Source organism: Schistocerca serialis, chromosome 5, assembly GCF_023864345.2.
Source record: "Schistocerca serialis cubense isolate TAMUIC-IGC-003099 chromosome 5, iqSchSeri2.2, whole genome shotgun sequence".
Taxonomy (NCBI): Eukaryota; Metazoa; Arthropoda; class Insecta; order Orthoptera; family Acrididae; genus Schistocerca; species Schistocerca serialis.
The window spans coordinates 402,217,365-402,505,722 of NC_064642.1; the positions used below are offsets into that span (position 1 = coordinate 402,217,365).

The 288,358-nt window shown below is 44.2% G+C and overlaps 1 protein-coding gene across 1 annotated transcript; it reads left to right on the top strand.

Annotated features, from left to right (window-relative positions):
- Positions 1-47,569: 47,569 nt before the first annotated feature.
- LOC126481966 (photoreceptor-specific nuclear receptor-like) lies at positions 47,570-236,472 on the top strand. Its single transcript, XM_050105930.1, has 8 exons — positions 47,570-47,677; positions 72,092-72,273; positions 103,054-103,157; positions 171,966-172,080; positions 196,841-196,941; positions 205,343-205,611; positions 213,484-213,727; positions 232,559-236,472. Exons 1-8 carry the CDS (start codon positions 47,570-47,572, stop codon positions 232,795-232,797), a joined length of 1,362 nt encoding a protein of 453 aa, XP_049961887.1. The 3' UTR covers positions 232,798-236,472.
- The last annotated feature ends 51,886 nt before the right edge of the window (positions 236,473-288,358 follow it).

Sequence of the window (288,358 nt, forward strand, 5' to 3'; positions counted from 1 at the left end):
GTTTGCAACGAAAATCATCGACGCAAAAGGTGGTCGTGGAATATATGAATCGCTTTCTGCAGAAAGGCAACTAGTCCGGAATTTTTAAAGTTATATTTTTTGATGGTATTGACTCTGAGTGGATTTTTGCATTATTTATCGCAAAAAGGAGCCCTGTTTGCACGAAAACACGGGTCTGGCAACGCCGTCAATTTTCCGTGTACTGCACACACAGTCCGGGACATGTTGGTGGCGGCGCTACAAGGCTAATTTGCGAACTTCCCTTAACGGAAAATGGCAGTTATCGTCTATCATAAAGGTGAGGGAGGAAAGGACTCAAATAAAATGAGTACAATCTTGAACTGGGATATCGAAAATCAGGACGACAAGGACGCAAAAATTTTATACATGTTAGGGGATAATTGCGTTGGCCACAACAAGAATAATACCCTTCTTTGGATGATGAAGGTGCTGTATGAGATCTAAACATTCAATGAATTTAAAGTTATTTTGCCCATTAGAGGTCGCTCGTTCAAGGCGAATGATAGAAGCTTCGGGATAATTAGAAGAACGCTGAAGAAGGAGCGGGTGACGTTGTTGAACTCATTAAATATTCGTCAAAAATCGATAACATGTTTTCAGGTGCTCAAATGATGGTGGTTTCTGTCATCGGCCACAGTTCCCGTCGGCCTACATTCAAAAAAAGAATCTGCCTCGGCGATGATCCGTATGGTAAAGTTGTTCCTGGACTTCTGAAACAGGTTCTCACATTTGAAAATACCATGAGGCGACCTTTCTGCTGAAAATCTGTACATTGTTTTCAACAAGAATATTGCTGGCTTGATGATGGGCAATTTTTAGGTTGAGAAAATCTGTACAACTTTCGGAACTATGTTGAAAGAAAGCTTACGTACCTGTACTGCCTGTAAATAATCATAAAACAGATAACATCAAGAAATCTTTGGTCTCCGTCCGTCAAAACGATGTCCAGTTTTGAAATTCAGACACACGATGGCCGACAACAACGGCATCTCGTGATGTAGATGAAGGTAATTGCGAGAGTGGTTTGAAAAGTTCTCGGAATCACTACGAGAGGTCAGCGCTGGCACAACGATTTGTTCACGAGATATTCATTGTACTGTTGCCTGTAAACACGTGCCACGTCAGTGCTCTTGGAAGAGAGATGTGATGGTGTCGTGTCTCTGTTGTTGTTCCCTCGTAGTGATTTGCGAAGATGGAAAAAATGGAGATTCGAGCAGTGATTAAGTACTTTGTAAAGACAGGTATGAAGACAAAGGGCATTTAAGACGATTTCCAGAATACAGTGGGGGACTCTGCTCCATCATATTCAGCTGTTACCGAGTGGACAAATGAATTTAAATTTGGTCGGGAGAGCTTAGATGATGATCCACGCAGTGGTCGGTCAAGATGCCCAGAAATCATTGTAAAAGTGCACAAAATGGTCATGGAGGATAGTCAATTGAAAGCGTGTGCAATTTCTCACGCTTGCCAGATGTCATCTGAAAAAGTAAATCACATTTTAATTAGAAATGAAAAAAATTGTCCTCAAGATTGGTGCCGCGACTCTTGACGCTGGATCAAAAACGAATGAGAATGGACTTATCGGAACAATGTTTGGCCCATTTTAGGAGAAACGAACAAGGTGTTTTGCGCCGGTTTGTGACTACAGATGAAACTTGGGTGCATTACTACACCCCAGAGACAAAACAACAGTCAAAGCAGTGAAAAAAATGCTGATTCTCCGCCACAAAAGAAAGCAAAGACAATCCCTTCGCCGGAAAAGGTCATGGCATCAGTGTTCTGGGGTGCGAAGGGGATGCTGTTTGTAGATTATCTCCTCACTGGGCAAACCATTACTGGAGAATACTATGCTAACCTAGACCAATTGCAACAAAAGAGTCGCGAAAAAAGTCCAGGTTTAGCAAAGAAGAAAATCATCTTCCATCAAAACAATGCGCGGTCGCACACATATACCGTCGCCATGGCAAAATTACACGAACTAAGATATGTATTGTTGCCAGACCTGCGTTATTCACCTGATATGGCCTGTCAGACTTCCATCTCTTCCCAAAACTGAAAATTTTTCTCGGTGGACGAAGATTCACTTCAAACGAAGAAATTGATAGCCGGAGTTGACAACTATTTTGCAGGCCCGGAGGAAACTCATTTTCGAGACGGGATCAATGCATTGGAACATCGTTGGACCAAGCAAATTCATTAATCTATGAGGAGACCACACTGAAAAATAAAAAAAGTTCAGTGATGTAAGTACATTTCTTCTATTCCGTTCCGACAACTTTTCAAACCACCCTCGTAAGTAATGCAACCACACAAAATGTCAAATATTATTTAGAAATACGTAGCAATGTTTAATGCAATAAAAGACATTTATGTATACAATTCTACTTTAAAACAAGTAGCTTAACTCCAAAATTAATTTGAAAATCCTGTGTACTGAGAGAGGGAACACGGTGAACGCAAAGAAAAACGTCTCCCTCTTTCTCCTTACTCCATACTTGACATTTCCGTGTATATAATAAGCAAGTACACCTACATCAAGAAACCAGAAAATACGTCAGGAGATAAAGTGCATACACTGGTTTTATTCAGTTTTTCATCTCAACTGTAAAAGGGGAAATACGAACATGTTGGCTTTCTGTAGTAAGCGGTTCATACACTACTGGTCATTAAAATTGCTACACCAAGAAGAAAAGCAGATGATCAACGGGTATTCATTGGACAAATATATTATACTAGAGCTGACATGTGATTACATTTTCAGGCAATTTGTGTGCACAGATCCTGAGAAATTAGTATCCAGAACAACCACCTCTGCCCGTAATAACGGCCTTGATACGGCTGGGCATTGAGTCAAACAGAGATTGGATGGCGTGCACAGGTACAGCTGCCCATGCAGCTTCAACACGATATACAGTTCATCAAGAGTAGTGACTGGCGTATTGTGACGATCCAGTTGCTCGGCCACCATTTTCCAGACGTTTTCAATTAGAGAGATCTGAGAACGTGCTGGCCAGGGCAGCAGTCGAACATTTTCTGTATCCAGAAAGGCCCGTACAGGACCTGCAACATGCGGTCGTGCATTATCCTGATGAAATGTAGGGTTTCGTAGGGATCGAATGAAGGGTAGAGCCACGGGTCGTAACACATCTGAAATGTAACGTCCACTGTTCGCAGTGCCGTCAATGCGAACAAGAGGTGACAGAGACGCGTAACCAATGGCACCCCATACCATCACGCCGGGTGATACGCCAGTATGGCGATGACGAACACACGCTACCAATGTGCATTCACCGCGATGTCGCCAAACACGGATGCGACCATCACGATGCTGTAAACAGAACCTGGATTTATCCGCAAAAATGACGTTTTGCCATTCTTGCACCCAGATTCGTCGTTGTGTACACCATCGCAGGCGATCCTGTCTGTGATGCAGCGTCAAGGGTAACCGCAGCCGTGGGTGGTCTCCGAGCTGATAGTCCATGCTGCTGCAAACGTCGCCGAACTGTTCGTGCAGATGGTTGTTGTCTTGCGATCCGTTACAGCCATGCGGGTAAAATGCCTGTCATCTCGACTGCCAGTGATACGAGGCAGTTGGGGTCCAGCACGGCGTTCCGTATTTCCCTCCTGAACCCACCGATTCCATATTGTGCTAACAGTCATAAGATCTCGACCAACGCAAGCAGCAACGTCGCGACACGATAAATCGCAATAGCGATACGCTACACTCCGACCATTATCAAAGTCGGAAACGTGATGGTACGCATTTCTCCCCTCATTCGAGGCATCACAACAACGTTTCACCAGACAACGTCGGTCAACTGCTGTTTGTGTATGAGAAACCGGTTGGAAACTTTCCTCAAGTCAGCACGTTATAGGTTTCGCCACCGGCGCCAACCTTGTGTGAATGCTCTGAAAAGCATCTTCTTCCTGTCGGTTAAATTTCGCGTCTGTAGCACGTCATCGTCGTGGCGTAGCAATTTTAATGGACAGTAGTGTATATAACTTCCATAGCGCTGTTGACAGTACAGTGTGAAAGATCCGCACTTGACTGCTTTTGTTTCTTGCGGATCCGCTGGCAGTTGGGCAGGACGCGAGTAAAGTCTTTGTCGCCGCTGTGCTGGCGACATTACGGTGAGTGGTGTTTGTAGGCGGCGCGGTGAGTTGGCTGCGCAGCGGGCACAAGCCGCGCCCAGCAGCCACAATCGATACGGTCGCGCCGGAGCAGTAATTTAAGCGTTAATTGTGTTAATGGCAGCAGCTGCCGGCGCCAAACAGCCAACCAACCGGCGCCCGCGCAGCGCCGCGCCGCGCCGCGACGCCTAAAATACGGCGGGGACTCTGCTCGGCGCCAGCCCGCTGTCACGGCGCGCACCCCCCACCACTACCAGCGCCGCCCAAACTGCACCTTATTAGAGGGACTTGAACTAGCAGCGACCGTGGAATTTGCTGGAGGAGAGGATTGGCTTAATGGCGGAGGAGCTCTCTTACGAGGAGAACACGGCAAGTGCTGTCACCCGATTTCCCAAGAATTTCGCTCAGTGGGAGAGGAGCACGTGTCTCGGCTTGTACGTAGATACTCCACCACTTCTGAAAAAACGACGGTCTAAATTTTCGAGGTACTTTCTGTGCTTTCCTCCGCGCAAAATCCTCAGGCGAAATGATGGTTCAGTGGTTTGCGTCGCGAATTTATAATTTTGCGCTCTTTGTTCGAAATCCGATTACTGCTTTTATTTATTTTATTTATCTACCCGCGTGCGAAGACGGTAACTACACGAATGTTTCGTATTAAATTATAGGATACAAGGGTCTTATATTAACTGTAAAATTATAACTGGATTTCACAATAAGTGTCACCCCTTTAATATATAACATATTTATGTATGGTATGTTGAGGGGTTACAATCTTTTTAAATCCTCATATACTGATATTTCGCTGTCATAACAATTCTTGTATTAATTCTTACATTTTATTCATATTTTTATTCTTGAGGAAGATTTGGTGCATTCCCTGTGGATAGGTTCGATGCTCTGTGGAGGGGGGAGAAGAGGTATATTTTAATTAACATTTTTTGTCATTAGGAGCTGGCCGGTGTGGCCATGCGGTTCTAGGCGCTTCAGTCTGGAACCGCGTGACCGCTACGGTCGCAGGTTCGAATCCTACCTCGGGCATGGATGTGTGTGATGTCCTTAGGTTAGTTAGGTTTAAGTAGTTCTAAGTTCTAGGGGACTGATGACCACAGATGTTAAGTCCCATATTGCTCAGAGCCATTTGAACCATTTTTTGTCATTAGGAAATAAAAGTAAACTACTCGAAAGTAAAGTACTCATTTCAGTTAATCACGTAATGGATTTCCTACACTATTATAAAAATGGTTCAAATGGCTCTGAGCACTATGGGACTTGACTTCTGAGGTCATAAGTCCCCTAGAACTTAGAACTACTTAAACCTACCTAACCTAAGGACATCACACACATCCATGCCCGAGGCAGGATTCGAACCTGCGACCGTAGCGGTCGTGCGGTTACAGATTGTAGCGCCTAGAACCGTTCGGCTACTTCGGCCGGCCTACACTATTATATTCTGTGAAAAAGTTACCTAAGCCCTTTACCATAAACTGGTTTCATTGCTGTGTTCAGTTGCATCTTGTGTTTGCTAACAGAATTTCCGTTCTAGGAGGAAATGGGAATACGACGTGGAGAGAGAATTGCGTAATAATTACTAAGAAAATCGATGTTATACGGTGAACTAAATCACCGGCAGTTACGTCATCAGACTTTAAAAACGGTTAGCATTATTGCCATCACAGAGGAGCAAAATGTCACTGTTCTCCAGATAAAATATATTTCACGCTTTATATCATAACTCAATGCGTTTCGTAATTTACCTGTCCTCCTGAAAACAAACAATTCAATTCAATCGCCCATCGGTCACACGTATTACTACACAGCGTCCACGTAACGCTTGCGACGGCACGTTGAGGCACACAGGTAGGTCAGATTTAGAAGGTCGTTATGAAAGCCACTCCCGTGTCTGACCGCCAGCGGATGTTTCACAACCACGCAATTTTAGGTGTTTATTCATTTTCCGCAACACATTTCTGTCCTCTGCTATATCCTAATTGGAATGACTAACGGCACAAAAATGATATGTTCTTTCACATCAAGTAAATTGCAATATTTAATCGGAACTTAGCTTCCTGCTGTACTTTTTCAGTCCCCTGCCCCAACTTTTATTCTTTCTGCTTTCCTCCCTCCTTCTCTCTCTCTCTCTCTCTCTCTCTCTCTCTCTCTCTCTCTCTCTCATAACACAGTGTCTACCCATTAACGCCAAAACTAGCAAAAATGTTCAAATGTGTGTGAAATCTTATGGGACTTAACTGATAAGGTCATCAGTCCCTAAGCTTAGCCTAAGGACAAACACACAGACCCATGTCCGAGGGAGGACTCAAACTTCTGCCGGGACCAGCCGCACAGTCCATGACTGCAACGCCTCAGACCGCTCGGCTAATCCCACGCGGCCCAAAACGAGCATTGTGACTTTTTGTTGAAGCTATTCCTTGTTCCCTAATATCTGGAACCTTTGAAATGTTCATCGCAGGGTGAACCAGAACCCGCTCGAGAAAATTTCGGATGTTGTTTAGGGATATTTCTGAGTATTCTGGCATCAGGGACCAGTGATCTCCGGGGCTTGCTACAGGGTAATGATGTTATTTTGATTTATTATGTTTGACACCCAAGTTACTTTTATTAATGGAAAAAATGCCTTCACAACAGTTCAACAATCTGTAACGGGTTTGCCGCCGATGGGAGAACATCTCAACATAGCGTCGTGGTGCGTTAAGTGAAAAATGGTTCAAATGGCTCTGAGCACTATGGGACTCAACATCTGTGGTCATCAGTCCCCTAGAACTTAGAACTACTTAAACCTAACTAACCTAAGGACATCACACACATCCATGCCCGAGGCAGGATTCGAACCTGCGGCCGTAGCAGTCGCGCGGTTCCGGACTGAGCGCGTTAAGTGAACCCATACACGATCTGCATTTCGGCAAACTCTCCAGGACTAAACCTATCCCTACTGCTGTGCATCACTGCTAACAAACAACTAACTCAGCCGGAAAAAATAGAGACAGCACCGAGCAGTAACCTACTGAATGCAATCTTGAGGTCGAAAAGTAATGACGAGAAATCAAACGAAAAGCAATTACTTTGTAAAGAGCAACCGGAGATCTCGGGTCCTTGATCTACATCTACATATATACTCCGAAAACCACCGTACGGAGCATGGCGAAGGTCACATTATACCATTACTACTCATTTCCTTTCCTGTTCCACTCGCAAATAGAGCGAGAGAAAAACGACTGTCTAGAAGCCTCCGAACGAGCAATAATTTCTCGTATTTTTATCTTTATGGTTCTTACGTGAAGTCTACATTGGCGGCTGTAGAATCGTTCTGGAGTCCGTCTCAAAAGCAGTATCTCTAAATTTGCGCAATAGTGCCTTGCAGAAAGAGCATCGACTTCCCTCTGGGAATTCCCATTCGAGTTCACAAAGCATCTCCGTAATATCTGAGTGCTGATCTAACCTACCGGTAACAAACCTAGTAGCACGCCACTGAATTGTTCCGATGTCTTCACTTAATCCGACCTCATGGCGATCTCAGACACTCGAACAGTACTCAAGAATGGGCCGCGCTAGCGTTGTATACGACATCTCCTTTGTGGATGCGCCCCACATTCCCAGAATTGCCCCAATATAACGAAGTCGAGCATTCTCCTTCCCTACAATACCAGATCACTCGGATAATATCCCTGAACTACATTGGAAATTTTGTCATTGTGTTTCGGGTTCACTCTGGGACGTTAATCTATAGTACGGGTCGAAGATGGAGAGAAAATATGGATTCATTCTTCAGCGTCAATTGCGACTTAACCCAGTTAAGGATTAACATACATGAAGTTTTTATTACACAATGTACTGAAGCTTGCGGTCTACCGATGCAGATTTCAAAGGTCCCCTACGTATACCTAAGATTTAGTTTCTCTTTAGATTTCTGATTCTGTTGCTATTTACGTCGCTGCATCATATTAATGAGAAATGTGTGGATGTGGTATTGTGGCTGTGTGTGTGTGTGTGTGTGTGTGTGTGTGTGTGTGTGTGTGTGTGTGTGTGTGTGTGTGTGACGGAGGGAGGGAGGGAGGGAGAGAGAGAGAGAGAGAGAGAGAGTGTTCATATCGGTCAGAATGTAGTGTAATCTTCGCTCAGATTATTTTCCTGGTTCTTTTCTTTTCCTGTGTGTCTGAGGCAGAGGCAAGTAATAAGCATTGTCACTTCCTGTAAGAGACCTCCTAACACACTCAATAAAGAGGAAGTGTGTAGAGCGACAAATTTACCTTTTATGCTGAAAACAAGAACATTTACTTGTACAAAGTGTGTGCGATGGCACGTATCAATAGTTGAATCTGTTGCAAAAAGGTAATATCCTGGCCACGGAAAAAAAGGTAATCCGCGGTTTGGGGAATAATGTAGTGGGTCTACATAATTAATAACCACAGTTTCAAATTAATCTATATTTAAACCAACATTAACGCAATAGGGAATGAAAATTATTCGGCTGTAAAATACAAAGAATGCGTCTTCAGTACTAACGGATAAAGGAAATATTAGGAGTCAAGGAAAACGTTTTCACGAAACATGTTTAAAAAATATCTACAGCTTCCAGCGCAGCTCATCCTCTCGGTCTCACGGTCACATCCCATTTACACCAAAGCTGTACCAGCGTTTCCATGCCATCGAAACTCCTCAACACCTCCTCTGTGACCAACATAAGAAAGACACACGTGTTTCTGGTGCCCAAAGAGTTTCCTGCTTCACGGCTATCAATGCTGGTGTTGTATCTTTGCTTCAGCAAGTACTTCATCTGCTGAAGTCTGACAACGTTCTACGTACAGGGTGACAATTATTGAACTATGTGCAATAAAATCGTCATAACTTCTAAACGGTTTGCGTCAGAATGTTCAAACTGCATGGTTGGCCGCGGGGCATGATGAGAATTAGTATGCGGGTATAGCCTCGAAGCCTACTTTCTTTTGTATGGGTCCGTCAATAAGCGAAACTGGCGCATATGGGGGAGTGAGAACCCGCATTACGCGATCGAGAAGCCTCTTCATAGTCAACGGGTGATTGCGGTGTGCAGTGTCCAGTCACGGAATAATCGGTGCGATATTTCTTCATGGCAGGCACTGTGACTACCGAACGGTATTTGAAGGTATTGGACGACGATTTCATCCCATTTATCCAAAGTGAGCCTGATTTCGACAAGATGTGGTTCATGCAAGACGGACCTCGACCAGACCGAAGGAGGAGAGTGTTTGATATTCTGGAGGCGCACTTTGGGGATCGCATTCTGTCTCTAGGGTACCCAGAGGCCACTGGCATGGGCCTCAGTTGGCCGCCATATTCTCCGTATCTGAACACATTCGACGTCTTTTCGTGGGGCTGCATTAAAAACGAGGTGTACAACAACATCGACAGCAACTACGTTCCGAGGCTTCAGCGGGTCATGCATAATTTCGCTATTTGTCTGCGCTACATCATCGCCAATGATGACAGGCATATCGAACATGTCATGTTGAATAAAGGGTGTGCACGCCGTAGTTTGTAACTAATTTACGTCTTTTTCGTACAGTTCAATACCTGTCACCCTGTCATTATAATAAAGGCGCAGCTACCCACAGAGGTCCAGTATGGGCTGTCATTATAGTATGGTAGCGAAACTTGGTCGATACTCTAATGCGTTAATACGGAACCGATTTACGCTGCAAAAAATTAATCTCAATTTTGGCCTCCAGATGCCAACCTGGTGCTGAGAATGCAATAAAGAAATATGTAAATGTTTCAGCAGCCGATGTAATGGATTAGCGACGGGACGTGGGCAGAGAAGATCAAACAAGTGCGAAAGATATAATGTTGATTTTATTATTAACCTCCGCTTACACAATTTGTTGAATACGAGCATCGGATTTGCACCTGGCGGCCAGAACTGGATCTATTTTTCCCCTATATAGATCGGTTTCGCATTAACGCATAAGCATATCTACAAGTTTCGCTGACGTGCGATAATAACAACCCACGTTCAACCATTGTAAGCAACTACACTTTAATTATGACCGCCCTCTACGAGAAGAGTAATGAAAGTGTGGTTAACGCATGTTGTTGTTCATAAGGCAACACAGCCGTCTTTTAAGTAAAATAAACGTAAAAGACTGGTATCTTTTAACAACATGACCAACAATCATAGTCAGTCTTATCATACAGGCTGGGCAAACCCACTACTGGCCATTAAAATTGCTACACCACGAAGATGACGTGCAACAGACGCAAAATTTAACCGACAGGAAGAAGATGCTGTGATATGCAAATGCTTTTCAGAGCATTCACACAAGGTTGGCAACGGTGGCGACACCTACAACGTGCTGGCATGAGGAATGTTTCCAACCGATTTCTCATACACAAACAGCAGTTGACCGGCGTTGCCTGGTGAAACTTTGTTGTGATGCCTCGTGTAAGGAGGAGAAATGCGTATAATCACGTTTCCGACTTTGATAAAGGTCGGATTGTAGCCAATCACGATTGCGGTTTATCGTATCGCAACATTGCTGCTTGAGTTTGTCGAGATCCACTGACTGTTAGCAAAATATGGAATCAGTGGGTTCAGGAGGGTAATACGGAACCCCGTGCTGGATCCCAACGGCCTCGTATCACTAGCAGTCGAAATGACAGGCATCTTATCTGCATGGCTGTAACGGATCGTGCAGCCACGTCTCGATTCCTGAGTCAACAGATGAGGACGTTTACAAGACAACAACCATCTGCACGAACAGTTCGACGACGTTAGCAGCAGCATGGACTATCAGCTCGGAGACCATGGCTGCGGTTACCCTTGACGCTGCATCACAGACAGGAGCGCTTGCGATGGTGTACTCAACGACGAACCTAGGTGCACGAATGGCTAAACGTCATTTTTTCGGATGAATCCAGGTTCTGTTTACAGCATCATGATGGTCGCATCCGTGTTTGGCGACATCGCGGTGAACGCACGTTGTAAGCGTGTATTCGTCATCGCTATACTGGCGTATCACCCGGCGTGTGCTATGGTTTGCCATGTCTCGGTCACCTCTTGTTTGCATTGACGGCACTGCGAACAGTGGACGTTACATTTCAGATGTGTTACGACCCGTGGCTCTACCCTTCATTCGATCCCTGCGAGACCCTACAGTTCATCAGGATAATGCACGACCGCATGTTGCAGGTCCTGTACGGGCCTTTCTGGATACAGAAAATGTTCGACTACTGCCCTGGCCAGCACATTCTCCTCTCACTAATTGAAAACGTCTGGTCAATGGTGGCCGAGCAACTGGCTCGTCACAATACGCCAGTCACTACACTTGATGAACTGTGGTATCGTGTTGAAGCTGCATGGGCAGCTGTACCTGTACACGCCATCCAAGGTCTGTTTGACTCAATGCCCAGGCGTATCAAGGCCTTTATTACGGCCAGAGGTGATTGTTCTGGTTACTGATTTCTCAGGTTCTATGCATCCAAATTACGTGAATATGTAATCACAAAATGGTTCTAATGGCTCTGAGCACTATGGGACTTAACATCTGTGGTCATTAGTCCCCTAGAACTTAGAACTACTTAAACCTAACTAACCTAAGGACATCACATACATCCATGTCCGAGGCAGGATTCGAACCTGCGACCGTAGCAGTCGCGCGATTCCGGAATGAGCGCCTAGAACCGCTAGACTACCGCGGCCGGCATGTAATCACATGTCAGTTCTAGTATAATATATTTGTCCAATGAATATCCGTTTATCATCTGCATTTCTTGTTGGTGTAGCAATTTTAATGGCCAGTAGTGTAAAGCCAGCCCAGAAAACACTTCATTCAACTTCAGACAGGCAAACCAACATACATCATCCGCATCCTGGGTGGACTATCTTAAGAAGGATGAAATATTTTCTGGGCTAGTTTTATTTTTCCAACTCTGAACAAGTATTTGGGATTAGCAAAGTGTGAAGACACGAAATAGAATGTCCACATAAGCACAGGCAAAAGTAAAGCAGAGGGCAGGCTACGATTCATTGCTACTGTACTGGGAAACTGCAGTTTGTGAACAAAAGAGACTACAAGAAAACATTTGTGCTCCCCATTCTTACTACCGGTAAAGTGTGTAGGACTCAGATCAGACTAAGAGAAAGTACAAGCTTTTATAATGAAGCGTTGTACCGATGATCGCTCTCTGACTGGTGATAGACTGTAACATAGACGTTTAGAAAAATGTTAACTGGCAGCCACACTAAGAAAGACATCGTATATTTCACTAGAACTCGTTTCACAAACTTCAAGAGTCGTCTTTCAGGGCACAAACTATAAATGTTTTTCAGCCCCTTATAGACCTAGAGATCACGCATAAAAAAAAAATCAGGCAAACAACAAATCGCTGAGATTTACAAGCAGTCATTCTTTCCACGTTCCATCCTTGAAAAGAAATAACAGAAACCGTACAATATGGTACAACAAAAAGCTCACTTAGCCGCACACTTCACAGTAATTCTGAAGGCATAAATGTAGATAAATATATGTATGATGATACTGTATTCTTTTGTACAGTGCGCTTGTATTGTTTCCATACTTGTCGACGGAACATTACTCTGAGTTGCCGTGTTTATATTCTTTGTATAATCACAGATGAATCTTATGCGTTCCTTGTCACTCATTGCATGCGATCACTTTTTTAGATGCACTGAAACTGTTGTTACGCTTTGAAATGGGTTTGCGAAATAAATGCGTGCAGTAACTGAATGGTGAAGTTTCTCATCCTTTTGACTAGGTGTCAGACTACAAATCCATAGGGCAGAGGTTCAAACCTCAGTCGAATCTAGAATTTTTTTCTCTGATTCACCACTTCTTCCACTTCTCGCCATGATTTATGTGTGTGAGAAAGGCCGAGTTGCGTCATGTTTCGAAGTTAGCGCTAAACTGTGGGTCCCCCTGCAACTGGCTGGGTATGTCCGTTCCAAGTTCGGAGGGAGGCATAGTCATGCATTCTCCAACAAGACCACCCCTAGTAAAGCTCTAAGGTGTTAAAACCAACATCCACCTACAGGGCTCAATACATCGACCAGTTTTCTGGTACCTGACAACTGTACCGCTGGTGGAATTGTTGGTCGACACTGATGAAGCGGATGGAGTTGTTGCTTATGCTGATGACAACTTTGGGGTGGCCTCTGAGGTTACAGGCGAAAACCAGGAGAAAAATGAAACCAAATGCTCTCAAAGATGCAGTGGTGGTGCAGGAATCACAAACTGACAACACCTGCAAGTAAAACTACACATTTGATGCTTAAAGGTAACTCTTAAACTAGGTAACAGTCCAGTGGAATTATATGCATCTATTTAAGGGTATACCTCGACGATAAAAGAAGCTTTTCAGCACATGTAGATACAGCCTGTCAAAATGTGGCTACAATAATGCAGAAATCTGCAAGTGCAACTTGACGTCGTAGATGGAGGTAGTTATATATGTAAATGGGTCCTGTATCTGACATACATTAATTAATCACCCTCCAAAATTATAAATTAGGAGTGAAATGAGACAACAATCACAATTCCTTCTATTTATTCCGATAAAGTTATTCGTAAAACAACTGACGAACAATGGAAATATTATTATAATAAAACCTTAGTACATCTGACAAAGAGGTACGTTACACTGTGCATTTTCAACAACTATAATTACAAAATAGACTTTTTGTTTTGTACATACAAAGTGTTATTGGTATACTAGGGCTATTTGGAAAGTAAGGTCCGACCGATCGCAAAATGGAAACCATAGTGGAAAATCCGATTAAGCTTTGCATATATGTGTTGGACAGTGTCTCTACTACACATGTCAATCGCGTCGCTATTTCAGTTCTGCGCGAGCAGTCAGCACGTAAAGGTGCCTAGAAAGCCCTATCTCCCACCAAGTATGAGTGCCTGTGAGAGATTCCGGCTGATTTCATGCAGCCCACTCAACATAATTGTCATGCATTTAATTCTTCATGACATCGGCGGCACTCTGCGGCGGCAATGAGGACGCTCCTGCAGCGTTTACGATAAGAAGTGTTGATCGCCTACCATACAAAAAATGGTTCAAATGGCTCTGAGCACTATGGGACTCAACTGCTGTGGTCATAAGTCCCCTAGAACTTAGAACTACTTAAACCTAACTAACCTAAGGACATCACACACATCCATGCCCGAGGCAGGATTCGAACCTGCGACCGTAGCGGTCGTGCAGTTCCAGACTGTAGCGCCTGTAACCGCTCGGCCACTCCGGCCGGCGCCTACCATACAGCCCGGATTTGGTCTCTCTGATTTTTATCTCCACTCACTTGAAAATTTGGTTATGAAGACAACACTTAGGCATAGACAACAAGCTGCAGATCAGCTTACAGAATTGGCAGGAAGCACAGGCGGCTACATTCTATGACGAGGGTATTGTAGAGTTGGTACAATACTGCGCAAATATCTAAGTCTGAGCGGCGACTACGTAGAGAAGTAGCTGGAAGGCGTAGTTAACTGTTGCAGAAAACATTTTTTATTTTCACTGTGTTTTCCATTTCGCGAACGATCAGACCCTACTTTCTGAAAAGCCCTCGCAAGTGCAGACACACTACGTGATCAAATGTATCCGGACACCCCCGAAAACATACGTTTTTCATATTAGGTGCATTGTGCTACTACCTACTGCCAGGTACTCCATATCAGCGGCCTCAGTAGTCATTAGACATCGTGAGAGAGCAGAATGGGGCACTCTGCGGAACTCACGGACTTCGAAACACGTCAGGTGACTGGGTGTCACTTGTGTCATACGTCTGTACGCGAGATCTCCACCCTCCTAAACACCCCTAGGTCCTGTGTTTACGATGTGATAGTGAAGTGGGAATGTGAGGGGATACTTGCAGCACAAAAGCGTACAGGCCGATCTCGTCTGTTGTCTGACAGAGACCGCTGACAGTTGAAGAGGGTCGTAATGTGTAATAGGCAGATATCTATCCAGACCATCACACGGGAATTCCGTACTGCATCAGGATACACTGCAAGTGTTGTGACAGGCGGGAGGTGAGAAAACTTGGATTTCATGGTCGAGCGGCTGCTCATAAGCCACACACCACGCTGGTAAATGCCAAACGATGCCTCGCTTGGTGTAAGGAGCGTACACATTGGGCGACTGAACAGTATAAAAACGTTGCGTGGAGTGATGAATCACGGTACACAACGTGGCGATCCGATGGCAGGGTGTGGGTATGGTGTATGCTCGGTGAACGTCACCTGACAGCGTGTGTAGTGGCAACAGTTAAATTCGGAGGCTGTGGTGTTGTGGTCGTGTTTTCCATGGAGGGAGCTTGCACCCCTTGTTGTTTAGCGTGGCACTATCACACCACAGGCCTACATTGATGTTTTAAGCACCTTCTTGCTTCCCACAGTTGAAGAACAATTTGGGGATGGTGACTGCATCTTTCAACACGATCAAGCACCTGTTCATAATGCACGGAACGTGGCGGAGTGGTTACACGACGATAAAATCCTTGTAATGGACTGGCCTGCACAGAGTCCTCACCTGAATTCTGCAGAACACCTTTGGGCTGTTTTGGAACGCCCATTTCGTGCCAGGCCTCATCGACAGACATAGATATCACGCCTCAGTGAAGTACTCCGTGAAAAAATGGCTGGTATTCCCCAAGAAACCTTCCAGTACCTGATTGAGCATATTCCCGTGAGAGTGGGAGCTGTCATCAAGGCTAAGGGTGGGCCAACACCATATTGAATTCCAGCATTACCTATGGAGGGCGCCATGAACTTGTAAGTCATTTTCAGCCAGGTGTCCGGATACTTTTGATCACATAGTATCTTTCTATTTATGACTGGGGACAGTGTACTGAACAACGTTGCAGCAGTGTTCACTTCATTTGCAGACTAATAATTATGGCTATTACGGGTAATATGTTTTTAAGTCGGTTGGCACCTGCAAGTACATGTGGAAGGAGATCAGATATCGAAGTGTGGACGTGTGAACGCAAAGTGGATTGTCTACACTGACAGGTGCCGGCCGCGGTGGCCGAGCGGTTGTAGGAGCTTCAGTCCGGAACCGCACGACTGTTACGGTCGCAGGTTCGAATTCTGCCTCAAGCACGGATGAGTGTGATGTTAGTTAGGTTTAAGTAGTTCTAAGTTGCAGGGGAATGATGACCTCCGAAGTTAAGTCCCATAGTGCTCAGAGTCATTTGAGCCACACTGACAGGAGTAGTCCACTTTGTGGCGCAGTTACGCCCGTGAAGAAAATATCAAGTAGAAAATCGTTTGATGTGTTTGCGGGAAGACTGTCAGACGCAGAGATATTAAGATACCAGTTATCATTATATTTGCACTTTTACCCCTGACACCTGTGTACAGAATTTCATATCTACTGAAGGTAGTGTATGCCCTGCAGACAGGAGGACAGATTTGCGAAAGTATATAAATAGTAAATAGAAACCAACTTCCAGATGAGCACAGCTTTCGGTAAAAAGAACATCGGAATGCAGTGAGTTGATAGGTATGGTTCTCCAAATTTCGCTTATTGTCAGCAGCACAGTGATCTGTTGAAGACATACTGCAAATTCGTCGACGCGGTTCGGATGAGATAACGGTACGCAAGCAGCGGATTTTGCTCGCCGCTGACAGTTGGAAAACATTTACATCGCCGCTGGAGCGCGAAGCCGCGTTTGCGGTGAGTGGCGCGCGGGTGCGAGCGGTACCTGCAGCGCTGCCAACCCATGCGGCTATTATTAATTACGCGCGTGGCCCGCGGTGCGATAACAGAGCGGCAAAAAACGGCCGGGCGCGGGGACACGCGTGCTTTCCGGGCGATTACCCTCCCCACGGCTGCACTCCGTCCCTCCCAGAGCAGTGCGGGGTGTGCTGTGGCCCGGGCAGCCAAGGTGCGCCAGGCGGCAACGGGCTCAGCTACACTTGTTCGCAGAAGAGTAATTAGGGTGTAACTGCAGGAGCGCACAGTCCTCAGGCAGGTGAAGAAAAAAGAAGAGCAAAAGAAAAGAGCAAAGGAAGGACAAAGTAGCTCGGGAAAGAAAGAAGAACAGTCAGAAGGGAATGGACTGGAAGACACGAACACTCTTAAGTGTCGGAGATGTATGAAAGGACATTTTTAGAATCTTCGTGCTGGACTGTACTGCCTGACGAAAAAAGTGAAATACCAGAGTACATGGTCAGAAGTCAACGTAACTTATACGTATACACTATCGACTGGAATGACCGAGGGACGTTCACTAAGTAATGCAATAATTTTTTTCGGACAAATTCGGGTGAAAAAAATGTGGAATCTGTTGTGAGATGTCATGGAATATTCCGCGTCAGCCCCTATAATTTCATGACGTCCCGACAGGTGGCGGCACTATAGGTATTCTTCAAAATGGCGTCTGTAACGGAGATTTAAAATGGAATGATCATATAAATGATCTGGTACAGGTCATCTCATGCCAGACAAGTAGACATTGCTCTCAACGAAACCTGCAGGTTGATCACAGGTTGCTTAAGACCTACCTCAGTTGATAAGCTCTACTGCCTGGCTGGAATAGCGCCACCATGGATACGCAGAACAGTGGCTGCCAACAAGGAGAGACTGAAAGTGGAACAGGACAGTGCCCATCCACTGCACGGACATAATCCACCACAGCAACGGCTGAGATCGCGAAAGAGCTTCCTGAGAACATCCGAGAAGCTCACCATTTCACCAGAGAAGGCAAGGCTGGAGTTATGGAAGAAGTCGACGCCTCACCTGCAGACGCCAGAAGCTGAAGAACTACCACCTGGACACAACGAGAGCTGGCTGGTGTGGAAATCTTCAAACAGATTACGATCAGGAGTTGGACGATCCAGAGACAACCTGAAGAGATAACACAAAATACGTTCTGTGATTGTGGACAAGAACAAACCACAAGCCACATGCTCCAGTGCCTTTTGTGCCCTACATCCTGCACGAAGATTGATCTCCTGCAAGCCACACCAAGCGCCTTGGAGGTTGCAAAGTACTGGGCACATATAATATAAATACAATTTGTGTATATATATGTACATATTTATTGATGTGTATGGCTACTGTAAATTTGTATGTTTCTGATTCGAGAATAATAATAATCATATAAAGTTGATCGTCGGTAAAGCAGATGCCAGACTGAGATTCATTGGAAGAATCCTAAGGAAATGCAATCCGAAAACAAAGGAAGTAGTTTACAGTACACTTGTTTTTCCACTGCTTGAATACTGCTCACCGGTGTGGGATCCGTACCAGATAGGGTTGATAGAAGAGAGAGAGAAGATCCAACTAAGAGCAGCGCGCTTCGTTACAGGATCATTTAGTAATCGCGAAAGCGTTACGGAGATGATCGATAAACTCCAGTGGAAGACTCTGCAGGAGAGACGCTCAGTAGCTCGGTACGGGCTTTTGTTGAAGTTTCGAGAACATACCTTCACCGAGGAGTCAAGCTGTATATTGCTCCCTCCTACGTATATCTCGCGAAGAGACCATGAGGATAAAATCAGAGAGATCAGAGCCCACACCGAGGCATACCGACAATCTTTCTTTCCACGAACAATACGAGACTGCAATAGAAGGGAGAACTGATAGAGGTACTCAAAGTACCCTCCGCCACACACCGTCAGATGGCTTGCGGAGTATGGATGTAGATGTAGATACATTCCAGAGCAGAGAGCTATCATTGAGTTTCCTTTGGCGGAAATCCAGGACATCGCAGATGCTCATAGGCGCTTGTAGAATTTCTATGGAGACCTTGCAGTGAACAAAAGTACGGCGAGTAGTTGGGCGAGGCGTCTGTCACCATTGAAACAAGGTCGCGCAAACCTATGCGATCTCCCGCGAGCCAGCCGACCGCAAATAGCCTCAGGAAATTGAAGAAAAGACTTCAGCGTGTGCGTCGCCACAAAAATGCAAATGAACTTCTCTTTCTCCATGACAACGTAAGACCTCACAAACGCCTGTGCACCCGAGAGCTGTTGTGAAACTTGATTGGACTGTTCTTCCTCATCCAACCTACAGTCCTACCTCGCAACTTCCGCTTCCATCTGTTTGGCCCAATGAACGATGCACTCCGCGGAATGCAGTATGTGGGTGATGGGAAAATTATTGCTGCAAAAGACGTTGGCTCCGACGTCGAACAGTAGAATGGTATTATGCGGGCATACAGGACCTCCCAGCAAGGTGGCGTAACGCCATTGCATTGAACGGAGATTGTGTTGAAATATAAGGTTTTGTAGCCAAAAGAGTGTGCTGGAATCCCAAATAAAACTCAACTGGTCACAGTAAAAAAATGTTTCGCATTACTTGTTAAACGCTCCTCGTAAACGATTACATTTGCAGTTCTCTGTAACAGACAGAACGGCTACGAGGGCACATCAATGTTGCTCGTGTTTGGTGTGGTTACCAGGCTTGGTAGGGTAGGTCAGTGTAGCGTAAGGTTTGAGTGGAGCTGGATTCGGGCTGGGGGTTCTGCAGGCATGGACTCAATTTAATAACTAATTTATTAAACATAAAATCTTCTGGACAACGGAACAATAATAATTAAAGAGCACTTAATCTGCAACCCAATGTAGTTCTTGAAAGCCGAGCTCATACAAGAGAATAAGAATTAAAATGTCTTCAACATGATGAAGCAGAATTCATTGAAACAGACTTGGAATCACCTTCGCCACAGCACACAGAACCGGCCAAAAACTGTAATAATTGCAATATGTAACCATTGGCCACAGACAGGAAGAGATAAATATATCTTCTGTAATTCACCATAGGACTTTAAGATTCCACTCAGGCTTAATTAAGATCACCCACATAGTTTGCTACGATTAGTCTCATCACCAACTAGCCACTACGACAAATCAACAGCCTAGAGGACAGCCTAATCATATACATGTCAATACAATATTCTGTACAATCAAACATATAAATAATCACTTCCACAGAGCAAAATAACAAGGTAACTTCCTTCGTACAAATGGCAAAGCCAAATTAGCAGCGCGCCAAGGGTACTAAAAACGTCGCCACCTTCCTCAAGATAAACAGATGAATCGTTCTCGCTTACGGGATTTATACGATAAAGTCGAAACAGCTCTCGCCTTTAGAAAACACATTTGCACTCCCACACACGCCCATATAGAGACAAATAAAATACGGCAGGGGCTTTAAATCAGTAAAATGTACAAATAGAAATATAAAGATTTTGGTCGTGCTTCACTGGACTCTGGAGTTGCAGCAGCTGTTTATTTTAATGCTTTTCCAACCAGATACCGCCTGCTATGTATCTGACTACGTCGTAGCTCCAATCATTGTCCCGAATTGTCACTCCAAACATCAATTAAATATAGAACATAATAACAATACACAAATTACACATTCGTTAGTAGTTTAGTTAGTACTATAATGGAGACGCAGTTACGAATGGGAGACGGGCAGAGAAGTAATTACTTCGCTGCTAGCTACACATGCCCTTTAACGCTTTCAATGTTGAATCCCACTACAGATAGAGCTGGACCACGTGAAAGCAGATAAAATCGCTGTCAAAGTCACATTTTTCTTCAAAATCTCGCTGATCATGATGAAATATCAAGACGCCGGGGCGTCATTTGGAAATAAATACACCACTGGCCATTAAAATTGCAACACCAAGAAGAAATGCAGATCATAAACGGCTATTCATTGGACAAACAGATTATACTAGAACTGACATGTGATCACATTTTCACGCAATTTGGGTGCATAGATCCTGAGAAATCAGTACCCAGAACAACCACCTCTGGCCGTAATAACGGCCTTGATACGCCTGGGCATTGAGTCAAACAAAGCTTGGATGGCGTGTACAGATACACCTGCCCCTGCAGCTTCAACACGATACCTCAGTTCAACAAGAGTAGTGACTGGCGTATTGTGACGAGCCAGTTGCTCGGCCACCATTGACCAGACGTTTTCAATTGGTGAGACATCTGGAGAATGTGCTGGCAAGGGCAGCAGTCGAACATTTTCTGTATGCAGAAAGGCCCGTACAGGACCTGCAACATGCGGTCGTGCATTATCCTGCTGAAATGTAGGGTTTCGCAGGGATCGAATGAAGGGTAGAGCCACGGGTCGTAACACATCTGAAATGTAACGTCCACTGTTCAAAGTGCCGTCAATGCGAACAAGAGGTGACCGAGACGTGTAACCAGTGGCACACCATACCATCACGCCGGGTGATGCGCCAGTATGGCGATGACGAATACACGCTTCCAGTGTGCGTTCACCGCGATATCGCCAAACACGGATGCGACCATCATGATGCTGTAAACAGAACCTGGATTCATCCGAAAAAATGACGTTTTGCCATTCGTGCACCCAGGTTTGTCGTTGAGTACACCATCGCAGGCGCTCCTGTCTGTGATGCAGCGTCAAGGGTAACCGCAGCCATGGTCTCCGAGCTGATAGTCCTTGCTGCTGCAAACGTCGTCGAACTGTTCGTGCAGATGGTTGTTGTCTTGCAAACGTCCCCATCTGTTGACTCAGGGATCGAGACGTGGCTGCACGATCCGTTACAGCCATACGGGTAAGATGCCTGTCATCTCGACTGCTAGTGATACGAGGCCGTTGGGATCCACCACGGCGTTTCGTATTACCCTCCTGAACGCACGTATTCCATATTCTGCTAACAGTCACTGGATCTCGACCAACGCGAGCAGCAATGTCGCGATACGATAAACCGCAATCGCGATAGGCTACAATCCGACCTTTATCAAAGTCGGAAACGTGACGGTACGCATTTCTCCTTCTTACACGAGGCATCACAACAACGTTTCACCAGGCAACGCCGGTTAACTGCAGTTTGTGTATGAGAAATCGGTTGGAAACTTTCCTCATGTCAACACGTTGTAGGTGTGGCCACCGGCACCAATCTTGTGTGAATGCTCTGAAAAGCTAATCATTTGCATATCACAGTATCTTCTTCCTGTCGGTTAAGTTTCGCGTCTGTAGGACGTCATCTTCGTGGTGTAGCAATTTTAATGGCTAGTAGTGTAGCTACAGCTTTATTTGAAGAAAACATTCATTTTACAAAGGGGCTCACCGACAGTTTTCTAATCTGGATTGTCAGTTACGCAGTACAGGCTCCTGTAGCCGGAGTTCAGACTTTTCCTATATAACGCTACTCTCTCGCCGGCCAGTGTGGTCGAGGGGTCTTAGGCGCCTCAGTCTGGAACCGCGCGACCGCTACGGTCGCAGCTTCGAATCCTACCTCGGGTAGGGATCTGTGTGATGTCCTTAGGTTAGTTAGGTTTAAGTAGTTCTAAGTCCTAGGGGACTGATGACCTCAGCTGTTAAGTCCCACAGTGCTCAGAGCCATTTGAACCATTTGAGCCACTCTCTCCTTCCCCCGACCCCCACCCCAGAACCTCGCCTCCGTCCCCCTTCCCCGTCACAGCAACGCACTGCTATAAAGTTTTGACGTTTATTCTAGGCTAATTTATCTGTTTCCAACTAACTTATTTGCAATAAGGAAAAAATCGCAACAGCAAAACGTAATAAACGTAGTGTAATGAAATTTGGAGAATACATTTGTCTACGTAACATATGTAAGATATTAAAACAGCAAGAGCACAAGTTAATGCAAGTGCGAGATAAGCCATTGCAAATGTGAAATGTTAGAATGTTGCAGATGTCAATTTGTGGGATGGAGTTCCATGCTGTTGCGTGTTGTCGGTCAATACAGGGATGGTTAATGCTGTTCGTGGATGACGCTGATGTTTTCGACCGATGGTATTCCATATGTGCTCGACTGGATACAGATCTGGTGATGGAGCAGTGTTAGGCAAGATTTTGACACTCTGTAGAGCATGTTGTGTTGCAACAGCGGTTTGGGGGCGACCGTTATTGTGTTGGAAAACACCCCCTGAAATGCTGCTCGTGAACGGCAGCACAGTAGGTCGAATCACCAGACTGACGTACAAATTTGCAGTAAGGGTGCGTGGCACGAGAGTGAAACTGCTGTCATACGAAATCGCACCCCAGACCGTAGCTGCAGGTGTAGGCCCAGTGGGACGAGTAAGCAGTCACATTGGTTGCAGGTCCTCAACTGACCTCCTTCTAACCGACACACGGCCCTCACTGGCACCTCGGCAGAACCAGCTTTGATCAGAAAATACGACAGATCTATATCCTGCCTGCAATGAGCTTCCACTGAGGTCGAAAATGGGGGTGGTTTGCGCTCAGTGGAATGCACACTACAGGGAGTCTGGCTCGGAGCCGTCCTTGAAGTAACCAATTTGTAACAGTCGTTGGGTCGCTCTGGAGCCAACCGCTGCTCAAACTGCTGCTGCAGATGCAGTACGACGCGCAAGAGCCATACGCCGAACACGATGGTCTTCCCTCTAGGTAGTGCCACGTGGCCGTCCGGAGCCCGGAACATTCTTGTCACCACTGCTGCCAGCAATCATGTAAAGTGGCTACGTTCCTGCCAAGGAACATCCACCTTCTCGCAGCCCTATTACATGACATCTTTGAGCCTCCGTGAACTGTTGATAATAGTGTCTTTGTCACATTAAGGTCATTCTTGACCAACATCAACTCCACCACATCTATTCTCAAAGGTAACTAACGCTCACGATCGTTACAGCGCGTACTTAAAGCAAACCTGATTTACACCCTCAAGTCGCGTTACTAGCGCCACTCTTATGAGACTGGCGCGAAATTTCAATAGACATCATCTTTCAGATGCAGAAACACGCCTACCAATTTTCGTTTACGTCACACAACTCCTTCTTGGTGCTGCGACTTTTTTTAGTGATCTTAAACTTTCCCGGTGCCTCTGCTGTTTGGGTCGCTCTTGTGTGTCTAGTTTGGTGCAGTCGCTTACGAAACTCGTTGTTTCTCCAGCGTAACATGCCGTCATGTTCAGGCAAAATCAGCGTCCTTGCTATATCGCGCCTCCTTTATATTCGTACCTCTCCCCACTCCTTACCTCATCACCCAGCCACATGGCTCATCTAGTGGAGCTGTGATCATCGAATGCTGGGCCCAAATTCCGGTACTTCAGTGCTTCTGCCGCCACTGTCAGACGCAGAAATCGCTCACTCCCGACATTGTACTTTAGTCGCTCTAGTGCTAGGTCCCACAATTTAATGAGAGTGACGCCACCTTCTGTATTGATCAGGATGTATAAAAGAATAAGAGTATGAAAGAAGAGCGATGTAGCAAAGACGTTCATTTTACAGCTACAGCAGTGTGCAAATTAATTGGGACGAGATGATGGAAATGAGCGTTTGGCGTCATTGGCCGGGAGGCCCCTCGCGGGGCAGGTCCGGCCGCCATATCGCAGGTCTTATTACATTCGGCGCCACATTGGGCGACCTGCACGCCGGATGGGGATGAAATGATGATGAACACAACACAACACCCAGTCCCTGAGCGGAGAAAATCTCCGACCCAGCCGGGAATCGAACCCGGGCCCAGAGGACGGCAATCCGTCACGCTGACCACTCAGCTACTGGGGCGGACGACGAGATGATTAAACTGTGCACATTTATTACAATATGAATAATATACCTGTAGTTAGTAGCTTACTGAATGTCAATAACTAATGTGTCTTCCTTTTGCTTTAATAAACTTCTGAACGCGTTGTAGCATAGATTCGACCAGGTTAGAGCAAACGTTCCACAATTCATCGTCATGAAACCACACTTTTACCACACTTACTAACATTCGTTTGTTTTGTTGCACAGCCCATTTTGCAAGAGGCTTTTTCACAATACTCCACGAGTTCTCTATGGGATTTAAGTCTGATGAATCACCAGGCCACTGAAGCACATTGAGGTTGTTTTGTTTTATGAACGTCGGGACTGCTTTAAAAGTGTGACACAAAACCAACATCAGCAAAGGTCCGTAGGAATGGCACCATTCCGCGCCTATGGATTTCCATATATTTGGTTGAATTCATCGTGCCGTCAAGTAAAACGAGTGCTCCAGGGCCACATGCAGTGAAGAAAGCCCAAAACATTCTTTTTTGGGGAGAGTATTTTACAGTCTGTTTAGGATACTCAGCTCGCACTCCTTCATAGGTGCTTCTCCTGACAACCCTTGCTCTGTAACCTCTAACAATAAAATGTGACTCATCACTGAAAATTATACGTTTCCAGTTAATGGAACTCAAATATTTATATATTTTGGCCTGTGATATCTGTCTTTTCTTCACGACAGGTGTTAGCAACTGCTTCTTTATTGGCCTACGTGCCTTCCGCTCACAATCAAAAAGCATACGCCGTATGGCCGATAAATCTCTCTGAAGGTCCTAACCTGTCTCGTGCGGATGAATTCTACTTTTTCTAAGTAATGTTTTGACACGTATAGGGGTGTTTTCGTTTTCGTCCACATCTGCCTTTTGTCTTTGGAGACAATGAGGCAATATCATTACATTCCCTATTAAGTCTTGGAACACTAGATTTTCCCAGAGGCAGTGTCTCTTATAGTTTAAGATGTATGTTGATGAACAGCAACTATTTTTGCCCGCATCTTAGGTGAAATGTCCATTTCCGCTTGGTCACAAAGTTTTCCTGTCGAGAACACAGAAATAACAGACGCGTTGATACATATGCAGGCACTCATCTGAAACAGACCCTCAATTGTTGTTCATAGTCAAAGCAACAATAGTCCACTAAGAGTCCAACAACTGGGCGGATAAAACTGATTACAGGTAACCAATATCAATCCCTTGTAAAATATGAGCGTGTCCAGTTAATTTGCACACTACTGTGTCACCTGAAGATGACGCAAGGTCTTCTTTCGAAATATGGTGTTTTTGTAAACTGCTGCAACCGGCTGGTCACCCGAGAAACATACAAACAAGTACTTATTAGCTTGCAGACACTGACATACCTGTAGATAATAATCCGATAACACTGCCGTGTATGAAAAGGGAGAAAACTGTTTTCTATACAGGCTGGCGCAGCTGCCGAGACACAAAAGAACACGCGAAATTTTATTTCCTCCGCAAGCTTCAGAAACGAATGATACCGAAGTAAACAATTACATGTGCAAAGCGTAGTCCGCTACTGAAAGCGTGCACGGTCGGCCGTTTCGCAGTGGAAACGCACCAGTGCCACGCGACAACTTTGAAAGAAAACGGCGAGTCATGCGGTAGCGAATTATAGAAACAAAAGCGCGGAAAGAATCCAGCGGCGCGCACTCGGATCGGTTGTGACAGGAATTGAAGGACGTGCCACAAAAAAGATTTTTTTCGCTTAAGTCAATTACGGCCACCACGCGCGCAGGGCGAATTATTTCCCGTTTCCCTCTCTCAATTTTTCGTCAGGGTGCAGCCGGCGGACAGTACTACAGAGGCGGCCAGAGCGGGCTTTGAGTTCGACTCGTCGTCTCGCGCGCCCAGGTCACATTTGCATTCAATGTTTCCATCATTAGGAAATTGAGTTATTAAACAAAAGCCCGGCGCACCTTGTCTGATTACAAACGGGCGGGCTTTAGCCGCCGTCAGGCGACGGCCATTCGTCACCGCCACCGCCGCTGCTGGTCCCTCGCTAAGCCGGTCGCCGCTGACCCCCAACCCGCCAATCATTCGCTCGTTAGCCTGTCGCTAGCGAACACGGCTCCAGCGCGCTGCACGCTGTCGGTCTACATACCTATGAACTACTGCCGTCTGTACACAGCGTGGAAAAAAAAAATCTCTACAGGGTGCATACCTCTAACAGGATATACAGACATTGCTCGAAATATTTTGTGCAGTTGGTGCTCCAAGGATTCTATGTACTCTTTAGCGACCACTTAGAAAGGGTAGGCAAAATACACTGAAGCGCCAAAGAAACTGGTATAGGCATGTATATTCAAACACAGAGATACGTAGACAGTCAGAATACAACAAGGATCTGGCGCAGTTGTTAGATCGGTTACTGCGGCTACAATGGCAGGTTATCAAGATTTAAGGGAGTTTGAACATCGTGTTATAGTCGACACACGAGCGATGGGACACAGCGTCGCCAAGGTAGCGAGGAAGTGAGGTTTTCCCATACGACCATTTCACGAGTGTACCGTGAATATCAGGAATTCGGTAAAACATCAAAACTCCGACATCGCTGCGGCCGGAAAAAGATCCTGCAAGAAACGGGACCAACGACGAGTGAAGAGAATCCTTCAACGTGAGAGAAGTGCAACCCTTCCGCAAGTTGCTGCAGATTTCAATGCTGGGCCATCAACAAGTGTCGGCGTGCGAACCATTCAACGAAAGATAATCGATATGGGCTTTCGGAGCCGAAGCCCCACTCATGTACCCTTCATGACTCCAAGACACAAAGCTCTATGACTCGTCAGGGGTTAACACCGACATTCGACTGTTGATCACTGGAAACATGTTGCCTGGTAGGACGAGTCTCGTTTCAGATTGTATCGAGCGGATGGATGTGTACGGGTATGAAGACATTCTCATAAATCCGTGGACCCTGCATGTCAGCAAGGGACTGTTCAAGCTGGTGGAGGCTGTGTAATGATGTGGTGCGTGTGCAGTTTTAGTGATATGGGACCCCCTATACGTCTAGATACGACTCTAACAGGTGATACGTACGTAAGCATCCTGCCTGATCACCTGCTTCCATTCATGTCCATTGTGCACTCCGACGGACTTGGGCATTTCCAACAGGACAATGTGACATCCCACACGTCCAGATTTGCTACATAGTGGCTCCAGGAACTCTCTTCTGAGTTTAATCACTTTCGCTGGCCACCAAACGCCCCAGAAATGAACATTATTGAAAATATCTGTGATGCCCTGCAACGTGCTGTTCAGAAGACATATCCACCCCGTCGTACTCTTACGGAGTTATGGACAGCCCTACAGGATTCATGGTGTCAGTCCCCTCCACCACTACTTCAGACATTAGTCGAGTCCATGCCACGTCGTGTTGCGCCACTTCTGCGTGCTCGCCCGGCCCCTTCATGATATTAGGCAGGTTTACCAGTTTCCTTGGTTCTTCAATGTATTTTGTGCAGTTGGTGCTCCAGGGATTGTATGTACCTTCTAGCGATCACTTAGAAAGCTTAGGCGAAATAAAACTGGCCCGGAAAATATTTCATGCACGTTAAGCTAGCCAACCCAACTTAACAACGTCTGTCCTGGGGTGCAGATAATGTAATTTGGGTTGTCTAGCTTCAGGTGCATAACGTATTTTCTGGATCTTTGTTATTTTGGCCATCATGTATCATGGTTCATCTGTTCTAGCTATGTTTGTCCGAAAAATGCGACATATTTGATGTATGATTTTGCAACACGACGCGGTGTACATTCCAGGAAAATTACAGGATGTCCATAATTAAAATTTCAATTTCAAAACGCTGTAGAAAAAATTACATCTGTTTTTAATTGTTCTGCGGCCAAAAACCGCATCAAAAGCAAAAATTACATTTGTTTGTAATTATCCTGGGGCTAAAAACCGCATAAAAAGTAAAATGAAATCGGTTTTTAACTGTCGTTTGGTTGGCGCAAGACACGTTCAATATGCCGCCCACCGTTTTCTGCCACACGTTGAAATCTGCGCCGGCCGAAGTGGCCGTGCGGTTAAAGGCGCTGCAGTCTGGAACCACAAGACCGCTACGGTCGCAGGTTCGAATCCTGCCTCGGGCATGGATGTTTGTGATGTCCTTAGGTTAGTTAGGTTTAACTAGTTCTAAGTTCTAGGGGACTAATGACCTCAGCAGTTGAGTCCCATAGTGCTGAGAACCATTTGAACCATTTGAAATCTGAGAAACAGCATGTTCCACAACAGAACAGATTTTCTCGGAGGTCATGTTCAGAACGCGTTTCGCAGTGTTTGACTTCGGTCCAGCTACGTTCTTAGTTGGAGCACTGAACACATCATCTTTCAAATAGCCCCACAACCAGAAGTCACACCGATTAAGATCAGGTGACCTGGACGGCTAGGCTGTAGGGAAACGACAGCTGATAATTCTAACATTTCTGATATGCCTCTGTAGCAGCCGCTTCACTGGCTGGGCAATGTGAGGAGGAGCGCCACCATGCATAAAAATGATCCTATCCACACAACCGCTGTTGAAAGGTTGGAATGACGTTGGTGCGCAAAAGATTTTCATAGCCCCTTTACCAGTGATGGTAAACATTGGTGACCTTGCATGGATAGCAATGCAAAACACTTTATAGGATTTTATGCACAGTGCTCCATGCCTGTCCAACGCTCGGGAAGTTCCCCATGCACTGCATGTTTGAATACCACCGCTCGACCTTCCTACAGTGCTGTGGCCACATCTTCGAGAGACGTCGCATCAGCTGCTTTCCTCCCTCTACCACACTGCACTTCAGAAGAACCTGTCTTTTCGAATTTTGTAATCATTTTCTCCAGACCCTTAGCAACCATCGGACCAATGCCTTTTTTCATACCCTTGAGTGTCCGGAATTTCTGTAGGGCTACTGCCGCAGTCACCGTTCTTGTAAAAAAAAGCTTTACCAGCAGGGTGCGACCCTTCATGGAGGCAGTCATGTTGGGCGTCTCTGACGCAGACTGAGTAATAGTGTGCCGTGCGTCTGTTAATGTGAGTATTCTGACGCTTGCAGCTCTATCTGTTCGTCAAATCTTCGTAATTTTTTTTTCTTTTTGTTCCATGACGTTTCCTCCTGTGTCAAAAGTATTCTGGTCAAATTTGACATCGTTCTGGGGAGTCATTCTCTTTCTACAGCGTCTTGAAACTGGAATTTTAATTGTGGGCACCCTGAGCATGGAAACTGACTGCAAACACCGTACGTTCTCTTTTTCTTGCCTCCTTAGGAAACCATTTTGTTAATCGCTTTCTCTACCTGTCATCATTTACCCTTTCTAGAAATCCGAGCCACAATATTTGCTTCGTTTCTATTATATATCAGTTATCGTCTTGTTGTATCATATAAATGTTACATATACATTATATATATTAAGCGAGTACAGCTCTTGAGGCCCTTTCTCGCAACCTCCTGTTCGAGCATCTCGATCCTTGAATAATTTTCTTTCAATTTTTTCGTTGAATATCCACCTCCATTCTGCATTGTGTTTTCCGTTTTTTCTCTTGTACGGAGTTTGCCAACAAAGTACTTTTTTCAGCCATCGTTCATCCTATAACCTGATCGCATTCTCATACATTTTTAAACGCCGTTTTTCCTCCTCCACGGTGATGTACATGGGAGTTTTCATTCGCATCCAGATTTCTTCATTTGGGATTTTTTGCATTTCTTGGAACTCTACATCTTCTTCTCATAGAACCTATTCGCACCGCTTAATGTCTTTTTCTACCTTGTTTTGTCATTTCTCAACATTTCTCTCTATATAATCAAATCCTTTGTATTATTGTTTCATACAACCTTTTCTGCCTTTTTCTTAATTTTATCTGATCGAAGTATGAAATTCAGCTTATTTATTACTTCTTTAGCTTGGGTTTTCTGCTGCCTCCTTTCTTGTTCACTGAAACCCTGGTCTTAGATTATATTTCTCAGACATTTATACTTCTGGCATACCTAATTGATATTGCCATCTACGATGTCATGATATTTACTTCCTATAGAGAGACATTGTGTTTCAGAAAAAATTCTTGTTAGTCCCATCTTATTGTCTTATCAAGTACTCTATATCATAGTCATCTAGACCCATTATTATTTGATCATCGGTGAACAGTAGACTCGATAGGCAATCACCATCTGCACGAGGATCTGGACCCATTCCTCCCCATTATTCATCGATTATTTAAGAACTTTGTACAACCTACTCTTCGGTGATGATGTTTATTGTCACTGTTAATAAGGGCATTCTATGAAAGTTGAAGGAAAAATTCGAAGAACGGGGGTATGATTGACATCCAGAAATAGAAAAAAATAAAACCTAGAATTTGGACTGACAAAATTTAAAATATGTGGCTGTTTCGTTACTGTATCATTCTTCACATCGGTCATCCTCGAAAAACCACAACTTCTTCCCCGAAAGCCCACCTCCAGTGCAAATAGTCTCTTTCTTTCTTTCTCTATATCTGTCTCTTTGTCTATTATTTCGCTCCCAGACTTCTGTACCAAGTGTAGCCATACTATCAACAACGGATTTTTATACGATTTTAGTTATATTGTTATTCCAGAGAACAGAATGCAGTTGTCTTATTGCTCGTTTTCTTTCGCCTGTTTTGTTGCTTAAGTGAGCTGCGTTTCTGATAGGGGATGGCGACAATATACTAAAGTATGTGAAAGGGTCTGGTACTTTTCTGTTTGTCAATTCAGACTCAAAGATTTATTCTTTTCTTTCTCCTGTTGTTAAATGTTCAGTCTTCTTCATGTTAATCATCTGGTCACTTTCCTTGTATTTTTCGTTCAACATTCACAGTACGTAGCTCCTGTCGTCCTGATTTACAGCTACAATAAACTGATCATCAACGAATAGTAGGTTGTACAATGTTTAATCTTCTGCATGTATTACGAATGCACAGCTTTTCTCTCTCAATATGTTAAGGGCTTAGCCTAAACTTGGCTCTCTTCATATGTTAAGGGCTTTGTCTAACGTTGACTTTGTCTAATGTTGGCGCTTGCCGTGGTTTTTGTAGACAGGGAATGGCTGGGGAACCACTTTCCTATTTTAACTCTTCTGGCTCTGGCTCTGAGCACTATGGGACTCAACATCTTAGGTCATAAGTCCCCTAGAACTTAGAACTACTTAAACCTAACTAACCTAAGGACATCACACACACCCATGCCCGAGGCAGGATTCGAACCTGCGACCGTAGCAGTCCCGCGGTTCCGGACTGCAGCCCCAGAACCGCACGGCCACCGCGGCCGGCAACTCTTCTAGAATAACCCGTACAGCAATTCTGTATGACTTGAAGAGCGTATGATACAATTGCATTCATCATGCTTATTCATATCCTATTTTGTATTTTGGTATTACCGAGAAAGACTAAATGAGTCACTATAATGTTAGCTGTTTGTTTGTTCTTTCATGAGATTCCGTAACACAAAAAAGTCATCTGTGCACGCACGCCCCAGTTTTCTTCTGCTTCCTGTACTCCCGTCTCTACTCTGTTTCAGGATACAGCCACGAAATCGCGATAGGATTGACATCGCACTCATTTCTCTTGTCTTCTACCTTCCTGTAGGTGTCACTGACCATAACTTCCTTCCACTTACGTAGAACTGTTATATATTTTCGCAAAGATATCGCATAGTGCCCTTGGTGCTGCCTTCACGAGTTAACGGATGTATATAGTTTGTAAACCTCACTCTCTGCGTTCATGAGTGGACAAGAATCTATAAAAATAGTCTGAAAGGTCTGAGCTGTCACATATGCTGAAAAGCAATTATGGCAACAATAGTCGTGAAACAACACGAGAAATCTGGATGGCGACTAAATTGACGGTTTTGAGTAACCAGTGAGAAGAGAGCAGAGGAATACTGTGTTCCTAAAGATATAGGTGTCAACGCCAAGTGTCCCAACGTAAATGACATTTCGAACTGCACTATGTACACGAAACAGATCTGTGATAGCTACCACAATCAAGCCATATCCTCTGGCTCCGCTATACAGAAAGGGTTTTTCAAAAGTCCTATCGCAGGATTCTGGGAGTTGTAGAGAGAACTTAGTGGATAAAATTTTAATAAGCAACTTGTTATGACGTGCTCTCAGTGGTGGGATGTATATCACTCTTATTACGCCAGTGTAGCGTTCTGAAACCACTACAATTACGCCAGTGTTGCGTTCTGAAACCACTACACAATAAATTACCCTGAGTGCAGAAAACTCTAGTTTATTACAAGTCATAAATATCTTGATAAGAACTCTGAACACAAATTCACAATACTTCCAGTAGTACAATCTCTGCCTGAGGCTAAGTTCGGATACCAATACAGAATTTGACTTCTGGTTACGATAACAAGTTCGTCACAGCTAGGCGTGTATCCAAGATGGCGTTCCAATTAATCGACGAGAATGAGAGCTGCTGGTCGCGACTCCGTGATACAACTCCGGGTTTGTTTCCGTGATGAGACTGCCTCCAAGCCCTAGGTCGCAGGTTATAATAGCGCGCGGGTGGGTGGAGTCGCGTGGTTGGCCGCTGCTATGAGGGATAGGGATCTCGTCGCCGGTTGGCTTGTTTGGCGTGTGGTATATTCTCGGATTGGCGCTCGTGGGAGATGCGGCCAAAATAGTTTCTCCACCGAAGGCGCCCTCTGTTGAGCAGCTGTTGGACTGGTGCTGCTCGATGCTGTACAGGCCTGGTAGGCTACCTGGAACACAGCGATGTGTAAAGTGATGTATCCGCAGGGGTAGCCGAACTATCCCACAGAACGCGTGGCCGCAAATGTACTGTTTGGATCTAAAATAAGTCTGAATATCGGTTCCCTCCATCCACTTCGCAGCACACATATTGTCGAGGGAAAGAGGTGTGACCTGTGTGCCCTACAGGAACCCACGTGTGTTTCAAGTACTCGTCGTCAGATTCTCTTCTACGTGTTCTTCGAAGTCGAGAGTTCAGCGCTTTCGTGGAACACCACAGCCAGCCCTCCTCGTGGCGAACGTGCCAGTTTCCTGCAGCCCTTGTTGCAGTCGTTCTAAAACGATATGTGATGCCAAAAACAGCGCCCTTTTATCAGTATGTACGCATACCATGAAGCGATAGATCTGAAAGTAAACCGATTTTGAAACTTATTTTATATCCAAACGGTACAAACCTTATCGAGTCTCCCCTACAGACCCTAAACACCTTTAATGCAAATTGTGAAGCACCATGCATATTCGAAAACAAATACTCAATCAACATCGAACTGTCATTACTTTATTTAAATTGGATTGTAGTTATTCGTTTACTGGGCTAACACAACAATCATTAAAATCACTCACTTTTTCTTTGACATACTCATCACACATTATAAATGTTGTGACATAATTATGGCGCAAACTGATACAGTTTCAAGTATATGACACCAGAAGCAGACACGTTTAAGTAAACCACAAAGAAACCATTTGCAGGATAACTGCGCACTTGTTGCCAGCCACTGCTAACTTCATCGTTTGCAAACGCCGTCCCATTTAGGAAAATAGAAATGGATTTAATTCACTGGTGAGCCAAAAGTTGAAGACTATACATGCATATTATCTTGTTGCTACACCTTACAGAAGCAGTACAGCAATGACTGTGCGTGCCATGGACTCGACAAATCCTCTGCACGTTTGCGGAAGTATGTGGCACGAGATGTCTACGCACAGGTTACGCAATACTCGATGTTTCCCGTCGCATACAGAACAGGCGAATTTGGTGGCCAAGACAGCAATGTGAGTTGACTATCTCGCTCCTAAAACCAGCGTAGCACGATTCTGACCTTGTAACACGTCCAGTTATCCTGTTGAAAGATGCCATCGCCATAGAGAAAGATATCTTGCATGAAAGTATGAGGGTGGTGCGCAATAGTGTTGATATAGTCTACAGTTGTCATGGTGTCTCGGATTAGTACCACATGTTCCATGGAAGCCTATAACATAATACTGGCATGCCTTCATGATCCGGTACATGTTTCCATCCATATCCAAATCCACATAGACACTCCACAAGTTACCGTACGGTGCGTGGCAGAGGGTACTCTGTGCCACTACTAGTCATTCCCATCCCTGTTCCACTCGCAAACAGAACGACGGAAAAACGGCTATTTATATGCCTCTGCATGAGACCTAATTTCTCGTGTCATATCTTCGTGGCCATTACGACCAATGTACGTTGGCGGCAATAGAATCGTTTGGCAGTCAGCTACAGAAGCCGGTTGTATAAACTTTCTCAATAGTGTTTCTCAAAAAGAACGTCGCCTTCCCTTCAGGGATTCCCGTTAGAGTTCCCGAAGCATCTCCGTAACACTCCGTGTTGTTCGAATCTACCGGTAACAAATCTAGCATCCCACCTCTGAATTGCTCCGATGTCTTCCTTCAATCAGAACTAACACGGATCACAAACACTCGAGCAGTACTCAATAACAGGTCGCACCAAAGTCCCATATGCGGCCTCCTTAACAGTTGAATCACTCTTTCCTAAAATTCTCCCAATAAACCGAAGTCGACCATTCACCTTCGCTACCTCAGTTCTCAGACGCTCGTTGCATTTAATATCGCTTTGCAACGGTACGCCCATATTCAAACGACTTGACTGTGTCAAGCAGGACACTAGTAATACTGTAACCGAACATTACAGTTTGTTCTTCCTGCTCATCCGCATTAACTCACATTTTTCCACAGTGAGAGATCGCTGCCATTCATCACACCAACTGGAAATTTTGTCTAAGTCGGCTTGCATCTTCCTACAGTCACTCAACTTCGAAACCTTACCTTACACCATCAGCATCATCAGCAAACAACCGCATAGTGCTGCCCACCCTGTCTGCCAAATCATTTATGTATGCAGAGAACAACAGCCGTCCTATCACACTTCCCTGTGGCACTCCTGACCATACCCTTGTCTCTGATGAACATTCGCCTCTAGGACAACATACGGGGTTCTATTACTTAAGAAGTCTTCGAGCCACTCACATATCCGTGAGCTTTTTCCATATGCCTGACATGTGGCACCGAGTCAAATTCTTTCCGGAAATCTAGAAATATGGAATCAACCTGTTGCCCTTCATCCATAGTTCGCAATATATCATGTGAGGAAGGGGAAAGCTGAGTTTCGCAAGCGTGATCCTTTCTAGAACCATGCTGATTCGCGGACATAACCTTCTCAGTCTCAAGAAAGTGTATTATATTCGAACTGAGAATATGTTCAAGGATTCTGTAGGGTACCGAAGTTAGGGATATTGATCTGTAGTTTTGGCGGACCGTTCTTTTACCCTTGTTATGTACTGAAGTCACCTGCGCTTTTTTCCAATCGCTTGGAACTTTATGCTGGGCGAGAGATTCACGATAAAAGCAAGTCAGGTAAGGGGCCGATGCCACAGAATATTCTTTGTAAGACCGAATTGGGACCTGATGATTTATTTGCTTTCAAATCTTTCCGATGTTTCTGTACACTAGGGATGCTTATTACTGTCGTCCAACTGGGAGTCTGTCCGATGGTCAAATGACGGTATGTTTGTACAGTTCTCCCGTGTGAACGATTTCTTGAAAGTGAAATTTAAAACTTCGGCTTTCGTTTTGCTATCTTCAACTGCCACACTAAACTGATCAACAAGGGACTGAATGCTATACCCGACCAGACCTTCGACCTAGAACCAGCTCATGGCCCTGGCACCAAAATTTTCTCGGGTTCTCCGCCAAATATTTCGCTAAGGTGTACCGGTGTTAGTTGTTGTATGCTTCTCGCACATATCTTTTCACAGACGCACGAATCTCTGCTAACCTTTGCTTGTCGTTACTTGTGCGCTCTCTTTTGAGCAGAGAGTGCAACAGCCTCTGCTTCCTCAGGATCTTCCGAATTTCGTTATTAAACCACGGTTGGTCTTTTCCATCCTTTATCCACTTACTAGCCCATAACTCTCCAGACAACGATTTACAATCTGCTTAAACTTTGCCCATAATTCCTCTACTGCCATCTTACTTGAACTAAGTGATGTCAATTCACTGTCTAAGTGAGATGCTAACAACACCTTATCTGCTCTCAGACACACTCTCCTAGCTTTCTTGCGTGATTAATTAACTTTCGTAACCACAGTTGCTATAATGACATCATTATCGCTAATCCTAGTTTCTCTACTGACACTGTCGATAAGGTCTGGCCTATTTGTAGCTACAAGATGTAAGATATTTCCATCGCTTGTGGGCTGCCGAGCTAGTAGCTCTAGACAGTCTTGAGGAAAGGTGTTCCAAAGCGTTTCGCATGACTATCTCTCCCCCCCCCCCCCCCACCACCACCACCCCCCTACCACCCCGCATTGAATCCGTAGACATTCCAGTCTATATTCGGTTTCAAGCAGCTTTTCGCGTGGGTGATGTTATATCCGAACACGACCATCGATCTGAAGTAAAAAGAATCGTGATTCTATGGTGTGATTCAAAATATTTGCGCATGCACCAACAATGTGCGATATCGCTGACTGCCAAAAATCGTGGCCAATCCTGTTTGACAGAGCGGGAAAGCCTCCGATCTCTACGTTCTGTGAAGAGCCTTGAACGTCCAACACCTTGTCGCCTAGTCGCAGTTTCACCGCCCTTCAACCACTTTCGATACATGTCCAGCTAGCCAGCTTCACCACTTTCGAGATGCTCGTGCCCAGGCGTCGGGCTACAACAATCTACGTTTTGTCAAACGCCCTTACGACAGAGGATTTCATCATTTGCAGCCCGGATCGTCGTTAGAACGATTCCTCATTTGTCTCTGCCCCACTTATATACTTTCCTTACAGAGTCACGTTTACGCATCACTACCCGACGGCTTTCAGTTTTCGCGGTGGACAGTCGTCATATTGCTTTTAACACATCATTGAAGTTACGGGGAATTTAGTACTAGTGGTTATAGTTCCTTCTGAGCCACAACAAATACAGTCTTAGTTCAGTAAGTTACAGGCACAAGTCACAATTACTATAACATTTGTGCCTGTTGAAAGAAGCGTTCACAGTGGCGACCTTGCTCCTGGATTCAGTTCTGTATTCGTCTACGCTGTGGGTTTCTAATTCTATCGGAGATCTCGAGATTTTCACGTCTCTGATCCAATTACCCGTAACAACTTTAGCAACAAGCCTCTGAATTGTGCTAATATCTTCGTATAATTCGACATGACGGATGCTGGAATCATACCCTCGGTCCGTTTATTTGAACGAAACTGCTAATTACAAGTTGGGTACAGGTTGACAGTTCGTCGTACAGCACAAACTTCTGACTGACTTCGGTTACGCAATGAACGTGTTAAATGCTGCAAGTCCGTGAATAAAGCGTAATTGCGACGGACTGCTGTGAGAAATTGACTGAGCAGCACAAGGCTTCTCTACGTATTCTCCTTTATAGGCGCGTTCCGCTTTCCCAGAGGTTTCCCAGTACACTGTATTTGGCCATACACGTTTTCTGCAAACGACCTTCAGTGCCGTTCCATTACGTGTTGTTTCGCATAGATATTCAATTAATGTGATTTAGTTAAGCATCGGACCAAAAATTGTAGGAATGTTTCTTCTACTCATTTGCACTAACTCACATACATCCACATTTGAAGCAAACTGTCATCTTTCGCACCAAATAGAAATGGTTAATCACTTACATATGTGACATAAGCTGTACATAGGTTTTTTCCCACTCCCTAACGCTAGGTGCGTGCGTCGTCTATAAGTAACTTCATGAAAATTGTTTTCTTCATGTCACTGTTATTATCGCCAAGTGGAACATATATGAGTACTGTAAAACTGTGTATTAAGTAAGATATACTTTCAAAGGACCAACTGTGTATCATAGAACTTACGTAATAACAAATAAACAAATTTTAAAGTGACAATGTATAACGATTTTTCATATTAGGACAGAGTATGCAGCATAAGAGAAGAAAGTGCAATACGCGTATGTAAGAAAACATGTCGTACAACGCTTCGTTGACCGGTGGTGGCGCTCGTCTTCCGGCAGCAAGATCTTTACATTGCTGGTCAATTGCATTGCGACTACAAGGTGTCCTACAAACTGCAACCTGTGAAATTTGCACCCACAAAATTTCGAGGAAAAGTTCCCTAATCTCACTGTCCGCAACTTTCCCAGCAGGAAAGGAGTCGAGGTGTCTTCGTGGTGTATTGATGATGACGACAGGCGTTGCTCGAACAAGAACAGTAATGCCAATATATTTACGATTGGAAGTGATGATAAATTATTTCATTTATATCAGACGCAAAAAAAATATTTTACTTATAACTGAAGCTTCAGGAACTACACCGGAAAACATAAAAACCAAATCAGAAATTTTAAAAATCGTTCAAATGGCTCTGAGCACTATGGGACTTAACAGCTGAGGTCACCAGTCCCCTAGAACTTAGAACTACTTTAACCTAACTAACCTAATGACATCACACACATCCATACCCGAGGCAGGACTCGAACCTGCGACGCAGTGGCCGCGCGGTTCCACACTGAAGCGCCTAGAACCGCTGGGCCAGACTGTTTAAAAATCGTATCTCGTTTATTTGACAAAGTATACTTTGAAACAAACAGATCGTCAAATGGTACATGTAACATGTACGTATGACTCGTTGTCGTACTAACTAGAAGGTTAGGAGTATGCATGTATATCGGTCACATAGCTGCACACAGCTTCTCCTCCCACTCGTGGGCGCTGATAACCTCGCTGTTGTGCGCCCTACAACACTAATCATCATCATCATCCTCCCACTCGTAACGCTCCACAGGTACATGCTCTACATGTAACTCCAAAACGAGAACAATCTCCTTTATAATTACAATTCTTCATATCACTGTCAGTGTCGCCAACTGGAAGATATATGAACGTTATAAAACTGGATGTTAAGTAATATCTACTTTAAAAGGACAGAGTACGTGTCGTATTGCAACTTACGTAATAACGAATAAAAAATTTTCAAAGTGTTAATGTATAACACCATTTTTTCATATTATGACAGAGCGAGCATAAAAAAAAGGAAAAGCAGGATTTAAAAGTTAAAAGAAGTATAACCATGGCAATTTACGTGTGTAAGAGGGCATATCGTAGAACGTCATGACGACAACTCTTCCGGCAGCAGAATGTTTACTATCTGGTTTTATGGACGGCTCGGACAGGGCGCCACATCGTATTACGAGGTGCATTCAAGTTCTAAGGCCTCCGATTTTTTTTCTGATTAACTACTCACCCGAAATCGATGAAACTGGCGTTATTTCTCGACGTAATCGCCCTGCAGACGTACACATTTTTCACAACGCTGACGCTATGATTCCATGGCAGCGGCGAAGGCTTCTTTAGGAGTCTGTTTTGACCACTGGAAAATCGCTGAGGGAATAACAGCACGGCTGGTGAATGTGCGGCCACGGAGAGTGTCTTTCATTGTTGGAAAAAGCCAAAAGTCACTAGGAGCCAGGTCAGGTGAGAAGGGAGCATGAGGAATCACTTCAAAGTTGTTATCACGAAGAAACTGTTGCGTAACGTTAGCTCGTTGCGCGGGTGCGTTGTCTTGGTGAAACAGCACACGTGCAGCCCTTCCCGGACGTTTTTGTTGCAGTGCAGGAAGGAATTTGTTCTTCAAAACATTTTCGTAGGATTCACCTGTTACCGTAGTGCCATTTGGAACGCAATGGGTAAGGATTACGCCCTCGCTGTCCCAGAACATGGACACCATCATTTTTTCAGCACTGGCGGTTACCCGAAATTTTCTTGGTGGCGGTGAGTCTGTGTGCTTCCATTGAGCTGACTGGCGCTTTGTTTCTGGATTGAAAAATGGCACCCACGTCTCATCCATTGTCACAACCGACGAAAAGAAAGTCCCATTCATGCTGTCGTTGCGCGTCAACATTGCTTGGCAACATGCCACACGGGCAGCCATGTGGTCGTCCGTCAGCATTCGTGGCACCCACCTGGATGACACTTTTCGCATTTTCAGGTCGTCATGCAGGATTGTGTGCACAGAACCCACAGAAATGCCAACTCTGGAGGCGATCTGTTCAACAGTCATTCGACGATCCCCCAAAACAATTCTCTCCACTTCCTCGATCATGTCGTCAGACCCGCTTGTGCGAGCCCGAGGTTGTTTCGGTTTGTTGTCACACGATGTTCTGCCTTCATTAAACTGTCGCACCCACGAACGCACTTTCGACACATACATAACTCCATCACCACATGTCTCCTTCAACTGTCGATGAATTTCAATTGGTTTCACACCACGCAAATTCAGAAAACGAATGATTGCACGCTGTTCAAGTAAGGAAAACGTCGCCATTTTAAGTATTTAAAACAGTTCTCATTCTCGCCGCTGGCGGTAAATTTCCATCTGCCGTACGGTGCTGCCATCTCTGGGACGTATTGACAATGAACGCGGCCTCATTTTAAAACAATGCGCATGTTTCTATCTCTTTCCAGTCCGGAGAAAAAAAATCGGAGGCCTTAGAACATGAATTCACCTCATAGAACAGGCGCCAGGTAACTTAACGCCCCGTAGCAGAGTAGTGAAGCAACTGTTCCGAAACTGAAGCCGCTATTTACAGGGGCGAAAATGAATACTGGCCTAGTGGTTTGAAGGGTATGAGAGAGAACGATACGAAGCCGAAGAACAAAATAAAAGGATGTTTACTTCATAGCTCCTACCGAGTAATCAAGTCTGTCTTAAATGAATGTAAATTCCTGGTTTTCCATACTGGTTCTACATCAGAAGACGGGAAGCTACAGATACCTATTCAAGAATGCAGGGTTCGTTTCCTACACGTAGGAGCAAAAGTGCAGCAAGTTATCGATTCAAGATAGCAGTGAGTTCCTGTATTATTCACTAAATTTTTCGCTTTCGGTTCTTGTCTAATATTTTCGGGATATCTTCTGCGCCTGTCTTTTGCGCTTATTTTTCAGTCTTTAATTCATTTTTTTATCGCACAATTTCATCTACCTTCCTTCACACAATTGTATTGTTTTTTCCTTGAACTTCAGTAATTGTATTCTCCGGGCAGCCACACCTATTAGCTCAGCAGAGCAGAGCATCATATTCACTGGGGTGGACGAGGACTTTCGGAGCGCAGTTAGACTGTGACCCATATGGACCGTTTCCGATGGACGACGACACTCGTTTTACTGGCAGGCCGTGAATTAGTGACCAGGTAGTTTCCAGCAATAAGGAGGAAAAAAGGAAGAATAGAGGTTAGCGTCTCGTCCACATTGCAGCAGAAGCTCAAAGTAGGGAAGAGGGAGGCAGGAAATCGGCCGTGCCCTTTCAAAGGAACCATACCAGCATTTGCCTGGAGTGATTTAGGGAACTCAAGGAAAACCTAAATTTGCATCGCCGGACGTGATATGAACCATGGTTCTCCCGGATTCGAGTCCCGTGTGCTAAGCAATGCGCGACTTTGTTCGGTTCCAAGAATAATGACGCAAATTTCACCCTATGTGGTTTTCATGTATCCTTTCCTTCCGTCCCTCCTTCCTGTTTTTGCCTGTGGGCATTAATGTTCTCCGCCAATTTTTGTTCCATCTCGGTCACGTGAAGGAAAGAGGCGCCGCTAACTGTAATACCAGTCACTGACTGCGACACGAGAGGCGAGAGACGGCCGTGCCACCCTTCCTACGCGGGGTCCCATGTGCGTCCGCGGCGCCTTTACGATTGCAAATCGCGTCAAAACATTAATTCCGGAAGGCGGCCCGCCTCCTTGGCGCATACATATTTATTAGGCGGGTGATTGTGTTTTTCTATTAAGTAAATCCCGGCCGTGATTGAGGGCGCGCTACGCCACCGGCGCGACATCTGCCCCTCGGCAGCCCCTGCCTCTTTCTGCTCGCATCGCTCTGCAAGCTGCGCCGCCGACCAAGTGACGTCAACAAGGGCGGAGAAGCGGCGGCTGGGCGCAGGTGCCCAGTCGCCTCTTGCTTGCAGAGCAAGCAAAACAGTTTTATTTTTCATTCATTTATTTATTTTTACTTATTAGTTTTCGGTTCGCGCCCTTACAGCGGAAATACGATAAGACAGTTCGTTGGAGGCGAGTTTAGTGTCAGTTATGACGATATGAATGTAAAGACAACACAACACCTACTCCAATGGAGAACAGTGACCACGTCCTCCGCGGTTTCAGCACTCGAATCTGTTCCCTTTGGAATCTGTAATTTTCTATTCATCATCTGAAAAACTACTTCTCTCTCTTCATTGCTTCTTCGACACACACGTTGAACGACAGTGGTGATACTTGCGATCTAGTCTTACACCCTCCTAATACGAGCATCTCTCTTGCTAGCGTCAGACTGGATGTTTTTTTTCTTTGCTTCCACCGTATCTGAATATTCTGCAACATTGCCAGGCTCGCTTTATTTTTAATCAACTGACTTGGACCTGCTCTGGATCTTGTCGAAATCAGGTCTTCTTTACCTCAAATTAATTATACCAGTTCTACATACCACTTGTTTAAATAGGAGTTCTTCATATTATAATGTCCGTAATTTACTTTTCCCATTGTATGTACAAATGACTTATTGCCGGTACCAGTATAGCGAGCGCCACGTCCAGGTCTTGGATGCGATGTGGAGGAGCCTGCGGTCAGCACACCGCTCTCCCGGTTGTTTTGCCGACCTTCCAGCCGCAACTTCTCATTCAGGTAGTTCCTCAATTGGCTTCACGAGGCTGAGTGCATCCCCTACCACTCTCCTCACCACGGAAGTAACGGTAACAGAATCTTAGTTCTCCAAATGGCGGCCATCTATGCTGATCACTCAGCTACGGAGGCAGAAAGGTGACGGTATAATAACACCTAATATTATCCATTTTATATGGAAAAGGTTGAAGTCGGTGACTGAATTATAAATGTATGAAATAATTTTTCCTGGTTCAATAGCTATTTACAAATATTTATTTGCACGATGCCTTTCGGCACCACGCTTTATCATCAAGTGTGTTACAGTTACATGTAAGTTAAACTGAAGTATGATGAGGTTCATTTTCTAGGTGTACCAGTAAGGTTATTTATCGACATTTAATCCTGTTTATTTATACGGTACACCTAGAACGTTAATAAAATGATAAGTGATGGCGATGTGTTCATTACTGTGCCCTGAGTGCCAAATAAATTTTCAGCAAACATGTAACTACAGGCAACAAAGAAATTATTTACGCATTCAACTCATTTAACGTATACACTGAAATAAAAATTAATCTTTCCGTACAGCGTTAAATTTCGGTACAAAACCTCACTGGTACATCTAGCAAGTGATCCTTACCACACTTCAGAGTAATGTACACCTAACTTTAACGCAGCTGATGCTGAAACGCGTCGTTCTAAAAAAAGATTAGTAAAAAATTAACGAAAAAGAAAAAATTACTTCGTAAAAGTATAATTTCACGTGAAATTTCAGATGACTCAAACTCAACTGTCTGTAATTCACAAAAACTGATGAAATTGTTATCGTGACTTATCTTTCGGGGAGATCGGCCCTCTTCTAGGGCGGGGCCTTCATTCGTGGAGCTTCTATAATCGCGTCCGAGTAGGTATTTTCATCTCAGCGCGGTCTCATTGGGACCGCTGTCATGTGCTGAAGAGAGGCGTCGTCCCCAGTTTACATAAAAATACAAAAAATACAACAGCCTTTAGCAGTTACCGTCTGATAGTAAAAACATGCAAAACGTTTTCCCCCACCCACGTTGGAGTGGCACGAAACAGCAAACTTTCTTCCCCTTCCGCTTTTATCACCCCCACTTGGGTGTTGTGGATGTAGTTGGTCATTCGTCTGCTTCTTTACTTTAGGTCTACCTTCTAAGGGTTATGAACATCTTATTCCGCCTCACATTGTTGAAATCTTTCTCTAGGTTCATCAAGGTTCCCTATATCTGTACGGAATCAAAACTAATCTTCCCCGAAGTCGACCTCTACAGTTTTTTCCATTCTTCTGTAAACAATTCGTGACACTATTTTGCAATCACGACTCATTAATCTAATAGTTCGGGAATATTCCCACCTGTCCACACACGCCTTTATTGGAACTGGAATTATTATATTCTTCATTGTTTATTTATTTATTTATCATTTTTAACGTTCTGCCCCAAGAAGACTGCTCGACTTAAAGAAAAGAGTACTTCAGAGTTTTGTTTTAGGTTACCTTTGTACCTACAATACTTTCATTCTCTCAGGATGTTTTCTATGTCTTTATGTCAGAGGAAGTTGTTCCTGTCTTCTTGGGTTTCTCTGACAGGCCAAGTTTTTAGTCGTGAATTCTCTGCTTAAGACACTTTCCGACTAGTATACAATCTTGAATTATTTCCGCTACTTTCAGTCTTCTTTTACTGCATCAGTCCATTTTACGGTCTGTTTCAGCTTTTCTGCGACCTTCATACGATTTCAAAATATACATCTCGTTGGTTCCATTTCTTTAACATTTCAACGAAATTTTATCCTGCACTTCTTCACGTCGAATAAATTTTGGCCGCGCGGGATTAGCCGAGAGGTCTCAGACGCTGCAGTCATGGACTGGGCGGCTGGTGCGGGCGGAGGTTCGAGTCCTCCCTCGGGCATGGGTGTGTGTGTTGGCCCTTAGGATAATTTAGGTTAAGTAGTGTGTAAGCTTATGGACTGATGACCTTAGCAGTTAAGACTCATAAAATTTCACACAGATTTGAACATTTTTTGAACAATAAATTTGGGTATACTTTTCAATTTCATTATTTACTCTTAGTCTGTATGTTCCTTTGTCAGTGTAATTTGAAACTAAATTTTTTCCTTATTTCTTTCGTTCTCTGTTTCGGAGCTCGTCAATGTCTCTGTTTAAAATAAATATTTTCGTCCAGTAAAGATAGTCTAGTTTGATGAGTGTTTTACAGTGTCACTTGATCGTGAATTTTTGTTTTGCGTTGAAGGTGACAGCTGTTACCTGTGGTTTTGCTGAGAAGGATCCGTACACTTACCATTTTATTATCTGTATCCTAGAGTCTTATTCATATTTAGATATTATTCTTTGGGACAACACTTTCACTATACACCATGCAGTGTTGAGAGATCTATGAAAATTGAGGGAGGTAGCATTTCTATGCTTCAGATCCACTGCGTGCGTTGTTATGCAAAGTCCCACTAAACTTTATTTCATGACATAGTAGAAGCGCGACGAAATTAATGCAGAGACTTTGACGTCACGACACAGGGTGAAAGCCTCATTATACAGTATATTGCCACACATTTCCTCGTCGGAGTACTCTCTCTGTTAATGATCTCACAAGGAAAATGGGAATAAGGTGAACCAAGAGTGGGGCTGACAGCAAAGGTGACTGACATTCTATAAAAAGGGTGTTCATTACTAGGAAAATCCTTCACACTCACAGCTCACATCGTGCATCAAGAAAAACACTTAATCAACATTTTCCGAAAAATGTGTAGGGGATTGCTACTAATAATCTTTAACATTAGCAAATGAACCTGGTGGAAAGAAACAGGGAGTGTGGTTACATTAGAAAGCGAATTACCACTGAGTCTCACAACACACGATCGTTCTTCTCATGACAGAAAATAACCGGAGAAATTCCACCGTGTTCTGGTGTCAGGATGCTTTACGATCACAGGAGGGGTTTTCGTGAGACACGAAACCAAGTCTGCTATATTTGGTAAAAGTTTATAATATTCATAAACTGCAATCTATCATAGCATTCCCAGGCATATAGGTATTCGTTCTGCTCAGGACTGAGCATGATGCAGTTAGGTGGTCTAGAATAGATGGACGATAAATTCAGACCCAAGCCAAAAAATGCAAGAAAACTGATAAAGGTCGATACTCATAAATTTGAAGATACTTGTAGGTATTCGTTCTATTTGGTGAGTTAAGGACTCTTGTTCCAACCAGACCCGCAGTGGGAATCCCCTACTCCAATTCATGTTCTGCTCAGAAGTCTAAAGAAACACATGTTTAGCTCTAACAGTCACACATGAGTCTGAATCACAGTTAGAATAATTAAAATTGAAATCAATGTTCACTGAAGATGATTAATGAATCGAAAGACTTGAGAACTCTGCACAACGTAGCATCAGTACGAACTTTGCACTTATGGTTCACGAAAGAAAGAAACATTTATTCAGTATTCACACCGCGCGATGCAAGTATGAGTCAATTAATTAATGGAAGCGAAAGCAAATTCTGTTTTTAACCACGGACATGTTGAAGACAAGGGTTCAATATCAACTGTAGGACAAAATGCTAACACCACAGTCCATATTATACTTATAAGCTATTAGAATAAAAATGTTGTCCTTCGTGAATACAATCCTTGGTTATTAATTCGAGTATATGACGATAGTTCCCTACATTGCAAACGGATATTTAACTGCAGTTATTCCAAATAAAGGGAATGCTCTAACGAACATTAATACTCACGTCCCCAGGAAGACGGTACAGAAAACTTTCTAACAGTTGGCCGCTGAGGCCTGCTTCTTTTTTTACTGGGTGGGAGGGTGCTGTACGATTAGAAAAACTGTTAAGATTCGATGGGTACTTGGCCAATAGAAAGACATTAAAAATGTAGGATGACCTTTGCTCTACAGCACATCATTTTATAGGACACGTTTCAACAGAACTCGACAGAAAATATCATGACTTTACTCAAGAAAGAAATAAACTGCTCCGATTTCTACCAGTACATATACACGCTCAGTTACTCACACATCCACACATTGCAGAGCTTATTCATAATATAGACAAATAGAAGGAAGAGGCTGCTGATGTGGGACACAGATAACACAAGTTAGTCCCACGAATTCTTTCTCCATGCATAGAACAGAAGTACGATAAAAGACAACAGAAAGCTAAGCTGCTGGTCTAATTTCAAAATAATCAAAAATGACATTTATATTAAAGGGGGTGAAGCAGGATCCTTTCAGTGCAAACGCTTGTAACCCGCAGTTCAATGAAAGTGACTACCCACAACTTGTATCTAGCATAATGCTTGTAAGTTCCTGCCCCGAGTTGTACTGAAATTAATGTTACACTTATAGGCAGTCCATTTAAATGCTTGTAATTTAGATTCTTATCTGACTTGACCTACCGTATTCGAACGCATCGAGCCCATTCTTTGGACAGATTTGACTTTAAATTTGATGTAAATTTACTGACAGAATTACGCCCTGAAACTGAAAACATTTCTTGTTTGACCTGTGCTCTGGGCCTCTTACATACCTTGGACTTGTAAGACGAATAACTTACCCACACACCGCGAAAAAAACGTTCGTCCGCTTGTGTCTGTAATATACACACCGACAGCACTTACACACAGAGAGTACAAGTACTGTAAAGAAAGAACACAGGAAACAAGACCGTCCATGTGGAGCAGAACATGCCTTGAATTACCAATTGGTCGTTATATAAGTTAAGATCCAAGCGCGGGCCCTGCAAACCCGAAGTAATGGAAATTGCGTGACCACCAACGGCCAAATTGTGGCTCTAATCTCGAGTAATTAACACAAGTAATAAGAGTGATTAATACAGATTTTCGTTCCATATACTATTTCTGCAATACAGCCCGACTTCCTTGACGTGAAGCGGCTTGTGACAAAGTGTATATCACTTCGGGCGTGATGAAGTCTTCAATACCCACAATTCGCATGTTCGAAGTGAGGTTAATCAACATGCCACATTAATTCGCACTCATCAACTGCGGTTGCAAGAATGTGTGGATAGATGTTGTTGGTGACCGTTCAATTGAACCAAATCTCCTACCTAGGTCATTAAATGACAAGAATTATTACAATTTCCTCGCCAAAGCTTTGCCAAAGTTAATAAACGACATGCCACGGACAGCGCATGTGGTTCCAGCATGACAGGACATCGGCACATTTCATCTGTGCGTCGATTCTTGAACCGACAGTTTCCAGAAAAATGAATTGAGAGTGTCTACTCGATTCTCTGATTTGACTCCTCTGGTCCCCTATGTGTGACTAAATATATGCACCCTCGTATACAAAACCCCTGTTGAACCAGAAGAAGCTCTGGTTGCTCGGATAGCAGCAGCAGTAGGAATTAAGAATACTCCTGCAGTCTATGATCTTGTTAGACAGAACATGATCCACCATTGTAATCTCTGTTTACAAGTCAATGGAAGGATTTTTGAACCTCTACTGTAACTGAAGTACACTACTGGCCATTAAAATTGCTACACCAAGCAAAAATGCAGATGATAAACTGGTGTTCATAGGACAAATATATTATACTAGAACTGACATGTGATTACATTTTCACGTCATTTGGGTGCATAGATCCTGAGAAATAAGAAACCAGAACAACCACCTCTGGCCGTAATAACGGCCTTGATACGCCTGGGCATTGAGTCAAACAGCTTGGATGGCGTGTACACGTACAGCTGCCCATGCAGCTTCAACACGATACCACAGTTCATCAAGAGTAGTGACTGGCGTATTGTGACGAGCCAGTTGCTCGGCCACCATTGATCAGAAGTTTTCAATTGGTGAGACATCTGGAGAATGTGCTGGCCAGGGCAGCAGTCGAACATTTTCTGTATCCAGAAAGGCCCGTACAGGACCTCCAACATGGGTTCGTGCATTATCCTGCTGAAATGTAGGGTTTCGCAGGGATCGAATGAAGGGTAGAGTCACGGGTCGTAACACACCTGAAATGTAACGTCCATTGTTCAAAGTGCCGTCAATGCGAACAATAGGTGACCGAGACGTGTAACCAATGGCACCCCATACCATCACGCCGGGTGATACGCCAGTATGGCGATGACGAATACACGCTTCCAATGTGCGTTCACCGCGATGTCGCCAAACACGGATGCGACCATCATGATGCTGTAAACAGAACCTGGATTCATCCGAAAAAATGACGTTTTGCCATTCGTGCATCCAGATTCGTCGTTGAGTACACCATAGCAGGCGCTCCTGTCTGTGATGCAGCGTCAAGGGTAACCGCAGCCATGGTCTCCGAGCTGATAGTCCATGCTGCTGCAAACGTCGTCGAACCGATCGTGCAGATGGTTGTTGTCTTGCAAACGTCCCCATCTGTTGACTCAGGGATTGAGACGTGGCTGCACGATCCGTTACAGCCATGCGGATAAGATGCCTGTCATCTCGAATGCTAGTGATACGAGGCCGTTGGGATCCAGCACGGCGTTCCGTATTACCCTCCTGAACCCACCGATTCCATAGTCTGCTAACAGTCATTGGAACTCGACCAACGCGAGCAGCAATGTCGTGATACGGTAAACCGCAATCGCGATAGGCTACAATCCGACCTTTATCAAAGTCGGAAACGTGATGGTACGCATTTCTCCTCCTTACACGAGGCATCACAACAACGTTTCACCAGGCAACGCCGGTCAACTGCTGTTTGTGTATGAGAAATCGGTTGGAAATTTTCCTCATGTCAGCACGTTGTAGGTGTCGTCACTGGCGCCAACCTTGTGTGAATGCTCTGAAAAGGTAATCATTTGCATGTCACCGCATCGTCTTCCTGTCGGTTAAACTCCGCGTCTGTAGCACGTCATCTTCGTGGTGTAGCAATTTTAATGGCCAGTAGTGTTTTGCTAATGTTGATGTTTGTTGATAATAAAGAATTAAGACTTGTCTGTCCTCAGACGAAAATACATTAAGGAAAGTGTCTGTATGTCCATGCATCATATTGGAGTTTTGAGCGACTTCGGTCGTTCACTTATGTAATGAAGCGGAACACATACAGCCGTCGTTACGATTTTATTTATTGTATGGCTACCAGTTTCGGTGCTTCAGTGCACCATCTTCAGGCCTTAACTGATGCTGATGGGGTTAATTCCAGTCGTATAACGATTGCAGTTAATCCCATCACCCTCATTTAAGGACTGAAGATGGTACACTGAAGCACCGGAACTGGTAGCCATATAATAAATAACATCGTAAGGACGGCTGTAGGTATTCCACTTCACTACATCAGAAAAAGCGTTTTCATTGTCCCAGGCAGCCTCCCAGAGTTTGTTAGATTAATTAATTTTCATCCAGAGGAAACTCCCTCTACCGGTTTAAGAAATGCTCACGGGAAAAACACTTGCTTAGTTGTCTCGTGCAACCTCCCAGAATTTGTCGGTTGAAATAATTTTCACATTGTATAGTCGGATTCACGAACGAACGATGCCCGCACAGGACCGGCCCGTCTAATACGTCCACAATGGATCTTCTCTGCCCTACGGTAAAATCCACATGCTTGTTCGCACACAAGAAGTTTACCTGCCGTCTGCAGAAAACGAAGCAGACGTTACACCCCTGACCAACCACACCACACCTGTTCCACCGTTTTCTGCTTCGGACTTGAAGAAAGCGTATATTCTGTAACTTACGTCTCTCTCTTGTTTATGTGGAATTTGTCGCTTAGCCAAGACAACTCGCAACAAACGAAATTAAAAATTCACTAACGCGCTATGATCACGTTTAATGCTCGCACTGTCTACGATTTACGCCGCGGAGCGCTGAGAAAACTAATAAATGCTCACTGGCTATCAGAGAATTCGTGATGTCAGATGCGCAAAACGAGCCTTCGCTCATCACTTCGATTACAACAACGTGATTAAAATTAGAGTGATAAAAGTTTGTTATCGTATATGTAGCCAACTCGTACAACCTTTAGTGTTTGTTGATTTATTTTGGAATGTCGCTTCTGTCGTGTGAGGGCCATCACCGCTCAGAGAACTGAAGCAGAGGGACGGCCTCTGGCTGGGAACAATGTGTCAGTTGTGCGTCGTCCTCACGGGCGGGTGATCTGCCCAGCGCCAGGGCGGCGGCGGCAAACCTCGTTAGGTGTGCCGGAGTGGAGCGCAGCTGTCGCCGGCACTCTGCTAAAACGTGTCACAGCCGCGGGCGGCGGGCGCCCGTGTCGTGACCTCGCGCAACTCTCGCACGCCACAATTGCGAAAACAAGTGCCCACTGCTGCAGCCCAGCCCGTCACTTGTCAAAGCAAATATCAGCTAAGCGGAGCGAAACTGGTCACACACACCGAGGGAACGGCCTGTGCTGTAATTGTAGAAGAGTAGTAGAGCGTTTACCTCATCAGTATGGTGGAGATACGATCCTGGAGAAATGACCAATGGACGGTGTCAATAAAAACACGAATATTTAATAAAATAAATGTGAACGTTTGCACTCGGGAAGCTGCTCAAGTCTCGGCTTCCACTGAGGTCCACGAAGATCTACAGGCCTGTAATACAACCTGTGATCCCATACAGAACAGAGACTCTGACCCAAAATGTTGAAAGAAAGCTCCATACATTTGAGAATGCTATTATGATATTGATTTTAGGAGCAGTGAAGGATGGAGACGACTGGAGAAAAAGGAAAAACCGCGAAGTGCAGGATTTGTATAAATCGCTGGGCATTAAAGAGACGAGTCCGAAGTTTTCTGGGCACGCGATGTGTAGACCACCAGGACGGGTGGTGGAAGGAGACATTAGTGGTAACAGACCGAGAGGAAGACAAAGGCTGAGATGGATTGACGGGACCGGAGAGGGCGTGCGAACTATGTGGCTAGCTGGAGATGAATGTATGGATCGAGAAGGATGGATCAGGCTGATTGGCGAGGTCAAAGACATACTGCAGTTTTCGTGGCAAACCTAGTAAGTGCCTAAGTAAGTAAACTAATGTGGCCACGAAGATAATTCGAGATGGGAGGAAGTGGATGGGGGGTTGGCCGTGGATATACTTGTCATCCACAATTTCAAACATATTAAACTCTGGAAACTACTGAATCGCCCTTGGAGAAAAGAGGCTTTCCTTCATCTTGTACCTACACAACAAAAGGTTGGTTATTACTCATTCGTTGGTTTCACCAACTCACAATCGAACCATGACCTTTTAATCTAACCTAAACCTCGAGTTAAGCTAAAGATCAATGTGTCACCACAACCTACGTTTAAAACATTTTGACGATTGTGCCATCACTGGTGAAAGCGGAGAATAGTACCGCGATCTTCAGTACATTTGCCATCTCTAATAGATCTATAAAGAGTGATTGTTCTAAATGGAGACAAACTGCAGGAAACGATCCCTGAGAGGATAGAGAGAAAAAAGAAGGATACATGGCCGGAAGCGCGTTCCAAAGTGAGTCCATCGTCTTGAATTTGGAGATAAAAGATCTTTGACAGTATTGGTTCCAGTTATTGAAAGCACACGCAAGAATGCACCAGGCAAATGGGAATATTCTCTATGTACTAGTGTTTCAGTAGTAACGTGACAGCGAACCATCATCACCCATTCAGCATCAATGTGTGGTCAGGGTAGATGTCGAGGAAGTGAGCTGGAACGCTATCATGCAGAGCCACGTTACCCTTCGTACTACCAAAGGCACGCCTTCCAGCAGAGAAAACAGGGTTACCTGCAGAATGTGCAGATATGCCTCACCTCTGAGGCGTTGTCGGAAGATGTCTGGTCCCACGAGGTGGTGACCGATAATTCCCGCCCACACATTGACGCTAAACTGTTGCTGACGGTTCGGTGCCATCGTACAACTAAAATACTACTTCAGAGAGAAAATTCCCACCTGTCTGATGTGTTCGCACGTATGCTTTCAATCACTAGAACCTACACTGTCAAAGATCTTTTATCTCCACTTTCAAGTGGATGTAGCTCCCTTGGAACGTATTTCCGGCCATATGTCCATATGACCTTTTTTGCTCATCATTCTTTCAGGGATCGTTTCCCACAGTTTGTTTCCATTTAGGAAGATCAAGCTGTATACATCTAACATGCAACACGATCCAAGCGATCGCCTCCTTAGTGGATCGTCATCTCCACGAGAAACAAAAAGTGTAGTAACCAACGTCATGCAAGGCACCAACCACAATATGTATACAAAACAATCGAAGACCATCTTCAAAGGCTATATACAACCATTACCGACGCAGACGCCATGACCTCATGCTTTGAAGTATGTATCGACGGTTCGTGATCTTCACTAGGTTAATTACATTCAAAAGTCTCGTTGACAGTAAGGTTATGACAGGAGTAGCGCTGGCTCACTTGAGGGACAATGAGGACTCGGTTGGGCTGTAATCTTACCAAAGAAAGAATCCTGTCATTTTCCGAATTTTCCCTGATCACGATGGTCAGACAGGGATTTTAACTCCACTCTTGCGGACTACAAAAATAGCATCACTAGCTTAATAATCTTTCAGGTATAGCGCAGACTTGGGTTTGGCAGGCATACTGAAGAAAATCGGTCGAAAGCGCTTCCTGTATTCACTTGCACTGATTTACAGGAACAGTGAAAAACCTGCGCGGGTGGAATGAAAGTCTAAAATACCGAATTTTTACTTGAAATAATGCACATTAGGATGTAGCTGCCTTTTAGGACAACGCACTTTCTCGACCGTTTTTCCACCAGGTCGTCCTGTCTCTGAAATGTAATTCTGAAAGATATACTAACTACTTAACTCTGGCCACCATGACTCCCGATTTCAGTTGGTAAGAGCTGACTGTAGGGTTCAAGCGTGACGAAGCTACGGACCCAAGTTCTCAACAAGACACAGTGTAAGCTGATGGTGACTCCATAATGGTGTGCGGCCGTATTTACACGGAAACGACTGGGTTCCCTGGTCCAGATGAACCGATCATTGACTAGAAATGGTTATATTCGGATACTCGGAGGCCGTTTGCAGCCATTCATGTTCCCAAACAACGATGGAACTTTTACGAATGGGACTGCGCCATGTCATCAGGACACAACTGTTCACGATTGGTTTGAAGAACACACTGGACAGTTCGAGCGAATGGTTTGGCTACCCAGATCGCCCGACATGGATCTCGTCGAACATTTACGCGACATAATCGAGAGGTCAGTTCGTGCCCAAAATCATGCACCGGCAACACTTTCGTAATTATGGACTGTTATAGAGTCAGCATGGCTCAATATTTTTCCAAAGCACTTCCAGCGACTTGTTGAGTCCATGCCACGTCGAGTTGCTGCACTACCCTGTGCAAAAGGATGACCGACGCGATATGAGGAGGTATCCTATGACTTTTGTCACCTGAGTAGGTGGTAATCACAGTCGATCGCAGGGCCTAATTATCCTACCAATGTAGTTCTGTACCCGAAAATTGGCAGCCAGCACGAATTCGTACTTCAAGCAGCACGACCCTAGTGAGTTTCAAATATATGGCTTTGGTCACTTGCAACCGTTATTGCCGCATCTCAGTATCGTTCATGTTCTATATGTGATCGTGGTGTGTGTGTGTGTGTGTGTGTGTGTGTCTGCGTGAGTGTGCATGCGTGCTCTGGCGACTTAGCAGCGCAGGTGCGCCCCTAACGGCGCAATCGGAAAGTAATTAGCAGGCGGCACGCTAAAAACTGCGCCTGCAGCGAGCCCCTGCTTCATAATTACACACGCGCAGCGCGCCCTGCTGGAAATTCCATTATACACGACGCTTCGGCGAAACCACAGTTAATTAAATCTTTATTGCCTTTTTTTTTTTTTACAAGTAACAAAAATGTATGTATAAAACTGCAGCGCTGCCGGTCGAGAATTCCACGTGTGGAACGACGCTGTAGGATGCTGCAGGTCATTCGTTTAACAAATTTAACATCGCCAGTAGTGCCACACAGGAAGCCTCAGTGTTCTCAAACATGTCAAAGTGTATACAAAAAATCTTTTACGGCATAATAATATTTTTATTGTTGTTTATCTTGAATTTTCTGTTTAAAGTGAAGCGGTGTAGACAGAACGCCAACGAAGAGACCACAGCAAGTGCCATAACCCGATTTCCCAGAAACTTAGCTCAATGAGGGACGGATCAAATTAAGCGAACACATGTCTCGGCTTATCCGTAGATACTCGATCCTTTATGGGAAAATGACAGTCAAAGTTTTCAAGATATTTTCCAGGTATTGACTGTTCCCTTTAGAGCGCGATATCGTCATAAAAAATGGTAGCACAGTGATTGGCATCGCGGCTTCTTAATTTTGCGCCCCGTGTTCAAAACCCGATTGTTATTTTTGTTTTTCATTTACATACCCAGATCAGTGGAAGGTTAGGCAGCGCAGGGTAGCCGAGCGGTCTGGGGCGCCTTGCACGGTTCGCGCGGCTCTCCCCGTCGGAGGTTCGAATCCTCCCTCGGGCATGGGTGTGTGTGTATTCTCCTTAGAGTAGGTTAGTTTAAGTTGGATTAAGCGTAAGCTTACGAACCGATGACCTCAGCAGTTTGGTCCCACAGGACCTTACCACAAATTTCCAATTTTTTTCTGTGGAAGGTTACCACACGTTCTCCTTATTCGTCTACTGACTGACAGATTAATGAATTTAAAAAAAAGAGAAAATTGTTTGAATTTTGGAGAAATTCCTGTAGTGTATTTTGATTCATTGTCAACTGCAAGCTCCAGTTCTCGGAAAAGTGATCCGTTATGCATCGTTTGCAATCAAATTATTGCCAATTCGAGAAATCTTCGCTTGTGTTAACGAGGCTTCTCCCCGAGTGAGACACATACCAAGAAATGTGGCAGACCTGTTCGGAGTATCTGTGGTTCCAATGTTTCTACGATCGATATCATTTACATCTACATCTACGTGATTACTCTGCTATTCACAATAAAGTGCCTGGCAGAGGGTTAAATGAACCACCTTCAAGCTGTCTCTCTACCGTTCCACTCTGGTCAGGCACGCAGGAAGAACGAGTACTTAAATTGTTCTGTGCGAGCCCTGATTTCTCTTATTTTATCGTGATGATCATTTCTCCCTATGAAGGTGGGTGACAACAGAATTTTTTCATAATCGGATGAGAAAACTGGTGATTGAAATTTCACGAGAAGATCCCGTCTCAACGAAAAACGCCTTTGTTTTAATGATTTCCACTCCAATTCACGTAACTTGTCTGTGGCACTATCTCCTCTTTTTCGCGATAATACAAAAGAGCTGCCCTTCTTTGAACTTTTTCGATGTCATCCGTCAGTCCCACCTGACGCAGATCCCACACCGCACAGCAATACTCCAGAATAGGGCGGACAGGCGTGGTGTAAGCAGTCTCTTTAATAGACCTGTTGCACCTTCTAAGTGTTCTGCCAATGAATCGCAGGCTTTGGTTTGCTCTACCCACAACATTATCTATGTGATCGTTCCAATTTAAGTTATTTGTAATTGCAATTCCAAAGTATTTTGTTGAATTTACAGCCTTCAGATTTGTGTGACTTACCGCATAGTCGAAATTTAGCGTATTTCTTTTCTTACTCATGTGAATAACTTCACACTTTTCTTTATTCACGGTCAATTGTCACTTTTCGCACCATACAGATATCTTACCTAAATCGTTTTGCAATTCGTTTTGGTTATCTGATGACTTTACATGACGGTAAATGACAGCATCATCTGCAAACAATCTAAGAGGGCTACTTAGATTTTGTCCTATGTCGTTAATATAAATCAGGAACAACTCCTTGGGGAACGCCGGATATTATTTCTGTTTTATTCGATGACTTTCCGTCTATTACTACGAACCGTGACCTTTCTGACAGGAAATCACGAATACAGTCGATTCCATAGGCACCCAGTTTGGTTAGAAGGCGCTTGTGAGGGACGGCGTCAAAAGAGTTCTGGAAATCTAAAAATATAGAATTAATTTGACATCCCCTGTCTGAGGCACTCATTACTTGATGAGTATAAAAAGCTAGTTGTGTTTCACAAGAACGGTATTTTCTGAATCCGTGCTGACTATGTGTCAATAAATCGTTTTATTCGAGGTACTTCATAATGTTCGAACATAGTATATGTTCCAAAACCCTACTGCAAATCTACGTTAGTGATATGTGCCAGTAATTCAGCGGATTACTCCTACTTCCCTTTTAGGGTATTGGTGTGACTTGAGCAATTTTCCAGTCTTTTGGTACGGATCTTTCTGTGAGCGAGAGATTGTTTATAATTGCTAAATATGGAGCTATTGTATCAGCATACTCTGAAAGGAATTTGACTGCTATACAATCTGGACTGGAAGCCTTGCCTTTATTTAGTGATTTAAGCTCCTTTGGGGATTTCGGAAAACCGTGTTAATCTAAGGGAATGCGCTAAATCTTCCTGAAGAATAAACATACGAATAAAATAAAAGAATTGATATGAGAATGAAAATCAGAAAATGAGAACTTAAAGAGATTGTAGTTCTTAGCCACATCGTACACATATACATAATCCAATAAATGTAGGACATTTGTTGTGAAACACAGCTGCGATTTTATAATTAATATAACGCCCTTGTCTCCCCAACTTTGATCAGAAGCAGTCTTGTAGTAACCTTCTACGGACATGAGCAGATAACGAAAACAAAATAAAATTAAATAAAATAAAAACGATAACAGGATTTCGAACACGGGGCGCAAAATCAGAAAGCCACGATGCTGACCATTGAGCCACTATTTTGCCTGGTAAACGGTATATAAAGTAGCTCGAAAATACCTTGAAATCTTTGACCGTCGTTATCTATGGATAAGCCGAGACACGTGTTCGCTTATTTTGACCCCTCTTCCAATGAGCGAAATTGGGTAACAGCAGTTGGTGTGTCCTCCTCGTAAGTCTTTCTTGACAACAGTGTATTGACATAGCCGTGCCACCGCCTATAATTACAGTGCTACAGAACGCAGAAATAAGCTGCGCTTGTTCTTTTTTCTTTTGTATACCTATGCATCGCCAATTGCCAATGAAAGTAACACAAGTTGCGAAAAAAAAACAAATTTAGAGATGATTCAATCATAGCTGCATTTAATTAGAGAAAGAAATAGCTTACCGCAAGGACAGCAGTCTGGAAATAAGGAAACGGATCATGAAAGCATCTCTTTGGCGTGTGGGCCGATATCAGTGTGAAACCTGGACAATAGAGAAGACGTCTAGATGCGCTGGAGATCTGCTGATTCAGATGCATGATGAAGATCAACTGGCGAAATAAAGTTACCAGTGAAGAGGAACTGAGACGAGTACAGAAGATCAGATCTCTATGGATGCACACGTAAATAAGACCACCTTTTAAGACACAATAACATCACTGGAAGAATAGTATACTCAGCTGCTGAGGGAAGGAATCGCTAGGAACGACCAAGGACGTCATTCATGCAGCAGATTATAATGACGTGGGGTGAGCTACGTATGCGGAAATGAAGAGGGAGGCAGGCAGAAGAGTGGAATGGCATATTGCAGCTGCAAACCATCCCCTGGGGTTGAGCACTGAAGAAGAAGAAGTAGCAAGCGCACTTAAGAAGAGTTGGGTTAACCAGTGGCAGAATGTGACAGAGTCAAGAAAGAGTGGTAGTGAAGAGTTTCAGATGTAATGTTACAGAAGTCTGAAAATAAATGGACTGACAAGATAAGAAATGAGAAGGTTCTCCACAGAAACGACGATGAAACGAATACGAGGAAAAGCATGATTAGAAGAAGGGCCAGGTTGCTAGGACGTGTGCTAAGAGGTAACTAAATAGCTTCCATGGTACTACAATGAGCCGCAGAAGGCAAAAAACTGTAGGGGAACAGAGATGGGAATAATTGAGAACGTTGGATGAATGAAATTAATGCGTTGGCAGAGGAGATAAACGACTAGCGCGCCGCAATCAGGCCACATTGGAAAAAATTGGCAGTATAGGTTTTTAATGGTAATAACACACATTCCGAGGCAGGTTGCAAAAACTTCAGGTCGATGTCGGAGTTATTAGAGACCGCACACTCACTTAGAACATGTAAAGAACCAAAACACTATGACCACTGCCCACCACGAATCTGAATGCCACCTGAAGGCATTGCGGACACACGACGCGGTAAGGAAATAACAGAATCGGGGGAGAGGCGCATTCTAGCGACGATACGAGCTGCAAATTCAGAAATTCACTGACATAAATGATTTTGACTAAGGTCAGATTACCAGGGCCCTGCGTATGGGAATTATCATGTCAGAAATGGCTAGCCGGTCGGCTGTTTGCGTGCTACTATCGCGAACATCTACGGAAAGCGATTGAAAGACGGCAATTCCACGAGTGTGCGACAAAGTGATGGACGTCCGCGCCGCATCAGCTTGATCGCTCTGTGAAGCACATAATGTCAAAATCTGTGGCAGCTCTCGTGACTGAGTACAGCGCTGGTGCACACACAAGTGCTTTGGAGTACACCGTAAAGCGCACAGTGTTGAACAAGGGACTCCGCCGTTGAGCACCCCTACGTGTTCGCTTGTTGATCCAACAGCATCGTTAATTACGACTCAGTGGGCATGGGATCATCGGGGTTGGAACGCAGGTCAATGGTGACATGTCGCCTGACCGGATGAATCACGTTTCTTGTTACACGAGGTCAATGGTAGTTTCTGGATAAACATTTGTCTAGGCAAACGGCTGCTCGAAACACGCGCCGCACCACTGACGCAGGACGTTGGAGGGCAGTATTATACCGAGGGAGACATTCACGGGGGGTTCCGTGTCACCTGTGGTAGCAAACAAAGGCACCAGGGCAGCTGTGAACTACGTGAATATTTTTGTTGACCACCTGCATTCTCTCAAGGGGATCTGCGAACAGGACAGCCGTCCGTGTCACAGTCCCAGAGTCGGGCTTCAGTGGTTTGAACAGCATGCGGGTGAGTTCGAGGTGACGTCTTGGGAAGCTAATTCGCGTAATTTGAACGCGATGGAAAACATCGGATATTAAGAAACCTATTCGTAGACCTCTGGTTCTACACACCTCCGGAAATCTGCCAAGGACTTGTTGAATCCATGCCACACCGAATCACTGCTGTATTGCGTTCTATATGTTGAGCAACATGTAATTAAGCAGGTAGTCATACTATTTCGTCTTATCAGTGTATATTCCGCAAGCAACTGTACAATGAGTACATTATATCTCAAGATAACTTCATCAGAACTGCAACCAGTATCTGCTGCCCAGTTAAATAAAAGAAGAAAAAACAATTATAACATCCATCACGGTAGTCTCAAAAACGACAATAATGTGCCGGCCGGAGTGGCGTGCGGTTCTAGGCGCTACAGTCTGGAGCCGAGCGACCGCTACGGTCGCAGGTTCGAATCCTGCCTCGGGCATGGATGTGTGTGATGTCCTTAGGTTAGTTAGGTTTAATTAGTTCTAAGTTCTAGGCGACTGATGACCTCAGAAGTTAAGTCGCATAGTGCTCAGAACCATTTGAACCATTTTTTTGACAATAATGTGGTATTTTACAGTAATGACCTCACCGCCGACGGGATGTTAAGCCACAATCTATAGAACAACATCAAGCTGTCTAAAATACATTTTACACAATGAATGAATCAACAATGGTGTAATTTGAAATTTGGATGTACAAATAACCTGTAAACTGGTGACATTCTGAGGGTATAATAGCCAGGCCTATATAAAAGCCAGCACGATAGCGAACTTCAACTTTGGAGCCAGAAGAAGTATTTCATATTGGAGTTTTGAGCTCAGTTCCCGTGCTTGCGTAAAAATAATAATTAATTAAGAATGGTTTCGCTTTTTTGCAAATACACAAATTATTGTTTTGTTTTGTCACCCAAACACGTTACACCACAGTTGTGGCATCCTCAGTGGGTTTTCTAATTTTACTTTCCTGAAATACATACATACAGATTATGTTTTGGTTAGAGAACATGCATGATACATCAGATTTATTATTCAAATTATACATGCACTTTACCTTCTATTTGTGTGTGTCTTGTGGCCGCCAACCAAAATGTCTAAATTAGTACACCGCATGTCTAAATTAGTACACCATGTTATCTGCAAACATAAGGGATGTTAGAAAGTCGACTGAATTCAATTTTTTTTTATTATCCAATCTTTAGAATGTATGTTCGGGTGAAACTCGTGACATATGCCCGTTTTTGGCCTTGTCATTGTAGTATTTGGCTAGTCCTGAGCTGTGACAAGTTTGTTTTTATGTACTAAACGTGTTTTTGTGTAGTTCAGCTGAACCTGTAGACATCGGTAAAAGTTTTGGTAGCTCATGTATGGCGAACTAGTTCATGTACTTTGTTATTCATGGATTATGTTTTGTATTTTGGCAGTGTTTTTGAGCAGGGGAAAACTGAGCCATTCAGGCAAGACTCACGGTCTACATTCACAGCGTCCGGTCCGCCACGCACAGATTCAGTCAAACAGGAAATTTTGAAACAACGCACACCCAGATGCTGAGTGAAAGATTCGTTCTGGAAGCAGGTGGCTAAACCATTTCGCCGTTTTTCAGGAGACCAGGAAGGTTGAAGGAGAAGTTCTGCGAAGTGTAGAGTGTAGAGGAGAGAGAAGAGCAGAAGTAAAGCTGAGAGTGCGGGTCGCGAACCTCTACATACTCTGTATTAACTACTGAAGTTCTGTTGTTTAATTTCTTTAACTTACACGTAGAACCAGTTCAAACAATATACAAGTATAGCACAAAGGAAACATTCTGCAAGAAATATTTGCTTACTGTAAACAATTTCAAGAATGTGTTGTTAATGATTACGCTTTGCATCAACATTAGTGCAACGATGAAGTTCACTGCATTTCAGCGCAATAAAAGACCTGAAAAAATTGCGCGGTTGGTAAAAGGATTGACCACAAAAAGCGAGGCTCCGGGTTCGAGTACCGGTCCGCCACATAATTTTAATCAGTCAGGAAGTTTTCAGAGTTGAATTTACTCTCTCTTTGTTCTCCGCTACTTCAGCAAACACATTAGTCACTACTTGCTTACTTCAGATCTGTCTCATCGTTTTTCTTTCGTGTGTTTTTCCCACGTTACTGATACGTTCAGAATTCTTTTGGTACCTGAAATTGCAATTACGAGTCAATAAAAATGACAGCAAATTAATGTTTTAATATTTGTGGGGTTTAGTAAATGAATGAGTAAAATAAATGCGGGACCATTCAAAACAGCTGAGGCCACGTAGCTATTGTACGAATAATTACATGCATCTATGTATATATTTCGTAACATCTGACGCCATCTTTGTTTGGTAAGCGTCGCCACCGCTATCTACGTGTTTATTTCGTAACATATTACATCATCTTTGTTTTGAATGCGACGTCAGTTTGTGGGGAAGCAAGCACCTTAGCTGGCCAGCAATCGTTGTGAGTTAGAGAAAGAGTGCTTCCCCTACTTTACCACCGAACCCTTAGTTCAGGCATAGCGGGCAACCTGCTTATTCGTGCGGTTGACAAAGGGTTATGCCATTCCGTAACATGAAATTTTGATACTGTTATAACAATGTAATTTGTTAGTAGAAGGATGTAAAGTACGTAAAAGTAAGGGGCCCAGAGTCTGAACATTACCAGATAAAGTTTCCCCAAAACTTGATGCTTTACGAAATTATACATCCGGCTTGATTTAAAGATCTTGATTATGATAATATGTTGTTAGGACAAGTTTTATAAAGTATTTGCCAATAATTTTCGAGCTTTTAAAAGAAATGTAAAGTTCGGACTAGAAGTAAGAAAAAGATAACAAATCAGCCACTATTTAGGAACAAGCTAGAATGTAGAGGTTACCGTAGCATATTCTGTTTAGTCAATGGTTCCGAGGTATCTAGTTTCAAAGAGATTATTTTCTTTAAAAAGGGTACAGCGACGACTGAACGGACAGTTCATGGGGCAAAGATCAGTTAAGTTCCATTTAAATATAGTATCAATTATACTTATTAAGATATAGAAATGAAACGGAAATGAAATTTTCTTTAACATAGATCTACGACAGGAAAAATTAGAGAAGCCAAAGAAAACGCAATTGCGAAAATTACCAGTGATTTAGTGTGCCGAGAGGGCGCTTTTAGAGCACTCAGGCAGGTGCGCTGGGAGTTTACAAGTCCCGTTTCGTACCGAGGCTGCCTCGAGGACTCATTCCCTCACTGGCTTTTGCTGCCGTCGTTCAGCAAGTTGTACCGAGCTTTGCGATGGACTGCGCGATGCACGATTGATTAGCAGCAATCGTAAACGGGAGGCTTGGACGGATGTGCACGCAAACCTTCTGAGAGATCGTGAGAAACTTTGTTACAGCTGTCAGGAATGGAGCTTCCGTGAGAGATGCAAGTACACTACTGGCCATTAAAACTGCTACACCACGAAGATGACGTGCAACAGACACAAAAATTTAACCGACAGGAAGAAGATGTTGTGATATGCAAATGATTAGCTTTTCAGAGCATTCACACAAGGTTGGCGCCGGTGCCGACACCTACAATGTGCTGACATGAGGAAAGTTTCCGACCGATGTCTCATACACAAACAGCAGCTGACCGACGTTGCCTGGTGAAACGTTGTCGTGATGCCTCGTGTAAGGAGGAGAAATGCGTACCATCACGTTTCCGACTTTGATAAAGGTCGGATTGTAGCCTATTGCGATTTCGGTTTATCGTATCGCGACATTGCTGGTCGCGTTGGTCGAGATCCAATGACTGTTAGTAGAATATGGAATCGGTGGATTCAGGAGGGTAATACGGAACGCCGAGCTGGATCCCAACGGCCTCGTATCACTAGCAGTCGAGATGACAGGCATCTTATCCGAATGGCTGTAACGGATCGTGCAGCCACGTCTCGATCCCTGAGTCAACAGATGGGGACGTATGCAAGACAACAACCATCTGCACGATCAGTTCGACGACGTTTGCAGCAGCACGGACTATCAGCTCGGAGACCACGGCTGCGGTTACCCTTGACGCTGCATCACAGACAGGAGCGCCTACGATAGTGTACTCAACGACGAACCTGGGTGCACGAATGGCAAAACGTCATTTTTTCGGATGAATCCAGGTTTTGTTTACAGCATCATGATGGTCGCAGCCGTGTTTGGCGTCATCGCGGTGAACGCACACTGGAAGCGTGTATTCGTCATCGCCATACTGGCGTATCACCCGACTTGATGGTATGGGGTGCCATTGGTTTCACGTGTCGGTCACCTATTGTTCGCACTGACGGCATTTGAACAGTGGACGTTACATATCAGATGTGTTATGACCCGTGCTCTACCCTTCATTCGATCCCCTACATTTCAGCAGGATAATGCACGACCGCATGTTGCAGGTCCTGTACGGGCCTTTCTGGATACAGACAATGTTTGACTGCTGCCCTGGCCAGCACATTCTCCAGATCTCTCACCAATTGGAAACTTCTGGTCAATGGTGGCCGAGCAACTGGCTCGTCACAATACGCCAGTCACTGCTGTTGATGAACTGTGGTATCGTGTTGAAGCTGCATGAGCAGCTGTACCTGTACACCCCATCCAAGCTCTATTTGGCTCAATGCCCAGGCGTATCAAGGCCGTTATTACGGCCAGAGGTGGTTGTTCTGGGTACTGATTTCTCAGGATCTATAGACCCAAATTGCGTGAAAATGTCAGTTCTGGTATAATATATTTGTCCAATGAATACCCGTTTATCATCTGCATTTCTTCTTGGTGTAGCAATTTTAATGGCCAGTAGTGAAGTGAAACTTCTCCTCCGTTTCGGTCTAGCATGTTTCGTGCGCCGTCCGCATTCTAAATCCGCATGGTGAGACGAGTATTTAAACTTTCCAATTTTAGGCGAGTTAAAATGTCTTTTGAAATACGCGACCAATTTGTCCCAGGAAAGGAGTTTACCAATAATGGAGCTTTGAGGAAATTTAGATTGTGAACTATGTCGAGGGCTGAGGAGATTATTTACATTTTTGTGATATGTGAAGAAGATGTGCGTGTTAAATAATAGATTTCTGAATATACATAATTCGTACAAGGAATGAACTTTAAATCTCCCTTGAAGAAGGAATTAATTGTTGAGCCACAGCGAGCTGAAATGAGGATATGGTTCAAATGGCTCTGAGCACTATGGGACTTAACTTATGAGGTCATCAGTCCCCTAGAACTTAGAACTACTTAAACCTAACTAACCTAAGGACATCACACAGATCCATGCCCGAGGCAGGATTCGAACCTGCGACCGTAGCGGTCGCGCAGTTCCAGACTGTAAAATGTGGATAAGCGGACTGCAAATTGCCACTAACACGCTTAGGACTAATTGCGAGTTGTTGATTTATATAATTTATAGGACACCATGGCGTAGATGAACTTCCGTTGTACGAACTCGACGAAGTATAAACAAATAAAAAGCAAAAATAAATAGCGGCCTCCCCACATATCACATATCACCCTCTTTGCTATTTCGAAACCAAGGTGTCTCCTCACTCTCTAGAGACATCACTTGTGTTACATCGGCCTTGGCTGCTTTTTTTTTCCGTACACCGACGATCGCCTCGTCAGGAGGCTGCTCCGGCGTGTTCCAGGGCAGGCGCCACCTGAGCCGCGCCGCTTGTCGGATTAGGCGGGGCGGCGCGGCGTCGCTGCTCTCGCGCAGGAGCCGAGCCGAGCGGGAAGGAGCAATTTGCGAAATTTCATTAGCATATCTATTACCGGCTAACGCCCCCGGCCGCCCAGAGGGGAAAGAGCGAGCCGCGAGCCCTGCCCCCCACCCCACCCCACTCGCCGCGCTTCCGGCTTGATTAAATGCTGGCCCGACAGAGTGCGCGGGGGAGCGCGGAACCCCATTGGGGATAATTAATTTTCGATTGCCCTCCAATCTTGGCACATGCACCGCAAATAAAGCGGAGCGCGCTGCGTTAGGGCGGCAAGTGCCGTGCGCTACTGCACGCACGCCTTCCCACTGCACTTGGGCAGCGACGTGCAGCGTTATTCGCCACCAATGCACAGCGCGTCGACTTGCTGGTTAGTCGTATTTTCCTCACGAGCTGAAGCACCGATTCCGAAGAAGGAGGAAGGGAGGAACATTAAGCTTAATGTCCCGTCGGCGACTAGGTCATTACAGATGGAGCACAAGCTCGGTCGGATTGGGGAAGGATGGAACAGAAAATCGGTCTTGTTATTTCAAAGGAACCACGCCGGCATTCGCCTCCAAATGCGATTTAGGAAAATCAGGGATAACCTAAACCTGGATGGCCAGACAACGATCTGGACCGTTGCCCTCCCAAATACTGTGCCACCTTGCTCTGTGGTTTAGAAGTGACATAACGTCATTACAGTGTGTAATATTCTGCAAAATGTATAGATAAGTATGGCTATGACCAAGTCGAAATGCGTGTAACAGATTCAATTCTCCCATTCCTTCTCTCTCTCTCTCTCTCTCTCTCTCTCTCTCTCTCTCTCTCTGCCTGTCTCCCCTCCCCCCCCCCTCCCACACACACACATACCGCACACAAAGAGAGACGGAGAGGTATAGTAAATGTGTTCCTAAACTATAACTAACATCGGGAAGAGAGAATGGGGCGCCAGTGTTTCCTATAACCAAAATGATAGACAATGTTCGTACTAACGTATGACGCACAAAGCGTTGTTACAGAGTTACATCCTACAGTGTTACAGGACGAAGCGTGACGACACCACACTACATGCTCAAAAAGATAAAGTCGCCTGTATTTGATTACTGGGAAACCCCCGAAGTGTTCTTTAGTCGCTTTTTCCTTAATCGCTCAAGACGGCACATTACCCTCGCGAAATTTATGTGTCGTGTCTTATTTAGTGGGTCCAGTGTATGTGACTTAGGTAAGCGCTTGTCTACAGTTTCAATTCAGTTCAATGCATTGCCATAAATTTTGAATTTGTTATCCATAAAAATTAAAGAGGTCGTACATATTCAGTAACCATGATAACATTCAATACTTTACGTTTTATATAGCCTGTCAAACAACATGAAGCACCCATACGACATGCTCTGATGTTCATCTAACTTTACAGAAGTACACAGCATCGGCGGATATTGGAGTTGTAATCCTCGGTGACAGCAGAACGGCCACCAGAGTGCATTAGTCTCGTTACCGTTTAGTGTTGTTATCAGGCCTGGTGAGGTATATAATGGGCGTGAACATCGTCAAATGTTGGCTGATCATTGTGAAAAACACAGAGATGCCGTGTAGCCGTTGGACTTAGCTTTAACTACACCTGACTTACTTTGAAACGGGCCTTATTGTGGATCTACAACTAGTTGGTTTGGCGAGTCGTGCAATATCCACATTTGTGGGACAATCGTATATAAGGGGCAGTGGCCGATGTTAAACTCTATGGGAACACGAAGGCAGCCACAGTCACCATCGAAATTCCGGTCGACCACGTCCAACAAACTTAAGGGAGGATCGCACCAAGCACCAAGCACATCTTAACCCGTTCATGTCTTCGCCTGCCATCCGAGATCAAGTAATGGACTCGCTGCAACATTCTGTATCATCCCGCGCCGTTGGTCGGAGATAGGCAGTAGCTGGACCAGGAAATTACCATCCAACGCGTAGAACGCCGTTAACACCACGTCACAATCGGCTGTGTTTCCAGTGATTCCGTGACAGGGAAACATGGACTACTAATGAACATTGTCGCAGAGTGTTCAGTGATGAATCGCAATTCTGCGCTATCCCAGATGACCACCGTCGGAGTGTATGGCGGCGATCTGGGGAGTGGTCTCAGTCTTCGAGTAGTATTTTGTAGATGTTATTTTGTGATGATATTCATGGCGTCACGGTCTCGGGAGCCATCGGATATGTCTTCAGGTCACGGCTGGTACTGACTAAGGCAACTATGACGGCACGAGGGAACGTCATGGACATCCTCCGTCCTCATGTGATTCCTCTCATGCGATAGTATCGCGGTACCATTTTTCAGTGCTTGTCCAAACCTGGCAAGTGTCGCTATTAGCTGTCTGCGTGATGTTGAGGTACTCCCGCGGCCATCAGTCACCGAACGTGATTCCATTGACCAACAGTCCATGCTTCCTGATCACCGCACCATTTCATATGTAGCCATATGAGTTGTGGTGTTAACGTCAGCCTACGCGGGGACCGTAATTCCTTAGTCCGGCTGCTGGTAGTGTCCGATCTACGGTGCAGTATGACAGAGAATGTTGCAGAGAGTTCATTACTTGCCGTCGGATGGTAAGCGATGTGAAAGAGTTACGATATGCCTGATGGCTTGTGGCGGTCGGAGGTAGTCGAGGAGAACTTTAATGACAGGTATACCTGTCCTCACGTTCTTATGCATTCCAACATCGGACGACTGGCACATCCGAATCCCCCCAAAATATGGATATTACACAATTCGACGAACTGGTCAAGTGGAGGTCCACAATGAGGCCCCCTTTCAGAATCAGTCATTTGCTGACAACGTTGTCTCCCAATAGTATGTGTTAACTCCGTGACCTTCACAGCGATCACTCAACTTCTGACGCTGTTCACACCCTTTATACTGTATATCTTACCAGGTATGGTAATAACACTAAACACGAACAACACTAGTGGACGCTGGTTGCCGTTCTATCTGTCACAGGGAATTGCAATTCTAATCACATACAAATCCGCGGATGCTGTGTGCGTGTACGAAGTTGCTTTGATATCCGGCTGTGTCTTCTGGGTGCTTCACTCACAACTGTACCAACATATAGACCTATTGCTACCACAATATTTGTATAGCCCCACTGGTATGTGTGCACCTCGGCAGTCTTCACGCATATGCAAGCCCAAGTCAGTGACCATTTTTTTTTTTTTTTTGTATAGTTTGTCTCAAGTAGAAAACCACAATATGCGGTAACAAGAGTGAAAATAGAGATGATTATATTACTTCAGCGAAACACGTCTGGATAAAAAGAAAATAAATGTGTTTGCTGAAGGCGGAACATATTCAATAACAAAATTTATTTGCATGCAAACACGGACACAGTAGTGAACTCAATCTCAAGATGATGATGATGATTATTATTATTATTATTATTATTATTATTATTATTATATTGCTCAGGTACCATATAAGTTGTAATGTTTACTCACAGAAGAAGTCTAATTAGGAGTGAGAGAGAGCCTGAAGGCCCTTATGTTACCAGATGAAATAAACGAATAAGTAAGTAAATCATAGTCTACTTCCCTCGAACAGAAGCTAAGGGGTCCTCCCGCTTAACTTTCTCATCCAAAGGACGCGTCATCGCTGTACAGGGACACACACTTTCTTTTCATGAGATACGTCAGAGAGGTTCGAGATTTAAACAAGGGCACTGACGCAAGTTCTGGTGATCCGAAACTGTACGCTAGCAACTGTATCACACTGTCACTCACGTGATGGTTATGAAAGTTCTTTCACTACCAGGATTCGAAGCGGCCATCTCATTGTGAGCGGCATTGCAGAAGCGCAGTGTCGCCCATGGGCAACAGTCCATTTGTGGCGTCACCTTGTTATAGAGATCCGCAGACCAACAAGATGACACCTGGATCTAGACGAACACCCGAACAAGCGTTATGGATACACTATTTCACGTCGTTGATGTCTTAACTGGAGTTTTCACGTCTCTCGACAATTATCGATAAGTTCAATTAAGTCTGGAAACCATGCAGGTCAATGTAATGGACCTCCACATTTCATCTACAGTCTACTGACGTTATCACCTATAAAGTCGGTATACGTATAACTTGAAAAGTACTGTGGTCCAATCATGCCTGATCCACCTGGTGTAGCTTAATGCCGACGACCCATTTTTCAATAGTTCAGACAGTCTTTGTCACAAGCTCTTCCATGCACTCGCTGGGATAGATCTGGTAACAAAGGATAAGAACACACCAAACACTGAGTCAAAATCTGTGTTTATCATTAGTGACAAACGTGCAATGATGATTAACACCTACCCGTTTGTGTTATATACGTTTATGATACCATTCGGTCCAAATATAGCCTCTTCTTCCGTCTTTTGGAGGTGGGATCTTACCTAGTTATAGAAAATGCGTGTGCTGCGTCTACCGAGAAGAACATTCCTGATGCTGTAGCCAAATTTGTTTCGTCCAGCTAAACATAAAATCTGTTGCACTGGAAATGTAGATACATTATTGTAAGAGACTTTATAACGCAACAGGCCCAAGTAGCTCACAGTCGTCAATATCACATTCAGACGTGATGTTCAGTATGTCCCGATAATGGCAAGCAGGTGTCTGTCAGAAAATACGCACATATCAAGGACTTTTTTTTAAGGCATCGCTATGTAAAACAGCTCTGATACGATTTAGTGTGAGAAAGAATAAATCAACAATAGTTTTATGTTATACGTATTGATGAAAAGCTCATCTGTGAAAGATATACATTGTTGAATCTTCAGTCCTGACGATTACAGTACATTACTTAACTGGAGACTATTCGAGTACATTCTTCTTCAACAAATTTTCTGTGTTTTCTGTGTACCTTGAAACAAGGTGTACAATATCTTATCTCCATAACTACTTCCAACGTTCAACATTTTGTCGACTTCCAAAACATTAAACAGCATGAACTGATTTGCTGTGACAAGAGATTTATAGAGAGACTAATCGCAACAATATCCTTCAATGTTTCTAGAGAACATCGGAAATCAGTTGCTCGAAATGATTATTCCTCCTAGATAAAGTTATAACTTCTACACTGCAGGGCTACACGGCTTTTTAGTCCAGCTGGGGGGCCGAACCACACACTAACCACGGGTTCGGTGTGGGGCGGCGGTGGGGTGGTTGGACTGCTTGGACTGCTGTGACCTGTTGTGGGGTTGTGAACCACTGAGGGCTACGGCAGGACGAAACCTTTCCTTCATTTATACGCCCCTGGTTCGATACACAATACACAATCTCAACCACTGCGCCTCTGCCTGCGTAGATGAGGCGTCTGTCGCGATGGGCCTCGACTCAGAGGTAGTCCGTTTGAATCCTGGTGGACGAAATTGTCAACACCAGTATTCAGCCGGCAAGGGGAGAAGAGTTGGTGACGTAAGGTTCTTTTGCGTCAGTATCTCTCAGCACTGTGTCATGGACTAAGAGCACTGTTGACACCGAGGTGAAGAGGTTATGCTTTGCAGCCGCTTGTAGGGTGTCACCTATCTTCTCTCTCATCATCACACAATACAACCACACACACTGCGAGTAAAGGGACCACTGTGCACGGGGGAAGAAAACCGTTTTCGATTAGGCTTCTGACCTAGTCCGCGATGACAACCTACTGTAGTCCGCGAGTCTTTCTTTCCATACCAATACGCCGCCTAACTCTGTTGTTGATGTCTTGTTACTACGCGCAGAAGACTGAAGTACGGCCAGGACCATAGAGAATGGTCATTCCACGCGCGAATGCCGCGCATTGAGCTTTGCCCTTCGGTACCGGCGCTGCTGCATGAGCGCGTGTCGTGTTTGGTGCGCAGACGGAGGGCGGTCGCCGAGCCCCGCAGGCGCGGCCGCGGCCTCGGCCTCCGTGTCGGCGCAGGTGGCCGCCCACGCCGCCGCCGCCCACGCCGCCCACGCTGCCCACGCGGCCGCGGTGCACGCGGCGCACGCAGCCGGCGTCTACTCGCCACCGCCGCTCGCGCTGTGCCTGGCGCCGCCCACCTCCGCGGGGGCCGACCAGCCTCCGGGGCCGCCCGCGCCGCCCCCGCAGCAGCAGCCGCCGCCGGGCCCGCCGCCCAGCTACCTGCTGGGGCCCTGCAAGCCGGGCAAGGCGGCGCTCGGCCTCACCTGCGTCGTCTGCGGCGACACCAGCTCGGGCAAGCACTACGGAATCCTCGCCTGCAACGGCTGCAGCGGATTCTTTAAGCGTTCCGTTCGCCGGAAGCTCATCTACAGGTACGTGCCTCGTCTGTCACACCGTTCACAGCTCTACAGCCTCTTCGTCGGTGATGCTCCTGCCACTATCTTCAGTGGCATCACCCAGTCTGTATAATATTTCTCTGTTCCCCAATAGCTTCAAATTCCGCTAGTTCCGTCTATAAAAAGGCGCTTCGGGAATGGCTCGTTTAACACAAACATGTGAAACATGTGTATAAAACGTCCAAACTACTTAGGGGAATGCAGCCGGGTGACGCCTTTGACGATAGCTGGTATTTCGGCAGGTGCACACTATGTGATTTTCAGGGTAAGAATGCAATCACAGAACTCTCTGCACGTAAATTTAAAATCTCAGTATGCACTGGCGTTCTTGTGTCTGATTTGTTATGGTTAACTGAGGTTGGGTTTGGTGTTGAATTAACGAACCTATTTCGATATATGTTCACTTCTACTTACTTTTTATCCAATGATCAGTCCTGTGAACAGAATTGGAGTTGCGATGGGGAACATTTTGAATTTTTTTATCTATTGTTGGCAATCTGCCTGTGTAACATTTCGAGGAACGTACCCTGGTGTTGATGAAATTGAAACTTGCATGTTTTTCTTGATATATACACGAGGCTTTTGTGTTTAGGCTCATGAAAGTGAGAATCTTTTTAGAACATCTGAATACAATCCATCCGAATATTCGCTTCACAGTTGAGTTGGAAATGGATGATCGCCTTTCCTTGGTTGGTCAAGAGGAAGATCGACCGTAGTTGGGCTGGGCCCTTTATAAAAAGTCTACTCGCACCGATTTATACCTTCACGCTGATAGTAGACACAGTCTGACTTTAGGACCGATGTACTGAGCATAATAATCACAGTCGCACACAATAGCCGAGCGAATCTGCTATTACATTGGTCTTTCTATGGGGAAGAACACGGAGATTGCGGCATGCATTTCAAGTTTTTGGGACAGTGTTACTAAGGACGCAACTGAAATTGAATTTGCAAATGACTATATTATTAAAGTCGGAGATTTTTGCTTCAATTCTGCTTGTAATTGTGCACTCAAAAAAATGTTCAAATGTGTGTGAAATCTTATGGGACTTAACTGCTAAGGTCATCAGTCCCTAAGCTTACACACTACTTAACCTAAATTATCCTAAGGACAAACACACACACGCATGTCCAACGGAGGACTCGAACCTCCGCCGGGACCAGCCGTACAATCCGTGACTGCAGCGCCCGAGACCGCTCGGCTAATCACGCGCGGCTCTGCCCTCAGAATTAATGCTACCACATGCGCTGGTAATTAATATTCACTATCAATATCGCCTGATGTTGGTCATCCTTTTTGTGGTGGCACCAATGTTTACCGTGTTCGGGATCACGCGCACATGTATGTGTATGTGTGTGTGTGTGTGTGTGTGTGTGTGTGTGTGGATTCATTGCCTAAATTTTGGATGTGAAATAAGAATAAAGTTAGTGACTGTCCAGAAAATTTAATTTACTTGTCCTAAATAACAGAGCAGGTATTGAATTGTCCTCACTGTTCTTAAACGTGTGTGTTGGGGTCGTACCTGCCGGCTCGAGTTATTATGTGGAAGGCTTATTTTCTTGGAGGTTGGTGTACTGATGCTACTGGACACAGTTCCGAGCCACACAAGGTGACTGGAAGTGCGAACAGGGGTCAGAGTCGCAATTTACAGTACATGATTAGCCCTTTACCTATAATGAGAGGGTTCAGTCGAAATAAGAGCGCGCAACATTTTTTTGCAGCATTGACTATGTCTTTGTTCCAGGTATATTGTAGATCTGTTTGTAGGCCTAGCCGGCCGAGGTGGCCGAGCGGTTCTAGGCGCTTCAGTCCGGAACCGCGCAACTGCTACGGTCGCAGGTTCGAATCCTGCCTCGGGAATGGATGTGTGTGATGTCCTTAGGTTAGTTAGGTTTAAGTAGTTCTAAGTTCTAGGGGACTTATGGCCTCAGATGTTAAGTCCCATAGTGCTGAGAGCCATTTGATACATTTTTTTGTAGGCCTAAATATGTTAACGAATTACGAGAAAGCGAATCCCGGCCACCAGCGGAGAACTGGTGGTCAGAAAGATTGTGCTTAACCATAAAATATGTGGCTTGGCATTTAGTCAGATTAATTTTGATGTTATACGTGTTGGACGGCTGCGTAATTTGATCTAAATGCTGCTACAATTGTCGATGAATGAATACTGTTGAGTACAGACTGTTGGATGACTCTTACAGCGTTTGACAAATTCTGCTGGAGTAAGCATGAGCGAGTAACAACTCCGTATTCTAACTTGACTGGTTCTCTGCGTTACATATTCAAACACCTCGTCGTATTCCTAAGCAACTGACGTCATCCTGTCAGAAGCCATGTGTAACCTCTATAAGGGATTCATGTAAGGACTGCCGTTAACAAGCACTAATTAGGAATGCTTATTTTTTTTACTAGCGGAGAAGCCCGGCGTTGCCTAGGAATTTATTAACATCTGTGCAGTCACGGCATGAACAACGGGAATGTGGAAACTGATAAAAAAAAATTGCCTTTCGTTTTTGGGAAGGGGATGTCAGCGAGAAGAAATTCTTGAAAGTTTGAAATTATGTTGGAAGTCGCTAAACGCTCTCATTCTGCAATATTGGATGAATAAAGTCTGAGAATTCATGCGGCGCGTGTTACGCTTACCCAACCATCCAGGGATACAAAATCTATCCAGAAGGTTAGGAGATATTGAACACATACACTCACGCACACACACACACACACACACACACACACACACACACACACAGACATTCATGCATGCATGCATGCATGCATACATAGATACATACATACACAAATACATACATTTTTATAATATGTATATATTTTCTCACTCAAACACACATGTAGAGTATAATACAGATCTGAAAGTTCGATGACACATCACTGCCAAAGATAAATATTTTGAGATTTTAAAGTACTCTTCACACGCTCCATAAAATGCCTATTATTCGTAGAAGTATATAGGCGCTCACGGTGAACTATATGAAGCACGAAGTACCAGTGTGGTAACTACAATATAATCGTCTCACACAGACTCGTTGTAGTATCGTTCCTAATCTCTGTTACTTAGTACAGTCGTAAAAGTAACTGCTGTAAACGTGTTATTACGAGCTTGGAGTACCGTGCGAGGGAAGATGCGGAAAATTATTGGCTTGAGCTAAAGACGACGTCAGTCTTGTTGTTTGTAAACAGAATCATCAAAATTAATGTGAGCTCTAATTACAGACAATGAAGTTGTACATCAACTACAATTACGAAAGCACCAGGAAAAGACATGGAGAGGAACTACAAGATGTTATAAAGAAAGAATATAAGAAAGAAGGGTGTCCACGTTGGCCTGAACAAACGTTGAATTTTTTGTCGGCCGTTAAACAAGTACAGACTCGCAATCATCACCTATTGCAGTTTCTCAACCATAATAGGGCCAAACTGTGGTTTTAGTTTTAAAAGGTAATTAACACATAGAACAAAGGTGATCAAGGAAAATAATGGACTCACAAAACGCATTAGCCCCATGTGCTTGTTGTGAGGCGACCAGAAAAATTCTTTAGTAACTACGTACTCTTATCGCAAGAAAACGCAATATTTACATTCTCCTATTAAAGGATAGGTAGGCTGAAGGCCATTCGCAACATATGTATTGAATAGTAAAGATTCTAAATAGCAATTTCACAGGTCGCTGCACTGCTCGGGACAGCTCTCCTCTACCACGGCTACCGAAAGAGTGAATGGCTGCTTGTAATCGTATATAAACCCATCTTTAATAATAAAAAGGAGATATGTACATAGTCAGAGCTTACGGTTATACCATTAACTACTGAATTAGAGATAATTCTTTTCTTAAGAAGTGTGTCCCCCTGCTGCCACATCAAATGGGATATTTTGGGGAATCATTTGGTTAGAACGTCATAAAACCTGTACTGCCTGTCGGAATGGCAGTCTAGAGCGGAATTGGCAAGAACCGCTTTATCAGCGCAGTTTATCGCAGCCAGATAGAGGGTTAGACCGTATGGGAACTTCATCCTGGCCGTGCAAGTACTGAGCTTTTAATGTACCACCGTGACAAGGGTGTACCGTGAGTAATTCGACTAGAGGAACGCCGCCGTCTTCCGAGTCAACTGAAGCTGACAACAACAGGTTGATGACGAAGACTGTCATCGACTATCGCAATTATAACAAATCACTCAGTAGTTCAAAGCCAGACATCAACAACAAGGGGGTATGCATATTATGCAGAACCAGTTCCTCACTGTGTTGTACAGAAGTCACCGCCCCACACGCGTACCTCTGCTCGGGACACGTCACAGAGCACTAAGATAAACTTGGGCGCAGAGACATCGCCATTGGACGTCAGAAGACACGTTGGTACACGCCGATGTCAGAATACTAGTGTCGAAAACCACATGCTGTAATCCACCCCGCTTTCTATGTGCGTGCCCTGAAGACAGGCAGTGAAAATATTCTCGTCTAGAGGATTATTAGCGATTAGAATCAGACTGCTGATGCGTCTGCCGTAGTTCTTCTCCTGTGAACGTTGTAGGAACCTATTGTCCGAATAAATGCATCTGTTCATTTCTGATCCATTTGGTCCCACGTTGTGTCAGGTTTGAGGGACATTCCACGTATAATGCCATGTGTATAGGGATCCTTGTGTGGCCCTCGGGTCATCTTATCTCAGCTCAGTTCATAAGACTGTGACGCCAAGTAGCGAGATGTGCACAGCTTTGATCCAGCTCTGATCAATCTTATAATTTGTGAGCAGCGACTAAACTGCCGCGAATCAGTCTGCCGTGCAGTGTCGGTGCCGTCGGTGAGAACAAAAGGGGTGATGTTACACGCCAACTATAGTACAATTTAAGTTAGTTGGCATCTGAAATATAAGGCCCGAAACCATGACGCCTCACAAGTACTGTATGCAAGAAGTCACCGCAGCACTCCGGTCTCCTCGACGATGCAAAAGTGCTTTAAAGTCTCTGTCTCCTACAAAAATCGCGTTATAATGTGAAATTCACCTTTGGTACATGCTATATCTCTGTCATTCGACAGCAACATCGATACCCTGCGATGTCCGTTATCAGCGACTCCGTCAGCGGAGGGCAGGAGGTACCAGCGGTTCGTCACACAGGCCTGGTCGCTGACGTCGAGCCGGAGATAAAATTCCACCACCGGACGGCTGCAAGACACTTAGAATCCAGCTGGAGATAAAATTCCACCGCCGAACGTCTGCAAGACACTTCGAATCCTGTTGTGCTAAGATCTCTAATCCTGTTGTGCTAAGATCTCTACGTCACTTAACGCCATACATCCGTGTCTTGGTGCTTTACTGGATTTCATGTGGAATGCGTTTGTATTACTGCGCTACGACTTACTGATAGATTTGCTTGATCCTGGACGATCTCAGTTACTCTTTTGGTGTGCTCTACAACTTATCGCGACCCTACACGGACTAGAATTATGAAATATCAAGCGATTACAGTGCATCCGTATCATCTGTGTAAAAACGAGTATGCTGCACTGTAACACTAGTAAGTTGGCAATGAGGATTCGAAATTGACATTCGTGTGGGGATAACAGACTAAGCAGAGGGATCATGAATCCGGAATTCATGGAACTGTGGCAGCAACAGCGGCAACTCCAAATGCAACAGCAGGCACAACAAGAAGAACAACGAAATCAACTATCGCTACTTCAGAAGCAAATTCTGGAACCACAACAGCAGCTCATCAAGCAAGAACAGTAACACCATCAACATTCGTCCCGTTTCATCCAGAAGACGAAGACTGCAACTCATATTAAGATGTCCGCATCTTAGCTTTTAGATGAGTAGGATAACCGGCGTTACTGAACAGAGTGCTTTCTGCTAACCCGCAAAAATTGTGTCTTCTACAAAAATTACGTACTCCCACCAAACCTGAGTGTATAGGTTTGTCTTAAATCCATACTTTTCTCTCTGAAAAACAAAAGCTCTTATGACTTTGATGGTATTTCAAAGGTTAAAATATGGATTTATTAAACTACTTCATAGTAAATGTGACAAGATAGACTTCAGCAGTTATCGTCCAATTTCCTTACTGACATCCTTTTCCAAAATATTCGAAAAAGTAATTTTACCTAGCATATCACAGTTTGATTCTAGAAAGCTTGCTCGACTGACAATGCTATTTATACATTCACTCATGAAATAGTAATAGCCTTAAATAATAATACATCGGCAGTTGGTGCCTTTTGTGACCTTTCCAAGGCCTTCGATTGTGTATATCCTGAAAAGCTCGTAGAAAAATTCATTTTCATGGAACTGATGGCTTTAAACATAGCTGGTTTGAATTACACTTGACAAACAGAATGCAAAGGATTGTGCTGAATAATTCAATGTCGGAAAGGTAGAAAATTTTTGTGACTGGGATGAAATCACAAAGTAATTCCTCAAGGGCTCAATTCTGGTTCCACTACCCTTCCTTATATGTGTGAATGACCTTCCACTTAACAAACAACGAGCAAAATTAGTACTTTTTGCAGACGATACGTGTGGTATAATAAATCCCATTAGAAAGAAAGCAACAAAGAGTTAGTAAATGATATTTTTCAAAGAATTATTAAGTGGTTCTCTGAAAATGGACTTTCCATAAATTTTGAAAAAAAAAAACACTACATTCAGTTCTGTACAACAAATAACGTCATAGCAACAATTGATGCAGGACATGAGCAGGAGTCAGTAAGTAGGGTAGAATGCTCCAGATTTTTGGGTGTACATGTTGATGAAAACTTGAACTGGAAGACGAATGTCACTGAGCTTCTCAATCAGTTAAGTTCAGCTTTTGTCATCGCATAATTGCTAACATTCTACATATCTCCACACAATAATGTCGTAGAGAATAATTTTCTGGGGTAAATCATCACTTACACAGAAAGTATTGATTGCATAAAAGCGAGTACTAAGAATAATATGTGATGTTCACCTACGGAAGTTTTGTTGGTACCTCTTCTAGTAGCTAGGCATTTTAACAGCGTCGTCACAATACGTATTATGGCTAATAAAATTCATCATAAATAATCCATCACAATTTGAGAAGAGCTTTTTACCCATTGTTAAAGTTGTTAAGTGGCTCAGACAGGAGATCAACATGAAGCAAAAACGTTTTTGATCATGTGTCCAATAATATAAAATATCTGACAGGTAGCGAAGCAAGTTTTAAATCTAATTTAAAATCACTTCTCTTGGACAACATCTTCTATTCCATTAACGAATTCCTACTTAAAAACTGGTAACCAGTAAAAAATTGAAATTGTAGTTGCATGAGTAGGAATAAAATGATAATATATTCATTAATGATAGCATTAATCATGTATACATATCCTGTAAACATCATTTCGATAAAAACATCGTTCAAATACTCTATGGAACATGTCACTAACTAACTAAGCTCTACGAGCAGCAAACACGGGCTGTAGAGGACAGACTCGCTTTTCTTCGTTGTCGCAAGAAGTCCCATCAGTCAAATGTTGCATGGGCAACTGATCTCAGACGATTGATCATGAAATGTCGATTGTTCCCTGAAAATTAAAACTATAAACAGTCCCACGCTCAGTCATTAGTGGATGATATAATATTTACGTATGCACCCGACAAACATGTTTGAGCACAGGCACTGATATTATCAAATCCTGCTCCCGAAGAAGTGTTATCGATAGCAAAATCTTTTAAAATGTCGAATGTAGCACAGCACCTTTCAAGGAAAGCTGTGTATTTTCTGTAAAACCGCTTAAAATACCGAACACAGCACTGCAAAATTTTGAACAAAGTGAGACCGATTTCGTTAACCGGCATTCCTAGTCACACCATAGTAAGCATGACCGGCACTCATCAAGTTCATCTTCGTGTTCCGCTTACATGGTAACGCTGATGTATTCCCCAAACTGCGATAAGGGCTGTAGGGTATATCATTCCTTCCCGGACATCAGGAAACGTTTGAGACTGAGCCATACCAATCCCAGCCGGGGTATGGTTGACTTTCTGACAGGTCACGGTCTTTACCGTGCGCTTTTACACCCCGTAGGCCGTACATGTGGGGAACACGGATCCCCAGAACACATCCTCGTTCACTGCCGCCGACACAAAGCAGCACACCAGACACTAACGCAATACGACAATGACATGGTACGGGCAATAAGAGACAAAGACGAGTGGGAGATAATAAATAAAATCGCTGATGGTGTCTCAAGGACATTACATGACGAATAAAGGCAAACATGGCTGTATAACAGAACACTGTAACAAACACGAAGCACGTAAGACAGTTCCAGTTCGTACACCAAGACAGACAGTAGTACCAGTACACAAACTCACTCAAACGGCAAAAACTTTCATCAACACATACCGCAGACAACCTACACAACATCTAAAACAATTAAATTGTATTAGAATAAAATGCAAAGCAATCAACCCTGTAAACATGTTCTAATTTAAGAATAAACAGCAGGCATATCCATCCCGTGGTTATTATACCGCTGTTAGGATGTAACACTTGTAACTAAACACTTAGTATACGAGCGACGGAATTGTAAAATTCAAGACACATAATACAGGCTATAAGTAGTTCCGAGGCTTTCAGTGTAGACTAACTGAAACAGGGTAATATTTCTCTCTCTCTCTCTTTCAATCCAAATCTTTCCTATCATCTAGCATCATATCTTCTTAAAGTCTGAACATTTTTGTGTTTTTCTTTTAATTTCTAATGTACTTTTATATTATTATTACCTTCATTGTAAATGCTGAAAACTATAATTGCTGTTTGTAATATGGAATATGTTTTTTAATCAACATGAGAAGCTGTAAAATGAATGACCTTCGGTAAAATGTAAGGCAACAGGTCTCTAAATGAGCAGTAAATCAAATTCAAAATATTCGTATTACCTATGGGTCGGCCACTCATTTGAATCTTGGGATACAATGTGCTTCCCAATCGTCGACAGCTTATAAAACTACCTCCAAGAGTTTCTTATCATTACATTTGTAACTGAGAGGGATACATATGGATGACGAAGGCTGCTTGGTTATCATCTCGCCGCTACTGCACCGGCGAGTCATAAACTTTCTGCACCCTTACTACTGGGCGATGACAACATGCAATTGGAATGTATAAAGATTGGGACATTGTACGGGCACAGCTGACCACCCCACAAACCAAACATAATCATATAACAACATGCATGGAGGCACTCGCAAGGCGTGCGCCTACTGCCTCGGCATCACGCAAGACATCGAGAGGATAGCCCAGTCCTACGAGACCTTCGCGTCGACGTGTACTCCCGCTACGTTACCTCGCATGACGAACGTCGCAGCGCCCATGGGCGTGCTCGGTGTGAACTTCGCTAGCCCCTTCCTCAGAAAATGTCACACACTCATTTTCCAAGACTCCTTACATATTGAACATGTCATGTATCACAGAAAGGGAGACAATAAGCATGTTGCAGAAAATTTTCACCCTTTCAAGTGGTGCCAGAAACAACCGTTTTGGACCATGGTCTTTCATCCAGTATGTTTCAGGAATTCTGCTCTTGGGACGCCATAATGCACCTGACAACGACTCAGCTGCACCCAGCTTCCAATGGTGAAACCGAGAGATTCATCCGCATCTTTAAGGTGTAGATGCGGAAGATGTTATCAGCCACACCCAAGGCCGAAGTCCCAGTTACCAGCCTCCTACAGGACCAAGTCGATACGGGGCCGCACACCGGCGAAACTGATCACTGGCCACCGACACTGGACACCGGACCCTAAGATCTACAACATGCCCATATCAGTGCAATCTTCGCCCTGGCTACTCGCTAGACTCAAAGGTTTGGGCTCCCACCTTCTAAGGGGGCCCAAGATGGGTACTAGGAGTCATCAGAGCCACCCAGGGACGACAAATGCTCACAGTGGACGCCATGCTGGAACGACACGCCAACGAGCTGCACCCACGCCCACCGGGTTCCTCCTCGAGACAACTACTGCTGCGCCCGTAGCTGGCTCAAAACAATTCAGATATCTGGTTCAGAGCTGGTCCCTCATGGCCGTCTTCAGCTATCAATTTCCAGCACGAAGCCACACACCAGCTCCAGCCGACTCTTACACCAGCACCACACACCCGGCACAAGCAGAGGGCTCAGCGACATCAGACTTCGAGATGGACTGCGAATGTTTAGTTGGCTTGTCCACAAGTAAGAAGCGCCAGCGGGATGTCGCATAGGCCTGGTCGCTGAAGTCCAGCTGGAGATAAAAACCGAGTGTTGGGTGGCTGCAAGACACTTAGAATCATGCAGTACTAAAGTCTCTACCACTCTTACACCCTATTTTCGTGACCTACCTGCTCATTGGCTTTCAATGGACTACGTTTGTATTGCTGTGCTACGGATTATTTAGGGATTTGCTTGATCTTGGGCGACCTGAATTATTCTTTTAGTGTGTTCTTCAATTTACCATGATCTAACGTGTACTGTAATCGAAAACCATCAAGTGATTATAGTATATCCACATCTTCTGTGTAAGTAAGAGTGTGTTGCATCGTAGCAGTTGTACAAGGCTTTCCATCTCTGTAGTGTCCTTAAACAAGTCAAAAATATGTTCTTAATTTTAATTAGGGATAGAGTCATTGTTCTTGAAATAGGCGAAATTTGAAGAGCACTTTGGGCCGGCATCTTTAAATTACTGTTTATGAGTATCAATGCGTAACAACTAACTGAATAAATGAACGCAAATGGCCGAGATGCTAAATTCTTGTTGGGGAGAAGTGAGGGTCAAATCCACTCCCGGCTATTTAACTCACACCAGTTTTGTCTGATGGACAACTGTGTGGCGGTTCATTCCACAAGGTTATGACCAACTTTTTTTCCCAGTCCTTGACTAATTGATGATGTGCTCCTTCTTCAACGACCTTGAGTTTACCTAGGCATCATACCGACGCTTGCATAATTTAATATGGATGCATATTTTTTATTACGGGTACAGTTACCGTCGATAACAGTTTATTTCTCCCTCCGTCTACCTGATGTTAGCTCGAATTCTAACGTTTTGATCCTTTCACGGCTGTTGTCGAAACTTACAGAAATGCCGATGTCCTCTTCTCAGTCCTACCCTTAAATATCTTGAATACTTGCCTATACAAATGTTTTCCCGAAATTTCATTACATTACATTAAGTACTTTTTGGTGTAACTATTTTCTTCGATCAGTGTATAATTTATATCTGATAGTTACTAGAATATAAATCTACTATGCATCCGAGTATGACCATTAATTATTAGGTAAAAGTTTGTGTATTTCCAGAGCGAATACTTCACTTTGCAGCGGAATACACGCTGTTATAAGACTGTAAATAGTTCCTAGACTGCAGCTGAGCCATTTCTTCTGTCAGGAGTTAAAACCAAGCGAGATATGCAGGAAACGTTCTGTAGGATTTGCAAGGTAGAAAGGAGGTAAAATGGATTCAGCCACTGTAACTGATTTAATTGTCAGTGAATGGATAGGTTCTGGGTTAGAGTGCCAGTACAGTATATATTCGTAGTTTCAGTCTTTCAGGAAGATTTATTTGTGTTTACATCGTTATGTGTAAGGAGTCTGTTCTGGCGTAAGAGAGGGCCAACAGGTCCTAATAAAGCGAATAAATAAAATAAAAATATTTCGATCTGCTATTCCTGAGCCAAGTGTCGACTCGCTAGCATACATTACCGAACTCAGTTCTGGATATTAGTGGATACCACAGACGTTGCCTGGTTACTCATTTTTCGTGATCATTTATTAGATAGAAAAGAAAGTACTTCAGTCGGTTTTCGATTATTTTGACCTGTCCCCTCTTCATTCTCATACTCCACCCCTACACCAAACGACTTTTTTCCCCAGGCAGTAGTACAAGTTGGGCTGAAATTGCTCCAAATGTTCCAGAGTTATGTTTACTTATCCACCCCTTCCACACAAATAGGGATGTGTTACTCTGACACCAATATTTCATACATAATAATCCGTATGTGTAATACATGTGGAAGAAATTTCTCCGTGCATGACACCCTCTTCCCTTGCCTACCCCCAGCAGCATTCCGAGGAGTGCCAGTCGCCTCCTAGACCTATAGCGTTTTTTCTCAGTCATATGGATACCAAGCTTTGCTGAAATCATGCCACTCCTTCACATCATCTCCCTCTGCACATTGCTGTTACCATTCAGTTCAGAACCCCTAACAAACTGTGGATTCGATTATTTTTACATCCCCTTCACTCTCTTAGCTCAGCTGCCCCTCCGGCTAAGTATATCAGACGTATCTTACTCAAACATTGATTTTCCTATGTAGTAAGGCATGCACACTGATGAGCCAAATCCACTTTTACAACGTATTACAGCAGCGATTCTGCGTGGCATGGCTTTCACAATTCTCCGATAGCTTTCCGCGGATATGTAGCAGCAGATGTTTACGCACAAGTCACTTAGTTCTCGTAAATTTTGCGCCAGTTGTTTGTATGTGCGTAAGAGGTATATTCCGTAGGAGTTAAAATCCGACGAATTTAGTGTAGAAGATATCAACATCAGTTTACTAACACTCTTCTCGAAGCATTGTGGTATTATTCTGGCCCTGTGATACGGACAGTTATCCTCTTGAAAGATGTCATCACTATCGCAGAAGACATCAAGCATGAAGCGATGCAGATGCTCTGGAATAATGCTCACGTAGTACACAGCTGTCATGGTGCATTCGATTACTCTCACAGGTCCCGTGGAAGTAGGCAGTGATCATAAGGTTTTGGTTCATGACTGTAGGTATCAAGTTTGCTACAAATTGTTCCACGCGCTCCACAGTTATGTTTACATGTTACCAGTTTCAAGTGTAGTCCCAAAAATTGAGTACTACTGGTGATGTCTTACCCCTACGGTAATATTTCCTGTTACGTAAGCCAAATTGCACCAAGTTTGGTTGGAATTACTACAGGAATTCCAAAACTATGCTGGGAAAAACACACACCTCCATTTCTACCATACACCCAAAGTCTTTAAAAAATGTACCTTATATTCCTTCAGGAGGTAGTGATGGCAAAAAGTAGAAAAAAACCAGCGTTCCACCCCTGCTTTGCCAGGATAGCACTAATCATCTACGGCCAGACGATTTGTCTGCCTCGGCGGTAACACTCGTAAACTATACACACCAAACCTTCCTCGTGAATCAGTCTATCTGCTGGTCAAAACTATATCAAAATCCCTTCATTACCGTGGTCCCTGAGGTTAGTCTTCATATACAGACAGAAAAAACGCGGCAGGGGGCCTTAATTTAGAAATGTGTATAGATATCCCATGAATAAATGTATAAATATTTATTGAAAAACGAGCCATACTGGCTTATGACAGAACCTGTTGACACCACAGGTGATTTTCGGTGTGGTTAGCACTCACTCTTACACTTTCTGCAGGCCTTCGTCTCAAAGAATCTTAAACAACCCCGCTGCCATCAGATCTGGTTGCATGTATAGGGACTCGTGATGCTACAAAGTGTACACGTAGTCGGTCGGTGTTGGATAATCAATGCCTTTAAATGTCCGCATAACCAGAAATGTGTGGTTTTGCTCGTAATGGCAGATGGTTCAAAAATGGTTCAAATAGCTCTGAGCACTATGGGACTGAACATCTGAGGTCATCAGTCCCCTAGAACTTAAACCTAACTAACCTAAGGACGTCACACACATCCATGCCCGAGGCAGGATTCGAACCTGCGACCGTAGCAGTCGCGCGGTTCCAGACTGAAGCGCCTAGAACCGCCCGGCCACCGCTGCCGGCAATGGCAGATGAACACGCAGGCTATGCTACTTGATCTCATCCACCAGTCCATCCCTCACTAAACGTTTGTATTAAGTACCGTCGTACAAAAAGTAGAACATGGTGGTGCCCCGTCCCAGGTAGCAGAATGTCACGACTGCCATTTTCCACGTAGAACGCTAATAGTCCATTTCACCGTTCACATTATTCACTGTCCACAGAATCACTAATCATATCCTGATGCCAATAACCTCAGAAAGACACGTACGGAAAGATTGACATAGGAGATGGCTATAAATGCTATGTCAAGCCTGAGAAATGAGTACAGTGACAAACCCAAAAAAGAAATGAGCAAAGAACGTCAACACAATGACAGCAAAAAAATGTTCAAATGTGCGTGAAATCTTACGAGACTCAACTGCTGTCGTCAGTCCCTAAGCTTACACACTACTTAACCTAAATTATCCAAAGGACAAACACACACACCCATGCCCGAGGGAAAACTCGAACCTCCGCCGGGACCAACCGCACAGTCCATGACCACAATGACAGCCTATACCACTCGACCACTAGGCACAGGTAAAAAGGCCCATATCTGAACAAGCGTTTGTTTCCGATCATATGCTTGTAGGTCTTTTTCTACTTTCAACGAGTACAATTCCTGTATAAAAATGAGACACCTACTATGGACACTGTGTAAATACATTGGTTGGACAAAAACATAGAAAACCGCGAGAAATGCATGCTTGAATATAAATGCAGATGTTAGCCAGGCCTGCGGCTGGCGCTGTTGTGTTTGACCACGAAGAGCACCTGTGCCATGCCCTGAATACGTTGCAAGTGTCTGTTGTACTCAGAGCGGCGTTGTGTGTAACTATGAGTGCATTATGTCTGAGCTAAGTTTTGTGGCGGCGTTCGTAAGGACACATAATTCGCTGTAGAAACGGCTTACGAAGTCACCGCCACACTTTTAATAGCGGCCGACCGCTCCGCTGGAACATTGAACAGAAAGATGAAAACCCAAACACTCTGATTAAATAAAAGTCGGTACTTATCTTTATTAACGAAGATACAGAAACAGTAGTGAACTCCGTGTCTACAGAAATCTGTCTAGTTCGAGTCGGAGCGGCTAGGTCAGCGTCGGCTGACAACAAACAACAACTCTGCTGCGATGAACACACAACTGACTAGCAAGTACACAATTCGGTGGCGAGTATACAACTGAGCGGCGAATACAGAACTCTCCTAGCGCTCGCGACTCCAGCGCTTAAGAAGCCAGAAGCCAGCGGTGGCGCGCGCAGACATGCGGCGATTTCCTGTATCGCTGGCGCTGCTTATGCGGACGGCGTCCGGACTTTGATGCTGCCAACCTTTTGGCAGCGGGCTCGGTTGGCATTACTGGCTAGGATATAACACTAAGTGAATTTGAATTGTTGGTGCTCGTGTGGAGGGTCCTTCCGTAAGCAATGTAGACTAAGTCTTTGGTATTTCAAAAGGCACCGTATCGAAGATTTATACCGCATACAGGAAAAGCGGAAAACGTCATCCGCTAAGTCACAATGCAGACGAAAGTGTGTATTGAGCGGTTGTGACAGATGGTCATTGAAGAGGACTGTGATGGAAAATGGAGAACGTCAGCTGTGAAAGTCAGTACTGAAGTGAATGTCGCAGTCGCAAACGCTGTCACCAGCAAAACAGTACTAAGGGAATTCCATAAACTGGGAATCGCAAGGCGAGCTGGAATTACTGATTCAAATTCCCGTAACAGGAAAACCTGGTGCTGAAGTAATAAAGCCTGGATACACGGCAATGCAAGAAAGTCATTTTGTTGGATGAGTTTTGTTTCACAGTGTTTTCAACTTATCGGCGAGTTTACATTACAAGAGTGAAACGTGGTAGGAGTTCGATAATGATTTGGGCAGCCATACCGTAGTATTCCATGGGCCTCCTGGTTACTCTGAAAGGTCACGTTACTGAAAAAGATCATGCGTCGAATTTAGCTAACGAAGTCCATCCAATGGTACAATATTTATTCCCTAACGGCGATACTGTGTTGCAAGACGACAGGGCCCCAACATTGGCACTGGTATTCTGGATACGAGAATGAATTGTGCTTCTCCCCTGGTCGCCACAATTACTAGATCTCAGTATTATTGAGCCTTCGTGGTCCACTTTGGAGAGAAGGTTGCGTGAACGCTCCCACCTTCATCATCGTTACCTGAACTTGCCACTATTTTGCAGGAAGAATAGCGTAAGATTCGCTTGGAAACCACACAGGACGACTGGAAGGTGTTTTGAATGCTGACAGTTTCCCTACACCGTATTAGCCATGGTAATGTGTTTTTGATGTTTTCGTATTTTTGTCCACTCCCTTTATATGTGGTGTACCATAATTAACAGTGAAAACTGACTCGTCTGAAAGAACGCGATAATATAAGCGCAAATGTTCCAGTACACATGGATTCGCAGACGAACCCTTTGCACGAATGTGTGGTTACGAGCAGCCATTGACTTCTGTATGAAATATCGTTCTACTTAGTAAAAATGATTAGAAATTTAAAATTTTCCATTTAGTATCTGCCTTATTGGCCTCAATTTTCATCAGCGTCCTGCCTTAACTAGACATACAATACTACTTCGGCACATTACAGAGTTACGATTTAGTGTACCTAACAAAGGAGGTATTGGAGTGAGTGACAATTATTTCGAACACTCCTGGATCATGTCGTAAAGCTTGCCAAGACTACAATTCGCTGCTTCAGTTCTTCACCCGTATCAATTGGATTACTGTACGCTTCACCTTTTAGATGACCGCAATCAGAAAACTCCAGAGGTGCCAGACTAGATGAATCTGGAGCCATCACAGACCATATTGGCGCGTTGTATGTCGTCTGACATCGGTTACCGAGCGGGGTGACGCAGTGGTTAACACATTGGACTCGCATTTGGGAGGACGGCGGTTCAATCCCGCGTCTGGCCACCCTGATTTAGGTTTACCGTAATTTCCCTAAATCGCTCCAGGCAAATGCCGCGATGGTCCCTCTGAAAGGGCACGGCCGACTTCCTTCCCCATCCTTCCTTAATCCGGTGAGACCGATGGCCTCGCTGTCTGGTCTCCTCCCTCAAACAACCTAACCTAACCTGACATCGGCAGCAACATGTGCTGGTGCCCCATCATACATCAGTCATATTCACCACCATAAACCATGGGTGAAATTTTAGCCCAGATAGATGGGGACTTGACAGTGAAGTTTACGTTTCAAATACATTTGTAGTAACTAGGTCAATGTTTCCTACTGCAGTCAGTGGCAGCTTGCAATCACTCGCCCGTAGTGATCTAGCAAACGACTCGTTAGTGGATCTACGTTTACTGAATCATTTTTGCTTCTAGTATGTCTATCACGCAGGTAAAAACCAATGTTATTCATCTTTTCTATTTGAGTGTCCTTGTTTTTAAGTAAACATTCGATACAGTTCCCCACAGTCATTTAATGGACTATCAGACCAATTGTGTGATTGTATTGAAGAGTTCCTAGATAACAGAACGCAGCATGTCATTCTCAATGGAGAAAAGTCTTCCGAAGTAAGAGTGATTTCAGGTGTGCCGCAGGGGAGTGTCCTAGGACCGTTGCTATTCACAATATATACAGGGTGATTCAAAAAGAATACCACAACTTTAAAAATGTGTATTTAATGAAAGAAACATAATATAACCTTCTGTTATACATCATTACAAAGAGTATTTAAAAAGGTTTTTTTTTCACTCAAAAACAAGTTCAGAGATGTTCAATATGGCCCCCTCCAGACACTCGAGCAATATCAACCCGATACTCCAACTCGTTCTCTGTAGCATATCAGGCGTAACAGTTTGGATAGCTGCTGTTATTTCTCGTTTCAAATCATCAATGGTGGCTGGGAGAGTTGGCCGAAACACCACATCCTTAACATACCCCCATAAGAAAAAATCGCAGGGGGTAAGATCAGGGCTTCGTGCTACATTTTCATCACTCGTTCTCGGCCGTCCAGAACTTTTCCCTTTGCACAAACACCCATTCTCTGTAAACTGTTTATACCAACGTTTAATACACCACCAATCAGGAGGTTTAACACCATACTTCGTTCGAAATGCACGCTGAACAACTGTCGTCGATTCACTTCTGCCATACTCAATAACACAAAAAGCTTTCTGTTGAGCGGTCGCCATCTTAGCATCAACTGACGCTGACGCCTAGTCAACAGCGCCTCAAGCGAACAAATGTACAACTAAATGAAACTTTATAGCTCCCTTAATTCGCTGACAGATAGTGCTTAGCTCTGCCTTTTGTCGTTGCAGAGTTTTAAATTCCTAAAGTTGTGGTATTCTTTTTGAATCACCCTGTATAAATGACCTTGTGGATGGCATCGGAAGTTCACTGAGACTTTTTGCAGGTGATGCTGTGGTGTATCGAGAGGTTGTAACAATGGAAATTGTACTGCAATGCAGGATGATCTGCAGCGAATTGACGCATGGTGCAGGGAATGGCAATTCAATCTCAATGTAGACAACTGTAATGTGCTGCGAATACATAGAAAGATAGAGCCCTTATCATTTAGCTACAAAATAGCAGGTCAGCAACTGGAAGCAGTTAATTCCATAAATTATCTGGGAGTACGCATTAGGAGTGATTTAAAATGGAATGATCATATAAAGTTGATTGTCGGTAAAGCAGATGCCAGACTGAGATTCATCGGAAGAATCTTAAGGAAATGCGATCCGAAAACAAAGGAAGTAGGTTACAGTACGCTTGTTCGCCCACTGCTTGAATACTGCTCAGCAGTGTGGGATCCGTACCAGATAGGGTTGATAGAAGAGATAGAGAAGATCCAACGGAGAGCAGCGCGCTTCGTTACAGGATCATTTAGTAATCGCGAAAGCGTTACGGAGATGATTGATAAACTCCAGTGGAAGACTCTGCAGGAGAGACGTTCAGTAGCTCGGTAAGGGCTTTTGTTAAAGTTTCGGGAACATACCTTCACCGAAGAGTCAAGCAGTATATTGCTCCCTCCTACGTATATCTCGCGAAGAGACCATGAGGATAAAATCAGAGAGATTAGAACCCACACAGAGGCATACCGACAATCCTTCTTTCCACGAACAATACGAGACTGGAATAGAAGGGAGAACCGATAGAGGCACTCAAGGTACCCTCCGCCACACACCGTCAGGTGGCTTGCGGAGTATGGATGTAGATGTAGGTGTAAACACGTTTCGCCTGTTCATTCTAGACATCATCAGTGGTTTATATAAGAAAGAAAATTATGTCAGTATACAAATGAGTCCGCAGCTCGTGGTCGTGCGGTAGCATTCTCGCTTCCCACGCCCGGGTTCCCGGGTTCGATTCCCGGCGGGGTCAGGGATTTTCTCTGCCTCGTGATGACTGGGTGTTGTGTGCTGTCCTTAGGTTAGTTAGGTTTAAGTAGTTCTAAGTTCTAGGGGACTGATGACCATAGATGTTAAGTCCCATAGTGCTCAGAGCCAGTATACAAATGAAATAGCAGTGTTTCTTGACAGCGGATTTAAATACTGTAACTATTTAAAGTTACAGAGTTGCGATTTGTCACTTGCTTTCATTATTTTCATGTATACATTCGTTCTTCTGTAGGACTACACGCACACAGTACCAGTTTCCAATTGGTAGTAGGTTGCTTTTATACATTTCACTATACACAACCTTTCCCTCTGGATACTGAAAATGACTTTGCTAACTTGCTGTAGGACTGACTGAGGGATCGTGGGAGCTGCAGAGGGTGAGAGTGGAGTGGCAGGTTGGATGGGGATGGACGGAGGGTGGTTGATCTGGTAACAAGGATAGTCTCTCTCTCTCTCTCTCTCTCTCTCTCTCTCTCTCTCTAACTCTCTCTCTCTCTCTCTGTGTGTGTGTGTGTGTGTGTGTGTGTGTGCGCGCGCGCGCGTTTGTTTGCAAGGACAATGTTCTCAGTTACTCATGCTACTACAAAAAGATTATACAAAAAATTATTTTAAAAATAATACATAAAAGAATAAAACACACACACACACACACACACAAACAGGGACTAACACACCTCCTTTACTCCCGTCCCAACCCATCCCTCCATTCTCACAGTTACAGTTCCCATGATCCCTCACTCAACCCAACAGAAAGTGAGCAAGGCCATGTGCAGTGTACAGGAGGAAAAGCTTTCTATGTTCAAAATTGTTCAAATGTCTGTGAAATCTTATGGGACTTAACTGCTTACACACTACTTAACCTAAATTATACTAAGGACAAACCCACACACCCATGCCCGAGGGAGGACTCGAACCTCCGCCGGGACCAGCCGCACAGTCCATGACTGCAGCGCCTAAGACCGCTCGGCTAATCCCGCGCGGCGGAAAGTTTTCTATACTGAAATGCTAAGTGTGATATACTGTCACTTGGAAATCTATATTGTGGACACCCAGTGCCTACAGAAGAGCCAATCGAGACGTGAAAAGAGTAGATAAATGAAAGTAAGTGATAAATTATAACGACATAATTGCAAATAGTTACATTATTGAAAACTCCTGCCACGAAACACTACATATCTCCTAATAAAACATGTACACTTATACATTTTTATGTAGGCTGCTGATGATGTCTAGTACAAATAGGAGAAACATGTTTGGTTGAAAGCAAACGAAAGAATCAGTTTTAAAAGACGTAAGACACTTGTTTCTGTCGATGTGCTGAACATCATTGAAGTAGCAACTGAGTAAAATGGCTGCAGATATTAACAGTAACGCTTCCGCTGTCAGTTATAAGACAGCCCGTATGTTGCTGCAGCCACATTAAAATGAAGCCGTCACTCGGCACGGGAGCAGGACAGGACAAGACACGCGGCCCTGACGGCTGCTGTGATCGCACCGCGCCGGTCCCTGGCCCGCAGCGGCGCGCCGGGTGGGGCCGCCTTGTGGCGCAGTCATTAAAGCGAGTCCCTCGGCGTAATCCCGGCGCTCTCGAGCCGCGACCCGAGTGTGAAACCCAAATCAATTAGGGAGCGGGGGCCTAATCCGTAAGCCGGTTACGCTGACGCTTGACGTGAATCACTGCACGCTAAACGGGCGCGCCGCAGCCGGCCGCACAAAGCGATCGGCCAGGCCCGGTCCGGGGAAGGAGAAGCAATCGGCCGCCGCCAGCGGCGCAGATGAATTTCGAAAAGGCGGGATTTGGCGGTGTGGCGCGGCGCGGCGAGGTCCCGGCTCCCGAGGGACGACCATAATACGGCCGCCGGGATCCCGCGCTGAGCCGCGCCAGACACGCACAGCTGCCGCCCCATCGGATCGCGGCCGCCGGCGCCAATCCGCCTCCTCCCGATACTCGGCGCGGCGAGGCGCGGGGGAGCGTCGGAGATGAGATGAGATGGTATCCCTCAAGACGCTGCTGCTTCCTGGCTGCGGATAATGTCCGGTCCCCGAGCTCACTCCCAAATCACCTCCGTCCATTCCCTTCTCTCTTTCGTAAGCAGAACCCTCCACGGCATCATTAAATCACGTTAGCTAGACGTGGCGCATACGAATGTGTGTATGTGTGTTCGTTTCACATCTTTTCGTAAACTACTCGAACGATTTCAACCAAACTTGGTGCACATATTACGTACTATCTGGAAAGAAATGCTGTGGGGATGACAACCAGCACCCTCTTATTGGAATGGAAGTGTGATAGCGTGGAAAGAGAAGGGGGAGGAAAAAAGGACAGGCAGAGAGGGGGAACGAGAAGAGGGACAAAGATATGGGGGAGGAGGAGACGGACAGAGAAAGGGGGAGGGAAAATGACAATGGAAGAGAAGAAGAGGAGATGGTTAGAGAAGTAGGAGGGGGAGATAGACAGAGGAAAGAAACAGGAGGAGATTAACAGACAGAGGGGGAGCAGGAGATGGACTGAGAGAGGATGAAATAGGAAATGGACAGAAATAGGATGAGGAGAAAATGGACAGAGATAGGGGAGAGAAGAAACGGATGTAGAAAGGGAAGAGGAGAGGGGAGTAGGAGATGGACAAAGAGAGGGAGGGGAGGAGATGGACATACAGAATGGATGAAGGGATGAGGAGATGGATAGACAAGAGCAGCGAGGAGCAGATTGACAGAGAGAGCAGTCGAGCAGCAGATCGACAGAGAGGAGGGCAAGAGGAGATAGAGAGAGTGGGGAAGGAGGAGGTGGACTAAGAGAGAGGGGGGAGAAGTAGGTAGACAGTGAGGACGGCAGAGAAGATAGACAAAGAGAGGAAAAGGAGGAGGTAGGATAATAGAACTAGAGTAGACTGGTGAGCCAAAGCATTATGACCACCTGCTTAATAGCTTGTTTGTCCGTCTTTCGAACGAAATACATCACTGATTCTGAGTATCAGGGATCCGACAGTTTGTTGATAGGTTAGTGGAGGTATATGGAATTAGATGCCTACGCACAGGTCATGTAATGTGCGTAAATGACGGGGCGCTGATTTGCGTACGCGGTGATGGCGGCTGACAGCGACCCAGATAGGTTCCATGGGATTTGCATATCACTATAATCCTCCTCAAAACACTGTAAGCACGATTCTGGCTCCGAGACACGAACAATTATACTGCTGAAAGATGACATCGCCGTCGGGGAAGACATCAAGTATGAAGAGATGCAGGTGGTCCGCAGCTGTCAATGTGTCTTCGATTACTACCACACGTCCTATGCAAAGCGCAGGAGAATGTCTCCCATACCATAATACTGCACCCACCAGCCTGCGTCCGTGAGGCGCTGCACGTTTCGAGCCATCGTTCACGTCGATGATGGCGTTTGTGGAGACGTCCATAGACGTAGTCTAGCAAAAATATCATTCACCCGAAGAGCCGACACGTTTCCATTGATCGACGGTCGAATCCCGATAGTCCCGTGCCCACTGCAATCGTAATTACAATGTCGTTGGTTCACCATGTGAACATAGAGGCCGGCCGCGGTGGCCGAGCGGTTCTAGGCGCTCAGTCCGGAACCGCGCGACTGCTACGGTCGCAGGTTCGAATCCTGCTTCGGGCATGGATGTGTGTGATGTCCTTAGGTTAGTTAGGTTTAAGTAGTTCTAAGTTCTAGGGAACTGATGACCCCAGATGTTAAGTCCCATAGTGCTCAGAGCCATTTGATTTTGAACACAGAGGGTGGTCTACTATGGAGCTCCATGTTCAATAGTGTACGGTGAACGGTGTGCTCAGAAACACTCGGGCGTGAACTAGCATTCTGCTCCTTCCGAAGAGATGCCACAGATCATCATGTATCCTACTTTACACAGCAGACAAGCCTCCGAACCCCACGTTCTGTAAAGAGTCGTGGATGTCCAACCATTTAGCGCCTAGTGGTTGTTACAGTTCTTATACCGCTTTCCGAAGATGCTCAAGACAATAGCACCTAAACATTCGACCAGCTTCGTCATTTTCGAAATACTCGTTCGTAGGCTCTGTGTAATAATAATCTGCCTGTTGTGAAAGTCGCTTATCTCAGTGGGTTTCCCCATTTGCAACCCAGATCTTCGCTAGGGTGATGCCCCGTTCGTGTCTGCTCCACTTACATACTTTTGGTACCGCGTCACATGACTGAAACGCCACCAGGCGGCATCCAACGAGGCTGTGGGTAGTGGTCATAGTGTTGTGGCTTACCAGCGTAAATACATATCCGGGCAAGACTGGGCAATCAGCCACTGTATTATGAGTCGTCAGGCACTTTTTCTGTGGTATTTCTGAAGATATTTACAATTACGCGGTTTCGGTGTGTATCTTAGTCAGCCCAAACAAATGTTGCTCATCACGTCCTTCATGCGACGGGAAGTTTCAGTTTGTTTTCAATTACAAACACAATGATTTTTAAAGGGGGTTTTACATGCGCAGCCGATACAGTGGACCCAGATTAGTCTAGTGCGACGTTTATTTCATCAGTATATACACCACTCGCCATTAAAATTGCTACACCAAGAATGCAGATGATAAACGGGTATTCACTGAACAAATATATTATACTAGAACTGACATGTGAGTACATTTTCACGCAATTTGGGTGAATAGATGCTGAGAAACTAGTACCCACAACAACCACATCTGGCCGTAATAACGGCCTTGACACGCCTGGGCATTGACTCAAACAGAGCTTGGATGGCATGAACAGGTACAGCTGCCCATGCAGCTTCAACACGATACCACAGTTCATCAACAGTAGTACTGGTGTATTGTGATGAGCCAGTTGCTCGGCCGCCATTGACCAGACGTTTTCAATTGGTGAGAGATCTGGAGAATGTGCTGGCCAGGGCAGCAGTCAAACATTTTCTGTATCCAGAAAGGCCCGTACAAGACCTGCAACATGCGGTCGTGCATTATCCTGCTGAAATGAAGGGTTACGCAGGGATCGAATGAAGGGTAGAGCCACGGATCGTAACACATCTGAAATGTGACGTCCATTGTTCAAAGTGCCGTCAATGCGAACAAGAGGTGACCGAGACGTGTAACCAATGGCACCCCATACCATCACGCCGGGTGATACGCCAGTATGGCGATGACGAATACACGCTTCCAATGTGCGTTTACCGCGATGTCGCCAAACACGTATGCGACCATCATGATACTGTAAACAGAATCTGGATTCATCCGAAAAAATGACGTTTTGCCATTCGTGCACCCAGATTCGTCGCTGAGTACACCATCGCAGGCGCTCCTGACTGTGATGCAGCGTCAAGGGTAACCGCAGCCATGGTCTCCGAGCTGATAATCCAAACTGCTGCAAACGTCGTCGAACTGTTCGTGCAGACGGTTGTTGTTTTGCAAACGTCCCCATCTGTTGACTCAGAGATCGAGACGTGGCTGCACGATCCGTTACAGCAATACGGATAAGATGCCTGTCATCTCGAATGCCACTGATACGAGGCCGTTGGGATCCAGCACGGTGTTCCGTATTACCCTCTTGAACCCACCGATTCCATATTCTGCTAACAGTCATTGAATCTCGACCAACGCGAGCAGCAATGTCGCGATACGATAAACCGCAATCGCGATAGGCTACAATCCGACCTTTATCAAAGTCGGAAACGTGATGGTACGCATTTCTCCTCCTTACACGAGGCACCACAACAACGTTTCACCAGACAACGCCGGTCAACTGCTGTTTGTGTATGAGAAATCGGTTGGAAACTTTCATGTCAGCACGTTGTAGGTGTCGCCACCGGCGCCAACCTTGTGTGAATGCTCTGGAAAGCTAATCATTTGCATATCACATCATCTTCTTCCCGACGGTTAAATTTCCCGTCTGTAGCACGTCTTCTTCGTGGTGTAGCAATTTTAATGGCCAGTAGTGTATTAAGAGGGTCAGTAAAACGCGACGAATAACCAGTACTCCTGCAGCGACAGCGTTGCTCTGGCCCGCGCTGACTGCCACTGTCATGCAGTAGTGCTGCTCAGTCGCTGATGGAGTACTGGTTATTCGTCGCGTTTTACTGCCCCTGTTAATACATACTGATGAAATAAACATCGCACAAGACTAATTTGGAAGCACTCTAACCAATAGGCACACAAAATTCCGCTTCCTGTCAACATTGGGCGTCACATGAGAGATATGGGCTGGCTCCAGCTACAAATCGCAAACGCGAAATTGTAGATATCCGCCGAAACATCAGAGTATATAATGATCCATTCGTCTTCGAAACTCTAGTTTCTCCGAAGCATTACGCGTAAAAATATGATCGATGCATGAATAGAACCATAAAATCCCCAAGTTTAAATTTTACTATGAGTACCCATGTGGTCACACGACACACGTCCTAGCGGTAGTCAAATTCGTTCCACGCCTTGTGCACCAACATCCTGTCAATGCTCATCACAGCAGACTTCATAGCACTGGGTAAACGTGTATTCCCCCAAAGGAAAGAGACACAAGGCATTAGGCCAGGCGACCTATGGATGGGGGAGTAAACAGAGCCACATTATTGCACCACTACGGCCAATACAACGATGAGGAAGCTCGTCGTTTAGGTGGCAACAAACATCGATGTTCCAATGAGGGGGAGCCCCGTCTACTTGGAAGATGAAATTCTGGGAATCATCAGTCAGTTGTGGAAACAACCACAACTGCAACATGTCTAGATAAGAGGCACACGTCACAATCTTCTCACAGGAGAGAAACGGCTCATGCAGCTTCGCCTGTGACATTGAACAGAAAGACTGGCCTTCGGCGAATTTCGTTTATGCTCCACAGTTGCAAGAGTATGTTCAATGCCCCAGTCTCTCACATTGTGGCTATTAAACCTTCCAAATCAATGGAAGTTTGGTTCGTCGCTGAATGTCGGGTTGGAGGTGCCACTAGAGTCGGTTCAAGAAAGCTTTATAGAGAATTATATAAGTAATTGGAGGAAGTGAGATTCCTCTGTATATGTTCCCATCTGTATTTCTCCTTTCTTATAAACTGGGCGTACAAGGCACTCTTCCATTATTTCGCGATTTTCTCTGGTTTTTTAGACTTTTGGTACGATTATGCCGCCCCCCCATGAACCATCGACGTTGCCGTTGGTGGGGAGCCTTGCGTGCCTCAGCGATACAGATAGCCGTACCGTAGGTGCAACCACATCGGAGGGGTATCTGTTGAGAGGCCAGACAAACGTGTGGTTCCTGAAGAGGGGCAGCAGCCTTTTCAGTAGTTGCAAGGGCAACAGTCTGGATGATTGACCGAGCTGGCCTTGTAACAATAACCAAAACGGCCTTGCTGTGCTGGTACTGCGAACGGCTGAAAGCAAGGGGAAACTACGGCCGTAATTTTTCCCGAGGGCATGCAGCTTTACTGTATGGTTAAAATGATGATGGCGTCCTCTTGGGTAAAATATTCCGGAGATAAAATAGTCCCCCATTCGGATCTCCGGGCGGGGACTACTCAAGAGGATGTCGTTATCAGGAGAAAGAAAACTGGCGTTCTACGGATCTGAGCGTGGAATGTCAGATCACTTAATCGGGCAGGTAGGTTAGAAAATTTAAAAAGGGAAATGGATAGGTTAAAGTTAGATATAGTGGAAATTAGTGAAGTTCGGTGGCAGGAGGAACAAGACTTCTGGTCAGGTGACTACAGGGCTATAAACACAAAGTCAATTAGGGGTAATGCAGGAGCAGGTTTAACAATGAATAGGAAAATGGGAATGCGGGTAAGCTACTACAAACAGCATAGTGAACGCATTATTGTGGCCAAGATAGACACGAAGCCCACACCTAGTACAGTAGTACAAGTTAATATGCCTACTAGCTCTGCAGATGACGAAGAAATTGAAGAAATGTATGATGAAATAAAAGAAATTATTCAGATAGTGAAGGGTGACGAAAATTTAATAGTCATGGGTGACTGGAATTCGGTAGTAGGAAAAGGGAGAGAAGGGAACGTAGTAGGTGAATATGGATTGGGGCTAAGAAATTAAAGAGGAAGCCGCCTGGTAGAATTTTGCACAGAGCATAACTTAATCATAGCTAACACTTGGTTTAAGAGTCATGAAAGAAGGTTGTATACATGGAAGAACCCTGGAGATACTAAAAGGTATCAGATAGATTATATAATGGTAAGACAGAGATTTAGGAACCAGGTTTTAAATTGTAAGACATTTCCAGGGGCAGATGTGGACTCTGACCACAATCTATTGGTTATGACCTGTAGATTAAAACTGAAGAAACTGCAAAAAGATGGGAATTTAAGAAGATGGGACCTGGATAAACTGAAAGAACCAGAGGTTGTACAGAGTTTGAGGGAGGGCATAAGGGAACAATTGACAGGAATGGGGGAAAGAAATACAGTGGAAGAAGAATGGGTAGCTTTGAGGGATGAAGTAGTGAAGACAGCAGAGGATCAAGTAGGTAAAAAGACGAGGGTTAGTAGAAATCCTTGGGTAACAGAAGAAATATTGAATTTAATTGATGAAAGGAGAAAATATAAAAATGCAGTAAATGAAGCAGGCAAAAAGGAATACAAACGTCTCAAAAAATGAGATCGACAGGAAGTGCAAAATAGCTAAGCAGCGATGGCTAGAGGACAAATGTAAGGATGTAGAGGCTTATCTCACTAGGGGTAAGATAGATACTGCCTACAGGAAAATTAAAGAGACCTTAGGAGATAAGAGAACCACGTGTATGAATATTACGAGCTCAGATGGAAACCCAGTTCCAAGCAAAGAAGGGAAATCAGAAAGGTGGGAGGAGTATATAGAGGGTCTATACAAGGGCGATGTACTTGAGGACAATATTATGGAAATGGAAGAGGATGTAGATGAAGATTAAATGGGAGATAGGATACTGCATGAAGAGTTTGACAGAGCACTGAAAGACCTGAGTCGAAACAGGGCCCCCGGAGTATACAACATTCCATTGGAACTACTGACGGCCTTGGGAGAGCCAGTCCTGACAAACCTCTACCATCTGATGAGCAAGATGTATGAAACAGGCGAAATACCCTCAGACTTCAAGAAGAATATAACAATTCCAATCCCAAAGAAAGCAGGTGTAGACAGATGTGAAAATTACCGAACAATCAGTTTAATAAGCCACAGCTGCAAAATACTAACACGAATTCTTTACAGACGAATGGAAAAACTAGTAGAAGCCGACCTCGGGGAAGATCAGTTTGGATTCCGTAGAAATACTGGAACACGTGAGGCAATACTGACATTACGACTTATCTTTGAAGAAAGATTAAGGAAAGGCAAACCTACGTTTCTAGCATTTGTAGACTTAGAGAAAGCTTTTGACAATGTTGACTGGAATGCTCTCTTTCAAATTCTAAAGGTGGCAGGGGTAAAATACAGGGAGCGAAAGGCTATTTACAATTTGTACAGAAACCAGATGGCAGTTATAAGAGTCGAGGGACACGAAAGGGAAGCAGTTGTTGGGAAGGGGGTAAGACAGGGTTGTGGCCTCTCCCCGATGTTATTCAATCTGTATATTGAACAAGCAGTAAAGGAAACAAAAGAAAAATTCGGAGTAGGTATTAAAATCCATGGAGAAGGAATAAAAACTTTGAGGTTCGCCGATGACATTGTAATTCTGTCAGAGACAGCAAAGGACTTGGAAGAGCAGTTGAATGGAATGGATAGCGTCTTGAAAGAAGGATATAAGATGAACATCAACAAAAGCAAAACGAGGATAATGGAATGTAGTCGAATTAAGTCGGGTGATGCTGAGGGAATTAGATTAGGAAATGAGACACTTAAAGTAGTAAAGGAGTTTTGCTATTTGGGGAGCAAAGTAACTGATGACGGTCGAAGTAGACAGGATATAAAATGTAGACTGGCAATGGCAAGGAAAGCGTTTCTGAAGAAGAGAAATTTGTTAACATCGAGTATAGATTTAAGTGCCAGGAAGTCATTTCTGAAAGTATTTGTATGGAGTGTAGCCATGTATGGAAGTGAAACATGGACGATAAATAGTTTGGACAAGGAGAGAATAGAAGTTTTCGAAATGTGGTGCTACAGAAGAATGCTGAAGATTAGATGGGTAGATCACATAACTAATGAGGAGGTATTGAATAGGATTGGGGAGAAGAGAAGTTTGTGGCACAACTTGACAAGAAGAAGGGATCGGTTGGTAGGACATGTTCTGAGGCATCAAGGGATCACCAATTTAGAATTAGAGGGCAGCGTGGAGGGTAAAAATCGTAGAGGGAGACCAAGAGATGAATACACTAAGCAGATTCAGAAGGATGTAGGCTGCAGTAGGTACTGGGAGATGAAGAAGCTTGCACAGGATAGAGTAGCATGGAGAGCTGCATCAAACCAGTCTCAGGACTGAAGACCACAACAACAACAACATGCCGCTTTTAGGTGTTAGGTCTTCGTGGTCCAATTTCCATAACTCTGACATAATCTCATCTTCGCCAGGTGCTCTATTGATTTTCAGTGATCGACTATGTACACTATTTCTTCGTGTGACGGGGAAGCGAATCAGAATTTGGTGCTGGTTTTGTGAATCGGAGTTGTTCAGATGGTGCTTCGCAATTGAGGAGTGTACTGAAATATTTGGCTAGAATTTCACATTTAATTTTTGTATTAATTTGCAAGAACCATCACCTACATATAAATCTACATACGTACTGCGGAAGCTACCTTAGGTGCATAGCGGGGGGGGGGGGGGGGGGGGTACCTTCTACATCTACATCTACATTGATACTCCGCAAGCCACCCAACGGTGTGTGGCGGAGGGCACTTTACGTGCCACTGTCATTACCTCCCTTTCCTGTTCCAGTCGCGTATGGTTCGCGGGAAGAACGACTGTCTGAAAGCCTCCGTGCGCGCTCTAATCTCTCTAATTTTACATTCGTGATCTCCTCGGGAAGTATAAGTAGGGGGAAGCAATATATTCGATACCTCATCCAGAAACGCACCCTCTCGAAACCTGGCGAGCAAGCTACACCGCGATGCAGAGCGCCTCTCTTGCAGAGTCTGCCACTTGAGTTTATTAAACATCTCCGTAACGCTATCACGGTTACCAAATACTTGCTGCGCTACTAGGGATTATCTTTCCTGTTACACTCCCAAATGGGGAGAGGGAATAACGACCATCTATGTGCCTCCGTACGATCCCTAATTTCTTGTACCTTCGTGATTTCTGCGCGAAATGTGCCCTGGCGGCAGTAGATACGTTCTGCTGCCACTCTGAAGTGCCTGTTTCTATATTTTCTCAACAGTATCTCGCGAAAAGAACGTCGTCTTCCCTGCAGGAATTCCCATTTGAGTTCACGAGGCGCCGTTTTACGTACGTGTTGACCGAACTTACCGGTAAGAAATCGAGCAACACGCCTTTGAATTGCTTCGATGCATGTGCTAAAATACTTCTGTGTTCCTTTTCTTTTCTTTCTTGTCGACCAGTGTACATTTAACATCTCTTAGCAAATAAGTAGCTTAGGTGGCTCGTGCTGCATTGTTTCCTACTGCGCTGGCATGCGCCCTGAGCAGTGTCTGTGTTGTGTTTGCGCAGGTGCCAGGCGGGGACGGGCCGCTGCGTGGTCGACAAGGCGCACCGCAACCAGTGCCAAGCATGCCGCCTCCGCAAGTGCCTGCAGATGGGCATGAATAAAGACGGTCAGTACACGCGCATGCGCAAACCTTTCTTTGTACGCCTTAGGCGCTCTACGCTGGAGGTAACGATTCAGCCGTGCCGAATATCTCGTATTCACTTAGCGATCACATTTGCTCTTCAGTATTCCAATTGACTAGTTCCTGTGGCATTACCGCTAGGCAAGAGTTATCTCAGTGTCTTTAATCCTGGAGGGACGGCACGTCAGCTCGATGGCGGCCAAGGTGTCACCACCGTCGCGAGTGCGAGGGGAGAGACGAATTGTGTGATCTCACCACCGAGTCAGAATTCTGTTACCAGAGCAATCAATATCTGTCGAGACATCCTTTCTGATGGTCAAATGAAGCAGAAAAGTAACAAATCTTTTTAACTAGAGGCAGGCGGGAATCCAGAAAGGGGAGAGAGGCTTAGGGGGTCATGAGATCTCCTCCTTCCAAGGACTTTTAACTGAAAGCGTTCATATTTTTATATATTCCAGTCCCAAATTTCTCATCTAACTTTTGAAGAATAAAATAGTTTGAAAACTAAGAGTCTCCGTAATGGCAAGGGGTTCTACAAAATTACAAGCAACACTATGTGATAATAAGTATTCGGACACCCTTCTGTACTGTGGAATTGACCACTAGACATCACGAGAGGCGGTCCTGACAGTGTAATAGGAGGTGGGGAGTACTGTGTTGTTAATAGACACGCAGTAACAGCAGAATGAGTCAGTCATGACAGCTCAGTGACTTCGAACGTGGAGTAGTAATTCGATTTCATCGGAATAACAGACCAGTCAAGGACCTTTCAGCCCATCTAAAGCTGCTCAAGTCGACTGTTGGTGATGTGATTGTGAGGTGGAAACGCAAAGGCACGACAACAGACTTCATGTACTGGCGGCCAGGAACCGTCGAACATTGCGGAAGGTAGTTTTTAAAAAATTGCATGAAGTGGACAGAAAGAATCACTCGCGGTTTTCAGAGCACCACCACAAGTCCAGCTAGCGTGCTTAGGGATTTAAAACGAATGGGGTAAAACATTCGAGCAGCTCCTCATGAACCACATATTTCTGTTGTCAGTGCTAAATGAAGGGCTAATTTCAATAGTGTTACAAGTCAATTTTTGTTCATTTTGAGATACAGAGTCCTAAAGATAAATGAGCGCTGAAAAATCTGCAGTTGAGATACTAGAAATATTCAAGCATATGGCTTCTTGATAGAGATGAACCTTTCTCTCTGTTTGTTTGGATCATTAATTTCAGAAGCATTATAGGCAGAAAAGTGGAGGTAAAGGACTTGTACCACTATTGAAATATGCCCTTCAAATGACGCCTGAGGTGGTGTAAAGAGTGACGCACCGGAGTGATACAGTATGCTATACACTGTGGAAATGCGGTGGAAGGGTTTGGGCTACCTCTGTCATGTTTAGTGTCAACAACGAATTAAGGAGGTTCAAATGGCTCTGAGCACTATGGGACTTAACATCTTAGGTGATCAGTCCCCTAGAACTTAGAACTACTTAAACCTAACTAACCTAAGGACATCACACACATCCATGCCCGAGGCAGGATTCGAACCTGCGACCGTAGCAGTCGCGCGGTTCCGGACTGAGCGCCTAGAACCACGAGACCACCGCGGCCGGCAATTAAGGAGGAGGTGGTGTTACGACATGTAGGTGTTTCTCAGAGTTCGGTTGTGGACCCTTATTTCGGTTCAGAAAACGCTAAATGCGAAAGGAGTTCAAAGAGTCGTTTGCTGCGTACAGTAGGGGAACAGTTCGTAGGCGACGACTGATTGTATCAGCGTGACTGTGCACCCTATCACAAAGCAGAATCTGTGAGGCAATGGACAGTGGACAACAACATTCCCGAAATGGACTGGCTTACCCGGAGTCCCGACATGAGCCGTTGCCAGTCCTTCACAGACATTTAGACACACCGCTGAAACTGTCCCCAGTACAGGTCAAGCCGCCATAAAGGCGAAGGGTGGACAAACCCGATATGAATGCCCACTACTAGGTGTCCGAATAGTTTTGGCCACATAGCGCACGTTCAACACAGCTAAACCGCTGCAGATAATATTACAGCCAGGTGAAGGCGCAATACGCAGGGTGAGCGTATTTACTGCGTACAACAAATTCGATACGGTTTGTGAGTCTACAGGGTACAACCTGCAACCACAGGAAGCTAAGAAGTGCAAGACAAAAGCGGAAAGACCCTCCACTACGATGGAAATACCACAAACTCTAAATTCCCGCACTCAGGTGGAAATTATGGAAACAGCATTCTCCTGATTTACACCCTCGTATAGTCATAGTCTACAGTCTGCTATGATACGAGGGGACTTCAAAAAGTGAGTTACATAGAATTATGGCAGGCCAAATAATTTTTATTAAATGCTACATTCACTTTAAAGAGACACAGATACAGGCCACTAGTTTTCAGCGTAGTCACCAAGTCTCTGTAAAGAAAAGTCTGAACATTCTACCAATCGTTCGATTCCCCGACCTTAGAAATCTGTCTTTCGTCAAGTAGCCACTTGATAGCGTTCTGGGACATGTATAGCTTACTTCCTGGAGTACCGATATCGGTGAGCGCACATCTCGATTTTCTATCGTGTAAATTAGTTGTTATCAAAGTTGTGAGAAATTTTTTGCTGTTTTTGTTCTTAAATAAATTGTGTGACACATTTACTTCTGAAATTTTCGGGCAAATGCTTCCTAAATTATGTATTTCCCTGCCTTGCAATTTCTTGGAAGTTACGCTAAAAAAAACACTGATGTACGCAAACGATTATTTTTTTATTGGTTTGGCCTACTGATGATCACATGAAATAACTTATGTCTTTTATCTTTTCTCCTTTCTCCTTTTTTCCTTGTTGATCTTTTCTTTCTTTTGTCTATAAAGCGCCAGTGTTTTTCTTTGTCTTCTCCTGGAAGCCCCTGAGACTTAACTTTTACTATGAAACTTTCTCTTTCTCGTATTTCTTCCTTCATTTTTTCCATTTAACGCAGGCCTCTCTTAACTTCTTTGAATCGTATCATTGATGTTTTGGGTTTCTACAAAAAAGTTAAAATTTCTTTTCGTTATTCATTTTTCATCTAGGCCCTTAGATGTCCATAGAATACAACTCTTCTCTTCCTCATTGTGTCTAACATTCGTTCTATTCTCTCATGAACTACTTCATTACTTCCAGTTTTTCCAGTTTCCACCGTCATATTTTGTTCCCAAGACTTTCCTGATTATTTTATTTCCCTCTTTTCTGTGTCACCTAACTGTATGTCTGCATAAGGCTTGAAGGCATTCTGCCCTAATGACAGTGTTTTAGTGTCGAAGTTTAGCGTTAATTCATAAACATTTCTTGTTATAAAGGTTTTTTGTTACCAGAAAAACAACTTCCAATTTCCTTGCTCTTGCTATGTTAGCGTCTTTGGCCAAAGCAAGTCGTTGTGTTATTTCACCGAGCTATTTAAATCTTGCTGCCCTTTTTATACTTCCATAATCAATTTCCACGTATTTCGGTGCCTCCTCTGAATATGTCATATACTCTGTTGTTTCAAAAGGCCTGCTGTTGAAGCTTATTTTTGTTAGGAGATTGATCTGTGTTCTAGCATCTTCTATAGATTCGGTTAAAATGGCAAGATCGTTGAAAAAGCCGAACAATCAATTCTCAGTCTATCCCCTTTTCTCCAAACTATAATTTTTAAAATTCCTTCTTCTCCTGTTCTTTTCCCCATTTTATGCTTACCTTTTCTAGTACACAATTGAACAGCAGTGAAAATAATCCATCTCTTTGTCTTATAGCAGTTTTAATCACAAAAGCCTTGGAGGTTTCACATAAAAATTTAATTTTGCATTTTGTTTATGTTATTGTTTATTTTATGATCTTTATGATGTTATTATCATTATTATAACAACCTAGGCATATGTGGTACAATAAAAGTGGGCTACCAAAAATTTATACTTGGGGAGGCGTGCAACAATAAGCTTTTAAACCTTCTCCCCACCCCTGTTCCATCCTTTTAGAACCGAACCTCTTGCCCGCACCTTACTTGGGAGTTCTGCAGCTTGCACCTACAAAGCACACACTCAACGACGACACGGTAATGGAGAACATCAAATGTACCAATTTCAAATAATGAACTCATAAATCGTTAGTTACACGGGGTCAAACGAGTTGTGGAGTAATTCCACCAATGGTATACGATAGAATTCGAATTGTTGTCTTTATGACGTAATAAATTCAGGCGAAAGCCTGAATAACACTGTTAGGCACATTTTGTAGAATGTTGCTTTTCTGGTTTAACAGCGCTATTTACGAGATTCTCTTACGTTATTGGTAATAGTTCTCACGTTAATCGTGCAGGTGCAGCGCTATAAGCGATGTCAGTCAGGTGTTTTACGCGCTATCCGCTGGAACAACGCTGGATACCGGAACATGACTGACTGCAGGAATGTGGGTCTCACTCCTCGTAACATAAAACGTGTAAATGACGTTCGATAAAGGAAAATTAACCCTGACCAGTGGAAAGGAATTAAAAGGAAAAGAGTGCGGGATTCTGGTTCTGAACACGCGTCAGGACATCGGAAGTCAGCCTCGGTAGCTGCGCGGTCAGCGTGGCGGATTGCTAAGCGAAAGGGCTTGGGTTCGAGTGTCGTGTAGGGTGAAGATGACTGAATAGGCTGGTCTGAAAGCCAATAAATGGGAAAAAAGTGGGAATTTGGTCTCGACGAAACATTGTCTAACAAAGGCTTGTGGAATATTGCTATATATGATGATTGTAATGATTTTATTCGTATTATAAATTTGTGTAATGCAGCAGACAGATACTGCACGCTTTGTAAAGAACACAGCAAATACCTACATACATGTAAGACCCTAACTTGAACATAACTGCAAGAGAGAAAAGTAATAAAACAGACATTGATACGAGATCGCGTTAACTTCTCCGCGTGCATGAAAACAAAACAAATAAATTGCATCCGTTTCGAAGCTTGGTGGAACTCTTATTTCATTTGCGGTTTCGGGATTGAACCTGAAATCCTACTAACTGCTTCGAAATTCTATTTGAAGATACAACCTTGGAAGCTAAGTTACATACAGCAAATAACGTGTTAACATTTGTTTCGTTTTGGTGCAGTAAAACTGGAAGAATTAAACTACCGACAATCGGCACTACAACGTCCCTTACAAAAATCGCGTGACAGGAACAACGCTGACTGTGTATCTAACGCCATATCGCTGTATTCGACAATAAGAAATCTGGAAAAAATCCTGTGTCCACGATTTGTTCCAGATCTCGAATGAAACGATATGTTTACTGTTACCAGTCAGTTTCATTAGATTTCAATAGTAGTCACGGCAAAGGCTTCCAAAAAAATCCTCTTTTAAAATTCTACTATTACCATTTTATATCAAGAATATGTGACAGCAAAACGTTGCTATTAAACAGTTTAAGAGTAGAAATGAAGTGGAAAGCTTTCCAAGTGCCAAACCTCATATTTGTCCAGAGCATCAAAAAAAATCTACACTGGTGTACAAAATTAAAACAACAAATTTCTGTTTCCCAGTCTTGCGTCTAATTCACGATATAATCATACAGATTGTTAATCAGATGTCCTTACGATCGTGTTCTGCACGGAATATGATGCCATTCTAGTCATCGGACAACCATGACAACGATGACGTCAGAGCACGCATGAAATGGGGTAGTGTTTGCCAGGTAGACCCATATCCACAATCGCTGTGAACGCAGTCATAGACGTGCAGTACGGCACAGCGAAGATGCCTACCAGACTCCCTGCGGTGGAGGGCCATAGAAAGAAAGGAAGCAGGACAGTCTCAAATTTATTTGGCCCGATGGCTTAATGGGAATCGTTCTATTATTTTTCGCATGTGTCGACAGTTCATTGAGACCGAAACTGTATCCCGAAGACTAGGGCATGCCCGACCACGTTTGATTTCAGAAGCGAGGACCGTTATTTGGCTGTAAGGGCACGACGGCACCGCCTTAGTCCTCCATGGCAACTGGCATATAAGATTTCAATATCCACTGGACGTGTTGTATTGAGGGAAACGTGTACAGAAGGCTTCGGCAGAGTAGCCTTTATTGTCGGAGACCTGCTGTGTGTCTACCTCTAACGCGTCTTCACAGAAGAGAAGGTCTAGATTGGAGTCATTAACTTGCCACCTCGACGGTCGAACAGTGGGCCAATGTTGTTTTCACATATGAGCCCCGATTTGGTATGGAGAGTGATTCTCGATGGATTCGCATTTGGAGGGAACGTGGAACACGATTTCGGGACCCAAACATTGTAGGAAGTGACCGATATCGGGGAGGATCCTTAATGGCGTGGGCAATGTTTACCACCCGCACCTCCCTTCATGAAATTGTACGGATGAATCGGCAAAGTTTAACTGCTGTCAGGTACCGTGACGAGATCTTTGGACCTCATTTACCGTTGTTGCGATGTGCTGTCGGCCCAGACTTCGTAATGATGGACGATAATGCCCAAACTTATAGAGCACGAGAAGTTGATGTTTTTTTGGAAAAGGAAGATATTGCACGCATGGCGTGGCCAGCTCGCTCTCAATGTAATCCCATAGAGCATGTGTGGAATACACTAGGGAGACGGCTTGCATCACATTAGCATCCACTAATCACTGTCCAAGACGGCGAGCAGCTCTGCAGGAAGAATGGGCGTTATTGCCTGAACATGAGACCGATGACATTATTCACAGCATGTCCCGTCGTTGTCGCTGCCAGATGTGGTCGCACCCTATACGGAGCACATTAACCAGTTGTCGCTGCCAGATGTGGTCGCACCCTATACTGAGCACATTAACCAGATGTCGGAATGTGTGTACAAATCCGTTAATTTGGAAAAACATAGAGCATTTTCGTCTACCTTTATGTTTGTTGCAGTTGTTTAAGTTCTTCATTCTATTCATTGTTTCTACTTTACTATCACCTATTTATACTGTTTTGTGGTAAAATAAAGGAAATCTTGCAGAATTTCCGTTTCTTGCTTTAATTTAGGACATCAATGTATATCTTTTTCCAACTAAGTTATTAGTATCCAAAAAATTGAGAAAGTATTCTGATACAAGAGAATTATGCTACCCACCTCGTCATTGCAAAAAAAAAGAGACAAAGTAGAAAATAAATAATTTATTAAGTTCTGACACAGCAGGAAACTGGCTGGTTCTATGTGCCAGTAAGAAAGTTTTTGTTTCTGTTGTCACTGATACAGAGGCGCTTCGTTTTGTTTGTGATAATACTACTATAGAAATACAATATAATATTTTGAATAGTAGAAATGACATCAACAGAAATCATTTCTCAGGTATTTTAGATTTTTTGCAACAGAATAACAAAATTAAATTAATGAAAAATATCTCAGTACTGACTTTAATTTCTTACACGACCCCACTCATGGGATCAAAGTATATTTTGCTGCTGACGAAGAAATGGCAACATCGTCAACAGGTGTCTCTGTTTTGCAACTGATAAACGTTGCTGGTCTTTCAGGAGCCCCGGGTTTCCGGGTTCGATTCCCGGCGGGGTCAGGGATTTTCTCTGCCTCGTGATGGCTGGGTATTGTGTGCTGTCCTTAGGTTAGTTAGGTTTAAGTAGTTCTAAGTTCTAGGGGACTGATGACCATAGATGTTAAGTCCCATAGTGCTCAGAGCCTTTTTTTTTTCTTTCAGGAGAACCACGGCATGCCGTACTCCTGCCATAGGCCTTCCTATTTTGAATATAATGACCGTTTTTCATTCTTCTGCTTCAGCGTAAAGCAGAGCTATCAGGCTGTAGGAGGTGGGTACAGCGTCGACGTTCCGCACAGCCTTGTTGAACCGTACGTAAACTGCGGTGTGATACACGACTAACCACACTGGCAGGGAATCATACACACGTCTGCGTTCCGTAGAACAGCGTCATCTTTCACAGACAATCCAAACGTTTCTATCTTTGGCGCTGGCAGAAAAATAACGTTGATTTTATGTTTAGAGGGGATACGAGATATTTTAGGAGAAAGATTTCCTATGATAGGTAGAAAGGCTATGGATTCGAACCTTCCCTCTTCTGGTTATGAGGTTGTATTCTCACTTTTGGTTTGAACTACAAAGCCTTGCGGATCTTCCATGGTGCATAGCCCTTACCTTCAAAAGCTTTTTGGAGATGTTCATGTTATTCTTGTATACGGTCCTTATTAGCCACCATACATGCCTATACAAGCGTAATCAGCACACCACCGGCCTGCGCAGGATGACGATACCTGTCCGAATACAGATACAGATAGTAGTACCGGCTTGCGAAACACACCATGTCGCAGGGTTATGTCGGTTTTACCATGCACCAAGACATCAAGAATGGGAAATATTGGTCCTTTTCCAGCTCAACTGCATTTGGATTTTGCCTGAATGGAATTTAGAGGATTTAAGAATTTATAAAGGTTCTCCCCGCCATGAAGGCACACTGCAAAAGTGTCATGGGCGTACCTCCAAAAGCTGACAGGCTTACAACATGCAGAGTCCAAGGTCTTCTCCTCAAAATCTTCTACATGGAATCTGGCCACCAAGCGTGATAAGGTCTTCCACAGCAACGCCGACAGTTTAATGATTATATTCGTTATTGCATAAAAAAATAAGTTGAGGGGAGCAATTGCTGAAACAAGATCGTACACTGAAGTGACAAAAGTTGTGGGATACCTCCTAATATCGTGTCGGACCTCCTCTGGCCCGACATAGTGCAGCATCTCAACCTGGCAGTGACTCAACAACTCGTTATTGAGCCATGGTGCCTCAGTAGCTGCCCATAATTGCGAAAGTATTGCCGGTGCAGGATTTTGTGCACGAACTGACCTCTCGATTATGTCCCATAAATGTTCGACGGGACTCATATCGGGCGATATGGGTGGCCAAATCACTCGCTCTAACTGTCCAGAATGTTATTCAAACCAGTCAAGAACAATTGTGGCTCGGTGACATGGCGCATTCTCGTCCATAAAACTTCCATCGTTGTTTGGGTACATGAAGTCCGTGAATGGCTGCAAATGGTCTCCAGGTAGCCGATCATAACCATTTACAGTGAATTATCAGTTCCATTGGACCATGTGACCTAGTCCACGGCACATAAACACACCCCACACAATTATGGAGCCACCACCATCCTGCACAGTGCCTTCTTGACAATCTGGATCCATGGCTTCGTGGGGTCTGCGCCACACTTGATCCCTACCATCAGCTCTTACCAACTGAGATCGGGACTCATCCGAGCAGGTCACAGTTTTCCAGTCGTCTAGGATCCAACCGATATTCTCAGTATTTCAAGAGAGGCGTTGCAGTGGATGTCATGTTGTTACCAAAGGTACTCGCGTTGGTTTTCTGCTGCCATAGCCCATTAACGCCAGATTACTCCGCACTGCCCTAACGGATACATTCGTTGTACGTCACACATTGATTTCTGCGGTTATTTCACGCAGTGTTTTTTGTTTGTTAGCACTGATAACCGCAAGCAAGCGCCGCTGCTCTCGGTCGTTAAGTGAAGGCCGTCCACTACTGCGTTGTACGCGGTGAGAGGTATTGTCTGAAATTTGGTATTCTCGGCACACTCTTGATACTGTGGATCTCGGATCACTGAATTCCGTAATGATTTCCGAAAGTGAATGTTCCATGCCTCTAGCTCCAACTACCGTTCCGCTTTCAATTTCTGTTAATTCCCGTCGTGTGGCCTTAATCACATCGGAAACCTTTTCACATGAATCACTCGAGTACATATGACAGTTCCGCTAATTCACTATCCTTTCACATTTATACATGAGCATATCGCTATTCCACGACTTTCACCTCAGTGTAAACAAGTCACTTGATGTGAGGGGCAACTACAGCTGTGCTAACATATTTTAACTGATGACAACCGCAACAGTCTGTATTAAAACGATCTATTAATCACGACTAGTTTCATGACATTATAGTCATAAGTGTTGACCTTTCAACACATAATGTCCTTAAAATCTCCGTACAGGGAAATAATAGAAGTCCCCCGTCTTCCTGCACAAACTGGGTTCATTACTTAGGCCCCTGCAACAGCTCTGCAAGAGTCGCCTGCCGGTTCACTGCCCTATCTCCAGGTCACTCCTCGTGCACACACACAACAACATCAGTTGAATAATTTTTCATTCCCCAGCCAGATTTAGAGCCTAGTTCCTCTTCATTTTATGAACTATTTCAGCCACATCTGAGTCTATGACTGCACTATTCTTGTGAGAGTTTTGCTGCTACAATTACTTATATCCACTGTCCTTGTTTTCACCGCCGTCTGTGAGATGATTATGAAGCTGCGCTTCTGTAGATTCCTTCGAACTTCTCGTTATGGTACCCTCCTGTATTGTTGAGAGAGAACAATTTAAAATCCTATTTTCACTGAAACGTTTTTATAGGGCGCATCCCAAGACCTCGATTCCAGGTTCTCTTGAATGATGGATTATATCTCTCTGTTTCATACTGCTCTTTTACTTGCTTTTATAACAAGAGTATAGTTTTCTAGTTTGTTTTCCACCGACTTCGCATTGTTAGTGAAAGCTGAATAACTTTATGGTCGCTGGTTGTCTTTCCTGTGGTAATTTCCAATTCTGAATGGATCTATAAAGCTGACCTGCTTATTACGTAACATCTGTAACAAAGCTCCCTCCCGCCTTGTTTTAGGCAAGTGAATTTCTAATCGAATTCTTTACAAATAGTTGAAGCGCAATAATCGATATTCCGGTTCAATGTCTCCATTGCCTGCTGTATCTTTGCGTCTTAGGACAGCGTTTGCATTCGCATTAACTTTGGATGCAGTGAATTCGCTGTAACGAACTTTACAGATGTACGTTATGTTTTCAATGTGTGTCGCTATATTTTCAAGTAATAAAAAGCTTTTATGAACAATGTGAATAAATCCAAGGAAGGCAATAATATTTCCACATAAGCCATTGATTTAGGGAAAATATTTTTGTTTCATTCTGACCTACCGATCGGTTTCGGCTTTTTCAGTAGTCTTAGGTGCACCTATAACGACGTACTCACAAAAGTCACAAAGTCACAAAAAAACACAATACTGTAATATCAAGGCAAAAATGAGATCCTGTCGCTTTTGTCCGCTTTAATACTGCAAAACTGCATTCAAACTTAATAAATATTTTGACAGCCGAAATGTGTTGACCATTCTCAAATATTTTTATATCTGCTTCTATCTCTCTAAAACTCACTGAGTAGATTAGCTCAAATACCAAAGAATGGCACTACTAGTTCGACGTACAGCACACAGCATGTTTTTTAAAGCGACGCAATCTTTGAAAAAGTAATCGTACATTCCGTCTATTCTGCATTAAACTACAGTTTCGAAATTAAGTATTTTTAAAGTACATCTTTCGGAAAAGAATTGCTGCTCAGAATTATGTGAACGCCCTTCCTCGTCGCGAGTCCACATAGAATATATCGATCAGTAATCCTACAACAGCTCTGTGCTATTTTCTTCTCACTACTTCCGCGTTTGTAGTCGGCGTCAAATAAAAGTCTCTGGGGAAACCGACACTCAAGTAAGAGACGGCGAATTTTTTCTGGTGGAATCGTAAAAAGTTGCCCTAGCTGCTAGAGTTACTTTTACGCTGCTAGTTCTCGCTGAAGCTACTGACACGAAACTGCTGTCAGTCTAGCAGAACGTTCGCTAAGCTGCAGAGATCTAGAGGGTAGCGGTTTCGTTGCTGTACGCAATGAGCGAATCTGACAAGAACTCTAAGGGGAAAGATGGTTTACTTTGTAACCAGGAGCAGATCCCAGGGGGGCAGGGAACGAGAAGGGTGTCATGGAAGACATGATGTCTCTCCCCCTCCCCTTCAAAAAAAATTGTATGCTAGAATAATTAATATTTTTAGATATTTCAGTTTCCAAGTTGTACAGTCGAGTTTCATAAAACAAAAAATCTCGAAAGTGTCAAGGAATTCTAAAATATTTCAAGCTGTTTCAATACATGACACTACCAAGTTACGTGCTTGAGGCCTTGCTCATACGGATGGTCTTCAGGTCTTGTAAGGTGTCAGGCAAATCCAACACCTTCCATGAAAACCCTGACATGATAAGCAAATCCGGCAGTATGTCACATAGCTTCAAATAAATCCTGACATTAAATTAACCAAAGTAATACGATCAACGAGTGAGCAAATGGAATACCACAGACTAACACAAGAACGCCTAAATGCATGTCATACCTTCCCACCGTGAAACAGACGCAGTTCCGAGGGGAGAAACGAGAACGGAAGCCGAGAGCAGAATCGTGTAGGCTAGGAGGCCCTACGATAAAGGACGGACACCCACGTCGCCAGCTGACCACCAAAACCACCCCCCAGCCCATGTTAAAAGATAGAGCCCTCCAGAAGAACAGTATAGATCTTACGATAACACTAAAAGGGCCACACCAGCTGCAAGTTTTAGCGTGAGACTTTTTCGCGTCTCTGTTACGTTGCAAACGTAAAAAACATTGCCCCACCACGAAAAGTATAACGTTTCTCATTGGATAGACAGAATTTTTGTACGCAGAGCTTAAGGTTAACATTGAGACCCTGATTGGTCAGTTGAAAACACAGCCAGATAGCTTTTTTTAAGCCAACTTCGGTAAATTGTAGTAAGGAGAAGTTAGAAGAGAGTTGCTTCAGAGACGGCGAGGTGTGAGGAGCTGCGCCGCCCGCCGCCCCCTGACGCTGCCTAAACACCGACAAGGTAATGAACGCACGCGATGCCCATTTTTGAGTGCATAAGGCTTCACTCAGAACTGCAGAAGTCTCATCTGTTACACCCCCGTTTTGCGTAATACTAGTGTCGATCGTCAATTAAAGCTCATGGTATTCACATTTGCTACGTGAAATTAAAATCTGAAACGTGATGATTTTTCTGTTATATAATTATTGAGAAGCCACATCAGCCACTGTAATTTACGACAAGTTAGGTAAGTAATTAAAGATAATTGAGGGTCACTGTAGACCATTTTGAAAGTTTTCTCTTTTATGAAACTTAACTTAAATCTAGATTATAGATGTGATATGGCATAGGTCATCCTTCGATCCATTGTAGAACTTGGAAACCCATTCAGGGAATATTCGTTCACATTTTTGTTGAACACAGTTGGTTTTTATCATCCTGCATTAAAATATTTCCTTTTATCAATAGTGCAATTTATAAACAATGTTTTGTGAGTAGAATAAAATTTCCAATGGTAAACTTAACTACTTTTTCGACGTTATTTTACCAGCTAACTAAAAATAGGAAAGGCTTGAACTTCTTCCACTAAATTTAGTTAGTATTAAGATTCTTTTACAGGGAGTGCAGTGGAGCTGACGCTGAAATCATTAAGTATTTGATTATATCATCGCTAGTCTCACTGAACTCTTCTAAACTCTACATGTCATGTGTGGTCTGGCGTCCCAGTTTCAAACTAGTCAATTCCCTTAAAAACATGCTCAGAGCGTCGTTGTGCGAAAGTGGTAGGGAGACACGACTTAGAACAAACAGTCGCAGAAACCACGCAGAATGTTAGAGTCTAGGCAAAAGAAAACTTTACAGATAAAAGCGCCTATCCACTAGCAGTCCGTACCAGATTCCAAAAACAAATTCGACGACGGTTCGCTAGTGTTCGATCGTCCATAGATAAAACCAGCAAACTTGAGGAAACTGGACTAGGCGAGACATAAGGGGAAGATGCTTCTACGACAAAAAAATATATGTACATAAACTTTTACTGAACGTTTTCACCCGTGATTGCAGTTTTCTTCAGTGAATCATATTCAAGAGAAGTGGAGCCAGTTCAGCTGAAAATAAAGGAGCAGGCTTCTTATACATCTTCACGAACTTTGGGTAGCGATAAAACACCGAAATTGAAGTATTTTACTGCAGCATATAATTCCAATCCTTACACTGGAACAAAAAGCAGACACATCGTCTTCCGGACTGTATGATGTGGTCGAAAAAATGTTTCTACTCCTGATATTCCGTCCAGAGCTACGCTGGACGTCTTCAGAGGTGCTCCTAGTGACGCTAAGTCTTGCCGACTGACGAGTCGGACGGCGGAAAGCGACATAAATACCGTGTAAAGTGAACGTGGTCGATTTTACACGTGATCAGCATAGATAATTTTTGTCACAGGAAAGTTTTTATCTATGGATTCTGCAGAGCCACTGTTCACATATCACTGAGTTTTATGGCTTCTTCTTTTCTGTTAAAATTATCACTATGCTTATATATTTCGATGGCCTCCCTCTATAGTCGTGGATAATAGTTTGTCATAGAAGACAAAATTTTGATTTCGGAAAACTTCACATCATGATATCCTGACTGAAGAGCATGCTCTGTTACAGCAGATTTTTGTGTTTTCCCTAGTCGTAAATAGAGCGGAGCCCCTCCACGCCACACCGGCATGATGGCCAACACAAAAGGTCTACTGCCATATCTGCATATTGGTTACTTTTTACTGAGTGAGGTCTCGCAGGTTCTGGGTACTGCGATGTTTGCGTACGTCTGGTTATGATTAACCATTAATACGTGCTCATCTGGAGATAGATTGGGTCGAAAGTTGAATAAAGGGTAGCGGTTTGAAGGGCAAGGCAAGAACCAAGGGAATAAAACCTCTGTGTTAGTTGGGTCGGCTTGTAAGAGCAATAGCGAATTCCGTGCTGCCTGCGACAGGTCACGCAAAGGTAGGTTCTGTTAGTAGTGGGTATCATGCAGGTACCTTTGACGTTGCGAGGCGTTGTTACTCGGCGGCTGCAGTTGGGTACCGGTGTTGGCATTAGCATTCCTGTAACAGTTGGGTTCATCATCGATTAGTGTCCGATAGGTCTCACATCGGATTCACAGTGTAGGGTAGTGTTGGCGGTTTGTTCGTGCGTTGTTATGCGAGCTTGTCGGTTTCCTTGCTGTAGCCTGTTGATCGGCTCTGATAGCAGCTGGCATATCCAGTCAGTGTTGCTGATGTGCAAGGGCTTGCCGATACTGTCGCTTGTGAGCGTATGTTAGCTCGCCATAGCTGGTTATGTCCTTGTTAGTAGTGGCCCCAGTCGGCAAAGATTTTTATATTCTTTCAGTCTTGTATTCACACTAACCGCGGTAGTTCCAATGTAAAGGAGGAGGAGGAGGAGATAAGTGTTTAACTCCCCGTCGACAAAGAGGTCATTAGAGACGGGCCACAAGCTCGGATTAGGAAAGGACGGAGAAGGTAATCAGCCGTGCCCTATCGAAGGAACCATCCCGGCATTTGTCTGAAGAGATTTAGGGAAATCACGGAAAACCTAAATCAGGATGGCCGGAGACAGGTTTAAACAGTCGTCCTCCCGAATGCGAGTCCAGTGTGTTAAGCACTGCGGAACCTCGTTCGGTCCCAATAGAAAGCTTTCCACATACGGTATATTATATACTCCACTTGCTGATGCAGGAAGGCGTTTCTTCTTTACAGATCGGAATGCTTGACATATTTTCTTAGTTGGTCTAAACATCGGTCTGATATCATGTTTTTGTAGAATCTTGCGACTTAATCAGCTGCTTTTTTGATAAAACGAAGAGAGACCATATTCTTCCTTTGCTGTGTTTAATCCTGGTCCTTTTTCCTACTGTTATTCGGCCGCAGAACCCTGTTTACTCCATTTTCTGATTTGTCTGAATAGCCATTCTTCTACTAAGCACGCTTCAGATGTTTTTATTCGGCGTCCAGGTGTTCCAGCGTGCAAATTCTTTTGGCTCTGTCAGCAAGACTTTTAATGGCTCCTCTCTTTTGTTGTGGAAGATGGTTGGAATTCTTATGAACATATCTATCCGTATTTGTGAGTTTCCGAAAACTTATATGTTTCAACCTTCCATCAGCCTGCCTCATAATTAAAACATCAAAGGATATTGCCTTTATTCCATCTCCACAGTAAACAGGGTTCTTGGATTTATACCATTGAAATAACAAACGAATTCTTCTGAACCTTTTTTGCCGTACGACCAAACCATGTATGTATAATCGAAAAATCGATACCATCGACATGGTTTCTTATTTGCATTTTCAAGAACTAACTGTTCGAATTTTTCCGCATAAAAACTAGCGATCGCATTACTTAATGATTTACCCATTGCAAGCAAGCTGATTGTGTCACGATGGGTACTTTAAAGGCGACGTTAGCTACACTGTTCCATGGAATGACGTAAATTATTGCGCCGTATATATATCCTAACACAGGAAAAATGAAATTCCATTTACATAATTGAGCGATATATACCAACATAACGACAACAAAAATTCATTGAGTCACATTCATTTCTGAACCATTCTGAGAAGTTTTAGCCTTGTCTTCGAAAGTCGAATGCTTGTCGCTTATTATCGTCGACAGTGGGGCCCCTAGTGAAAGAACTTGCGGGGATATGATGGTCCACCACCGGCCCGGGTGCGCTCAACTCTGGCGGAGCTCAAAAAAGTTGCGATGGTCCGGCGGGCAGATAATGCTGGCGGCGAGGGAGCACGGGATTAGGGGCCGCAACTTGGGAGGCGCCACCGTAAATTACCCCGGCTTAACCTCCCCCGAACTCCGCCGCGGAATAACAACAGCCGCCCCGCAAAAAGGTGGCCGCATTTTTGGCCCGCAGATTACGACGCGCGGCTCTAAAACGCATTAATCAGCCGGGTCGGCTCCGCATAAATCCTTCCCGCAGGAGGCCAAGTTGCGACAGGGCCTTCGATTTATCGTCGCGGCACGCAGCCGCCCACGAATTGACTCCGGGGACCTCCGGCGCGCGCCCCGCGGCTCGTAAATAAGACGCGCCAAAGCAAACGGAGAACCAGAATGTCGCACCGCGCCGCAACACACTCGCGTCGACTTGCTTGTTATTCATCCGCCTATGTCTTTGTGTCACTGTCTTCGGTAGGAGGGTTCGGTCAGCTCTCTTCGACTTTGTAACGACTCTTCCATGGTCACGAGGTTCACTGTTGGGTTTTTTAGTCTGCTGTTTCCTCTGCAGTTTATTTGTAATTCAGCTTTGTGGGCGGATGAACTATCTGCCTTATCAGTCGTCCAACAACCTACGAGTGGTAGTCATAAAGTTTTAATTGCCATCTCGAAGAAATAAACGTACTTACACTACTGGCCATTAAAATTGCTACACCACGAAGATGACATACTACAGACGCGAAATTTAACCGACAGGAAGAAGATGCTGTGATATGAAAATGATTAGCTTTTCAGAGCATTCACACAAGGTTGGCGCCGGTGGCGACACCTACAACGTGCTGACATGAGGAAGTTTGCAACCGATTTCTCATACACAAACAGCAGTTGACCGGCGTTGCCTGGTGAAACGTTGTTGCGATGCCTCATATAAGGAGGAGAAATGCGTACCATCACGTTTCCGACTTTGATAAAGGTCGGATTGTAGCCTATCGCGATTGCGGTTTATCGCATCGCGACATTGCTGCTCGCGTTGGTCGAGATCCAAAGACTGATAGCAAAATATGGAATCGGTGGGTTCAGGAGGGTAATACGGAACGCCGTGCTGGATCCCAATGGCCTCGTATCACTATCAGTCGAGATGACAGGCATCTTATCCGCATGGCTGTAACGGATCGTGCAGCCACATCTCGATCCCTCAGTCAACAGATGGGGACGTTTTCAAGACAACAACCATCTGCACAAACAGTTCGACGACGTTTGCAGCAGCATGGACTATAAGCTCGGAGACCATGGCTGCAGTTACTCTTGACGCTGCATCACAAACAGGAGCGCCTGCGATGGTGTACTCAACGACGAACCTTGGTGCACGAATAGCAAAACGTCATTTTTTCGAATGAATCCAGGTTCTGTTTACAGCATCATGATGGTCGCATCCGTGTTTGGCGACATCGCGGTGTACTACATTGGAAGGGTGTATTCGTCATCGCCATACTGGCGTATCAGCCGGCGTGATGGTATGGGGTGCCATTGGTTACACGTCTCGGTCACCTCTTGTTCGCACTGACGGCACTTAGAACAATGGACGTTACATTTCAGATGTGTTACTACCCGTGGCTCTACCCTTCATTCGAGCCCTGCGAAACCTTACATTTCAGCAGGATAATGCACGACCGCATGTTCCAGGTCCTGTACGGGCCTTTCTGGATACAGAAAATGTTCGACTGCTGCCCTGGATAGCACATTCTCCAGATCTCTCACCAATTGAAAACGTCTGGTCAATGGTGGCCGAGCTATTGGCTCGTCACTATACGCCAGTCACTACTCTTGATGAACTGTGGTATCGTGTTGAAGCTGCATGGGCAGCTGTACCTGTACACGCCATTCAAGCTCTGTTTGAGTCAATGCCCAGGCGTATCAAGGCCGTTATTACGGCCAGAGGTAGTTGTTCTGGGTACTGAGTTCTCAGGATCTATGCACCCAAATTGCGTGAAAATGTAATCACATGTTAGTTCTAGTATAATATATTTGTCCAATGAATACCCGTTTATCATCTGCATTTCTTCTGGGTGTAGCAATTTTAATGGCCAGTAGTGTAATAACTTGTTATCTTCGGAAAATTCATTCTGGATACAATCCCTCAGGCTACAGCTAAGCCAATTATCCGCAGTATTCTTTCTTCTAGGATTGCTCGTCCTGCGAGATGTGCAGGAGAAGTTCCGGGTTGGAAAAATAGGATACAGGCAATGGCGGGAGTAAAGCATTCAGGGCGCATCGTGAGTAATTAATGGATAGCTCACCATCTCTGATGACAGCGCTGTCAACAAGACGTTAAACTGTATCTTTATTCCCTTTCTTTCGGATAGTTTAGGCGATGAGAGCGTTACCTGCGGAAATGAAAGTTCCTGGTTCGTGCCCCGATCCGGCACACAATTTTAATCTCCCAAGAAGTCTCAATGTTTTAGGGTTCCGTGCCTCAATCTGTAAAAACGGAGCCCTTATAGGGCTGCTTCATTGTGTGCCTGCCTGTCTCTCCGACCGTTAAGAACACTTCTTGTCAGGAACAGATAGACACGTCAGACAAAATTTATATCACATAGTAAGATGTAAAAATTTCAAGTTTCTCAGTCACTTCAGTCAAAAGGTAAGGCCATTTATGGTAGATATTTTGATACCCGAAAACTCACTCATCAAAATATGTCTGGTACTTCTCTTCGACCTAAAATCATGAAATTTGGCAAGGAGCAAGGTTTCACAGTACAAGTAAAGCAAAAACCTTGAAACTTGTTGTTTATATCAGCGCACACTCCGTTGCAGAGCGAAAATTTCATTCTAGAAACATCCCCCAGGCTGTGGCTAAGCCACGTCTCCGCAATATCCTTTCTTCAGGGAGTGCTAGTTCTGCAAGGTTCGCAGGAGAGCTTCTGTGAAGTTTGGAGGGTAGGAGACGAGATACTGGCGGAATTACAGTTGTGAGGACGGGGCGTGAGTCGTGCTTGGGCAGCTCAGTCGGTAGAGAACTTTCCCGCGAAAGGCAAAGGTCCCGAGTTCGAGTCTCGGTCCGGCACACAATTTTAATCTGCCAGGAAGTTTCAAATTGTTGTTTGTTTGCAATTCTTGTCTGCAATCTTGGTACACACTGAAATATCCGCGCCATGGTACCGTAGTGCTCCGCTACAGTAGACGCTGTTGTAAGGAGTACAATGGTACTATTTCAGTGATTGCCAGGACTGCTGAAATATTCTTGCAAAAAAAGTTTCATTTTCTGAGGTGATAACTCGAACATTAAGAGTTCCTCTCGTGTACTGTCGGTTAATAACGTTGGAGCGTTAGCGACTTATTACGAGGGCGTGCTGAAAAGTAAAACCTTCTCATTTTTTATGTGATAACTCTTAAAGCTTTTGAAATAAAACAAACTTTATTAACATTCTACATCTATATTCTTCATGTCTACATAATATTTATTTCCCAACGTAGTCATTCTGGCGACGAACACACTGTTTCGCTTCATTGACGGAGTCACAACCTCACCTCCGCTTACGCCACTTCTTCACTATCAAAGTGGACTCTTTAAATTTTGGAAGCAAGTGAAAATCGGATGGGACCATGTCGGGACTCTATTCAGGATCATCGATGACAGTGAACAGGGCGTCGCACTGCTACAGATGCCTCAGTACTCGTGTGTGATCTGTCATTGTCAGGCCGAAGGAGATAATGCTCCACGTGTGGGCGAATTCGTCGAATTCGTGATTTCAGTCTTCGCTGGGTCTCGCAGTACACCGACATAGTTACGTTACACACCGCCATGTTACAGACTGCAAATCTGACCCGTCTACCGGCAGAGGCCTACAACTTGCATCAGCAAATCGGAAAAGTCGAGCGGGTAACATGCATGACATGTAGTACTTACACTGATCTTGTGAATAGAATAACTAATACGGAGGAATTACTTTCCAGCACGCCCTCGTCGTTATTCATTCTTTCGCAAATTATGACGGAAAAGTCGAACTGAGCATACGCCAATATGTAGGTTATCACAACAAAGATGCGATCTATAGGGTGAACCGAGACACCGCCGACAAATTTTCAAAGGTTGTTCAGCAATAACGTCTGAATATTTTAATATAAGCGATGTGAGAGTACAAGCTGTGGCGGGAGATTACAGCGGCAGTTTCCCGCCGCAGAGCACGTGGTTGGCGGTTGCTACGGGGCCGTGACGAGCGGCTAGCGTGTTCCCGGCATTGGATAAACCTGAGTGGACGCTTGGCAGTGGCGCATATGGCCGTGTTGACACGCTTGGAGAAACTTATATGCTAGAGAAGAATTGATAAAAACAGAAGTAAGAGTGACACGGAGGTGCGAGTTGGCACTCATGGACAGAAAAATATGTAAAACTAAATTATCTAGAGGCGCCAAAAAAATATATAATAGTTTAAAAGTTATTGTCGTCTTAAAAATTGTAAATTTATGGAAGTTCAAAAGCTAATATCTCGGCAATACTTTGGCCGATTAATAAGGAAAAAGCGTTTGCGGATGCGGCTAGTAGAGCTGCATCGAGCAATCATAGCCGATATAGCTGAATATGTACCATTTTTTAATGCGAGGTCGTCGGAATATTGGCTTAGAAAGAGAAACTGTGTTTTTGGTTATAGATAAATTTAAAGAGACGAAACTAGTGGCAGCATTCTAGCGTTTATAAAGAGCTAGATGAGTAATTAAGTATGAATTTTTATTTGTTTATTTATGTTTAGTATCAAAGAATACGGGAAAAGCAAAATCACGCCACAAGAACATTATTTCTGAAAAAACAATGGCAGATACAGAAAACTAGACTTTAAATTGTTATTGCCTGGAAATTTTCCATATTTTTCAATGTGTCATATGTGTTTTTGTGTTTAGTTTTAGAATATTCGTAATTCTTTTTGTCAAGCATTGTTTTGAGTTAGGCAGTAGTTTCGAGGGTGCATAGGGTGGCCATCTTCGGGCACAGTTGGTTTGAGCGACGCTAAGAGACGGACGTACGCCCATCTGGGGGTAGGAGTGGGTTGGTAGCTACGTTCGGGGACAAGTATGCATTTAGAGACGTTCGAAAGCGATCACGTGGAACGCAATATAGTGGTTTAGAACAGCAGACAAGAGTGTATGTTGTGAATTGTAAACGGACTGTCGAGTGCCGTGATCGCGACATGTGAATTTTACAGTCAAGTGTTGTAGCATCAGTTGTTAACGGCCGCCCTTTCGTAAGAGCCCCTCAGACTACATTTTAAGTGTTAATTTAATATAGTGAAGAAAAATAAACTACTTGTTCAAATTATAAGTCAACGAGAGTGACTCAATATTTTAAATTTCACCGTAATATCTGCCTGCATTGTTTTTTATATTCTATTTCAGCTTAAAAATTGGGTTTACCACAGGTGTGAGCTGGCACCCTATGTCTAAAAACGTAGTCAAACATTGAGACCAGCCACATCTCTGGGCCGCTCGAGTAAGCTGAGTGTAACAAATGTATATTCGTGCCATAGCACATGGGGGCTCGAGCCAATCTCTTCACAGTTGTAGGGACCAACGGTCTGCGGGGTCACATTATACAGCAAGACAGTGAGGCGAGAAAAGTCATAGGAAATGAAATGAGCGCATGGCATCGTTGGCCGGGAGGCCCCTAGCGGGAAGTTCGGCCGCCAAGTGCAAGACTTATTTCAAGCCGCGAGGAGTGGCCGCGCGGTTTGAGGCGCCATAGGACGGACTGCGCGGCCCCTCCCGTCAGAGATTCGACTCCGCCCTCGGGCATGGGTGTGTGTGTGTTGTTCTTAGCATGAGTTAGTTTAAGTAGTGTGTAAGTCTAGGGACGGATGACCTCAGCAGTTTGGCCTCTTAGGAATTCACACACACACTCTTATTTCAATCGACCTGCGCGCCGGTGATGAGGATGAAATGATGATGAGGACAACACAACACCCAGTCCCCGAGTGGAGAAAATCTCCAACTCAGCTGGGAATCGAACCCGGGTCCCCTTGCATGGGAGGCGTGCACGTTACCACCCAGCTAAGTAGGCGGACAAGCCACGAGATAGTGATATCCACATAAACACATGACAGTAATATCGTGTATACAAAATACGAAAGGGCAGTGCATTGACAGTGCTCTCATTTGTGCTCGGGTGATTCGTGTGAAAAGGGGTCCGGCGTAATTACGGTCGAACGACGAGAACCAACCGACTTTGAACGCGGAATGGTAGTTGGAGATAGACGCATGGGACATTACATTTCGGAAATCGTTGGAGAAATCAATATTCCGAGATCCACAGTGTCAAGAGCGCGCCGAAAATACCAAATTTCAGGCATGACCTGTCACCACAGACAGAGCAGTGACCGAGGGCCTTCACTTAACGACCGAGAACAGCAGCTTTTGTCTAGAGTTGTCGGCTCTAACACACGAGCAGAAATTAATGTGGGATGTGCTATGAACGTATTTGTTAGGACAGTGCAGAGAAATCTGGCGTGAAAGGGCTCTGGCAGCAGACGACCGACGCGAGTGCCTTTGCTAACAACACAATATCGCCTGCGACCATTCTCCTGGGCTCGTGACTATATCCGCTGGACGACTGGAAAACCGTGTCCTGGTCAGATGAGCCCCGATTTCAGCTGGTAAGAGCTGATGGTAGGGTTAGAGTGTGGTGAAGACCCCCTGAAACCACGGACAAAATTGTCAACAAGGCACCTTGCAAGCTGGTGGTGGCTTCATAATGGCGTGGACTATGCTTAAATGATATGGACTGGGTGCTCTGCATGTTCGGCTACTTGGAGAACATTTGCAGCCATTCGTGGACTTCATGTTCCCAAACAACAATGGAATTTTTATGGATGCCAATGCGCCATGCAACAGGCCACAACAGTTCACGATGGATTTAAAGAATATACTAGAAGACTTCGAGCGAATGATTTTGGCAGCCACCGAACATTTATGGGACGTAATCTAGAGGTCAGTTCGAGCATAAAATCCTGTACTGGCAACACTTTCGCAATTATGGCCGGCTATAGAGGCAGCATGACTCAGTATTGCTGCAGGGGACGTCGAACGACTTGTTGAATCAACGGCACGCCGAGTTGCTGTGCTACGCCGGGCAAAAGGAGGTCCGACACGATATTAGGAGGCATCCCGTGACATTTGTCACCACAGCGTGACGTTATAATGACTTATTCGGTTTTTTCAGCAATTACGCTTATTTCTGTGAAAATACATTCAAAACAGTAATAACCAAAACAGAACACAGAGTAATGCAATAACCCTCAGACCCAACACTCCACCGTGATGTCGTTGCCGCCGCTGAAAGAACAGTTCAGCATAACGTCGCAATGGGCATTTCCATTGCATTCACTGATCCATACGCGAAATGCGTAACGGCCATCCCTTCTTCAGGAACTAAGCACACAGCTGTGTATTACGGTTAACGTACTACTAACGCTGCCGAAAAAAAACTCGAGACAGAACCGAGAAGTACTCAATACAAACTCGAAGTCGAAGATTAAAATGGGTACGATGGTTGTCAATAGCAGGCACCATGAGAGCATGGAAACAAGACACTTACCATCGAAATTTTCACTGTTGTGCACTATGATCAGTACAATAAAGATGCAAAGCTAATTGGGGCAGAAACCAAATGAAATTTAATAACTTTGTAACGAGTACCCGGAGGCCTCGAGTCGGTTATACGAGAATACTCAGAAGCTATCCCTGGAAAACATCTGAAAGTTTGTCGGTGGAGTTCTGGTTCACCATATACGTCCAGAACACCTTGTTTCAAACTGTTGGGTCTATGAAAGCTACTGTCACTGCCTGTCTGTCTTATAATTATTTTGTATACCTTTTAATTTGATGGGTGTTCAGTAAATAATGCAACACAGCTTGGTTTTATTCAGGATTCCAATACATAATATTATTACGAACTCTTTTGGCTACAAAAACCTGTTTTTCAACATAATCTCTGTTCAATGCGACGGTCTTGCGCCATCTTACTGGCAGGGGCTGTGTGCCTGCATGTACCAGTCTACTGGTCGAAGTCCGAACCAACGTCTTGCTGCGTCAATAACCTCCCCATCATACAGGTACTCGTTCCCGCGTAGTGCATCCTTCATTGGGACAAACAGATTGAAGTCGGAAGGTGCGAGTTCCGGGCTGTAGAGTGGATGAGGAAGAACGGTCCAGTGAAGCTTTGTGAGCTCCTTTCGGGTGCGCAGACGTGTGTGAAGCCTTGCGTTGTCGTGGAGAAGGAGAAGTTCGTTTGCATTTCTGTAGCGACGAACACGCTGAAGTCGATTCTGCAATTCCCTGTGGGTAGCACAATACACTTTAGAGTTGATCGTTGCACCGTAAGGGAGTAGATTAAACAGAATAACTCCTTCAGAGTCCCAGAAAACCATTGCCATGACTTTACCGGCTGAGACCGCGGTTCTGAACTTTTTCTTCGGAGGAGAGGTGGTGATTACCTCGCATGAGAGTGTCCGCACGTTCCAACACTGCAGGAGTCAGTTGTGTGGGGCTGGCCGGCAAGCGGGAAATAGGACAGATTTGCGCGACCTTGTCACGGTGATGAAAGCCGCCTCGCTCAACAACTCACCGTCGTTTTGTTCACTGCCAGGTCCCTGTAGTCATTCTACAGTCACCTATGAACATCTACGATACTCTGATTTTTCGCCAAAAGAAATTAAGTGACAGCTCTGTACCTGGGATACACCTCCGTTACAGACGCCAGGGTTCAAATGGTTCAAATGGCTATGAGCACTATGGGACGTAACAGCTATGATCATCAGTCCCCTAGAACTTAGAACTACTTAAACCTAACTAACCTAAGGACATCACACAACACCCAGTCATCACGAGGCAGAGAAAATCCCTGACCCCTCCGGGAATCGAACCCGGGAACCCGGGCGTGGGAAGCGAGAACGCTACCGCACGACCACGAGCTGCGGACGGTACGTATCGGAACCTGATAAAACTACAGGGGTTGAAGCGGGAATATTCCATCGATGCCCCACAACAATTTCCACATTATTTCACGTAAAATTGGCCGAGGAAAAGTGTGTTGCATTACTTACTGAACGCCTCTCCTACATACTCGTACTTCAGCTATCAGACTGGGTGCGACTATATTAATAAACTACTTATCTTTTCGAGGTGATGATTAAAATTTTTGTGACTACCCGTCGTAAAGCCTGTTTTGCACGAACAACTTTCTTTCATAAATCGGGTGCTCGTGATTTACGAGCTTGTAAAATTATTCGCCAAATATGTCGTGAATACGTCTGTGACGTTAATGATCAAGACACTGTGTCGACCGTAGACTTTCAGAATGCCGAATATGGCAAAGACTGAGCATGCGGAGAGACAAAGAATGATAGCGTCGTCTACAAACGTCAGAATTTAACCAATTCTCGTCTCGCTCGCTCTTGTTATATTAATGGATTTTGTGTCTTCATGATCTTTATTTTATTGTGTGCTTTATTTCAGTGACAGAATGCGAAGGCTGCATGGCGATTTGATTACTTCCCTATTAGAGAGAGACCAAATATTTGAAACCAAAAATTATCTATGTTTTGCTCTACTTGACCGAAGAGAAAGCCAACACTGCGCATAAATAAGAACGTAAACAGATGAAAGCTATATCTTTTCTGAAATTGTATCCATAGTGAAGAAGTCAGCTACCTATACTGGGCACAAAAATAGTTCTAGCTATTATTTAACACTGCCGGCCGGGGTGGCCAAGCGGTTCTAGGCGCTACAGTCTGGAACCGCGCTACCGCTACGGTCGCAGGTTCGAATCCTGCTTCGGGCATGGATGAGTGTGATGTCCTTAGGTTAGTTAGGTTTAAGTAGTACTAAGTTCTAGGGGACTGATGACCTCTGAAGTTAAGTCCCATAGTGCTCAGAGCCATTTGAACCATTTTTTTTATTTGACACTCAAAAAGAACAATAACACCAATGATAAAGTAAAAAGGCAATACAGAGTGCCTTCTCAGAGGTGTTTGATGTATTTGTTTCAATATACTCGATTTTCTAAAGCAAATCGATGTTGATTTTTGAAATGTTTGGACGACGTTTTCGTTATTTCAGTTGTCAGTAAGGAGGAGAATTTACGACACGCTCTTTACCAGGAAGATTCCCTATGAATTTCCCTTTCGTCATTAATAAACTCCACTATCATTACTAATTCATCAATGCTGTTACTACGTTTGACTTCGTGTAAACAGGACTTCCCCTTATAATCTCACTTTCACCAAACAGCACAACAGATCGCATTCAGAAACAGAGGTCTACAAATTCTCCTTCCAGCCTGCCTGCCCATATCTCCGCCACAACCATTAAAGCACCTCAACCTGTCTCAACGGAGACACAAGAGTGTGTGCGTACTAATAACAATGGCGTGTGACGAGGGCCACCCGTCGGGTAGACCGCTCGCCTGGTGCAAGTCTTTCGATTTGACGCCACTTCGGCGACTTGCGCGTCGATGGGGATGAAATGATGATGAGTAGGACAACACAACACCCAATCCCTGAGCGGAGAAAATCTCCGACCCAGCCGGGAATCGAACCCGGGCCCTTAGGATTAACAGACGGTTGCGCTGACCACTAACCTACCGGGGGCGGACTGTGTGGGTACTAAAGCATAGCGGTCAAAGCAGGCCAGCATGGATTTCCCGCAAGCCTGGCAATCTTCAAGGGACCTGTTCAGCCTGCTGCATGTGACAACAGGTTGCGCTATCAATCCAACATGACTACAGGATAGCGAGGCATATGTTCGCCCTGATAGTTGCACTGCAGCTCAGCTATCTTAAAGGTGGGAGCAGCAAAATGAAGAAAAAGGAGATTGAGGAGGTATGAAGAATTGGAGAATGTATACCAGTCACAAACAGAGCCCAAGTCCAGCATGGGAAAAGTTTGCGTGTGAATATGATGCAGCTTCAAATAAATCGGTAGGTCTCTCTCAATGCAAATTGTATAAAAAGCTACTAAACACTCCTTCGGGAACCTCGAGTTATGTTAAGACATGTTTGTAAATTTCACCAGTACTTTCCTCACCTCATAATCTATTTTAACGAGGCAAAGACGTAGAGGCTTACAAGAATGTGCAAATGCATGCTAAGGACTTGAAACCATTTGGGAACACATACGCTTTCTAAGTTTATGGCTCAAGTCACACCAATACCCAAAAATGGAAGTAGGAGTAAACCGCTGAATTACAGGCCCACATCACTAACGTCGATTTGCAGTAGGGTTTTGGAACATATACTGTGTTCGAACATTATGACCTACCTCGAAGAAAACGATTTATTGACACATAGTCAGCACGGATTCAGAAAATATCGTTCTTGCGAAACACAACTAGTTCTTTATACTCATGAAGTAATGAGTGCTATCGACAGGAGATGTCAATTTGATTCCGTATTTTTAGATTTCCAGAAGGCTTTCGACACCGTTCCTCACAAGCGTCTTCTAACCAAACTGTGTGCCTATGGAATCATCTCAGTTGTGCGACTGGATTCGTGATTTACTGTCAGGAAGGTCACAGTTCGCAGTAATAGACCGAAAGTCATCGAGTAAAGCAGAAGTAATATCCGGCGTTCCCCAAGGAAGTGTTAAAGGCCCTCTATTGTTCCTTATCTATATTAAAGGAGACAATTTGAGTAGCCGTCTTAGATTATTTGCAGATGATGCTGCCATTTACCGCCTCGTGAAGTTCATCAGATGACCAAAATGAATTGCAAAATGATTTAAATAAGATATCTGTGTGGTGCGAAAAGTGGCAGTTGACTCTGAATAAACAAAAGTGTGAAGCTATTCACAAGAGTACTAAAGGAAATCCGCTAAATTTCGATTACGCGATAAGTCACACAAATCTGAAGGCTGTAAATTCAACTAAATACTTAGAGATTACAATTACAAATAACCTAAATTGGAACGATCACATAGATAATGTTGTGGGTAGAGCAAACCAAAGACTGCGATTCATTGGCAGAACACTTAGAAGGTGCAACAGGTCATCTAAAGAGACTGCTTATACCACGCTTGTCTGCCCTATTCTGGAGTATTGCTGTGCGTTGTAGGATCCGCATCACGTGGAACTAACTGATGACATCGAAAAAGTACAAAGAAGGGCAGCTCATTCTGTATTATCGCGAAATAGGGGAGACAGTGCCACAGGCATGATACGTGAATTGGAGTGGCAATCATTAAAACAAAGGCGTTTTTCGTTGCGACGAGATCTTCTCATGAAATTTCAATCACCAGTTTTCTCCTCCGATTGCGACATTCTGTTGGCACTCACCTACATAGGAAAAATGATCATCACGATGAAATAAGAGAAATCAGTGCTCGCACAGTAAAATTTATGTGCTCGTTTTTCCCGCGCGCCGTTCGAGAGTGGAACGGTAGAGAGACAGCTTGAAGGTGGTTCATTGAATCCTCTGCTAGGCACTTTATTGTGAATTGCAGAGTAATCGCGTAGATGTAGCGCAAACTTTGATTGAAATAGGAAAAATATATGGGTCAGTGTATATTAAATACCACATTCTGGTGGTATGTATCGTAGGGTGAATAGAGCTTAGTATGAAAGAAAACCTCCTTCTTTCAGACATGTACTGTTTAGATTAACATAATATAAAAAACGAATTTCATATTAGTAAAATGCATTTGCGGAATTTAGCAAATGCTGAAATGTATCTGAATTCCTAAGAGACCAAACCGCTGACGACATCGGTCCATAGACTTGCACACTGTTTAAACTAACTTAAACTAACCTATGCTAAGAACAACACACACACATACACCCATGCCCGAGGGAGGATTCGAACCTCCGGCAGTAGGGACCGCGCAATCCGCGACATGGAGCCTGAAACCGCGCGGCCACTCCGCGCGCCGAAGAATTTAGAATGATCTGTATTGGTCATTTAGAATGAATTCAGTGAACCCACAATACACATCCTGGAAAACTAATTAAAATTGTTATAACTGGCTTCATACTTGGCTGAAATACAGGTTACAGAAATTTAGACTTCCAAAACCTTACTGTAGTTGACATTGCAGTATAATACACATCTTCAGGCTCTTAAATGCAAAGAATCACGACGTTCTGAGATGGTTCTGCTTATTAGCTTATTACAAAAAACATGTATTAGAGGTGACCTGGTGATGACCAGAATTGAGAATGGCCAGTGCTAGTCGAGAGAGGGTGAAGGTGCAGAGAAAACCGTTCATATGGAAGTAAATAAATAAGCTCGCAATATGCCGAAAAGGAAAAACAGGGAGAAATAAAATCCTCAAGTTTCTGGGCTACAAAGACTGAAAATAAATATATACAGTATTTGGTCTCTTCTAGCGATACTCGAGTAAAAAACGGCCGAACTCTATGCATAACACTACAGCGAAAGCGTACGGAATTAACTGCTTCGTAGCGTACCAGAGCGGGAAGAAGGGCAAGCAGGCAGGCAGGCAAGCAACGTGCCTTTAGCTTCTTGGGTCAGGCGTAGCTTGGATTGGATGTGAGTAAAGCAGCCTGCCCGTTCGGCTGACAACATGCGGCAGCTTCCCTGCTTCGCTACCAGGCAAGCATAGGCAGGATAAAAGCTGAATGTGTACACCTCTGCTCAGAACATACTCAGTCTTGATGTCATCTTGTAAACACAAACGAAATAACAAGCGAGTTTTAGCACTGGAATAGTAACTTCACTAAGGGCACTGTTGATACTCACTTGCCGGCCGAGGTGGCCGAGCGGTTCTAGGCGCTACAGTCTGGAACCGCGCGACCGCTACGGTCGCAGGTTCGAATCCTGCCTCGGGCATGGACGTGTGTGATGTCCTTAGGTTAGTTAGGTTTAAGTAGTTCTAAGTTTTAGGGGTCAGATGACCTCAGAAGTTAAGTTCCATAGTGCTCACTGCCATTTGAGCCATTTGATACTCACTTGTCACAAGCAGTCAACTGAAACAATAAAGTTGGTCGTCTAAAAGAGGCTTAGGGAGGAAAGACGAGTGTGCCACAAACCATGTACTATGTACAGTTCGTTCTGTGCTTCGTATTTTAAGCAGTCTGTGAATAGAAAATGGCTCTGAACACTATGGGACTTAACATCTATGGTCATCAGTCCCCTAGAACTTAGAACTACTTAAACCTAACTAACCTAAGGACATCACACAACACCCAGCCATCACGAGGCAGAGAAAATCCCTGACCCCGCCGGGAATCGAACCCGGGAACCCGGGCGTGGGAAGCGAGAACGCTACCGCACGACCACGAGATGCGGGCAGTCTGTGAATAGAGTTTTGCAAGATGGGAACTGGGAACCATCCTGTCAATTGCCTAAGCAAGCGTGGAAAACAGGTTAAGAACGGCTCTCGGACTGGTCGGCGAATTTGTAAGCTACCTCGTTGTCTGATCTGGAAGTATGCTATCGGCCCTTTGATCCGAAATGAATTAACTAGACAACCGCTACAACAATGGATTAGGAATTGAATCACTACTAAATAAAACAATTATCACCGTTTATTCGGTTTATTACGATGAAGTAATTCATAAATAATCTGACAAGCAATAATAATACTAAAGTACAACCTTGGCGCATCTCCCGAAAGGATCTGGGGTGAGATTCTAGTAATCGCACACAAAATGAAACAAATGCAAGCGCGAAATTGTGCCGTGATTGTCGTGATATTAATACAAAAGTCAGACACCACTGGAGAAGGGAATGCATTGCGTCTGTGGCCGGAGTTGGCTCATTTGAATCTGAAAACAAGACTTCAGAGTGAAGCTTGATACCGATCTCGCCCGCGGAAGAAATGCGTGAGAGAGAGAGAGAGCTAGGCGCTGAAGAATTTTGTGGCTATCGCAAAACGTCGTAAGTAAGAAACAATGTTCATGATGCGTAAATTAATGGAAACATCTGAAGATGGCGTGAGGTTAAATGAATTTAATCTCAAAAACGCACTCATGTTTTGAGGCATAGTTTATTGGCGTGACGTGTCAGGAAAGGGGTGCCATTCATATCGGTGCCTTACCCCATAAACATTAACGCCACGTACGCTGTAGTTTTGCATACATCCGCTAACAGCGCTGCTGTGGCCTTTCGTGATGAGGGGGCCCGTGAGCTGAAGTAAGTAAGTGAAATCAGGCCCGCGGGTCACCAAAGTTTGCCCATTCCTGAGCTGCATGATAGAGAAAAGTGCTATCTGTTTTTTTTTTTTTTTTAAAGTAACCTGTGCAGCAACTCTGTGGAAAATAACTAAATAAACTGTGTTAGTGACTCTACATAAAGAGAAATGTTTCCTACGTTTTCCTGTAGGTACTCCCGAAGCCATTTTTACATCTGACGACGTGTTTTACCATCGCACATGAAAAGATATTCCCCAGGGTTGTCCACAGCTGGTGGTCTAGTGGTTAGCATCGTTACCTCTACACTGTGGGTTCCCCGATTCGATTCCTAGCCGAATCGGATATTTTCATCAGTCATGACTTGGATATTTGTATTGTCCCAATCATTTCATCTCAATTTCATCGCAAGGAAATGCAAGTCGCTGAAGTGCCGTCGAAAAGGAAGACTTGCACCAGACAGCCGAACGACGCCAGAGAGGGTCTCCTGGCCAATAAAGCTATACGACCATTTCTTTTCATTATGAGTTGGGCGCTGCTTCTGCTAATCCTTTACCGCTCAAGACAAGGGACATCCTCCATCCATAAATTTAGACAACATTATCTGTGGAAGGCAGTGATCTGATGCTATATTCAGGTGCTGCCACGTGATACCGCGATCGTACACCAAACCGAGGAGCCCCCAGCACCAGCCATAGGGGGCCAAAAATTCTGAAGATGGCTTTGACATAAACTGAAAACGGTAGCTAAACAAGTATTATTGAGACCTCGACTGTTCATTTTAAAAGCTACGCCTCCCCACGTACATCTACATCTTTATAACAAGCTGTATGACAGAGGATACCCTGGAACCAAGTTCATTTTCTCCGTTTCCTCTTCCGTTCAAGATACGTGCTCAGAACGACAGACTGTGTGTCACAACTCCATACGATCTCGAATTCTGAAAGAATGGGTTATATCCATTGTGATCGTGTGTCAGCTTCTGCTTCGCTTTACGCCGACGATAAAGTGCTGTTCACCTGCAGCAAGAATGTCCAGGTGATGCGATGCCACCTCCAGATCTGGTCCACGAAGTGTCACTTGAAATTCGACGCAGTGAAGAGCCAGGCAGTAATCTTGACCCGAAGGATGCTGTCGCAAGATATGCCGTCTGTCAAGATCCTGTGAGGCCCCATCTCGAGGACGAAGACTGCGAAATAATGACCGTCAATCACAGACTTAGGTGGACTTTGCATCTACGTGATGTCAGCAGCAGAGCAGTAGGGAGCTAATGGTTCAAATGGCTCTGAGCACTATGGGACTTAACATTTGTGGTCATCAGTCCCCTAGAACTTGGAACTCCTTAAACCTAACTAACCTAAGGACATCACACACATCCATGCCCGAGGCAGGATTCGAACCTGCGACCGTAGCGGTCACGCGGTTCCAGATTGAAGCGTCTAGAACCGCACGGCCACACGGGCCGGCCAGTAGGGAGCCTCGGCGCATTGTATCCTATGATTAATCCTAAGTCATTGCTGCCTCCGCGCTACAGTATTACGCTCTGCCTAACCCTGGTCAGACCGGCGTTAGACTATGTGGCCGTGGTGTGGAAAAGCCGCCGACACTCACACCGCAGCGCTGCAGAGGATGCAGAGTCGGGATCTTACAGTCGTTCTACGGCTCCCTAGGCTATATTCAACTCTTCTGCAGCACGAACAGACAGTCATCCTGCTACTGCAGAACAGATTCCTGCAGACTGCTCGTGCTTTGTACGAGAAGGCGAGTCAATCCCGCAATCAGCTCATCCTGAAACTGGGCTACCAACAACACCGCAGGCTGACAAGACGTGGCCGGATCCGCTGCGAAAATAATTTTCTGCGCAGCAGCTTGAGGAAAAAGAACTTCACGCCAACTAAGGCCAATCCAGCATGTCAAGTAATCATAGCACCACGGCAAGAGGTTCAGCAGAAATAACATTTTAATGTCTAACCTGCACACACGACGAGCAACGAATGCTCGCCAGATAAGCGACTAGCTACTACGTCACTAACCATTCGATGAATAAAGGCCGTTCGGTCCTGACTGCGGTGGATCCCTCCACCCAATTAGGGAGGAGCAGGTTGGAAAGCTTAGCGGCTGAGGTGCAGAAAGTCCCCGTGGTTCCGGCGGGTGACGCGCGGCCGGAGGTTTTGCGTTTGGCGGTCGCCGGTCGTCGCTCGTTTAACCCTTCCGCGCCGGCGGGCGTGCCGCAGTAATTACGGGGCGGAGGTTGCGCCCACTCGGCCGCTCATTGGCCTCGTTAGCGCAAGACAGGAGGCGGCAGCTCGCGGCGACGCGCCGCCTCCACAAAGGAGCCGCCGCCCCCACCGCCCCCGGCGCCGTCTTCCCCGCCTGCGGTTGCCCAACTTCAAAACTGCGAACCGCGGCAGGGCACGCTCGATAATAGCCGTCTCCGGGGAGACGCGGAACACGCTAACAATGGCTTCTCGCGGGACAGCGGCGTGAACAGCCAGGGCAACCACATGCCGCGTGTCCGCGCCCAGGGGCGCACCCTCTCTCCCTCTGTCATAGAATTCCACACCCTCGCTGTCTGCTATGCCCTTCTCTCGGAGACCAGACGAAACTGGAATACCTACTAACATTACTCCAAAATTAACACTCTGGTATTGGATCACTCAACATATACATCTACACTACTGGCCATTAAAACTGCTACACCAAGAATGCAGATGATAAACGGGTATTCATTGGACAAATATATTATACTAGAACTGACATGTGATTACATTTTCACGCAATTTGGGTGCACAGATCCTGAGAAATCAGTACCCAGACAACCACGTCTGTCCCTAATAACGGCCTTGATACGCCTGGGCACTGAGTCAAACAGAGCTTGGATGGCGTGTACAGGTACAGCTGCCCATGCAGCTTCAACACGATACCACAGTTCATCAAGAGTAGTGATTGGCGTATTGTGACGAGCCAGTTGCTCGACCACCATTGACTAGACGTTTTCAATTGGTGAGAGATCTGGACAATGTGCTGGCCAGGGCAGCAGTCGAACATTTTCTGTATCCAGAAAGGCCCGTACAGGACCTGGAACATGCGGTCGTGCATTATTCTACTGAAATGTAGAGTTCCGCAGGGATCGAATGAAGAGTAGAGCCACTGGTCGTAACACATCTCAAATGTAACGTCCACTGTTCAAAGTGCCGTCAATGCGAACAAGAGGTGACCGAGACGTGTAACCAATGGCACCGCATACCATCACGCTGGATGATACGCCAGTATGGCGATGACGAGTACACCCTTCCAATGTGCGTTCACCGCGATGTCGCCAAACACGGATGCGACCATCATGATGCTGTAAACAGAACCTGGAATCATCCGAAAAAATGACTTTTTGCCATTCGTGCACCCAGGTTCGTCGTTGAGTACACCATCGCAGGCGCTCCTGTCTGTGACGCAGCGTCAAAGGTAGCCGCAGCTTTGGTCTCCGAGCTGATAGTCCATGCTGCTGCAAACGTCGTCGAACTGTTCGTGCAGATGGTTGTTGTCTTGCAAACGTCCCCATCTGTTGACTCAGGGTATGCGTGTAACATGCCTGTCATCTCGACTGTTAGTGATACGAGGCCGTTGGGATCCAGCTCGGCGTTCCGTATTACCCTCCTGAACCCACCGATTCCGTATTCTGCTAACAGTCATTGGATCTCGACCAACGCGAGCAGCAATGTCGCGATACGATAAACCGGAATCGCGATAGGCTACAATCCTACCTTTATCAAAGTCGGAAACCTGATGGTACGCATTTCTCCTTACACGAGGCATCACAACAACGTTTCACCAAGCAACGCCGGTCAACTGCTGTCTGTGTATGAGAAATCGGTTGGAAGCTTTCCTCACGTCAGCACGTTGTAGGTGTCGCCACCGGCGCCAACCTTGTGTGAATGCTCTGAAAAGCTAATCATTTGCATATCACAGCATCTTCTTCCTGTCGCTTATATTTCGCGTCTGTAGCACGTCATCTTCGTGGTGTAGCAATTTTAATGGCCAGTAGTGTACATCCTACTCTGCAAGTCACGTTATTCTGTATGATGGAGGGTACTTCCTGTACCACTGTCACTTTTCTTCTTTCCAATTCCTGTCCGATTAGTCGGCTGCAAGAACGATTGTTGGTAAGCCTCTGTGTGAAATCACAGTAGCTGACAACCAGTACAATACCTTAAAGTACTGAAGGATTAAATTTAAATATTAATGCAAATATACTAATTTCCTCTGAAATGATACTGCTGTACAATCGTGTGTGTAAGCAGTATGTACCCTGTCTCATCGAAGTTGTACGGAACGTTCTATCTAAGCAAAACCGATCACGAGATGTCAGTATAAAAGGAGATGGGGAGTACTGTGTTTTCAGTAGAGACGCAATAACAGCAGAATCAGTGGGTTAAGAGAGCTGAGTGACTTGGAACGTGGTCTAGTGCCTCGGATGTCACCTGACTAACACGTCCATTAGTTACATTTCAACCCTTCTGAAGCTGACACAGGTCGGCTGTCCGCAATGTGATTGTGAAGTGGAAACGCTAAGGAACAACCATAGCTAAGCCAAGACCAGACAGACATCATGTACTGACAGAACATTGCGCAGGGTGGTTGTAAAATTCGCACGAAATGAGCGGAAGGAATCATTCGTGAGTTCCAAAGTGCTTCCAGCATTCCAGTTAGCAGTATGACGGTACGAAGGGAGTTAATTAGGAAGGGGTACAATGATGGAGCAGCTCCTCATAGGCTACACATTTTTGTAATCAAAGCTAAAAAACGGTTTAGTTGGTGTAAAGAGCGACGCCACTGGAAACGAGTGAACTGGAGTAATGAATCACGCTATACCCCATGGCAGTCCGATGGAAGGGTTTGGGTTTGTCGAATGCGTCGAGAACGTTACCTGCCATCATATGCAGTGACAACAGTGATGTACGGAGGTGGTGTTACGGTATGGGGGAGTTTTTCGCGGTTAGGATGGAGTCTCCTTATCGCTATTAAGAAAACGCGTAATGTGGAAGGATTTGAACACATTTTACAGCATTTTGCGCTGTGTACAGTAGAGGAACAGATCGAAGACAGTGATTGTATGCATCAGCATGACAATGAAATTTGTCATAAACCAGTGTCTTTGAGGCATTGGTTTGTGGACATCAACATTCCGAAAAGAACTGGCCTGCCCAGAACTCTGATCTGAACGCAATGGAACATCTCTGATGTGAATTAGAACGCCGAAGTCTCTCCAGACTTTAGCGTCCATCATAAGTATCTTCTCTGGTTTCGTCTATTGAAGTAGAATGGCCTGCCGCATTCATAAACCTCACTGAATTTGTCACCAGAAGACTTCAACCCGTCATAAAGGCGAAAGGTGGACACTCCCCATACTAATGTCCACTAATACGAATCCAGATACTTTTGATCAGTAGCCGTTCGAATTCTTCCACCAAGGAAATATTCTATGCAGTACTGGAAGGTGCCTCTGGGTCCTTCGCATGGCAATCACACTTGTTGATCACTCAGAGTATTCGTGTCGTTCTCTTTGCGAACACTACAGTTGTATCAGTTCTACTCGTATGTCTGCTGTACTACTACTACTTTAATTACAATAAAACTGATACATTTTGTAAAAATTCTCATCCCCGAGCCGCAGTACGCACTACGTCGATACAGGAGCCTATTAAAATGGTGCATTGCAGTACTATTCTGGAAATGAGCTGCGTCTGCTTTTCTTGGCTACCCCAACAGCGTTCTATGGTATGTCAGCGACTCGCACCAATATAAATCTTATATATGCAAGATTAATTATGTTCTCACTCTGCACTGCAAAGGCAGGCGACTGGAATGGTTGATGACCGTGACGTAATTCAAATACGTGTTGTCATAAGACGCGTTGATTCTTCCTCCGTGGCACTACCAATACTATAAGGGGCAATGAAAAAGTTCCCGTTTGAGAATATTGCTGCAGTGTATATGCAATGTAGCGCGACTTCGATGCGGGTATATAAGCACCGATGTCTATGCAAGGGATAAATGTGGCATTTCCGTCTTTCCGACGTGCATATGGTAAATGCATAAATGTGAACTATGGCGACATTACTACCTTACTTTTCTTGGCTGCCGAAGGATGAACACCGGAAGACATCAATCGGAGAATGAAGAATGTGATGGGGCAGCATGTCCGTCGAAAAACATCGACGAGGAGCACTGATGCTTCGTGAAAACGCACCTCCCCATAGCGTAACAGTCGCAGCGCGGAACTTAAGCCAACTCAAGTGGAAGACACTCGAGCACCCGACCTATAGCATCGATCTCTGCCCACGCCATTGACACGCCTTCGTTCCCTTAAAACACCCTGAAGGGTAGACGATTCCCGTAGGGCAAGGATGTGCAGTAGGCACCTGCGGACTTCTTCAGGCAGCAGGACACGATGTTTTTTTCAAACGTTATCTTCAACCTGGTGCGTCGGTGCGATGATTGCCTCAGTGCTCACGGCGACTTTGCCTGATTGGCATACCGACTATGGGCGGTACGGCCTTCGAACAGAAACTCTTTGATCGCCGCTTGCAGAAATAGAGGATGATTATAATTAAACTTTCGCTGCTTGAGAGCGCACCCATGAAAAACGATTAATCGTAAGACAATGATACTTAGTGGAAATATTTGTAAGGACATGCGGAATAATATAGCGAATATCCCATTGAAAGAGCCACATTTTAATTTCCAGATGAGAGTGTAAAATTTGTTAATTTTGTGCCGAGCCTACAATCCAGGTTCCAAACATATCTCAGTATGACGATCCTCTGCATCCACGACAGCATGGAATTATGTACGGATACCATTTCACAATTGTTCGGAGCGCTTTTCGAACGGTGGACCGTGGAATGTTTAGCTGTCGTGACACAGCTCGTCCAGTGCTTGGAGATCGCACATTGCAAATCAAATGGTTCAAATGGCTCTGAGCACTATGGGACTTAACGTCTAAGGTCATCAGTCCCCTAGAACTTAGAACTAATTAAACCTAAGTAACCTAACGACATCACACACATCCATGCCCGAGGCAGGATTCGAACCTGCGACCATAGCGGTCGCTCGGCTCCAGACTGTAGCGCCTAGAACCGCACGGCCACTCCGGCCGGCTCGCACATTGCGTTCGCAATTCTCGGCCATGGCAACAGTTACTTCTTCAACAATTCGTGGTCCTTTCCCAGAAGCAGTTCCCAAATCGCTAGTTAATTCTAACTTCCGAATCATGGTCTTCAACCACGTTTCGAGAAGAGGACCTCTCCGTATTCCTCTAATGCGTCGATACAGCCGAAGAGCAGCAGTACTATTGCTGTTGTTTTGATAAAACAGCCTGCTCACCTTGTCTAAAAGTTGACTGTCTGTAACTGTAATGCATACTGGTGCTTGTGTTTCAACCCTATGTCGCCGTATCAGTACCGGCGCCTAACGGTAATAAGACTAATGCAACTAAAACGCAGATACTGCATCACAGTGTCTGAAAATCATTCCTATACAATTGGAAAACCGTACGGTAATTAGCTTTCCGTCTACACTAGCTCAAGTAGCGATAGTTTATTTACATCCAGCCCGTATTATAATGTTCAATCAAGTACAACGCAACAGTTTCACGTGGAGGGTATGAGTGCTATTCTACTATTCAAAGTAATACAGTTCTCGTAGAACTTGATCTGTTCTAAAAAGTTACTTCAGGCTGTGCTGTTCACAAATTAATATTGTATACAGACTATAACCTCACTCACAACCAGAGCACATAAGTGAAGACTCATTTCTCATGAGCACAACCTCTCAATTAAACTTAAGTTATCACGATAATAAGTTGGCGATCAGCATACATCGCTCAGCACGATACTTTCGCGATTAAACCTCGAGGTCCAGTTTACGTTTCGATGGACATCGCGTAGTCAAGACACCGCGCGAAATGTTTTCAAAAGAAACACGGAAGTGCGTTGCCTGTCTCTTTCCGTGGCGTACTCGTATGCGCACCGGTTATTAATTACCCACTATCGCTCCAATAAAAAACTTTTCGACCACGCTCTGCACTATGATCCGATGATCGAGCCAAGTCCCACAGGCTTTTTTTGCGCGGCAACCTTCTCCAAGCCCGCACAAACGGCAAAAGCCTCGCTACCGGTGAAATATCGAAAGCAGCGTACGACGACTACAAACAGCTCACTGGTAAGGTGGTGTGGGGATTTCAATGTATACCAGGACTGTAGGCACTACATAAGTGCCGGGTCGGGGATTTTCTCCGCGCCAGGGACTGGGTGTTTGTGTTATCCTCACCATTTCATCATCATTCAGGAACGAGACTGGACAGTGCAGAGATAGGGAATTTGTCCGGGCGCTGATAACCACGCCGTTGAGCGCCTCCAAAACAAATTCATCATCATCATCATCGACATTCAGACGACGACGACGACGAAGATAATGATAATTGTAATGAAAACGACGATGACGATAAACCCGATATTTGTCATATAATTTTGTAACCGACTACTGAAACAAAGTCAGTCACGATACATACAACAAACTTTTTTGGACCTAACCAAAAATTTATATCAAGTTAATTCAAATTCTGACCGATGCAGACTTTTTAAACAAAAGTGCCTGTTCTACGAGGATTTCCGCGAAACGTAAAATACGTACAGAGGAAAATTAATCAGTGGTTCTCGAGACTAGTAATCGCTGGTTCGAATGTCGTTTCCGTAATTATTTTTTTCTTTGTTTTTTCCATTCAATTCGAGCACCTACGCCATTTAAATATAAAATTCATCGAATATATACTACTTAACAGATATCTAATTATGACTGTTATGACAAATGCACGTCTTCTTATTTCTAATTATATATAGCACACAAAAATCCAGTTTTCACTGCAAAAATAAATTCTTAATTACCAATCTCCCATAAAAAATTTTTGAATTTAAAAAAATTACAAATTAAATGTTCTTCATCTTTATGTATTTTACTCCTCACGGTATACTAGTGGAACTTGAATTTTTGTTTACAAATTTACCACAGCTGGGAACTGAACATGTGCTGACCACAAGGAAGGCAAGGTTTCTATCACAGAGCTAGACGGTCTATCGGAAAAAAGCTGAATTTAGGATATTGAAGGCGCTCGAAGAACTTCGAAGTCGATTTCCTCCGGAGTTTCTGAGAGTTGCTTTCCGTGAGTAACGCAATATCTAGTATCGTTGGTCTGGCCACCTGTCAAAAGACTCAATAATCACCTTTTGCAGCACCGATGTGCCTAAAGAGAGTCAGTGAAGTTCTGGAAGCTACCGACAATGTTGTGGACCCATAGCGACTGCAGTGGCCACTTGTGCTCGGTCTCTTGACTGAGGATCCACGACGTAAACAGCCCGATCAAGGTGGTCTCACAGATTTTCGACCGCGTTCAAATCCGGGGAGTTTGGTGGCCAGAGGAGTACGGGAAACTCATCCTGGCGCTCTTCGAACCACGCGCGTAGACTGCGAGCTGTGTGACACGTTGCATTGTCCTACTAGTAGATGCCACCGTGCTGAGGAAAAAGAAACTGCATGCAAGGGCGGACACGGTCCCCAGGGATAGATGCACACTTGCGTTGGTTTATTGTGCCCTCCAGAATGATGAGATCACCCAGGAAATGCTACGAAAACATTCCCCAGACCATACCGCTACCTCCTCCGGCCTGGATCCTTGCAACGATTGTTGCAGGGTGTTTACCATCAGTCATACGGAGAATAAAACGTGATTCATCTGAAAAGGCCACCTGTCGCCACACAGTGGACGTCCAGTTGCGGCATTAGCGTGTAAATTACAGCCTTCGTCGCCGATGAACTCAGCCATAATGAGTGCATGGACCAGGCGCCTGCTGCAGAGGCCCATACGCAGAAACGTTCGCTTAACGGTCTTGAAGAGACGCTGTTGGTAGCCCCTTGGTTCATCCGGGCGGTCAGTTACCCAACAGTTGTACGTCCATTCGCCCGTACGCGACTCCGCAGCCGTCGTTCACCCCTGGCATCTATGGCCCATGGTACGCCACAGTTGCCTCGGCAAGTTTTGGATAGCGCTATTTTGCCATGCACGGTATAAACCACGTTGGCACGCGAACAGTTTACAGACTTCGGCGTTTCGGAAATGCTTCCACCCTCGGCCCGAAAGCCAATGATCATGCCCTTTTGGACGTCAGATACATCGCCCCGTTTCCACATGATGACAACGGCTGCATTGTTTTCCGCATCCCCGCAATACGCTTTATTACCCTCCACTGCTAGTGCTGCCACTTGCCGTCTGTGAATGGTTACTGCACGTTCACATCGAACAGAGGCGGTAGCCACATTACTGTGACTGAACCATGTATCTGAGTTTTGAATTTCTTGTACCATAAATATAAAAATATAGAAAAGTCCAGTTGCTGTGTGGTCTCTTTATACTGTTAGCTGTGCGAATCTAGGGCGTGTCGCTAGTACCGACATAAACGAAAATGGAGCTAGGCGTCAGGGAGCTTACTTCTATCAGTAAATACATTTTTAAACTTTTTGTGACATCACGCCCTTTAAACTGGTGGGGAGAGGGATTTCTTGAAATAGGTTTTGGACAGATTCCTGGTGTGATCTGAGAGTGAGTCGACGTTTTAGTCAGTTACCCAGACCTGCAGTACTTTTAGTTCAAAAAAATGTTCAAATGTGTGTGAAATCTTATGGGACTTACTGCTAAGGTCATCAGTCCCTAAGCTTACACACTACTTAACCTAAATTATCCTAAGGATAAACACACACACCCATGCCAGAGGGAGGACTCTAACCTCCGCCGAGACCAGCCGCGCAGCCCATGACTGTAGCGCCCTAGACCGCTCGGCTAATCCTGCGCGGCCAGTAGTTTTAGTATTTGTGAATATGGACCAAGTGCATTTTTTTCTCTATTTTAATTATTGTCTTTTGGGACGTGACCATACAGCCATCTGAATAGCAGAATGTCAATTACGACGATAGAAACGTGAAAACGTGAGGTCAAGACAATCCCCACTCTCCGAGCGGAAAAAAATCTCCAACATGGCCAGAAATCGATCCCGGGCCAATTTGGTTAGCAATCCGCTGCGCTGACAGCGGAGTCACCGAGACAGGCGCCCAAGCAAACGTAGGTTAGAAATTGTAAAATGATGTCCAATGTCAGTCGTAAGGGATCCCTGTGAGGTGTTTAGATAATAAGTGCTGAACTATAGAGACATGTCTGGATTTATAATTATTTAAGTTGCACGTAGCTACAAAACTCGACAGCAGAAGTGATTGTTGGGATCAGGGATCGACTGCTGCCATCATATTACACTAACGAAATCCACTAGTTGTATATGTGGAGTACTTGTGCTATATTGATTGGGGGCTCGATCCATTTATCGACTGCCGGCCGAAGTGGCCGTGCGCTTCTAGGCGCTGCAGTCTGGAACCGCGAGACCGCTACGGTCGCAGATTCGAATCCTGCCTCGGGCATGGATGTGTGTGATGTCCTTAGGTTAGTTAGGTTTAACTAGTTCTAACAAGGGAACCTCACCATCGCAACCAGCTCAGATTTAGTTATAAGTTGTCACAGTGGATAGCCCTTGAAAAACTGAACACAGATCAATCGAGAAAACAGGAAGAAGTTGTGTGGAACTATGAAAAAAATAAGTAAAATATAGAAACTGAGTAGTCCATGAGTAAGATAGGCAGCATCAAGGTCGAAGTCAGCTCAGGAGCGCTGTGGTCCCGTGGTTAGCGTGAGCGGCTCCGGAACGAAAGGTTCTTGGTTCAAGTCTTCCCTCGAGTGAACAGTTTAATTTTTTATTTTCAGACAATTCATTTGTTGCAGTTTATGTGACAAACTCATATGTTTTCATCACTTTTTTGGGAGTGATTATCACATCAACAAGAAAACCTAAATAGGGCAAGGTAGAAGAATCTTTTTACCCATTCGCCAAGTATACAAGTTAGGTGGGTCGTCAATATATTCCTGTCATGTGACGCACATGCCGTCACCAGTGTCGTATAGATTATATCAGACGTGTTTTCCTGTGGAGGAATCGGTTGACTTACGACCATGCGATCAAATGTTTTCGGTTCCCATTGGAGAGGCACGTCCTTTCGCCTACTAATCGCACGGTTTTGCGATGCGGTCGCAAAACACAGACACTAAACTTATTACAGTGAACAGAGACGTCAATGAACGAACGGACAGATCATAACTTTGTGAAAATAAACTTTTCACTCGAGCGAAGACTTGAACCAAGGACGTTTCGTTCCGCAGCTGCTCACGCTAACCACGGGATCACAGCGCTCCTGAGCTCACACTCTCCTTGATGCTGCCTATCTTGCACATGGACTACTCAGTTTGTATATTTTGCTTATTTTTTTCATAGTTCCACACAACTTCTTCCTGTTTTCTCAATTGATCTGTGTTCAGATTTTCAAGGCCTATCCACTGTGCCAACTTATAACTAAATCTGAGGGGGGTGCGATGGGGACGTTCCCTTGTAAGTTCTAGGGGACTAATGACCTCAAAAGTTGAGTCCCATAGTGCTCAGAGCCATTTGAACCATTTTTTTTATCGACTACATAAACAGATAACGCCACTCCGTTCGCGTGCTTGTTGTGTCACAAACTCTGTTACGGGGAGTGACGAAGGCTGTGGTGTAGCGTCCAGTTGGCACCGACGTCATTATAACCAGGCACGGTGCTTGGGCAGTAGTGGACGGCGAGATTCGCACGTCCGAGACGGCGGCACGCGGCGCTTAACGAGAGCGGCAGACGGCGGCTGCGGCGACGGCGGGCGCCCGCCGCGGGCAGAGCGCGCCGCGGCTGGCCGCAGTTTAGCGGCCGGGCCGCGCGGCGCCTTCGTTAGGCGCTCATTTGCATGCGCGTGTGACGCTAACAAGCGCCGCGGCCGCCTCGCTCGGACAATTGGCCGCCCCCACGCCTCCGGCGCCCCCAGCGCGCACGCGCCCGCACACCGGCCGCCGCCGGCAGATGCGCGCCGCACTTTTTAACTCTTTGAGGTTCGGCGGCTCATAAAAATGTGTCTCCTGGTGACGCGAGCGGCTGGAAGAACCGCGTTAGCTGCCTCACGCGCCGCCGGCCGCCCCACTGCTCCGCTTCCGCCAGCTCGGCTCCCGTGACCGGGTTCTACTTTTCCAGCTCCACTTCTCCAAAGAATTAGCGGAAAACATTTTCGAACATTGACGGGTTGACTGCAGACCTCTGCTGAGTGACAGTCCTTTCTTAAAGGTCAGAAATTAAAGGCTAGAAAAATAAGGTTACGTGGCATCAAATTGATTATTAGCAATGTGATGATAAAGCACTGCCGAAAAACCTTCACTTCCACCAAGGTCACATCTGTACATTCTGCGAGGGGCGTTCAATAAATAATGCAACACATTTATGTCTCCGTCAATTTCGGTTGAAAAAATGCTAAATTTGTTGTGATACAATGTGGAATATTCCCGCTTCAGCGCCTACGGTTTCCTATAGGTGGTGGCGCTATATGTAGCCTTCAAAATGGTCTCTGCAACGGAGGTGCGCTCCAAGCCGAGAGCTGCCATTTATTTCTTATAGTGGAAAAACAAAGCATCGCAGAATGTCTAAGGAGACCTAGCAGAGAACAAAAGCACGGCGAGGCGATGGGCGAGGCATCTGTCACCATCGCAACAAGATCGCGCATAACTGTCCCAGCTGCCTCAGGAAATTATACAAACAACCGCAGCATGTTCGTCTCCACAAGAATGCAATCGAATTACTTCTCCATGCCAACGCAAAGCGTTACATAAGTCTGTGCATCAGAGAGGAGCTGAAAAACCTTCATTCGTTTGTTCTTCCTCATTCACCCGGATCTCGCTTCTTCCAACTTTCTGTTTGCCTCAATGAAGGATTCACTCTGCGGGAACCAGTACACGGATGATGGGGAAGTTATGGATGCAGCAAGACGTTGGCTCCGACCAGCATAGTAATACCATCCTGGCATTCAGGAACTCCCAAGAAGGCGGCGTAAGGCCGTCGCATTGAACGGAGGTTATGCTGAAAAATAAGGTTTCGTAGCCAAGAGAGCGAGAAATAATATGCTGTATTGGAATCCTGGACAAAAACAACCTCTTTCAGAAAAAAAATGTGTTGCGTTACTTATTGAACGCACCACGAATAATAAGCTCGCCGGAAAAAACATTACTAAACTCCTTAATGGGCACACTAGTCCCTTTGGAGTGAAGTTGATGTTCCTGAACTGGTAGAAGGCATTCGTGTGACCCTCTCCTGGTGAGAAGTTACAGCAGTAAAGTAAAGTCGTGTGGCATGAATGGCTGGGAAACTCCAAAAAAGAGCAGGTTTAGCCGCCTAATTGGACAGGTTTTTCCATTCTTCGCGCCTGCAGGCGCTTTCCCTTCGCAAAGTATGAGAGCCGCGTGCGTGAGTGTACCTGTTAATCGTAGGTCACTGTAATGTGTGTGTGTGTGTGTGTGTGTGTAGTGCTGGCATGTTCCTGTTGGAAAAGATGGGAAATTATGAAAGAAGGGAGAAAGTGAAACATGATGCTAGCACGTAGCCTAATCCTCTCGAAAAGCACGAAGAGGCAACCAAGTTTAACGTCCCTGAGATAGTGCGGGGAAATTTGCAATTGAATCCAGAACATTGACGCAAAGACTGGTGACCAGAAACTTTACGCCATCACATTTCCACCCCTTGATGGCCAAATACTGGCAGTGAAAATTTCATCCACGACCACGACTCGAACCAGCTTACCTCCGAATTGAGCGCCACCGTACAGGCGTGCGTTAGCGACCTCGGCTACAGAGTCACGGCGGAGAAATAGTGTGTATGCGCAGTCAGTAGGAAGGTATCAGCGATGTAAGGTGGGTCGACTTGCAGACTTTACAAAATGTCAGGAAGGAGCTATAGTTTTTCAAATGGTTCAAATGGCTCTGAGCAGTAAGGGACTTAACAACTGAGGTCATCAGTTCCCTAGAACTTAGAACTACTTGAATCTAACTAACCTAAGGACATCACACACATCCAGGCCCGAGGCAGGATTCGAGCCTGCGACAGTAGCGGTTGCGCGGTTCCAGACTGAAGCGCCTAGAACCACTCCGTCACAGCGGTCGGCGCTATAGTTTTTAGACGCGCTCACGCCTACACCGAGAATGAAGTTGCCCCATCCGTTGTATAGCAACGCAGATTCCCCAACGTGTCTTCAAGAACAGTTGATAACATTGTCTCAGACAAAAGCCAAAAAAGTCCCAATCCCCCAGTGCCGACGAAAGTAATCGTCTCAGACGTAATCCAGAATAGTCCCAATCCCCCAATCCCGACGAAGGTAATCGCGCGGTTTCCCTCGGTTATCAAACGAATGCCGCACCTGTAAGTCCCTCCCAAACTTCGCAATTGGGATTCCCTCCATCCCATTCCCTGTCTACTGGCACATTTGGCTACGTAGAATCACTCCTCTTCAATAGACTGGATCTCAAACATCTCTTTCTGGTCTTTGGAGTAGAGAACTTAAAAAAAAAAAAAACCTAACCTGCAGGAAGTGCAAATGAGTGTCATGTCTTTAACGCTGGTTCCAAAACTGACAGAAATTGCTGATGTTAGTGAATGCAGGTACACATCAACCAGTTTCCGAGAGAACATGGAGGCGGAAACGGCATGCAATGAACATTTGAAGTCGGGTACCTCACAGCAGGCAACTGCTCAAGATGCCACATAAAGCCTCACTTCTTCAAAGGGCCGAACAGCACAGAAATTGGTCAGTAATTGGAGGCCTGTAGTGTGATTCGAAGAGTCGTGACTTTGCCTATTCACAAATGATTCTAGATGTAGACTGCACCGAAGGCCCAATGGGGTGCTTATTCCACAGAATCGGGAAACAATATCACAGGCTGCAGATGGATCTGTGATGTTTTGTGAGTGTTTTTGTACCGTGACAGGGGCCCACTCATTCAAGCTACCTAGAACACGATTTAGGATGTTTATTTCACCAGTCTCGTCCTTTCTTCTACAGCTTCATGATGAGTATGCTATTGATCTCCCCAGATTACGACAAGATGTTCGTATAGCTACACGCACACGTTCCTGACGTGAGCGCTCAACCCACCGTATCGCACTTCGACTGGCTCACTATATCACTCACCGGTAACCGTATGCAAACGTTTAAGATTATTTGGAATCGTGGGTGAAACCTAGTAATCAGCATCCCAGTAGCTCTAAGGGATCTAATCACCAGTGACTGACTTCAGCTAGGTATGGTCAAAATCAAATGATCAAATGCATGTGAATTCCTAAGTGGCCAAACTGCTGAGGTCATCGGTCCCTAGACTTTCACAATACTTAAACTAACTTATGCTAAGAACAACATACAGACACTCATGCCCGAGGGAGGACTCGAACCTCCGGCGGGAGTGGTCGCGCAATCGGTGACATGGCGCTTCAAACTGCACGGCCACTCTGCGGGGTAGACTTTCTTCCTTGTCGAAGCTAGAGACGGTGTTAGTCCAAGCTAGAGACGGTGTTACACGGTATCGTGTGAATAGTGTTAGATTCAATAGGACGAAATTAATTAGCAACAAATGTCAGTCGTCGATAAGACCGCAGATTTTGGTCGACTCTTTGCACGATTTCACCGCACTGGATACTGAGCCTCCCGTTCCACTCTTCATGACCCATATTTGTCAGTCACTTTTCAGATTAGGATACCACTGTTTAACATTTTCTTTTTTCGTTTCCTTAGGTCCATAAAAATTAGGCAAAACCCCTAATGAATTTGAACTGCTTCATGAATCGTTTTGCACTCAAAACAGAAATATAACAAGCAGTTCAAAACTGGCGGAAACAACGATTTTCGAAGCCATTTTGCTGCTTTCACGCACAGTCAGTCTCCTACTGAGGCGACTGAAACAAAATAATGATTTCTGTGGCTTAAAAAATCAATAGATGACACCGTGTTCATACTATTTCGTTCTGATCTGCCATTTTCGATCCTCTAGTTTGTATCTTCTTGTATTTCTGTATCTATACATATACTGGGTGTTTGCGAATGACGTTTTAAAAATTTGAGTACGGATTCCTTACACCAAAACAAGAACAAATGTCCAGTATGCATGCGCTCTAAAATGCATACCTTAAGAGCTATGAGCACTTCTTTATCCTCGATACTGTGGAACATATCACTTCTATTGCAAGCTGTTTGCTTTCTGTATTTTGAGAGGTGGGCTCTAAAGTGTATACTTAGGAACTATGAGGATTTGTTCGTCTTCGTTGGTGAACAAGTGTTCATAGCTCTTAAGGTATGTACGTTAGAGCCCGAGTTTGCTGGAGACTTTTTTCTCGTTTTGATATAAGAAAGCTATCTTTAAATTTTTTAAAAGTCATTCTGGAACACACTGTGTAAATTATAGCCCCTCGTCCTGGTTTCTATCTGTATGCGAAGACTAATCTAGGAACTGCTGCAGGGATTTTGATACTATTTTCAATAACAGAAAGACTGACTCACGAGAAAGATTTGTGACGCATACTGTCCAATCCAGCGCCAAGTTGGCGTGAGCTACTACTACTAGGAGCCGAGTGTGAGCTCCCACCAATTGCTAAATGATCTAAGATGCAAATCGTATCACACATTATATCGATAAAAATGATTTTTGGCACAGTGGTAGTGTTTAAGAGGTGTGGAGAGAGATACAGTTAAAGATCACCCAGAAAATGGAGCTCGCGCCAGACTGGGGCTGGAGTCGGGTGACCACCATGTGGTTGTGGCTCCGGCCAAACTGATGTCACTGTCAGGAGGACTGGCTGGGGCTGTAGCTCGCAGCTCCCGTCATTGCCGTGAGATGTCACTCAAAATGTCAATGGCATATAAGCATGGCTAGATGCGTCTCACATGTTCCATTAGGATCGCACGGAGCAATGTACCCTGTGCCATTCTGGAACCGATTTCTGCAGGGTGAGTCACTCGGCAATTAGCTCTTCACCGGACCGCAGGTAGAGAGAGGGATCACACCAGCAGCGGCAAACACACGTGCGCATGGCCCAGAGAACGCCTTGGTGCTTATTTAGATAGACATTTGATGTCAGTATAACACTCAAAGAACTTTAACTGTAGAGGTAACTTTGACATTCCGTCCACGGCACTCCTGCACTGGCTTGCATCCAGCAGTGGCTTGCAGCAGCATCGATGCGCATGTGTCCTTGGAGCATCTGCACTCTGCAAATAGCTCCAGTCACATCAGCAACACTGCCCAGGTAATTACGTATTTCGAGAGAAATTTCTCAGGTGTCAAGTATGAAAGTGATGGCACCGTCTCATGCTTGAGGGACTCAAATGGACACCTGTGTATGGATAGGCCGCCTGTGTGGTAGCCTCCTGCGCAGTCCAGTGGACATGGGGTGGTGGGCTGTGTAGTTTACAGGTCTGTAGGCTGTGTGGTATGATCCCAAGCATGTCAGAGTGTGTGTTCAGTATCAGTGTGATAAATATACTATCTCAAATACATCCCTAAATAAATTGTCCCAAAATATATAAGTATATTACCTCCTGTCTCCTCCAGATAGTGATCTTGGGTTATGTCATGGAATGGACGACATCACCCTCTGGTGGCAGTACTGTGTACTAGGTCAGATGGACTCTAGACCTTGTGGTAGATACACTGCCTGCAAAATAAAGGCTTATGTCCAGCACAGGCTGAGTCCTTTTCTGCCATTCTCCCCCACCATCTTGGGTTATATCACGGAACAGACAACAGCACCCTCTGGTAGCAGTACTGTGTACTAGGTCCAGATCTCGTGGGGAACACTGTTTCCCGCCAAAATCCGCCATCTTGGATAACAATACTTGCATCATCAGCTGATGTCATGGCCGACATCTTGGATTTCGTCATGGAATGGAATGGATGGTAGTGCCCTCTGGTGGTGGTACTGTGTACTAGGTCAGTTGGACTGTGGACCTCATGGCAAACACAATGGATGGCAGTAGTGCCTCAAATAGTTTAAATAAAAACTGGTGTATGATTTTGACAGTTGATGCTTAGCAAGCATGTTTTGCAGTCTTTTAGATGGATTATTATGTTGACAATTTTTACAAGTTGTTTGGCTCTCTGTTCAAAAATGTATTGCATTATTTACGAGTGATTTGCACGTCTGTAGGCTGTGTGGCATGACCCCAAGCATTTCAGAGTGTGTGTTCTGTATCACTGTGATAAATATACTACCTCTCAAAATCCATCCCTAAATAAATTGTCCCAAGGTAAATAGAGTACATTCCTTCCTCTCTCCAGCAGCCCAGTGCAGGCTGATTCATTTTCCCACCATTCTCTAAGAAGAGGTGGCGGTTGGGTGACTTAGGCTAGTGGAGGTAGCACAAGTGACCTATCTTCCCGCCATTTTCTTAGGCTAGTAGAGGTGTGTTGCATTGTCCTGATGGAATTTGAACTTCCCACCATTTTCTGTGGGAGGGGAAGGGATGGGGGGTTAGGTTAGTGTAGGTAGCCCAATTGACCTAGCTTCCCACCAAAATTCAAACTTCCCGCCAAAATCCGCCATTTTGGATTACATCATCACATGACGTTACGGCCGACATCATCGATGACGTCATCACTGCCATCTTGGATATGAGGTCATAACCGCCATGCCCCCCCTACTAGTGTAAACTTTGTCAATACAGCATACGCCCATGAGTGAGTTTTTTTCCACAATACGACAGTTCCTGCAGTCGTACAGGATTCATGCTTTTTTTTTTGTTAAATGACAGATACAGTACAGTACCGAAATTTGCAACGATCTTACAAGCATTTCTATAACAGTGTATTAGGTCGACAAATTAATCTGAAAACATTGTAGATACAAATGGTTAAACATTAAGACATATTCTAAAATCTGTTTTGTACAAATACTGCGAGGACTGTTGATTTTTTTATAAGCCTTTATAAACAGTCTAAGGTCCTCATAACAAGTTAAGTTTAAGTGTTTCTACGTACAATTTCTGAATTTAAGACTGTAAAAGCTTTTATTGGTGGACTTATGAAAATGTGCAATTGACGCTCACCTCAGAAATTGTGCAGTCCGCTTGACGAGTTTTACCCTCATTGTTTATATTTTCTTTTTTTCTTTTTTTTTTTAGAAAAAAGAAACGCTATCATACTGGAAAATCGGCTTTCAGCTTATTACAACGACGTAGACAGCGAGTAACTGACTATCGGCGCCAAAAGCATTAGTATGCCTAGGCTGTGGTACATCAGAAGCCCTGAATATTTATTTACTTCCACTGGCACTTGAGGTACATACTACGTAGGCAACATCTTATTACATAGATGATTCATCCGATGGTTAACAAAATTTATGACGTGCAGAGCACTTTTAGAAGATACTTTCATGCTACGTTAGAAATTCTATGTTACTGCAGAGTAAAAGTGATCTTTGACAGAAAACAAAAACGGAGATAAAACGACCTAAGAAAAATATGAAACAAACATATAGAAAGAGCTCCATACACGAGTGATGGGTCGCAATGATCCATCGCATGGGTTGATCGCTGATCGCCCGGAAATGCTAGGCAGTCCAATGAATCACATGTGATTCGTGTACGCATTGTGGCTGGTTAGCAGCGGCCTGCAGCAATATGGCTGCGATTAAATTCTCTGTTTACTAAGCGTGGTGTGCAGTTTTGTTTCGTTTTGCTTTCCCCACGTTGAGTAAGAAATTAACATTAGAATTTATTGTTGTCCAAGAACCATGAACTACAATGAGAAGTTAGGTGGAACCCAACGTTACCACTTATACTAAGAAGTAATACAAAATACACCCTCCGATTTTGCAGTTATTAGCATTTTTAAGCTTGTGCTATGGAAGTGGAATTGATGGGATATTCATAGTGAAGCGGTCTAAGGCGCTCCAGTCATGGACTGTGCGGCTGGTCCCGGCGGAGGTTTGAGTCCTCCCTCGGGCATGGGTGTGTGTGTTTGTCCTTAGGATAATTTAGGTTAAGTAGTGTGTAAGCTTAGGGACTGCTGACCTTAGCAGTTAAGTCCCATAAGACTTCACACATATTTCAACATTTTTTAAATTCATAGTGACAGTCACGATACAGTGGTCTTCATCTTATGATTTCGAGTTATTTATGAAATAATTAAACGGATTATTAAAGTTTTAAACTAACAGAATGACATACTGGCAGGTATCCATTGTGATGCTAAGACCACTTTTCCATTTAAATATTCAGGGAAAATCTGTTATACTGTTATAATCAAGTCCCTTGTCATTTCATATTGTCTAATTGTTCTGCATACAGTTTATAACAAAAGTTACAGTAATGAGTAGTGCTGCTATTGCCAACACCTCCATAGACGTATCGAGTAAATTGATTAAATATTTGCAGTTAAATTATAATGCTAAAGAATAAAAAAGAAATTGATGACTAATAAATGTAAAACGAATTGTATTGGCACTCTTGGAAGTTTTACACAACCCGTTTGATGTCAGAGAAAAATGTAACATTTTCTCACAAAATAACCTACTGTTCCCAATAAAAGCATTTCAAAACAAGTTTAATGAATTATAATTTCCGATGATTTTAAATTTACGTTTTGCAAGTATTCGTGTGGATAAGGAAATCAGATGGAACTGCTGCTAGACATAACAGTTAATTTTCCACGGCAAAACTTCTCGAAACAGTGACGTGTATAATATTGATCGAAATTGCTTGACAAATCGCTCGTCTGTGAATATAGAGGCGAGTGACCGATTGCACGCGATATCGCGTGCGACGGATCGCTGCGATTCTTCGCTCGTGTATGGCACTTAACATAGACAAATTTGAGTAGTGGGACTATACGCTGAGGTTACTTTGACTTCTACACGTACTTGTTTCACCGGTGTAAGATTACTTTCGTTCGCAAGAGAATAACACTTCGATTGCAAAATCTATAATTTGAAATTTTATTTTATTGTTGACCTGCACGATAAAGCCTTTCGAAAAAAACGTCAAATCACGCCTAGTGCCGATGTTGTCAGTTGAAAGTTGTTTCATAAAATAAGCAATTCCAGAGAAACACTGATAATTTTTTTATTTTGAATTACTAAATTATGAACGCAATTTGTGAGCAGCGAACTATTTAACTGTTTATCTTTTTCCCCGCCGTTAATATGCCACAACTAAAGAACGTTATGCAGCTGTGATTATATGTCACCTAATACTGTTTTGTGTTGTATAGTGCTGTGCTTGAGCACGGCTGCAACTGCTCAAGCGATTTGACGTCACAACTCTTGAAACTTCGGATTCTCCTAGACCTTTCGATCGGCCCACAATCTAATGACTTTTCTTTGTACTGTCACCACGACCTGCGTTTTTAACGCTCTACGCATTTTAACGATAAAAATAACTGTGAAACAGGGACTGAAATCTCTTGTATGGTTCAGATTATATGTCACAAAGTAAACTAATAAAAAAAGGTTGCAATCATAATTCTGTCCAACGCTCGAGCTTTTCCTCGTCCTGTGACCCACTGACGTCTGATGGCACTTCCTTCTTTCTTTCACTGGTGCTATGTCCCACACTGACGCAGGGTCGGCATTGTCAGGAACGGATTTGGCAAGGTTAGTATGAAGGGGTGGCCAGATGCCCTTCCTGCCGCCACCCCGTAACACCCGGGACGGAATTAGTGTACCCCAGCTGTCTGCGTCCAGTGTAATTCATGGAATAGTGCGAACGTGTTCAGATGTCGGCGAATCGTGTAACTGAGGCGGAACGTGGTGACCAGCCCCGTATTGACCTAGCGGCATGTGGAAAACCGCCTAAAAACCACATCCAGGCTGGCCGGCACACCGGCGGATTCGATCCGGGGCCGCCACGCCTGCCCGAGTCCAGGAAGCAGCGCGTTAGCGCTCTCGGCTATCCTGGCGGGTACTGACGTCTGATGGCACTAACATCACATAGTTACGTGATCTGGAGTATTACGTTCAAGTCGGGTCTTACCGTTGCAACTTTAACTCGTGGTAGCAATTTACATTACTTTACCACGATATATTTCGTTTGATAATCATTTAATACTTTATTAAATTTCTTGTTACACCTGAATGTTTCTTCTTTAAAAATCTTATTTTTCTAATATGTGACAGGAATCCAAAAGCTCATTTCCAACCCACTTGGTAAATCATTACAATCTGTCATAAACAAATAAAATAGTCTATTGTGTTTAGCCAAGTCATATTTTTTGGAGCCCAACATTTTTCGCCCTTGCCTACTACCTTTATTTTACAGCTGTTACGTTTCGTATAACGGGAAGAATAAAGAATATTTGAACTGGACTGCTGACCAAAAAGTGAATCATTCAGAAGAGATGGTCGGATGTCAGTGTTAACTTCGAACATGTGCACAGCTTCGGCGGGCACGTAAAGAGTAGAGTTGTAGTTCTCCGTGATAATTAGAATGGCTACCAGAGTGCGTTAGTGATTTTACGAGGCTTGGTAGGGTATATAAGGGACGTCAACAGCGTCACATATTGATAGACCATATGAAGGGCACGAAGATGCCATGTACTCTAGTGAGACAGTGTTACCTACAGCTAACAGAGTTTGTAAGGGGACTCGTTGTGGGTATCCAGTTCGCAGCAGGACGGATCGGCAGGCTCCACATTTCTGGGGAATTCGGATAGGACAGTGGACCACTGTCAGATTGCGTGGGAATCTGAGGGCAGGCATATTCGTCGCCAAGGTTTCGGTCCACCAAATTTGAACACCACAAGGGACGATCGTCGTATTGCACACCAAACATATCCTAACCCCTCCACATCTGCGCCCGACATCCGAGAATAAGTAATGGGCCATCCCGCACTATTGGTCGGTGACTAGCAGGAGTCGGACTAGGCAATTGCCGTCCCATGCGTAGACTGCCGAAAACACCACAACATAAATGGCTGCGTTTGGAGTGGTACTGTGACCGGAAAACATGGACTGTTGATGAATGGCGTCGCATTGTTTTGTCCGGTGAGCTTGTAAAGCTACCAGTTAAAGATACAAAATCAGCTATTTAGTATAACTATGGTAGCTTTCTTCATTGTAACGGGTTTCCAAACAAGTTCCTTCAGTTGGCGTAAGACAAGCAGTGTTAAGCAACACAGAAAAAATTTGTCTTCAATATGGTGTAGAGATTAATTTTCTAAGACCTGCACCCCTTGGTTATTGTATACTAAGACTCGTTCCTGCAAGTTCTCCTTCTCGATACGATCTGCATTACAGAATGAATGAAAGTACAGAATACGGATAAATTGACATCAACAACTGTTTATTGCATCCCGTGTGTCCTACTTAATTCCAACAACCAACACTGTTAAGCCCGGGCCAAATGATCAATAAAAAAAAAAGAACGTGAGAGTTGTCAGATTTTACCGACAAATGGGCACGCACCCTCTATCGCATCCTGTCTGTGTGGATCACCGGTTAAGCCTCCCACGTACGCAAGACGCCGCGAGCAACAGTCTGCTGCTCTCTTCCGCCTCGCATATGTCACCTGCACTACCGATGCATTTCTTTTCTCAGTTTCAGCCTGTTCCCTGCGTGGAAAGCTGAGTACACACAAGTGTCAGACACTTGGCGGATAATTCCATCAGGTGAGACCTGCACTGATGAGGAAGGAACTTTTGACTCGCTGTTGACACTGCAAAGTCGTGGCTGATTGTGACGAGTCAGCTGTTGTTCCATTTCCGAGCGAAAAGTGCAGCTGCGTAAAGAAGCCGAGCGGTTCTAGGCGCTTCAGTTTGGAACCGCGCGATCGCTACGGTCGCAGGTTCGAATCCTGCCTCGGGCATGGACGTGTGTGATGTCCTTAGGTTAGTTAGGTTTAAGTAGTTCTAACTTCTAGGGGACTGATGACCTCAGATGTTAAGTCCCATAGTGCTCAGAGCTATTTGAACCATTTGATTAACGAGTCATACGGCAAATTCACTTTCTTTTAACTTCGTGGCTGGATGCCTGTCCTTTCGCCAGAGTCGGCAGTTTTCTAAGGAGGGTGGGGGAGGGAGGGAGGGAGGGGAGGGGAGGGGAGGGAAGAAGGTCGCGTGAGCCATCTGCCTGTGACCTGTTTATATTTTTTGTGCGTATTATAGTATTTTAAGCGTGCCGATTTTCTGAGACGGAGCGTAGAAAACGGCCTAAAAACCACACCAAGCAATTCAGTGCACCAGATCGACGAACATTACTCAGCCTCAAGGATGTTCGAGAATAATCGAAAAGACAAAAACGGCAACTGCGTGTCTGTAAGTGGGATAAATCAACTCATCGGCAAACGTCGAACATTCTTATTACGTTTCGTCATAATTGCGTCGCGTAAAAAGTGTAACAAAATAAATTCGGTAGCTTAATTATTTAATCGAATTATTTTTATAGTAAGCAAAAGTTAACTTCGTGACTCTATTCTTCCACAGGTCACTGGCCCATTGGTCAACTTTTGCTACACCCTCTTTCTTGTTCGTCATCGAATGTCAGCGTTGTGTGTATACTCGTATGTGGTGAGTGCAACGCTTCCATGGTCGTTAATGTCAGTTTTGCAGTCAGTTAGCTTCTCCGTTGTCTCCATGAGGCTAACTGGAAGCCGTTCGACTCCATCCACAGGGGAAAAATCCCTGACGGTACCAGGGATCGAATGCGGCCCTTTCGTGTAGCAGTTAGGCATAACGAACGTTCAGCAAAGTAGGCTGGCGTTCTTAGTGCAACTGCGACAAACTCCCTCGTCTTCCTTGCTTCGGTGATCCTATAATTTTTACTAAAGATGATCTTATATATTTTCATTAATTTATAAAATCTTTGACAAATTAATGAAGTCATATAGCAGCAAAATTAAAAAGCTGTTGCTCACACATTATCTAACGAAAACTATTCGACTGACTGTGACAATACCTCTGCGCAACATCAATATCTGGATGGGAGCGTTAAGCAAGAAGTAGAAAACTGTTACCAAGATTATAAACAATAAGGGAGAATGGTACAAAATCACAAAAGGAAGGCCACTAGAACAGGTTTGTAACTTAGCGAAAGTGTCCGGCTCCTACGCTGCCTGCTTAATGCATCCAAACGGAACTTCTCCAGCAAGAGAGATATCGAAAGGAGCAAAGTCAGCGGGATGTATACTGACGGTTCAAATGGTTCAAATGGCTCTGAGCACTATGGGACTTAACTTCTGAGGTCATAAGTCCCCTAGATGGCTCTTAGCACTATGGGACTTAACATCTTAGGTCATCAGTCCGCTAGAACTTAGAACTACTTAAACCTAACTAACCTAAGGACGTCACACACATCCATGTCCGAGGCAGGATTCGAACCTGCGACCGTAGCGGTCGCACGGTTCCAGACTGTAGCGCCTAGAACCGCTCGGCCACCCCGCCCAGTCCCCTAGAACTTAGAACTACTTAAACCTAACAAACCTAAGGATATCACACACATGCATGCCCGAGGCAGGACTCGAACCTGCAACCGTAGCGGTCGCGCGGTTCCAGGCTGAAGCGCCTAGAACCGCTCGGCCACACCGGCCGGCCTGAGACAGAAAGTTTTACAAGATGAAGAACAAGTATCATATTTATCATTTACCATTTCTGTGGACATTTCTCGCTCATTTCTGAACATCGTAAGATCAGCAACAAACACCTGACAAGGGTCTTCTAGAGGATGCAACAAGCTCTTCACGCCGGAATTTTTTCCCTTTTAAATACGAAATCTTTGTCCAAATGTCCAAATTTGTGTGAAATCGTATGAGACTTAACTGCTAAGGTCATCAGTCCCTAAGCTTACACACTACTTAACCTAAATTATCCTAAGGACAAACACACACACCCATGCCCGAGGGAGGACTCGAACTTCCGCCGGGACGAAATCTTTCGCAGACCTTGCAACAGAGGGCGAATCTGCGCGGGTTTGTACGAGTCCAGTATCTTAACGACATTCCAGTCATAAACATTCAAATCATTCAAAAAACGATGTTCCGTTTAAGGAGACGGTGATTGATTATTATAAGGTTTGTCACTTTTTGCCAGAATCAGTTTTTTGATTCAGTCATAACGGTTTCGGCCAACAATGTCCATACTCAGATGCTACAATCTAGAAAGGAGGAGCTTACAGTAAGACCTGAAACAAGTGCAAATGTTTCCATTACGTCACTTGCGAGCCAACTAAAGTGCTATTAATATCCAATGATTCGTACTTATATGCGGCATTTGGTGGAACAAAAGTTCACGCGTTGTCAACTAAACATACTATCGGAAAAAATGGAATTAAGTACATAAAACTAAGTGAACTTTTCCTTCCTTACTCTTTACGCTAGATGCACGCATCCTCTGTAAGACAATCTTCAGTCCTGAAAACCATAAGGTATGACAAATATTACAATAACATTTCGTTCAGTTAGACATAAAATATGGAAGTAGATTACCAGTCGTTAAAACAGTAAAACCCATATAACCTTAGATTAATAAACACTCGTAAAATTTACGTTTGCAGTAGGGTATAAAACATAATCACCTAAGTAACATACCATTGGAGACCTAATAGCTGTAATCAATCAATGCATAACCTATAAATTATGACATTCTTTGAATAAATTTGGAGCAACAATTTGCGATGGGTGTAGTACCAATGTAACATTTCCCCACCTTTAGTGTTCTAGGGTTAAACAGAGTGAGATCTTTACAATAAAAAGACAGGGTAGCAATCTTTATAGTACTTATTTCCAATCCTTGATATTACGCCACCGTCTATACGCTTACGAGACCCACGAGAAAGACAGGCCGTGGCTAGTACGTCACAGCACGTGACACCGCAGGTCTGACGAGTGCCAGCAGCCGTGTCCGGTGGAAAGCGAGTAACTATTTCGGACGAGTTTAATAATTCTTGATTGCGCGTTTAAATGCACACAACAGATAGCACACAACAGATTTAAGACCTTTTGTGGCTACTTTTTCAATTAAATATTGATTTCCAGTGTGTCCTGCACGGGGCCGAGCGCTCGCTCGGAAGAGCCAACTAGTGTGACTTCACAAGTTCGTTGTAGGGCCTGTGTATCTCGTTGTCCCCAGTAAGCTTGGGATAGACGACGCGAAATTGACGACCAGGGCAGTTACCTGTCACAGCTCGCTGACAAGCCTTCTCCCGGCTGCGAGGTGTTTACGTTAGCTGAGCAGATGTCAGGAAGTGCAGACGCGTCCCGGACGGCACACTGCGGCACTCGTTCGCAGGGAGACCTATCACCAGCTGCATGCAGAACACAGTGATTACGTCAACTAAGAAAATTGTGATAAATATTAAAACCTGCATTAGTTGTAAACTCTTGTTGTTCATTGAGGACTTAACCTGGTTCCTTGCGTTTCGTAATGTAAATCTCTTGTTCTTTGACAATATCTTAACTGTTTACTTTTTTCAACATTAAGTAAAATTTGTAGAATATTATGTCCCCCCCCCCCCCCCCCTTTGGCGTATATGCGTAAGCTTGAAGTTGTTTTGTTGCTGACGTAGGTGTGCTCTGCACTTCCCAACGTCTGTCCCGCTAAGTAAGAACCACGCTGCTGGAAGAGGAGTACCAGCGAGCTGCAACAGGGAACTGCCGTGGTCGTCCATTCCGTATCGTCTCTCCTCTGCTTATGGGCAGCGGCGTAACAGTCTGTGTGCAGCGCCAGCAAAGATTGGAAATACCGGGTGATCAAAAAGTCAGTATAAATTTGAAAACTGAGTAAATCACGGAATAATGTAGATAGAGAGGTAAAAATTGACACACGTGCTTTGAATGACATGGGGTTTTATTAGAACAAAAAATAAACGAAGTTCACAAAATGTCCGACAGATGGCGCTGGACAGCAAACTGTCAGTGACTGCGAATGACAATCGTGTATAGCAAACCGTCAGTGACTGCGAATGACAATCGTGTATAAAAGGGCCTGTAATGAGAGAGAGAATCAGATGCGCCAGCAGTCGCAGCATGTTGACGTTACCTGAAAAGGCGCTTTTAGTGAAGCTGTATTATCAGGGCGCTAGTTCAGCGTTACGATCCTATCGCCATAGGAAGGGGATTCGAACGGGTAAAGGTCCGTTGACAAATGCAGAAGTGGCGAGAATGATTTCGAAGTTCGAAGCCACGAGTTGTTTAGACGACAGATCTCGTAGTGGCCGACCGAGCACAAGGCGTAATGCTGCTGAGACAGTTCAGCAAGAAATGGAGACTGTAGCGGGTTCGTCTATGCACGGGGAAGTCAGCGATCGTGCAGTCGCACGTCTCACCGGCATTCCATACACTACCGTTTGGTTGTCACTTAGGCGTACCCTCCGATGCTATCCGTATAAAATCCATCGGCATCATGAACTGTTACCTGGCTTTGGGGTTACCTGAAGTCGCAACTGTATCGTGATCGCCCGACATCTCTAGGGATGCTGAAAGACAACATCCGACGCCAATGCCTCACCATAACTCCGCACATGCTTTACAGTGGTGTTCACAACATTATTCCTCGACTACAGCTATTGTTGAGGAATGATGGTGGACATACTGAGCATTTCCTGTAAAGAACATCATCTTTGCTTTGTCTTACTTTGTTATGCTTATTATTGCTATTCTGATCAAATGAAGCGCCATCTGTCGGATATTTTTTGAACTTCTGTATTGTTTCGGTTCTAATAAAATCCCATGTCATTCAAAGCATGTGTGTCAATTTGTGCCTCTCTCTCTACATTATTCCGTGATTTATTCAGTTTTCAAATTTATACTGACTTTTAGATTACCCAGTATGTACCAGAAGGCTTTCCATTGTAAGATCTCACTCTGCTTAACCCTAGTACACTAAAGGGGGAGGAAGTTACAATGCTACTAAACCATCGTAAATTGTACGACTCCAACTTCATTAACAGAAATTCGTAAATTATACGCTATGCATTAGTTAATTTCAAAAAATAGTTCTCTAATGGTATGTTAAATACCAAATTAAGTACAAAATATCCTGTTTTATAGGCTACAACAATAATAAGTTTCACAAGTGTTTAATAATGTAGGGTTATATGGGTTTCGCTGCTCGATTTTCTTTCATATTTTATGACCATCTGACCGAAATATTAGTGCAGTATTTGTCACACTTTATGGTTTTCAAGCGTGAAGATTGCCTTATAGAGGACGTGTGCATCTAGCACAGAGAGTAAGGAGGGAAAAGTGCACTTAGTTTTATGTACATGATTTCATGTTTTCCGATATAATGTTTAGTTGACAACGTGTGAACTTTTGTTCCACCAAATGTCGCCTAAAGTATGAACCATTAGATATTAATAGCACTTTAGTTGGCTCACAAGTGAACCTATTGAAAATATTTGTACTTGTTACAGGTCTTAATGTAAGCTTTTCCTTTTCTGATCAAATGAAGCGCCATCTGTCGGATATTTTTTGAACTTCTGTATTGTTTCGGTTCTAATAATGCTAATATGCTTTGCAGCATCTGTGGATGGACAGTGTACGCCGAAACCGATTATGATTGTATGATAAAAAGTGATTGTGGCGAAATTTAAAATACCTCATTCAGATAACTTCTTCGTAACGACTACGTGGAAGGATCGCAGCGCCGGTAGTGGTAGTGGTAGTTTAGTGCTCCGTCATCATTTGTGCCAATAGCTTCATATTCTGCAGTGTTGTTCAGAGTCCGAGTTAAAGAAGCAGTCTCACCTCTTCTTTTAATTATATACGCATATCTTTTCTTTACTCTTCCTCCTTCTTTTTTTCCACAAGACCAGTGGCTTAGTTCTATAAAACATTCCTCGGAGTTTTACGACTCTTATGGATTAGATAGCTAACGACAGCAAGCCTTCCATAAATTGAAGTCTCCCGCCCAGTTAGTAACATATTCCAGAAGCTTAATTTCAACAAGCTACTTAATCAGGCTGGCTCGGAAACTTTAAACCTGTTCCACGATGCTGGCGTTACTGTACCTAATTTCTTAACTGCTTGGAGACAGCAGATTTACTTTACGTGCTCTTGTTGCTCATATCTTTGATTATCTTCATACGACGTGTCATATCGCCACTATGAGCAGTATACTTTTTCAGAATTCTGTGTCGTCTTTAGCATTGTAAAGTAATACCTAAATCGTTGGTGAAAAGGTAGATATACTAAACGCCATGTTGTGTTCGTAGTCTATAAATTTTTCCGGTTTTTAGGCAGATATACGACTCCTACTTTTTCTCCTCGATCTGTCTGAAGCGTTGGTGGTTTTGCCCCAACGGCCGCTCGATATGGCGAACTGAATATCCATGCTTTTGGAAAACCGCTCTTAGATGTTGCAGTTCTTCGTCGCGATTTTTCTTATCTATCAGCGAATGAACCACAATACCCAGAAAGGAATTTTCCATGCTTTCTGTCAACGCAGCCACTTAAGAGGAGCCACTTGATTTGGGTGCGGAGGGGGGGGGGGGGCATATAGCGAGGTCATCGGTCAATCTGATTAGGGAAGGATAGGGAAGGAAGCCGTCTGTGCCCTTTCTAAGGAACCATCCCGGAATTTGCCTGAAGCGATTTAGTGAAATCACGGAAAACCTAAATCAGGATGGCCGGACGCTGGTATGAACCGTCGTCCTCCCGAATGCGAGTCCAGTGTGCTAACCACTGCGCCACCTCCCTCGGTGGGAATATCATTGCAGATGAGACTTGTTATTAGAGCTTCTGCCCATGATGAGTTACACGTCGACCGTCTACCATTCTTTCATTCACTCTCTACTTTACGGAACCGAAAGTGGTGGCACCTTGATAAGACTTTGGACTCTTATTCGGGAGGACAGTGATTCAAAGCCCCTTGCTGTCACCCAGATTGAACTTTTTTGGGATTCCCCTTGACGGCTCGAGGCTAAAACCGGAATGGTTCTTTTCAAATGGCACGGTCGATTTGGTCCTCTATTCATCCTTAAATCGTTCATGTGCTCTGTCTCCAACGACTTCGTTGTTAACGATACGTAAAATCCTAAACTTCCTTCCTTCTATTTTCTATAATCCCGTCGGGGCTTCGGGAAACAAATGCACTGTACACATAAAATAAAAAATAAAATACGATCGAGACCAGGTATCAAACATGGATATAAATAGCGTCGCGTTGCCAACAGTAGCTCACAGTCTAATTGGAGTCCAGACAGTGGAGACGTCTAAGACAATCGCTCGCAGTATCTAAGGAAAATTACTAGGTCGGTCATCAAATTCATGTATAGAATAATGAAATATTCAATGGAAATGAACAAATGCTACATCTCCAAGTACCCCGTAAATCCGGGAAGTTTCGAGACTGGATCAATAAAAAAAATATAGATATTTTAAGATGGTAGTTTTAATGGTTCAGGTATTCTACATTTTCTCTTTCTCCTCTCCCTACTCGGATGTCGTTCAACCAGGGTGTCACATGGGCTTGAATTTCGGTTATTTCGTCAAAGCGTTGACCCTTCATGTGACTTTTATGGGCTTTGTCGTTGTGTGGTAGGTTCGTTTTAATAACACCAAGTCTCGCCACCCGTGATGAATTTTTACGGAAAACAACTATCCGCGTTAGCATTTCAATTACGTCGCGGCAGGCGTCCATGCGTCATTGGTTTTGGCCCGGAGTCAAGGTGCGCGAAACAAACTTTCCACGCACTTTTCTCTTCTCCAAAACATTCTGGAGACTGTACTGAACACTTGATTTAGACGGGTTCAGTTCATTGTACCAGTGCGGTATGCGGCACAACAATGTTAACACATTACAGCCGTACGTACATTGATAAACACTGCTTGCTCACAACTGACTGGTTGAACGTTCATCGTAGTTCAAGCAGTCTCCGTAATTACTGCGCCTACGTCACATACACGCCAGGAGTAAAATCAGTCTCGGAACATTTTGGACGGACGGTGTCTGTACACACTGCACAAGACAATGTGCAGTACCCGACAGTTGATGCTAATACTCCAGTTTCACTCACAACTAGAGAGATGGGTAAATGATTGCACGTATGCCTCTGTGCAAGCTCAAATCTCCTTTATTTTTCCCTTATATCTCCACACGAGATGAAAGTTGGAAGCAGTTGCATCGTTCAGATGTCTGTCTCTAACGGTGCCCCTCTGAACTTTTGCGAAAATATCGCCTTCTTCTCACCAAGCACTCTCATCAAAATTCATGGGGCATTTACGTAGTACTAGCTTGCTGATCGAACCGACAGGCAAGAAATCCAGCGACAAGGATCTGTATTGCTTCGGTGCCCTTCTTTAAGTTCACCTCGTAGGAATCACAAACACTGAAGCAACATTCGAGAATGGCTCCCACAAACTTCCTGTATGCGGTCTCCTCAGAAGTCTTCCCTACAACTGATCTTACGTGCTCGTTCCATTTCACGTAATTATGCAACGTGACGCCTAGATATACAGGACAAACTGTAGGGACGGATTCCTGACTGGAAGACGAGGAAAAAAGGTCCTACGACCATGTGTCCGGAAATGCATCGTTACCACGATAGATGGCGCTGAAAGTTATTCTAACCATGTGCCGTGTCTTCCTTGTGTACTGTAAACAGCAGAATGGCCCGGTAATCATGTCGGGAACAAGCCAACATGGTGTTTGTGTCAGGCCAAGCAGATGGAAACAGTTGAGAGGCAGCATGGCTATAACAGAACAAGTACCCTCACATCCACCACCCACATCACACAGCATTTCCAGCCATTTTTGGGCGTTTGTGTAATCATGCGTCCTTTCATACAGACACCCAAAAATGGCTTGAAATGTTATGAGATGTGGTTGGTGTCTGTGAGGATACTTGTTTTGGTGTAGCCTCTCGACTGTTTCCATCTGCTTCGCCGTACCGAGACACCAACTCGACTTGTTCCCGACATAAATACCAGACCATTCTGCTGCTTACAGTACGCTACGGCAAACACACAGCCTGCAACACACAAGGAACACATGGCACGTGCTCAGAGGAACTTCCACTTGTCAGCGCTATCTACCGAGGGAATTATGCATTTCCGGACACATGTACATAGAACCCTTTCACCTTCATTTTCAGTTTGTCGGTTTTATTAATGTTCGCCCTGTATAACTTACGACAGGGAATCAAGCAGCACACTAATAATATTGTAACAGAACATTACAAGATTATTTCTTCCACATGTCCGCATCAGCTTCAATTTATTCACATTTAAAGCAACCACATCACACAGACATTCTATTGAAGTCGTCACAGACCACCTACAGACTCTCGATGACGTCAGTTTCTTGTGAACAACCGTCTCATCAACAAATAGTCTCATTATCAGTTTACTGCTCTCCCTATCCAATAGACTTTACGCACACAAAGAACAGTCACAGTTCTGTCACACATGCCTGGGGATGAGGTCTCTATACAGCAGATTTGCAACTGTAATAGCATGTGAACGTCAGCTTTACCTGTCCCTCAGTAGGACATAGACGTTCTGTTTATAACAACAACAACAACAACAACAGAGACGCTTGAATATTGATTGCAATTAAATGGAAGAAAATGTACGAGGGAGTGCTGAAAAGTAATGCCTCCGAATTTTTTATGTGAAAGCTCTTAAAGCTTTTTATATAAAAGAAACGTTATTAACATTCTACATCTTTATTTTCATCTACATACTTGCAGCCGTCTGCCGCTACAGGTCTCCGAATCCGAATTGTAGCGTGTAACAGAGCAGTGCGTTACGTAACTATGTCGGTGCGTAAGAAACAGCATGCTGCAAGCGATTTTCGAATTAGAAGAGTTCTTCCACACATGCAGTATCCTCTCGTTCAACATGACAATGCCAGACCACACACGAGCCCTGCGACATCTGCAACAATCCGATGCCTTCGGTTCACTCTCATCGATCATCCTCTATGCAGTTCAAACTTGGTTCCATCCGATTTTCATCTGTTTCCAAAACGTAAGGAACACCTTCCACGATTTTCTTTTGATGGTGATGAACTCGTGGAAGGAGACGTGAGACTGTGGCTCCGTCAACAAAATCAAACTCTTCAGTGACGGTGTTAACAAACTGAACTCTCGTTGGGAGAAATGTGTTAGTCGCCAGGATGACTAAGTTAGGAAATAAATATGTGAACATAGAGCATAAACATGTAGAATGTTAAAACGTTTGTTTCATTTAAAAAGCTTTAAGAGTTTTCACACAAAAAATTCGGAGGTGTTACTTTTCAGAGCGCCCTCGTACCAATCACATAGTCAGTGTGACAGGATAGGCTTCACCAGGAAAGACGAAAGCCAGACTGTTTCTATCTTCTGGAAAGCTCGTCTACACGCAGTCTTCACTTGGTCAGCTAGTATGACATATTGTTTTTTTGTTACTTAATTGTGATGTGATCAACAACACCAGTATGCATATTGGATCTACAGGCAAATTTCGTGGCACGTCATATTGAAAACAAGTTATACGGCCAAATAAACCGTGACTTTTTCATGCAATGCTATGATTTCCTGGGTAATATTTCCTCATACCCCATCCACTCCCTTCCCCCACCCCGCTCCCCCAACGCGCCACTCATCCCCTAGAGTCCCATAGTACCATGTCCCATTCGCAGAGGAAGCTGTTTCTTGTTTCTTGTGTGACTGTGCTTTCAACATGACGTATTGTGAAAGAAATTGTTACAATATTGGTTTAAAGAGGGGGGAAGGGACCAAACTGCTAGGTCATTGGTTCCGTTACAATATTGTTATTATCACACGTGACTTTGCTCTTCGATACTGGAATACGAAATACGGCCTCTTATTACTAGTACCTCAGCAAAAAAGGCGACAATTATGTAGAAACGTAGTCGTCTGCAGTTAAAAATTAATCTTTATATTCTGTGTTCTTACAATTTTAACACTGCCCTCCAATAGAATCATTATATGAAAAACCGTACAGCGAACAGCGACTTGCGGAGTAGTACAGGGGATCCAAATTTGTACGCTATCTGATCGAAAGTATCCGCACACCTATTAATGGACAATAATAAGGGTGCGTCCACTCCTTGCCTTTAAGACGGCTTGCAGTCTGTTGGGGACACTTTCAATGAGGTGCCTGAATGTCTCTGGAGGAATGGCAGCCCATTTTTCCTAAAGAGCCGAAACCACAGAAGGCAAATGATGTTGGACCGTGACGTTTGGAGCGAAGTCGACGTTGCAGCTCATCCCAAAGGTGTTCCACTGTTTTCAAGACGAGACTCTGAGCAGATCAATATATTTCAGGAATGTTATTGTCCATAAGATCGCCTCACAGATGCTGCTTTATGAAACAGTGCATTGTCACGCTGATACAAACAATTATCATGTCAAGTGTTGCTCTAATGGGTGCAGTATGCAATGCTGTAAAGTGTGTTCATATACTTGCTCGTGTAGCGTTTTCTCGAGTGCAATAAGGGAATCAGACCATAACCACGAAAAACACCCATATTCCTCCGTACTGCACTGCTGGCACTGCAGATGATGGCAGGTAACGTTCTCCAGCCATTCGTCTCACCCAAACTCTTCAGTTGGATTGCCACAACACATAGCGTAATTCCGAGCTGTAAGTCACTTGTTACCAGTCACCCATCACAAATATCGCTTTTCACTGACCACAGAAATGTGTACTTCTGAGGAGCTGCTCGTCCGTGATATCGCTTTTTTTGACTCCCTGAGCATAGTCAGTGTGCTATCCGGACTGCTGATAGAACTTTGGAACACACGAATGATTCCTTCCGCTGATTTCATTCGTTTTTTTTATAATCGCCGTCCGAAATACCAGACGGTACGTGTCCGTCAATGCTGGTCTCGGTTTAGCTGTGGTTGTTCCTTCGTGTTTCCGCTTCACAATCCAATCATCAATAGTCGACTTGGACACTTTTAGATGGGTTGAAATATCTCTGATGAATCTGTTACTCAGGTGACATCCAGTGACTCGTCCACAGTCGAAATGAGTAAGCTCTCCTGACCGACCGCTTCTGCTGTTACTGATTCACTCCTGACAACGCAACAGTCCCCGTCTGTTTTTATTCTGGTAGGGCCGCCGCTCGTGACATATAGTACCCAATTCCGAATTACATAGTGATACATAAGTACGATCAAACAGTGTACTCCCATTTTGTGTCATCAGACTGTGACTGTGTCTTTATCTTTTGTGGACCACTATGCTTAGGTCCGGAAACTGACGCTGATGAGTGTAGTGTGTTGTGTTGAGACGGTTAGAGTTGAAGGCGCGCTGCAGCGCTGGTGTGCCTGTCTGTGTGCGCAGCCGTGCAGAACGAGCGCCAGCCGCGCAACACGGCCACCATCCGGCCCGAGGCGCTCGTCGAGATGGACCAGGAGCGCGCCCTCAGGGAGGCCGCCGTCGCCGTCGGCGTCTTTGGGTGAGTACCGCCTCCCGCTCTCTCGCTCTTGCCTATCGGACGCGCTGCGAGACATTTGTGTAGCAATGTGCACCAAATATCTAGCATACTGCCAGTAGAGTTAAGTATGGCAGATTGGTCCAGAAACAGCCACACACCGAAACATTTGGTTTGATGATCAAAATAACTAAAGTTGAAGAACAGGACATCATTTCAATAAAAAACGAATTTCGTTTCGTTCTTACCATACCTCTCACTTGATGCTGCTCACATCCTGTATCTTCTCTTGGTACACTGTGGCCATCAGGTAGTCTATGGGAAGATGTCGAGGGGGCCGAACTCTGTGAAGTGTGGGGACCGTTAAATTGATCCATGTTGGCTAATCCAATGGACAGAACACTCAACATCCAAACTGTCATTCACACTCGTTGCTGGTTGAGTGGGAGCTGTCTCTATGTTGGTGGAGGTGCTCATTAATGCGTCAACTAGAGTCAGAACTCTAAGTGTAGCAGTTTTACTCAATATGTCTAGATACAAGTCGCCGTTCATTGTGCACTCACTGCAGATGACACCAGTCATGGGGAGATGATAAATTTTTGGGGGATATGATAAAAGTCCGTAACTCATTCAATGCTGTTGTATACAACATGCTGACTTTTACAAAAATCATTAATAGTGTTTGACAATTAGCTGCCAGTAATTAGCACCAGATTTTAATTTGCGAGTTATTGTGCCACCTTGATCGCTAATAGTATGTGTAAAATACAGGGTGTTTCAAAAATGACCGGTATATTTGAAACGGCAATAAAAACTAAACGAGCAGCGATAGAAATACACCGTTTGTTGCAATATGCTTGGGACAACAGTACATTTTCAGGCAGACAAACTTTCGAAATTACAGTAGTTACAATTTTCAACAACAGATGGCGCTGCGGTCTGGGAAACTCTATAGTACGATATTTTCCACATATCCACCATGCGTAGCAATAATATGGCGTAGTCTCTGAATGAAATTACCCGAAACCTTTGACAACGTGTCTGGCGGAATGGCTTCACATGCAGATGAGATGTACTGCTTCAGCTGTTCAATTGTTTCTAGATTCTGGCGGTACACCTGGTCTTTAAAGTGTCCCCACAGAAAGAAGTCACAGGGGTTCATGTCTGGCGAATAGGGAGGCCAATCCACGCCGCCTCCTGTATGTTTCGGATAGCCCAAAGCAATCACACGATCATCGAAATATTCATTCAGGAAATTAAAGACGTCGGCCGTGCGATGTGGCCGGGCACCATCTTGCATAAACCACGAGGTGTTAGCAGTGTCGTCTAAGGCAGTTTGTACCGCCACAAATTCACGAAGAATGTCCAGATAGCGTGATGCAGTAATCGTTTCGGATCTGAAAAATGGGCCAATGATTCCTTTGGAAGAAATGGCGGCCCAGACCAGTACTTTTTGAGGATGCAGGGACGATGGGACTGCAACATGGGGCTTTTCGGTTCCCCATATGCGCCAGTTCTGTTTATTGACGAAGCCGTCCAGGTAAAAATAAGCTTCGTCAGTAAACCAAATGCTGCCCACATGCATATCGCCGTCATCAATCCTGTGCACTATATCGTTAGCGAATGTCTCTCGTGCAGCAATGGTAGCGGCGCTGAGGGGTTGCCGCGTTTGAATTTTGTATGGATAGAGGTGTAAACTCTGGCGCATGAGACGATACGTGGACGTTGGCGTCATTTGGACCGCAGCTGCAACACGGCGAACGGAAACCCGAGGCCGCTGTTGGATCACCTGCTGCACTAGCTGCGCGTTGCCCTCTGTGGTTGCCGTACGCGGTCGCCCTACCTTTCCAGCACGTTCATCCGTCACGTTCCCAGTCCGTTGAAATTTTTCAAACAGATCCTTTATTGTATCGCTTTTCGGTCCTTTGGTTACATTAAACCTCCGTTGAAAACTTCGTCTTGTTGCAACAACACTGTGTTCTAGGCGGTGGAATTCCAACACCAGAAAAATCCTCTGTTCTAAGGAATAAACCATGTTGTCTACAGCACACTTGCACGTTGTGAACAGCACACGCTTACAGCAGAAAGACGACGTACAGAATGGCGCAGCCACAGACTGCGTTGTCTTCTATATCTTTCACATCACTTGCAGCGCCATCTGTTGTTGAAAATTGTAACTACTGTAATTTCGAAAGTTTGTCCACCTGAAAATGTACTGTTGTCCCAAGCATATTGCAACAAACGGTGTATTTCTATCGCTGCTCGTTTAGTTTTTATTGCCGTTTCAAATATACCGGTCATTTTTGAAACACCCTGTATGTACGTGTGTCGCGTGGACGAATGTGATGATCGTTTGTCCTGAGTAGTGTTCTATTTGTGTCGTAGTGCATACAATCGAAATGAAATGAAGGGAGAGGATAAAATGAGGTACCGGCATATAGTTTCCCCTCTCAAATAGTTCGAAAGTGGCTGCAGGGCTAGAGGTCCCCTACCCTACGAACGCACCACCAATGTCAAATGGCCCAGTGCATGAGTCACTAATTCAAAAGTTTCGGAGTTAACGCCGGGCATTGACAAAAGGCTACCACTACACAGCCACCTCTTCGTCCTCCCTGTCTGGTCACATACTGGCGATGAAAATTTCTTTCACACAAGGATTATATTCGCCTGCCTCTGTGTCGAGAGTTGCCAGTTAAACGCCTACATCTACATCGGTCCTTACGTGAAATGTACGTCTACTCTCCGCAGATTACCATGCAGTGTGTGGCAGAGGGTACTTCTGGTTCCACTATGTTTTCGCCGTTGCCGTTCGATTCGCGAGTGGTGAGTGGTAAATGATGGTCGGTAAATCTCCGTATTAGCCCAAAGTTTCTCTTTGTGGTCATTTCGCGAAACGTTTGCCGGACGAAGTAGTACGTTGTCCGACTCTTTCCGGAACTTACCCTCTAGGAATTTCAATAGTAAACCTCTCCGCGATCCGCAACGTCTCCCCTGTAGCGTCTGCCACTGGAATTTGTTGAGTATCTGCGCAATTCTCTCGGGCCGACTAAATGATTACGTGATGAAACGTGCCGCTCTTCGCTAGGTACTCTCCGTCGTCTTCATTAACTCTTCTTGGTAAGAGTCCCAAACCGATGAACGGTACTCAAGAACTGGTCAAAAAGTATTTTGTAAGCAACTTTTTTCGTAGATGGCTTAAGTTTTCTTGAGATTCTCCCAATTAATCACACCCGGGCATCTACTTTTCCCACTGTTTGTTTCATGTGGTCGTTCCACGTTAGGTCGCTCCTGGCGATCACTCCTAGCTATTTTATGATAGTTGCTGCTTCCCTTGATCTGTCATCAAGACTGACATTGACTAGTTGTCTATTTCTTCACCTGTTTATGCGGAGTACGTTACACTTATTTACGTCCAAGCGTCAGTTGTCAGTCCTTGCACAAACATCTGCTCCTTTGGAGATCTTCCTGCAATTGTCTACAGTCTTCTGATGTAGCAACCTTCCTACAGACGACAGCATTGTGTACCAACAGACTCGTGGTGCTTCCGACGTTATGCACTACATCACTTGCTATACACCGTTGTCTAACGGTACAAATTTAAAAAGGGGCCGTTGCGCCTTTGATAAGTGATAGAAACGTCCTCGGTCTCGGTTTCGATCCCAGCGATTGCTTAAATTTTGAATAAAAAGCATTAGCAATGGCGGCCAAAGACTTCCGACGTAAGCAGTCCCTCTTCTTTCTGCGAAGTTTCTTGTCAAAGAGGCGCAGGAGCGGAAAGAAACTCTGGGCACCCTCTTACTCGTGTAGTGGGAAACTGCACTTAAAAGGCGGAAGAATCGGCAGTGACCGACGGAATGATCTCACAGAAGACAGTGGAAACTACTGGATAAAAAGCTATGTGTATCAACAGTGACCTGTACTTGAAAAGGTGACACGAAGATCTCTCCATTAACAAAAAATTCCGAATTAGTGCCCCATTCGGATCTCCGGGACAGGACTGTCAAAGTGGAGGTTACCATGAGAAAAAGATTGAAAAACCAAACAAAGGGTAACAATCTACGACTCAGAGCGTGGAATATCACAAATTTGAATGTGGTACGGGAGCTAGAAAATCTGAAATGCATAGGCACAATCTAAACACAGTTGGAATCAGCGGAATGAAATGGAAAGACGATAAGGATTTCTGGTGGGACGAATATGGGAAGGATTAGCTATAAATAGGAAGGTAGTGCAGAATAAGAGTTACTTTGAACATTTCAGTGGTACGACAGGATATTGCAGCGCCTGTGTTATTCTGATTACAATACAAAGTTCCTTTGGACATGCGCGCACGCATGCATTGCGTCGACTACTGCCGTTATGAAGTACATTAAATGTATACGCAATTGCGAATAAGGACAACCATCTGCTGTAGAATGGAATGACGACAACGAAAATTTGTGCCGAAACTCGAACTCGGATTTACCGCTTATCGCGAGCGGTCGCCTTACCATTTGGCTATCCGTGCGCTGCTCACGGCCAGATCCAAACTTCCACACGTCGTCAATCAACTCGCCGCAGTGACTGTCCTTCTGACATGCATATATTTCCGAAGGAACACTGCATCAAACTTCTGAAACAACACAGGCACTGCAATATCATATTGTATCGTAGTTATTCATGGTGGTGAGTTGACTGTATGAGACTAGAGACATAGCACCCGACTATCGGAAATACATCATCCACACAAGCCCGAAGATAGCATCAGTGGATCTGTGCAAAAACTATCGTACAATCAGCATCAAAGTTTTAGACACGAATAATACACAACAGAGTGGAAAATAAAACTGAGGATCGGTTTTACCAGGATCAGATTGGCTTTAGGAATAGTAAAGGCACCAGAGAAGCAATTATGACGTTGCGCTTGATAATCGACGCAAGATTTCAGAAAAATCAAGGTACATTCATTAGATTTGTCGACCTAAAAATAGTGTTTACAATCTAAAATTGTGCAAAATGTTCGACATTCTCAGAAAAATAGGATTAAGCTACAGGAAAATACGGGTAATATACGACACTGCCGCACATGTGATATAACATAGCTGTTAGCGTCGCTAGTTGCCGTGTTGTGAGTGGCCAGTCCATGCCAGTCTACCAACAGTTATTTGTTACCCAGTATTTTTCATTTGTGGACGGTTCCATAAATATCTTATGTTTGTAGTGTTTGTATATTCTATTCCATGTTTGCATAAACAGTTGCGCTCTCCGCCCAGGAGGTCAGACCTGTTCTGGGTGCATGTTTGTGTCGGTAATAAATGTGTTTCAGTTTTAAATGTTGTACTTCATTGACGACCCTGTCTTTAGATTTGGATTTGATTGTGATTTTGACATGAAAATATGTATAAGAACAAAGAAGGGACAATAAGAATGGAAAACCAAGAACAAAGCACTCTGATTAAAAAGGGTGTATTACAAGGATGCAGCCTGTCTCCCTTACTGTTCAATCTGTACATCGAGGAAGCAATGATGGAAATGAATCATAGGTTCAAGAGTTGCATTAAAATTAGTGATGAAATAATATCAACAATTAGATTCGCCGATGACATTGTTATCCTCAGTAGAAGCAAGAAAGAACTAGAAGACATACTGAACGAAATGAACAGTCTGTTGAGCACATGGTATTGGCTGACATTAAATCTCAAAAAGACGAAAACGATGGGGAGAATCAGAAATGAGATTAGTGCTGAAATTAACAACACACCTGGGGACCACGAAGTAGACGAAGTGTAGAAACTCTGCTGCTTTGGAAGTAAGATAACACATGGCGGATGAGGCAAGGTGGACATAAAAAGCAGACTACCACAGGCAAAGAGGGTATTCTCGGCCAAAAGAAGGCTACCAGTATCAAACATTGTTCTTACATTGCGGAAATAACTTCCGAGAATGTACGTCTGGGGCACAGCATTATATGGTAGTGAATCATGGACTATGGGGAAAGCTGAGAAGGAGAGAATCGAAGTGGTTGGCGTGTGATGCTACAGAAGGATACTGAAAATTAGGTGGAATGGTTTAATGAGAAATGAGGAAGTTCCCCGCTGAATCGGCGAAAATATAAACATGTAGAAAATATTGGCTAGAAGAAGGGACAGGACGATAGAATATGTGGTAAGACACCATGAGTAACCTCCATGGTACTAGAAGGAGCAGTGGAGGGTAAAGTGCTACTCTGAGATGAATGTATTGGCGGGCCGCATGAAACCAGTCATTAAACTGAAGACACCTCCTAAAAAAATGTGTCGTATAAAGGAACGCCGTACCACACTTCCTTGAGGAACTTCTGAAATTAGCTTAATATGTATCGCTTTTATTCGACTTTCCGTTGATGGCCACGAATACGATGATAAGATGTACATCTTTGGTAAATGGGAGAGGAATAGGGATGAATCGTGTTGGTATTAACCCTCTATGAGCAAGTTCGACAAATTTGTAACGCTTACGATACGTTGCTGCATCTGCATAGCGGGGTGCGCATTCTCGCCGTCGTCGTGCGTAGCAGATTCATAACGCTTCAGACTAAAATTATAGGAAGTGCACTGCGAGAATAATCTGGAGACAAAATCATTATTGTAGACATTATTCCGTAATTTGTGAGACTTTCTTTAAACGTTCCAAATTTGGCAATTTAGGCATTCTCAAGCAAACTGTTCTTTTTTTAGATGATGAATCCTGCAGTGTATTATGGAAAGAAGAGGAGTGTTGCCGGTCGTGAGACCGCGATGACTGTTTCATCAGTGCCTCTTCTAGTGATACCACTAACTAAGCTCAACAGAAAGGACAGAAAGCCGAAGAACAACCTCAAGTTCACTGTCCACCAATTTTTCTTCTCTACAAAGAGTGGATGTTTTAGATTCACTAATTGCATTATACAGAATCAACATCAGGCCAAAGAAGTGCGGTTCCTTGATATGATGGTAGTAAATGCATGGCTGTTGCACAGGAGGCACTGACTCTCTTCATGTACCCAAAAATATGGCGAGGCCTCTTCGTCAGTTCAAAGCTGAAAAGCTGATGCCCTGTGCAAAATTAACAAGGACGTAAGTGGGAGAGAGAAAGATTCAAAAATGGCTCTAAGCACGATTGGACTTAACATCTGAGGTCATCAGTCCCCTAAGACTTAGAACTACTTAAACCTAACTAACCTAAGGACATCACACACATCCATGCCAGAGGCAGGATTCAAACCTGCGACCGCAGAAGCAGCGTGATTCCGGACTGAAGCGCCTAGAATCGCTCGGTCACAGCGGCCGGCAGAGGGAAGGGAAGATCTTCAAGTGTAGATGCTGAATATCCAAAGAAGAAGAAAATACGGCATGCATCAAATCCAATTACCCAAAAGGTTGTTCGTCAGGACAATGTTGCACATTGGCCAGTTGTGTCTGAAGAGAGAGGTACGTGGAAGATGCCAAACTGCAAAGGAAGTCATCAATTATCTACGAGAAATGTAATGTTAATTTGTGCATCGAGAATAAAAGGAACTCTTTACTGGACTTTCATAAAGAACAAATGCTATGAAGATCAAAAGTTTCAAATTCTTAAATATTTTTATATGTCAGAAAATTATATATGTAATTATTCACAAACCAAAATTTAATTCATTTATATCCTTAAATGCCTAACGTAAGAAAATATATGACATAAACATGATTAATGTATTATTTATCAATGTATGTTTATTGTGACCCTAAAGTAACACAAATGTAACATTTATAATTTTTTGTCTTTATTGCTCCATAATTGTGTCCATAGAGAGTGTTGGTATTAAATTATCCGCGAAAAGTTGAAAACGTAATGCGCGGCTCCCGATGTCGCGCCGCCGGCTGTTGTCAGACGGCGAGGCGCGAGCCAGACAGGTGCAGAGCTATTGATTCAGCTGGCCCATTGACGTCAGCGGCAACATTTGCCACGGTGCTTGTTGACGCGGCGTCAAAGATGTCGCGGGCTGGCCGGCTGGAAAACGGACGCGCGCCACGCGTCAGCGACCAAAGGCACTCTTCAAGCCGACCTGTCTGCCTGTCGCGGCTTTAAGCGACGCCGACAAACACGGCGCCGCTGCCAGCTCTTAGCCGTGGCACGCGCTGATACTGCCTCCTCGAGTTACGAGTTTGGGCGTACCCAGAGGAGGGGCTGGGGGTGGGGACAGCTGACCCATCCCAGAGAATAATGATCTTCACAGACCGAACTCGAATCCTGCCTCGACACACAAATGGGCGTATCACTTCAGTATCAGTTTCCAGAAACGCCTACCCTATATTGGATGTTGACTAGTAGCAGCTGTTCCCAGAACATTTTGTCGTGAAGAGGTATGCCCCTCCCTCTACCCCCTCATCACACACACACCCTTCCCACCATCCGGCTCATCCGTCTACCCTAGTGCAGATCCTCAGTACACTCTTTGCTGTGAGCCAGGTGCTTTGTATCTGTGGTATGCACACCTGCCTAGCTCTAGTATCCATCCTTGTTGCTGTAATCATCAGTCCGAAAACTGATCTGCTCCAACTCTTCACAGTAGTCTACCTTGTGCAATTGTTTTCATATCTGTATAACTACCGCACGCTGCCGCCATCTGAAACTGTTTACTGTATTCACCCCTTAATCTCTATCTACAACGTTTTTTAATCCTCGTCCATCGTGTCCCCGCAACTACACACACTTATCTCCCTTCAATAACAAATTCTCTATTCCTTGTGGCCTATGATGTGCCTTTCAAAATATCCTTTCCATTATGCACGTTAGACCGCCTCTGTAGCCAAATGGTTAGCATCGTTGCTTTTGGTTCGGAAGGACTCCGGTTCGATTCCCGGTTCCTCTTTCGATTTTCTCTGAAGTAGAGAGTTCTGAGGTCTGGAACAGGGTCCACTCAACATCATGGGGACAAATAAGGGGCTGTTTGAATAAAAAGGCAGCGGCACCATGAGGATTCACCTATAGGCAATAAGGACTAGAGGATTAGCGACATGCTGGTCACCTGCCCCACTATCACAGATGACTCCCCGTACTGCCTTGAAGGCGGCAGTCGGCCATTCGGAACAGATCTAATCCGTGAGTAGTGTTTATTAGGCTAGTTTTACCATAAAGCTTTTACCCCATTCCCACAGTTCAATTCAATTCAGTACTTGTCCATTATTTACTCTTCTATGCATCTAATCTTCAGCATTCTCCCTATGGCACCAGATTGCAAAAGCTTCTACTCTCTTCTTGTTTGAACTGTTAATCGTCCACGTTGCAGTTCCATACAAGGTTGCACTCCAAAGGAATATTTTCATAAAAGACTTCCTAACACATAAATTTGCATTCGATGTTAAATAAATGTCTGTTTTTTTAGGAGAGCTTTTCTTGCTATTTCCAGTTGTTTACACCCTCTTTACTTCTTCCGTCGTCAGTCACTTTTCTCCCCAAATTACAAAACTGTTCCACTAAGTTCTATGTCATACTTTCTAGTTTCCCACGCATCACCTGATTTAAATCCACTACTCAGCGTTACGTTTATTTTACTTTTCTTGGCGTTCGTCTTATACTTCCTTTCAAGACAGTATCCGTTCCGTTCAACTAGTCTTAGTAGTTCTTTATCGTATCTCACTGAACTGCAGTGTCATCGGCGAACCTCAAAGCTTTTCCCTTCCGTGAACTTCAGTTCCCTTTATAGATTTATTTACTATTTTCCTTTGCTGCTTGCTCAGTTTACAGACTAAATAATATGGGAATTTTTAACCCTCTATATAAAGGGCAGTCAAGTGAAAACGACACGGAAAACAATAAGTAAACTGTTAATTATTTCAGGAGTAATCATCATAATTGTTAACACAGTTATCACTGTGACACTTGATAGTCGGCGCCTTCATGGAAAAATATTTGCGGCTGCTACGGAACCATGGTTGTATCCAGGCATGCACCTCTTCCTTTGACTCAAATCGACAGTTACGAATGTCTTTCTTTACGGCTCCAAAAATGTGGATATCAAATAGAGAGAAATCGGGACTGTATGAAGGATGTGCAAGGCTTTTCAAAGAAACTTTTGTAGCGTAGATGAAAAATCTTGGCAATCTGTGAGCAATGTCTTTCTTCAGGGCACCAAAAGTACGACAATGGCATGGGGAGAGGTGGAGAGGTGGAGACTACATGTCAATGATGATGAAATGATAATGAGGACAATACAATACTCAGTCTCCGAGCGGAGAAAAACTCCGACCCGGCCGCGGATCGAACGCGGACCCGCTGCGTGGCAGTCAGACGCGCTGACCACTTAGTTAAGGAGGCGGACTTTGTGTTGGTACCCACTCTGATCGAAAGTAGCGGGTCATCCCTAAAGTGGATAGTCGTATGTATGGTGCCATTTCAATACCGCTTTATGCCTCCAAAGCGACAGATGTGCACTATAATATCTTATCCGTTGAGCTTATTAGCTTTCTTTTGGCCACATGACTTTCTCATTCGTTCCATAAACGTTTTCGTGGCTTTGTACGATATAAACTCTGGTCGATTCGCTCCAATGCATTTGGCACACTTTGCGTTAGTGTGATTATGCATTGCAGAAGAACGTTATACAAACGTGTGAAGTTGGTTAGGTTCGTCAGTTTACTCTTGTGTTGTTATCAATATTCTGCATAAAATTAAAAAAGTAGAGACGCTTCCTCTCATTGTCGTCTCTTCGATTTCGGTTAACATTGCCGCTGAAGTAGATCCAGGGAATCAGTCGTGCAGGATACTGCTCTTGGCCTATAAAAGAACTTGTCGTTAATCTGGCTGATACAGGACTTCCCCTGTTTTTCTCTTTTTTTGGATCTAACTTGAGTTTTAAATCTACAGAATATATTTGTTTGTATGAGAAGCCTTTTTAAACAGTATTTTGTATTCCATATTAAAGTTTATTAAGTAGCTTCGTCCTCTTTTATCAAATTATAAATTACTTGGCTTACAGAAAAACAACAATTTGTACATTATAACAACTCCCCATTTAGTGTACTAACTTCATACACTGACGGAAAAAATTGCAACAGTAAGAAATAATTAATGTAGAGTAACGAAAATTCGGGAATATATTTGTCTAGGTAACATATTTAGGTGATTAACATTGCAAGATCAAAGGTTAATGTAAACGCGATGTAAGCCATTGCAAATGTGAAATGCTGGTACATTAATAACCGGTGTAACTGCCAGAATATTGAATGCAAGCATGCAAATCTGCATGCATTATGTTGAACAAGTGTCGGATCTCAGTTTGTGGGATGGTGGTGATCCATGCCTGTTGCACTTGCTCGATTGGAGACAGATCTGGTGATCGAGCAGGCCAAGGCAATACGTCGACACACTGTAGAGCATGTTTGGTTACGACAGCCTTGTGTGGTCGAGCGTTATCCTGTTGGAAAACACCCCAGGAATTATGTTCATGAATTCAGTCGGATCACCAGCCTAATCACCAGATTAACGTACAAATATGCAGTCAGGGTGCGTGGGATAACAATGAGAGTTATCCTGTTGGAAAACACCCCTGGAATGCTGTTATGAATGCAGTCAGATCACCAGCTTAATCACCAGATTAACGTACAAATATGCAGTCAGGTTGCGTGGGATAACAATGAGAGTGCTTCTGCTCTCATACGAAATCGCAGCCCAGACCATAACTCTAGGTGCAAGCCCGGTGTGCCTACCACACAGACAGGTTCGTTGCAGGATCTCAAGGGGCCTCCATCTAGCCAACACACTGCCATCACCGGCACCGAGACAGAAAAAGCTTTCATCACAAAACACGAGACCTCCACCCTGCCCTCCAACGGGCTCTCACTTGACACCGGTGAAGCCGAAAACGGTGGTGATTTGGTACCGATTTATGACAGTTCGTTGTGTTACTGTGGTGCCAACTGCTGCTCAAACTGATGCAGCACGATGCGCCAGAACCATACAGCGAACACGATGATCTTCCTTCTCGGTAGTGCCAAGTTGCCGTCCGGAGCCCGATCTTCTTGTAGCCGTACATTCTCGTGATCACCATTGCCAGCAGTCATGTACAGTGGCTACATTCTTGCCAAGTCTTTCTGCAACATCGGAGGAGGAACCTGCAGCTTCTCACAGCCCAGTTACATGACCACGTTCAATATCAGTGAGGTGTTGATAAGGGTGTCTTTGTCGCCTTAAAGGCATTCTCGACAAAGATCAACCCACCACGACCAGTCTCAGCGCTCAAGACCGTTACAGCGTGTATTTAAGGCAAACCAATAGCGCCAATCTCGTTGGACTGGCGCGAAATTTGAATAGACATAATCTTTCAGATGTAGAAATACGCCTACGAACTTTCGTTTATGTCGCACTACTCCCGTGCTTCCAGGCGCTGTTGGTACTCACAACAGACTCAAAAGCTCGACAAAATGATCCCGTTCGGCTCAGTTCCTAAATGGATACTTCTGTCTCTTCTTGGTCTGGCACCTTTTTCCGTCAGTGTACTACGTGTTTCGAAGCTTCATACGTCATCACGAGGTGCATGTTTTCTGCAGCTCCTGCTTTCGTGTTCGTACGCGCGATAGAGTTTTGATATGGTAATTTTGTAAGACTCAATTCCTGCACTGCCGTAGGAATGTATTCAGGCTTCCCGTGCAAAACACGGCTGTTGAGGGCTGTCTGCTGCGACGTTAAAGGGAAGAGCGCCGCAGGCGTGACCTTGTCGCTACACGGCTGCAGTCTCCACGCCGCATCGGTCTCATAAGTGAATAGTCGAGTGGTTGCACTGAACTCGGTACTGTTTCGTCAAACATTGAGTTGTTGATTCACTTTTTGCTTCTTAACTAAAACTTCTTATTTGGCAAATGTAATTACTAAGATGGTGTGCAGATCGAGCCATTCCTCACTGAAACAGCGTAACTTCCCTAACTAGTACCTTATTTTACCATCATTTGCCCAAATTATTATATGAAATAATTACTACAAGCCCAGGATATTTCCTCCCAAAGAATTATGTGACCTATTTAAAAATCAGTTATGAAATCTGCATCAAAGGAATATAATGAAACTAGACGACGTTCCTTCCGCAATATATCTAATTTGAATGGAGACAGATCTTAAACGAATTACAAATTCCAGCAAAGCAGGAAGTGCAGTATAAATTAATTGGTTAATTACTTTAATTAAATATGCATTAAAGAGCTGTTATATTAGTTAAACATAGGTTTTTGTCATTCGGTAAGCGTGCTTGGTTAAATTTAAACCTGCAGTAATAGTGCTCGATTTTAATAACCCAGAGAGTGGTGCAATGGAAAAACAATCGACTCACTCGGGAGATTAGCAGTTCTAATCCCCGTCCGCCCATACAGATTTAGGTCCTTAGATCACTTAAAAGCAAAGTACTGGATGGTTCCTTTAAAAAGGGATACGGCCGAGTTCGTCCACCAATTTGAGCTTGTACCCGGTCACCAACGATCTTGTCATCAACAGGACATTAAACCTAATCTTCCTCCCTCCTCCTTTTTATTAGCAGTAGACACCCACAGTCCATTAAGTATTTGCTTAGGACAACTTATTCTCATATATACGTCAAAACAAGCAAGAAAACGTAGCTTAAATATGAGGTATGGGAACGGCAGCTAGTATGGGCCACTTAGGCGATAATTTGCTTAAAACTTCTGCTGTTGTTTGGAAGTCAGGTATAAGTCCATAAAATGTCTGCTCCAGTATTTGTATTTGTGTAAATGAGGAGAAAAGATTTATAACCAAACCGACACAAAGCGAGAAAACAAAGGAACACCACCAACGTAACCTCATAATTTAAGGAGAAGATAGCACACTTCCAAGATTTTAGCTCCAGCAATCGATCCAGCGCGAAAATTTGCGCTATAATTCTGATAGTACGCAGTTATGACCCGAAAGCACAGCTATTAAAACTTTTGCGCACACCGGTTGTTGGTTATTCGCTCCGAAACACTGTAGCCACCTGACGCCCCAGCGCAAAGTACTGACTGTACACCAGAGTGACAATCCGCGCCCTCCTATTCACGGAACGTTGAAGGCAAAGGAACAGGAGGACTTTGGGGGTATGAACCCGTTTGTACAACGCGTTATGAAATCTTGTTCGAGAAATACAAGTTATTTTACGCGAAAAAGAATTAAGTTCATTGAGTACATAATATATCAACCTCACACGCACATGCTTTCAATATGAAGCCAATGATTTTCGTTTAACAACTTAATCAAGTCAATCACGCTACAGAACAGAGCGTCCCCTGCAAATGCACTTCACCTTAACAATGCCGGTCCGGAGTGGTCGAGCGGTTCTAGGCACTTCAGTCTGGAACCGCGCGACCGCTACGGTCGCAGGTTCGAATCCTGCCTCGGGCATGGATGTGTGTGATGTTCTTAGGATAGTTAGGTTTAAGTAGTTCTAAGTTCTAAGCGACTGATGACCTCAGATGTTAAGTCCCATAGTGCTCAGAGCCATTTGAACAGTGCCGGCTTTAAAATTCAAAGAAAATAAACCGCAACAGAGGTATTAGTAACTAAATAGCGCTAAGCTACTTTTTAATAACGCAATCATTTCACTAATTTACACTGTATTTCTGAATCGCAACATGAAAGTGTTCAAAACAATGAGATTACCGGCAGCAGCTACAGGCTACAAACTGTGCACTTTGTCACAGTGAACTAAACATTATCGCTTGTTGGTTCACGGACATTATGAGCAAGAACCTCTTAATGCGCTCCAATGTACAGCATTTCGCGCTCGGCAATAGGCGGTTGTGGTGGCGTGGGGTGAATGACCAACAACCGGGCACACGGATGTTTTAAAACTGTACTTTCACAAGCTCATAACTGCATTGTGTCGGAATAATGGGCCAGATTTTGGCGTGAGATCGATTGCTGGGGCTGATATCTTGCAGGTATGCTGTTTTTCTCCTTAAACTATCTGGTCAAGGTGGTGATGTTTCAATGTAAAACAAAATTCGAGATTGATTGGCGACTCCATGGAGTGTTCTGTGTCCCACGACCAAATAGTGGATAGAACTGGAAGGAGAATCAGCATTGGCCGTATTTTTGTTTTTTGGTTTATTATCCGCAAAATCGATTTTCGGTCACTTAGTGACCATCCTCAGTGCTCAGCGCTCTAAGCTTGTTGATACCAGTGCCTACCAATTGTAATTGTATATTACAGCACTGAGGAGGGTCACTAAGTGACCGAAAATCGATTTTGCGGATAATAAAACAAAAAAATACGGCCAATGCTGATTCTCCTTCCAAAATTCGAGATGTTACGAAAACTGTTGCGTAGTAGAAACTATACGACAAACTACAGGTTTTTAAATAAAAAAGTTGCTTCTGTGGTTCACAAACGGGTTAATCTGTATGATTCTTCAGTTTCTCCCGGCGTATTTCATGCTCGAACAGTCCACGGATGTACTGCCGGTCCATAGTGTCCAACGGGCACAATATTTCGGCGATCAGACATGTCGCCATCGTCAGGTGCGCTGACGAACTGAGCTTCTGAGGGCGGGCGGCCGTCCTAAATCCCCTCCCCCTGCGAGGCGCTCTCTTTGCGGTCCGCACCCGCGGCCGCGCGTCGGCGGTCGCTGAGAGGCTGGCGTCGGCGTCTGGGGTGGCGTCGGTGTAACTGCCTCGTCCGCCCTGGTCGCCCGTTCGTTTTCTTTGCTGAGCGTCTTTTTAATTAGACTCAATGCTGGTCCCCATCCCTTGCTGAGGTTATAGCCGCAATCTCGGTTAATGCGTCCGTCCCTAGTATTAAATTCAATAGCCTCTCTAACGACGCTGTCCCAGTATTTAGATGTCTGTGCCAAGATCCTGGTATGTTCAAACAGTGCTCTGCGACCGACGACTTGTTGGGGTACCTAAGTCGAGTGTGCCTCTGATGTTCTCGGCGACGATCTTCGATGGTGCGCACTGTCTGTCCAATATAAGTCTTCCTACACTGACGCGGAATCTGGTATATGCCGGGCTTCTGCAAACCAAGATCGTCTTTGATACTTCCCAATAATGCTCGTGCTTTATTGGGTGGGCAAAAGACAGTTCCTACTCGGGGAAAATAGGACGAATATTGAGGAAACACCGAGTAGGAACTGTCTTTTACACACCCGATACCATTAGTGAAGGCATGAAGACTGTCAAAGTGTTTCCAACAGCACAGATTCGATATTTATTGCGAAAGGCGAAACACGTTTAATGGAGCAGTTAAGTCATTCAAAATAAGAGCATTTTCTTCTGAATAATGTACTTCGTTCACGAGACAACATGACTGACATAAGGGGGCAACAAAGTTAACTTGGTAACATTTCAGTATTTTGTTGCTCTGTTACTACACGTTGCCTTCAAAAAGATCAGTAAGAACAAAAGTTATTTAAAAGTGTACTAAGTTCTTTTATTTATATCTATCTGACAACGGAAATAAAGTGTACAGAACAATTCAGTCTATTTACAACAGTTATTACAATTATTTCGAAAGGATTCACACACAAAAATATACGCTTATTAATGTTTAACTATGTATTACAGTGCTTTATACACTTTTTTCGCTTTCAGTCACGTCATGTAATTTTATTAATCTTTTCTGGAAATAACAATCACACAGCTAAAGTTTATTTTTTATTTGAAGTAAATATAAATTCATTTTAAACACAAATAAAACAATGTTATGAAACCGCTGTTTTCGGTAAAATACTGTATCATCTGTGCACTGATACATAAAATACTCCTTCTAAAATGATGGAGGAAGCCATGAGAAATATTTCCATCACTTTATAATACATATGACAGAAAACGTTCCTCATGATACGTTAATTGTAAGGTTACGTAAAGGACCACGCATTGGTCTCCAAACTGTCACCTACCTAAAAATTAATGGTACGCTCAGAAAAATTAGTTGTTTGCAATACTTTTATGAATTTATTGATTTAAAGGATATAAAAGCTTGTAACTGGGATGAGTGATATTATCCACAAACAACGTTTATCATCACGTCACTGCAGTCATGGACTGTGCGGCTGATCCCGGCGGAGGTTGGAGTCCTCCCTCGGGCATGTGTGTGTGTGTGTGTGTGTGTGTGTGTGTGTGTGTGTGTGTGTGTGTGTGTGTGTGTGTTTGTCCTTAGGATAATTTAGGTTAAGTAGTGTGTAAGCGTAGGGGCTGATGACCGTAACAGTTAAGTTCCATAAGATTTCACACACATTTGATTATTTTCGTCACGTCACAGCGCAAGAGAAAATGAAAACTGCAGCACGCTGTCTTCCCCACAATGTCACGCTATGCTAAACAATAGCAAAGGAAAGAGAGAGAAAGAAAGACTGGCAGCAGCCTCAGTCATACGAAAATCACACAACTGACGTGGAAGACATGGGGACATTCCATCAAATTGTAGCTCGTTTCGGTTTACCATTTGTTATTTTTTATACTGGTCTCTATCACAGTCACAACAGAGGTAACGTGAAAGCTTTCATACGGTTCAACATCTGACTCGATTATGCCAGTAAACCATCACACCCGATTCTTTAAAGAATCGAGACTCCACGTGTAAGACGCCAAATCTCCCAAATCAGGTGTCGTACAATGATATAATCATACCCGTACGTTCTGTAGCATATGTGGATACTGTCTGGAAAATGTGTTACGAAGTTAGTAGTAAACTAGTAATAAATTAAAACGTCATGACTGATGCTGCAGTTTTACTGCATGAACAGCGAAAATGTGGTGCGCTGTGTCTTTATTTTGTGAGGGATGTCAGCGAGAGGGAGTTTTGTAAAGATTTTAAATTACGTCTAAGGTTTTTTGGAAGTCGCTAAGTGCTCTCATTCTAAAATCCTGGATGAAAAAGTCTTCCTAATTTGCGCGCCTTGCATTATGCAGCCACAAGACATACACACAGTTTCTAACTGTAATACTTAACTTGACTTTTAACACGTGGATTCGCTCTTACCACATTATGGCAGCATTCTAAATTTTTAAATTAGCTCAATAATTGCATGATACGCCGAAAATCAGATTTTTGATGCCCCTGGAAGCGTTACACAATGAGGTGACAAAAGTCATGGGCTACTTTATACTATCGTGTAAGACCTCCCTTTGCCCGGCGTAGTGCAGCACCTCGTCATGGCATGGACACATTAATTCGTTGGCAGTCCCCTGCAAAAATATTGACACAGGTTGCCTCTATAGCCGCCCGTAATTGCGAAGGTGTTGCCTGGGCAGGCTTTATTGACCTTTCGATTATGTCCCATAAATGTTCGATGGGATTCACGTTGGGCGATCTGGGTGGCCAAATAATTCGCTCGAATTGTCCAGAACGCTCTTCAAACTAGTCGCGAAGAATTGTATCCCGGTGGCCTGCTGCAGTGTCCTCCACTAAAAAACCAGTTTTTATTTGGGATCATGAAGTCCATGAATGACTACATATGGTTTCCAAATAGCCGAACATAACCATTTCCAGTTAATGACCGGTTTATTTGGACAAGAGGGCCTAGTCCATTCCATGTAAAGATAGTCCACACTATTATGAAGTCACTATCAGCTTGGGCAGTGCCTTGTTGACAACTTGGGTCAGGGCTTCATAGGGTCTGCGCCACACTCGAACCCTACCATCAGCTCTGAAACGGGACTCATCTGACCAGGCCACGGTTTTCCAGTCGTCGAAGGTTCAACCGATATGGTCACGAGCCCGGGAGTGGCGCTGCAGGCGATGACGCGGTGTTAGCAGAGGCATTCGCATCGGTCGTCTGCTGCCGTCGCCCATTAGCTCCAAATTTCGCCGCTCTGTCCCAGTGGAAGATCGTCGAACGTCCTACATTGTTTTCCGCGGTTATTTTGCGCAGTGCTGCTTGTCTGTTAGCACTGTCAGATTTATGCAGACGCAGTTGCTCTCGGTCGTTAAGTGAAGGCCGTCTGCCACTGCGTTGTCCGTGGTGATAGATAGTGCCTGAAATATCGTATTCACGGCACGCTCTTGACAACGGCCGCGCGGGATTAGCCGAGCGGTCTGAGGCGCTGCAGTCATGGACTGTGCGGCTGGTCCCGGCAGAGGTTCGAGTCCTCCCTCGGGCATGGGAGTGTGTGTTCGTCCTTAGGATAATTTAGGTTAAGTAGTGTGTAAGCCTTCAGAGTCTGTTAATTCACGTCGTGCATTCATAATCACTTCGGACACCTTTTCACACATGTCACCTGAGTACAAATGACAGCTTCGCCCATGCACTCCTTTTATATCTTGTTTATGCGATACTACATCCTTTTGTATATGTGGATATCGCTATTGCACGACTTTTGTCAATTCAGTGTATAGGTAACCCGGGTTATCCCTTTAATATCATAGATGACTTGGAAAGAGAGGAAACTTCGAGTTTAACGTCCCATTGTTGATGATTTCAGTAAAATTGGCGCGAAAGCTCGAAATGAGACATAGATGTGGAGGAAAAAATCACCCAAATTCTTTTAAAAGGAACCGCCGCGGAATTCAGGCTAAGCAGTCCATGAAAACTATTGAAAATCTAATGGATCGCCCATCGGGATATGAAGCCCGCCCCCCACGAATAAGTTCTTAGAGCCTTTATCATCACGACCTCGTTCGGTCTGTACTACTAGGGGGAGAGGTGTACGTTTGTATAACTAACACGACCGCACACGCTTATATTAATACAGAAAGGTCGACCGTATGCGGAGAAATACCCACAATAGCCAAGTCAACATACTGCCTTGCTCACACAAACAAATGGAAATATATGTAAAAATCTTCTGCAGTCGTAATAATACGCACTTGGGTGAGGGCAAACGGCGTAATCCCCGACGTCACAAAGGCAGTGAGGTATTGGCGAGCGCGATATTAATCTTGCACTTACGACACGCTGATCCTCGCGCGGCTTGGGCGTGCCTGCAGAATTACGCGTGTCACAACTGCAGGAAGAATAACCGCCCCCGCCCCCGGCCGCTGTTAGGGGGAGACATGTGGGCTCACCAGCAGCCACCAGCCACCAGCTGCGGCCTCATCTGGCGCCGGGCCGGCTTACGCCGCCACCCCTGCCAGATCAAGCGGCCCTTGTCATGCTAATCGCCGCTAATGGCTGCACAATGGCCTTCGCACCCAGCACTCTGCGCGTCCTAGCATCGGTCAGCACCTATCCTTTGGCCGTTCTCCCTCGTAAATCGATATCAAACTATTGGGAACGTCTTTCATGCTCTGGATACTACAAAACTTTCGATTTTCGCGCTTGCAAAGAGAGTATCAATGAAAACTCCACTTTACACAAGTACATTGTCTCTTTTAACTTTACCCATATGTGCGATTTTGCGATAGAGTTGTCACCTTTCAGTTTGGGTCATGTTAACTGGACGTATACACTACCCCCCCCCCCCCCCCCCCCCAAAAGTAAAGCATCCGAAAGGAAGGGGGTAGGGGGGAGAAACATAGAGAATCTTCATCGGTTGAAAGGCTATGTGATGGTATTTCATTGATTACAAAATCAAGTCAGATTTACGGAGAAATTGGATATGAGCCCACTTATCGGTATGACCGTGTACCCTGTCTGGCATGGGCGGATGCACGGATTCTGTTGGAAAGGGTGACATAAATTCATTGTATCCTCTCATAAGGCAAGCTGACCACAAGTGTTACAACTAGTCCTCGAGATCCTGGATACTAACACTGGGATAGAGCTGTCATCCGAGTTGGTCGTAGTACACATGTTCTGTTGGGGACAGACCTGGCGATCTTGCTGGCCACAGGAGTACTTCACCATCTGGCAGACAGTTCATAGCGACACGTGCCAAGTATGGACAGCATTGTCCACTTCAAAAATGACACCATAGTTCTGTCGCATGAGAGGTAACACACGAAAACGCAGAATGACCATGAAGTACGTTGTGCTGTCAACGTTCCCTCAATCACTACCAGCCGTGACCTGGTATCACACCTGATGACTCCCCACTCCATGGGGTCAGGACTAACGCGGCTGCGCCCATCCAAAACAGTTCGAGAACAGGACCTCTCCCCAAGTCGCCGCCGTAGTGGTCAACGATGGTCATTTTGGGATAGTGCAGAATCGCGGTTCATCGGGAACACAATGCGACGCCATTCATCGGTAGTCCATGTTTCCCGATCATAGCACCACCTCGAACGCAACCACTTGTGTTCTGGTTTTAACAGCAGCCTACGCATGGGATGTCGTGTGACTAGGGCCTCCCGTCGGGTAGACCGTTCGCCGGGTGCAGGTCTTTCGATTTGGCGCCACTTCGGCGACAACACAACACCCAGTCCCTGTCGAAGAAAATCTCCGACCCAGCCGGGAATCGAACCTGGGCCCTTACGATTCTGTCGCGCTGACCACTCAGCTACTGGGGGCAAACTATGCATGGGATAGCAGTCCCTTAGTCCGGCTGCTGATAGACCCTGACCAGTGGTGCGGGATGACACAGAATATTGATGGGAGTCCATTACGTGTTCTCGGATGGCGGGAGCAGATGCGAAGGGGCTATGAAGTGTTTGGTGCAAAACACGGCGACTGGAACCTTGACTACTCGTATGCGTGCCTCACATTCCCACGCAGTCCAACAGGTTCCCACAGTCACATCCGAATGCCCACAAATCTGGATATTGCATGATCCGACCAGCCGGCCTCCTGGAGACCCCACTTACGCATCTTTCAAAATCTGTCAGGTACTAATACGGGTCTCACACAAGAGTGGGGGAATCTCCATGTCCTTCATAGTGATCACTCAATATCTAACGCTCTTCATAGAAATACACAAATATGAGAACAGCTTCAACAAGAAAAAAGAAAGCCTCAAAGTGAACGGATCCTGGATTCCCGTGCTGCAGCGAACGACTGTTACACGTAGCAAGGGGAGAGCCGCACCGGAAACCACCACGGAAAAGCCTGTGGACATTGGGCTTCAGGTACATATAGTCTGCGGCCGCGAGCTCGACTCCAATCCACCACCAGCAATGAAGGGTGAAGCTTTGACAATGACAGCCACCCGTGCTGACGAAACGTTGGAAAAAGCATCAAACGAACGTCGGCCGAAGAACGGGATACAGCAGCCAACAGGCAGTGAACAACAAGTGGCCACGAAAGCCTTAAGAATTTTGAATTACAAGTCCTATCATTTATGTACCCGCCGATCGCGTGTTCGGGTGCGGTTTTACATTGACATCCGACCATATTTTCTGAGTGCTTCACTATTTTTTGTCAGGCAGTGCGATTTCAGTTAGGAATAGCTTCTAGATCTAATCAGTTAAATTGCGATACAACGTATCTAACAACATGACCGCATACAAGCATTACGAGATTTTTGCACACTACAGCGCGTCTGCTGCAACAAACTGCAAAGAAATTGTATAGAGATTTCTAAGCTTCTAGGCAATGGCAAGCGATATCATTCTGGAAGTGAACATCTTCTGTAACTCAAAAAAAACATACTCATATTCTTCGATGTAGTCCTTATCAGGTTAAGTCCGCAGCTCTCGGTCTAGTGGGTAGCTTTGCTGCCTCTGGATCACAGGGTCCCGGGTTCGATGCCCGGTAGGTCGGGGATTTTCTCCGTCCGGGGACTGGGTGTTTGTGTTGTCCTCATCATTTCATCATCATTCAAGAAAATGCCGAGACAGGACAATGAAAATATTGGGAATTTGTTTGGGCGCTGATAACCACGCCGTCGACAGCCCCACAAACCAAACATAATCATCGTCGTCATTTTTCATGTCAATGTACTTTCTCTCACCTTTTGCCACTGAGCACATTCCATCCCCAAACAGCGATTCTGGATGACGTGCGAAATATTCATCTACGACTGTCTCGTCGTTTGGCTGAAAGCCTTTTCCGGGTATAAATTTCTTCGAAAGTGAGAGTAGGAAAAGTTGAAGGCCGAATGTCAAAGAACATTCAGCTCTCAGTTTTGGCATTAATAAGGGGCCTTTGTGGTTAGGTTTTGTCCCCATGAAAGATGTTTTGTTCTTTTGCAATAAAGGTATCTTGTCGCGTAATTTTCTCATTTGGTACAGGTTATTGGCGTAGTATTCAGTATTTGCTGTTAAACTCTTCGCAAACCAAGGAATAAAAAGTAGCCATATTGCTCCGTAGAAAACAGTGACCGTAACATTTCCGGCAGATAGAACTGGCTTTGCTTTTTCGTGGTCTCGTGATTTCTGATCGTTGTTTCGTTTGCTACATTCTCATATAAACCCGTATGGTCTAAAGCACACCATGCCTATCTCTGCTCACATGTGAATGGCGTAAGGTATCCATGAAGAGCAAAACGCTCTTCAAACTGTACTGCGTGGCCCATGGGCTTTGGAAATACATTAAGTATGTTCAGTGACCACATCAACTGTGTCATGGAATCGTTAGTCTACTGGACATTGGGGTACGATTGAAAAGAAATTGAAACAGGAAGCGTGAGAAAGGAATGTTCCAGCACTTTCCATCTCAAAAATATTGTTCCCTTCTTTAAGCGTCAGTTACTAAATAAAAGTAAGGAAGATCGTGTAGAGGATACCACCGCAAGTGCTACAAACGTTTCCACGTCAAAAATGTTCAGCTTCAAGAGCTCTATTAAACGATGACTTTTCTTGCATCTACCCATGTTAAATTCTGAGATGATCTCATTTGCTTCAGTCAGAAAAATTACCAGTAACGATACATTTGCCATTAATTCGTCCTTAATGGTTCATCTAAAACGCACATTGCCCCGAAAGATCTCTGCACTATTGTTTACGAAAAGGTAAGGCTCACACAAACTGTATACAGAGTATGCCTCGATTATCAATACATACTTCATTCTGCAGTCGTATTTTAGATTTTCATTGTTCCATTACTCTTTTAAATGAGTTTCGGAAGTGACAAATCAATGGATTTTAGTACGTGAGCAGTACTCGTGCGTGCATGTGTGTGTGTGTGTGTGTGTATGTGTGTGCGTGTGTGTGTGTGTGTGTGTGTGTGTGTGTGTGTGTGTGCGTGTGTGTGTGTGCGTGTGGATGCACGTTTTTACGCCATCGGTTTTTAGGATGAGAGATCCCGTAGTTTTTTGAATTTTTCATTTTTAACCTCTGTGCCTCATAAATAATATTTATGGGTGCACTAAAGACATAGTGTCGTTCGCCCCATCAGACATATCATTATCGTTATCATCATCATCATCACTATCATGACCATCATCATGAGCATAATCATCACCATCTTCGTTATTTGTTAGGGCGGATACATGTCGGGACGAATTTCATGGTTGAGTAGTGGCAGAGTTGAACTTATGGAGGGAGACGGTGGACAACGCATATTTGTGCGTGAGAGGTGGGATATGAGTCTAATGCCAGGGTACTTAGATTGAAACTAAGAGGGTAGGATAAGGGGTCCTGGGATTGAGTTTTCCGGTTTTCGTAGCGGATTCAAAAGTGCTGTAGAAAGACTGAGAAGTGTATGAGCTGGTATAGGTTGCGAGTGGGGACACCAAGCATGGCATCAATTAGAAAAAAGGCTGCAACAGGCTGTGAACCACACAATCTCACTTTCGTGTCTGTCTGTGGAAGTGTATAATGGTAATCGTGGAATATCCAGTACAGTAGCACACAGCAGTAATTGTGGTGTGTCATCCAGAGCCCTGCAGACTTGAATCTCCTCACCCGCTGACTCCTCTCGCTCCATTTCCACTTGCATTTCACGCTGCTGCAGGCAGTTCTGGCGCTGGCGAGGTTTCTGTAGTTTAGCGAAGTGCTCTGGCGTGGCTCGCGGCTGCTGGCACGGTGAGTGTCGAGTACAGCGTGAGGCAGCGTGTACTTGTGTTGCAGGCCGCCGGTGTCGCTGGCGATGGGGCTGTCCCCGCGCTACCACGGCGCCGCCATGCTGGGCTCGCCCGCCGAGGTGCCGGCCAAGCAGGAGGCAGACGACGGTACGTACCTCACCCCACCCCACTGCTCCCTAACTACACGCATACCCATTTCAATAACCTACACTCAACAGATACACTTGCGCACACAGCTCCCTTATCTCCCGAAGGGAAGGTGCCTGCGCGCGTGAATGATAGGAGAAACTTTCCAATTAGGCAGCTGAACCTGCCCGCCCCCCTTTTTTTTTAATCTCATTTTGTTCGTTTTCGTTCGTTGTATCTGCTCGGGGTGGACGTCGCAAGAAGACACCCGTTTCAGTTCGTCGTTGATCCATTAACTCAGTTTTTTTATTACAGAGGGCAGTTAAGCCTCTGACCGAACACGCTGAGTTACCGTGCCGGCGTAAAATGAAATGGATTAAGAACACATATTAAATACGTGTGGCGCGACTAAGTGTAGCAGAGCCACGTTAAGGGATAAATTATGTTCTGGAGATGGTGAGTGAGGAGTGTGGAGTGGGGGGGGGGGGGGGGGAGGGTACTTCGAAATTAAACATAATGAGCCAAACGGATTCGATTAATAACAGAAGGGAAACGATTTTAGTGACCGGACGTGAAAAGTTATGGGGGGGAAGGGATAGGATGGGAATGTTGGCCGGAGCCATCGAAAGGGTACAGGCCCGGCATTTGCCTGGAGTGACTTAGGAAACCACGGAAACCTCAGTCAAGACTATCGGACTGGGAATTGAACCCAGGTCCTCCAGAATGCGCCCTTCGTGGTCACCTAGGCATTCATGCCCCAAGACTTTAGTTTTCTTTTTTACCTTCACTTGTAAGTGGAGTTGAGGACGTCATACTGATACTGATACTAAGACTAGATCATGAAATGGAATGGACCGTGGATCAAAGGTGTTGAGGTATGTAGGGGATGAAGAATCTCAAAAATGGAAAAGCAATGGGTTGTAATAAAATAACAGCTGAAGCTATAAAAGCCTTCGAAAACAGATTAAACTAATCTGGTTCATTTAGAAAAGAAATATAACAGTAAATAATGCGAGACCTATAGGACAATTAATTTCATATATCACTTTATAAAGGCCGTGAGCAGCCTCTCACTCAGAAAATTAGAAAGAAAAAACTGAACAGAACACTGGACGGAGTACCCGATAAAATGCCCACAGTACGGTAGAAAGAGAGGAAAAGGAAGGAGTAGTTGAGAAGGAATTGAGACGCGGTTGTAGCCGCTCTCCAATGTTATTCAATCTGTACACTGAGGAAAGTGTCAAGCAAACCAACGAGAAATTTTCAAAGGGAATACAAATTCAAGGAGATGAAAAAAGGCTGATGACATGCCAAATTTGTCAGAGACAGCAAAAGACTTACAAGAGCAGAAATCACACCGAACAGTACCTTTAGATGAGGTTATAACGTGAATATTAACAAAAGGATATCAAGAGTAATGAAATGTAATCTAATAAAATCATTTATTTATTTATTTATATGCTGATAGATTTAGAATACGAAATGAGATACTAAAAGCAGTAGATGAGTTTCGCTGTTTGGGCAGAAAAACTAACAGATGATGACCGAGAAAGGTCATAAAATGCAGACTGGCAATAACAAAAAAAGCGCTTCTGAGAAAGAGAAATTTTTAACATCGAACAAAAAGTCTTTTCTGAAGGTATTTTGTCTGGAGTGTAACCTTGTTAGGAAGTGATATGTGGGCCATAATAAGTTCAGGCAAAAAGAAAATCGAAGCTTTTGAAATGTAGTGCTACAGAAGAATATTGCAAGATTAGATTCGTAGATCGAATAACTAATGAGGAGATAGTGAATAGAATGAGGAAAAAAGAAATTTGTGACACAACTTTACCAAACGAAGGAATCGGTTGCTAGGACACATTCTGAGGCACCAAGGTTTCGTCACTTTGGCTATGGAGGGAAATGTTAGGTCAGTTGTAGACAATGCAGATGGTCGATTTTTTATTTCTAGAACTCTAGGAAAGTGTAACTCATTTATAAAAGAGACCGCGTATGGAACTCTTGTGCAGCCCATTCTTGACTACCGCTCCAGCGTTTGGGATCCTCACCAGGTCGGATTAAAGGAAGACATCGAACAACTCAGAGGCCTACTGCTAGATTTCTTACCGACATATTCGATCAACATGAGAGTATTACGGAAATGCTCAATGGGAATCCGAGGAGGGAAGACGACGTCCTTTTCGCGAAATATTATTGAGAAAGTTTAGAGAACCAGCATTTGCGTCTGCAGACCGATTCTGCTGCCACCAACGCGCATCTCGCATAAGAACAACGAAGCCAATACGAGAAAAATTAGGGCTAGTATGGAGGCAGACAGTTAGTCATGAAGCAGAAAAGGAAATTACGAGCAGAGGTACAAGGTACCGTCCGCCATGCACCATATGGTGGCTTGCTGAGTGTTATGAGAGTAGACTAAGATAAGAACTGCATTTGGAGACGAAGTCTGAATACAGCAAGCCCTTTCAAGTGTATGTAGGTCGCAGTAGCTTTGCAAAGATGAAGGGGCTTGCACAGGATAGACTCCGATTGAAGACCACCATAACAGCAATAGGAAAAATAGAAGAGGCATGACAAAAAATACTAGAGTTATTCAGGTCGCTGGCCGCTTCCCTTTCTCTAGGTAAAGGTAAAGGTGAGACACCTACGCCCGGTATCGCTAGCTACGGTGGCACTGAGAGATTATGTGCCGTGGCGTGACAAGTGAAGTGGTCGCTCGCTCGAATTACCTCGGCTGTTCCCTCGTCTGCACACAATTAGCGTGCTGCCACCTCGCAGTATTTCCCCACCTCTCGCAGCTCGCCTTAGCTCTGAGACCTCTGCCTCTTCGCTCGAACTGGTGCGTAATTAGGGAGCTTCAAGTTGAGTCTGCGCGCCATATTTCGCGCAGCTTCTTAACAAGCAAAGTTGAGGGAGCGCGAGCGCTTCAATTAGCTACCCGCAACCTTCGTCGCGCATCAATTAGTGTACATAATCCGGCCCCCGCTTGGTTCTTCCTTGCTCTTAATTAAAATAACGCAGAATTTTAATTACTCTCTTTGATTAATTCGGTGGGCGCGAAAAGAAGGGGAGGTAAGAAGAGAGGTTAAGGACTGAAGCTACGACGCAACGGACGTAACACGCTAAGCTAGTCTGCTGCAGAGACATAGGTTTTTCCTGCCTTGTTTTCCAGTACAAGCGTGTAGTGAGCTAAACAATACACTGTTTTCCAGACAGCAGTGAAAGTGAAAACCACTGACATTAATTATCACGAGGACAATCCAGAAACCGACTCCTGTTTCCGTATTACACACCAACAAGGATTTCTTAGTGACATCTACTGCTCGAAAAACATAGCACACTTCAACTTATTTTCTATAACACCTGGTGGGTTATGCGTTAGTATGTAACATGAGTATTATTGCTTGTGTGAGTCACACACATGTAGGAAATTGCGGATTTTAAAGAAGCCAGTTACAGGGACTTAGGAATTATGAACCGTATTTCGGCATTTCAGATGTTAAAGTTATTCAGAAACAAATAATTTTTAGCTTCGTCAGAATTTCGGAATAGGGTTGATCCAATGAGGGAAAATACTGGTTTATGTGCCTCCAAATTGAAAGCTGATTGTTATGTTGGGATTCAGGCAACCAGAAGCGAGAAATCTAGCACGCTTTAGGACTGGATGCGGGATTACGAGCTGGAGTCAAGAAGTCGAAGTCGGTGCTTAGCTCTTGTGACGATCGGAGGATTTGCTGCAATCAACTCTATAATAGTACCTAATCCTCAATAATCGCGAGGTTTAGGACATTTTGATGTGTCAGTAAACTTTTAAGAAGGTACGTGAAAAAAAGTTACGGAAATTCCGTATTTTTTCCTGTGTAAACTGTGATTTTATTTTGAAGATCAAAATTCCACGTGGCGTGCTGTGCAATCATAACCGATAAACTTCCTAAGTCTGAAAGGAAAATGTGCAAACCGTATATGCGAGGATTCGAATCATTAAAATTAATATGTTTTCTTGGGATCGGATCAGGGTCAAAACCTCAAACCTGCTACTAAAAACTGATTACTGTTTGTGCTGGTAGTACGAATGAATTAATACAGACTGTGTAAGGTTTCGTGCTTCATGCTGAAAGTCATAAACTAGTGCGGACTTGGTAGCGGATATTTATAAATAAAAGTTACAATATAACGGACATTTCATTCACTGACTTCCGCTCATTTGGTGGTTAGACATACCCAAAGCTTAAACTGTCTCGCACTCTTTAGAAGCGTATAGAACTACTACATTTTTTACAGTTTTTTATATTCAAGAACCACGCCAGGATGGGCGAGTGTCCGAATAGGCCACCAAAGATGGGCGAACTTCCTAATTTAGGACGGCAGATAGTACTGCCGCACGTACCTTGGCGGGATTACTAAAACTCGCTAAGAAGTGAGCTACCAGCAGTAGAAGTAGTAGTAGTCGTAGTAGTAGTAGCAGCTTTATTAGTTTTATTCGTGCATAAATCTCTTTTACAACGACACTGGACATGTCGTGGTATCACAATTTAAGGACAAAAATGATAAAGTAATTCACGTATTTAGATATTTACGTACTTACAGCTCTAGTATGACAATCATGGGTCTTATAGCAGGAATCATCCCGGCATCTGCCCGAAGTAATTTACGGAAAACACGGAAAACCTATATCAGGATGACTAGGTGAAGACTGTGGTCCGAATACAAGGTCACTCTATTGAAACCAGTGCTACCTCATTCAGTTTATTCCTACTACACAATAGTTTTTACAGAGAGGTTATTTAATAATGAAAAAGGTTAATGGTAGATTGTTCACTCATTTCTCAATCCCAGTCGCTACACACACGACACCCACTATACACACGTTGTTTCATAACACTACATACACAATACTGCATTAAATCTAATAGTGTCAATTTTTCTCTTCAAACTGAAATTCATGGCAAGATTTTTCCTTATGTTCAGTGTCACTTTATTGCTTATTGTCCAACTGACCAATTCCTTCACTGCTTCATTTGTATTTTCTACTAGGAGTCCTCTATTTCCTCAGAGACTATAATAGTGTTGCCATCAGCAAAGCGAATTTTTTCTGCACTGTTAACACTAGTGTGAAACTCATTTATATATATCAGAAACAGTACTGGTCCAAAAATGCTACTCTGAGGAACTCCTATATTTATGTATTTTGGTTCTGATAAATGTTTTAGTGGAAGTATAGACTATGAATGTATGTCCTATAATTACCAGATTGATAGACGAAGATGAATGGGGAATATGCCCTCAAATTCACCAAATACCATCTTTTCTGTAACTACACTCACGGTAAAAAATCGCAGCCCCATAAAATACTTCATGTAGAGTAATGAAACTTCAGGAAAATATCAAGATAATACGTGTATTTAAGTGATTAACACTGCGAGATCACAGGATAATGTACGCGCAGGACAAGCCATTACAAATAGTAATGCTAGTTCATTAATAACCAATGAAACCGCCTGAACGTTGAATGCAGCGTTGCAAAGCTGCATGCATTGAGTTGTACAGGAGCCGCATGTCAGTATTTGGGATGGAGTTCCATGCCTGCTTCTCTTGGTCGGTCAACATGGGGACGGTTAAGGCTGTAGTGGATTACGTTGAAGTTGTCCGATGGTGTCTTACATGTGCTCGATTGAAGATAGATCTAGTGATCGAACAGGCCAAGGCAACATGTTAACACTGTGTAGAGCATATTGGTTACAACATGCGATCACTGGTACCGAGGCGAAACGAATTGTCATCGCCAGCCGCTGTGACCGAGCCGTTTTAGGCGCTTTAGTCCGGAACCGCGCTGCTGCTACGATCGCAGTTTCCAATCCTGCCTAGACCATGGATGTGTGTGATGTCCTTAGGTTAGTTAGGTTTAAGTAGTACTAAGTCTAGGGGACTGATGACCTCAGATGTTAAGTCCCATAGTGCTTAAAGCCATTTGAACCAATTGAACGAGCTGACATCAAAAACACAAGAGGCCTTCACCCTGCCCTCCAATGAGCTCTCGTTTGACAGCACTGAAATCGCAAATGGCAGTAGTTTTGGATCAATGGAATGCTACAGGGCATCTGTCTCGGCGCAGTCCTTGAAGTAACCGATTTGTAACAGTTCGTTGTGTCACCGTGCTGCCAACTGCTGCTCAATTGCTGCTGCAGATGCAATACGATGCGCCAGTGCCATAGGGCGAACACGATGGTTTTCGCTCTCGGTAGTGCCACGTGGCCATCCGAGGGCCGGTCTTCTTGAGACCTTATATCTCGTGACCACTCTGCCAGCTTCTCCAGCTTCTCGTAGCCCAATCACAAGACCTCGTTCAAACGTACTGAGGTGTTGATTATGTTGCCTTTGCAGCCTTACAGGCATTCTAGACTAACATCTACTCACTACATCCAGTCTGGAAGGTACACTAGTGGCCATTAAAATTGCTACACCACGAAGATGACGTGCTACAGACGCGAAATTTAACCGACAGGAAGAAGAGGCTGTGATATGCAAATGATTAGTTTTTCAGAGCAGTCACACAAGGCTGGCGTCGGTGGCGACACCTACAACGTGCTGACATGACGAAAGTTTCCAACCGATTTCTCATACACAAACAGCAGTTGACCGGCGTTGCCTGGTGAAACGTTGTTGTGATGCATCGTGTAAGGAGGAGGAATACGTACCATCACGTTTCCGACTTTGATAAAGGTCGGAATGTAGCCTATCGCGACTGATGTTTATCGTATCGCAACATTGCTGCTCGCGTTGGTCGAGATCCAATGACTGTTGGCAGAATATGGAATCGGTGGATTCAGGAGGGTAATACGGAACGGCCTCGTGTTACTAGCAGTCGAGACTACAGGCATATTATCCGCGTGGCTGTAACGGATCGTGCAGGCACGTCTCGATCCCTGAGTCAGCATATGGGAACGTTTGCAAGACAACAACCATCTGCACGAATAGTTCGACGACGTTTGCAGCAGCATGGAGTATCAGCTCGGAGACCATGGCTGCGGTTACCCTTGACGCTGCATCACAGACAGGAGCACTTGAGATGGTGTACTCAACGACGAACCTGGGTGCACGAATGGCAAAACGTCATTTCTTCGGATGAATCCAGGTTCTGTTTAAAGCATCATGATGGTCGCATCCGTGTTTGGCGACATAGCCATGAACGCACATTGGAAGCGTGTATTCGTCATCGCCACACTGGCGTAGCACCCAGCGTGATGGTATGGGGTGCCATTGGTTACACGTCTCGGTCAGCTCTTATTCGCATTGACGGCACTTTGAACACGTGGCCCTTACATTTCAGATGTGTTACACCCGTGGCTCTACCCTTCATTCGATCCCTGCGAAACCCTACATTTCAGCAGGATAATGCACGACCGCATGTTGCAGTTCCTGTACGGGCCTTTCTGGATACAGAAAATGCTCGACTGCTGCCCTGGCCAGCACATTCTCCATATGTCTCACCAATTGCAAACGTGTGGTCAATAGTGGCTTGTCACAATACGCCAGTCGGCGGCCCATGTGGCCGAGCGGTTCTAGGCGCTTCAGTCTGGAACCGCGCGACCGCTACGGTCGCAGGTTCGAATCCTGCCTCGGGCATGGATGTGTGTGCTGTCCTTAGGTTAGTTAGGTAGTTCTAGGGGACTGATGACCTCAGATGTTAAGTCCCATAGTGCTCAGAGCTATTTGAGCCAATACGCCAGTCACTACTCTTGATGAACTGTGGTATCGTATTGAAGCTGCATGGGCAGCTGTACCTGTACACGCCATCCAAGCTCTGTTTGACTCAATGCCCAGGGGTATCAAGGCCGTTATTTCGGCCAGAGGTGGTTGTTCTGGGTACTGATTTCTCAGGATCTATGCACCCAAATTGCGTGAAAATGTAATCACATGTCAGTTCTAGTATAATATATTTGTCCAATGAATACCCATTTATCATCTGCATTTCTTCTGGGTGTAGCAATTTTAATGGCCAGTAGTACAACTACTGCTCACGACCACTACAGCGTGTATAAAGCAAACACGCTACTAGCACCACTTTTGCGCGACTGTAGAAACACGCTTACCAACTTTCCGCACACCTCTTCTCGGTGTCAAGATTTTTTTTTTTTTTTACGTCAGTGCGCATGGCCCTCCTTCGTCTTTTATAGTCCGAATGGAGGTCAGTGTGGCTCGAGTAAACCTGTCGACACGTCGGTGGACGCCGCGTTTCAACATCTGTCAGCACTTTCCATTGTCTAACGCTTTTTCTAGACCCACAAATCCTACGTAAATGTCACGATTTTTCTTAGGTCTTGTCTCCATTACCAGTCGTAGGTTTACGAATAACCCACGTAATCTGTAGTACTGCGACGCGATCTGCCTCTACCCGCCTGTGAAGGTTGTCGGCGCGCTGTTGCAGAGGACAGCATCGACGTGACGAACGAGGAGTCGCTGCCGCCGCTGTGCGGGAGTGCGGGGCCGGGCGCTGGCCCCACGAGCGCGGGGGGCGGCGGGGGCGGCGGGGGCGGCCTGCAGGCGCCGATGGGCCCGCGGCCGCCCGAGCCGGCGCCGGCGCTCTACCCGCCCGTGCACGAGACGCTGCACGAGACGGCGGCGCGCCTGCTCTTCATGGCCGTCAAGTGGGCCAAGAACCTGCCCTCCTTCGCCAGCCTGCCCTTCAGGGACCAGGTAAGATACTGTCGGAACTTCCGTGCCGCTTTTCGCGGATGATGCTGTAGTATACAGAGAAGCTGCAGCATTAGAAAACTGCAGCGGACAGGCACTTGGTGCAGGGAATGGCAACTGACCCTTAACATAGACAAATGTGATGTATTGCGAATACGTAGAAAGAAGGATCCTTTATTGTATGATTATATGATGGCGGAACAAACACTGGTAGCAGTTACTTCTGTAAAATATCTGGGAGTATGCGTGCGGAACGATTTGAAGTGGAATGATCATATAAAATTAATTGTTGGTAAGGGGGGTGCCAGGTTGAGATTCATTGGGAGAGTCCTTAGAAAATGTAGTCCATCAACAAAGGAGGTGGCTTACAAAACACTCGTTCGACCTATACTTGAGTGTTGCTCATCAGTGTGGGATCCGTACCAGGTCGGGTTGACAGAGGAGATCGAGAAGATCCAAAGAAGAGCGGCGCGTTTCGTCACAGGATTATTTGGTAAGCGTGATAGCGTTACGGAGATGTTTAGTAAACTCAAGTGGCAGACTCTGCAAGAGAGGCGCTCTGCATCGCGGTGTAGCTTGCACGAATGTAAAATCAGAGAGATTCGAGCGCGCACGGAGGCTTTCCGGCAGTCGTTCTTCCCGCGAACCATACGCAATTGGAACAGGAAAGGGAGGTAATGACAGTGGCACGTAAAGTGCCCTCCGCCACACACCGTTGAGTGGCTTGCGGAGTATAAATGTAGATGTAGATGCAGATGTAGTCCCATCATCAACTGCGGCGTTCACTGTCTTACACGAATTGTCAACAGAACAATGGAATAACTGATATAAGCTGACCTCGGGAAAAATATTTGTGTTACAGAGAAATACAGGATGTTTAAAAGGAGCAGTATTCGTCAAAACAGGACGAAAGTTAATGAGAAGCATACGTCCAAAGTAGTATATGTTGAGATATGGACCAATCTGTCTTTTCATTCCAATCGTCACGTAAAAGCAGACTATATGGGCAATGCTGCGTGTGATTATCACTCACCCTCGCACCTCCTCGGAGTGAATCATGCACTCTTTCAGATACATCTGACTCCATTCGGATGGCGTCACATGCACTGCTCACACATTCCTGTAACATCTGCACACTGTCGGTAGGCTGAGCATACGTCAATGCCTTTAAATGTTCCCACAGTCAGAAATCCAACACAAGGTGATTCGTTTCTACATCTACATGGATACTCTGCAAATCACATTTAAGTGCCTGGCAGAGGGTTCATCGAACCACCTTCATAATTCTCTATTATTCCAATCTCGTATAGCGCGCGGAAAGAATGAACACCTATATATTTCCGTACGAGCTCTGATTTCCCTTATTTTATCTTGGTGATCGTTCCTCCCTATGTAGGTCGGTGTCAACAAAATATTTTCGCATTCGGAAGAGAAAGTTGATGATTGAAATTTCGTGAGAAGATTCCGTCGCAACGAAAGACGCCCAGCCCAAATCCTGCATCATTTCTGTGACCCTCTCTCCCATGTTTCGCGATAATACAAAACGTGCTGCCTTTCTTTGAACTTTTTCGATGTACTCCGTCAGTTGAGATGTCAGAAAAGCAAAATGTTATGTACAAGAAACTACGCAAATTTACTGCTTGTTAACCGTACATACAAGCTTAGGAGAGTCTGGAGTTTGTGTCTAAAGTTTGCGTCGCAATACATAAGCGCTCAACATGTCCGCCATTGCGAATACGGCACATATCATACCTAGCGTCCACGTTGCGCCACATGCCACACAGAATTTTTACAATTATTTGCTGAAAGGCCGCTGTGACCTGTCTCCGTAAATCGGCCCGATTCTGTGGACTTTGTGCATACACTGTTGATTCCTCGTAGGCCCACGCGATAAAATCCGTAGGCGTTAGGTGGGGTCTGTTAGGAGGCCGTGAGATAGGCTCACCACGGCCGGACCAGCGAGCACTGAATGTCTGGTTTGTTTCCGCACTATTAAAGCCCAATGCGGTGGAGCCCTGTCCTATTGAGAGAAAAAAAAAATGGTTCAAATGGCTCTGAGCACTATGGGACTCAACTGCTGAGGTCATTAGTCCCCTAGAACTTAGAACTAGTTAAACCTAACTAATCTAAGGACATCACAAACATCCATGCCCGAGGCAGGATTCGAAACTGCGACCGTAGCGGTCTTGTGGTTCCAGACTGCAGCGCCTTTAACCGCACGGCCATTTCGGCCGGCCCTATTGAGAGACAATGCTGTCCTGTAGCCCATCTTGCTGTAATTGAGGGACCATACACTGCTCGATCATTTCAACGAACATTTTCATAACGATCGAGACATACTGAGTGCGATAACTTGTGTCACCTCCGTACAATGTGTTTCTGACATCTGGTCTTTGTGCTGTGAACTACGGGATTTGGCTTAACTCCCGGAGCATGGTCGCTCACTGTTAACTCACATGATTTTCGCGTACATTGCATAAAATTCCTCAGAGATATATAAATTAGCTTAATAAATATAACATTATACCTTTCTAATATCTCAAATGGATAACCCTATAGATTCAGGTTCGGTGAACGGGCAGTCCACGCTATTGGATCTTCTGGACGAATCCATCTCTCTGGAAGGGTAAAGATCTGCTTTAGAGTTGATAACTCATCATACATAAATTGGTGATACACACCGTGTGTTAATCTCTTCGGTACAGTGTATACTCGTTTTAGTCCCTCGTTGACAATTCCTGCCCAAGCATTCATACCCAAACGATCCTCATACCTCAACTCCATGATTGCTCGACGATTTGCATTTGTCCATGCGTTCGCACAGGTGTCATTTATTATGTATCTCTTGTCAATCGCGCTTCATCTGTAAATACTACACGTTTCTCGTCACAAGTAAAACGACTGATATCCTGACAGTGTTGTGTTCGACATCGTACATAACGGTAAGGAGAGGTAGACTACAGAATGATGTGGCAATTCCTTTACCAACCTTGATGCCTGTGGGGTGATATGAATATGTGATACCACAAACAGGTACTGGTTTCCAGTCATATAATTATAGCACCTTTTATTATATTTTCGACCAATATTACCTTCTGCAGGAATATGTGACACTCTTTTTTAAACACCCTGCTTAGGAATACCTGGTACTTTACTGATCCTGTGCATTATGTTATATTATCTGTTACACAGAGCTGTGCTAACATAACAGTAGTTTTGTTATGATGAGTTATGATGAGTGATGATGAGTAAGTAAGCTATTGTACATGCAATAGCGTCGTCTACCCTCACGCATCTGCCTGTTCGGCTAAGCATAGCTCAAGATATGCCAACCCTCCCCCCTCCCAAGTTGTTTCAATGCACGATGCAGCAGCAATGCTGTCAAACAGTGCGTACAAAGATGCTTAGGCAGGAGTGTGTATTTGTGCACTGTGCTACTGAAGTAGCTCTATGTTACAAAACATGTACATTATGCAACAAATTTATAATTTTTTAACATGGTTTATGTTCACAGATGAAGAATTGTGTCACATTCCCTACTTCACCTCAAAGGTGTCGACGTTTGTATACTTACTAAAATAGCCCGTGCTCGATCTCAGGATTCAATCTCCACACCAAACTTCATCCAAATCGGTTCAGCAGTTTAGTTGTGAAAACGTAACAAACAGACTTACTTTCGCATTTATTATATAAGTACCGATAAAACTTTACATTATGACATATTTTTTACATGATCCGATTTTGATGAAAAAAGCCTTATTGTTGCCCTGAGCTACGTTCAAGTTACCTGTGGAAACCCCATGAAAATTCGTCTAATAGTTTTGGAGATTAGTATGTTCAAACGGACAAACAGAGTGACACAACTATTTTAGATAAAACTTAAAATTACGATTCTTCTCGTGATACGACTTTCATGAAGCCTATATGTTACCCCAAGCTACGCTCAAGTCGCTTGTGACAACACCCTGAAAATTCGTCTAGTAGTTTCGGAGATCAGCGTGCTCAAATAGACAGACAGACAACTTCGACGGTTTTACATATTTATTATCAATGTAGATACAGATATTCATATAGAAGTAGGTTGAAGAAAGGCAAACCTATGTTGATACTATTTGTAGATTTAATTAAAGTTTTGGACAAAGCTGACTCGAAACCAGTCTTTGAAACTCTGAAGCTACCAGAGAGAATTTAAAAAGAGCGAAGAGTTGTCTTGAACTTGCACAGAAACAACGCTGCAGCTGTAAGAACCGAAGGTCGTAAAACGGTAAATCAGTCATTGAGGAGGGAGTGAGATAAGTTTGTCGCCTTTTCCCGACGCCACTGAGTCTTTATATTGAGCAAGGTGTAATCCAAACCAAGCAGAACGTTGGAAAGGGAACTAAAGTTCGAGGAGAAGAAATAAAAACTTTAAGGTTTGCCGATGACATTGTCATTGTCAAAGGCGGCAAAAGTCTTGGAAGAGCAGTTAAACCGGGTGGATGGAGTTCGAGAGGAGGTTATAACATGAACATAGATAAAAGTTGAACAAGGGTAATTAAAAAAATGGGTCAAATGGCTCTGAGCACTATAGGACTCAACATCTGAGGTCATCAGTCCCCTAGAACTTAGAACTACCTAAACCTAACTAACTTAAGGGCATTACATACATTCATGCCCGAGGCAGGATTCGAACCTGCGACCGTAGCGGTCGCGCGGTTCCAGACTAAAGCGCCTAGAGCCGCTCGGCCACTTCGGCTGGCGGTAATTAAATGTAGTCCAGTTATATCATGTGATGATTGGTGGATTACATTAGGAAAGGAGACACAAAAAGTAGTCGATGATTTTTGCCATTTACGCATGTGAGTAGCCTTACACGGAAGTACAACGTGGATGATAAACTGTTCGGAGAAGAAGAAAACAGAAACTTTTCAAATGAACTGCTACAGGACAGTTTTGAACGTTAGATGGGTGGATACGATAACTAATGAGGAGTTAGTGTATCGAACTGAAGAAGAAAGAAATTTATGGCACAACTTTACTAAAAGAAGGGATCGGTTGATAGGACATACTGTAGCACCAAGGAAGCGTCTGTTTGGTAACAGAAGGAAGTGAATGTGTGTGTGTGTGTGTGTGTGTGTGTGTGTGTGTGAGGGGATGGGGTGGAATGAATTCAATGATGAAGAGAGAGATCGTGGTTTGACTAAGGAAACACGTTGATGCAAGTTACAATATTAGTGCAAAAAGCAAGAGCCTGCACACGATAAACTAGCTTGGAGAGCTGCATCAAACCAGTCTTCGGACAGAAGACCACAACAACAACAAGAGCGGCGTTGTAGCGTCGGTGGCTGTTTAGTTGTTGTTCTCTAAATAATTACGGTACAGGCGAACTGAGCGTATAGTGAAACGTGTCTTGATAAGACAGTGGCGATCTATAATCATCATGCCTTGGCACAAATTATCATACGTATGAAACCAATCGTCAGTACCTGCGTGTCTACTAACACAGCCGAAACTTTCTAAATGAAAGTAGCTTATTCTTGTCTATTTTGATTGGCTAAATTCTAATGTAAAAACACAATAGCTGTATCATCCCTCGTTCTGTACGAGCAATAGTCAATATTTAAAAAATTGATTTAACCATGTATACAGGGTGATTTCGTTAAATGGGAACAAACTTCACGAAAGGATTCCTGAAAGAATAACGAGCAAAAAAGGCGCATGGACATTTGGCCCGAAATGCGTTCCAGTGGTGGTATACGCACTTAAAGGTGGAGATGAAGGATGTCTGACACTTTATGTGTCAGTGATTGAAAATACACATGAGAACACACCAGGTAGGTGGGAATGATATGTTTGTACTAGTGTTTCAACTCCACGCTCAAGAGGGCAAAATGCTGTCAATGAGAGCAGCGCCTTCACACATAGGTACTAGGGGGCATCGGCCTCATTGCAGCTGTGACTCACTCTGGTGCAGACATGTATCATGCAGTGCAGTGCTCAGAGATGATAGCCCGGTATACAAACCAGGAACAGACTGACATGATCTTTGCACATGGACAGGTAAATGGCAAAGGCCGGGCGATAAGAGAAAAGTATCGCGCCGATAGCAGCCGATTCATAAACTGTATGCAACAGTGTTTCGTCGTTCGTCTAAGATAGACTTGTTTATGGGAAATGGCAACCATGAGGACGGGTGCGCCCAGTATGTATAAAGGCCTTGGAAGAACAAACACTGTAAAATGTGACCTCAGTGTCAGTACTGGGTTGGTGGGCCACCTGCATGGCGTGAGCTGAGGACCGTGTGGAACATACTCCTTGATAACTGTCATTATCCATATCACTTACAAAGTGTGCAAGTCTTATTTGTTATGGACTTGCCTCTGTAGCTGGTTCGTCACAAACACCATCATGGTGGTAGGATATTTGTCATCCAGCCCATCTGTGGACTACGAAGAAACCCCATGGTATGGCGGCAACGAGACATCGACACTGGTTCGGCTTCAGAGTGTGGGCGGGATTTATTGGTGACCGCCTTGTGGGACCAGTCATTCTTAACGACACCTCACAGGCGAAGTATATCTGAACTTCCTACATGTGACCCCATCTCCCCTGCCAAAGACGACATGCCTTTAGCGGTACAAAGGGTAATGTGGTGGCTACTACATAATTGAGCTGCAGTTCACTTCCGCACTTCCTTGCGGAGGCATCTCGACAGCATCTAACCCGGCCGACAGATCGGACGAAGTGGTCTAGTTGCGTGGCCTGCCCTGTCACCCGGTCTTAACCCTTTAGAATTCTACCTGTAGGGAGACCTGAAAGAATTTGCATGGGCGGAACCCATCCCGGACGTGCTTACAATGGGACAATGCATTCATGCTGCCTGTAGCGCTATTCGATTGCAGTATGGCAGTGAACGTGTGCGGTAGTCGTTGCTGCATCGTGTGCGCACACACTTAGAGGCCTGTGGGGGCCACTTAAATCACCTTTGCCAACCGTGGTCTCGTCACAGCATGTAGTGCACTGCATTGTACTTTACAGTACTGATGAACTAATGAAGACTCTATAGTACAAACACCATGCATTACGGCCATACGTTCATACGATTCTTTTCGCTCCTTACCATCTCGGGGATCGTGTTAAGCAGTTTAACCTGTATGATTCAGATAACTGATCTAAGACCCACACACATTAGTACAGCATTCAATAAACGGACACAAAAGTGGAACACCTGAGATTCATCTACATCTACATCTACATTTATACTCCGCAAGCCACCCAACGGTGTGTGGCGGAGGGCACTTTACGTGCCACTGTCATTACCTCCCTTTCCTGTTCCAGTCGCGTATGGTTCGCGGGAAGAACGACTGCCGGAAAGCCTACGTGCGCGCTCTAATCTCTCTAATTTTACATTCGTGATCTCCTCGGGAGGTATAAGTAGGGGGAAGCAATATATTCGATACCTCATCCAGAAACGCACCCTCTCGAAACCTGGCGAGCAAGCTACACCGCGATGCAGAGCGCCTCTCTTGCAGAGTCTGCCACTTGAGTTTATTAAACATCTCCGTAACGCTATCACGGTTACCAAATAACCCTGTGACGAAACGCGCCGCTCTTCTTTGGATCTTCTCTATCTCCTCCGTCAGACCGATCTGGTACGGATCCCACACTGATGAGCAATACTCAAGTATAGGTCGAACGAGTGTTTTGTAAGCCACCTCCCTTGGATTACAATTTCTAAGGACTCTCCCAATGAATCTCAACCTAGTACCCGCCTTACCAACAATTAATTTTATACGATCACTCCACTTCAAACCGTTCCGCACGCATACTCCCAGATATGTTAGAGAAGTAACTGCTTACAAGGAGCAGTTTGGATGAGGTGGTTCGCGTGTGCAGGTGATCCTGCTGGAGGAGTCGTGGGCGGAGCTGTTCCTGCTGAACGCGGTGCAGTGGTGCATGCCCCTGGACGGCAGCCCGCTCTTCTCGGCGCAGGAGCACGCGGCTGCCGTGCCCAACGGCAAGGCGGCGCAGGTGGCGGCCGACGTGCGCGCCCTGCACGACACGCTGCTGCGCTTCAAGGCCGTCGGCGTCGACCCCGCCGAGTTCGCCTGCCTTAAGGCCATCGTGCTCTTCCGCTCAGGTGAGCCCCCTGACGTGTAAGGAGGGGCAGCTCTCTCCTGTCATACTTTATATCGAGTTTGTATTTCAGACAGCCTTGTTTCCTTGTGTGTGTGTGTGAGCGAGGGCGGGGGTCATCAGTCTGGTTCGATGCGGCACGCAGTTTCACCTGAAATATGACTCATCACACCTGTTGGAATATAGCAGACAGGTCACTTGTTCCCTACAATCCTACAGCAGTCACCGTTGATGATTTGCGAGGCCCTGTGGAAAAAAAAAAACGTGGAGGGATATTCCATTGGGACATATCATGCCCTCTATGATGCCATAGAACCCCGTTTGGAGTCTCTTATTAGAGCATATTTAAAAATGTTACTGTAATGTTAAGCCGGCCGCGGTGGCCGAGCGGTTCTAGGCGCTTCAATCCGGAACCGCGCGACTGCTACGGTCGCAGGTTCGGGCATGGATGTGTATGATGTCCTTATACTCTAGGGGACTGATGACCTCAGATGTTAAGTCCCATAGTGCTCAGAGCCATTTGAACCACTTGAATTTCAACCGTAATGTTAGAATTTTCCCTTGAACAAAGCAATGGTTCATCTCTCCCCTATTATTATGAATGAAACCTACACAACACTGGTGTAATATTCCACAATATTTATTGTTTGTTGCACGAACCCCATTCAGGCTCTCATGCCATCATCAGGTACATAGATAAGTATATGGTTCAGTAAAATTTTGTTGGATCAAAAATTTTAAACTAGCGCATCTACAGAAAATGTTAATGTTAAAATGAGGAATAAAACAAGAGGGTTTATTTCAGTGCAAATGAGATGTATGACTAATTACCTACGATAAAATACAGGGTGACAGTTATTGAACTAAAAGAACGCAAATTAGTTACAAACTACGCCGTGCGCACACTTTATTCAACATGTAAACGTCTCTACAGATATTCTGATTTAGATAATGACATGTTCGATATGTCTGCCATCATTAGCGATGATGTAGCGCAAACGAATAGCGAAATTCTGCATGACCCGCTGTAGTGTCGGAACATTGACGCTGTCGATGACCTCCTGAATGGCTATTTTCAGCTCGGTAATGGTTTTAGAGTTATAGCTGCACCCCCCCCCCCCCCCCCCCCCCCATGAACCATGGACCTTGCCGTTGGTGGGGAGGCTTGCGTGCCTCAGCGATACAGATAGCCGTACCGTAGGTGCAACCACAACGGAGGGGTATCTGTTGAGAGGCCAGACAAACGTGTGGTTCCTGAAGAGGGGCAGCAGCCTTTTCAGTAGTTGCAAGGGCAACAGTCTGGATGATCGACTGATCTGGCCTTGTAACAATAACCAAAACGGCCTTGCTGTGCTGGTACTGCGAACGGCTGAAAGCAAGGGGAAACTACAGCCGTAATTTTTCCCGAGGGCATGCAGCTTTACTGTATGATTAAATGATGATGGCGTCCTCTTGGGTAAAATATTCCGGAGGTGAAATAGTCCCCCATTCGGATCTCCGGGCGGGGACTACTCAAGAGGATGTCGTTATCAGGAGAAAGAAAACTGGCATTCTACGGATCGGAGCATGGAATGTCAGATCCCTTAATCGGGCAGGTAGGTTACAAAATTTAAAAAGGGAAATGGATAGGTTGAAGTTAGATATAGTGGGAATTAGTGAAGTTCGGTGGCATGAGGAAGAAGACTTCTGGTCAGGTGACTACAGGGTTATAAACACAAAATCAAATAGGGGTAATGCAGGAGTAGGTTTAATAATGAATAGAAAAATAGGAATGCGGGTAAGCTACTACAAACAGCATAGTGAACGCATTATTGTGGCCAAGATAGATACGAAGCCCACACCTACTACAGTAGTACAAGTTTATATGCCAACTAGCTCTGCAGATGACGAAGAAATTGAAGAAATGTATGATGAAATAAAAGAAATTATTCAGATTGTGAAGGGAGACGAAAATTTAATAGTCATGGGTGACTGGAATTCGAGTGTAGGAAAAGGGAGAGAAGGAAACATAGTAGGTGAATATGGATTGGGGCTAAGAAATGAAAGGGGAAGCCGCCAGGTAGAATTTTGCACAGAGCACATCATAATCATAGCTAACACTTGGTTTAAGAATCATGAAAGAAGGTTGTATACATGGAAGAACCCTGGAGATACTAAAAGGTATCAGATAGATTATATAATGGTAAGACAGAGATTTAGGAACCAGGTTTTAAATTGTAAGACATTTCCAGGGGCAGATGTGGACTCTGACCACAATCTATTGGTTATGACCCGTAGATTAAAACTGAAGAAACTGCAAAAAGGTGGGAATTTAAGGAGATGGGACCTGGATAAACTGAAAGAACCAGAGGTTGTACAGAGTTTCAGGGAGAGCATAAGGGAACAATTGACAGGAATGGGGGAAAGAAATACAGTAGAAGAAGAATGGGTAGCTTTGAGGGATGAAGTAGCGAAGGCAGCAGAGGATCAAGTAGGTAAAAAGACGAGGGCTAGTAGAAATCCTTGGGTAACAGAAGAAATATTGAATTTAATTGATGAAAGGAGAAAATATAAAAATGCAGTAAATGAAGCAGGCAAAAAGGAATACAAACGTCTCAAAAATGAGATCGACAGGAAGTGCAAAATGGCTAAGCAGGGATGGCTAGAGGACAAATGTAAGGATGTAGAGGCCTATCTCACTAGGGGTAAGATAGATACTGCCTACAGGAAAATTAAAGAGACCTTTGGAGATAAGAGAACGACTTGTATGAATATCAAGAGCTCAGATGGAAACCCAGTTCTAAGCAAAGAAGGGAAAGCAGAAAGGTGGAAGGAGTATATAGAGGGTCTATACAAGGGCGATGTACTTGAGGACAATATTATGGAAATGGAAGAGGATGTAGATGAAGATGAAATGGGAGATATGATACTGCGTGAAGAGTTTGACAGAGCACTGAAAGGCCTGAGTCGAAACAAGGCCCCCGGAGTAGACAACATTCCATTGGAACTACTGACGGCCTTGGGAGAGCCAGTCCTGACAAAACTCTACCATCTGGTGAGCAAGATGTATGAAACAGGCGAAATACCCTCAGACTTCAAGAAGAATATAATAATTCCAATCCCAAAGAAAGAAGGTGTTGACAGATGTGAAAATTACCGAACGATCAGTTTAATAAGTCACAGCTGCAAAATATTATCACGAATTCTTTACAGACGAATGGAAAAACTAGTAGAAGCCAACCTCGGGGGAGATCAGTTTGGATTCCGTAGAAACACTGGAACACGTGAGGGAATACTCACCTTACGACTAATCTTAGAAGAAAGATTAAGGAAAGGCAAATCTACGTTTCTAGCATTTATAGACTTAGAGAAAGCTTTTGACAATGTTGACTGGAATACTCTCTTTCAAATTCTAAAGGTGGCAGGGGTAAAATACAGGGAGCGAAAGGCTATTTACAATTTGTACAGAAACCAGATGGCAGTTATAAGAGTCGAGGGACATGAAAGGGAAGCAGTGGTTGGGAAGGGAGTAAGACAGGGTTGTAGCCTCTCCCCGATGTTGTTCAATCTGTATATTGAGCAAGCAGTAAAGGAAACAAAAGAAAAATTCGGAGTAGGTATTAAAATTCATGGAGAAGAAATAAAAACTTTGAGGTTCGCCGATGACATTGCAATTCTGTTAGAGACAGCAAAGGACTTGGAAGAGCAGTTGAATGGAATGGACAGTGTCTTGAAAGGAGGATATAAGATGAACATCAACAAAAGCAAAACAAGGATCATGGAATGTAGTCGAATTAAGTCGGGTGATGCTGAGGGAATTAGATTAGGAAATGAGACACTTAAAGTAGTAAAGGAGTTTTGCTACTTGGGGAGCAAAATAACTGATGATGGTCGAAGTAGAGAGGATATAAAATGTAGGCTGGCAATGGCAAGGAAAGCGTTTCTGAAGAAGAGAAATTTGTTAACATCCAGTATAGATTTAAGTGTCAGGAAGTCATTTCTGAAAGTATTTGTATGGAGTGTAGCCATGTATTGAAGTGAAACATGGACGATAAATAGTTTGGACAAGAAGAGAATAGAAGCTTTCGAAATGTGGTGCTACAGAAGAATGCTGAAGATTAGATGGGTAGATCACATAACAAATGAGGAAGTATTGAATAGGATTGGGGAGAAGAGAAGTTTGTGGCACAACTTGACCAGAAGAAGGGATCGGTTGGTAGGACATGTTCTGAGGCATCAAGGGATCACCAGTTTGGTATTGGAGGGCAGCGTGGAGGGTAAAAATCGCAGAGGGAGACCAAGAAATGAATACACTAAGCAGATTCAGAAGGTTGTAGGTTGCAGTAGATACTGGGAGATGAAAAAGCTTGCACAGGATAGAGTAGCATGGAGAGCTGCATCAAACCAGTCTCAGGACTGAAGACCACAACAACAACAACAGCTGCACACCTTGTCTTTAACATATACCCATAACAACGAGTCGCAAGTGTTCAGATCCTGAGAATATGGCGGCCAATCTAGGCCCACGCCAGTGGGCTCTGGGTACCCCACAGCCAGAATGCGGTCCCAAAAGTGCTCCGCCAGGACATCAAACACTCTCCTGCTTCGATGGGGTCGAGCTCCGTCTTGTACGAACCACACCTTGTCAAAATCAGTGTCACTTTGGATAACGAATATGAAATAATCTTTCCAAACCTTATTTTACCGTTCGTTATTCACCGTTCCATCAAGGAATATCGCACCGATTATTCCGTGATTGGACACTGCACGCCACACAGTCACCCGTTGAGGTTGAAGAGACTTCTCGAACGTGAAATGCGAATTCTCAGTCCCCCAAATGCACCGATTTTCCTGATTGACGAATCCATCCAAATGGTAGTGGGCTTCATCGCTAAACCAAACCATACAGCGCATACTAATTCCAACTATAGACAAATTACAACAGTTGCACACAGAAGAAAGTAAATTGAATAATACACTTTGGTGACAACCAAAGACGTGGCTGAACAAAACAATCCTGTCTTTAATAGGTTCTAAATTACAAACAGGTAAGATATAATAGTGATATTAACCAGGTGGATGAAACAGCTGTGATTATACAAAGCAAAAATTGTTTGACACAACAAGAGAAATTATAGTAATTGAAATAAGGGAAAATGGGACATATGAGTAAGAAGGATAATTTACAACAGGCCTGGACGGGATTATGAGTAATATATGCAGGGTGGCGAGTAAGGGAACTGTTTCTGGTCATTCAGTACTAAGCTTGGGTTGATGGACATGTGTTTATTAATTTCCATTATTTCAAGACAATTCATCTTCCTTCCTTTACAGCCTCCTTCAAGCAGGTAGCCTGCAAAACTAGAGTCTCCTTCGCTAAGTTTGCAACTTCCGTTGTGTTCCTTCGAGCGGATGCCTATTGCCCTTCCAGACTGACCTATATAGAATTTGCCACAATCGCAAGTGATTTTATATATTCCAATCTTTGCCAAATCTGGAACGCTGTTTTTACCATTGGACAATAAGTATGCAACAGTATTATGCATATATAATGATCTTTTTATGTTCTTGGATGTAAACTTTCTGTCTACATCCAGTGATACTTTTCCTATGTGTGGAATTGTGCACCATTATTGCGTTCTTGAGGTTGTGGTCAAGGACAGAGTAGCCTGCTGTTTCCGCTTTTTATGCATTATGGAGTTCACTAAGGTAGGAGGATAGCTGTTCGGCTGACTGCATTTAATTCCATTTGGAAGTTGTCTTCACTCATGGGGATGGATATTAGATGATGTAGCACTAAATGAAACATGGGTCATTACTCCAATATTGTCACAAGGGCTGAAAGAACATGGTTCCTCCTCAGCAATAAAACGTCAGTAAAAGCACATACTATGACGTTTTCTAACTAAATGGGTTTGGAAGAAAGATTTTCCAGCTGCCTCTTGTCGTTACCGGATTTCAGTAGTTTTTCTTTGGATGGAACTATGAATGCCAAATGTACACGGCGTTCTCTTGCAACTAGCTCTCAGCAAAAAACGACGACGAAATGTTGTGTGACATTGTTTTTTGGGACACTCCGAAGAGGAACGTTGGACAGCCTGATTAATTTAGTGTAAATATTTTAAAGTGCAAATTATGGTCAAAAAAGAATGGAAAATGGTTCTGAAAATACATACAAAAATATGCAAAACAGGAGCTATTGAAACTACTTATTTGGGTTTAAACTAGCCCCCATGAAGCATGGACCTTGCCTTTGGTGGGGAGGCATGCGTGCCTCAGCGATACAGATAGCCGTACCGTAGGTGCAACCACAACGGAGGGGTATCTGTTGAGAGGCCAGACAAACGTGTGGTTCCTGAAGAGAAGCAGCAGCCTTTTCAGTAGTTGCAGGGGCAACAGTCTGAATGATTGACTGATCTGGCCTTGTAACATTAACCAAAACGGCCTTGCCGTCCTGGTACTGAAAACAACTAAAAGCAAGGGGGAAACTACAGCCATAATTTTGCCCGAGGGCATGCAGCTTTAGTGTATGGATGGTTAAATGATGGTGGCGTCCTCTTGGGTAAAATATTCCGGAAATAAAATAGTCCCTCATTCGGATTTCCGGGCGAGGTCTACTTAGGAGGACGTCGTTATCAGGAGAAAGAAAACTGGCGTTCTACGGATCGGAGCGTGGAATGTCAGATCCCTTAATCGGGTAGGTAGATTAGGAAATTTAAAACGGGGAATGGGTAGGTTAAAGTTAGATGTAGTGGGCATTAGTGAAGTTCGATGACAGGAGGAACAAGACTTCTGGTCAGGTGAATACAGGGTTATAAATACAAAGTCAAATAGGGGTAATGCAGGAGTCGGTTTAATAATGAATAAAAAAAGAGGAGTGCTGGTAAGCTACTACGAACAGCATAGTGAACGCATTATTGTAGCCAAGATAGACACGAAGACCACGCCTACCACAGTAGTACAAGTTTATATGCCATCTAGCTCCGCAGGTGACGAAGAGATTGAAGAAACGTATGATGAGATAAAAGAAATTATTCAGACAGTGAAAGGAGCCGAAAATTTAATAGTCATGGGGGACTGGAATTCGATAGTAGGAAAAGGAAGAGAAGCAAAAGTAATAGGTGAATATGGAATGAGGATAAGGAATGAAAGAGGATGCCGCCTGGTAGCATTTTGCACAGAGCATAGCTTAATCATAACTATCACTTGGTTTAAGAATGATAAAAGAAGGTTGTATACGTGGAAGAGGCCTGGAGACACTGGAATATTTCAGACAGATTATATAATGATAAGATAGAGATTTACGAACCAGATTTTAAATTGTAAGACATTGCCAGGGACAGATATGGACTCTGATCACGATCTATTTGTTATGAGCTGTGGATTAAAACTGAAGAAACTGCAGAGAGATGGGAATTTAAGGAGATGGGACCCGGATAAACTGAAAGAACCAGAGGTTATAGAGAGTTTCAGAGAGGGCATTAGGGAACGATTGATAAGAACAGGGGAAATAAATACAGTAGAAGAAGAATGGGTAGCTTTTACAGATGAAATAGTGAAAGCAGCAGATGATCAAGTAGGTAAAAAGACGAGAGCTAGTAGAAATCCTTGGGTAACAGATCAGATATTGAATTCGATTGATGAAAGGAGAAAACATAAATATGCAGTAAATGAAGCAGGCAAAAAGGAATACAAACGTCTCAAAACTGAGATCGACAGGAAATGCACAATGGCTAAGCAGGGATGGCTACAGGACAAATGTAAGGATGTAGAGACATATATCACTAGGGGTAAGATAGATACTGCCTACAGGAAAATGAAAGAGACCTTTGAAGAAAATAGAACCACTTGTATGAGTATCAAGGACTCAGATGGAAAACCAGTTAAGCAAAGAAGGGAAAGCAGAAAGATGGCAGGAGTATGTAGAGGATCTGTGCAAGGGCGATGTACTCGAGAGAATATTATGGAAATGGAAGAGGACGTAGATGAAGATTAAATGGGAGATATGATACTGTGTGAAGAATTTGACAGAGCACTGAAGGACCTAAGTCGAAGCAAGGCCCCAGGTGTAGACAACATTCCATTAGAACTAGTGATAGCCTTGCGATAGCCAGCCCCGGCAAAACTGTACCATCTGGAGAGCAAGATGTAAGAGACAGGCGAAATACCCTCAGACTTCAAGAAGAAAATGATAATTCCAATACCAAAGAAAGTAGATATTGACAAGTGTGAAAATTACCGAACTATCAGTTTAATAAGTCACGGCTGCAAAATACTGACACGAATTCTTTACAGCCGAATGGAAAAACTGCTAGAAGCCAACCTCGGGGAGGATCAGTTTGTATTCCGTAGAAGTCTTGAAACACGTGAGACAATGCTGGCCCTACGACTTATCTTAGAAAATAGATTAAGGAAAGGCAAACCTACGTTTCTAGCATTTCTAGACTTAGAGAAAGCTTTTGACTATGTTGACTGCAATACTCTCTTTCAAATTCTGGGTCACGTACAGGCAGCGTAAAGCTATTTACAATTTATACAGAAAACAGATGGCAGCTGTAACAGTTGAGGGGCATGAAAGGGAAGCCGTGGTTGAGAAGGGAGTGAGACAGGGTCGTAGCCTATCCCCGATGTTATTCAATCCGTATATTGAGCAAGCAAGTAAAGGAAACAAAAGAAAAATTTGAAGTAGGAATTAAAATCCATGGAGAAGAAATAAAAACTTTGATGTTTGCCGATGATAGTCTAATTCTGTCAGAGACAGCAAAGGACATGAAAGAGCAGTTGAACGGAATGGACAGTGTCGTCATAGGAGGATATAAGACGAACATCAAAAAAGTAAAATGAGGATAATGGAATGTAGTCTAATTAAATCAGATTGTGCTGAGGGAATTAGAGTAGGAAAAAGTGAAATGAGCGTGTGGCATCGTTAGCCGGGAGGTCCCATCCGGGGAAGATCGGCCACCATGTGCAAGTCTTATTACAGTCGACGCCACATTGTGCGACTTGCGTGCCGATGGTGAGGATGAAATGATGATGAGAACTAAATGAGACACTTAAAGTAGTATATGAGTTTTTCTATTTAGGGAGCAAAATATCTGATGATGGTCGAAGTAGAGAGGATACAAAATTTAGACTGGCAATGGTGAGAAAAACGTTTCTGAAGAAGAGGAATTTACTAACGTCGAGTATAGATTTAAATGTCAGCAAGTCTTTTCTGAAAGTATTTGTATGGAGTGTAGGCATGAATGGAAGTGAAACATGGACGATAAATAGTTTAGACAAGATGAGAATATAAGCTTTCGAAATGTGGTGCTACAGAAGAATGCTGAAGATTAGATGGGTAGATCACGTAACTAATAAGGAGATACTGAATAGAATTGGGGGAAGAGGAATTTGTGGCACAACTTGACTAGAAGAAGGGATCGGTTGGTAGGACATGTTCTGACGCATCGAGGGATCATCAATTTAGTATTGGAGGACTGCGCGGAGGGTAAATATCGTAGAGGGAGACTAAGAGATGAATGCGCTAAACATATTCAGAAGGATGTAGGTTGCAGTAGTTACTCGGAGATGAAGCTTGCACAGGACAGAGTAGCATGGAGAGCTGCATCAAACCAGTCTCTGGGATGAAGACCACCACCATCACAACAACAACAGCAACATTAACTTTCTTTGTTCCATTTACAAGGTTCTGTTATACTGCATTAGATACACAATATCTATGTTTTTTTTTTTTTTTTTTTTTTTTTTTTACTAATTCGCTGGTGCTTTGAGCTAAATAGCGCCTTATATATGAAGAAACTCCGCTCTACATCTACAGAAACCAATGGAGCATATATTGCAGCACGCTTAAAGGAAGTTGAGTCAAAGTTGCTAAGGTTTCCACATCTGGATTGTTCTTCAAATTTAATTCGAATTTGTGTTTAGTAATTCCAGCAAGGGTGTCTCTAACATTGATCAACTTCTTCCGCTGTTCCTTCTTCTCCCTACCATCTTTTTCCAAACTCTGAATCACACCAAGAAAATAATTGTTGCAAACAGTTCGAACTCTAAGTCTTTGTTGTTGACGAATTGTTGGGCCTGAGCCGGCCGCGGTGGTCTCGCGGTTCTAGGCGCGCAGTCCGGAACCGCGCGACTGCTACGGTCGCAGGTTCGAATCCTGCCTCGGGCATGGATGTGTGTGATGTCCTTAGGTTAGTTAGGTTTAAGTAGTTCTAAGTTCTAGGGGACTGATGACCACAGCTGTTAAGTACCATAGTGCTCAGAGCCATTTGAACCATTTTGTTGGGCCTGCTTGATGGTTGCTGCGTTCGTTGACTGTACGGTGCTGACGAAGTGTTTGATTTTTTCAAAGTTTTCACACAAGAAAAGTGCACATCTTATCCAAGTATCCCATCTTGTGATGACATGAAACTGTGGAAGATGGAGCCCTGTCATTTCTTGATATAAAACTTGAAGACTGGGAACCTTTACTAGAATCTTTTTCAGAGTAGCAATGAAGTCACTCACCCTGCAGGAATTCTCCTCATACTTTCTCAAACTCTGTGTAGACCAGGTGCAATGTATGCCATATGGTTGAGGTTGAGGTACACTCGCTTCTATTGTTGGAAAGCCAAAAGCATGTAGCGTACTTGATCAGTAACCACAAGCCCGACATTTTCGTATATTATGTCTCCTGGCCACAGGTTCATACATGATTCACTGAATAATTGTATTATCGTGCAGGCATTTGTATTTTAGAGTTGTTACATTTTAAAAATCATAGATTTTACCCGTTCACCAAACAATGGAAAAACCAACACATTCAAAATATATCTTTGCAGCACGTCAGTAGTTCCATCTAAAACGAATCCCGATTCACGTTTACCGACCGCCTCTTCTATTTTCTCTAAAACGTTCTGATAAATTGGCTGTACATAACTTTTTCTCAGAATGCTCTCATCAGGTATTGACTTTGCTGTGTACTTCTCAAGAAATGATTTAAATGCAGGATTGTTTACCTTGTCGACAGGAATTCCTGATTGAATGCTACGGCAAGATCCGAACTAAATTCATTCGGTGACAGCTGCTTTTCAGAGCCTGAAGCGAAGGCGTTCATCACAATGGTTTCCTTAGGTTTCCACTTGCGAAGTTCAATGTTCTTTAAATGTTTGCACTGGTTTATTCTGTTTCTTTGTTACTTGTCATCGATTGCAATATTAACTTCGCAGACGACACATCCCAGAATGATGCCAGTTTCAATAAACGGAGCCTTGAATTCTTCTGAAAGAGCACACAACTTCTCCTTCTTAATTTCTCACATGATGTTAAAGTTGTGTTTAAACATTAACATGACCAGCAAGACAGTAACAGTCGATAGATAGGAACCGTTAAATTCGTATCAGCACGAACTGAATTTAGATTGCAACTGTTGCAGCAGCGTTGTTTAAATTTTATTTGATTTTACAGCTGCAGGTTGGCCACTGTTACAGAGGCTGACTTTTGTTGTTTAGGTTGGCTGTTGTTTCTGGGGTTATGAATAATTATTGGTCTTCCCATAAATTATATTTTAATATTTAATTTTAATATTTATTACCCATTTTTTACTTTTGATTAAACAAAATCTTAAAATCCCTGTCAAGAGCAGAAAAAAATGCTGTCGAATCTACTAAAAACACGGGTAAAAATTGGGGAAACGGTGCTTAAGCATGGAATAAAAGAGAAAATGTACTAATCCCACATACAGGTGCAACAAATTGCGCTTATTTTTCTTCATCTCATAGTCCCAAATGTATATATTGACCTATCTGTGTGAAAATAGCTACGTTTTTGGCACCTTAAAATCCCTTCTTTACTTATTATTAAAGTTCCCTTGCATCGCACATGATGACACTTTTCTTTCACGAAGTGAGGATATCGTCTCTTCAGCGTATTCGTTGACTATAGATGGCTGTGATAAAGCACATGTAGACTTGTGTGTTGCTGAGAGAGTGGGGGCAGGGAGGGGGGGGGGATGTGAATCGAGGTGCTGGCACACAGCCTACTACTTGAGACATTGTGTAGATGTTCGGAATTTAACCCAGCGTAAAATCTAATTATCAAGAATTGTAAATCACAGCCTCTCCTCACTCTGCCGGCCAAACACTGGGGATTAAAATTCCTTTTACCACCAGGATTCGCATCAGCCATCTCCTCGTCAAGTGTTTTCATCCTCGAATATAGAAGAGGGTACAGTCAGTAGAAACCCACATTATGATGTTTCCCAAGTGAATGTCTTTGAAAAGAGAGACTGTCAAGCTACTCTAGCTTGGCATCCTATTCAGTTTGTAACGTGGCTGTCAAGAGTAACAGATGGAGAAATCGAGTATGGTGCTACGCCAAACAACGGTTCTGCAGACGCTTTCCGGAATGCAGTTGCAGATGCTGGTCTGATGCATACGAACCTGCGCTTGTTGTTTCCCTCTACATCGGAAATAAATAGTACAAAGGAGACTGTCGAAGGACTCCTGTAAGCTGACGATTCGTCGGGACAAATATTGGCAAACTGAACATCTCTCGAGATAGAGGAAGAACACCTTCAGAGTCGGACATTCTCGACTAGTGTCTTAGTATGGGAATAATACAATTGTAACGAATGTTGCTACCATTAATTCGATTGGTGAGACGAATAATCCGAGATGTCCAATCAGATTTAGTGATTTAGGAGAATGCAAGGGTCGACTTCGCAGCTAGGTTTCATGAGAGAAATTTCGCTACTAGGTCTGATGTTAGACATTGCAATAACTGCTCGGAGGCTGCTCAGTATTTTAGACTGTCTAGCAAGTGCCGTCAGTTCTCATAACCATTCCCATCCGGAAACAATATGGATAAAAACACCCAAGCAAAGGTCTATCTGCTCACGTTCCAAGTTATAACTGAAACCAAGGAGAAGTAGCCCCTAAATACTTATTAACACGATGGACAAATGATATTTTGCTTTCTTTAACTGTAGAACTGAAAAGACATTAATTGCATCATGCTAAGTATTGTAAAGACTAACTGCAATTAATATATCTGCGGTCAAAACACACGTATTTTTGTAAATAAAACAACTGAAACGTAGTCTATTTATAACGCTGCAAATGGTTCAAATGGCGTTGAGCACTATGGGACTTAACTTCTCAGGTCATCAGTCCCCTAGAACTTAGAACTACTTAAACCTAACTAACCTAAGGACATCACACACACCCATGCCCGAGGCAGGATTCGAACCTGCGACCGCAGCGGTCGCGCGGTTCCAGACTGTAGCGCCTAGAACCGCTCGGCCACACCGGTCGGCTATAACGCTGCAAATTGTGAACCTAATCCTTTTATTTGTTATAACTGCAAATGCCGCTCTTGGGTGCAATTGTTTCTTTTTTAATACATGTAAGGAACATTAATTAGCTTTACGCCATAGCGGACTAAACAGATAGCACCACTGCAAGTTTATTTGTTGGGTTTACTAAAGAGTAGACCTCTTCAGCATATTGTACTCATACCAGCTTCGACTTTATCGACCTTCTCCTCAGAGCACCAAACAGACCGAAGTACCTAACATCTCTACACAGTCTGCGTCATATGTTGTGAAACCAGCTTAGAAATGTCTCAGTGCTGAGAATTTTACGCACCAGCTGACAAACGTGTGACACATTTATCACATGTTTTGCGGCTACGTTACCCCATTACTAAGTATTTAAAACTTCCATGCCATTAGGCACCGTCAACAGTAAAATGCCAGCAGCTAACATGGATTATAAAACATAAAACTTTCCTTTGCATATCTCGTGATGGCCATCAAACTTGCACAAGGCTCAGCTGTAAACTGAGATCTTTTATGTTTGACAATGCATGTTTGCTGCTGTCTTTATACTCTTGACAACGCCTAATGGTAGAAGCTTCAGCACTTGATAATGGCATAACGAAGTCCAGAAATATGGTATGATACATAAGTATTTCACACATTTGACAACCGGGGTAAAATTCTTAGTATTGACACTCCATGTCTTTTCCTCGGGGTAATTTCAAATGCCTTCTTCTCCTAGATCATGAAAGTATTCCTGAGATCTAACCACCCCATAAATTATAACCTACCCTGTGTATTCCTTTTTCCAAATGAAGACTCTATGCCACACTTTACCTGCGCAACAGCAACCCCTCTGTTACCACCCCAAAACTCATCCTCTGTATTTTCTCAAAGCGTTTCCTTTACATTCCCATATGCGTCCAAATCTTAGGCACAGAAACCATTACCAGGGGCCAACTCACAGCATCCTTTCACTTTCAGGCCACATGCATCCACATCTCACTGAATTGTGATAACACTTTTTTACTCGCATCAGAATATTTTTTATTGTGTTCATTAAAAGCTGTAGAGTGGCAACTTGGCCGCTCCTAGCCGCTCCCCGCATACTGCTTCCTAATGGAGAATACAAATAACAAATTAAAAAAAAAAAACAGCACAACGGAAGAAGATTAGGGTTTAACATCCCGTCGACATCGAAGTCATTAGTGATGAAATATGAGCTCGGAATGATACAAGGGCAGAAAAGGAAATCGTTCGTGTCTTTCCTGAAGCAATTTACGGAAATCACAGAAAACCTAAATCAGGATGGTCGGACGCGGATTCAAACTGCCGTTCTCCCGAATGCGAGTCAATTGTGCTAACCACGGCGCAACCTTTTTCGGTAAAACACAGTACACCTGCAGTTGGTGGGTATACTGTACAAGCAGAGGAATGCACTGAGTTGGTATATACGCAAACAGATACTCAAACATGCAACAAATCGTTCGCATTTTTTCTGTCCGCGGCCAATGTTTTCGAGAAGTTTCTTTTGGTTGCCAGGCCAATACCAGAACTGTATATTCCCTCCCAAATATTTTCTGGGGTCACCTCTGCCTCACCAATCAGCCTGCTAACTGCCTGAAAAGAAATGGATTCTTCAGTCTTTTTATATTTTTTACTATACTGCGATCTTCTTCAAAAGTAACTCTTTATTAGCTTACAAATACACGAGTATTCACAAAATCATAGCATATTTCAGTCTTATAAATTGCTCAAAAAACAGCTATTAATGTAGTATTGCCACTTGAACTGTAATTTTTGTCTGCTACCACTTGCCCCGACTGAAGTTACCACTTGTGCGATGTTAGAACGGAGTACCCATTAGAATTTTCGTCTTGGCTGCTGCGGTGTTGTCTTCACTTGCTTTCTCAGCAAATTCTGCTAGTTTTTCTCGGTTCAGCATAGAATGTTTAAAAACATGTTCACTTGTGGCCTTCCTAGTTTCGGCTAGTGACCGCTCACAAGTGTCAATGCCACAGCGTAAGCGATGAAGAACATCAACTTACCAAACTGATCAGGCACGGGCATGTCGCGCCCACCTCAAGTACTTCATTTATTTTCCTACGCAGCACGACGTCATAGATATTGCGCCCAAATTCAATGGAAGAACTACAAGCAGCAGTCAACCACATAGAAACTGCAAAACAGCATTCTTGTTTTTATACGTTCCTTTTTTCTCTGCTTTAAGGGTTCTGTGCCTCTGTATCAATTTCAAATTTATGTCACGTATTAAGGTCTATGGCTCCTTGGCTGTGTAAACATTTTAAACTTCTAAGTCAATTCAGTCAAAAAATAAGCTCATTTATGTCACATATTTTAATGGTCGAGAATACACCATAGGGTACTTCCTGCTGACATAAAAACTATGATATCTGGCACGAAGCAAAGTTATACACTACAAATAAACGAAAAAATATGAAAATCGTTAATTTGTAATTACATGGCAAGAAAAAATATTTTTGTCATTTTTTAAACGTCTTGTGTTTGTCTGTCCGACCGTTAAAAACCTTTTTCTCTGGAACAGTTTGGTGTATCAAGTTTCACGTCACATACTATGGTCTATAGTGCCTTCGCAGCGCAGATAGCGTAAGCTTTGAAGTCAATGTAATCAGAAGTTACGATCGTCTGTTAAGGCATCTTCTTCCCAGGAACGGGTAGAGGTATGAAGTTGAAATTTATGCCAAATACTGAGGTCTACGGTCCCTTAGGCGTGTAAAAAATTTAAGCTTCTAAATCAGTGCAGCCAATTATGTCACATATTTCGATACTCGCGAACTCATCCATCGAAACCTATAGGCGAAATACTTATATACACAATTAAGTTGGTACGGAACCCTCACAGCGCGAAACCTACTCGCAGTTGTGCGGCTTTTTTCTTGTTTTCTTTTCTCTTCCTTCAATGGGTCGAATGTGAAAAATCAGGCCAGCCTTCCAGGCTAGAAAATGAATCGTATAAGGGATAGTCAAATGAAAATGAGACAGATGGAAAAAAGTAAGTGAACTGTTTTTAATTTGAAAAGTAGTCACCATAACGGTTAATACATTGATCTCAGTGCCTTCACGAAAAATTGTTTGCGTTTGCGTGCGGGACCATGATTGTCCCAGCCGTGCACCTCTTCGTCCGAAGCAAATCGACGGTCACAAATGTCTTTCTTCAGGGTTCGAAGAACATGGATATCGCATGGAGAGAGATCAGGACTACACTACAGGCCATTAAAATTGCTACACCAAGAAGAAATGCAGATGATAAACGGGTATCATTGCACAGATATATTATACTAGAACTGACATGTGATTACATTTTCACGCAATTTTGGTGCATAGATCCTGAGAAATCAGTACCCAGAACAACCACGTCTGTCCGTAATAACGGCCTTGATACGCCTGGGCACTGAGTCAAACAGAGATTGGATCGCGTGTACAGGTACAGCTGCCCATGCAACTTCAACACGATATGACGAGCCAGTTGCTCGGCCACCATTGACCAGACGTTTTCAATTGATGAGAGATCTGGAGAATGTGCTGCCCAGGGCAGCAGTCGAGCATTTTCTGTATCCAGAAAGGCCCGTATAGGACCTCCAACATGCGGTCGTGCATTATCCTGCTGAAATGTAGGGTTTCGGAGGGATCGAATGAAGGGTAGAGCCGCGGGTCGTAACACATCTGAAATGTAACGTCCACTGTTCAAAGTGCTGTCAATGCGAACAAGAGGTGACCGAGACGTGTAACAGTGGCATCCCATACCATCACGCCGGGTTATACGCCAGTATGGCGATCAAGAATACACGCTTCCAATGTGCGTTCACCGCGATGTCGCCAAACACGGATGCGACCATCATGATGCTGTAAACAGAACCTGGATTCATCCCAAAAAATGACGTTTTGCCATTCGTGCACCCAGGTTCGTCGCTGAGTACACCATCGCAGGCGCTCCTGTCTGTGATGCAGCGTCAAGGGTAACCGCAGCCATGGTCTCCGAGCTGATAGTCCGTGCTGCTGCAAACGTCGTCGAACTGTTCGTACAGATGTTGTCCCGCAAACGTCCCCATCTGTTGATTCAGGGATCGAGACGTGGCTGCACGATCCGTTACAGCCATGCGGATAAGATGCCTGTCACCTCGACTGCTAGTGATACGAGGCCGTTGGGATCCAGCACGGCTTTCCGTATTACCCTCCCGAACCCACCGATTCCATATTCTGCTAACAGTCACTGGATCTCGACCAACGCGATAGGCTACAATGCGACCTTTATCAAAGTCGGAAACGTGATGGTACGCATTTCTCCTCCTTACACGAGGCATCACAACAACGTTTCACCAGGCAACGCCGGTCAACTGCTGTTTGTGTATGAGAAATCGGTTGGAAACTTTCGTCATGTCAGCACGTTGTACGTGTCGCCACCGGCGCCAACCTTGTGTGAATGCTCTGAAAAGCTAATTATTTGCATATCACAGCATCTTCTTCCTGTCGGTTAAGTTTCGCATCTGTAGCACGTCATCTTCGTGGTGTAGCAATTTTAATGGCCAGTAGTGTATTTGGAAGGTCTTAAGGGCTTTCCACCGAAACGTCTGCATCGAAGTCGAAACAACAGGCACCCTACTCTGGGAAAGTCATGATGGCCTTTGTGTTTGAGTGGATGCGCCTGTTGCTCAATTACTTGCTTAAACACGGCGTCACAATTAAAGCACAGCGGCACGTGGACACTTCGCAAAAATCGAAGAGCGCCGTCAAGTGGAAACGTCCAGGAATGCCGGCCGAAGTGGCCGTGCGGTTAAAGGCGCTGCAGTCTGGAACCGCAAGGCCGCTACGGTCGCAGGTTCGAATCCTGCCTCGGGCATGGGTGTGTGTGATGTCCTTAGGTTAGTTAGGTTTAAGTAGTTCTAAGTTCTAGGGGACTGATGACCACAGCAGTTGAGTCCCATAGTGCTCAGAGCCATTTGAACCATTTGAACCGTCCAGGAATGTTGACGGACGTAATCATTCTGCAGGATAACGCACGTACTCGTTGCCAACGTCTGCGAAGCCCTTCCTACAGCCCCGATCTCTCCGCATGCTATGTGCATATATTTTGGAGCTCTGAAGAAAAACATTCGCGACCGTCGATTTGCTTCTGACGAGCAGGTCCACGCTTGGGTTAATCTTGGCTCCGTAGGCACCCGGACACATTTATTCCATGAAGACACTCACCGTGTTTTCTAAAAGAACAGTTATAATGATTACTTTTGAAATAATGAACACTTTTACTCACTGTATGGTAATGCAGGATTTCTCGACGAATTTCGATGATGAAGTCTTCTTGCGTTATTAGCCGGGTCAAGGCGTCGTTCTGCGCCGACGTTTCTACAAGTTTCCTACTCGAAACGTTGCTGCAGAACGACGCCTTGACTCAGCTGGTAATACGAGAAGGCCGCGTCAGTTTACATACTTCCACCTCTCTCGTGTTCATTTGCCTGCCCCTTATAATACAGAAGAAAGGAAGGGCACGGTGAAGTGTGTGACGGCGCGGTGTTGCAGAGACGCGCGGCCTGAAGGACCCGGGGCAGGTGGAGAACCTGCAGGACCAGGCGCAGGTGATGCTGGGTCAGCACACGCGCGGGCAGCACCCCGGGCACCCGCCGCGCTTCGGCCGCCTGCTGCTCATGCTGCCGCTGCTGCGATCCGTCTCCACGGCGCGCATCGAGCAGATCTTCTTCCAGCGCACCATCGGCAACACGCCCATGGAGAAGGTGCTCTGCGACATGTACAAGAACTAGGCCGCCGCCGCCGTCTGCCCCAACAGTGCTTTCTTTTGTCGCGCGGTGAGACTGAGTCACATGTAGTCGCGAATCATCCGTTTCTTCGGAGCATGAACTTGACAGCATTTTCCTTGAACGCATCAGATGTACATTGACCATAACCCTCTCCAGGAGCATCTCACGTCTCACAAACTCATTTCTCTTCATAGTACCTCGAATCAGGAACGAAATCTTGGATACATTGACCAGCACAGGTTCTCATCCCCTACAGTCCTATTTAAATCAGTTGGCATTTGACAGCGAAGGCGCTGGACTATACTCACTGTGTTGCCCAAAGCGTTGTGCCTGTTATTTCTCAAGTTCGAAGCTTCTCCCTACGTGAAACTTAGCATATTTCAAATAAAAAAAATTATGTCCGGCCCTAATCAAAATTAAGAACAAATTTTTTACGTATTTGAAAACTCTATACACATCATACGTGAATTTCAGAATTTTCTTGTGATTTTTGTGTGAGTCGGAGACTTTAAACTTCACATTTATTACGAGTTACATATTGAACAAATTGCAGAAATTACCGTTCTCCGAAGCTTATACAGCGTGTAACTAAATTCGCTTTGTAGACTTTGAGCACACTTTCCTTACACCAAACAAGAAAAAATAATCTAGTAAACGTGGCTTCTAAAATGCATACCTAAACTATCGGCATTTGTTGATCTTCGATACTATAAAGCACATCTCTTCTACTGCAAGTATTTTGACTTACATATTTTGGGAGGAGCTAGTACGGACCAAATCAAGAAAAAAATGTCCAGTAAACATGGGTTCTACACCGCACACTTAAAGAACTATGAGCACTTTATCAATAGAAGAGATGTGTTCCACAATAGCGAAGACGAGTAAGTGCTCATAGCTCTTAAAGCACGTATTTTACAGCTCATGTTTATGGATATTTTTTGCTGTTTTGGTCCATACTGACTCATTCTAAAACATGGAAAGCAAAGAGCTTCCTGTTGGAGAGATTTGTTTCACAGTATCGAAGACGAACAAGTGCTCGTATCTCTTAAGGTATACATTTTAGAGCCAATGTTTAGCGGACATTTATTTCTTGTTTTGCTATAAGAAACGTGTTTTCAAAGTCTGTAACGTGATATTCATTACACCTTGTACATATATAAAATACAGAGCGATACGAAATTCTGATAAGATCCGACGGTAAGAGAAATATTTTAGAAATCAATGAAAAATAATCTTGTTCCAGTCAAAGTAGTTGTTTTCGAGAAATGAAGTGTAAAAGAAATATGTTTTGAAACTAGTATTTCTTAAATGTTTCGAGTAGGTGACGCCTTACTACTCGTGAATTTTCGTGAGCGTGTACACCAGATAGCGCTGAAATGTATTTCATGCTTCCTCTCCTTTGGTGTACAGGACACATGATAATGGACTGAAGCCTGAAACTGGCTGTAATGAAGTAGTTCTTTTAGCAGCTGTTGGTGGTGAACTACGACGTTTCCTACAGTTTAAAATAGTTTCCCGGGCGGGAAAATTTCATCCGTTTCAGAAAAAATTATCATGACTCTTTACCTAATAAGCATTAACATCAGATGTTTGCCACCCTTTCAGAGTCTCCGCTTGATCTTTGTACGAGATAGAGACTTGAAGACCAATTTAAATCGTGGGAACTCTGTATTCCCTGCCAGTAGACAGTAGTCGACGCAACAACATGGCAACTTCTGTCCTTAAATGTCAAATGCCAATTAATTTAAATTATGCTATAAGATAACTCTAAAACATAGCAATAAAGCACTCGTACCACGTGAACTACAGACAAATCTTGTGTAATTCTTCTTTTCCTCCTCGAAGAAATATCTCACAGCCCAAGCTGAAAATTTTTGACATACCCAAAGACAGCTTCCCAACATCACCATCGTTGATTTTAGTGGTTGAGACAAAGAAAATAAGAAGCCCCTTTGCTCTCCTACTACTGGCTGGAGTTGTCTCAAACCACTTAATTCCTTGATACTTACGCTATCCATTAACTTCACCTATTATACTGTGTCTTTTTTTCTGAATTTCAATCTGTGGGAAACGTAGCACAAAAATAAATGTAAAATTCAGTTTTTCAACACGAATAGCCACAAGCGGACGAGATCTTTCCTATTTTGAGTATCCATTTGCTAAATAATGTATAACAAATATTCACTGTCGCCATTAATTCCTGGTGAGGTGACTGCGACAGGTATTGTTCGGCTACTTCTTAATCCAACACTTCATGTCATTGTTTGATAAAAAGTAAGCAAATATATTTAAACATCGGTGATTCTCGATGAACGTTAAAAATAAGCGTTCATTGTACACTCGCACAGCCAATTAGTGATGATTTTCTTCTGGACTGCAACGCATTTCAGAGAAAAATCTCGCTCTCTGTAGGTTAAAACATGAACGTAAAAGATTATCTGTTGGTCAGAACTATTCTCACAAGCTTTCAGACCAACTGAGAGTTGCAGTAGCATGAATAACTAGGGCTTTTACCTATTTCTTTTATTGTCCATGATAATTTTTAAGAATTCAGTGGCTGACAACAAAATTACAGACAGTAATTTCCCATACTTGTTCAAGAAACTTTGTTTCTAATTTCGCGTTACATCCATATGTTTGTCTGGAGCGTATGGCTTACCAAGAAGATCTGCGCAGAGATGCAAACATGATTTCTACAAACTTTGTGATACTGCAGGTGATGGCCAACGCTAGCATAGGTCAATGAAAAACCGCTGAGTTTCAAGGGCAGTTGCTACTAATGCAGAGTCCTTAGCGGCTGAAGTCGATTACTGCAAAACCATGACGGGCTCTTAACACATGGTTTCGCTCGTGGTGCTCCTACATCCTGTACCGAGAATTATCTCTTTTCGCCTTCCATGGCATTTGATTATGATGAAGTGCTAAATATGCGCACGCCTCACTGTCGTTCCTAGTACAAAACTGAAAACATTGTCCCGATACCACTTGTTTCTATTACAGAAATGAGGTCGTGAGTTATTCTCTACAGCACAAAGTGAAAATCTCATAAATTATTCATGGTTCTTATGCAGTTAACGTATGTTACCAAGCAAGATATGTTGTATTATGTGTAGTTAACTACATTTTCTGGTTCATCATTTTCTCATTTTCGATTAATAATTAACGAACTGGACTCTGGTTTTACTCCTTGTTTGGGCTGTCAGTGGCGTAGAATATAAACAGTGCACGAAGGCCCCGTACAGAAGGCAGGAACGCTTTGGTGAAGTGCTTGATTTTGATCTTCCGCGAATGTCAAGTGCTTGTGCAAGGGACAGAGAGTCCCGTGAACCTTCCAGTGGCGCTAGTGTAGCATAGGAAGCCGACTTTATCAGCATCTTTGATGTACAACAAATTTTGGATACAAGCGAGCATTTCTCTTCATGTAATATAGATCTTTTGCATTCGACGCACATATTTAAAAATGTTTCCAGGAGTTTTAGTACTGTAATTCACAATATCGTATGACATTTTTCATTACACAGATTTTCTGTAATTCTTTTAGGAATACTCTGACATGAGCAATGTGTTTAGCTGCACTGCATGCAAATTTCAGACGACTGTATCATCTGTAAATAACATTTATGTCGATTTTTGTCACTGTGAATCACTGTACCTCAAAAATAGAATCTCCGGCTTAAATTTCTGTATGTGCTATCTTTTGTATTTAAATTTTAATAAAGTGTTATATTTATCACGTTTCAGTTATGTCATTAACCTTACCTTCCTATGCAACTGAATATTACCCTTGGACATGGTACGATTGTTGCATTTCCAACTTAACTTTAATACGACTCAAGAATTTTTATACACGGCATACATAAGACACTTGCATACGTTATGTGCGTTCTCGTGTTTTGTTTTATTTCATTTCAAATGAGTCCTGGCAATGGCCAAAATAACCTGGTACAAAATCCAGAAACATAAGGCAAAACTACATTGCGGTTTCTGCTCACAAAAGACCTGAAATTTTTAGCATTTGTACACTTTGTTTTCGTGAATACCAAAACATTGATCACCCTGTCATTCAAAGTTATAACTTACCAAAACCTACGAAACTAAGAAACCAACCGGGTGATCAGTAAAAACTTTAAGTATCATTAAAGATTTATAGGTATGATAGTTAAAGAACTTCGAACTAAGCGCAGTGAGACATAATCAACAATTTTTAGGGTTTTCGCCACTTGTGCACCCCACAATAAAAAAATGCAACATATTCAACTTTACGGTAATCGCATTTTGGAGAGGGTATTCACTTTAGCACTTTGTCTCATTCTGTTGTTTGCCACAATCTGCTAATAGTGACGATCTTCTTCCGACGAAGGCCAGAATTAAGAGACCATGGGAGATGAGAGGTGCTGTTGGTTAGCCCAGTACAAAGTACCTTTCCAGACAACGTCCTCACTACATAACGATGACCATCCTTCTTTTACCTTAAGTACAAGCCCTTGATAGTGATCAGAGAACGGAAAGGAATATTGTAATGCTTGGGAGTTGTTTGTTTTAGGCAAGCTTGTAAGTGCGTTGGTTGTCCGATATCCGCTGGAAACAGATCGATTTGTGGAGACATTCGGATCTCCTAAAATGTCTTATGATGTCCTGCGCTAGAGGGCCCGCAGCTTATCTCAAAGTTGTTACACGAGGGAGAACAGAGCAAGCATGGAATCGATGCTTATCACTATTCTGTTGACTTTTAACTATGTTCTTCCTTCATACGAGAAGATCACATGTGAGAAACTCTCAGAATCCGGCCTCTAATTCATTTTAGTAAGAACTGCAGAATCATTTAAGTAAACCCAATCGTTATGTAAACTTCCAGAACTTTTTTTAATAGCAGTCGTCATCTTATCTGCACGTAATTGTAATCGTCACTGCGTTTCCTATGAAGCGAAAATTGCTTTTGAATAGCAATAAGAAACATCAACGTAATTTCATTACAAAACAATAACGTTCCCAGAAATTAGTACCAACAGGGCTTCCTGTGTCATCTCCAATTAAGGAAAATAAACATCTTATCAAAACAGAGCCAAATGTTACAAACATAACTGAAAATATCAGTTTACGCCTCAAAATTTTTAGACTGATCCAAATGCACACATAGTCAACGGCACGATAAATAAGACATCAAGAAAAATATTACATTTAATACATCGTGGAAGTTTGCAATTTGGTATTTCTGTTACTGAGTCACACGAAAATTGAGAGTATTCTGAAGTTAATTATCACTTCTCGGAGATAGAATGAAAAGATTTATATACTTCTGCTGTCAGTATGACTTAAGTGTCTTCATAGAGCTACGGTCGCAGGTTCGAATCCTGCCTCGGGCATGGATGTGTGTGATGTCCTTGGGTTAGTTAGGTTTAAGTAGTTCTAAGTTGTAGGGGACTGATGACCTCAGAAGTTAAGTCCCATAGTGCTCAGAGCCATTTGAACTATTTTTGTCTTCATAGATTATCAAGGAAAAAGGTTGCTGTTTCTGTCACACTCGCTAGTGAAACACTCCTTGATGGGCGCTTTGCATTTTACGCAATTTCCTATCTCAAATTTAACATGTAATGCACAAACTCCTCCTCATATTTCGTCTTTGCTACATGTTATTTGTTGTCTGTGCTGAAGATAAAGATCACAGCGCATAATCAGTTTTTAGATAGCAATCGGAAAATTCACGTTAACACTTACGTAACGCTAGACAACGACTGTCAATTAAATTCGAGAAAGTACACCACTATGTATCGTACATGTTGAAACTATTATCTCGAAGGGTCCTTTTACCACAAAAATACTTAGCTCCGAATCCTTTTTTTGGTACTTTCTCTGAAATATGAACGGACTACAAAACAGTTTCTTAAGTTTGTGTAGATCTAAGATTCCCCCAGCAAGGGACTATTGCGTGCGACATGTACGTAATTGTTCATCCACTAGGAATTGCGTCTGCACAGTAGCAAATTCCAGGAACTTCTACCACCATGCCAAGCTTCGACAACAATATTTCTGTAGCGCCTCTATTCACGTTTCCGGTGCGTCTGCCTCCAAACGACTTAGGCCAAAGTGTCTGATGGATGACTACCAACCTAAGAACAAATATATAGTATAAGTACTACATTTTATGATCTTAACATGATCTCTGTAGTATTATTCATACAAATAGTTACGGCTTCTATTTACATTGCAGTTCACATATTTAATAATAGTACAAATTCTTAAGAAGGAAAGCAAGTAGTAGATTTATGGCCAGATAGCAATGTAGTTGGCCAATGCCTCTTGCAGATCGTATTTTTTAAGTAACAGATGGCAGACTGAAACACTATGCCGTGAATGCCAATGAATACGTAGTGACAGCTGAAAATTTGTGCCACTCTGATTCGAACACGGATTTCCTGATAACCGCAAGCAGTTGGGTTGTTTGGGGGAAGAGACCAAACAGCGAAGTCATCGGTCTCATCGGATTAGGGAAGGACGGGGAAGGAAGTCGGCCGTGCCGTTTGAAAGGAACCACCCCGGCATTTGCCTGGAGCGATTTAGGGAAATCACGGAAAACCTGAATCAGGATGGCCGGACGCGGGATTGAACCGTCGTCCTCCCGAATGCGAGTACAGTGTGTTAATGACTGCACCATCTCGGTCGGTCATCTTTAACTATTTCCTGTATCTTATGGAGGGGGGCCTACGTCATCCCCGTACAGCGCTGCCTTCGCTCGCCAAAATCACCTTCATCGGTGTTGGCTGCTTCTGCCACGGGACCTATTTCCAGCGTAGTACACGCAACAAAAAAAGAAAGAAAAAAAGAACTGCGCTCCACGATGGAATTATCCGAATGGAACAAAATCGTTAGATATGATGTACATGTACAATTGTACAGACAAACAGATGACTGCAATTTCAGAAAAATGGATGATTTATTCAAGAGAAAGTGCCTCACAAACTGGCGCTTATGCAAGCAGTTATTCGGCTTGGCATTGATTGATTCAGTTGTTAGAGGTCCTCCTGGGGACTACAGCGCCAAATTCTGTGCAATTGGCGCGTTATATCGTCAGAATCCCGAGCTGATTGGACGGACCTGCCCATAATGTTGCAAACGTTGTCCACTGGGAAGAGATCCGTTGACCTTGCCGGCCGAAGTAGGGTTTGGCAAACACGAAGACAAGCAATAGCAACTCTCGTAGCGTGCGTGCGGGCATTACCTTTCTGAATTGCAAGCCCAGGATCACTTGCAATGAAGGGCAACAAAACGGGGCATCGTCAACGTACCGCTGTACCGTAAGGGTGCCGCGGATCACAACCAAAGGGGCTTTCTATGAAAAGAAATGGTACCACAGACCATCACTTCTGCTTGTCGGACCGTATGGAGGGGACAATCGGGATGGCATCCTGCTGCTGTCCGGGGAGTCTCCAGACACGTCTTCGCCGGTCATCGAAGCGGGACTCATCACTGAAGACAATTCTACTCCAGTCAATGAGACTCCAGGCCGAGGATGTATATGGAAACGCCCCGGACAGCAATGGATACCCCGTCTGATTGTCGCCCGCCATGCGAACCGACAATCAGGAGCCATGGTCTGGTGTACCATTTCTTTTCATAGCAGGATCCCTTCGGTTGTCATCATCGGCACCCTTGCTGCACAGCGTTGCTTCGACGATATTCTACGACCCGTTTTGTTGCCCCTCGTGGCAAGCCATCCTGAGCTTACAGTTCAGCAAGATAATGTCCGTCAACAAAAAATGGTACAAATGGCTCTGAGCACTATGGGACTTAACATCTGTGGTCATCAGTCCCCTAGAACTTAGAACTACTTAAATCTATCTAAGGACATCACACACATCCATGCCCGAGGCAGGATTCGAACCTGCGACCGTAGCGGTCGCTGTCCGTCAACACAAGGGGAGAGTTTCTACTGCTTGTCTTCTTACTTCCCAAACCCTACTTTGGCCGACAAGGTCACCGGGTCTCTCCCCAGTTGACCACTTCGGGATTTTGACGATCTAACGCGTCTATTGGACAGAATTTGGCTCTATATCCTCAGGAGGATATCCATCAACTTGGCAATCAATGACAAACCGAATAACTGCTTGCAAAGAGCCAGATGTGGACCAACGCGTTACTGATTTGCTCAATTTGTGAAGCACTTTCTCTTGAATAAACAATACAATTTTTCTGAAATTGTAGTCATTTGTTCGTCTGTACATGTGCATCACACTACTGATTTCGTCCCATTCGGTTAATTCCATTGGGTTGCGTCGTTTTTTTTTCTTTTGTCTTAAAGCGTATTTGCCTACGTTATTTAAGACTAAATTGTTAATCGTATCATATGCTGGAAAATAAAATTAATTGACAATATAAAATCTTTTGGGTATTAGGCTACGCCATTACAAAATATTAAAACAACTGGAATGCGGCCTTTCGACCGACTTTACAGAGGTCTTCTTCAGGGCGATTAACTTAGTCGAAACGTCGCATTTTAGTGTCTTATAATGATACCACCCTAATACGAAAAATGATTTTATTCAAATTGATAATGGCCTTGAAAACCTACGATCTTAAATTAAGAAAATAACGGAACTTTCTCTACCCTGAAAAGCTGGATAATTCTCTTTCTAAAGGAGCAAGACGATTTATTCTTATATAAATCATTAGGTTACCCGAGCACGCCTCTAAGCCTGACTCAAACTTTCATTGCCACTTACGTTTCCGACAAGGACTTCCGTAGCCAAACAAGTTCTACAAAAAGTAATTTAGGAGTAATTTAATTAAAAAAATAGCATGGGCCTCTCGTTTATGCGTAAAAAATTTCGAATAACAGTGCACGATTCAAATTATAGGTCACAAGTGAGAACTAGTTCGAAACCTGTCTAGTCCTGTAATTGCAGTGCCTGTCGCCTACCATCGAGTTGACTGAGCACGAAAAGACAATTATAAGTGCACTTCATGGTTCAGATAGAAGGTGAATAGGTAATCTTGAACGCCAAAGAAGAAATAATGCCCGCATCTCGTGGTCGTGCGGTAGCGTTCTCGTTTCCCACGCCCGGGTTCCCGGGTTCGATTCCCGGCGGGGTCAGGGATTTTCTCTGCCTCGTGATGGCTGGGTGTTGTGTGCTGTCCTTAGGTTAGTTAGGTTTAAGTAGTTCTAAGTTCTAGGGGACTGATGACCATAGATGTTAAGTCCCATAGTGCTCAGAGCCATTTGAACCATTTTTGAAGAAATAACGCAGCTATCATAACGTCGTCAATTTAATGCGACCACGGTTTAGAAGAGACCACCAACTACTGAGTGTCTTAAAGTATATGGAAACATGATTTAGTTTTGAATTCATAACTTCTATAAGTTATTAACGGTGCAATCATTAACAGTTCGTCTACTGTTTTACAAGCGTAAAGTTCGTGTGGCATCACTGATTGTGGTATCCCCTGTGCATGGAGCCACAGGAATCGGTACATCTTTCTTCCTTCACACCAGTTAGACATCTATCCGTTTTCAAAGCGTGAGTGCAATGTGACGACCTGACATTCCACTCCTTTTCTCTATCGTCAGAGCGCTGGCCGTTGTGGCCGAACTGCTCTAGGCGCTTCAGTCCGGAACCGCGCTGCTGCTACGGTCGCAGGTTCGAATCTTGCCTCGGGCATGGATGTGTGTGATGTCCTTAGGTTAGTTAGGTTTAAGTAGTTCTAAGTCTAGGGGAGTGATGACCTCAGATGTTAAGTCCCATAGTGCTTATTTCTTACTACTACATCTTGAAGTTGGCCAATATTACGACAAATCATCCGATTCCGGTTCTAAGTTAGGTACTATTTAAGATGACAATCAATTCTATGGAGGATGGTTAGTTTTTGTGACAAGTTGAGCAAAAGATTACTCAAGGGTGCTCGAGTTCACAGTGGATGCCATCTAGTGAACCAACAAGTTTACGCCTCTGATGGCGGTATTTACCTTAGCTACAATGCCCTGTCGGCTGTATGGCTGCTCTCGTCCTCTGAAAGTCCTAAAAAAGCTAATCAAAATCTTTACTGATTTTATCAGCAGAAAATGTCGTATATTTCTCGTTAGGCGAGAAAACATGGACTCATCCCTAGTCTTGAAATATGGCGATATGCACGGGTATGAATGGAGCAGCATGCGTGTTACAATGCCCTCTGAGTTCTCGCAAGAACAATTAACTGCATGGCTGTTTCGTTTCTCTGCTGTTGGAGCGCAATGACGCTACAGCTAATATCTGGCTGAAAGTCAGCCGAAGTGAACACAGTGTTCACACAAAATTCCTCCTTTGCATCGTACAGAGCTGTTCTGCACTTGACGCTTGTTCAGAGGAGAGTCCTCGAAATTTTCGGTCTTGTGTCTCTCATACCAAAACTGTCCCCCACCTGGGTCCTTTCGTGCTCCACGTCACGGCTTTTTCCAACCAATAGGAGCATTCCTTTCATCTTGTGGAAAGTATCTCTGTCAATCGCAAAAGGGCCTACCATCAAACTGCGTCGAAATTTCGGCACTTTACTCCATTCTAGTTCATTTCAGCCAATCGGACATTTTGTGCCCACTCCACACGCCTAAAAGTTACATGCGTACACCCCCCACGAGCGTACCACGCGCCTTTCACGTGATCAACTGTGTCACTGGTCTATTTGTGTCCATCTGGAAATTCCCCAATGCAGTTTTCTAAAGATTCTTTCTGTATCACGCAGCGCTGGCCCGCTACCTGTTCTTCTCCATGCGTCGCCCAGCGCGTTCGTTGTTCGTCCGCATGGGTCGCCTTAAGAGCGTTTTCTTGTACTCGGACAGTGATGGCGCAACTCACGTCTGCCCCCACACTAAAACGTTTCCCCCAGCAGCTTTTCTCACCTCTTGCTCATTGACATGCAGGATTTACGTTTGGTGTGTTAATATCGTTGACTGAGTGTCTTCCCTTTGCATTGCATAGAGTACATTTTAATAGGCAAATCTGCTTATTTTCGGCGAAGTATGTCAGGTGACATATTCATCTTTTCGTTATGATGTATAAAATCTCTCATGTAAGGTGCGAAATTGACATTCATTTAATCTGCCATCTTACAACAGTTTCAGTGTAGGTATCTGTGATGGATGTGTTTGAAGTGTACCCTCGATTTTGTGTTGTTGTCGTAGATGATGATAGTTACAAAAAGAGACATATTATTGTCTTTATGTCGCGTTTTAATAGCCATTTCAGATGACTCATTTGGAACTCGAAAGTAAATGTGCAATTCATGTAATATAAAATTGTGTCAAGTAAGGTACCAGTAAAACAGTAACGCTTTTGGATTTGGTAGCTTCCAGCACCATTTGGTCTTACTCGATTACTGTTATTTTGAAGGAAATTAAGCATGAAATACAAGTTCAAAATTATCAAGCGAATAACAATTAAAAATTAATTGACAGTTACTTACGAATCTTGCTGAAACCTACAGTTTGTAGGTAACAATTAAACGTAGGTAATTCTCGGGCATTGAAATTATATTGATTAGTTTTCACTCTGTCCATTCACCGGATAATGACTAAAAATTCATGCTTATAAATGCATCTACATGGGGATTGTCAGCGCCCACAGGTGGGTGTTGTGAAGATTGACGATATCGCCTCTCGTAAAGATAGGATGGATGCAAGTAATCCCAGCACAATGGTAGCCCCTGCGACGAACTAGTTCGTTAGTTAGCTACATGTTCCATAGATGATTTGAACGATTTGAAATCACTCTTGTTCCCAAATTTTGATGAACTATTTATGACCAATTTCATTAGCGACTATATGTATTGTGTCGGTGCAGTTAAAATCTCTAGCTCCTTGAAGAGATACCCATATGAGGTCCGTGGATCAGCACCACATACTACGCTTACTGCCCGCTTTTGTTCAATCAATACTTCCTAAGTAAGTTACCAGAAAATTATTCCATAAGACATTACTGAATGCCGCGCGAAATGGCCCCGCGGTTTGAGGCGCCATGTGACGTATTGCGCGGCCCCTCCCGCCGGAGGATCGAGTCCTCCCTCGGGCGTGTGTGTGTGTGTGTGTGTGTGTGTGTGTGTGTGTGTGTGTGTATGTGTGTGTGTGTTGTTCTTAGCATATGTTAGTTTACGTTAGTCTAGGCACCGATGACCTCAGCTGTTTGGTCCCTTAGGAATTCACACACATCTGAACATTATTGAGTGCAAATATGCAAAATATGTCAGAAGGTTAATTCGTTTGTTTCCAAGATTAGCAATAACATGAAGAGCAAAAGTAGCTGAACTTAGCTTTTGAGAAGCTCAGTAACATGTTTCTTCTAGCTTAAGTTTTCATCAATATGTACACCCAAAAATTTCGAGCATTCTGCACTGTTTACTGAATTCTGCTCATGTGTTACATAAATTGGTATGACTATTTATTGTACAGAACTGTACACGGTGTGTTTTTCCAAAATTTAGGGATAGTCCATTCTCTGAGAACCATTTCATAATTCTTTGAAAAATATAATTTAGCATATCTTCCTTTGATTTCTCCCTAATGGGATTTAACACAGCACTAGTGTCGTCAGCGAAAAGTACCACTTCTACAAGTTGAATGTTAAGTGAAAGGCACTTAAGTGTCCCAGAAACGTTGCGAAAAAATTGAGGGGTTGTAGAAGACGTCTTGAGAAACAAATGGAGGATAGGAACCCGTGTTCGGAAACGTCGTCCAACGACGCTACAGAGTGTCGATGTTATAAGCGTCGGCGCCATCATTAGGCCACCCCTTCAGCAGCAAACTTGAGTTTGTACGCTAATGGACCGTAGGTGGAACGTCTTGCAATGTTGTCTCTTATTCAGTGATCGCGACTGGTGCACACGATCGCCAGTGGAGAAGATGGGTCTAGTTATTGCATAGTAAGGCCTTGTCCGCTAGGAATGCGATGCGTCGGTGGATGACGGTTTCAGACACAGGTTCCCGTATGCAGTTTATTTTTCTCCTGGAACTCTCCAAAATCTCCGATGTTTTTCGAGATATAGGACAAAAATAAACTCCAGATGGAAACTCGTGTCCGAAACCATCATTTACTGAGGCAACAGAGCATGACATTCATAGGAGACAAGGCCTGTCTACGGCAGCAGCTCGCTCCATCTTCTCCACTGGTGGGAATCAGTAAGCTACAATGCGAGACGTTCCGCCTACTATCCGTCAGGTACAAAGTCACGTTTTCTGCCCAGTGGGTGGCCTAGTGACAGATGCCGGCATCTAAAACTTCAAAGCTCTGTAGCGTCGTCGGATGATGTTTTTGCACATGAATCTCCATCCTCTATTTGTTCATCGAGATACCGTCTACAACACCTCGAATTTGTAATAATACACTCCTAAAAATTGAAATAAGAACACCGTGAATTCATTGTCCCAGGAAGGGGAAACTTTATTGACACATTCCTGTCGTCAGATACATCACATGATCACACTGACAGAACCACAGGCACATACACACAGGCAACAGAGCATGCACAATGTCGGCACTAGTACAGTGTATATCCACCTTTCGCAGCAATGCAGGCTGCTATTCTCCCATGGAGACGATCGTAGAGATGCTGGATGTAGTCCTGTGGAACGGCTTGCCATGCCATTTCCACCTGGCGCCTCAGTTGGACCAGCGTTCGTGCTGGACGTGCAGACCGCGTGAGACGACGCTTCATCCAGTCCCAAACATGCTCAATGGGGGACAGATCCGGAGATCTTGCTGGCCAGGGTAGTTGACTTGCACCTTCTAGAGCACGTTGGGTGGCACGGGATACATGCGGACGTGCATTGTCCTGTTGGAACAGCAAGTTCCCTTGCCGGTCTAGGAATGGTAGAACGATGGGTTCGATGACGGTTTGGATGTACCGTGCACTATTCAGTGTCCCCTCGACGATCACCAGTGGTGTACGGCCATTCTAGGAGATCGCTCCCCACACCATGATGCCGGGTGTTGTCCCTGTGTGCCTCGGTCGTATGCAGTCCTGATTGTGGCGCTCACCTGCACGGCGCCAAACACGCATACGACCATCATTGGCACCAAGGCAGAAGCGACTCTCATCGCTGAAGACGACACGTCTCCATTCGTCCCTCCATTCACGCCTGTCGCTACACCACTGGAGGCGGGCTGCACGATGTTGGGGCGTGAGCGGAAGACGGCCTAACGGTGTGCGGGACCGTAGCCCAGCTTCATGGAGACGGTTGCGGATGGTCCTCCCCGATACCCCAGGAGCAACAGTGTCCCTAATTTGCTGGGAAGTGGCGGTGCGGTCCCCTACGGCACTGCGTAGGATCCTACGGTCTTGGCGTGCATCCGTGTGTCGCTGCGGTCCGGTCCCAGGTCGACGGGCACGTGCACCTTCCGCCGACCACTGGCGACAACATCGATGTACTGTGGAGACCTCACGCCCCACGTGTTGAGCAATTCGGCGGTACGTCCACCCGGCCTCCCGCATGCCCACTATACGCCCTCGCTCAAAGTCCGTCAACTGCACATACGGTTCACGTCCACGCTGTCGCGGCATGCTACCAGTGTTAAAGACTGCGATGGAGCTCCGTATGCCACGGCAAACTGGCTGACACTGACGGCGGCGGTGCACAAATGCTGCGCAGCTAGCGCCATTCGACGGCCAACACCGCGGTTCCTGGTGTGTCCGCTGTGCCGTGCGTGTGATCATTGCTTGTACAGCCCTCTCGCAGTGTCCGGAGTAAGTATGGTGGGTCTGACACACCGGTGTCAATGTGTTCTTTTTTCCATTTCCAGGAGTGTATTTCTGGGATACACAATACAAGGAATAGGAGTGGACTCAAAATTGAACACTGTGGGATACATTTAGTGATTTGTCACCAGTCACTTAAATATTCTGCACTTCCGACATTGCTTGAATTATTCAGCAGAACCTTCTTGATTCTGTTTGTTACGTATGATTCAAACCAGCTGTGCGTAAAGCCACACTTCCATAGAACTTGAGTTTTTGTAGCACAGTAATATGATCGACAAAATCAAACGACTTGGAAAGATCCCTAAAAACACCAACTGGCGACATTTTAATTTTGTAAGGCTTGTACTATTTGATGAGCCACTGTGTAAACAGCATTCTCAGTCGAGCGATCAAACCGCCGCCGTGGAGACAAGTCTGCAGATAATAAGGTCTAAATATACTGTATGTGCCAGTTGCGAAAAATCGTCGTCTGGCTTATCTCACACTGGCGGCCAACCTGCCTTGTACTGATACTGGATCACTGTGCAAGATTTTTTTCTCCATCATTTCCAGCCACATGTCCATTTGACGTTTATTGCTGCTTTCCCTCTCAGGGATAGTTTTCCGCTGTTTGTCCCCATTTAGAAAAACAGCCATGTTCAACGAACTACCGCCCACTGAAATGGTTCACGCGAACTATGCTGTCTAAAGTACGATGGCATGGGACTATGACGTGTGCGCTTAGGCTCGGTCATCTGTGAGCAAAGCAGAATATATTTAAGGGTTTAGGAATGTCTAAATTAATACGTGCTGTCCAGTAAGAAAGTGAAAAAGGACAAGATTTTGGCTTATGTGACTGTCAGATGATTTATCGTGTGACCTTATTGCACGCACGCATTCCTACACAACACTGTAGAAGTTAGTCTGCTATTTTCTCTGACGATATATATTTATAATAAAATTATCTGGTATCAGTATAAGTTACCGATTCTATTATCTAGATGAAATAAAAGCCCTAGCCCGCTTCACTGTAGTTCCATACAGTCTCTTATCAAAAGCAACGGACTCAAGACGTGCGTGCTACTTCTGTGGTGGGACAACAACAGCACATGAAGACGCCAGGCTGGTGGAGCTATCAGAACTTCAGCATATTCTTCTGATGCAGCTAGGCTCCTGACACTTCCTGCTACGTCAGTACAAATGGTGGCAGTTGCCTGCGATCTGTAGTAAAACAGAGAAGGGAATAGCACATTGTTTCCATAGTCAGCAACGATTCATTATACATACATTTAATCTCTGCTGGGAAATGCTGTACTATTTATTCTGTACGAGACCTTGGTCGTAGAAGTTTGCTGTTCAGGACACATTACGCCTGTAAAATCACATCGCCCTTAGTCTGTAAATGCGTCACGCAACGATTTCTTCACCCTCGGAAAGAAGTAACTTCGCGCCATATCAGGAGAATGCAGTGGCGAGGGAAAATTCGGTAGTCCAAAGAAGCAGCAACTGAGACTGTGTCATGTTCAAAATAAGCTGGGTGGTTGCCGTGGAGAAAAAACATACACCTAGACAGATTTCTGCAATGCTTCGTCTTGACAGCATCCTGTAACCTTGTCAAAAGATTTCGGCAGTGCACTCCTGTGACGGTTTGTCCCTTACGAGCATAATCTGTCAGTATTACCGAGGCAGCCCCAAAAAAAATCTCAGCATCAACTTGACCGATGATGGCTGGATCTTCGCTTTTGTACGCGGTGGTGAATCCACGTACTTCCACATCGCGGCGTCGTTGTGATTCATCCGGCACTCTTTGACCATGCTGTTAGACGGCTGAAAACGTCACCTAGATTGTCCTGCATGGGTTGCAACATTTCCGCTGTAGCCTCGGTTCGGGAGACTTTGTGAATGGATATGAGCAGTCACGGAATCCAGCGGTAGGAGACTTCTATTGTGTTCAAAATGTCGTGCAAGATGTTGAAAACTGAGTCATGACTCCTGGATTGTAGTACGCCGGTCAGTGAACACCACGGCCCTGATCTTCACACAGATAAAGCCTTCCACTTCTTTCTGCGTCACTCAAACTTGTAGAACGGTTGACAACAGAGCAAGCATCTACATCACATAACCACTGTGTCATATAATGGTTATTTGCATCGTGCAGGTCCATCATATCAGGAAGGCTTTTTGCATCATCGCTCCCCTTCAAATGCAGAAAACGAAACACCGCACGATACCTTACTTTCTCAGTGGGATGCACAATTTTGTTTCGGCTGCTCTAGCGGCGTGCTGCTACACTATGGTGCGGGGATTTTAATGTGTACCACACTACAGATACACACATTCAGACAATCAAACAAAATAAAACTAGCCCTTGCACTGGGGCAGCCTGTGAGCAGTCGTAACATCCAGAACCACCTCCTCGATCTCACGTACGTCAGCAACTCGTTGCAGTGCACAAAGTTTGGCATAGGTGGAAGAAAAAGGTCACTGGGCCATCGAAAAAATCAAATGGCTCTGAGCACTATGGGACTTAACATCTAAGGTCATCAGTCCCCTAGAACTTAGAACTACTTAAACCTAACTAACCTAAGGACATCACACACATCCATGCCCGAGGCAGGATTCGAACCCGCTCGGCCACACACTGGGCCATCGAAGCACGGAAAAAGTTTGCCAGGAGAACCGCTGCACACATTGCTAAATGCCGATGGCAGCATACGAAATGTGTCGAAAACGACTCGCAGTTTATTCGACTTCCCAAAACACCATCGTTTAAGCAGATAGTAGAGGCATTCTCGTGCGGCGATTTTTACTTGAGATAAAACGAGAGCCTTGCTACGCCTGCCAATTTTACCACCAGCAATGGATACAGGAACCGGCTGCCCTTCCATGTACACGTTCTTCTTTGCCTGTATCACCTTGTATACAATGAGCCACTAAGACGAAATTTTGGTCATTGTTCGTTTCTCGAAAACAGGTTATAAGATGAACATATTGTAAATGAGGCGTAGAAACAGAAGTACACCTTGAAGGTGTACTTCTGTTTCCGCGTTACTCTAGATCGCCCTCTGAATTGATAATGAGAGACTTCGCAAATGAGAGACTTTTCCAATACACAAACGCATCCACGTAGAGACGTGACAACGATCATTTCGTTCAGCCTCACAAAGAAAATTATGTGAGATAGTTAAATAATTTAAAATCCAAGTAAAGATTCGGATTGTAACAGAGATGAAAAATCGAATGACTGTAATAACGGGTTGATTGCATGCATATTTGTAACAATTAAGTCTGTAAACGAACTGCAAGTCTTCATTAATAGCCTTCGGCAAATTATAAATGTGCGATGGGCGGAAGTAATATCCAATTATGAATTGTGGGAGAGCAAACCACCGACCAGTACGTGTGCAGATAAAGGAAAGGAAATGGAGATGGATTGATCACACAATACGCAAACAACATGGAGCTTTTGAAATGACAGAACTGAATTGGGACCAACAAGAACACGTAGACGCAGCCGCCACGAAAACGACCTGGAAAAGAACGATGGAAGTAGAAGCTCTGAAAACTGGTAAAACATGGAGTGAAGTGAAATGTTTGGCTGCCAACAGAACGAGATGGAAGGTTTTTTTGCAGCCCTATGATCCTTCGGGAACAGCAGGTAATAAGTCAAGTCAGACAAGCATGTATAATTAATGAACTGATAAATTCTAAAGGAAATTTTCACTTAATTCTCACAGCAGTTCTGAAACGATCGATGCTTTCTATTATATTTCCAATAAAAAGTAGTCAGAATAAAGATGAGTTGTTAAATTGCATTGCGCCTCAGAATACTTATTGTTATGAGGTGAGAATATCACAAAGGCTGCAGTGGGAGTGAAAATGATTTGTTTAGCTTTCAATTAAGAGATGATTTGAGCAAACTCCCACTGTAGCGGATTCTGCTCGTGTTCTGTTATTTTCCCCGTTATGATGAAAACTGGTCTAGAGATCGGTGCAGGAGAACGATAGGATGGGTGTTCGTTGACCGTGTTTAAATGTAGCACAATGCGATGAAATATATCGCTGCACACAGCAAGAGTATTCGGACTTCGTATTGCAAACAATTTAGACTATAGGTTCTAAGAGAAATGGTGCACACGTTTGGTAGCGCGCTGATAGCGCGTAATCGTCAAAGCAACAAACTTTCGCTTCCCGGAGGAATTACGCAGCTGAACCACGTAACAAGCTTGTACAGACAGTTAGTGATATTCAAGATACATATTCAATAAATAGTAAGTCATTCTAACTCAAGGCCAAGATTATTATTCATATTTAACTTAAATACATAAATTGGCGATCTTACGTTTGTCTAGACAGAAGAAGGAGTGGGAAGTACAGGGCTATTACACATGATTGAAGCAATTTCATAAATTCACTGTAGCTCCATTAATTGACATACGGTCACGACACACTACAGATACGTAGAAAAACTCATAAAGTTTTGTTCGGCTGAAGCCGCACTTCAGGTTTCTGCCGCCAGAGCGCTCGAGAGCGCAGTGAGACAAAATGGCGACAGGAGCCGAGAAAGCGTATGTCGTGCTTGAAATGCACTCACATCAGTCAGTCATAACAGTGCAACGACACTTCAGGACGAAGTTCAACAAAGATCCACCAACTGCTAACTCCATTCGGCGATGGTATGCGCAGTTTAAAGCTTCTGGATGCCTCTGTAGATTAGATTAGATTAGATTTGCTTTCATTCCAATTGATCCGTAGTGAGGAGGTCCTCCTGGATGTGGAACATGTCAGAAAAACAACAATACATGACAAATATTTACAACTAAAACAAATAAAGTAATGTACCATTCCACAGGTCCCAAGTGGAATGATCGTCATTTTTTAATGAACACTAAGAGTCATTTTACAAATACTAATGCACTGAATTTAAAATAAAAAACGTTTTTTTATTTATTTATAAGGTAATAAACATGTAATACAACTACTGTAATACTTATTTACAATGAACACATTACTGCACTGAAATGGTGCAGAAGTTAGATTATACTTACACACACACACACACACACACACACAAATTTTCAGTGAACACATTACTGCACTGAAATTGTGCAGAAGTTATGTTGTACTTATATACAAATCAGTTGGTTTTACTAAGAAATTCATCAATGGAGTAGAAGGAGTTGGCCACCAATAAATCCTTTAGGCTTCTCTTAAACTGAATTTCATTGGTTGTTACGCTTTTTATGGCTGCTGGCAAGTTATTGAAAATGTGTGTTCCTGAATAATGCACACCTTTTTGTACAAGACTAAGTGACTTTAAATTCTTGTGAAGATTATTCTTATTTCTAGTATTGATTCCATGAATTGAGCTGTTGGTTTGAAAAAGTGATATATTTTTAATGACAAATTTCATTAAGGAATAAATATACTGGGAAGCTGTAGTTAGTATCCCTAGTTCCCTAAACAGGCTTCTGCAGGATGTTCTTGAGTTCACACCACATATAATTCTTACTGCACGTTTTTGTGCCCGGAAAACTTTAGCTTGGCTTGATGAATTACCCCAAAAAATAATCCCATATGAAATCAACGGGTCGGCCTGCAGTGAGCGAAGAAACGGTTGAACGCGTGCGGGCAAGTTTCACGCGTAGCCCACGGAAGTCGACGAATAAAGCAAGCAGGGAGCTAAACGTACCACAGCCGACGGTTTGGAAAATCTTACGGAAAAGGCTAAAGCAGACGCCTTACCGTTTACAATTGCTACAAGCCCTGACACCCGATGACAAAGTCAAACGCTTTGATTTTTCGGCGCGGTTGCAACAGCTCATGGAAGAGGATGCGTTCAGTGCGAAACTTGTTTTCAGTGATGAAGCAACATTTTTTCTTAATGGTGAAGTGAACAGACACAATGTGCGAATCCGGGCGGTAGAGAATCCTCACGCATTCGTGCAGCAAATTCGCAATTCACCAAAAGTTAACATGTTTTGTGCAATCTCACGGTTTAAAGTTCTTCTGCGAAAAAAACGTTACAGGACACGTGTATCTGGACACGCTGGAAAATTGGCTCATGGCACAACTGGAGACCGACAGCGCCGACTTCATCTTTAGACAAGATGGTGCTCCACCGCACTTCCATCACGATGTTCGGCATTTCTTAAACAGGAGATTGGAAAACCGGTGGATCGGTCGTGGTGGAGATAATGATCAGCAATTCATGTCATGGCCTCCACGCTCTCCCGACTTAACCCCATGCGATTTCTTTCTGTGGGGTTATGTGAAAGATTCAGTGTTTAAACCTCCTCTACCAAGAAACGTGCCAGAACTGCGAGCTCGCACTAACGATGCTTTCGAACTCATTGATGGGGACATGCTGCGCCGAGTGTGGGAGGAACTTGATTATCGGCTTGATGTCTGCCGATCACTAAAGGGGCACATATCGAACATTTGTGAATGCCTAAAAAAACTTTTTGAGTTTTTGTATGTGTGTGCAAAGCATTGTCAAAATATCTCAAATAATAAAGTTATTGTAGAGCTGTGAAATCGCTTCAATCATTTGTAATAACCCTGTAATTAGAGCTCTGAGCAACTTCCTTTGTTTCATATAAAAGGTGTACGAAATTAGTTCCCAAGATGAAGGACTACCGAAGGAGGTGGTCTGCATGATTTTCAGTTTTCTAGATCGCACGTTAGTAAAATAGTCCCAAGATAGCGGATCTGCTAACAACGTCGACTTTAGCCGCTACGTTTGAACATGGTTCGTGGACACGCTTCCCCGTAGGGAGAGTAGCTTTCTGCGAGAGTATTGGTTTGGCGCCTCCTCAGAAAGACCAAAGGAAAGCACCAAGGGTTCCAATTCGTCTGACCAGCCGCAGGAGGGACAGCAAACACTGCCTCCCTAGTCAGCTCGGCTCTATAGAAACACTCTTTCTCCGGGGCGGGGTAGCCGCGCGGTCTAAGGTGCCTTGTCACGGTCCGTGCGGCTCCCCCAAAGTGGAGGTTCGAGTCCTCCCACGGGCATGGGTGTCTGTGTCTGTGTGTTGTCCATAGCGTAAATTAGTTTAAGTTAGATTAAGTAGTGTTTAGGCTTAGGGACCGAACACTTCAACAGTTTGGTACCATAAGACCTTACCACAAATTTCCAAATTTTCCTAGTGTGTCACCTTCGAGGTAATAAAACTGGGAAACGCACGCCTCAGAGCCCCACTCTGAAGCGACTTCTCGAAGCGGTTGGTCGATTACGGTACGTCGGAAGACGGGCGTCCAAATTAGTCGCCATCGTAATCGCAGCGTATACTATACCTCATTACGTTCAACTCAGGAGTCTACAATAGACACGCAATTTGAATCTGGCTGCGTTTTCGGATCTCGGTGACAACACGCTTTCATTTCCAGACCTGCGGGCTGTCCGTCGACTGTTCTTCAATTCACTTGTGATATGCGACAAGTTGACGCACTCACGCCATTTTTTCATTGACTCGACGTCTTTCATGACCATTGATTGTGTGTTCATCTTCCTTTGATTGGTTCTGTCTTAATACTACGAGTTTTTTTTAGGAGAGGCTGGACAAACTCTCACTATTATTTTCTTATATAATCCATGTGTATCTATGTGCAATTTAGAAAATGTACTCTCTTGCGCAATGTGCCATTCTTGTTACGCAGTAGTCTTAGCGTCGGAAAACATTTGTAACTTCCTTTCCGAAGCCCCCGTAATAAATTTCTTTACGTTCCTCGTCAGTGCGGTGGTTCTCTTTCCTGTTGAAAAATGAAATTTTTCGGAATATTCTCGCAATTTTGGAAAAAGCCAAATCTCCTACATATTCTGCTACGTGATTCCAGTAACCGCCTTTTCCACCGCAAAGAACGGACAGCAAATCTTTCATTTGGAAACTGTGCAAAACACATGAAAGTTTGGTAGAGTCACTCTCCTGATCGTCTATGGCATGCGACTAGTGTGTTTCTAATATTCTAACTCTGTGGCACTTCACTTTTCCAGTTACATCTACACATTTACTTAAGCGGAATGAAGCCTCATTACCGAACACTAGTGGCGAAAGGAAATTCTTGCCTTCGACCCCTACGTCCAGAATAAATTGTCAAAATTCTACATGTTGTTGTTTATCATCATCATGGATTAATTGTAGGAACTGAATCCTACAGGGTTTGCAACACAAACATCGCCGCAAAACACACCAGACAGACACGTTGGAATGGCTAACTCTCCGTTAGCACGACGAGTAGATTTCTGTGGACTACGCCTAAATGTCTATTAAATGTGGTCTACGTTTTGAACGAGCACACGAGGACAATCTGTGGATTTCCCTTTACTTAAATAACCAGTGTACTGAAACTGCTGGTGTCACCGTCGAATGCGTTGAGCTGTAGAAATTGCAGTGCTGTACTCCTGATAAAATTCACGCCTCACAGTTGCAACTAAATTGCACGTGTTGAAACGGCAAACGCAAAACCAGTTTTGTTTCCGTGCTATCGCCATCGACTCGAAGCACTGTGGCTCTGAACGAGTGAGCAAACGAGCCAGATGTATTAGGAAAACCTCAACTGGCAACCACATGAACGGGCAACATGAACTGGAGCCGAGGTAATGTTTTAATTGCCTAAGTTAAAATTGAGCCCGTGTATCGTCTTCAACTCGTGTAAAAGATACGTTGTTTTTTCGATCGTCACCCGAATGTTGGCTTCGCTTCGTGCCAGTTTTCTGTCCGTGGCAAAGAATTGTCAAATCTAGCTCTTCTTTCCTTCCGCCATTGCCTTTTCAATACACAAACGAAGGATCGGTGATGACAATAAGCAAGCCAGCCTTACACATTCCCTAATATTAGTTTCTTGTACCTTTAGGTCAATGCTAGCTACTCGGATTTGTTTCGCTTAAAGAGAGAGTATGACCCTTGTATCCACTCTGGCTAAGAAACGAAAATGTTTTATTCCAATTAGAAAGATCGAAAGAGTATTTTACACTGCTTAACATAAAAATGTGCAACATCCAGAAAACACAGTCGGATGCCAATGTACACTCATGTTCAGAAAAAAGAGAACACCCTAAACGACTAGAGATAGGACGTTCATATAATCACAGGGTATGTACATTAGTGTGTCCTGCAGAAATGATTAGCATTTGAACCCTGTCAGATCACAGTTTCAAGATCAACATCGATATCGATATCTCGGCGCAACACCACCCCCCACCTGCGGCTCTCGTTGTCGCTATAAACAGAAGGTAATGGATCGGTGTGACTTGATCAGGCGTACAGGATGTCTCGCAGACGTATGCGTGAAAAGTACCGTCAAATCAGTGAGTTTGAAAGAGAGCGCATTATTGGCACGAGAGAATGCGATGCATCCATCCAGGAAATTGCTGCTCGTTTGGGGTGAAGTGTTTCGTCAGTGCAGCGGATGTGTGCAGAACGGTCCACAGAAGGCCGTAGAAAATGATCAGATGGGTCAGGTCGCACCACACAGACCGGCACCCCCCGAGAAGATCGACACATCCGAATGCTACTGCAAGACAGATCTGCGTCATCCTCGGCTCTGGTGCAACAGTGGAACTGTGTAACACGTCGTACACTATATGGGGTGACAGTCGTCGCAGCTTACTACGGCATGGGTTACGTGCGCGTCGCCCACTTCTTCGCCTACGTTTGATGAAGTGCACCAACTTGCTAGACGGTAACGGTGAATGGAACGACCTCACTGTGGACAGGAATGGCATGAGATGGTATTTTCGAACGAGTCCAGGTTCTGTTTGTTTCTGAAAATGATGGCCGCAATTTGGTTCGCCGCAAACACGGGGAGCAGCATCACAGTGACTGCATTCGCACAAGACATACAGTACCCATCAAGACCTTATGGTATGGGGTGCTATTGGGTACAACCACTAATCACAGTTCGTGCGTGTTCAGGGCATTGTAACCAGTGTCACCTACGTGAATTACATCTTGGTACCCTTAGCAGTATCCTTTCTGCAGAACACCCCAAACACCATTTTTGAGCAAGACAATGCGCGACCACATGTTGCAGCACAAACACGTGCCTTCATGGTGTCACAGGATGTCAGCCTTTTGCCCTGGCTCACCAGATCACCAGACTTGTCTCCCATCGAAAATGTGTGGGATATGGTGAAACGACGGGTGCAGCGCTCTGACCCACTGCCAACCACCACAGATGAACTTTGAAACCAGATGAATATAGCATGGCTGGCTATACCACAGAACGCCATTCGCGTAGTGAACAACGTTAGGTGGTCGGTGATCGCTGTGAAGCTCACGTACTCGTGTGAGACGGCGTTATCAGCTCCTGAAAAAATTTGAAAGGGGATTCGATGTGGCTCTCCATTTGGTCGGCTGATCGAATCGTACAATCTACAGCATTGAGGGGCATTCGGATTCGACAGTGGCCTGATGTTGGACTGCATGGGAACGTGGGGTATTGGTCGACCACGTCTGACTACTACTCGTGCTAAGGAGGATCGGAGTGTCGTGTACCAGGCACGCAGTAATCACGTCATTTCTACGCCCGCAATCCGGGAACAAGTAATGGACTCCCTGCAACATTCTGTAGCACTTCGCACCATTGCCCGGGAACGAACAGCAGAAAGACTAGGAATGACGTCCAAAGCGTAGGCTGGCGTTAACACCACAACGCAAACAGCTGTGTTTGGAGTGGTGCTATGACCAGGAAGTATGGGTTGCTGACAAATGACGACACGTTGCATTTAGCAAGAAACTGTGGTTCTGCCCTACTCCAGGCACCATGTCGGCTAGTACGGTGGCAACCTGAGGAGAGGACCCATTCTTCCAATGTTTTGGAGAGGCACACCATCGTTTCTCCTGGCCTCATGGCACGGAGAGTCTTCGGGTATGAAATCAGGTCACGACTGGTAATGACTGAGGGAATTCTGACGGACAACTGAGTGTCACGGACATCCTGTGTCCTCATCTGTTCTCTCTCATTCCACATTATCATAGTGTCATTTTTGGGCAGGGCAACGTTCGTGCATACACGGCACGCTTCTCTATTAACTGGCTGTGTGATTTTGAGGAATTTCCGTGGCCAACAATATCCCCAGATCTATTCCCAACAGACCATGTGTGGATCAGACGTCCATTCCGTCTCTGTGCCAACATCCACCATAGCAAGGGTCCGCAGCTCGTGGTCTAGTGGCTGGCGTTGCTGCCTCTGTATCACGGGGTCCCGGGTTCGATTCCCGGCCAGGTTGGGGATTTTCTCTGCCTGGGGACTGGATGTTTGTGTTGTCCTCATCATTTCATCTTCATCGCCATTCGTGACAGTGGCCTCTTTGTACGGGCGCCGATCTACATCTACATCATACTCCACAAGCCACGTATTGGCATGTGGCGGACGGTACTTTCGATACCACTATCTGATCCCTCCAGCCCATTGACCCAACTCCAATGACCGCGAAGTTGAGCGCCCCACAAACCAAACATCATCATCAAAACCATAGCAAGGACCAGTTACACCAGTTGTGGGCCTGATTGCCTCTGGAGAGGATACAACGGTTTCACGACAGCCTTCCCCTTTAAATCAGTGCATGTATCCCAACCAGAGGAAGTGCAACATCATACTTATAAATGGACTCTTTCAAAAATTTATCTTGACCTTGTAATTACAAGGATAACGTCACACAGAGTAGGTGGTGGTAAAACTCCACATAGGGCAAAAACCGGCACCGAGTTTTTGAATTGCCTACCATCGAATCAGGAGCTGAACCGGGTGGGAAGTTTGTTTCATTGTAACTTATTGTTACATGAAAGTTCATCCCGGCATATTGCTCCAGAGATGAGAAAATGATCAATAACTGGAGAGTTAGGTCTGTGGATCGTTGGAGGTGTTCTGAGTTCAGAAAAACCAATTGACGAACTATCCAAAAAAATGTAGGTCAGTATCAGTAATAGAAGCACTACAGGAAAAGCAACTGACATAACAAATATCTTCACAAGTATTCCCAATTTTGGCAAAGGAGCACAAAAAATTGCTAACTTATTCAGAAACACCAACATTAAAAAATCATTTTCCACAAACAATAAACTTGGACACCACTTATCTCATACAACAAACACAAGCACCCTAATAACAGAACATAGTGGAATATACAGTATACATTACAATGAATGAATTACCCGGCATTTCTCATAGACAAAACAGGAGGAACTTCGCACACACATTCCAAAGAACACGCTGATGCTTTCAGGCTTAATCACTTTGACAAATCCGCAATAGTCAGTCACTTGTACCTTAATAGACACAAACTACGTGACATCCCCAACAGCCTAACTGTGCTGCACACAGAAAAACATGTTAAAAAAACTTGATCCACTAGAGGAATTAGAAATGATGTTACACAAAAAAAGATCTTCTGAAAACATGTTGAATGAACAAACAGAGTTTAGCAGCTACAGTTTTTTCAGTAGTCTTAAAATTTTATTTTGTCCTAAGGTTTTGTAAATGATAAGCTTGATAACTGATAATGGAATACCTTTGTAGCTTCGGTGAAATAATAAAGCCTGTGTATTTGTAGAAATGCAGCATTTTACATTTGCAATTCTTTTAGTTGTCCTGACTTGTGTTTTAAAGCGTGCTGTAGCACTAAAAGTGTACGTATGGACATAGATATGTTTACTCATACTGTGCTTCAAAACCATATATCCACCACTACTAGGGTAATCCCAAAAGTAAGGTCTCCTATTTTTTATAAGTACATAGACCTGTTTATTTCTACAATGATTTACATCAGTTTACAGCTTGAAAATTAAGCTCTTTTTCGACATAATCACTTCTGTAGATGCATTTTTGTAAATGCTGTGGCAGTTTTTGTATGCCCATGTCATACCAGCTCGCCGCCATGCTGTTCAGAAAGTTATGAACCTCTTCTATCACCTCGTTGTCGGAGGTGAATCGCTGGGACCACAATTAACGCTGACAGGTACTGTGAGACTCTGAAAAAATTCAAACGGGCAATTCAGAACCGGAGAAGAGGAATGTTGAGCAAAGGGCGTACACATTCTCCATAACAACGCTCGCCCACACATCGCTAGGCAAACCGTTGCTCTCCTTCAACAGTGTCAGTGAAACATAATCACCCACACACCCTATAGTCCTGACTTGGCGCCCAGTGACTATCACCTGGTCCCTAGGTTAAAAGAACATTTGGCCGGAAAGCGATTCAGCTCGGACAACGAGGTGAAAGAAGAGGTTTATAACTTTCTGAACAGCATGGCGGAGAGCTGGTATGACATGGGCATACAAAAACTGCCACAGCGTCTACAAAAATGCATCGACAGAAATGGTGATTATGTCGAAAAATAGCTAAATGTTCAAGCTGTAAACTGATGTAAACCATTGCAGAAATAAACAGGTCTATCTACTTATAAAAAAATAGGAGACTTACTTTTGGGATTACCCTCGTAGATAAAGTATGTTATTTTTTTATTTGTCTTATTTTATAAACTTATATTCACAGTTTACCACTTTGATATATACCATTGTAATCTTACTAGGACCATTATTGACCTAAATCTGAAAAAAGTAATCGATGTAGACTGTCAAAGTACCTAAAGATGAGTCACCAGGACTCGAAATGTATCCTGCATTGAAATAAAATCACGGTTGTGACTGAAGGCGGTTGTTCTTTATTTTAGAAAATGCCGGTAATTAGTGTCACGTCAGTTTCAAACCCTACAGAAACTGTTGCTTTCAGTGAATGCAGGTCCATCTCAGTGAGATCCCAGGCCAACTAAAAAAAGTGAACAACAGGCAATGGACATTTGGAGATGAGTACATAGCAAAAAGCACGTAAAGCTTGGACCAAATAACACAGATACTGGACTTTAGCTCAATAAAGACGTGTAGCGTGGACCAACGTGTCGCGATTTGTTTATTTTCAAATGATGCAAGGCTTAGAGGGCACGGACGCCCTTACGAGGCAACTAATCCGCAGTTTTATCGCCTTATAATTTGAGCCCACTCATTCAAATTGCTGTGAACACGAACCAGGGTGTTTATTTCAACATTTTCGGTGACAAAGCGCTACATCGTCGATGATGATAATCTGTGGACATTCCTGTCTTCCAAAATGACAACAGCGGTGTTCACATAGCTACATGCATACGTCCTGGGTTGAAGGACACTCAGGCATTCTTCTACACCTCGATGGGCTAGCTAAATCACCTGATCTTAATCCATACAGGATATTCTGAAATTGAAATATCTGGTACAACGGGTAATACTACTGCCGCCAACATGCATTTCGCGTAAGGATCGCGAAGATAAGAAAGCGAAATTAGGGCTCATACGGTGTATCGACAGTCATTTTTCCCTCGCTGTATCTGCGAGTGGGTTGGGCTCTGAGCACTATGCGACTTAACTTCTGAGGTCATCAGTCCCCTAGAACTTAGAACTACTTAAACCTAACTAACCTAAGGACATCAAACACATCCATGCCCGAGGCAGGATTCGAACCTGCGACCGTAGCGGTCGGTCGGTTCCAGACTGTAGCGCCTAGAACCGCACGGCCACTCCGGCCGGCTCTGCGAGTGGGACAAGGAAGGAAACGACTAGTATTGGCACAGGGTACCCTCCGCCATGCACCGCATGTTGGCTTGTGGAGTATGTATGTAGGTGTAGGTTAGCGTATGCCGCATGGGAGTGAGATTTTTCTTCCCGTTCTCCTTATATTAACAACGGACTCCTCACGTACCATATCATGCAAACGCGATATATAATACCAAGTTTTTCATGTTTCAAAGCTACCATCATACGGGAGGAAGGACTTCTGCAGAAATCTAAGAGATTTAAGTTTTTCTCAGAGCTTCTCTCCTTCAAATAGTGTAAAAACGTAGGTCAGAATGTAAAAAAGAACACATCCTGAATTTTGACGTACCAATAATAGACATACCTTCGTTCAAAAATCATATCGTTTCCCTATGAATGTTCTGAGGCATCTACGAGTTGTCTCCAAACTTATGATCACTTTCAGAGTAATAAAATTTGTTTTGGGCTAAAAGGTAAATTTTTTGGGTGCTGCACGAAGAAAACTGAGTATTAAAAAATATTTGTTTGAAAGTATATTCCATTTGCCGTCAATTGACGGCCCTTGGTCTGTACGCGTCTGCTTTTGTTCCCCCAGAGCTGGAGTAATGTCAAGCCGGTGCAGCGTACTTGCAGCAGTAAACACAACGGATGGAACTTGTCACGCCGAATGCGACGCGTAATCTGTTTTTGGAGCGGCAGGAGACGGCCAGTCACAATGGAGACACGTTAACTGTAATCTGCCTGTGGGCGAGCGCCGAACCGCCAACCCGTGCGCGATCATCCTGTCAAATGAATCGATACGGGTCGCGGCTGTATGCAAACGGCCGCCACTGTCAAACAGTCCGTCTGATTGGGGTGGAGTGGGGTCGCGCCGCGTGGCGCCGCCAGGGGGCAGCCGAATCGAATCAATGCCAGCCCCTCGCGTTGCGCATGCGCAGTAGCTGCTCTCCGCCATCACCGATCCACCCGCGATGCCCGCCCCACTCTACAATGTGGGCAGTGAGAGAACTTGCGCAGGGGAGCAGGATCAGAGTAAGTCGCTACCACGAAAAGCTGAAAGCATGGCTGATCTTCAATCCAACCACATCACGACAAGCCTTACCTTCGCGAATTCCTTCCGAAACTTATAGTACACATTGAAAATACAATTTCATGTCACGTCAGTTAAACTTCGAATAACCTTATATTACCCTTTATAAAATGGCTGTTGAAATCCTGCGACTCTAAAAGCTATAGATTCCATTTATCATAAAAACATTTGCTGCCACGAGTGAGGAATGACATTTACTTTACGCACAACGTGTTTCGAAAGATAATTATCATTGACAGTTGTATTTTCTTATTACAATAGGACATATAAAATACGACTCCCGCTATGACTGAGCTGCTGCAGCATTCTAGTAATCACAATGTAATGCACACGCGCAAAAAATTATCGCTACTGGTGTTTCTTGTACTATAGCTACTAGAAAATGTGAAAGAAATTGTACTTACAGTAGTCTGAATGTCTTCATATGCAGAAATTGACGCACACTGGTCATCACACGCTGTTTACCTGTAAATTCTTACTTAAACAAACCACGTTAGAATGTTCTAACCTCCGTGTAGACGAAACAGAAACAGAGATATAACATCATATATCCTCACTGGAGCAAAGATCTTACCTCACCAACAGCATCGTAAAAACATTACGTTAAGAAACTTGGGGATAAAACTATAAAATGAAAACTTCAAAAGATACCCAGCGACATTTTTCGTATCTTTCGATAGTAGTCTTAACTAAATGCAAATAAGACAACGCTGAGCTAAGTGAATAACTGTGTAACTGTAATACATGCAAATAATGTTTTTTTTATGTTTTGAAAATGAACGCCGTACTGAGAAGTTAAAAGTCACGTCTTATGACAGTGTCAGTCTTCGTATCGCTGTGTCTTGTTTGTTAGTTTACATTGACTGCCGTGTGTCAGTTTGTGCAGTCAACATTCCGCAAATACATTTTACTTTAATATTTCCCTGTTGCTTTAGAAGTAGGAGCGTCAAAAGAGATACATTTTTGTCTGTTTGCACTGCAGTGAAATTTCGAGAAAGATGCATCAGTTGACGCACAACAAACGTAACGCTTAAAATGTCGTAATGTATCAATACTGCACTGTGAACTGCCCGCCGTTGTGGCCGAGCGGTTCTGGGAGCTTCAGTCCGGAACCGCGCTGCTGCTACGGTCGCTGTTTCGAATCCTGCCTCGGGCATAGTTGTGTGTGATGTCCTTATGTTAGTTAGGTTTAAGTAGTTTTAGGTCTAGGGGACTGATAACCTCAGATGTTAAGCCCCATAGTGCTTAGAGCCATTTGACCCATTTTTACACTGTGAATTATTTCCTGAAATACCTCCTGCATGTCACAAATAAAGAGTAAGCCAATAAGTAAAGTGACTGACAACAGGAAATATTTTGATGTTAAAAGCAATACATCTAGTAGGAAGAAGTAATAAAAAATGTCCTACCGTTCTCTATAAAAAACACTCAGGAAAAGTGTTGCGTATGCGCTTGTGTCTATACTTCCATCAACAGTTGAGTAGGGTTGTCAAACACATACCAAATCAGTTCTAGATAACGCTCGTACGTTGTATGTAATTTGCCGACAGAGAGATAATGATGAGGTGGATTGTCGACAGCCCTTTATGATAATTTTTTGGCAGTACGAAGAACATTCATTGCCTATTTTACATCATCGTAATCATCCTCAGGATTTCCTTCCAGTGAGCCGTGTAGTAATTTTGTGAACGATATGTCTCCATTGACTTCTGTACTGGTATAGCTTTCCTCTCTCCGCTGCATCCCACGTTACTCCTGTCCTCTTGGGATCTTCATTTACCTGGTATTTCCACCTCTTCCTAGGCCGCCCAGTCTGTCTTTTTACTGCTACCTCCAACTCCAAATACTGACGCGAAGTCTGAGTGGGGCGCATTCGCATCACATGACCTAATCAGTTGAATCTTGCAGTACTCATTCTTCCACCCATGGTCAAGGTCACCTGCAGGTCTTTCCTTACATATTCGTTCCTGATTCTGTCTCTCCTGCTTTTTTGTACAGGTTTCACATACTTTTATTTGACTCTCTGCTCTCTCATTTACGACACAGGTCTCCAGACTATACGTCGTGATTGGCGACAGATAGGTTTCAAACACGGTCCAAATGGCTCTGAGCACTATGGGACTCAACTGCTGAGGTCATTAGTCCCCTAGAACTTAGAACTAGTTAAACCTAACTAACCTAAGGACATCACAAACATCCATGCCCGAGGCAGGATTCGAACCTGCGACCGTAGCGGTCTTGCGGTTCCGGACTGCAGCGCCTTTAACCGCACGGCCACTTCGGCCGGCTAAACACGGTCCGTTTAGCTCTTACAGGGACTCCGTTGTCCCACATTAGGTTTCGTACCTGGTGGGAGAAGCTGGCCCCTTCTGCCATTCTGTTCAAAAGTCTAGCCTGGCACTTCCATCACATAATTATGAAACTGCCCAGATAACTGAAATTTTTCACACATTCAACCTCCGCTACTTCAATATGATGTTCCACGGTATGAGCGTCCTACTCATCTTCATTGTCACTGTCTTGCTCTTACCCAAAGTGAAATTGAATTCTTTAAATTCTTTATTCCAGTAATCCAATCTCCTCTGAACCTCCGTTCATTCCCCAAGTGGCGACGTCGTAAGCAAAAGCATAAGCATTGAAAGCTTCATTTTCTATTTTCTCGATTTCTTTCATTATTGTGTCCATAAGTGTAATGAAGAGTAACGGAGAAAGCCAACTGCCTTGCTGAACACCTCTCTTTGTCTTAAATTATTTTGATCTTCCTCATCGTACTTATGCACTGCTTTTACAATCTTCTTACAGTGTGTAAAACTAAACTGCGTCCGAACAGGCCTTGAAGGGTCAACGTGACCAACCGACCGCCGTGTCATCCTCTGCCCACCGGCGTCACTGGCTGCGGATATGGAGGGGCAATTGGTCATAACACCGCACTCCCAGAGGAAGTCAGTTTTCGTGACCGAAGCCGCTACTTCCCAATCAAGTAGCTTCTCAATTGGTCTCACAAGGACTGAATGCACACCGCTTGCCAACAGCGCTCATACAGTACCTGAACTTTTTAAATTAATGAATTAGGAATTTTATGTTTTCTCAAGCATCCCCATGTTTTATCCCTTGGCACAGTGTCATATGCTTTTTCTAAATCCAGGAACACTGCTATCACGTCCTTTCTTTCCCAGTACTTCTCCATTAACTGACGGAGGGAAAAAATACGATCTTTCGTTCCCCTGTTACTTCTGAATCCATGCTATTGTTGTTCAAACTGATGTTCTAGGATTTTCCTAAGTCTCATTTCTGTGATCATTTCCATTATCTTAAGGCAATGCGATAGCAGTGTGATTCCTCGGTAGTTGCTTCACTTATTTTTACTTCTTTCTTTGAACATTTTTTTTTACAGTTACATGCTAATAGTTACTCATTTATACTAACTACTGTTTTCATTTTGTTTTTGTTAAAAACTCTAAGAGGAACATCTGAGAAGCTTCGCAGAGTCACTTCTGAGTTTTTAATTTATTATTTTGACTACATATTTTTCTGAGTAAGTAATCAATCATCTTTGCTTTGCTAAAAATGTTTTCTACTCTCGCAAGGCTCTGTTGACGATCTATAAAATCGTATCTCTGTTCCTGGTTTGTTATACGTCCATTTTTGTGACGTAAACATGGACTGTGTAAGTGATGACAAATATGTAAGCACTCAACTGGGGACGAAAGACAGACGCCATCTCGATGTAAATGTTCTCTTTAATTCTTGCGCTCTGTAAATATCAAACTTAATTGGGAAATCATAATGGTTGACATCTGAGAATGGAATACTTTTAACTAGCAGCTATTTCACTGATACCTGTCAACAGATTGCCATCACAAACGCACAACACGACTTGTTAAGAATACCATACACCTCTGAACTTAAAGAACTAAGCTATTCAGATAAACATCTCGCTTCGTTAGTAGCATCATAATAAACGCGGAACTTCAAGACGATTAAAAACATTTATGAGAATTTTTCTCCAATTAACGTTATTGGAGTGGGGAGAGGACAGTTAAATTTCATTAGGTGTCGCAGTAGAACATTTGTCGAATCGTACTGATTTGCACATCCGATGACGATGTCATTGGTCTCCTCTACCCCACATACCCACAGGCGGGATAGTGTAAGGGAAATGTGGTACAGATGTTTCTCGAAGCATCTGTGACCGACGTCTTGCCGTGCGATAACATTTCTGATGCTCCTTGCACATGGCAGATTGAGAACCGGTGGCTCACTTATCACGAAGGGTATAAGTAACGTGTCCTCTTTCACTGCTTCTGGAATATTCCTATCATTCTTTGTGTTCCACTTCCTGCGCTGTCGCACTAATGTTCTGAAGATTGGACAAAGCTCAGGCGTGAGTGTACAGTATGTAATGGAGACTATTTCGGAGGAGTAACATTGGTGTAGACGAGTAAATACAAGGGCTACTTTTTTCCAGGTCCGATCGATGGCGAAATTAAAACCGCAGTCAAAATGCGATGGAGCTTTGCGCATTGTCTCTAGCATGCCCGTCGATAGCGTCATGTCGCACTTTTCAGTTTTGAGCGCACAGTGAGCACATAAAGATGCCTACAACAATACACTACTGGCCATTAAAATTGCTACACCAAGAAGAAATTCAGATGATAAACGGGTATTCATTGGACAAATATATTATACTAGAACTGACATATGATTTCATTTTCACGCAATCCAGTTGCTCGGCCACGATTAACCAGACGTTTTCAGTTGGTGAGAGATCTGGCCAGGGCAGCAGCCGAACATTTCGCTTCCAATGTGCGTTCACCGCGATGTCGCCAAACAGGGATGCGACCATCATTATGCTGTAAACAGAACCTGGATTCAGCCGAAAAAATGACATTTCGCCGTTCGTGCACCCAGGTTCGTCGTTGAGTACACCATCGCAGGCGCACCTGCCTGTGATGCAGCGTCAAGGGTAACCGCAGCCATGGTCTCCGAGCTGATAGTCCATGCTGATGCAAACATCGTCGAACTGTTCGTGCAGATGGTTGTTGTTTTGCAAACGTCCCCATCTGTTGACTCAGGGATCGAGACGTGGCTGTACGATCCGTTACAGCCATGCGGATAAAATGCCTGTCATCTAGACAGTTAGTGATACGAGGCCGTTGGGATCCAGCACGGCGTTCCGTATTACCCTCCTGAACCCACCGATTCCATATTCTGCTAACAGTCATTGGATCTCGACCAACGCGAGCAGCAATGTCCCGATACGATATACAGCAATCGCGATAGACAACAATCCGACCTTAATCAAAGTCGGTAACGTGATGGTACGCATTTCTCTTCCTTAGTTGAGGTATCACAACAACGTTTCACCAGGCAACGCCGGTCAACTGCTGTTTGTGTATGAGAAATCGGTTGGAAACTTTCCTCATGTCAGCACGTTGTAGGTGTCTCCACCGGCGCCAACCTTGTGTGAATGCTCTGAAAAACTAATCATTTGCATATCACAGCATCTTCTTCCTGTCGGTTAAATTTCGCGTCTGTAGCACGTCATCTAGCAATTTTAATGGCCAGTTGTGTAGTTTCATGCCAAGTGTGAAGTGCGTGCTGAGGGATTCCGCTCGATTTTATGCGTGTAAGCAAAGAACGGCAGTGGTGCAGGAACTTTGAATCAGGAGATACAGACGTTCATGATGCAGGCAGTCGAGGAAGGAAGCGAGAATCATCCGATGGTCTTGTTTAGCGAGTGTATCAGGCGATTCGAGAAAATTATCTGCGAAGAGCAATTCAGAATAAGCGAAGAAGAATGTTGTCATCAGGCATTGTCCTTCATCACAACGCTCGACCGCACACTGCAGTTGCGACAAAGACGCTCCTGTAGCGTTTTCGATGGGCAGTGTTTGATCACCCATCATACAGCCAGGACTTTAATTTTCACCTCTTTGTTCGCATGAACCGCTGGCTATGAGGATGGCGTTTTGACACGGGCAGTGAGCTGCAGACCAGCGTTCAACATTGCCTTTATGACGAGCCTATTGGAATGTTGGTAACACCATACGACAAATGACTAAGTCGTACCGGCGACTATGTAGAGAAGTAGCTAAATGTTGCAAATAATACATTTCTTCTGCTTCGCGACCGATGGTCTTGAAACAAATTGTTCTCGTAATTTTTTTCCCAAATAACAAAATTTCTCATTATTTTTTAACATTTCATATGTAGACTTGACGGTTCGCACAAAAGTCATCGCACTGAGAAAAGTCTGATGTAACGAATTAAAAATTGTCATTTATGACAAGATAATAGGAAAGTAAAAAGTTTTAACTGTCACCATAATCAAATAAGCATCTGAATCAAGATGTAAATAAAAAACTTACACAATTATAATCAATTGGTGGCTCTGCAAATAGACGTTTAAACATTAAATCAAGGAAATAAGCTAAATTTAAATATAATCCAAAGCCATGAAGATCAACAACCAGTAAAACTAATGTTAATATTAAATTTTATAGAACTAAGGCAATTCCTGTACTTCTCTACTGCAGTGAGGCCGGGAAACTTACCAAGCTACAAATACGGTTCAAGCGTCTGAAATGAGTTTCCTATGAGCGGTGGAACGATTTACAAAAGTTCAACCAATAACTGGTGTAACACATGACTGTGGAGTTAAATGGAAGGAGCATGTGTAAAGAAATTCAGAGCCATAAATATGTAGCACTTAGAGGAAAAATTCTTGGAAGACTCGTGAAGAGATGGCTTGAATAAGGCTAACCCACGAGCAAGGAAGATGCGTCACGCATAATCCCTGAGAGTGAAGACGGTGATGAGTTTCCGAGAGGTTGCCTGAGTTTTTCCTAGACCCGACTACCGATACAGCGACTGTCAACTGACAACACTCTTTGAATGCGGGTTATTTAATTCCTATGTACAGCCCTCGACGATCTCAAATAACGTAAATGAAAATGGATAATGATAACCAAAATTAAATCTGATCATGCATACCGCCTCTTTTCGTGTATCCAGCGTAGAGCGTGATGGTCTCTTCGTTGCGACGCCCCTGCAATTGACATGAATCCATTGTCTCTGTAGGCTCTATAACTTCGTCCTCAAAGTCGGACTGCGGCGTTGCATTTAACATACAGTCTCGAGCTCCATCTGCTGGGGGCTACCTGAAGTGCAACCGCTGTTTTGGAAAAGTTTTATTCCTGGGTACTGCCGGTCGTTATGGCAACTAGACAAGTCATTTAAGGAGAATGCCCTACGACATGTGGAGAGCAATGTACCAAATTTCTTCGAAGAACTGCAGACGATGCTCCTTCCCTATTCTGAAATTTCACTTGACATGACGTCCATTTAACACGTCTGTGGTATGGTTGGTCAGTAACTTGCTCGACACATTCCTCTAGCGACCCCTACTGCTGCATTGTAGACTCACAAGCAAATTATGCGAAATGAGATCCACGAAAGATAATGTAGACCCTTTCCGATTTCATGCCACCATATTTAGAGGCTCAGGGACTTCAAACGGCATGCGTCTCTCAAGGTCAGAGATCTTGTATAGTTCTTTACTCCAGATCGTGGGTACACAACCCTTACGCTGTTAACAACAACACCAAGGATTAAACCATATCTGTTATTTTGTTCTGTCCACCTTTTCTTTGACCTACCGATCTTCCTTCTTCGCTGGTTTCGTTTGTATTTCAGCGGTGACTCTGGTATTCTAGTTCCTTCCATTCTTTCCGTTTGTGCCGTACTCTGCTGTTTCTTCATTCATATTAATGTGTTGAACTCTTTCCTGATATATTCATTTCTCACCCTATAATTCTCTCTTTTTTTATTGGTACTGAAATCACAATTCTAAACGTGAGTAATGTCACATCCTAGGTCAAGGAAATTGTTAGCTTGCTCTTTTGTTTCGTCATTAATGACCGGTTTAGGTCCCTTCCTCTAAATGCCAGCACTTTTGTTTTTCATGTGGAGATATTTGAATTACACTTGTATGCTACTGTCTCGACCAGGTGTAGTTCACGTAGTAGAACACCTTCTGTTCTGGCTAAAATCGCCTTGTCATCCGTAAAGAAGATTGCGTCTGGAGTAGCATTACTTGTAAGGGGCAGTCAAGTGACAGACAGAAAACAAGTAAGGATACTGTTTATGATTTCAAAAGTAATCGCCTTAACTGTTACGTGAGACGAGATGGTAAATGCCTTCGTGTAGAAGTGGTTGCTGCTGAGAGCCCACATGTCGCCTAGGTGGTTTCGACTGCATTGCAAAAGTTTCATTGGGAAGCCGTTACTCATCCTTCATAAAGTACCGATCTTTCTCCATGTGATTTACATATTTTTGGAGCCCTGAATAAAGACATTCGTGGTCGTTGATTTGCTTCGCACGAAGAGGTGCACGCCTGTCTAAAGTCATGGTTCCGTAAGCAACAGCAGATATTTTTCAATATGGGCATTGATCGTCTTGTCTCACAGTGGCATAAATGTATTAAAAGTTATGGCGATTACTTTTGAAATAATGAGAAGTTTACTTCATTTTTTTCGCCCGCCTCGTTTTCATTTCATTGCCCGTTATATTTTAAAATATTTTGGTAGTGGAGTTTGCCATTTATTTATGACTTCGTTAACATATAAATTATTGTGTACCTAATTTTAGATATTATATTCATTTCAGTTATATGTGTCCTTGTTGGTACACTAAATTTCACAAACGTTAGCGCAGGGACTGGCAGTTGAACCTGAACGTAAATAAATGTAATGTATAGCAGATAAATAGGAGAAAAAGTGTAGTACTATTCAGTTAACACTTTCGGCAACAATTCAGTGGAAACAGTAATACTGTAAAACGCCTAAGAGTAAGAAAACGAAGAAACGTAAAGTTGGATGAGCATGTTACACAAGTTGTACGAAAGGTAGATGCCAGGATGTGAATGACTGGTAGAATCCTAAACAAATGTAATTGAGCCCCAAAAGGAAACACTTCATCGATCGATCTTTGAGTATTCGGTCTGAGATCCTCACCACGTTGAATTAATAGAAAAGACAGGGAAGATCCAACAGAGAGCGGCCTTTTCATAACGGGATCGTTTGATCGACGCTATAGCGTTACGATAATAGTCAACGAGCTCCAGGGGCGAGAGAGGCATTGCGCATCAGGAGAGGTTTACTATTTTCATTCCGGGGGAGAACTATTCTACTTATGAAGTACATCTCGCGAAATGACCACGACAAGAAAATCAGAGAGATTACTAATACCGAGCTTTTAGCGACAATCATCCTTCCCATGCGCCATTCGCGAATGGAACGGGGAAAGGGGAGGGCGGGGGCCAGAAGATAGTGGTACCAGAAGTACGCTCCGCCACACATCTTAAGGTGGCTTGCAGAGTATATAAGTAGATGAAGGTTTGTGTACATCCAGAGAATACTTATAGCTTACAATATCTGTTGAACTTTTCAGAGCGTTGTACAATGATTTCAGCTTTCTTGAAGCAATTTTCAGACATTTCCATTTGTATTTAGTGTATGCCTGATTACCTTCATGTAAGCATTTTGCACACGACTGAGAGCGTCTGAGCGAGAAGAGCGTCGGCGTGGGCGGTGGGGTAGGTGGAGGCGCTGCCGGGCAGGGCCGGGGTCACCATTCCGGTCACGCGCCGGCCGCCGTTTATCGGGGAATCCCAATGAGCATCAGCTGCGCCAGCCGCACTATAAACTCCGGCGCGCCGTCAACCCCTCGCCGGGGCGAAAGCAGCCAGCGGCCTCGCGGAAAGTAGCGGCAGAAGGGGCCCGTCTCGCGTCGGACGTGGCCGTGGCAGGCGCACAGCCGCGTCCGCATACAGCTTATATCATCACCCGTCAGCCAACTCGAGAGCAGCGCTAGAGACGAAAGGCACCCAACTGCTTCAGAAAATTAACTGCTGGCGCAAAGAAAATAAATTAAAACCAGCTCCCAACAAAACTGTATATTTACTGCTCGGAGGGACACTACAGAGCAACCCAGTTCTAAAATTTGGCAATACAAGCATACAGGGGAAGCAAGCCACACGTTATCTCGGACTGCATCTAGACGAAAAACGGACTTTCAACCATCATATAAAATTGACAATTGACAAAGCCTCCAAAATTATGCACAAACTAGCAAGACTAAACACAACTCAGTACAAATTACCTATTAAGACGATAAGGACCTACCACATTGCGATATTTGAATCAATCCCATGCTTCGCCGCAAGCCATTGGGCTCACAGACTGACAAGACTTGCAAGACGAGGTCAACGTAGTGTACTCCTGAGAATGAGCGGAGCCTTCAACACCACGTCACTAGAGGCACTTCACCTTGTGATGGGGACCTGCCCTATAGACATAACAATACGTTAAAGAGCTGCACTTCACTTTTTTAAAGAGATGGAGCCCCTCCACTCCCACACCGGCATGATGGCCAACTCAAAAGGTCTACTGCCATCTCTGCATAAGGGTTAATTTTCACTAGAGTGAGGTGTCTCAGGATGTGGGTACTGCGATGTTTGCGTACACCTGGTTAAGGTTAACCATTAATACGCGCTCATCTGGAGATAGATTGGGTCCAAGTCGAACGAAGGGTAGAGGTCTGAAGGGCAGAGGAAAAAAAGTGCCAAGGCAAGAGCCAAGGGATAAAAACCTCTGCGATAGTTAGGTCGGGTGGTAAGAGCAGTAGCGGATGTCTTGCTGCCTGCGTTAGGTCGTGCAAAGGTAGGCTTTGTTAGTAGTGGGTATCATGCATGTTGATACCTTTGACGTTGAGCGGTGCTGTTGATCGGCGGCTGCCGCCGGGTGCCGGTGTTGAACTCTCGATCAGCGTCAGCAACCTGCAACACTTAGGTTTATCATCGTTTTTGTATCCGACAGGTCATATATCCGACACACAGTGTAAGGTGGTGTTGGCGATTTGTTTGTGCGTCAGTGGGCGAGCTCGTCGGTTTCTCTGCTGTGGCCTCTTGGTCGGCTCTAATAGTAGCTGGTAATTTCCAGTCAACGTTGCTGATATGCAGGGGCTTGCCGACGATTGTCGCTTGCCATAGGTGGTTATGCCCTAGTGTCTTTGACCGCTTATGCTTCCAACTATGGTTGTGATCGTAGTTTCCCAGAGTGAGGATGAAAGGACTGTTCGAGTGTCTCGAGTTCCTGTATAGTCGTGTGGCGTGTTTTTTGAATAGTTCCTTGAGGGTTTCAAGGCACTTTACTGGCTTAAGAGGGACAGGCTCGATAAAGTCACCGAGATTACGGAAACCAAAATTATGAACAAAACACAAATGAAACAATGGCGGATTCAAACATGGCAGAGAGGGTGGGATGCATCCGACAAGGCTCGCCGAGTACAGTCTTTCTTTCCTATTGTACACGAAAGACTACAACTGAAACATGTCGACCCAAGCCGGGGGATGGTCCATTTCCTGACAGGCCACGGGCCGTATCCGGTACATTTAAACCGTATGGGACTAACTAACGATGAAGTATGTGCATGCGGAGAAACTGGGACACCAGAACATGTCACACTGCTGTGCAACACGCTAGCACAGGTGAGACCTATACAGAACGACAATGACATCGCCAGAATAATACGCAATCCCGAGGACTGGAACACAATAAATAGCGTAGCCGATATTGTGTCGAACACTCTGCACGAAGAATACAAGAGCCAAAACCCATATGGAAGGAGACGTAGACAAGCACAAACAACACAACAAACCACATGGGAGGACACAAACACGGCCACAGATTCTGAAACCGAGGAAGGAACACTAAGTGAACATGAGTCAGAAGGGATCAACATGTACGGGACCAAAATCATCAGTGCATGACATTGCATGCCACAACACAGTCACAAACAATACAGCAATCATAAAACAAATAAACACCGGCACCACATACTAAGACTGTAGTAATAAGGTAATGTCGCTTGGGAGGAGAAGGCTCGAATAACTTTTATTCCGAGGCTCCTCCTCCCCAATGACATCCTGCATAGTGTTTAAAGTATACTGCACACAAGCAGTGATGTATTGCTCGTCTTACTGTGGGCAGAGAGAAGTATATTCTCTTCTCCATTCAAAGCTACAATCAATGAATTTTATATATCAGAAATGTATTAAATTATTTAAAGAATAATGCATTCAAGTATCAATGACCTATATTCTATTTCTACTAACAAGTTACAAACATAAGTGTATTTCCCATATAAAGCTAAAATTTATGTATTCCATGTATGAAGTGTTCAATCAGCATTTAATCTATATAATCTGTGTAAATATACATAGCACAAACCATTTCAGATGAGATTACCTCGAGGTTGTACCGAGACCTTCGCGTCTGAAATAGGTAGAAAAAGCCCATTATTAACCTACATGCTACTTAGACTGTATTACACATCCAAATACAGCATATCACTCCCCTCTACATACTCCAAATTATTTTCACTACGCTCATTGTGTTACATTTTCTTTTTCTTTATTTTTATTTGACATTTGCATTATATAAATTATATTCTCTTCAACTAGGTAGTAACAAATTACATGGAGCCATTTTAACAATTGTTAAGCATTCAATTCGCTGTAGCCTCAGAGAAATCTTTATATATTATGTTCTTTATATTATTAAAAAAAAAGCATTAACAACTGTTTACCAATAAGACTGTAACAATGAGAAGTCTTTGCTATTAGATTCAGAAGCATCCGACCCACCTTACATTTCAAGGCGGTGGGTTACTCTGCACTGTTAATGAAATAAATAAATCATCACCCGTGTCTCGAAGTTTAAGGCTCTGAGTGCAAGCCACCTCGAAAGATATGCATATCTGTACACACAGGGTGCTTATACACTGAAGCGCCAAAGAAACTGGAATAGCCATACATCTTCAAATACAGAGATATGTATACTAGCAGAATACAGCACTGCGGTCGGCAACGCGTATATAAGAAAACAAGTGTATAGCGCAGTTGTTAGATCGGTTACCGCTGCTACAAAGGCAAGTTATCAAGATTTTACTGAGTTTGAACGTGGTGTTACAGTCGGTGCACGAGTGATGGGATACGGTATCTTCGAGACAGCGATGAAGTGAGGACTTTCTCGTACGACCATTTCACGAGTGTACTGTGAACACCAGGAATCTGGTAAAACATCAGATCTCCGACATCGCTACGACCGGAAAAAGATCCTGCAAGAACGGGACTCACGACGGCTAAAGAGAATCGTTCAACGTGACAGAAGTGCAACCCTTCCGCAAATTGCTGCAGATTTCAGTGCTGGGACGTCAATAAGCGTCAGCGTGCGAACCATTCAATGAAGCGTCATCGATATGGGCTTTCGGAGTAAAAGGCCCACTTGTGTACCTTCGATGACTGCATCACACAAAGCTTTACGCCTCGCCTGGGCCCTTCAACACCGACATTGGACTGCTGATGACTGGAAACGTGTCGACTGGTCGGACGAGTCTCGTTTCAAATTGTATTGAACAGCTGGACGTGAACGGGTATGGAAACAACCTCATGAAGCCATGGACCCTCCATGTCAGCAAGGGATTGTTCAAGCTGGTGGAGGCCCTGTAATGGTGAGGGGCGTGTGCGGTTGGAACGATATGAGACCCCTGATATGTCTAGATACGATTCTTGACAGGTGACACGTACGTAAGCATCCTGTCTGATCACCTGCAACCATTCATGTCCATTGTGCATTTCTACGGACTTGGGCAATTCCAACAAGATAATGCGACACCCCACACGTCCAGAATTGCTATAGAGTGGCTCCAGGAACACTCTGAGTTTAAACAATTCCGCTGCCCACCAAACTCCCCAGACATGAACATTATTGAGCATATCTGGCATGCCTTGCAACGTGCTGCTCAGAAGAGATCTCCACCCCCTCGTACTCTTACTAATTTATGGACAATCCTGCAGGATTCATGGCGTCAATTCCCTCCAACACTACTTCAGACATTAGTTGAGTCCATTCCAAGTCGTGCTGTGGCATTTCTGCATGCTCGCGGGGGCCCTACACGATATTAGGCAGGTGTACCAGTTTCTTTGGCTCTTCGCTGCAATTAAACTTTCGCTACTTCAGCCACTGCAGACGGAAAACTATTTACCGTATGGATATCTAACTTTACAGGAATGATGTGCGCTACAGGATTTGCGCTGTTTAGTAGTGTTAGTGTCATGACTTGTAGTTAAGAGCCGATCTGTGTGCACTGTAGTTGCAGACAGTCAGCATGAATCTGGGCAAGGTGAGTTGGGCTTTACTCGCAAGGCTGTTTTTCCAAAACAGCAGCAACAATGACGTTCCTACTCGCGAGTATCGACGAGTTAAAGGAATACAGAGGTCCTCTTTCCACACCGGCGTTGAAGAACATGATTCGGAAGTTCGAATTGACTGGCGATTTGGGAATTGCTCCAGGGAGAGGCCGACGGCCCGGTAAGCCACAAATTCTTAAAGAGATTACTGTTGCCGTGGATGAGAATGCTGTACGCACTGTGCGATGTCATGCAGTGCACGAGCTGTGTCAAGACAGCTGAACATTCCGTGGCCCGCCGTTTGAAAAGTGCTGCGAACAGTTGTGAAATGGTATCTCTAGTGCAGTTCTAGGATGTCGTGGATGCAGATGATCGTCACACTGAGCAACGTTTGTAACCTGGAACGTTAACAGGTACGCAATTAACAAATGTTACCCTAAAATGTGGAAATTAAAATGTATTTCTTTCAATTATTTGTCACTTCTCTTCCGCATGTAATTACAAATGTTTCGATAACGTTTCATTGCCGTGTCGTCACTCGTTTTTGATAGATGCCCTCTCAAGAAGCGAAAATTTAATTATAACTAACCTGTATTATAAATTAAAGTTCCCAGCAGCGTTATTCTACCTGTATGTGAAGGTTAATCTCAGGTACTAATGTAGACACTTCGATACAGTTTTCACTAATAGACAGACTAATTCATGAGGACTATTTGTGTACCTAATGTATTGTTTATATTAATAATGAGTTTGTAATGTAAGTGTTGTTATTTGTTTCATATTGAATTGGTGTTTGTACCTACATATCGTGGCAATTATGGGAGCTACGGCCTGGTCAGTTAGAGGAGGGTCGGAATCTGGCAGGAAAATCAGTAAAATAAACAGTCGCCGCAACTCCACAGGGCAATGAAGCTTGACCACAATTCGCAAAAAAAAAAGGTTCAAATGGGTCTGAGCACTATGGGACTTAACTTCTGAAGTCATCGGTCCCCTAGAACTTAGAGCTACTTAAACCTAACTAACCTAAGGACATCGCACACATCCGTGCCCGAGGCAGGATTCGAACCTGCGACCCTAGCAGCAGCGCGGTTCCGGATTGAAGCGCCTAGAACCGCTCGGCCACCGCGGCCTGCACAATTCGTACATCTGCACGTATCTTGTATAATATTATAAATTAAAGCCCCCTCTGGCGTTTTCTACCTGTAGGCTGATCTCAAGAAATATTATATGGATTCTGAAACAGTTCTTCACTAATTGATAGACTGATTCACAAGGAAGGTTTGTGTAGGTAATTTGTTATCACTATGCAGAAAAGTCGTCCGGCGGTTCACACTTAGCGCTACCCGTACGAAGCCGTTACGGGTCGCTAGGTAAAATTTCAGTAGCGTATTACAGAACTTAAATTACCAGCATGCATTTCTGAAAGGAAGGAACGAAGATTAGTTTCTAACGTCTCGTGGACAACAAGGTCATTTGAGACGCACCACAAGCTCAGACTAGGAAAGGGCCCTTAACAAAGGAACAATCTCGGCTTTGGCCTTAAGCAATTTAGGGAAATCACAAAAAAAACCTAAATCATCATAACCGGTAGGTTATTTGAACCATCGTCCTCCTGAATGCCAGTCCAGTGTGCTAACTGCTGCACCACCTCACAGTCGGTACGCATTTCAAATATTGGTTGGTTGGTTGGTTTCGGGAAGGAGACCAGACAGCGTGGTCATCGGTCTCATCGGATTAGGGAAGGATGGGGAAGGAAGTCGGCCGTGCCCTTACAGAGGAACCATCCCGGCATTTGCCTGGAGTGATTTAGGGAAATCACGGAAAACCTAAATCAGGATGGCCGGACGCGGGATTGAACCGTCGTCCTTCCGAATGCGAGTCCAGTGTCTTTCAAATATTTTCAGTACGGTTTGAAATAATGGCAGTTTAGAATCCGACAGTGATTTGGATTCCTGATCCAGCCCGAGTGTCGATGTACGAGGGTGGTTTGCCAAACCTGCTAAATTTTCATGAAAGAATGGAACATTTTTGTTGCGCCTTCATAGTTGGTAAGCTTGATTGTTCCAATGATCTTATAAAGAATCTCAACAACCTGAAGCGTACGCTTCATTGTTGACAACCGTCTGAATTGTTCACTTTGTCGACTGCGACTGAAAATGAAGAAAACCGAGTTTTGTGCTGTTACTATACATTTTCATTTGATTTCTTAGACTGACGCAAAAATCAAAACAGAATTGGATGAAGTTCATGTAGACCGTGCACCATCCTTAAATAATATTTTCTTTTGGATTAACGAATTTGAACATGATCGGACACCGAAGATGAAGCGCACTCTGGTCGTCCAGTTGAGAACCCCACAAAGGCAACCATGGACAAAATGCATGATGTGGTAATGCAGGACCGACTAGTATAAATTCGTGAGATTGCTGATACTGTAAGCATCTCAACTGAGCGAGTGCATAATATCCTGCAAGGAGAATTAATTACGAAGAAACTGTATGTGAGGTGGGTCAGCGAATGGTCACAGTCTGTCAAACGCGCGTCTGGCACAACACTTCAAGACAATGTATGGCGATGCTCAATCGCAATCCGCAGGACTTTTTACTCCGATTTGTGTCTGTTGACGAATCCTAGATCAATCATTTTATACCAGTGTCAAAATAGCAGTCAAAACGATAGATGAAGGCGCGTGAGAGTGCATCGAAGACGGCAAAGACCATTTCGTCCATGGTTAAGACGATGGTCACTGTTTTTTCGGGAATCTCAAGCAATAATCCTCATAGATTATTTGGAAAAGACAGAACCATAACTGGAGACTATTACGTTTCATTGTTGAATGGTTGGAAACTTGCGTTGGCTAAAAAAAAAGGCGAAGATTGGCACGGCTAAAGTGCTCTTTCACCAGTACAATGCACCAGCCCACACATCAGCGGTAACAATGGCGAAAGTTCATGAACTAGGCTTCTTCATCCACCATTTTCACCAGGTTTAGCCCCAAGTGACTTCTTCCCGCGCCGTAACTTGAAACATTGGCTTGCTGGGAAGAAATGTTCATCAAATGAGGAAGTGATAGTTGCAGTCAACGAGTATTTTGCAGGGTCTTTAGCACAATGGATTCGCATTCGGGAGGACGACGGTTCAAACTCGCGCCCATCATCCTGATTTACGTTTTCCGTGATTTCCGTAAGTCGTTCCAAGCAAATGTCAGGATGGTTCCTTTGAAAGGGCACGGCCGACTTCCTTCTATCCGAGCTAGTGCTCCGTCTCTAATGACCTCGCTGTCGACGTGATGTCAAACCTTGTCTTCCTTCTTCCTTGCAGAGTTTGACAAAACTTATTTTTCTAATGGGATGAAAAAACTGGAGGGTCGCTGGACGAAGTATATATGCCTCAAAGGAGACTACGTCGAGAAGCATGGTGAGTTGTTTACGAAACAAACGCCATTTCTTGTATTTTACCAGGCTTATCAATGCGCCCTCGTATACAGCAGTGCTTCACAGCAAACGTGCACGGCGAGCAGACGCCGAGCACAGGCCTACGAGTACTGCGTCCCCTGCGCCACAAGGAAGAAGAGTGGGGAACCGTGTGGAGACTTGAGAAAATCATTCCTGAGGCAAATGCTTGGAAAATTTTATATTCTCTTTATATTCCCTATCGTATTAGAAATAAACTGATTCATATTTCAGATCAGCGCGAACTGGGTACTGGGAGATTTCCATCTTCCCATTTGTTGCGCTAGGAATCCTAATTCCTTTTTCCAACATGACTGGCGCTCCGTTTTTAGACATACAAATTAATAAATTCCGTGACAAACTTACATTTTCTACACTTTCGTCAAGAATCTAAGAATGTCACATCCAGCTGTATGCCTGCGATAACTACACTTTTATAGAGCGCTAAAGAATACGAGGTCTATTCAAAAAATTCCGTAACTTTGTCCATAAAATTCGTCTACGCTTACCTTTTACTTATTGTGCATGGTCTCCATCGAAATACTCTCCACCACAAAAATTGATACATCGCTCGCAAGGCCGTTTCCACTTCCAGAAGCAGTCTTGGTATGCCTCTTGCTGGATCGCTCGAAGCGTAGTGAATCTTCTCTTGTCTGTCGTTGCAAATCTTCGTCCTGTCAACCGGGTTTCAACTTTGGAATGAAAAAACTTCGCAGGAGCCAGGTCTGGAGAGTATAGGGGGTGAGGCAGCGCAGTGATTTCGTTTTCTGTGCAATAATGACGCACCTATAGGACTGAATGTGCGGGTGCGTTATCGTGATGCAAGAGCCAAGAATTGTCTCGCCACATTTCAGGCTGTTCCCTTATCACATTTTCTCACACGCATCGGTACACGCCTAGATTGACCATCGATTAACAATCTGTCCTTGTGGCACGAATTCATGATGAACTCCTTTAAAGTCAAAGAAAAGTATAACATTTGATCTGACGCGCCGAGCTCTTTTTGGTCTTGAAGAACATTTTCCGACCGATTATGAAGATTGAACCTTGGTCTCAACATCATAACTACAGACCCATTTCTCATCACCAGTTATGACTCTCTTAAGGAACATGTCGTTCTCATTTGCGGGACCCGAAGGCTCTTTGCAGATTGGGAGGCGAAGATGTTTCTGGTGTTGACTCATGAGCCATCGGACGAACTTGGCGCCAACACGATGCGTTCCAAGATGATGGTAAGGATTTCATGACATGATCCAACTGAAATTTTACATTCTTCTGAAACCTCTCGGACAGTGAGTCATCGATTGGTACGCAGTTTCGTTGACGTTCCTAGTATGAGCGTCGTCGGTAGTCGTCGAAGGGCGTCCTGAACGAAAGTCGTCTTTAACTTCCGTCCGGCCATTTTTAAACGGTGTGAACCACTCGTAACACCAACTACGGCTTAGGCACTCATGACCGTAGGTTTGTTGCGTCATTTGGTTTGTCTCCGTAACGGTTTTCTTCAATTTCACTCAAAATTTAATGCAGATGCGTTGCTCTTCTACCTCTCGCATCTCGAAATTCGTAAACTGTGCGACACAACGTTCAACTCAATACAGCACTGAACAATAATTAGCATAAAACACATGCGTGTGTAGCGATGCCAACCGCATTTCGCTTCAACACGCGATTGGCACGAAATTACGAATGTTTCGGAATTTATTGAACAGATCTCGTATGCAACGATTTAATAAGATGGCTCTGAACGTCGTTCACCATAAGCCTGTGTGAGACGTATTAGTGTAAGGTTTGCTAACGGCGCCTCACGAAATTGTTGTGCCTGGAGTGGACGTAAAGGTTCAACTGCAACGACCGAGAATTCCTTTATTACACCCAATCCGTGAAATGGCGCACAGACTTTGCTAAAAGTGATGCAGTTTTGTAACTCATCCGCACAGCACAATCATTTTATTTTACTTTCTCTTCTTCCTTCTCTTCAGAGAGCTTCCTTTTAAGTTTTGAAACCTCTTGCTCATACTCAGGTTATCACATTTCCAATTTCCGTATTCTTTGACGTGGTAAGACCTGTAGTGCCTCAAACTGAACTTCCTGCAAATAGTCAGTGTCTTACGTTACACTAAACATTTGAGCTGCGGAATGAAGCGCGGAAACATTGTCTGTGTTAAACAGTGTCGATTCGCCATTGCCGCTAGATATCAGAAACAGAGCGAGTACGGATCTAATGTTCGGGGGGGTCTGCCCCTGTTACATGAGAGCTAACCGGCTTCCTTCGTTCATTCCGTAGCTCCGTGAGCATGAAGAGTGATTTCGAGAGCTGTGGCGCTGCGGTCGCTTGCTACACGTCGACTCTTTCTCTCTTACTTGGGAGTAAGGCTAGTCGCGACTTTAGAAGGGAAATTCCCCATCGCACACCCATCAGATTTGGTGCTAAGAGGGCTCATGGACAACCAGTGAAAAACTGAACACAGATCAAGCATGAGAACAGGAAGAAGGTGTACTGAACTGTGAAAAAAAGTAAAGTAGAAACAGTGAACGATCCAAGAACAAGAAGTATAATATAGAGAAAACTGGAAAAGTAACGGCGTCGTCGTTAAGTGGTCATGGTGATGGACTTTCAAGCGGTTGAGCCCTGTTCAAACCTCTCTCCTGACAATTTTTCATTTTTGTTATTTTATTTTCGCTGTTGGTCCGTTTGCAACGGCGAGGTATAGGGTAGGGACCTACAATGACAGTTGATTCTGCACAACTACTCAATTGGCAGCCGAAATGAAGTGATTTTCGAATGGGAACCGCAAACGTTTGATGACAGGGCGACAAGTCAACAGAGTCCTCCACCGGGAAACACGTCTGGTATGTTATACACGGCTTTAGTGACATTATGTGTGTCATATGATAGGAATCTCGTATCGAGTGCGTCTGGTTAAGTGAGTGAGATATGCCTCCTTGCCAGATTTAGGTGTCCATATGAATGTGAAAGTGGTCACTTTCAAGGAAATTGAGAAAAAAAAAATAGTTTGTCACAAAAGCTGCAACAAATTCTGTCAAAACATGTTTTTAACGTTTCTGAAGTTGCGTTCCGTTTTGGAAGTCTTGATTCTTGAATTCCTTTGTTGTAACATAGTTCACACCCGTTTAATTATTGTTTTCATTTCTGTGAGACGTCTATGTGATATATCGCCTGCTCTCACTATTGATCACATTCACTGGCGACGGCAGCGTATACTTGCCACATGACTCACATTCCATAACCGACGTACAATATGGCAACTGCCAAGTCTACAGAAAGAGAACTAAAATCCCAGTGACTGGACGAACAGTTCATAAAGCTGAGAAAAACTAAAAATAAATGGGACGACGGAGCTTTGAACAGGACTCATTCAGTTTAAAGCCTGCACCATGACCACTTAATCAGGATTCCGTGATTGATAGTATTCCCTCGATATTGGACTTGTTAAGCTTGGACTGTTCACTGTTTTTGTTTTGTCTTTTTTTACTTTTTCACAGTTCAGCACACCTTCTTCCTGTTCTCATGCTTGATCTGTGTTCAGTTTGTGACGGGCTATCCACTGGGCCATTTTACCACTAAATGTGAGGGGTGTGCGATGGCGAGTTTCCTTTTAGTACGGAAGTGATTGCATTATCTTACTGTTGAGAAATATAGGAGTGACAGGGCGAAATGATCGATTGTCAGGATCAGATGACCTTTAACGAAGCTGTGTTTTGTGAGACTGTGGAGGGTGTAAGATGAAAGTTAATTGTTGCAAAGTACATACGTGTAAATGTGCTCCTTTAGAGGAGGAGTGATATCTGGATTAAGTTTCACGCTACAGTCCGAGCTTCAGGCGAAAAACATATAAATTTCATCCAATGCTAACAAAATGGCTGTATTCTTGTGTATTTCACCTCGATCATGAGAAAACATATGTGCTGTGTCAAGCGAAAACTGGGCGCGGATATCAACGTCACTGTTATATCACTGCGACAAAAAAGCGCGCTATTTCTGTATTCATTAGGTCATGGTGACTTGTGGGTTACGGACTAACAGTGAGTTTTGAAGCTTATCATTCATTTCAGAAATTTATTTAATAATTAATCATTACTTAATGATTGCGCTTCATCCTCATGTTATGTTTCCTGGTACCGTCATTACAGATTCTGTAACTCCTTCAAAGTGTATTGTGCATGTCAGGATGTGGCTGAGGTGGAAGTGGGGTCTAAAAAAGAACAAGTGTTAATTTTTCAACTCCGGTCGGCAAAATGCCTCCCGTTTATTGAGAAAGCATTTACTGATTGACCCAGCCGGGGTACATTATGTGAGTTTAGCGGCCCTAAGGCGCAAACAGATTGAGCCGGGGCTCGAAAAGTGCACAGAGGCAACCGGCCAATGCGTCTGATCTCGTCGGGGGCCTATCAGTAAAAAGCGGTCCACACGCCTCGTCCGCGCAGCTCGGCGCGGTGTGTGCTCACACGTGATCTCCGGGACCTATCTGACTGGCTGCTGTAGGAGCTCTGCCTAGGCAAACGACGCTTCCCTAAGCGTCACCCCGTCAGCAGAAAGGTTGTTTGTTCGTTGAGCACGTGAACAATCCGTGGAATAGCGGCACAAACTGGAAAAATCTGATGTGTCGCCAACCCAGGGCCCGTGCACAGCTTTGTGAAGATCCATTGCCATCCATAGCTCACGCATTTAAAAAAAAAAAAAAAAAACCCTTATCTTTTATTGAAAATAAAGGACTCCCGTACTCAGTCTGTCAGCACCTGTACAGTATATATCCAACGTAAGTGTTAAACATCCTCTGGGTAGATATTAAATATTAAAATATATTTACGGCAGTCTTCGAAAAAGTTTTATCTATATAAATGCGTGTGAAAGCAGAACAGTATTCACTGCTAACCGATCAGTCGTTATATTGATATACAGGGTGATTATAATTAAAATTTCCGTATTGAACACGTTATAACACGGAAACTAATTGCCGTACGTGTATCAAACTTGGTAGCATTAATGTCCAGAGAATGGGGTGCATGATTTCCACGCGTTACAGCGCCACCTTCCAGTTCCAACCATGGCCACCAGGTGCTGTGTTCAGTCATCGTCATTCATAGTCTCACATAGCTGACCAGCCGCACTTGCTGACGTGCCAACACGAGCTTGGGCAAAAGGAGCAAGGCATTATTGGTGAAGCTCTATTATCAAAACAACAGTAATGCTGCAGTTGCACTTCAAGAATATCGCCGGCTGAAAGATTACGGAAGGGTCCACTTTCTCCACCTGCTGTACAGAGCATGATGAAGAAATTCGAATCAACTGGAGAGCTGAGCGTCGCTGCGGGAAGAGGCCGACCACTGGGTGCACCACAGGCGGTTGATGAAGTCGCTGTTGCTGTGGCAGACAACGCTGCGCGCAATTCCCGATCGTCAGGCAGTGCACGTGCTGTGTCACGACGGTTGAACATCCCGTGGTCCACTGCACGAAAGGTGCTTCGAACCATTCTCAAATTATATCCGTACAAGATAAACATCATGCAGCAGCTTGAACCACAGAACACACAACGTCGTGTTGACTTCGCTCTCCACTTTCTCGCAAGGACTGAAGTTGACGAGGGCTGGCATTGGACCATCCTATGGACTGACGAAGGTCATTTTCCTCTGGCAAGTGAGGGGAGCACACAGAATTTCCGAGTATGGGGATCTTAAACCCAGTCACTGTGCATGAAGTTCCTCTGTATGGTGAACTTGTCATCGTATGATGTGGCGTCATCGCTACTTTCATTCGCCCATTCTTTTCTGAACAGGTTGGCGCTCAAGGACCGAAGAGGTGCAGTGTGAGTGGCCAGCGTTGCTGCGATATTCTTCTCCAGCATGACATACCAGCCCTACAGGAGAGAGACGCGTTGAACTCTACAGCTTTCCTGCAAGATGGGGCCCCGCCGCACACCACTCGTGAAGTTCTCCTACTTCTGCGAAACAAATTTAGAAACGATCGAATTATCAACCGATCGTTTCCAAATGTTTGGCCAGCACGATCACCTGTTCTCACTCCCTGTGATTTCTGGTTGTGGGGCTACATGAAGGACAGTGTTTACCAGGGAAATATTCACACATGTGCTGATCTGAAGCGCAACATATCAAGAGAGGTAGCCAGCATACCAACGGACATGCTTCGTTCTTCTGTGCAGAATGCAATCCTGCGCTTTTCGACTCTTCTAGACAATGATGGTCACCATATCGAGCCCCTTTTGTAGCACTGATGGGCTAGTATGTACTGGTATGATGTAACGTAGCAGCACATTAAAAGTGTTTCAATTGAATTGATTTTGCATTATTTCTCTTCCCCATGACCTTGACGTTAACGCTACCACGTTTGGGCCTCTTACGGTAATTACTTTCCGTGTTATAACGCTTTAAATAAGGAAGTTTAATTATAGTCACCCGGTATAACCTACTTCTGTCAGTTAGGCAGGTCGGGCATTTTGTGACATGACAACTTGCCCTTGAGAATCGCTAAGGTATTGCCAAATGAGACGGAAATCGGAGTCAATAATGCGTTGGTCCATCTTTGGCCCTTATGCAAGCAATTATTTGGTTTGGCATTTATTGACAGAATCGTTGGATGTCCTCCTGACCGATATCGTGCCAAATTCTGTACAACTGGCGAGTTAGATCGTCAAAATGTCGAGCTGGTTGGAGGGCACTGCCTATAATGCTCCAAACTGTATCAGTTAGGGAGAGATCCGGCGACTTTCTTAGCCAAGCTAGTGTTTGGCAAGCATGAAGACAACCACTAAAAACACTCGCCGTGTGCAGGCGGGCATTATTTTGCTGAAATGTAAGCCCAGGATGGCTCGCCGTGAAGGGAAACAAAAAGGGGCGTAGAATGTCGTCAAGGTACCGCTTTTCTGCAAGGGTGCTGCGGAACCAACTCAAAGTGTCCTGATATGGAAAGGTATGGCTCCCCAGACCATCAGTCCTGGCTGTCGAGCCTTAGGGTGGGTGACACTCAGGTTGGTATCCCACTACCGTCCGGGGCGTTTCCATAGACGTCTTAGGCCTGAAATGTCACTGACTGGAGTCGAATTGTCTTCAGTGATGAGTCCCGCTTCGAACTGAGCCGCTAGGACCGGCGAAGACGTCTAGTGTATATTAAGTAAAGTAGTCTTCACACCCACTCTGGATCATGTGGACGCAATCAATAACTTACTAGCCCCCAAGAACCTCAAAGAACTGCAGTTGTTCCTGGGCAAATTACTATGAGAAATTCATTCTCAGCTTGGCCCAGATTTCCCACCCACTTAATAAGTTCTGAAGAGTTAATTTTTTATTATTACCATGCCAGAAAACGTTCTTGCAACCAAAAAAGTGTCTTAGGTCAGCCACTTGTGTACAGTGTGTTAACTGTAGGACGGCAGAGTTGTGTGGGGAGTGCGGGGAGAGGGGGGAGTAAGCATTGGCCGGCGAGGGGAGAGGAGCCGTTGGGGGCCACGAGGCACGCCTACCAGTTGCAGTGCT

Bases quoted from the DNA above. Each gene is read 5' to 3' on its own strand.
- LOC126481966 (XM_050105930.1), top strand. From the start codon at position 47,570: ATGACATTTATATTAAAGGGGGTGAAGCAGGATCCTTTCAGTGCAAAC. The intron at 72,274-103,053 runs GTACGTGCCTCG...GTGTTTGCGCAG, and splicing joins CGCCGGAAGCTCATCTACAG to GTGCCAGGCGGGGACGGGCC. The intron at 196,942-205,342 runs GTACGTACCTCA...GCGCTGTTGCAG, and splicing joins CAAGCAGGAGGCAGACGACG to AGGACAGCATCGACGTGACG.